Source organism: Acipenser ruthenus, chromosome 9, assembly GCF_902713425.1.
Source record: "Acipenser ruthenus chromosome 9, fAciRut3.2 maternal haplotype, whole genome shotgun sequence".
NCBI classification, from domain to species: domain Eukaryota; kingdom Metazoa; phylum Chordata; class Actinopteri; order Acipenseriformes; family Acipenseridae; genus Acipenser; species Acipenser ruthenus.
In genome coordinates, this window is record NC_081197.1 from 32298970 (window position 1) to 32544329 (window position 245360).

The 245360-nt window shown below is 38.1% G+C and overlaps 9 protein-coding genes and 3 pseudogenes across 19 annotated transcripts in view; 6 read left to right on the plus strand and 6 right to left on the minus strand.

The window, feature by feature from the left end:
- Positions 1-1391: 1391 nt before the first annotated feature.
- LOC117406370 (growth arrest-specific protein 6-like) lies at positions 1392-22367 on the plus strand. Its single transcript, XM_034010347.3, has 15 exons — positions 1392-1954; positions 2129-2289; positions 4124-4148; positions 4432-4494; positions 6144-6266; positions 8062-8181; positions 9180-9305; positions 9729-9850; positions 10817-10935; positions 12628-12817; positions 13219-13383; positions 14608-14776; positions 15607-15758; positions 17860-18088; positions 20987-22367. The coding sequence occupies exons 1-15, from the start codon at positions 1888-1890 to the stop codon at positions 21142-21144; spliced, it is 1989 nt and encodes a 662-aa protein (XP_033866238.2). The 5' UTR covers positions 1392-1887; the 3' UTR covers positions 21145-22367.
- Positions 22368-24511: 2144 nt separating this feature from the next.
- Positions 24512-77557, minus strand: LOC117406351 (transmembrane protein 255B-like). Of its 2 annotated transcripts, XM_034010307.2 has the most exons (9): positions 77134-77557; positions 67076-67218; positions 60281-60343; positions 45551-45640; positions 35307-35387; positions 31850-31935; positions 30682-30841; positions 26873-27016; positions 24513-25299 (listed from the first exon to the last, which is right to left on the minus strand). In XM_034010307.2, the coding sequence occupies exons 1-9, from the start codon at positions 77180-77182 to the stop codon at positions 25135-25137; spliced, it is 981 nt and encodes a 326-aa protein (XP_033866198.1). In that variant the 5' UTR covers positions 77183-77557; the 3' UTR covers positions 24513-25134. The 2 variants fall into 2 exon arrangements, with proteins under 2 accessions (XP_033866199.1, XP_033866198.1); XM_034010308.2 differs by lacking the exon at positions 60281-60343 and having other exon boundaries at positions 24512-25299.
- Positions 77558-81304: 3747 nt separating this feature from the next.
- On the minus strand, positions 81305-91399 carry LOC117405397 (rhodopsin kinase GRK1-like). The gene is made up of 7 exons (XM_034008421.3): positions 90395-91399; positions 88136-88263; positions 87606-87763; positions 86744-86827; positions 85859-85983; positions 84104-84305; positions 81305-83510 (listed from the first exon to the last, which is right to left on the minus strand). Exons 1-7 carry the CDS (start codon positions 91094-91096, stop codon positions 83215-83217), a joined length of 1695 nt encoding a protein of 564 aa, XP_033864312.2. The 5' UTR covers positions 91097-91399; the 3' UTR covers positions 81305-83214.
- Positions 91400-94251: 2852 nt separating this feature from the next.
- On the plus strand, positions 94252-102604 carry LOC117406220 (potassium-transporting ATPase subunit beta-like). The gene is made up of 7 exons (XM_034010154.3): positions 94252-94444; positions 97244-97372; positions 98360-98473; positions 98911-99113; positions 99449-99508; positions 100139-100234; positions 101497-102604. The coding sequence occupies exons 1-7, from the start codon at positions 94333-94335 to the stop codon at positions 101656-101658; spliced, it is 876 nt and encodes a 291-aa protein (XP_033866045.2). The 5' UTR covers positions 94252-94332; the 3' UTR covers positions 101659-102604.
- Positions 102605-105165: 2561 nt separating this feature from the next.
- LOC117405225 (transcription factor Dp-1-like) lies at positions 105166-143004 on the minus strand. Of its 6 annotated transcripts, none has more exons than XM_034008103.3 (13): positions 142774-143004; positions 141776-141879; positions 140408-140501; positions 124751-124817; positions 119202-119305; positions 117730-117872; positions 113553-113718; positions 112625-112771; positions 112375-112443; positions 109690-109841; positions 109287-109453; positions 108056-108131; positions 105166-106180 (listed from the first exon to the last, which is right to left on the minus strand). In XM_034008103.3, the coding sequence occupies exons 3-13, from the start codon at positions 140417-140419 to the stop codon at positions 106039-106041; spliced, it is 1245 nt and encodes a 414-aa protein (XP_033863994.1). In that variant the 5' UTR covers positions 140420-140501; positions 141776-141879; positions 142774-143004; the 3' UTR covers positions 105166-106038. The 6 variants fall into 6 exon arrangements, with proteins under 6 accessions (XP_033863994.1, XP_033863996.1, XP_033863995.1 ...); XM_034008105.3 differs by having other exon boundaries at positions 117730-117851; positions 142774-143002; XM_034008104.3 differs by lacking the exon at positions 141776-141879.
- A 3492-nt stretch (positions 143005-146496) lies between these two features.
- On the minus strand, positions 146497-164558 carry LOC117405497 (transmembrane and coiled-coil domain-containing protein 3-like; annotated as a pseudogene).
- A 3933-nt stretch (positions 164559-168491) lies between these two features.
- LOC117405973 (DCN1-like protein 1) lies at positions 168492-187547 on the plus strand. Of its 4 annotated transcripts, XM_059030501.1 has the most exons (8): positions 168559-168577; positions 168842-168924; positions 172030-172246; positions 176332-176500; positions 176974-177104; positions 182213-182295; positions 184427-184523; positions 185277-187547. In XM_059030501.1, exons 3-8 carry the CDS (start codon positions 172072-172074, stop codon positions 185360-185362), a joined length of 741 nt encoding a protein of 246 aa, XP_058886484.1. In that variant the 5' UTR covers positions 168559-168577; positions 168842-168924; positions 172030-172071; the 3' UTR covers positions 185363-187547. The 4 variants fall into 4 exon arrangements, with proteins under 4 accessions (XP_058886486.1, XP_058886484.1, XP_058886485.1 ...); XM_059030502.1 differs by lacking the exons at positions 168559-168577; positions 168842-168924 and adding an exon at positions 168614-168661; XM_034009575.3 differs by lacking the exon at positions 168559-168577 and having other exon boundaries at positions 168717-168924.
- A 745-nt stretch (positions 187548-188292) lies between these two features.
- Positions 188293-194427, plus strand: LOC117406219 (inactive ADP-ribosyltransferase ARH2-like; annotated as a pseudogene).
- An 11246-nt stretch (positions 194428-205673) lies between these two features.
- On the plus strand, positions 205674-207518 carry LOC131737957 (uncharacterized). The gene is made up of 4 exons (XM_059030393.1): positions 205674-206036; positions 206651-206796; positions 206949-207172; positions 207433-207518. The coding sequence occupies exons 1-4, from the start codon at positions 205809-205811 to the stop codon at positions 207516-207518; spliced, it is 684 nt and encodes a 227-aa protein (XP_058886376.1). The 5' UTR covers positions 205674-205808.
- A 1971-nt stretch (positions 207519-209489) lies between these two features.
- Positions 209490-216226, minus strand: LOC131696627 (G2/M phase-specific E3 ubiquitin-protein ligase-like). Of its 2 annotated transcripts, XM_059030504.1 has the most exons (10): positions 215760-216226; positions 214037-214252; positions 213692-213848; positions 213296-213519; positions 212958-213059; positions 212171-212469; positions 211914-212095; positions 211247-211422; positions 210369-210580; positions 209490-210150 (listed from the first exon to the last, which is right to left on the minus strand). In XM_059030504.1, the coding sequence occupies exons 1-10, from the start codon at positions 216041-216043 to the stop codon at positions 209891-209893; spliced, it is 2112 nt and encodes a 703-aa protein (XP_058886487.1). In that variant the 5' UTR covers positions 216044-216226; the 3' UTR covers positions 209490-209890. The 2 variants fall into 2 exon arrangements, with proteins under 2 accessions (XP_058886487.1, XP_058886488.1); XM_059030505.1 differs by lacking the exon at positions 214037-214252 and having other exon boundaries at positions 215760-216222.
- Positions 216227-216640: 414 nt separating this feature from the next.
- Positions 216641-233209, plus strand: LOC117406218 (growth hormone-regulated TBC protein 1-like; annotated as a pseudogene).
- A 1040-nt stretch (positions 233210-234249) lies between these two features.
- The window catches only part of LOC117405960 (lysosome-associated membrane glycoprotein 1-like), a 25164-nt gene continuing 14053 nt past the window's right edge, over positions 234250-245360 (minus strand). Inside the window, exons 4-9 of the mRNA XM_034009535.3 lie at positions 242749-242910; positions 239911-240104; positions 238891-239013; positions 238253-238298; positions 237982-238152; positions 234250-236792 (exon numbers count right to left, since the gene is read on the minus strand). Coding sequence (XP_033865426.1) covers positions 236653-236792; positions 237982-238152; positions 238253-238298; positions 238891-239013; positions 239911-240104; positions 242749-242910 — 836 coding nt within the window. The 3' untranslated portion in view covers positions 234250-236652. The remainder of the gene's footprint in view (positions 236793-237981; positions 238153-238252; positions 238299-238890; positions 239014-239910; positions 240105-242748; positions 242911-245360) is intronic.

Genomic DNA, 245360 nt, shown 5'->3' on the forward strand with positions numbered 1-245360 from the left:
GTTAGTAAAACTAAAGGAACTACTTAGTCTATTAACAACAAAAGTGAAACCTGAAAAAAAAAAAAAAACTAGTCAGAATGCTTGTCTACTATTCAGCAACTGTAAAGAGACACCTGCACTGTACACAGTGAACACCTTACACACTGAATCACGGGTTGAGAAATGGGCAGCCCACTAGCTCTGTAGGTGATTGCAAACCCCCTGAGTTACAGTAATGAATCTACCATGCCACCATATGAGTCATGACTGACCACAGACTAAATTCCTCATCCTTTAAACATGAATTTCTTCCAAAACATGCCTGTGAATTTAAACAATGCAACACTTTCCTCTGGATTACTTGACTATGCCTTCCCTTATATTATTTTATCACAGTGTTTTTTATGGTATTTTTGCAGTTTTCCCTTATTTTCTCATGGTTACACTATGTATTTACCATCACTTGCCCTGGTTTGCCATGCTTATTACCATACCTTGCTATTCTTTACAATACTTACCTATGCTTTATTGCTTTCATTATGCTTTATTACACTTTGCTTTGCTTTCACTAGGTTTAAAACATTTTATGCGTTGTACAATCACAGGTTGTACAATAACTTAATTGATGCAGCTGGCCTGTCCATAAGTTTGCAAGCATTCCATGCTCATTTAATGTGAAATAAGCAGGCCTTTAAAAACAACTCACCTCTTCTTAATATTATTTATTTCTTAGCAGATGCCCTTATTACAATTGTTACAAGATATCACATTATTTTTTACATAAAATTACATTTTTTTTTTTTACACATTATTTTTTACATAGTTACCCATTTATACAGTTGGGTTTTTACTGGAGCAATCTAGGTAAAGTACCTTGCTCAAGGGTACAGCAGCAGTGTCCCCCACCTGGGTTTAAACCCACGACCCTCTGGTCAAGTGTCCAGAGCTCTAACCACTACTCCACGCTGCTGCCTAACATATTCTTTGTTGTTTTCATGTATTACTGTTTTTCTAGACCTTCATCAGAAAAAATGGCGAGCCCATGATTTGTGTAGTGATAGGTCTATCATGTTATACTGATGACTTATTCGAAATGGCCTTAAGGTTCAAAATGACTTTGGATTTAAATAAACAGTATTTTTCTTTAAGGAAGAGTGGTTTCTGGTACAGTAACAAGGAAGGAAGCTCAAAGTACAATGAGTTATGTTTTCTTAAATTATACATGCATGATTGTGCGACACTGCAGCCTTAAGTTTTTGTTTGAGATGTTTTTGTTCTGTTCAGAACTTTCGGTGGGGGGGGGGGCAGGTTTACAAGAGCTCTTAAAGGGGGTTGCTGCTATAGTGTTGATATGCCCTCAGGATGGAGCATTTATCAATCCCCAAAGGCGACAGTCAACGGCTGAATCGGTATCTATTGTGATTTACCTTTACCTAAGCAGCTACACAATAGCAGTTGTAAAGTTTTACCATCCCTTGAAATTAGAATACCCAATTACAATAAACCAAGGCTGCACTTCTGCGTACATTATGTAGCCAATTAAAATGCGTTTTATTTCAACCTGGCTGCAATTTAATTATAATATAGCAGAAACTCAATGATTGGGCTTTCTTTTTTTTATTTACAGCTTAGTCAAATCTGATTTGCCAGCTTCGTTTCCTGTAAATTGATTTTATTCCCGTATTGTGTTTGGTTGCATCAATCAAACATGATTAAAACAGAAAGAATCGATAATGGGTTAGAGCGACGCTGCGTTTGTTGTGGTATGTTGGTTTAGGAATGGACTGTGAATATAGCTAAACTCCCTGCTGCGCAGCGAATGCTCTATTTCACTGTTTCTATATCTCAACCTCAGTCAAGCAAAGAGAAACTTTCCCGATCTCTGTGTCACACACACACACAACAAACATGCCGACCCTAATCAAGCTGCTTGTGGTTTTCCTACCGTTTCTTCTTTTCTCGGCTTCTTCACAGTGTAAGTAAACAAAATGCGCATGTGTATTTTACCTTTTTCATGATGGTTTCGTCACGCCGTTTAGCAAACTTAAATACATGATTTTCTTTTTGAACTGGGAAGCTACGACGTTTTTCAACACGCGTTAATTTGTTATACTATTATTTTTATGTTATTTATTTCTTTTTTTTGTAGTTGCATTATCTCCGAAAGAAGCTTCCCAGTTTCTGCGGAGACAGAGACGGGCATATCAGGTTTTCGAGGAAACAAAACAGGGCCATTTAGAGAGGGAATGTGTGGAAGAGCAGTGCAGCTGGGAAGAGGCCAGGGAGGTGTTCGAGAATAACCCAGAGACGGTAAGGATATCGTCTTTTATTTTTCTGTCATTGTAATTAAAGTTTTTTTTTAATTTTTTTTTCCCTCTTTCCATGTATGTTGGCTTGTTGTTGCGTCTGTCATTTGACAGGCCAACGCTATCACTTAATAAAAGAGGAATTACATTTACAAAGGTTATTAATTCAAGTATACAGAATGGTCATTAGTTTTGCACCATCATCTGCATTTAGTTTGATTCCTAACCAAAACGAAACTCCAATTTTAAGAGTTCAGTTATTTCTACCAAATAATTGGTTAGTATCTTTTCACTGACATGCAGCTACCAGGCAATTCCTGTCAGTGATTTTTATTTATTTATTTATTTTTTTGCGAGTTTTTGACTGGTGTCGAGCTTGAAATAATATTGAAATATTTGTTTTGTCCTTTCTCCTACAGCATACCAGCGTATATACTGTATTAAACTGTAATGAAATAAAAATATATATATTAAATTAATTAGTGTAGTAAAACCTGAATTAACCTCTGTGCTTGCTTATGATATCGGCGTCATTCCTATAAGAAATGAACTGTTGTGGTTTTGTTACTGGAGGTTAGGTGCAGGTGACCGCTTACTAGACGGCCGCTGTATGTATATACAATCCTCCCTTTTTGTTGTTTTAAATCTGAGCGATCCAAGATGACATCATACATTTAGGGTTGGCCACATGGATGTTAACCTTTACAGTAATGGATTTGGTTTATTTTGTGGTCAGACAGCTGATGTTTTCCATATCCGCACTGTATGCTAGCTGACTAGCTAGTGCAGGTGTGTGTGTCTGTGTCTTTTTTATTGCTGTATTTTCAAAATAAAAGAAAATTTACTTCTGAGATTTCTATTAATTTAAACATTGTTTAACCCCCAATCCGAGCTGATCCGCATTTCACCTGAACCCCCCAGAGTTGGGTGAAAAGACTCAGTTTCCATGCAATGCAAGTTTAACAGATGTTTCCCAGCAAGCCTAACGGCTCAGGTCAAATTCATTTGTTTACAAAACTGAAAGGATGGACGCTATTGCTTTGCTTTGCATACTCTAAACAATTCTAGAGCTTTTTGTTACCAAAAAACCACCCACAAAATTAAATATTTACACCCACTCACCACTTGATTGGTCAATGTTGTGATTGGCAGCCAATGTGGGTCGGCTGAATTGACATGGAAACACAATATCAGGGGTAGCAGGGTTTTCAACCTGGGTTGAGTGGTATATGGAAATTAGGTATTAGTGACCAGGGCAGGCCAGCTCTTTCAAAAGCCAGCAGATGTGGTAATTTTTCTTTTCATTGTCAACATGCTGACAACTTTGTTTCAAAGCTGTTTTCAAAATGTCTGCCCTAGTGCACTGGGGTTTGAGATCTAAAAAAAAAAAAATAGCAAGTGCGCTGGCTTTTCTGTTCCGTACCACATCATGGATCGTTATTGCTGTGTTATCTGTTTGTCAATGTGGGCAATCATCTTTACACTAACAGTGCACTAGAGCAGACATTTTGAAAAGAGCTTTGAAACAGACTTTAAAGTTATAAGTGTAAAAAGTTATCAGGATGTTAACAATGAAAAGAAAAATGACAGGTACGTTATTTAAATGGTTGTAGCAACATGTGGGGACGTGTAACTCTTATTTTTTATTGATAAATTGAAGAATTGATAAAGGCAAACTGGGAAGACAAATAAAAAATAAAAAAGGAGAAAAATGTTTGACAACAGGTTGATCACTTCATCCTCAGTTACAGAATGTCCACACAGATGACTGCTTCTAATACAATGGATAAACGATTACAGCCAACAAACTAATAGTCTTTTCTTGGTTTCTTCTGCAGGAATATTTTTACCCAAAGTATTTAGGTAAGTTTTGTATTAATTTATCAGCGCAGTAGACAAACTGCAAACTGTAAAAGCAGCTTGTTTTCATTAATTTTATTATAACGACAAGCAACAGAACTCATTTAATCTGTGTTTGCATATAGGGATATAGTGTAATAGCCTCCAGATTTGTGCAAGAGGACATTTTGGGGGAATAGTGAAATTGTGTATTATTACGATTACCTATATGCCTGACAATGTACTTGCACATGGTACTATTTTTATTTGTATTTCATTTTTTTTTTACATTTTTATCCCGGTGAAGATTGCATTCAGAAATTTGGACAACCACAAAACAGGAATCCTGATCTTGTAACTTGTGTACACAGTAAGTAGCTCTGATTTTATAATCAACCTGCTTCTGCAGGTGATCCTGATAGCTGACAGTTACTCTGTACCTTTACCCAGCAACAATCCTGCTGGTACAAATATAAGAATAATTCAAGTATTGTCTGGTGTGGCAGTAATCTATAGTACAATAAGTGTTTTTTTTTAAAATATTAAGGTTAATTCATGTTCAGTAAACATTGAAAGTACTTTTGCATATCCCCTGGAACAGGGTTACAATGGAGATCCGCTAGCATCTAACTTATAGTGACATGCTTCTTTTTCTAGCTTCCAAGTTGTTGGAATGCTTCTACATTTACATACAATTAAATCTACTGCATGCTAGCAAATGAAAAATGAATTGAAAGAAACCAATCACATGTACATTTAAAAATACAATTGGCTAGTGCAAAAACGTAGTGGCTTGAATGTTTAGCATCCAAAGTGTTTAAACCTTATATTGCCAAAGATGCTTCCCTAGTGACTAAACGAAACACAACCATGCGTATCACTTTTTATCATAAACATTCAGATTACAACTTATTACAAGGGTAACAAATCCTGTTCACACTAGCACAGTAATGTGTATGCACTATTGAACTGTGTGGCTTGTGAATCACTGTTTCCTACCATGTCCAGAAATTGAGAATTTAAAAACCCCTTTTCAGATATTCAATATCTGTCTTTATTCAGGAATCTCAACCTGTTGTGTTTGCTTTCTTGCATTCGCTTGTGAAACCCAGAATCGTCTTCCTCAGCTGTTAATAATCCAATAGTAACACAGCACCAGCAGCTGTCCAACTCTTTCTGAGTTCTGTTGCCTGTGTTTTCCATTAGAGCCAAAAACTGCCATCTGTTTCAGTACATCAAAAATATAAACTTTGCAAAAACAACTCTGCATTATTGCATAACAGTGCACAAGTAGGGTCTAGTTTGTGAAGTATGTGCGCTAGTCGGCTTTATAAGATTCAGTACAGTATTTGGCACTTGAATTGCAGTAGGAATCGATTTCGATTCAGGAATGTTATCGTGTTTATTGTACTGGGCTTGTGTTTTGTATTCCTGTCAACAGTAATTGATTATCTTGTTTCCTGACTGGTTCATGTGTTTTTTTTTTAAATGTGTTGTTTGGTGAAGATAACGATTTGTATCTTGAATGAATTCCAAGAAACAGTGGAAATGTATTATAGAATCATGAAAAGGATGTTTAGGCAGTTATGTTTTGCATGTTAGGTGGTCTCAACCATATGTTTACATTACAGACATCATAAAACCAAGAAAACACAATTTTCTGTGTAAAATACAGTGTGTTCCATTTGTATATGAAAGTATTTGGGTCAGAGTTTGCGCCAAGAATGAAGCAAAGTGATTTCCAAGAAGTTTCAAGGCTGCATGCCTCATTGACTCAATAGACTAATTGATTTAATGGCCAATTCACTTCATGAAATGTTCCAAAATGTTCTTGCATGTAACCACGTTGTTTTGTTATGGCACTCACATTACACCAAGATAGCCTTTGTTTTTCTAATATCCAGTTTTAACTAATGGATCAACATCATTTGCACTTTCTTCTATTCGATATTGCTTGCTATGAGACATATGGGGAAACCACAGCTCCAATACACTCTTCGGTTGTGTTTAACTCTACAGATATTCCTGATCAGTGTTCTCCTTCACCTTGCAATCTGGATGGGACTGTAAGATGTGAAGACAAACAGGGAGCCTTTACTTGTCATTGCTTCCCAGGTTGGACAGGGGATCGATGTCAAAAAGGTATAGTCTTGGCCAGCTTTGAAAGTATGTGTCTAATAAACCCTTTTTGATGTAAAGAAAACACTCCATGAGTAAGTAGCCTTGAAAAGCAACTAATGGCTTCTTGTTGTTTAGAATCACATTGTATATTGTTTTCTGTTTTAGTCATGATTTTTAAGTAAAGAAGCACTCATGCGGCCTCCATAGAGCTCTCAAGTATCTTGCTAATTACAGTTTGTATGCAAGAGTGTAACCATTAACCTGTCCCCCTGCAACACTGCCCCAAGTCGATGCAACAAATGCCAAATTTGTTCCACTGTATTTGGTATTTCTTACCGATACTGATGTATTTTTTACATCCACTTTGGGCAGTGTGTTGCAGGGGGACAGGTTTAACCCTTTGCAGTCCATTTATTCAGCGTGTCAGGCGCGTCAGATCCAATTTATTTTCACACGCGCAGTTTATTTTAGACACGCTGTTTAAAAGTTTTTTTTTTTTCACAGTAAAACGGGTTTAAAAGGCTCTCCGTATCAACAGGACACTCAGTACTGCATCTCCAGCCCCGCCCCACCCCTTGTTTGCTATATTTTTCACATACCTCTTCATAGTCGTGCATACCGATAAATCATCTCCTGATCACTTGTTTTATCACCAAACTCCTCAATAATCCAAGTCATTATTTTATTACTATAACATCTCAAAAAGCTATGCAAATGTCCATGATATTCTTTGAGTGCTGCTGGATGCAGAAGCAGCTATCTTGTTTGTTTATGTCCGTGTTATCTCTGTGCTGCCGGGGCTATGTGTATTGCTCAGATCCGCCCCTTTTTTTTTCGGCTCCTATCTGTCTCGCTCGGCATCTTTCTCTGCTTTTTCCGGACCTGTGTTTTACGTCTTTTTAATGACCGGAAAGGGAAAATTGTAATGCCGGACCTGGTCCGACATAGGACAGCAAAGGGTTAATGATTAAACACTTGGGTACCAGCTGTACTTGGAGAGAAGACATGTTTAAGAGCTTCCCTGAGGCTGCAGGAGTGCTTTAAACCAGAGTTTTAAAAATTTGCCAGGATGTAACGGATGAAACAGAAAACAACACACAAAGTGATTTTAAACAAGAAGAAAAAGAACACACAAATTGACTGTTTAGACTATCGGATTTAGAATTGTAATTTGTGTGTTTTTCCTTTCAGCAAAAAGAGATGTTTCTGTGGTCTTAGTACATGAAGTGCAGCCCAATTGCTTTAAAAGTTGCCAGATTTTACACAAGTTATCTATTAACATTGGGGGGGCAGTTTGTGTTCAAGCAAGAGCTTCCTGCACTACAGGTCAACCCTCTAACCACTGAGCCGATAACAAGTTACATTAAATAACTGCTTAAAACCGTTTATGAGAAAACGAAGTATAAGCTATCTAAGCTAGTCGTTGTGTCTAAAGCATTTCGGTTTGGAAAGGAAAGGGGACACGCATGCTTTAATTCCAGCAGGGGTTTCAGAGCCCAAAACTTGGACTTCTCTTCAGATGTTTTCAGCAACTTTGTCAGTGCAACATTAATCAAGTCATCAGCAAACCCAAAAGAGCACAGTTTTCCTTCTACTAAGCCAATACAAAAAAAAATGTTGAGGTCGTTCTGCAGAAAAGTAACAACTCTTAATTCTGACCGGTGTATTTTATACATAATCTCATACTGTTTAAAATGCTGCTAGAAATGTCCAGAAATCTCTTAAAACAATAATTCCTGTATGTAGATTTTGATGCAATTCAGAAAAAATTCATGAATTTATTTTGTCACTCCTTTTGACGGTCTCTATTTAATAGATATAAATGAATGCGATAAGACAAATGGAGGCTGCAATCACATTTGTTCAAACAAGTGGGGAGGTTATACATGCTCATGCCGTTCCGGATATTCCCTTGCTGATAAGCACACTTGTACTGGTGAGTACAGCATGTCCATGCTTCTGTTCATTTGTGACAAATGCAGTTTCAACATACTTGCATACAATGAAAAGATTGGACTTATTCTGACCTGTAACAAAGCTGAATTTAATTTTGAAAATTTAAGAGCTGATTAACCCCAGCTAGGTATGAACAGCAGAATTTTACTGTCTGGAAAACCATTTATACAATTGTGATGAAACTTGGTACAGACATTCTTTAATACACGTTGTTGGGGGTGGGGATCTGGGAATCTATGGAAGAATCTGTCTAGCCTGCCATCCATGCATGAACATATGGTGGGTGTTTGAGTTGTTCATTAACAATCAATGTCATTCTCATTTCGACCCTTCCAGTGTTTTGTTTTGTTCAATATTTTGCTCAAATCCCTTTTATAAAGTGATCCAAAATGCAAAACATTCAAAACTAAATGCTTTTACCATGATGATCAGTGGTGCTACTTCAAATCTGGTTGACTGTATTGAAGATGGTAAACAAAAAAAAGTGCTAACTTAAATACCAAATGTTTCTTTGTATTTTTTTTTATTATTATTATTATTATCTGAAAACATATTTTAACAAGCAAGAACACGTCTGTTGCATGTGATTCCCAGTGTCTTATTTTCAGACTTGTGCTATGTATGTTGAAATATAAATGTGAACATGCCCACTCAAGCACTGCTCTGTACTGCCCAACATGTCTCCACTGCTGATGTAATGAGTATTATGCCTTATTTGAATCATTTACAGTAATGGTTTCAGAAACCTATTGAAGATAGGTGATCTGAAGGTTTTTTATATTGGTAATATAGTATGCCAGATGAAAACAGGTCATTAGACAAGTGTTTCAGTGTCGTTTGTCTACCAGGATTATAACTTTCTTTTAGTTTTATTCAGAAATAAGGGTGTATGTTATGTGATCTGTAGATCAAGGAGACAACAAATTAATCCTGTAGACACCTATACATTGAAACGTAACGGTGAATTCCTTTTTTCAGATGTCGACGAATGCACAGTGAATCCAGATGTCTGCGGAAATGCCCGATGCCTAAATTCAGTTGGATCTTTTGAATGCCTTTGTGATGGAGGGTACTTCTATGATAACATAACAAAGTCTTGCCTTGGTAAGTATTTTCTTATTAAAAATAAAACTATGTTAAGCCAGCATACTCATACAAATACTGCTGACTGATAGGTTTTCACCATCCTTCTAACGAAGGTCCTGGAGAATGATTGTACTTGCTGTACAAGTACCCCTAAAGCTGCTTTGCATTCCTTTGAAAGAACAGAAGAAACAGTCTAAGAATGAAGCTCTAGCATGGGCTAGATGTAGCATTACTACAGCTGAGAAACGTCGTAGCATACCGTGCTGATCGTGCAGTGCAGCTTGAAGTTTAAAACCAATACTGCCTTGTTTCTTGATTTAGATTTTTTTTAAGGTATGAAAATTGTAACAAAAAAAATAAATTGGAAAATCTAGATTCTTGGGGTACTTGTTCAAGTCAGCTGTGCATTTTCTTAACGGCACAAGTGTTTTCTGGTTGTAGATGTTGACGAATGTGAATCAAAGTCATGTGCAGGGTCCTGTGTGAATACTCTAGGAAGTTATCAGTGCTACTGCAATGGGAGGAATGGATTGAAACTAGCTGCAGATCTGACCAGCTGTGAGGTAATTTAACCCTTCCTGTCATCTAAAGTGCATCTATATTTCTGCAAAAAAAACAACCTAATGCCTCACAGCTAGCTGTATATATTTAGTCCTGTTCACAAAACTAGATCTAAATTACTTTTTCATAAATAAAAAATGTTTGGTTTGCATGAAACTTATAGAAGCCAGCAACAGAGAACAGAAAAGTTAATGGGTATCAAACTTAATTTAATTAGTCAAAACTTTAAAAACTCTTTGAGTTAAAGCTGTGTGTAATTCCCAGAATGCTACGTTAAAAAAGCTTCTAAGCTTCTAGGTCGTCTTAATAAAATGCAGAGATATACATTGCTTGTGTGGGAGGACAGATTGGTTTTGCGCAAATATGTGCTGCGGTTTTGTGATAAGCTGCTTTTGGCTGTTTGGAGTCCAGGCTGCCAAACTCCCTTTTCCTTCCTAGGAAGCATGTGTTACAAAAAGCTTTTACTGCTCATAGCTCAAGTAGTATTTACCAAACCATTAATCAAAAAAAAAAAAATTATATATATATATATATATAATGTCAAAATGATGGGCTTTAGTACCACAAATACATGTCTCACAAAAGAGGACGGTTACAAAAGAAATCTCGAAGCTGTGGCTTCCAATGTTATTAAAGTACTACAGTGGTATTTAGTATTATACCATCTTGTTAACAATGAACTGAATTTGTGGCCTTTTAATCACAGTATAATGAGGACGAAGTAAGCAGTATGACAAAGTGTAATAAAGCATAGGGAAGCACTGTAAAGCACAATATGGTAAAACATATTAAATAATATGGTAAATGCATAGTATAACCATGGGAAAGCATGGGAAAAGTGAAAAATACTGTGGTAAACTTTTATAAGGGGGGTACAGTATAAATATTATGGTACAGCTGAAACCAGTGCAGTCAGTGCTTTCTTTCTTTCTTTCTTTCTTTCTTTCTTTCTTTCTTTCTTTTCATAGAGCATAGAGCCTTGCGTCTCTCTAAACACACGGAGAAGTGTTAAATCCCTCTACCTGGGAAGGATGTTTAGTGGTGCTCCTGTGATACGGCTACGTTTTAGAAGAAAGCAACACATTGGGTGAGAAGACAGTACTGTGTAATACAATTTCAGCAGTATCATATACATGTACAATACACTTCTCAGCTTTAATAAAGTTTAACACTTGAACCGCCGAGATTTCGGACTACATATAGCCGCCGCACCCGCAAAATGTGCGGCTCCATTTTAAAAAGGCTTCGATGTGAAAATGAAAAACAAACAACTGGATACAACTTAATATTTTTATTTATGAACATCATACATAACATTTTCAGAGCAGAAACGCCGGATTTACATTGAAAATTAAACTTTTTTCTTATTTTTTTCAGAAAGAGCACATATACGTAAACATGAAAAACTGTACTAAAATAAACTTTACGCAATAAACTTCTGTGTAAACAGGTGTAGAAAGCTGTATGCACATATACAATTATAAAACATAAATAACTAGTTATAAAAATAGCATAAAACAAAAATATAACATAACTTATGCAACGTGAAAGCGCTTTGAGTGAAACTGAGTTCAAAGGCTGTCTGTCTGTTCAGAGTTCTATTACAGCTAAGTACAATCTACACAGAAAACACGCTTTTCAACTGTACAAGTGCATTTGCCACACACTTGCCTTTTCACAACGGGCGCAGACATCAAAAGTTCTGTTTTTATTGCATTTAGCAACCTGGCATTGTCTCTTATTCCGTGTGCCAGCCGGCTTTCATGTCTCTTATCAAAATGTTTCTGCCGTAGCTCCAGGGCCAGCTGCAAAATGATGTCCCTCTGAGTGATTGTGTTGCCAGTGCACTCCTTGTACAAAACCAAAGCGTTGATGGCTGCCAGGTCCAAAACATTATAAAAAACAGCCACAGGCCACCTGCGAGTACCACCTTTGACAGAATACAGCTGTGCCATTTGATCCAGTATATCCACACTGTACTTCGTTTTGTTGTAAAATGCAACAGTCTCTGGCTATCGTTTAGCATCAGTTCCGATGGTCACTGATCTGTGCAGAGCTTAGAATATGCACTTTTTATTTTTATTTTTTGCACCGTCACACTCAGGGTGGCACAGTCATTCTGCCTGAGAAATGTAGTGTAAATAATAATATATGATGTGTAGAATGACTTTCATCAGTGTTTCAAGCACTCAACAGTATTATAATACGTTATTTCACAATGAAGTTGATTTTATTACAAAGCCCAGACTAAATTGTCATGCACGAAATATTCACATACACGGAGATATTTAAATTTGAATTGCAAAAGCCGTTCAAAACTGAATTCCAGCTTCTACTTGATTTGTGTACATAGATGTGTAAAGTTTGATTATTTTTTTTTTTCCCCAATGTGAATGGGGCATATGTGGAACTATAAAGAAAACAACAGTAAATAGGTAATATGATCACTTTTAGGACCAAGAATTAGGGACACAAGACCCATTAACATCACCTCTAGGAGGGACCTGAGTTTGCACACATTGTTATCTTTGATTTGGCACTCAGATGACTTTTTTTAACCATGCCTTCATGAGTAGCAGAGCAAATGGGGGGGGAAAAAAAGGCCAAATGTTGTCCCAGTACAGTTTGAATAGACAGGCTTTATGTGGTTCATAATGCAAGTGGAAGGGTTTATGGTTTTCCACTGTCTCTGTTTACATTATAAACATAGCACTATGCCTGTGGAGCCAGTTCCTTTTCCATAAATAAAAACCTGACCCAGGTATTTTATTTAATTTAGTTTCACAGCAGAATTTGACTTCAGGACGTTTGATCCGGAGGGCGTCATCTTCTTCACTGGCGGCCATCTGAACAGCTCTTGGATCGTGCTGGCAATCAACCAAGGCAAGCTGGAGCTGCAGCTGAAATACGGAGAGATCAGGAGAGTGACCAGCAGCGGGCCACTTGTGAACAACGGGCTGTGGCACAGGGTAATTATCCACTCTGTTCAGTGCTATAAGAAAGCAGTAACACGCGGCACCATGGTGTTTAAATATAGTGCTCTTCAGCACGAGTGCAGTTAAACAGCCTAGGCCTGTGGATATGGGACCATATAGGAACACCCTGGAGTGTGTTATTGGGGTTATAAAATGGATTGGATATGTGATTATCCCAAAATGAATCACAAGTAATATCTCTTTGTTCTGCTAAAATACATGTGTTACACTGCAAATGAGAGGTGGTATGCTATTTTTTTGTTTGTTGTGAATTTCAATGCAAGTTTGTACAAGCATGAGTTAAACTTTTGCATTTGGCAATCTACAGTACTATTGAGTTTTCCAGCGTGTGATTTGATGGACACTTTTTTTTTTTTTTTTATCTTTCTCATTAGATATCTGTTGAAGAACAGGGCAGGAATTTGATTATTAAAATTAACAGAGAAGCAGTTATGAAGATTGCTGTAAACGGAGACCTTTTCACTCTCAAAAAAGGGTTACATGAGCTCAATCTTACTGTGGGAGGAGTGCCTTTCAAAGGGGAGGAACTTGTTAACCCAGTAAGTGATTTTGTGCCTCTTGGTGTTTTGAATGCCCCCAGTGATACCACTCGCTTGAATTTGTCGAGTCATCATGCGTTTACAGGGAAGGAAATAAGACACTGATTGCATAGCGGTTTGATCCATTCCTGGTTGTACTATGAGTTTAATTAGACCTACCCGAACTTACCTATACACTATGGATAATCAAGGTTGTATTAAAACCTGGTGGGTGACACTGCTATGCAACTATATTTTAGTAAATAATCTGAAATACGCAGTAATCAACCAAAACAGTTATACATTTCTGAAAATCATAAATTGTTGACTAACTTGGTGCTTCATTGTTAGTTTAATATACTAAATTCCTTGAGGAACAGTACACATATTATTTTTTTTATTGTATAAAAGGTGGTACAATGGATGGCACAGCATACTGCTAAATATGCAGGTAATGTACAATTATGCAGTACAGAAAGTATAACAACAAAATGACATTTTTGTTCTGTTAACACATTTGTTTAAATATTTAGTGTAACTGGCCCTGACTAAAACAAAACAAAAAAAAATGTTACTGCTCATGGAAGAATGAACGATTCAATGCATTCCTGCTGATAGTGTGCGGAGAAGCTTATAGGCAACAGATTCCCAGAATGAGCCATTTGATTCCAGTACTGTTTTAATCCTAAAAGAATCCTTTAATCGCCTGATTGAAAAAGCAGCTTTCACTTTGTTAGCATGCAGCCGTTTTTATTTTTTATTTTGACCTTATCTGCTTTTAAAACAGCAAATGTAAAGAAAGTGAATTGTCGTCTGCTTATAATGAACTTTACAGTAATCCACAGTCAGCACTGTGAGCCAAGGAGTGTTAGTCATGCCGGTGTTTTGTAGGGGTGTGGAAGGCACTGACCAGATCAGACAAGCAGACACAATGGGCCACAATCTAAAAACATTTTTGCACCAAATCCAGCAGTGTGATTTATATAACTAATAAAGAAACAACTTAAAACTACTTGCAAGCCCCTAAATTTAAATGTTTTGTTTTTGGTTGCAAAAGGCTAATGATGATTTGGAGTAAAACGCTTTGAGAATGTAGCCCAGTGTTTCTGTGTGATTTAATTTAGTTCATGACTAGAAAGTTAAGATATAATACCTTAAATGTTATCCAGTGGAAGGTTACAGAGTACGTATTTTTCAAGTCACAACCGTTCACTAGTAAAGCTGTTTTCGTTTTGTTTTTTGTAGTTAAATCCTCGCCTTGACGGCTGCATTAGGGACTGGAGGTGGCTGAATGGGGAAGACACATCCATCCAGGAAACCATTAAGTTTAATGAGAAGATGCAGTGCTTCTCTGTCACAGGAAGCGGCTCATTCTACCCTGGGAATGGATTTGCACTGTTGAATGTTAGTTATAGTAAGTGTCTCAACTAAAGAAGTGTGTTTAAAAGGGAGAACAAGTGGTATAGTGTACCAACTAAGTTAGTTTACAGTTAAAACACTATCCAAGTGTCGTTCAAAAATAGCATGTCAAGAAATGCTGGTTAGAGGGTGTGTAAGGATGATTTACTTCATGTTTATTCAGAACATTTTTCATATACACACAAATGTTGTGCACATGCAGTATTCATATAATGTTGCAATGATTCAGAAATTCGTACTGCACTCTTGTTAATACATGTTTATTTTTCAAGTTTAAATATTGACCAGTCTAATACCCCTCATTTGAAAAGGGCAGATACCATACAGGACAGAAGAGCCATTCAAACTGAGCTGATGATGGCATTCATTTCTTTCGCAGTAGTCATTCCTGTTTGTAAATTGACTATGCAACACTTGGGTGTAAAAATGATCGCGTACACATATCACCTCCACAATGCCTGACTGGCACATGTATAGTAAGGCTGTATATTTCAAGTAATAGATTAAACCTATTATATATTTTCAATGCAAAAGTAGGCTTGTTTTGCTATTTAGTCATTTGTTTTTACTTTTGTATGTGTTTGAAGTTTTGCATTCATTTTCCCATATGGTATTCAGATACAGTTTTTCAGTGTATCAGGGAACTTGAATCTTTTTTACAGCCTTAATGTATAAGTACTGTGTCTATGTTTGGAACTGCAACTCTGGCTGTGTGATAGAAGAGTTTGGTAATAGTTTATCTTTGCAGCAACATGTACAAAGCAGTAAGCAAGTACAGCTTTATTGAATTTATTTAAATATCTCTTGTGGTTTTGTTTGGCTCAGGTGATCCTAACGGAGATTGGGCTGTGAATGTGTTCATGAATATCCGTCCATCAGCAAGTCCAGGTGTGCTGTTTGCTCTGGTCAGCGGGGAAGGCATCCCGCTGTCCCTCGCGCTCACGGACTACCATCCTGCAAAGAAAGTCAGAGCACAGGTAACCAGACCTCCTCGCCCTCGGCATCAAAATCTAAATAGTGCTTGTTCAGCATTTTATTATACCTTGCTGTGCTCGTTTTCCAAAAACAACTACAAAGAAATACATGCAGTACATCACACACGCTTTTGTGTAAATGGGCATTACTGACATATATTCTGCAATATATAAAATCTGTAAAACATTTGCAATTCAACAACCTTTTCTAACTTCATTTTTTCATTAGGAAGATTAAATCCTGTTTGGTAGTTGTGCTATATATATATATACGAGACCACGTTATCTGCGTTTTGCCTTATAACAAATATTGGCATTTTTGTTCCCAAAATGATTTACAATCACAAGCCAAAGTAACATATATAAACTGCTATTCCACCAATTCAAAGTTTACACCACTCTTATTTAAATTTCCTTTAAAAAATAAATAATAATACTAATAATCCAAAAAATAACACATACTTGTTTTGTAACATTAACGGAAAGTTTTCACTTTTCGGGGGAAAAAAAAAAGCAGATTACAGCGTTTAAATGCAGCAAAACAAAATCAGTGTTGTAGAGAGAGATTTTCTTTCTCTTTTTAAGTGTTTTTTTTTTAGTGCTGTTAATTGTTTTGTTTTTTGTTTGTTTTTTATAAGCAATTTATTCTAGCATAATTCACAATAGCATCTCCAGGATTACAGTACCAGTCGGCATTCAAGTCTTGTGTTTCTAGCCAACACAAGGTAGTCATTTTGAAATCTAAAGACGCTAAATAACTAGTTATTATTAATTTATACTTAAACGCGTGAAGAGCAGCAAAATAACTGCCAAGCACATCCTATAACTATTATGAACTGTTTTTCATTTACAAAAAAATATATATAAATAAAGTAACTTACAGTCATTTGTTCCTCAAAATTTTGTAGCTGGATTTCACTATACAAGAATGTTGTCCGATTCGTAAAGGAAAACAAATATTAGTGCAAAGATATTTTAAATGCTTAAAATGCATCCAAAAACTATTAATTATTTACTAAAAAAGCAAATAAAGTAATTAAAAGCTACTGTATTCTACAATTTTTGGTAGTTTGATCTTAATAAAGTCCGATTCAAAGAGAGAGTAAAAAAATAAAATAAATGTCACTGCAATTGGTAGTTTAAAGTTTCAAAACGATTCCCTCCAACAGTGTTTTCATTTGGAAAAAAATGCAGCTTTGTGATCGGCAGATTTTATTTCCCCACCTATGGAAACCGTCACGTGCCTCTTCTGAAACGTGACAGATGGTGTGCCTCTTCTGAAAGCGTTGCAGCCACCCAATGCTTGCTTTAAAATCGGGTGGACCTCCTGACTCCCTGTTAAATTTCTCTGCCTGTGCTCGCAATATTATGCCAGAGATCAGGACTCCCTGTTGACGTTCCTGCAGGAACCAATGAATAAAGCATCGTCTAATTCACTGTCTTTAGTGCAGCAATTTTTTTTCCATGAGTAGGCCTCTTTGGAGTCCGTTTGCTCAAGAAAACCTCTTAGTTTTTCTTCCTCTTTTAGCCATCCACCCAATGTAGATTCTGAAACATTTATATCTTTAGAAACTGCTGCTTGAGTTTCACCTTTTGTCACTCTGTCCACTGCATTGAGTTTCATTTTAACAGAGAACGACTTTCGTTTTTTGCAGTCTGCCATGTTTCTTACAGTTTAGTTGGAACGTTCACCAGACGTTTGTGAGTCAGATTGCATTATGGGGGAAATGGGAGCCACAACCTTACCGTGTTATAACCGATTCCACACTATAACAGTGCACGTTATAACGAGTGAGCACTGTATATAATATTTAATTGTCCTACCCTTACTTTCACTAAGCTTAGCTGTAACCTTAAAGGGAATGAAGTGATATATTCAGGAGAACCTAGCATTTGGCTGTGCATTTTCTGACATGATATATTGAGGGTCAGACAAGATGAGGACAGCAGTTACTGAGATCCTCTTTAGAGCTGTGGCTATATTACACTGATTAACGGGGCACTTGATCTCTGTATGCATTTCCATTGTGAGTAATTGTGGTGACGAGAGGAACATTTGGCCTTGAGGCGAGTTCTGTAACCCCTTTTATTCTCCTTTGTTCAGCATGTGGTGCTGGCGGTGGGTGATGTAATTGTGTCCAGCGTTGGGGTGGCGGTGTGCGACGCTGACACCCACTCAGTCAGCATCACAGTCAGGAAGGACCTGATATCCCTGGAGGTGGATGGGATGGCAGGACAGAGCGAATTCAACTCGCCTGAGCTGGAGCAGCACATCACAAACCTGGGCATAGATCTACAAGGACCTGTCGACACTTATTTGGGAGGTGTTCCAGGTAATCAGGAAGCAACTGTTTTATTTATTGAATTTAGCTTGGGCCTAAAGGTTACATCTTTGGGCGAATGCATAAAATACCTTGGGCCAGATTATCAAGGTCTTTGCACTGAAGTTCAACGGTTGGTTTCATAGACCCTGATTGGTACTAATTTTGGATTACCTTACCTTAAATAATATTACATAGTCCAGGATTAGAGCTAATCAGGGTCTGTGGAACCAGTCACTAATGTTACTTGTGACAAATAACAGCACTCTGCATAAAAGTAGCCTGATTTGTTTATTTCTTGCTTGTAACATTAATGAGTTTCACTTTACTTTCTCAAAGAACAATGCAAAAAGCATTCTGGTCTATGTTCTTGAAAAAAATCTGTATCCTCAAGTAGGGCCTATGAAATCCGCGTTGTGGAAAACACGGACGGAATCGCATAAAAAAACAGAATTAGGCACCCGAGGACATTACCACAAAATCAGTTTAAACAAACAAACAAAATATATATGTATATATTTTAAAAATGACATGCTTCAAGAAACACACGTCATGGGAACGCATGAAAAAACTATTTTTGCACCTCTCAGCCACCATACACGACTGTGATTTTAACTAAAAAAGCACTGCCTCTCGTGCCACTTCACTTGCTAGCTACCGTTATCACTTGGGCAGTGCTTAATTTGTAAAGAAAGAGATGCCGGGGCGCAAGCAATGACAATAATACCATTCTTAAGAACCGCACATTCAAAATCATAACACGTTTATTTGAAAGAGTATTCTATGTACTAGTGTACTAGATGTTTACATTCATGTATTCTACATCATATGCAAAATAGTAATACATGCAGAGCAATTAATTAAAGGCAACCGCAGGACAAATTAATCAAAATCAAATAAATAAAATAAAAAAAAAATGGTTTAAAAAAACAAACAAATTAAAAGGCATTCAGAGGATTCCAGAAGGACGACATTGAGTTAAAATAAATAAATAAATAAATACGCACCCCAACTCTATTAATTAAATTATATTCATTGAAAGGCAAGAGAGAACCAGATTGTTATTTTTTGTTGTTTTGGTTTAATATAATATAGCAGGCAAATGTTCTTATTGAAGTAGGCTACAATAATTTGTTTTCATTAAAAAGTTGTTGTTCTTTGTTGAAATTAATTAAACCAAGTAGTGTAAGAAGTTGCTTGTATCGTTCATGTTTTTCAAATCAAGTAAGCTTATTTGTGTCTAAAAAACGACAATAGAGTTGCAGCCAGTGTCATCTTACTTAAAGGCACTCAAGCAGAAATCATAAAGTAATTTTAAAGTAGGCTACAAACGTGGCAGCGGACTGTCTCTTTAGTGTGCACGCTGGAACTAGCAGACTTAATGCAACTGTTGAGAATTAGAAAAATAATGCATTCTATGAGATTTTTAACTAGAGGTACCGGGTGCTATGCCCCGGCACAAATTTAAGCACTGCACTTAATTTGCTGCATTTTCTTTCTCCAAAGTTGTGAGGGAGCTATTACTAAGTGCCTTTTTATTAAATTAGAATAAATCAAAATATTTAAGCTTTTATTTACATTGTTTATCATTAGTTATTAATGAAAACATTAAATCTATTTTGAAATGTTATAGTTACAGCTGGTGTTAAAGAAAAACTACTAAAAAAAAAACCCTACATTTTTTATTTGTTTTTTAATTTACAGTGTTCCTAGTTTGTTTCTATTACATTGTGCCAGTTTGTACCCTTTTTTTTCTGAAAGCACTTTGATTTAAAACCAGGGTTGTTTTTTTTGTCATGTTTTCATGCATTTCTTCTAGCTTCATCATTGCTTTCAATGTATCAAACACTTGTGGTTATAAAAAACTAACTAACTAACTAACAAATGACAGATTTTTAAAACCGAAAAATCCCAAATCAGGAAAAAATAAATCCGAAAATTCAAAATAATAAAACGGGCTTCATAGGGCCCTACTTAACTAGTATGTTTTAAATATGAATTGATTTGTGTGTTATGTTGGTTTCTGCAACACCCTTAAACTCAAGAAACACTTGTGGGGAGAAACAGATTATATTACCATGTTTTTTATGAAAGGTTTTACAAAATCACTTTGATCATTCCTGAACCACACATGAGTAATGTTGTTTAAACAACAGCAGATCATAATGACACTGCCCTTAACTCCCTGTGCTGTTTACCCTCCTGGGTGATTTAGTAACCCATCTTATTCACTAAATAAAAACACAGTGAAGTAGCAGGCCCCCTGTGTGTTAGTGAATACATACAAAACTGCAACAAGAAGTTTATGAAAGAACAAAAATACAATTATTTAGTCTAGAAACTACTGTCTTATGATTTTGCCGTCTGATGTTTCAGCCAGTGATTTCAAGGCCAGTTCCCCTCGCAAATTCTTTGTATAACCACAAGGGAATGTGTAGAGAGTGCCAAGTAAAAATAGAATAATACTGATGTGGATCGTGCCTGACAGAGAACTGAGCATACTGTAGTTTCAACATACAGCAGAGAATCATACTTACTGTCAATCGTAAATTGCACACAATTCTTTACAATATTTTAGACTTCTTTACACAAGTTTCAGTTGAAACATGATTCACTATTACACTTTCACACAATGTGGAGCATATGTTAAACAAATGTTATATTTTTGTGAACCAATGAGTGTGTACGTATTGAGGCTTCCCTTCTCATACCTATTTCCCGATATCCCTGTTGATGCTACCACAGTCCCAGCGAGGATTCAACGGTAGAGGCAGGGCCATGCACATGTCACAATTTAGGGGAAAACAAAAACAATAGTCCAATTAAAAAAAAAATATATATATTTAAAAATTGATACTGAACCAATGAGTGCATACATATTAAGGTGTCTCTTCTCATGTCTATTCGCAGATGTCCCAGTTTCTTCTACCACAATCTCTGCATTCTACAGAGGCTGCATGGACGTGCACATCAATGGAGAAGAAGTGGACCTGGATGAAGCTTTCCTGAAGCACAACGACATCCAATCACATTCCTGCCCTCCAGCTGAGAGTGGTCAAATCCTATAGAACCAGACCTTTCCTTTTCTGAGCGTGCTTTTATTTCTTTATAGTTACTAGGTAATATTTTGCTTACGTCACATCATGTACGTCTTCACTGGAGCAATGCACTGTGTCGTAGGAGCTACTGATATTTAAACCTGCCATTTGCAAAAGGGTTTTTTTTTGTTTGTTTGTTTGATTCTCTGTGCAGAGCATGTGTAATATAGGTGTAAATAAATCTGAATGCTTGACTGTAATTGTTTTAGAATCATGCATGTGAATATAGGGTACTGTGAGCACTAATATAGGTGATTTCAAGGTTAGCAGTACAAGTTCAAACCAAGGACAGTCCCTCAGCAGAGTTCTGATCAGTGGTTCTCTTCCCCAGTCCTCCAGTACCACAAATAGTCCAAGTATTAGTTTGAACCTATTCCCTTTGTATGTGCCTGTATGCATATGCCACATTTATGTATGTATCTAGAAAACAGTTTATCTAATGGTGATGAATCGGAAATATACCATAAGGTGTAAGTACTGTATGCATGTCACAGTTTAAATAGTTTTATCTAGAGAACCGCCTATCCAATTGTGATGAAACTCAGGATATTCTATCATTTTTACATACTGTGGATGTGGTTCTCAGTAATCTACTTTTTATTGATACTGGCACTGTAGCTCTGCATGTGGTGATGGCAAACCTCAGAAAGATTACAGAAAGGGGTGAGAAAAGGAGGGGTTCAAATGAAATGTGTAGCCCTGTACCGTATATGTGCTGTAAGGCACTAACCAGTTTACATCAGGTACCTGTGTGCGGGTAGACGCAACATCCTTGACTGGTGGAGGAGCTTTAGAAAACCAGTGACACACGAAGACCAGATCTGGACTTTAACTAGCAGACTGCTGCCCAAAAATGTTCAGTAAAACTGATGAACCACAAGGAGTACAGTTATGATAATATTTAGATGCGTTAGAATCAACATTTTGCCTGTGTTCAGTAATATTCTCTTGTGCTGTAAGCCAACTGTATACAGTACCTTTTTAGTTTCAAAATGTTGCATCTGGGTTTTTTTGTGTGTGTGTAATTATTATTATTTTTTTAATCATGTATATTTTTTATTAACTATTTTGCATTTTCTTACTGTAATATTCCCTAAGTGGTTTTTTGGTTATTGGGAAATGTATTGTATGTTTTAACCGATATACAAGATATTGAACATAATTGTTATCAAAAATAAAATAACATAAAATTGTGGGGTTTTTTTTGTATTTTTACCTCTTACCGGTACCGGTGCTTATTTCAATTTTTATTTGGGAATTTCTCTCATAGGAATTGCAAGATTTATAGAGCAGTTAACTGTCATATATATATATATACACACAGTGCCGTGAAAAAGTATTTGCCACCCTGTCTGATTTTCTGCATTTTTGCATATTTGTGACACTGAATGTTATCAGATCTTCAACCAAAACCTAATATTAGATAAAAGGGACCCTGAGTGAACAAATAACACAAAAATGTGATACATATTTAATTTATTTATTAAAGAAAGTTATGCAACACCCAATGCCCCCGTGTGAAAAAGTAATCACCGCCTTAGACTCAATAACTGGTTACGCCACCTTTAGGAGCAATAACTGCAACCAAACGCTTCCTGTAGTTTTTGATTAGTCTCTCACAGCGCCATGGAAGAATTTTGGCCCACTCCTCCATACAGAACTGGTTCAACTCAGTGACATTTGCGGGTTTTCGAGCATGAACTGCTTGTTTCAAGTCCTGCCACAACATCTCAATGGGGTTTAGGTGTGGACTTTGACTAGGCCATTCCAAAACTTTAAATTTCTTGTTCTTCAACCATTCTGATGTAGACTTGCTTGTGTGTTTGGGATCATTGTCTTGCTGCATGACCCAGCTGCACTTCAGCTCACGGACGGATGGCCTGACATTCTCCTGTAGAATTCTCTGACACAGAGCAGAATTCATGGTTCCTTCAATGATGGCAAGGCGTCCAGATCCTGATGCAGCAAAGCATCCCCAAACCATGACACTACCACTACCATGCTTGACTGTTGGTATGAGGTTCTTACTGTGGAATGCAGTGTTTGGTTTTCGCCAGACGTAACGGGGCCCATGTCGGCCAAAAAGTTCCACTTTTGACTCATCTGTCCATAGAACATTGTTCCAGAACTCTTGAGGATCATCCAGGTGCTTTTTGGCAAACTTGAGACGAGCGTTCATGTTCTTCTTAGTGAGCAATGGTTTCCACCTTGCTACTCTGCCATGAATCCCATTAATTAATTAGACTGTTACACTGTTGTGTACCTTTGTCACATCTTCAGTTTACCCTGCTTTTGTAGGAGCGTTTACAACAAACTTGTCTGTATCCTTCAGGTGGAGGTCATCGTATTTTCATTGAGCAGGGGCAATGCTAATAATTCTGGAGTCTAGCCAATCAATGCTGTCATCCATTTCAAAGCTGTACAGTATAATGAAACCCCAAAAAGTTTGCTAAGTCAGTTGATCCATCACCAGGTGCCTCAGATGAGAACAGGTTTGTATTTGGATAATTACGAAAGCAGTGGAATTGTAAGGCGATATTATTTGGGAGTGCAGATCTGCTGCAATGCAAGGTTGCCAGTTTGATGTTAGTCCACATGGGCTGTTTATAAAATTGAGATCATGGGACATGCTGCATGATCCTTACAATTATTTTACTTTTAACTTTACTCAACGCTCAAAGCCTGCGGTTTGAATGCCGTGTTTTGTCGCTGAAATATGTGAATATTTAAGGGGCAAAACAGAAACAACAGCAGTTATAAAGCTTACCTGCAGTATCCCTTGTGTCCAAACAGAGAGCTTCATTGACTTTTGACAATTCCTACACAGCAATCTCCAAAAAGGGTCAGCATGACTAGAAGGGCTTCCAAATATCATGATGTTTCATAACTTGAATTCTCTAGACCCCCACCCCACCCCCCGAAACAGGGAAACATACATATCAAAGACTAAGTAGCTTCAAATGACCATCTTTCTGGTGCTTACATTAGGGTTCAGGAGCTAGTCTAAAGTTGTAATTTCCTGCCATTGATATACTATAAAAAAGTGCCTTTCAAAAAACATCGCCATCTAGGGATCTGCCACTTTGGATAAAGTCCTTTTGTTTGACTGATCTAGTGAATATTACAGAGGTCTATAGCAGGCAACTAGGACAGAAGAGTAGCACCTTAACACAGATTTAAGGACCACTCAGAACAATTACACACATCATAAAGGTATGGGGACAGCAATAAAATGAATTTTGATGTTGCTTACTCTAACTCTGTAAGGCAAACAATCATTAGATTTTAAAACACAGGTTTTGCAAGAATCTGAGGATTTCATTTTTTTTTTTTTTTTTTTATTATTATTACAACAGTTTTCACAAAACTAACTTTAAAACAGATGTGACAATGAGATATGTCCATGTTGTATACAAATAAATTGTATGCATGTTAGATATGGTATAGATATAAATAAACAAACAACATAAATGAATATATTAATAGTTCCTCATTGTGTATTTTGTTTGCTTGTTGAGGACAATACATTTTGATACTGTGAGGTCTATTCAACTGAAATAAACAGTGGTGTACCCAAATGCCACCACTGTTAATAATCTGGACCTCTGTCATTTAAAACAAAAAAAAAGAAAGCATTCAATACAAACAGTCACTGAGAAAATATATTTAAAAAGGGCCGGATTCCGTAATCTAAACAGTGGCTGTTATCAGATCTCTTGAGAAAACCCCCTACATGTTTAAAAACGAGGGATTAAAATGAACACATGATTGGTGGCATGCAGACTTCACAGTAATTTAAAGTAAAGAAACGTGTTTGCCTTAAAATCCACATTAAAAACAGAAGGCTGCAATGGTCTTGTCTGCTCACAGTGCATGAGAAGTGTAATGATCACTGCACACGCAGTCGCTGTGTGTTCTTAGTAGCACGTGATCTTCTACTGGAGACACTGAAGCATGTACTCAGGAAGCATACGGCGGTGGTTTATCCCCAGGGTTATAGGGGGGCGTGTACAGAGACGGAGCGTTGGGAGAAAGCACATAGCTGGAGGAGGCCTGGGAGGAGGCCTGACTGTCATCAGGAAGAGGGGTGTCAGCTGAAGACGGTACTTGGAAACTGCTGTGATGCTACAACAGTAAAAACAGGCGATAGTTGTATAATATAGAAAGGCAAATGATACACAGTTCATTGTTACTTTAGGTAGCTGACAAGTGGGTCAAAACTATTTTTCCAAAACATTCAATTCAATGGTGTCCAATGAAGATCCAAGGGTACTTCCTGACAATAAATGAGCTACCCTTGGGTCTTCATTAGTATGGACGCCTACTATTGATATAGTAACTTGTACACACTTTGGAGCAAAGCCTACAGATGCTGGAAGAACTCCTGAGATATCCAGACTACCGATGTTCTAAATCCTCAGAGTGGTTCATTTCTTTCCTGATGGGTCACATCAAGTCAACGTGTCTGAGCACAAGCGGGACAGTGAATATTTAGTACATCTGAGAACATGAATGCAGGTCATACAATTGACACAGTCTTATTATACCTGCTGGGGATGCGTACGCATGTCATACTTTTGAGTTTTGCATAGAGAATAATACCGGTCCGATTGTGAGTAAGTAATCTAATTTATCATAATCTTGGGAAATATGTCTCTGTCCATCAGACTGTCTGCCTGTGTGTCACATTTATATTTTAACATACAGTGCCTTGCAAAAGTATTCAGACCCCTGACCAATTCTCTCATATTACTGAATTACAAATGGTACATTGAAATTTCAGATTTGAAATTGGCAGATTTGCTCCAGGTTGTTCAGGTTGGTTGGACGATGCTTGTGGACCGCAATTTTCAAATAGTGCCACAGATTCTCAATGGGATTGAGATCAGGACTTTGACTGGGCCACTGTAGGACATTCACCTTTTTGTTTATGAGCCACTCCAATGTTGCTTTGCACTATTACTCCACTCCCATTGTTTGAGCGCTGAGTTTGGGGTCTGAATACTTTTGCAAGGCACTATATATCTTGAGAACCACTTGTTCACTTGTTTATGGAAGATATCATAGTCTGGGGGTATATGGAGACACCTTGTCTGTCTGTCCCACACTTACATTGCATGTATATACTGAGCCCCATGTAAAATTGTGATGAAACTTGCTTTTACACATGCATATGGAGTATAGGTCGAGGTGATCTACTTTAACATGTTACTGCCGGCTCTGAATTTTAATTCACAGCAGTGATAGGGGATGAATGTCACCGACATGCCTGTTGGATTTAGCTGAACAAGGCATTACTTTAAGGTTAAGTTTAGTTTATTTTTTCTTAAATAATCATCATGAGTGCCACAATAAAAGCTTTTATTCATACAATTAAAAACAAATCAAGATATTCCTTAACATTGTTAAGGTCTAAGTAATAATGAGCTGTTTTTTATTATGGGGGTGCAACGTCAAAGATTTATTCTCGGACTCCACGCTGGTTTTTCATCTACATTAGATTTCAGAGATGATGTGTTCTAGGTGTCCTTTGCATGCTAGCATGAAGTTCATGAAAGTTCACTGACTTCAGACTAACAAGGCAGCATTACTCAGGAGTGTCATTCAAGCTGGCTGCGTTAAGGAAACGTTTGAATAAAACATCCCTTGACTTTTTAGCAGCTGGTACCTCTGAGCCCTGTGCAATGCGGTGCCTTACCTGGACTGGCAGTGGGTAATTGGGGTAGGCTGGAAGAGCTTGGTTAGAGGGGCAGAAACCAGCGTAGGTCAAGACTTGTTGAGCAGGGTTGTAGAGAATGTGAGGAGGAGGAGCAGAGCTGCAGTTGATCTGGGTCACTGGCTTCTGCAAACAAAAAGTCACAGACACCCGTTTAAAAACCTTCATGAACAACTTAAATACTTACCAGTCATCAATCAGCATTTTGTGTACATTAACAATGGTATACATTAGCTCCATTGGTGCTAGGTTGACAAATGGCAAAATTAGAAAACACTGTTCCATCAGATGTTAAAGATTTTTTTCAGTGTGATAAAATGGATTCTAACTAGCAATGTGGCTAGTCGTAGATACTGTGAGGTAATGTTATGCCGAGTTTTAATACTTTTACACATGTGAGAATTACTATCTGATACGGCTCACAATCCTCTTAGATAACTGACTTGTGTACAACAATGGGGGGGCGGGGGGGTCCTGAATTCAGTCCTGAATTATTCTTGTCGAGCTGAAGAAGGTAGTCCTTTATTGAGTATACAGTGCATGAGAACAGGACAACATTTTATATATTTCAACACTACCTCAGACTGGGAGCTAGGAGTCCTGTGAAGTTCCAATAGCATATGTTAAGATATAGCGCCAAGATAAGGTGGGACCTCAAGGAATGAAAGGGTTAAACAGCAACTTGTACCCTTGAGCAAGGTACTTTACCTAGATTGCTCCAGTAAAAACCCAACTGTATAAATGGGTAATTGTATGCAAAAATAATGTGATATCTTGTAACAATTGTAAGTCGCTCTGGATAAGGGCGTCTGCTAAGAAATTAATAATAAATAATAAATAAAACTTGTCATGGCTATGAAACATCTCAGCTATTGTGGAAATTCACCTAGTATCATTTTCTGTTCCAGTCAACACATCCTGGAACTCAGATGTTTAAAGCAGCCCTGTGGCCTTAATAGAATCATGTCTGCAGTACACCTGACACAGCAGAGTGTAACCATTAACCTGTCCCCCTGCAACATTCTGCCTCCAGTGGATGTGTATCACATTTACACTATTTCACATGTCTTACTCTCAGAGCAAAGCTGGTGTCTAGCTTTAAGGGATTTTACTGTAGGAAAATGTATGCTCTATTCTGAGACTTCATGACGTTTCCTATGCAGCAATCAGTTTAACTTGATCCTGTACCACTCTGTTATTTATTATTTTTGGCTTGTTGATAAATTGTGAGTCACATTATAAAATGGCTTTGGGGAACAGAGCACTCAGCAATGCCTCTAGCCTGACGGTGCACCAAGCAGGACGTCATTTCCCAGCAACACAATTGCTTTTCCATAAGCAATACCAAAAATTCAATTATTTACAAACAGTTCTCTCGTTATGAATCTATACTCGTTTGTAAAAATAAAATGGAGCCATACATGGATTGCTATAAATGAACTCGCCATTACAACTAGGCTGTAGGCATTTGAATTACTGTACACATTACAGCTAGGCTGTAGGCACTTGAGTTACTGTACACATTACAGCTAGGCTGTAGGCACTTGAGTTACTGTACACATTACAGCTAGGCTCACTTGAGTTACTGTACACATTACAGCTAGGCTCACTTGAGTTACTGTACACATTACAGCTAGGCTCACTTGAGTTACTGTACACATTACAGCTAGGCTGTAGGCATTTGAATTACTGTACACATTACAGCTAGGCTGTAGGCATTTAAATTACTGTACACATTACAGCTAGGCTGTAGGCACTTGAGTTACTGTACACATTACAGCTAGGCTCACTTGAGTTACTGTACACATTACAGCTAGGCTCACTTGAGTTACTGTACACATTACAACTAGGCAGTAGGCACTTGAGTTATTGTACTGTGCTTATAAAACCAAGTTGGTGATCTCACTTTCATCTCTTCTGCTTCTTTCTTTTTCCACTGCACAAGATTAATTTGTGTGGCTTTGGCTTAATGTGGAGCAGAAATCAGTAACAGACAAGTGTTCGCTGAATAGCTCAGAATTGCTAAAACTGCTAGCGTGTGAGGTGGATTATTAAGGTCTGGCTTGCATCAGAATGTCCACAGGGAGATAACCAGTGGCTCATTTAACAGAATAACAGGCAGACAAGGAAGTTGTTCAGTTTCTGCATTGATTTTTTGGGGCTTATAATGATCCTCTATGGAACAGCCCTGTCAGGATTGAAATAAGTTTTACTCGCATCAGGCCCTATTTAAAACTGTGCTGTAATGATAAGGGGTGCCTGATCTGGGCAATGTTTCCAGTGAACCTAAACTTTAACAGGCAGGTACCTTTTACGCATTCAAGGCAAGAGAGACCAGGTGTGCTAAAAGAAAAAATCAATTTCTTTAAATTCTCATTCATTCTCCATTGTGAGTATTAGGGTGACTGTATGTATACTTTAGTGTTTAATAAAATAACACAGCTGAACAGAGCATACTGTAGTGCTAGGTTATACATGCTTATACACTGTTAAATGGCATGGGTAATCCCTCCCTGTGTCTGAATATTAGTTTGTACTGCAATTGTAACTGGTTTCTCCGGGTATTTGTTTTAGTACAAGCAGCAGGGTAAATGGGCATAGATATAAAACAGAACTTCCCGCACCACCCCCCACCCACCCAAATGGCAATTTGGAAACTTCAAAATGGTAAGCATGAAATCCATGACCTTAAGTGCTTATCCATATGGTTATAATATACAGTATAGGAATATATTTAAATATTAATAATACAATGTATAATTCACGGTTGTATAAAGAAAGCACTCAGAGTTCTGGGGGCTGTAACATTTGAAGGGAATGTCAAATGAAGTTCCTGCTTGACAGAGAGGTTAATTGGCCTTCATGGGTTGGTTCCGTGGTACACATGTACATGGGGCGCTATGGACAGACATTCTAATGTTTAACTGCTAATGATAATGTTTCAATCACTGGTTCATTTATTACAATCTTATATATGTACATTTAATGTATTTTCTATGTAGTTTTTAATTTATTTAGAATATATTTTTCATGGTATGTCATTTAAAAATATATTTTACCATACATTATATTAAAAAAGTATATAAGACAACTTTACAAATAACTCATACATATATATATACACACAATATACACACACACACACACACACACACACACACACACACACACACACACACACATATATATATATATATATATATATATATATATATAGACCATTTACAGAGAAAACACTGTTTGTTAAGTCATATATTTAAAACACATACAGCTATGACCAAAGGCTTTGCATCACCTAGAATTTCAGGATTGAGACATATTTAAAAAAAAATGATATGAACATAATTTAAACTATATGACAATCAAAGAAACTACAAAATGATATCGCAAAAGTCTGCAGGAAGTATTTCATGCTATAGATTGCGAAATGTCAATTTTTAATTTGTGTCTGTTTTTCGTTAAGTATATGGAAAACTACAGCGTATGTAATTCAATATGTTAACGTAACATTATTCAGCAGGTTTCATTCGACTTTATGAAGCAAAATTAGTTAATTCTATAGGGTGATGCAAAACTGTTGGCCATAGCTGTAGACTCTTGAGATGGAACATTTCATTTCATAGGTGTCCCAGAAGACCACAGGCAGGTTACAATTCACATTTGTTCATTCGTACAACACATACAGGATGCTAAATTCATACACCTGGAGCTGAATAAAGTTAAATCGTAGGCTCCCTATACAACCCTAGGCGGTGTTAGACTGTGTAAAATAATAAAAACAATTGTCTTACAATGTCTTTGAACGCTCCGAGTATCGCGGCCGTGACAATTCCAAGGAACAGCCCCAGCACATTGAGCACGACGGAGGCCCACAGGAGGCAATAGAGGTGACTGGCATCCATGCAGCTGCTCACTCCCGTGTATTCATAGTACTTTGAGTAGCGCTCAGGGCTGGAAAGAGATTATACGTTATAATAGCTTTAGTAGCAGTTCAACAAAGCTCTGACCACACATAAGAGCAACTGAAATCATGTCCATTACAACCCACATCTTAACCACTGTATGAAACAGCCAGGCTTGTATGGACAAGCAGTTACAAACCTTGGGACAGTAGAAAGGTTTTTGTTTCATAAGTATGTATTTGTAGATAAGTACAGTACTTGTTTCACTTAGGCTATGGTGATCTAAAAATGCTGTTTACGGCTTCAGTGGGTCTTTCACTTTGTTCCTGCTCAGTCAGTACCACACTTATGCACTCAAGCATTTCATTTCTATTCGGCTTTTGTCAACATAATTTGCATGCTAGTTTAAATGGCTTATGTTGGATGTTAAATGTTCATGTGTTCATATCTTCTTTGCATGTGGACTAATAATTCACGTCTTGGTGACTGATCAGTCCTTTGCAAGATGGTTACGTCTCGGTTATTATTATTAATATTATTATTAGTAGTAGTAGTAGTTCTATTTAAATATATGTGTTACTGACAAAACCAGCTGTCAAGGGCAGCTGGAAAAGAATTCTATTTAGCACCCTTTAACAGAGGATGTGTAGTAATAGTAGTATTAATGGTTGCAATACAATTATTATTGTATTGTTAGTAATTCTGGAAATGCATTTTAACCCTTTAGGAAATGCACAAGGTCTGTATTGTAATGAAGTAGACTGCACAGATGGTGCACTAGAACCCTGACAATATGAAGCTGCAAGCTGAAATGATTCATGAGATATCAGCAGGTATATTTAAAGCATGTTTAAACACACTACCCTCACAGGGATGCGGAATTAATAAAAACAAAATAAGGGAAGGCGAGGGGGCAGTTTAAAGTGGGACGCATTTAAAACAGAATGAAAAAAAAAGGCTAAAATCAATTTGGGGAAAAATGGCATTTAAAATGCTTTGGTCTTTCAAGAGAATAAAGTGAATTCTTCAGTGCCCTTTTTAATAGAGATGATCTTACCTTTCACAGTTGTACAAGTCACAGCAGTAACAAGTGTTACTCTTAACCCTCAGCTTGCACTTACTGCTGAAGGTGTAACATAAAACCTGTTATGCAAAAAACAAACAAGCAGACATACATCAGAAGGGAATGAACAGGTTTTTAAATTTTTTTTATCAGAGGCATACAGTGATCGATGACGGCTTTATTACACTGCTAAGCCAACAAACATGAAAAGTGAACATTTATTATATGTTACAAGATACAAAAAAATTATTTCCGCATTTAAAAGACTCACAAAAATAAGAATAACAGAAAACAATGTTAATGCAGTATACAGTTCAATTATTATTTTTTTTTAAAACCATGTCTAATGTTTGTAATAACGTTGGAATTGTTTCCTGTTGCTTGTTTGTGAAAACATCCCCTAATGATTCCCAAATGTGTTGATTTCTGTGGATAATACAGCAAAATTGTCTGCTGTGGTATACCAAAGTAACAACCAACCCTGTTATTATTTTGAGAGGGGGAAAAACAGTTACATTAGGACAAAGAACAACAAAAAAGGACATTTTGTAAAATTAACATAGCTTTGGGAAGTTTGAATACATAGCTACAATGTTTGCTATTTAGTAAAATATTTACAGTACATGCACACCATATTTAATGCTTTTTTCACATTCGAAATGAAAAAGAAATCACCCGGCCTGCTGTCTTCGCAAAGTTATTACAGAAGCTGTGCCTTTCTGGCAGTGTTTAATCTCACAAAACATTCCCAGGTTACTGATAACTGACCCCAGTTCCCTTTATGAAAGGATGGAGTCATCTGTTGTGCTAAATTTGAACTGGGCTGCCAAGCACTGCTCATAGGCCTGAGGCCAGCTAGCTCCCATGAGAGCACCTTGTGGGGATTTCTGACACACAGTAATCTCACTAATGTAGAGGACAGTTTATATAGTCAAATGAAATCCCTGCCTTGGGCTTCATCAAAATCTCCCCCCGCAGGCTACCAAGGAAGTTTATTACAGAGGATTTATTTTATTATTTATTTATTTGGAATCAGCAATTGTTTTTTTACCCCATTTTCTCCCCAAATTGAAATGCCCAATTTTAAGCCTGGCTCACCGCTGCAACTCCCGCGATGACTCGGGAGAGATGAAGATGAACACATGCGTCCTCCGAAACGTGTGTCGTAAGTCGTCCGCTTCTTTTCACTCTGCAGGCCCGCCTTGCAGCTACCTCAGAGCTACAGCATCGGAGGACCACACAGCTCTGGGCCGCTTGCAGGCAGGCCCGCAGGTGCCTGGGCAGTCTACAGGGGTCGCTGGTGCGCGGTGAGCCAAGGACACCCTGGCTAACCTAAGCCCTCCCCACCCCTGGCGGCGCTCGACCAATTGTGCGCCACCCTCTGGGTACTCCCGTCCGCAGGCAGCAGTGGAATAGCCTGGACCCGAACTGGCAACCTCCAGGCTATAGGGCACATCCTGCACTCCATGCAGAGTGCCTTTACTGGATGCGCCACTCGGGATCCCCTTATTACGGAGGATTTTAATTCCTTCATGAAAGCAGTGAATATTTTATTTTAACAAGAGAAGCAGGTTTACAGCATTCGTGCCATGTGATTGTGAAAAATAACAGCAGATTCCCAGAGCACCGTGTGGTGTGAAGAGCACAGCATGCCCCCAATTCAGAACTGATGCAGCCACAACAGATAAGGAAAACCATAAGAAAACTGGGGTCTACACTACTTTTAACAGCCATATTCTGAAACACTACATATTATTTTATTTGAAGGATTATGCCGTAAAGATGTGCACCCCCAGTAACATGACTGATCCACCTTCCTAATTCTTCAGATGGATTTGCTCCACATTACAGTATATGTCTGCTGGAATAGTATTGTCTGGATACTGGAGGTCAGCGTCAGCACAATGAAATGTTTTTCACTTTACATTTTTCCCTGTCCTCCATTTTCTTTCAGCCTTCAATGTGCTCTTCTCTGCATTCCTGGCGAAGCCACCTGTTTAACTGTAAGCCAATGCCTCCCACAAAACAGAGACTAATGAGCTCTGATGGCAAAGATTTGTTATCTGAGCCGAGAGATTCCATCAGAGGCCTGGAATGTAATTTCACACCAAGCCAGAATGAAAAACAGAAAGCGATGTCTGATTTGATGCCCTGCTTTATCGGCTGTAATTCCTAGTGAAGTTTGCTGTTCTGCCAGGGGAAGACGTTTCCACAAACGCCTCCTGTAATGAAGCAATCAAAAAATGCATTTCTATTAAACCCCAGGGAGGCGATTCTAACAAACAGAACTGCTGCGACGGTGTTGAGATTTATAACTGCAAGGAACAAGGCCAAATAAAAAGCAGCAGTTTTACGTTACCAAGGTGTTTACACATAGACACTTTCCCACTCTCATTCCTGAAATACTTACAGTACTTTGTACATTGATGATAAATATATTTTAGATTACTTTTTTTGTTTTTTAACAGTGTATTCGTTTCACTGGGATTCCAAATCCTGTTATCCTGAAATAAACCGATATGGTACAGTTTGGATAAACAAATGTCAGAGATTCAATTGACAGCATACCAACAGCAGCCAGTGGCCAAAAAGCAGGACCATAAAACAAAGAGAGACCAATGTACTTATCAATTAAAAACTGTAACTAGAGTTTACATCGAGTGTTCTGGGAGACAACAGCCTCTTTCAACTTTATACAGAAGACTAATCTACTTGTACACTTGATATGCCCTGTAGAGATCTTAACATCACTGAGTAATTACTCTCGAAGCTTTTTTCTGACCAGCTGTGACAGGCTAGCTGCAGGGAGGACTTCAGACCAGAAAGAATTACAGAGACAGATGTACTGTGTGTAACTGAGTAGCGACAGCGATCAGTGTTTTAATAAACAAACAAAAGGTTTTAAACAAAACAGAAAAACAGGACACGGCACTTGAGGCCAAAATAAAGAGACAAACAAAACGGATTAACACTAAACAAAACAGTGGACGGACAGACAAACAAAACACGGTGAGTCAAACAACTATCAATTATTATTTTAGTTTATTTTCGTTACCTTTACCTCCTTCTCCACACCCGTTCTCCACTCACCGAACACCCAACCCCGAGTGAGTAAAACGTGCATCTATATATACTGTTGTGCCGGGATTCAATTACTAATTAATTATTCACTTGAATCCCAGCACGTGAATTAATTATGTGCAACCTCGTGCTCACATATTAAATACTTTAAATGCACGTGAAGTGCAATCCCGTGCCTAAATACAATTATACATTTTAAATAACTCGTGCTGCACACACCCATTTATATCCCGTGTAGCCATATCTATACACCAACATTAACACAGCACACGTAACATACAATACAGAAATGCACACAGGGGTGGGGCACATTGCCACACCAACTTAATATAAACCATGCCTCCCCCATTAAGACCATTGAAGTAATTACCTCTGTGTGATAGTTGTCATAGGCATAACCTGAACCACTGGAATAAAACTGGCATCTGCCTTCAGACAGAGGTCTTCTATCCTAGAAAAAAGAAGAAAAAAATTCAACTGTAAGAGATAGTAATTGAAAGATTGAGGCACAGCATTGCTAGATGTAGTGTGAAATGCGGTGTGGGGTGTTTGGCACAGGATCTCGTCTGGTCCAGCAGGACCTGTCCTCAATTGAGGTGCGACCTCCACTGTGGGTCAGAGCTCAACCAAGGCCAGGTGATGGAGGACCACTGACCTACGGGAGATACAGCTGCAAAGGAGGGGAGGTGGGGAGGCAGGGGAGACTTGCAGAACATTTAGTGATAATAAGGCTAGAGTAACAGCTGAACCTTGCCCCTAAAATTACAGAAAGACTCCAATATATTTGTATTTTTAAAACCTGTATAAAAAAAGAGACAATTCCATGGTAACGCTACAAATTGAGAAACAAACAAGAAATAAGAAGTTTTAGAAGGAAAATAATTTTGTTCTTTGCTTGTTTTGCCACTTTTAGAAAATACAGATTTTTATAGATTGAGAATGTTTAAGCTGCTGCTGCTGCTGCTTCCTGGCACCTTATAACTTCTGTGCTGTTGGTCATCCGCCTGTCAACTACTGCTGCACATACTCATTATTCGGATCAATCTCTCCACAGATGAAGGGCTAATTTACTAACTGATTGGGCTAATTTACCAATCCAAGTGAAACAAGTGAAGAAACAGCTGCTTGTGTTTGTGTGGATTGCTGTTTTTTGTCTCTGAATTTGTCCGTTATGCAAATACAGAGACAAAAGAGGTGACTTGCGTGGTGACTACCGTGATTTGGGTAGACCTACGTTCCCTCTAGCTGCTCGCCACAAGCGAAAGTTTTTTCTGTGTGGCTAAACTAATCTTCACCTTGTAAATCAGACCAGCCAGTGTGATTTCTATTAATTACACGTGCGGCCAGATCAAGCAATGAAGACTCTAGCTTGCTCACGTAACATAACCATAGCAACACTGTACGGGAGGTGTGTAAATAACTTTATCATGGCGTCGAAGCGGTGAAAATTACAGAAATGTTTTTAAAACAGAAAATAAAGCACACAACTTCACAAAACACACAGCTTATTTTTTTCTATTAGATAGAGTAGGTCCGGGGGGTGAACGGAGGATTACTAAGGTTGATCAGTGAATATTTATTTAACCATATAAACTACCGGTGCACAGTCAGTACACCCTCACAACAAACAATAAACTGCTGGAGTAAGATATAGTATGAAGTCGCCTTGGATAAAGGCATTAGCTAAATGTATTAATAATATTATGATGAGCCCTGTTTTTATTCGTCATATGACGCAATGAATAAAAAAAAACGTTTGTTTTGACAGCACATGCTGCATGCTAGTTATACATAAACAAATAATGTAATCTAAATGACTATGCAACAGTTTTGTTTTTTTCACACGCTAGTAAATTTAGCATTTATTAAAGAAATAAAAGTAATAATTGCATTCAGATAGCCTACTGCAAATGTGTTGGTAGAGTGGGGTCTGTCATTAATATATCCAGCTAAGTTACATGTTTAAAATAAAATACACATTTTGTCTTGCTGAAATAAACATATTAAAACCTATTTCTGATTTTTAAGTATGAACATTTTATACTGTAGAAACAAATGCCTTTACAATTCCTGTAGTACAATTGTTATTGTTTTAGCCGAAACGTGCTCCTGCCAATCCGTCATTTTTCGCACTGCGGATCCACAGCGAGGCCACCAGACCTATAGTGCCGGAGGACAACACAGATCTGATGGCTCCACTGCAGAACTGCAGGCGCCCTATCAGGTACAGGTGTTGCTGGTGTGTCATGAACCATGGATTCCCCTGCTGACCTAAGCCCTCCCTACCCAGGCGGCACTCAGCCAATTGTGCGCCGCCCCCTAGGAACCCCCGGTCACAATCGGCAGTGACATAGCCTGGATTCGAACCTGCGAACTCCAGGCTATAGGGCGCATCCAGCACTCCACGCGGAGTGCCTTTACTGGATGTGCCACTTGGGAGCCCTTTTCTTTTCATTGTTAACATCCTGACAACTTTTTACACTTATACCTTTAAAGTCTGTTAGTTTCAAAGCTCTTTTCAAAATGGCCTCTCTAATGCACTGATAGTGTAAGGATTATTGCTCACACTGTCAAACAAGTAACACAGCAATAAAGATTCATGATGTGGTACGGAATAGAAAAGCCAATGCACTTGTTATGCTTTTTTTTTTTTTTTTAATTGCTCTTCCTGAAATGATTTAGAGGACAGATCTCAAACCCCAGTGCACTACAGTGGCCATTTTGAAAAGAGCTTTGAAACAGACTTTATAAGTTCTAAGTGTAAAAAGTTGTCAGGAAAGCAAAATGACAGGTATATTATTTAGTTGTAGAAACATGTGGTGATGTATAACATTATATTTTTTGGAACTGCCACTTACTCTTTAATAAAAGGGCAGCAGTGTGGAGTAGTGGTTAGTGGTTAGGACTCTGGACTCATGACCGGAGGGTCGTGGGTTCAATCCCTTGTGGGGGACACTGCTGCTGTACCCTTAAGCAAGGTACTTTACCTAGATTGCTCCAGTAAAAACAATGTGTAAAAAAAATAAGGTAATTGTATGTAAAAATAATGTGATATTTTGTAACAATTGCAAGTTGCCCTGGATAAGGGCGTCTGCTAAGAAATAAATAAATAATAATAATAAAAGCAGCACAAATCCAAGCAGCTGTTTCTTCACTTGTTTAATTTTTAATGGTAAATTAGTCCAATCAACACCAATGACTCACACCTGATTGTCAGCACACCACATATTTTTTGTTGACTGAGCATACACAACGGCAAAGACAACACGAAACCATAGACCTCATTCATAAATCTCACAACCTAAATGAAACACGTAAGTACACAATCACGAAAAGAGGTACTGTATTTATAAACAAAAAATGTTTATAGATACAGCCCTATATCTTTAAGACCCTAAATCCCCCAGCCCTAAACAGAATAATCACATGCTGGTTTGTGGTGCTGGGAGGTGGGGTATTCATTCAATCACACCCTGACAACTTGTTTGATAAGTATCTTAGTGTCCCTGTACAGATAACTGTCTCCTATTCAAATATATGCAAATTATTTTAACGATCAATCGAGCATTGATATAATGTGGCACCTCACATTATATCAATGCTGAGTGGGCTGGGCAGCATATGTGTTCTTCAAACAAAGGATTTCTTCAGTGGCTACTGTAAAGACTGGTTGAATGTCATACAGGTCTTGGCATTCAAATTGCAGGGATACCAAGATATTTTAGTAATCAAGAAGTCCCAGAGGGGGAATATGGAATACAGATGATCAACCAGCACCACAAACCAGCACAGGTGTTTATTTATTTATTTATTTATTTATTTATTTATTTATGGAAGGTCAGAGTACTGTTACAACAGTATAAGCAGCAGGTCTAGTTCCAGTATCTCACAAAGTGACTTAGTGGAAGCCATTGGAAGCTCTTTTCAGAGCTAATGGAAGCTCTTTTCAGAGCCAATGGAAGCTCTTTTCAGAGAAAATGGAAGCTCTTTTCAGAGCCAGTGGAAGCTCTTTTCAGAGCCAATGGAAGCTCTTTTCAGAGCCAGTGGAAGCTCTTTCCAGAGCAGTGAAAGCTCTTTTCAGAGCTATTGGAAGCTCTTTTCAGAGCAGTGAAAGCTCTTTTCAGAGCCAGTGGAAGCTCTTTTCAGAGCCAGTGCAAGCTCTTTTCAGAGCCAGTGCAAGCTCTTTTCAGAGCCAATGGAAGCTCTTTTCAGAGCCAATGGAAGCTCTTTTCAGAGCCAATGGAAGCTCTTTTCAGAGCCAGTGCAAGCTCTTTTCAGAGCCAATGGAAGCTCTTTCCAGAGCAGTGAAAGCTCTTTTCAGAGCTAATGGAAGCTCTTTCCAGAGCAGTGAAAGCTCTTTTCAGAGCCAATGGAAGCTCTTTTCAGAGCCAGTGCAAGCTCTTTTCAGAGCCAATGGAAGCTCTTTTCAGAGCCAATGGAAGCTCTTTTCAGAGCCAATGGAAGCTCTTTTCAGAGCCAGTGCAAGCTCTTTTCAGAGCCAATGGAAGCTCTTTTCAGAGCCAGTGCAAGCTCTTTTCAGAGCTATTGGAAGCTCTTTTCAGAGCAGTGAAAGCTCTTTTCAGAGCCAGTGCAAGCTCTTTTCAGAGCTATTGGAAGCTCTTTTCAGAGCAGTGAAAGCTCTTTTCAGAGCCAGTGCAAGCTCTTTTCAGAGCCAGTGCAAGCTCTTTTCAGAGCCAGTGCAAGCTCTTTTCAGAGCCAGTGCAAGCTTAGGGATAAACAAAGCCGATTGACAGAGGGTATTCCTTAAGACCAATCTTACAACCCCACCTGCTGGTAAGAGCCCCTGAACTGCAGGGAGGTTACAGTACACTAATGCAATGAAGTTAAAGAAGGTCATTTGGTGAGGGGTGAAGGTATACCCATATTCAATCAAAATAATGAATAGCCCCCCACCCCCACCCCTCTCCACCAACTGTAGCGATCTACATAAAGCACAACTACCTTTTACCTTCTCCCTGCACTTGTCATATCATAGCTATAACTAGAGTAGGCATCTAGTGTACCTGGAGACAACAGTCTCCCTCTGGTAAAATATCCTTGACTCCACTAGGAAGACTGCTATCTCCTTGTAAACTCAATGCACCCATATACTTACTGCTTAATTACAAGTACAACCCTAAAACTTGCCTTATAAATAGCTTGACAGATTATTAAAATAATGTTACAATATTTGGCCAAATATTTTATTTAAGAATTAGCTTTACATGTAACTTTATTGATAACTGTAATATAACTGTAATAAACTCAACTCTTTCAGAGATTAAAGAGTAAGTAGTGGGGTTCCGAAAAATATAGCATCACACGTCCCCACGTGTTGCTACAACTGTTTAAATAATGTACCTGTAATTTGTCTTTTCATTGTCAACATCATGACAACTTTTTACACTTATAACTTTAAAGTCTGTTTCAAAGATCTTTTCAAAATGTCCGCTCTAGTGTACTGATAGTGTAAGGATTATTGCCCACATTGTCAAACGGGTAACACAGCAATAACGATCCATGATGTGGTTCGGAAAAGAAAAGCCAGAGCATTATTTATTTATTTATTTATTTATTTATTTAGTGATTTAGAGGACAGATCTCAAACCCCAGTGCACTAGAGCGGCCATTTTGAAAAGATCTTTGAAACAGACTTTAAAGTTACGTGTAAAAAGTTGTCAGGATGTTAACAATGAAAATAAAAATTAGAGGCACATTATTTAAACAGTTGTAGCAGCACATGGGGACATGTAACACTATATTTCTCTGAACCGCACCACTTACTCTTTAATGAAAAAAAACGTGATCATTTACATTTTTGCTGTTTTTCTTTTTTTTATTTCCCTTACTATTTCTGGTTTATCCAATAATACGCTATGACTCAGAAGTACATGCCATAAATCTGCTCAGCCCAACAAGGCAATTAGGGAAAATGCAGTGTGCAGGAGCGCAAAGACAGTTAAATGAATGCACCTCGTCCATCACTCTGCTAGCTCTGACCTTCCATTTACCCACGCGTTCACTGTGGTGGGACCCTGGCGCGGTGTGATGAAGCTTATCCAGGACTGAGATTCTGTTATACTGATGCAGCAGTTAAACAAAGGAAAACATACTGCCTTCTGTGTTCACAGCGATGTTAATTAAACTCAATAAAGCTTGATAATACTACCATAGTTTCCACGGAATATAATAAAACTATATCAATAAAAATATATAAATACAGTATACAATCTATTCCCTCACAGATTCACAGACTTTTTATTGCACACTTGAAACACATTTTAGACAGAAAAATCTTCAATAATAATTCCCCACTTCTTGCCAAGAGTTTTTCTTTATTAGATAAGGTCAGTAAGTCTGGTACTTCCTGGGAAATGCAGCATGGCAGGATGGCAATGCCCTTTATACCAATAAAATACTACACAGGCATGGGAAAGAGAATATAAAGGCTTAAACACTTTCATTTGAAACTGTCCTTCAGATAGAGGTTAAACAAAGAGCAAACCCCTTGCCAGCTACGGTGTGAAACCTGAGGAGCATAGTTTAAATGGTACTAATGCATCCGCTTGATCAAATTTATCAAGGATAACGATGGCTACTCAAGGTAGTTAACTCAACGTCTTAGGAAAAATAAGTACTCTGTCATAGAATTGATTTTATTGGAGAGGTTAAAGGAGCAGAAGCTTGGTGGGGGTCCAGCCGTTTCATTAGCAGACAACCTTACTGTCCAGCACTCTCACTTAATGTATCCCTCCACTCGTCCTTTTTACTGTGATCCCATCTCAAATAATTGCAACTTGTTTACCACATGAGTTGTTAAAAATGAAATGAACGAAAATCCATATGTGTGTGTCTGGCTAGAAACGCCAGCATTTCAAAGTTACTTTTGATTGTCTGACAGCAAGTTATAAAAGCCTAAAGATACAGTGACTACTGACACTGTTAGTTTACAATACTGCTGACAGTTTCTTCCATTAATTTGATGAAATTTAAAACAAAAAAAAACAATAAAGCGGTTCAGTTAGGTTTCTCCTAAAAACATTTTTCTAATAATGGTTGTCCTTTTTTTCAGATGCCTACAGAATAAAGTTCCCAAATACATGTCCTCCCACCTAACCTCAGACATTTTACAGCTATAAATTAAGACCTAAATGTCAAAACAGCTTTTAGACCCATCTGAGACATCCCTCAGGGATCAGCAACCTTTATGTCTGTAGCCCCATTCACCTAACAGGGAGAGTGATCCCAGGCTCTCTTCATCACTGGGGTACACATTGTGGCAATACAGAGTCTAATGTAAATGGGATATTCCATTGACATTGGGTGTTTCTAGAGAATAACATTTATATTCCGTCCTTCAGCAAAAGGTATATACTGTACCAGAGGGTCATAATTTTCTCCATCTGTACGCTATATTAATGAATTGAACCAATTTAACTGCCTTTCAGGTCTTTGTCAGTTAATTATTTTTAACATTGAGGACCAGATTTGTGCAAGAGACCTTTATTGAATGATCTTCAGTGAAGGACCTATTCGTTTTTATTTATTTAAGAAGGATGGGCCCACTGAGATGCCGCTGTTTACAGTGAGTGAGGAATGGAAACATCGTTTGCGAATTAGCTACCAGAGGAATTTATCCCTGACAGAATTATATTGACTATGATTGGGTTATATTGAGTTATATCCAGGACACCATTCCTGCTGCTCTTTAAAAGATGTCAAGGGGATCTTTAACATCCACAGAGTAGACAGGACCCCTGCAGTGAGGTGGTATGACTGCAGACAATGGTTCTGTACAGGGGGGCAATGGTAGCACAAGGGTACTGTATGATGCATTGGTAGAAGGGTGCTATAGTAGTAACGTTTTCAATTAGTCGCAACATAAACCAATAAACACTGGTGAGAACGCATTGCAGTACCATGATGCCACATCAGTACCAGTGTGTTAAAGTCCCAGGAGGCCAGTCCTGTTTCTACACAACTACAATGAGTTGTTTCAGGATGCACTACCCTAGGTTAACAAGCAGCTTTGATTATAGACCACTTTTCAGACAGTATTGACAGGCTTTATAAATAGGCAAGCATTACTTCCACAGTCTTATCAGATACCATATTTATTTGTGCATTTTTGTGGATAAAGGGTGATTGATCCACAAACTTTGGATTCAATGGGACTCCTGTTGGGATGGGTGGAGGAGAGAACTCTTGAACTTGAACTTGAATGATTCATGAGACTTCTCACATGATAAATATTTACATATTAATTATACTGGCATTGAATACAGTTCAGATATAGTTGGAGAGTATAATATATTGTATTACTATAAAGGGGGTATGATGCTGGAGGCAGTGCATTGCAGGTCCTGTGCCACAGATCTATTGCTTCATCCCAGTCAGTGCTGTGACCATGCACTATTCATCTTACAGTAGGACTGTGTCTTAATGGTGTTGTCTTGTATGGGTTGTCTTGGGGCCTCTTTCTATTACATGTATGTGTAAAAAGATACTCTGTAATGCAAGTCTGAGCTAAATCCCCACAATGGAAACAATAGGATGTCAAGTTAAGTTTTACCTTGAAAACATCAGCTAAAGAGAATGTAAAAGGTTATTTTGTTTACTGGCGCCACTGTTTGTGAAATAAGATCCTTAATGATGCTGTCAAAGCTAAACTTGATTTGATAAGAAAGATGGATTTTTGCTGTAATTGTTTGGAAAATGTACATTATATTATAGTTTGTTTAGGTCAAGTGATTGATAGAACTACACACTTCCTGTTTACTGTCTGGGGGAAGTGGCCTTGGTCTAAGTTATCTTTTTATATAGTGAGGTCACTATTATTTTACATTATAAACCTAATGGAACATTGCACGAGCCAATGAGGATGCAGCATTACTGGTCATTTACTCACTGGTTAAGAGCACTACTGAAACAAATACCCACTTCACTGTGATTAGGTTCTACTGCATTAGCACACGACGAATGTGGAAGATGAGAAACTCAAAACAAGGATGGTGGATTACAAAGGTAAAAAAACAACAAAACATTTTATTCAAAACATTGGTTGAAACCTTTTTTAATAGCACGCTTTCTTTCTGCTGATGTGTCCCAGTTACTTTTTAACGAGACAAGGATCTGTGTTGTTTTAAAAGCTTCGAACTTGCTCTCCTCGTAAACAACAGTTATAGAGCCCCAAAGATGGGCTCATAGTAAAATCTGAAAACGGTGGGTACTTTTCTTCCTTTGAAAAAACAATATAACAAGTTGGTACTGAGACTGAGCTAGTGTACAACAAGTACTCCGATTCACTATTTTCTTTCCGTTTGGGTCAATAAATAATTACTACATACTAATGTAGGTGAATGGATACTCTTTCTATCATAGCAAGGTTGTGTTTTGGGAATTTTAATTTCATCCTTGCTGCTACTGGGAACTTGTAAGGCTGAATGTCCAGTTCAACTCAAGCTGTTGGCTGGATATCACTAACACGTTCTCATTCTTAATTTCACTTATTTACATTCCCCAATGGAACAGTACTTTTAGTTGGAGCAGCAGATGCTTCCTCCCCTTTGAGACCAGCTTGCCACTAAGTCACTTTTGACTAGATTCTCAAAGCTATTTATTCTATATTGTCATTAGCACAGGAAAAATGCCCCCCATAAAAGAGAAATACACATATATAAGGGCTTGTAAGGAGTCCTAAGTTGGTTATTATACATTTTAGGATTGTTGGTGTTTTTCCTTTCAGATACAATTGTGAAAATGACAATTTGAGAATCTAAATTGTGAGCTTAATAAGTAAAAACCCCTAATAATAATTTAGGAGGTTACACATAATATGGTCACTAGTGCTTAGGAGGCAAAACAGAAACTGTAATACAGAACTGATATGAGGGCTTATTACATAAAGCCTTAAATATGAAAAAAAAAAAAAAAAAAAAAAAAAAAATTCTAAAACCGTATAGATATTAGTTAAAATAAATGACTATATACAATGAAGAAGAAGAATTGACAAGCAATGTAACCTCTTCATTAATTAAGAAAAGAGTGCAACAGGAGGCACAGGTTCCTCCCCTCAGGGATACTCACAATAAAGAATGACAGGAGGTACAGGCTCCTCCCCTCAGAGATACTCACAATAAAGAATGACAGGAGGCACAGGCTCCTCCCCTCAGGGATACTCACAATAAAGAATGACAGGAGGTACAGGCTCCTCCCCTCAGAGATACTCACAATAAAGAATGACAGGAGGCACAGGCTCCTCCCCTCAGGGAGACTCACAATAAAGAATGACAGGAGGCACAGGCTCCTCCCCTCAGGGAGACTCACAATAAAGAATGACAGGAGGTACAGGCTCCTCCCCTCAAGGATACTCACAATAAAGAATGACAGGAGGCACAGGCTCCTCCCCTCAGGGAGACTCACAATAAAGAATGACAGGAGGTACAGGCTCCTCCCCTCAAGGATACTCACAATAAAGAATGACAGGAGGCACAGGCTCCTCCCCTCAGGGATACTCACAATAAAGAATGACAGGAGGCACAGGCTCCTCCCCTCAAGGATACTCACAATAAAGAATGACAGGAGGCACAGGCTCCTCCCTTCAGGGATACTCACAATAAATTCTGCCGCAATGACCCCGTCCACAATAGCACAGAAGAACGCGGCGATCACTCCTATGCTGATGAAAATTATCGAGGCCACCAGCTGTAACGAGATAAAGACATTGTCACTCACTCTCCCTGGACACTCGATCCCATCAATAATTTATAGTATTATTAAAATGTTAAGTCATTGTGAATATGCAGTCTTGATTCTGAACACTGGATACATACATAGCAATAGAGCAATATGCTGCTTTGTGTGCAAGCTACCGGTATAAAAGAACCAGACAACACACTGAAACAATGTTTCCCTTTTAAAAGGTTACCCAGTAAATGTGCACAGTGATTTTGCAGTTTTCCCATGCTTTCCACATGTTTAAATATAGTTTGCCATACCTCTCTGGGTTTTACCGTACTTTCACTGTGCTTTATTACCTTTGTTATGCTTTTACTAGCGGAACTTTTTATAAGTGTTCAGATATTTAGACTGATTGGCTAGAGAATGCTAGTGCTGGGATGTGACCCTCTTTGGATGAGTTTAAACAGCTGCCACATAGGATGCTTTACCTGTGATGTAGGCCTATTATTAATGGCAACCAAATCTCATTGACAGATCTCTAAACATACACAACGCCAGCAGAAATCACTGCTGGATTTTTTAAAGAGCATCTTCCAGCACCAGGGAAATCACCCTAGATTGCATCAACCACCTATCCCAGGATTAACCCTAAAAATAGCTAGCAGAAGCAGTCTAGAGATGTTCCCTAGCATCACTGTAAAATGCTCTAAAAAATGGAGCTGTGGCTCATCCTGGCGAGGCAGAGGCACATCAGCTCAACCACAGAGCCACTGTCCCTTTCCATTCTAAATCTCTATCCATTTCTGACAGCAGCATTCTGAAAGGTATCATTAACTGAAGTACAACGGGTTCAATTGCATGGCAGGCTTTAACACTAGAAGACCCGGAGATATAATATATACTCATACCTAGAAGCGCCGCAGCAGTCTTTGTGACAGCTGTATTCAAAACACTGTAAATAGTATAATGCAAGGTAATTAGTTTTATTGAGTATGTTACATAAATATCTGTTATGTTACATAATTAAATTACATCCTTGCATTATATTTATTTTATTTTACAAATCAAAACAAGAAAATGTAAATAAATAACCATCTGAACAGACATCGGTTTACAACATACATATGTATAAAACTGAAACAATAGCAATACATTTTTAACTTTTCAACAGAAATCGGTTTATTATCAGATGTGCAAAAGCAACTGAACACCATAGATAAATAAACTTAGAAAAGAAACATTTTACAGAAGCACAGCAGCACAACAAGTTATAAAAAAAGTAATTTATTTCATTTTTTTTTGTTTGTTTTTTTTGACAAAAGGTATTCCTTTACCTTGAGTCTAAGGCTGTTCACAATCAACACAGATAATGTGCTTCTCCACACTTGCTGTCCGAAGTTTTATTTTTATTGCACTTGCCAACCTGACATTGGCGTCGGTTGCGGCTCTCAACGGGGTTGCCAGCTTCAGCTGTGGGTACACGCTTGGCAGTCTCCCTCTGTTCCAAATGCTTCTTGTGAAGTTAACTATAAAATATATTCTCTCCTTGGTAAATTCTTCTCCATGCATTCTTTGTAAAGTACCCAGGAGTTGATGGCTGCTAGGTCCAATACATTGTAAAACACCTGAACAGGCCACCGGCGGGAGCCAACTTTCACGGAATACTTCTGTGCCATCTCAGCCAAAACTTCAACTCCATACTTTCTTGCATTGTAAATCTCCACGGTCTGGTATTTTTTTTTTCACTAGTCCCGATGCTAATTGACTGACCAAAAAAGCGCACCTAGCAAGCAGGCACCAGCATTTGAAAAGGCTGATTGAAAAACAATAGACTGTCAGTCATTCACTCAAGCAAAGAGCAGAGACTAATCTAATTACAGCTAAACACATTGCAGACTGGTAAATAAAAATAATAAAGTAGAATACCGTTCTGTATAATAGAACTGTTTTCTGTGTGGCCGTCAATGTGACTGCTCCCAGGGCTTTTAAGTATAATTTAATATATCTCCTTTATTTCTGCACTCCCGCATTTCATGCTTTGTGAGAATATTTAATTCATACACACAGAAAGGTACATGAACGTGCAGCCCATATGTGTTACACGAGTGGATAATTACATTTTAAAACCAAAAACCGCCAAAATGACTGTCGCGGGGCTTCTAGTGTTAAGCGTATAATTTGAACTCAAATGGTTTCATCACGACTGATAAATCTATCTCTCTCTCTGCATGCATATTAAGCAATGAAGGCAGTGAACAGGTATTACAGTGAGAATCCCAGTGTAAGTAGTGAAGAAGATGCAAGTCTTCACTTTTTATTAACATTACTCCACACCCTCAATGCCTCAGTACTAGGAGGAAGCATGGAAAGAAATCGCTGAGGACAAGCGGTGTATCATGTGCCTCTGATCTGCCAAGAAAACATTTGAGCTATAGTCAGCCACTTGAATGAAACCAAAGCTTAATGGAAATTGGCATTGTGTAGCTGTTAAATAATACAATTTCCCAGCATGTTACCAAACTCAGAGGCTTACATCTTAATAAACTGACCATTTGGTATAAAATTGACATTATATAGTTGAATCCACATTATTCCCTTGATCGTTTGTATTATTATAAACAGTTCTTGTTGAGAGACCTTTGTTTAATTGAATATGTTTTTAAAACTCCTCGGTATCTTATGAGTGTTTAAAATTACGGATGACCATATTGCTTAAACAAGTTTGTCATTCTCCAGTACAACATTACTGGACTGGACAGCTGTTATTATAAAAAGTGACCTCTATCTGCTGTTTGGATTTCAAGCCTGGCTAACTTATTGATGTCCTGAACTGAAGAGCGAGTTCATTCCCTAAAGCATTACTGAAGTAATGACAAACATTCATTCCAATTACAGTATCTGAGTTCACCTTCTAACGCAGTGCTTCAGTTATTAATTCATGCGTTTTCAAAAGTCTTTTAGGTGAATTGTAATAGCATTCCATTACAAAGAATACAAACATATTTAAGACATAACTGACAGTACCGTGGTACCTAATGAGGCAATGTGTAATTCAAACACTGCTTGCAAAGGAACCAAAACACAACAAACTGTAAAAAGGAAAGAAGGAAAAGGCATTTTCATAGAATCGGAGAAATGGCAAATACAACGACAATGATTCGATTTATGGATATTATTTATTTATTTTGCCACAACTGCCTTTGAGAAAATGTTATTTTATTTTATTTCTGGATAGTCCTGGCACAAAAGCAGGTACAACGTTTCACACGCAGTACAATTTAGAATAATATAACTCTAGACGGGAAAAAACATATCTGGCACAGCCTTTTACTTTCAGGTCACCAGCTGAATTAGAGACGAGGTCATCTGAGATCCAGAATCACCTTGATCTGGTTGCTGTTTGGGCCTGTGTAAATCGCATCCTGACGGCAAACGTTTTCTTTATCTGGAGTTAAATGTGCAGATGTTTTGACACTATTTACTTAAACTAGCCCAGGTGTATTTTCAATTGAGTTCTGTACGCAAAAAAGCTGGTCTGAGGCAGAAATAAGTGATGTGTCCTGGTGGTCGTTGACCAGTTCTTTGTGGAGCCCATGACAACTAGTGTTGCATTGTTTGAAATGAAATGTAATTATATTGTACACTAGCATATCATAGAATAGACATCCATTGTACAGCCAAATATTTCTTCTTTCATCCTGTAAAGTTTTGACGATACAGAACTGGTTGAAAAAATTAAAATGAAGGAAGGAAAGAAAGAAAACAAAATCCTGTTCCTGTTTTAAATTTAGACACATTGATCCAGCAGCAAGCTTTCTCCCCAGTCAATCCAAAACAAGGTGTTAAGTTAGGCAAGGGAATAGAACCTGGAAATGTACTCGACCAGTTTTCTAGCAATGTGCTTACTGTATACTGCATGTACTGGGAGCTACTCAGAAAACATTTTGATCGGGGTCAAGCACTACATTTGCCATTAAGTGCTTGTTCAATACCTTATGCACACACAACCCCTCTCTCCTTTCATTTATGATCATGTTTCTTTAGGGTCCCAATGGTTTACATTTTTGGAGAGAATATTCCAAGAATATTCAAAATTCCACATTTTCCACAATTTGAAATTTATAATAAACACTTCAGCAATCACTTTAGGCAAAATGCATTACAGTAATTATCAGAATATATAACGTGCACCTCTTATATGTGTATATAAACGCACATGACCAAACAGCCTTAGGCTGCATAACATGCTGCTCTTGTATACAACAACATACACTAACAACTTGAGAATACAGTGCATCATGTATATAACATGGTACCCATATTAGCCATTCGGAAATGCTCTTAAAATAGTGTGCATGTTATATAGAGTTAATTACGGTATATGTACGTTTGCAGGCAATTTGGAATTATTCACAAGGATATAAAATGGTTAACAAATAGGTTTCATCTGTGGACCTTGCTCCAAGTGTAAACTGCATTTCAAATGTTTGCTGTCTTATTGGATTTGTATCTGCTTTGTTTTGTGCAGTCTGGGTCTGGTTTGGGGAGGGGAGGGAATGTGCGACCTGCTGGCTTTGCTAGTGAGAATGGCCAGACCGAACCGTACCGAGCGCGGACCAAACCCAAACGGACCCAGTGTGAACAGAGCCTAATTGTGATACATATACCAGGAATAAATTAGACCAAAAGGCAGTAACAACTGGGAGGATGAAGAAGACTTAAACAAGTGTCATTGTGAAAAAGCAGCTTTGTCTTAATGTTTTCACAGCTCTGTACACACATGATAAGAAGCTAACCATCAGTGGGTGGTGCCCATGATTTTTTTGTTTTGTTACTTGTTTTATTTAAGGTACAGCAGCAGACTTTAATGGCCTATGGAGTTTAGCTTCAGTTAATCTTTCTGCTTTTTATAAGTATGATTCCAGTAATAAGCCTTTAGGCTTGGAATACTGTACAATTTAAAGACAACTAAAGTTAATAAAGGAAGAGAATGGTTCTTAATCACTAAACAGAACCGAAGGCCCTCCACTATCAGGAGGCGCAGTAGACAGGCCCTGCATCTGTTGTCATGGGAACCATTCAAGAGTACCTAATTAATAGCCTGTGGAGCTAACAGAATTAAAACATTACATTGTTCCTGTGGTGGTACCAGTCAGTTCATCTTCTCTGAAGGTCAGTTGTGTACGTAATGGGGTGTTCAATAATTGAGACACTGCTATAGCAACCATGTTTGTCTCTACTCGGTATACAATTCTCACTAATATAATCTGAGGCATTTCCTGTGGAAAAGAGGTTGCCAACAATGCAGTAAACAACCTGCCTTTTGAGAAGGAGACCTTCCCATTCCACTGAGCACTACAAGGACCATTAGTACTTATGGTTATTGCTTAACAAACCATCAGCTAACCACTGACCTGACATAGACATACTGAAAGAAAGTCAATTGATTAAAAACATATATGCCTGTATGCTTCCTTGGTGTCTGTGTAATAACTACCAATGTTTGGTTTCAAATAAAGCAGCAGTGGTTCAGTTGAATCCCATTTAAAAAAAAAAAAAAAGAATGAGTGCAGAGTGCTTGGATGCCAAAAACAATAACTGCCATGAATCACAGTCACTTATAGTCTGGACGTCGCAAGTTCCAGGCTATTCCTTTGCCGACCGAGGACGGGTGCTTCCAGGGGGCGGCGCGCAATTGGCCGAGCACCGCCCAGGGGGAGGGAGGGTTAGGTCGGCCAGAGTGTCCTCGGCTCACCGCGCACCAGTGACCCCCTGTAGTCTGGTCAGGCGCCTGTGGGCTTGCCTGTAAGCTGCCTGAGACCTGCATTGTCCTCCAACGCTGTAGCTCTTGGGTGGCTGCATGGTGAGTCCGCAGTCTGACGGCACACACTTCGGAGGACAGCGTGTGTTCGTCTTCGCCCTCCCGAGTCAGCGCAGGGGTAGCGGTGAGCTGAGCCTAAATATAATTGGCTATTCCAAACAATAAAAAAAGAATTGGCAACGACTAAATAAATAAAAAAAAACTACATGAGCATTTTGATTCAGGTGGTGCTGTTTTCACAACACTACATAATTCGCTTCCAGTTTTACAGGATTTCATCCTTTATCGAGTTCTGTGCTACCCAAAGGAAAAGACTATGGGCCTCATTCACTAAATGGCGGTAAATGAGTAGAATTACCGCGTGGCAGGGGCAAGCCATACCGCACGTAAAAATGAACCAGCAGTAGCTCTGTTAACTAAGCTAATTATATGCACAAATAAAGAGCGCTAAATGGTTCATTTGCAAGTTGTCACAATGCATGGAATTCAACACGCAGAATTATGCATGAGGTTTACACACACTGTATTATATATATATATATATATATAAGGATGCATGAAAGAAAAGGTAAGTTCGGTTCTGAGTCACAATGAAGCGACCAAGGAGGACAGAGTGAGGAATCTAAAGTTTACAGACCAGGAGCTAAATGTATTAGCAGAAGAAGTGGTGGGGAATTATGAAAGGCTTTTTGGTGCTGAATCAGTGAGAACATTAACTTCAATTAAACATTACGGACAACATAAATGCGCTCCATAGGAGGAGGGCGGGGGCCTTGTCCCAAATCAGAGCATCCTGCGAGACAGTCAAAGCAGAGAAAGTAATTGTTAATGGAACATTTACGTTTAACTCTACAAATCAAATAAATATTTGTTTGTCCAACTTTATCTCACTCTGATTTATTTTGTAATATTAATCAAAAGTCAACAAAGCACTCGCTCAGTCATTTAAAAATTCACTATTTACATTTCAAAATGTGTTTGGTGAAATGTCACTTTTTTAACATTACATGCCATTTAGTTGCTTCTAGTATTTATGACTGCACCTCAACTCACAGTCTGTGTATAATCATTTATTGGACATTTACAGTTTCTTTTGTATATTTTAAAGCTATTTTAAGCATAGCCTACTTAAATATCACAAGTACATGGTGACTGTATAACTATATTAACATAGCTGAAAGTGTTGCATATACACCTGCCTCGTAATCTTCATATATCCTGGACGAGGATGTGCGAGAACATTGGAACGCAAGTCCCTATTGAAACAATCTTCAAAAATGAAACAAACTTCGTTTAAAATGGTCTATGTTAGCAAACAATATAGATTTTTTTAAAAAACAACCTTGAATGACATATTCAGCAACATTTTCGAGTTTTGTAAACCTTTAAATCTTATGTTGACACATTAGTTACAATGACTGTGTAATTCCCATAGACTATTTTGCTGCCTTTAATCCCAAAATATTAAACACGGGAGAAATGTTAACTGCAAGCCTGAAATGACAAAACCGAAGCTTTTGTGTTTTTCTTTATAAAAGAGTTAAGGGAAATACTCTTGTCTGAGTGTGTCACTGTTAGGCATGGCTCCACAATTAGGGATTTTTTTTCATTAAAAAAGGCTACACAAAGGCTTCCACTAATTCAAACATGTTGACATTACGTATTTCTCCACTTTCTGTGCTCTTTTTAAACAATCCTGTGATTGTGACATGCTTGTTCGGTAATTATTTAGCCTGAACTTCAAGTTTGATTTTCTTGTTTTTCTGTACTGCTCTGTCAAGATGCTTGTCAATAGTACCTTTTCTTAGATGATCCAAAGACACATTACAAAACAGAATCCCACCATCTGCAGGCAAAGTCCCCTTTTCGCAGCTCTGAATGCGATCTTCTGTTGAAATGAATTTCACCTTTTTTTTATTTGTCAGCTGTCTGCATTTTTAATGTTAATCATACACAGCAAGCTAATATATCAACACTATTTAAACAACCATTTTAAACTTCCCGCCTCTCACTCGCATGTTACATCATTGTACAGTATGAGGAATTCACCAATCATGAAGCTGGTATTTGTTTGACCCCGTTGCCATAGTAACCAAATGCACAGCACTATGTACAGCTACTGTAGCACTGCTTCTACTTGATCAAAGTATGGAATGAACATACATACATGCGTACATTTCCACAACATTATTCATTATATTTAAATGACTCGAATGCGGTTCTTTTTCTGCACGTTTTTTTCCACGCATTAGGTTGCCTGCCACTGGTTAGTGAATACAGCAGGCATGCAAAACACATTACCACTGTTTAGTGAATGAGGCCCTATGCGCCAGTCAGGTGGGACCCTATTATGTGCACCCCCACCTCTCACTTTTTTGTATATTATGCTTTTGAGGATGAGAAATTTATCTGCATGGCTTGGCATGGCTGTTTTTAACAGAAAGCAATGCATTCTCTCCAGGGCTCCATTGAAATGATGTGCACCTTTTAATTCCTTGAAATCATTTTAATAATAATAATTTATTGGAGATAACATTTAGAATTTAAATTGAGCGGTCAGCAGCTGACACGGATGCCAACAACACAGCTCAACTTAATTCTGAACTTAATATTGAGTCTTTCTTGAGTTACAATTTTCTGTTTTAGTTTGCCTTGAAGAACAACTTGGTATGGTTATAAACCCTTGTACAAGTTTACCACGAGCATGATACAACTGCAAAAAATATCATGGTGAACTTTTATAAGGGACATTTCTGTGTTATCTTCACTAATGTAGTCGTCTTTTTGTTTGAATTCAATGTTTTCATGCTGTGTTTCAGTCATCATATCTTGGTGACTTTTTAAACCTCTGTGGCCTCAAAATAGCTCCCTGAAACATGCCTGACCTCCAAGTGCATCTAAATAGTTATTGTATTTCTTGCTCTTATTGTATTGCTTGTATTGTAACACTTGAAATGTATTTGCTTACGATTGTAAGTCGCCCTGGATAAGGGCGTCTGCTAAGAAATAAATAATAATAATAATAATAATAATAATAAATACAGCTTTGTTGCAGGGGGACAGGTTTATGGTTACACCCTGGTGTACCATATGTACTCTGAGATTAGCCATGTTCTGAGAGGGCTACTGAGGCCACATTGAAGCTTTAAACTTCCTAATGTCACCAAGATGACTGAAACAGAAAATGTAAAGTGACTCTAAACAACGAGAAGAATACACCAGGAAACATAAGTCAGAGATACCTAGCATCTCTGCAATATAGTGGGAATTAGCTTGTATCATTTTCTTGTCTTTCTACCCTTAAAATCTTCAGAATGCAAGCTAAATAAAACTAAAACCACAAAGAACACAAATCCAGTAATATAGCCGAGAGAAGCAGTTAATGAACCAAGCTCATGCCAAATTCCATTTGTGCTTCAATAATTAACTACCTGCCAGTTTCAAAACCAGATAGGGTTACAAGGCTGTGGGTACTTAAGAAATGAGGGATATCGCTGTAAATTAGTAAAGAGCTGTGGTCAATTAAGAATCTGAGAAGATGCATTCACATTCCAGCTGAGCTCACAATTACATATTTTGTTTTTTTAAAAGCTTCATCAGGATTAGTTTCATCACATACTGCTTTACACACAAGTAGCCTTTCAGAGTCTTTACCCGACTAATAATAGCAAAAGCAAAGAAGAACATTATTAACACAGTTAACATATCTGTGGAGTACAGAGATGTACTTGTTATTTCTATTCTATTTATTTACTTTCTGTATCATTTCAGTTGTTAGAAATTGAGCACTGTCACTTTAAGAAGCATCACATGATCCTTTGAGCTACCCAGCCAACTGTCTGTGTGTGTTCAGCTAGGTTAGAGAAGAAGGGTGTTATAGCTGCGTTCGAAGGTGGATGTTATAAATTTAAGTTCAAGACAAGTACTGTAAATACAAAAGAATGTGTAAAAACCTGTTTTACATTCAAATAAAGAAACCAAAGATGTTGCACTGTAGCGAGCAAGTTGTCATCTGCATTTTATGGGTGTTTCATGCAGAAAGATAACCTACAAGCAGAGAAACAGGAATGCTTGATTAGCCCCAGTGTATAGGTAACAACCTCAGGTGTGTCTTATTAAACTCATAGTAAAACCAGGAGTGGATCAAACCGCTATGCAATGGAAGCCTTTCTATCTCTGAAATCAGACCCTTTTGTATAATGATTAAGTCGTTCACTGGGGGACTGGAATAAAAGCCTAATAAATGTCACTATATGGTTGTTCTATAGGAAATATCCCAAGCATATGACAGGTGGCTCCTCACTACTAAATGGTACTGTTCAGTAGTCTAGTAGCTAGTTTCTGGACCTGTGGTAATTATTTTAATGTTTTGGTTATTACAATGACACAGTACCATCTAAACATCTTCAGGGAGCGTTACACAAGTCATAATAATAGACCAGATCATCAAGCAGACACTGCATTGCTAATTACTAACATGTGTAAGCCCTTGATATTTAAAGTTACTCTTTATTTTATTGTATTATTTCATAGGCTTGTCACAGTTTTGGAAGTGCTCAAACATAGCCATTAATAATGAATCATAAAGGAGGAAAGAGCAGTGGGAGGTCCTTGAGATGACTAAATTAGAACAGTGAGGCCGACTGTCTGTTCTGAGCTTACTCAGTGCAACCAACCATGCCAAAAAGCTACTCCATAATCAAACCTATTTACAAATCAATTTCAGATCAGATCTCCATTTATTTATGTAACTTCATACACTATTCATCCTGAATATTTACTTTTAGGTTTATGCACCACAGGTTACTCTATGCCTCTCTAGTGGTAACAAAAATGTGTCCTAAAATATTGGAAACTGCTCCATCATTTGAAGAATAGACACATTTTATGTTATCATACCTCACAAAACAATAACTATTACAAGAGAATAGAGGGAATGTTAAATTTCTTTAAAAAATGTTAAAATATGTTTTTGATTATATTGCTTTTGTGTTGGCAATCACACATTCTACCTTGTAGCTTTATATTTTTGGAAGATATATTTTATGCATGTTGCATTGAAACTAGTATACACAGTATTATATATAGTATGTATTTTGTATTACATATATTGTAATACGTTTCTTATACTAAAATTGCTCACAGCTTTTATCTATTTGTAACAGGGTGACGTGTTACATGTGTGGGTAGTCACTGGAAAATACTGACAGACACAGAGCATTGGTGTTGATGCGCCGCTCAGGCGTGCAGATTTAATTTTAGCACCAAACTGACACTAGGGTACCAGCGATGGTAGACCTAGTGTCACATTTAACAAAGCAATAAAAACAAAGAAACAAAGAAACAAAAGCTAAAAATAAAAGTTTGCCACACAAAATGACGAGCGCTAGTCCCACTAAAAGGAACGTCCCGCTCCAGGAACCTACTACTCTACGGTAACCCTGTATATACTGCTTTGGGATCCACCTCCCCTAAGCTGACCTACTTCTGTTGTGTTATTTCTGAAGTCCTGGCCTCCCAGCGACTCCGGGCCATTCTGACGGTCCTGGCTGGGCAATTGCCTTCACAGGCCCCGTCTTGCAGTTAAAGGGCTCCGTAGTAGTCTCTCCCGCAGAGCGGACGCTTCCCTCCTGGATGTAAACAAACTCACAGCTCTCGTCTGTACAGCAATGGCCTTGCAGCAGCCCCGAGCTGTAGCGCAGCCGCTTTTTGAGCTCTGCGCAGCATCCCCAGGCACGCCCCCCAGCCAATCCAGACCTCCCGATCACTTTAGCTCAGGACGAGCCTGCCACTCAACTGGTTGCTTAGCAACGCGTCTCCAACTGCGCGTTGCAGCTGATTTTCTACAGGCACACACTTGCGCAGGAACCAGCGACCCGGTTCCCTGTTACATATCTTCCCCCTCAGAACGGCACCACCGGTCCGTTCGATAACTCCGACTGGTTCCTCTTCCGTTTTGGGGGGGGGGGGTCAGTGGGTGGATTGCTGTCGTCCCCGGCGCCATCTCTAAAGGGACCGAGACACGGCGACAGGAGACCCGACTTGCGTGGACAGGGCGACCGGAGCGCAGGCTGGTGACCGGGCGGCTGCAGCTGCCAGCAGAGGTGAGAGCCTTGGCGACAGTGTAGCGATGTCTGGTTCACCAGGGGGAGCGAAACAGGAGTCTGGGCGAACAACCGTGCCTGCTGATGCTGCGACCTGGGACCCAGGCCCAGCGATGGGAGGTCCAGACACCAAGGTCGGGTGTCTGGGAGCACGGGTCAAGGGCTCTTACCCACAGGCGCCGGACTGTTGCCCAGGGGTGGTGGTTGGGGCTGTGGTGGAGGCAGTCTCCTTCTCACTGGCGATTAGGGCAGTAGCTCCTCCTTTAGCCCTCCGGACGGCAGTTACTCCTTTATGGAACGGCAGCTGCTCCTCTCTCGGACGTCAGCTCCTTCACTTGACCGCAACTCCTCCATCAGCTCTCCGGACGGCAGCCACTCCTTTGGCTGAGGAAGGCAGTCCTTGCCTCTCCACACGCCTCGTCCACGTCTCCGACTCCAGTTGCTCCCTCCGCACCGCCTCCGGTGACTGCTGATCGTCAGCTGGTTCTGCCTGTGCATCCTGGTAGGCAACTGCTCTGTGCCTATCCTGCCTTGACTCAGCAGGACCAGTGACGCCCACTTCTGACACCATATGTAACAGGGTGACGTGTTACATGTGTGGGTAGTCACTGGAAAATACTGACAGACACAGAGCATTGGTGTTGATGCGCCGCTCAGGCGTGCAGATTTAATTTTAGCACCAAACTGACACTAGGGTACCAGCGATGGTAGACCTAGTGTCACATTTAACAAAGCAATAAAAACAAAGAAACAAAGAAACAAAAGCTAAAAATAAAAGTTTGCCACACAAAATGACGAGCGCTAGTCCCACTAAAAGGAACGTCCCGCTCCAGGAACCTACTACTCTACGGTAACCCTGTATATACTGCTTTGGGATCCACCTCCCCTAAGCTGACCTACTTCTGTTGTGTTATTTCTGAAGTCCTGGCCTCCCAGCGACTCCGGGCCATTCTGACGGTCCTGGCTGGGCAATTGCCTTCACAGGCCCCGTCTTGCAGTTAAAGGGCTCCGTAGTAGTCTCTCCCGCAGAGCGGACGCTTCCCTCCTGGATGTAAACAAACTCACAGCACTCGTCTGTACAGCAATGGCCTTGCAGCAGCCCCGAGCTGTAGCGCAGCCGCTTTTTGAGCTCTGCGCAGCATCCCCAGGCACGCCCCCCAGCCAATCCAGACCTCCCGATCACTTTAGCTCAGGACGAGCCTGCCACTCAACTGGTTGCTTAGCAACGCGTCTCCAACTGCGCGTTGCAGCTGATTTTCTACAGGCACACACTTGCGCAGGAACCAGCGACCCGGTTCCCTGTTACACTATTGCTTTTATCTTTCCTTCTCGTTGTTACTGCATGTTTTATTATTGTTAATTAAACAGAAAAGTTGTTCCAGTTGGTTTGATTCTAAGTGTCAGGTTCTAAGCAGCAAGAGCACATACACCCTCTTGAAAGCCTTCATGTCACCCCTGGAGGTCACAGTCTTCATGCTGCTGACAGAGCTGTGAAACACCGCTGAGTTACGGCTATCTTTCACCCCCCTCTGTTACTATTACTGAGGTGAGCACTGCCTGACAAGGGAACATGGTCACCGACTACTTGGGAAGACCCAAACTGGCAAGGGAGTAGGCATTTTTACTTAGCAAAGGTGTTTGCTGGAATCAAATATTAAGTAGTATAGTGACAGTACTTGAATACAGTACTACATTTTCTCAATTCAACAGTCTTATTGAAGGAAAACCAGTGCAGCCCACAGAGTTTTCTGGCCCGTAAATGTAAATTTAAGTAAATTTAAGTGCACATAATCCCTGCGTACCGTGGAACCTTTTTCTCAAGCACAATCACAAATGAATGAACGACCAGAAGTGGAGAAGCGTCAAATTCAAGGAATTAACTTTCTTTTTGTGTTTCTAAGCTATTGAGTGTTTAATAGTTAAGGAAGAACCACAAATGGAGGAAACCTCCCCAGAGTTTGGTCCAATTGAGCTGTAATGACCGAGGTATGACAAACCCATGAAGTATGCCACGGGTATGTATGGGCAACACCATGGCATTTAGATTCCAGTAACAACAACTGATGTAACGAGTTTGTGTTCCTTGTTGAGTATTCTCCAATGGTTTCATACACTCACTGTTCTTTTTTATGTGCAACGTCACTTCACTATACGATACACAATGTTTATCCTAATCCCAATAAAACAATGATACAATACTGTCCAGTAGGGATATATTTCACATAACTGGGTAATCGGCTGTAGTTTTCAATATTAATACAATTTGTTTTTTGTTTTATGGAGCAAACACATTTGCACAATGGTGGCCATTTGTATATTATTTCTGCATTTATTTTAGATTTTTTTGTTTTGCTTTTTGCTACTTAGTAGCCTCTTTGTCTGCAGCATTTCCCATGAATAAATGAAAAATGGTTGCTGTGATGCAGTATAATCTAATCATTGCCGTGCCTCTTTTATCATTGAGCTCTGAAATTTCATGTTCTTCGGTTATGCCAATGACTGATGGAAACATTAACTGGGGCACTCTGCTAAGAATAACTGTGGTATACCGCACGATAACCGTGGTATACCATTAAGTGCTGGACGCTTACCGTGGTACCAGGGATATTTTCCATGGAACCCACTGTAAGTGGTGCAGTGGGTTAGTGTACCAGCCTTCTTCCTATGGAGACCTGGGAGAATGTAGCATGACTAGGTCACATGTTTGAGGTCCTAAACAGGTTTGTTTTGGTGACTTACCATTGGTCTTCTGTTCTCCACCAGATTGATCCCAACGAGGGCCAGAAAAGACCCAAAGCTGAGCTGTAACAATAACGGAAATTAACAAACCGATCTGCAGAGAGGGGATTCAGTATTGCACTGCATTTCACAATTTACATTTTAATTGATAATATGTTGAATCTGTTTAATTAAGGAATCAAACACTTCCTAGGTTTCATTCATCAAATACGAGGTAGCTGGTGTCAAACTAAAAGCCAATGCCTGCAACTGCAAGTTTGTTTGCCAAAGTTCCTTTTTTTTTTTTGAACGGACCATAATTCAGATTGCATTCACACTGATGCTGCCAAGCATGCACCAACAGAACAATGATACCAGCATTAAAATTGCCTTGCTTCAGATAAAACAATAAATGAATTAAAAATGCAAACAGCATATTCATTTAACCAAAATTACCCAAGAAAAAAAATAATAAAAAAACGTTGTTTCTGTAAGCATCTTGGTTATATCAATGATGGTAATAAGACCCATTGCAGTTTGATCCATTCCTGGTTTTACTATGAGTTTAATAAGACATGTCTGAGATTGTTACCTATACACGGCTAATTAGGCTCATTTTAAAACCTGGAATGAGGGAAACTGCTATGTAATAAGAGGAATATCGCCTTCCCTTTTATACAGAGATATCTTCTGTAGTATCCAAGATCAACTTGTTTTAATGAGAATTATCTGCCAAAGCAAAGCCCCTGTGATCATCCCTGAGTTGAAATGCTTCTTGGGGTTTGTGTTGAGTAAATCTGCATGCAGTCTCTTACAAATCCTGTGCCTCAGGAGCACCAAGCAGACAGACCTGCAAATTGATTCTCTAGTCAGGGGCCCCCGGGGACCATGAACACTGGCAGCTTCGGACTTCAAAATGAAAAAGAACTGTGAACAGGTGCAGGCTTTAGAAGACGCATACGAAAAACCACAATATAACCATGTGAAGTGCACTTTTATTGCAAACTCATTAGCATATTTTTCAGAGCCCAACAGAATGTGGCCTTGGAAGAGGGGGGAGGCCTTACTACTGAAAGCATGTAGAATTTCTTATAAGGAATTAGTGTAATATCATAAATTATTTAAAAGGTTTTTAGTTTAGTTATTACCGTTTTTTGTTTTTTTTTGTGAAAATGTACCGTTTGAATCCTGTTTAAGTTTTTTTTTATTTTTTCATTTGGTAGTTTTCAGCATGTTGATGTTACTAGAGAGGTCATTTAGCAGAGGCTTGATGTGTTTGGGATTGAAGATACTGGCTTTTATACTTAATATCAAAGATGATTTTACACTGCCATCAATATGAGCAAATCAGGAATAGAAATTGTGACATGGCATTGATACTGAGGTGACAGCGAAGCAAGGTCTTATTATACATGTTTTATGAACATTCAGTGTTATCAATATTAATAATTTAGCGTACCAGCAGGTTGTTCACTATATCGTTTACAGTCACGGTCTAAGAATACATTTACTCAGCAGTCATTTAAATTTGTTATCCAAACAGTAAGATAACCTAGATAATCAAGCATAAAATATGCTCCTATAATCATCAAATACGAGGCAGCTGGTGTCAAACTAAAAGCCACTGCCTGCAACTGCAAGTTTGTTTGCCAAAGTTCCTTTTTTTTTTTTTGAACGGACCATAATTCAGATTGCATTCACACTGATGCTGCCAAGCATGCACCAACAGAACAATGATATCAGCATTAAAATTGCCTTGCTTCAGATAAAACAATAAATGAATTAAAAATGCAAACAGCATATTCATTTAACCAAAATTACCCAAGAAAAAAAATAATAAAAAAACGTTGTTTCTGTAAGCATCTTGGTTATATCAATGATGGTAATAAGACCCATTGCAGTTTGATCCATTCCTGGTTTTACTATGAGTTTAATAAGACATGCCTGAGATTGTTACCTATACACGGCTAATTAGGCTCATTTTAAAACCTGGAATGAGGGAAACTGCTATGTAATAAGAGGAATATCGCCTTCCCTTTTATACAGAGATATCTTCTGTAGTATCCAAGATCAACTTGTTTTAATGAGAATTATCTGCCAAAGCAAAGCCCCTGTGATCATCCCTGAGTTGAAATGCTTCTTGGGGTTTGTGTTGAGTAAATCTGCATGCAGTCTCTTACAAATCCTGTGCCTCAGGAGCACCAAGCAGACAGACCTGCAAATTGATTCTCTAGTCAGGGGCCCCCGGGGACCATAAACACTGGCAGCTTCGGACTTCAAAATGAAAAAGAACTGTGAACAGGTGCAGGCTTTAGAAGACGCATACGAAAAACCACAATATAACCATGTGAAGTGCACTTTTATTGCAAACTCATTAGCATATTTTTCAGAGCCCAACAGAATGTGGCCTTGGAAGAGGGGGGAGGCCTTACTACTGAAAGCATGTAGAATTTCTTATAAGGAATTAGTGTAATATCATAAATTATTTAAAAGGTTTTTAGTTTAGTTATTACCGTTTTTTGTTTTTTTTGTGAAAATGTACCGTTTGAATCCTGTTTAAGTTTTTTTTAATTTTTTTATTTGGTAGTTTTCAGCATGTTGATGTTACTAGAGAGGTCATTTAGCAGAGGCTTGATGTGTTTGGGATTGAAGATACTGGCTTTTATACTTAATATCAAAGATGATTTTACACTGCCATCAATATGAGCAAATCAGGAATAGAAATTGTAACATGGCATTGATACTGAGGTGACAGCGAAGCAAGGTCTTATTATACATGTTTTATGAACATTCAGTGTTATCAATATTAATAATTTAGCGTACCAGCAGGTTGTTCACTATATCGTTTACAGTCACGGTCTAAGAATACATTTACTCAGCAGTCATTTAAATTTGTTATCCAAACAGTAAGATAACCTAGATAATCAAGCATAAAATATGCTCCTATAATCATCAAATACGAGGCAGCTGGTGTCAAACTAAAAGCCACTGCCTGCAACTGCAAGTTTGTTTGCCAAAGTTCCTTTTTTTTTTTTTGAACGGACCATAATTCAGATTGCATTCACACTGATGCTGCCAAGCATGCACCAACAGAACAATGATATCAGCATTAAAATTGCCTTGCTTCAGATAAAACAATAAATGAATTAAAAATGCAAACAGCATATTCATTTAACCAAAATTACCCAAGAAAAAAAATAATAAAAAAACGTTGTTTCTGTAAGCATCTTGGTTATATCAATGATGGTAATAAGACCCATTGCAGTTTGATCCATTCCTGGTTTTACTATGAGTTTAATAAGACATGCCTGAGATTGTTACCTATACACGGCTAATTAGGCTCATTTTAAAACCTGGAATGAGGGAAACTGCTATGTAATAAGAGGAATATCGCCTTCCCTTTTATACAGAGATATCTTCTGTAGTATCCAAGATCAACTTGTTTTAATGAGAATTATCTGCCAAAGCAAAGCCCCTGTGATCATCCCTGAGTTGAAATGCTTCTTGGGGTTTGTGTTGAGTAAATCTGCATGCAGTCTCTTACAAATCCTGTGCCTCAGGAGCACCAAGCAGACAGACCTGCAAATTGATTCTCTAGTCAGGGGCCCCCGGGGACCATAAACACTGGCAGCTTCGGACTTCAAAATGAAAAAGAACTGTGAACAGGTGCAGGCTTTAGAAGACGCATACGAAAAACCACAATATAACCATGTGAAGTGCACTTTTATTGCAAACTCATTAGCATATTTTTCAGAGCCCAACAGAATGTGGCCTTGGAAGAGGGGGGAGGCCTTACTACTGAAAGCATGTAGAATTTCTTATAAGGAATTAGTGTAATATCATAAATTATTTAAAAGGTTTTTAGTTTAGTTATTACCGTTTTTTGTTTTTTTTGTGAAAATGTACCGTTTGAATCCTGTTTAAGTTTTTTTTAATTTTTTTATTTGGTAGTTTTCAGCATGTTGATGTTACTAGAGAGGTCATTTAGCAGAGGCTTGATGTGTTTGGGATTGAAGATACTGGCTTTTATACTTAATATCAAAGATGATTTTACACTGCCATCAATATGAGCAAATCAGGAATAGAAATTGTAACATGGCATTGATACTGAGGTGACAGCGAAGCAAGGTCTTATTATACATGTTTTATGAACATTCAGTATTATCAATATTAATAATTTAGCGTACCAGCAGGTTGTTCACTATATCGTTTACAGTCACGGTCTAAGAATACATTTACTCAGCAGTCATTTAAATTTGTTATCCAAACAGTAAGATAACCTAGATAATCAAGCATAAAATATGCTCCTATAATCAGAACAGGAAGCAATTTCAATAGGAAATCTGTATGAAAAGTTAAAGCCCCTGTTCCTTATATAGATTTGTTTTTGTTTTCCTGCTGATATCCACGTCCTTGTATTGTTTTCACTTTTCATTGTCGCATTGTTTTTTTCATCTCTTGCCGAAGCAGACAGTCAGACTCATGAAGCTCAGCTGTAATCGCGAACGCAGTCCCAAAGGGTCTAGGAATAAGAATACGAAGAATATGCTCAAAAGAAAGTGACTATGTAAAACAAAGAAATGTATTAAAAACAAATCTTAAAAAAAGAGGCTACAAAGAAAGAATCATAGAGATGGAGTTAAGAAAAGTGGATAAACTAAAAAGAGATGATCTACTAGATTATAAAAATAGACATAAAAAGGTCAAAGGGGTCCCATTAGTAATGACTTACTCTAAACTTTTGCCCAATATTTCTAAGATAGTTTGGAAACACTTGCAGATTCTACATAATTCAGAAAAACGTATTTCTTAAGGCCCCAGTTGTAGCATTCAAAGCTAATGTAGGTGATATTTTAGTTCACAGTAAACATAAAAGAATAATTGACAGAATAGGTTCTACAAATACTTGCACTAGTACATGTAAAGTGTGTAAATACATGGACAAAAGTAAAAATATAATTAAACATAAGAACAACACATATCCACTAAAAACTAATACCTACTGTAAAAATAGCAATGTTGTTTATGGAATAGCCTGTGAAAAATGTGATGAACTAAAATATGTTGGAGAGACAGAACCACCTTTCATTAATTAGAAATAAAAAAAATGAATGAACCAATAGTACAGCACTTCATCAGTCAAGGACATGACATAAATGATGTAAAGTTTGTAGTATTAGAACAGCTAAAATTAGACAATGCGACATATAGAAGAATAAAAGAAAGTAAATGGATAAATAGACTGAACACGATTATGCCAGTGGGACTCAACAGAAAAGAATGAACTATTTAAATAAGTAAATAAACAAAATTCATTCAAAAGTTGTGCATGCTGATGCTCTGGGGAGGTCAAATCAAGGCTGATCCTCAGAGCCAGCATTGCATGATAATATAAATATAAGTTTATATAAAATAATGTTAATTAGAATTAATACAGATTAAAAGATAAAAGTAAAAATGATGTCACAATGTACAGAACACCATTACATCATGTAAGAATAAATCATGGATTTGAATATAAACAATAACAAGTAGTTGTCATGCCGTCAAAAACCTATACATACCTCCAATGTTTTGATTCAAACACATGCTCCTTTGAGAAAGATATGTACAACATATCGAAATGTTGGGCAGCTGTATATATATATATATATATATATATATATATATATACTGTATATCATGGCTTGGGGATTGAAATAAGACTCTGATTGCGTAGGAGTTTCACTCATTCCAGGTTTTAATATATGCTTGATTAGCCCCAGTGTATAGGTAACACGCACAGGTGTCATATTAAACTCAAATTCATAGTAACATAGTAATCAAATTCATATGCAACAGGAGTCTTATTTCCATCCCTGCAGTATTCATTCAGTAACCCTTTTTAATACAATGGTTCCTTCCTCCCATCCCTATGTAGAGTTAATGGTAAGACAGATTATTACAAATGTATATGGGGCTCCCGAGTGGCGCATCCAGTAAAGGCGCTCCACGTGGAGTGCAGGATGCGCTCTATAGTCTGGACATCGCGAATTCGAGTCCAGGCTATTCCTTTGCCGACCGAGGACGGGAGCTTCCAGGGGGGAGGGAGGTTTAGGTCGGCCAGGGTGTCCTTGGCTCACCGCGCACCAGCGACCCCTGTAGTCTGGCAGGGCGCCTGCGGGCTTCCCTGTAAGCTGCCCGAGAGCTGCGTTGTCCTCCGACGCTGTAGCTCTTGGGTGGCTGCATGGTGAGTCCGCAGTGTGAAAAAAAGCGGTCGGCTGACGGCACACGCTTCGGAGGACAGCGTGTGTTCGTCTTCGCCCTCTTGAGTCAGCGGTGAGCTGAGCCTAAAAATAATTGGCCATTTCCAAATTGGGGTGAAAATAATAAAAATAATTGGCAACGACTAAATTTATATATATAAAAAAAATGTATAAAATAAATAAATAAAGTCCATTCAATCTAATAGAATTTCTAACATATGGTGGCGACCAATCAAAATACAAAATGCTTCTAGATGCATGTGTTTGGCAGCCTCTGTCGTGCGTGCCCATCTTTTTCACTTAATTCATTTGTTTTTGGGGTTTTTTTCTGAACATATGGCATTGAGCTGAATGGTGGCTTACACCCTGTCTAAACAAGCACAGAGACTGGAAGGTAGCACTGGCCTACATTTGGTCTCAGTGTATTTCACAGCAGTTTTTGAACACAGAAATTGAACCAAAGTGTTTTATTGCTTTCTGTACACTTTAAATATATGGTATGCATTTAATTAGTCATGAAATGGTCATTAATATTGATTTTTACATTTAAAATAGAATGTGTGGTACTCACAATGATCCCTGGGTAATAACCAGCCACATCCACGTTGCCTGTGCGCGTGCCTGCTGCTAGGCCCAACACCAGAATGATAAGAGATAGCACTAGAAGAGCGATTGTGAACCAAAGCGCTGTCCTCCTTCTTTTTGCAAACTGTTCTGAAGGGGAGAGAATAACAAACTATTACCGAGTTATTTCTCATTCCCATTCCCGCTCTCCTAACACAACTGCCAATGACATTGCTAGGGGTCAGGTGTTTCCACAATATACTCAGCATGTACAGAAAGAAGCAAACAGGAAATTCATTGAGGGGAATATGTACAAAACAGTTCAATCACCTACCTTTCATTCATGTTGTTTTGGTTTCCAATTCTTGTATTGTTTTCCGTTTTTGATCACATTATTGAGCCTTATTTTTTTAAAAAGCTTGAGCTCAGCATGTTTCAGCGCAATATTTTCTCTAATAAATACCATTACAAGACGCTTCTAGTTCGCCTTTTGTTCAGCAATTTGAGGCTAAAGGTACGAGAGTGATCAATGTGGTTAGTCTCACCTTGAACACGTGTGATGAAACACTAACATTAGAGTCAATCACAATGTAGTTGTCAGCAGGGAAACTACACAGGTATAGAAGGTAATATTCAGATTAGTCTCACGCACCTTTAATCTCCCAGTGACGAAGCAAAAAGCCCTTGTGAGGAACTGTCTTGAAGCATGTTCTAATGGTCTTTAGCAGAGAACATATTGCTATGAACCATGCTGCGCTCACACAAAAACAAGTAAAAAAGAAATATAAGAACTCAAAACCAAATTACATGAATGATACGTGGGTAAGAATTATTACACCCTCGATTTATTCTACCTTTAAGGTATATTATAAGAACAGTCCCTTATTGTTTCGCTGTTTTTCAGATTTATTTCAAATTTGACTTGAATGATGCCAATTGTTTCCTCTCAGATGGGTCATTCCATCTCAAGTGGACCAAAAATTCACAGTCTCCCAGAAAGTGTACAGGAGTTGGACAACCAATAAGAAACTCCTGCCATAACACTGTCAATGTGGGTGTAGGGCCATCGCTGAACAATACAAGCCTGCAACATGTTTCACTTATTCTGGAGGGATTGATGGTATGTGACTATCCCTCAAACCATCATCAATGGATCCAGAGAAGCCTTGCATTTTGAGTTTTTTTCATTTCTACATGGCCAATTTCAAACGATAGATTTCAACCTCACTAATACAGCATATTTCTTCATGTTGGCACTTTATGTTTTCCATTATGTTACAGGGATGGAAATACAGCTCCTATTGCATAGCATTTTTGCCAGTTCCAGGTTTTACTAGGAGCTTGATTAGCCACAGTGTATCGGTAACAAGCTCAGGAGTGTTATTAAAACCTAGTAAAACAAGGAACTGCTATGCAATGAGAACCTGTGTTACATGACTTATTCCCTGCACTCTCCACCTTGGAGAATTACACATTGCATTGCAAATGAGTTAAGAAAGCTGAAATAACAAGCTGCACACTGGGTCAGATAGTTTGCTGTTATATTCTACTGGACCTTGGAAGCTAATAAGAGATGAGCAGTAATGTGTGACACTGGCCTTTTATATATACTTTTCTATATGAAACAAAGATATTTGCTCAACAGACAATATATAGTAAAACACCCTTGGTTTCTAGGTAAACGGTACAGGTTAGGACAATTATCAGACCAATGTGTAGTTAAAAAAAAAAAAAAAGTGGCACTGATGATATCAATTACAGCACCTTAACATGTCATAGTCTCTACTGCAGTTACAGTGCTCTTTTTCTCTTCACATAAACTCAAATCCTTTGTCAGAATGCTCAGACCTGTAATGGAGCTGTCACGCTCTGGGTTCTGAACAGAGACAATTCTATTGCACAGGGAGACACATAATTACATCATGATATTCTAATCAGGGATTCCATATTCCAGCCTTGTCTCTTCAGCAACTAAATGCTGCTCAACATAACTTATCTTTTTTTCCTGAAAATCACTGTAATGAATGAGTCCTAGAAGATGTATGAGCGCATCCACAGTTTAGACAATTCACTGAGTAAAAACGAACCATAATGACTTTTCTATTAAATTCAATGAAGCATGTGGAGTGTTTTCTGTTTGCAGTGTGTTGGAGAAGCTTGAGAGATAAAGGATCACATTAATATTGAGTATCAATGAACTGTTTTGAGTGTCTGCTGCTGATTCATGCTGTGCCACACTGGTGTAATGAGGGATATTATGGGTTGGTTTCACAGTCCTGGAAGTAGTCCAAGATTAGTGCTAATTGGGGTCTGTGAAACCAGTCGTGCAAGTCTCTTGGCAATTTTGCTACTAATAAACTAAATTTGCCACATTGGTTGCAAATGAAATACATTTGAAATGCATTTACCACATTGGTTTAAATAGGAATAAGTGTAGACATATCCAGGCAATTTTGAATCTGAGAGAGGTGGCAACCTTATATGCACAGATTAATCCACAGATTGGGATATACGTTAAAGTAAACTCAGACACATCAGCCACTAAACTCATTAAGTGAGGTATGTTTTTGATTGCTTGTACAGTAACTTGAACAGACAATTTTAATGCAGTATGATATGTACTCAATGTGGAGTACTGCTGTTTTAGCAAGGAAGAATGTAATTATCATACAATTCCTTTCATTTTGTAAGATGGTCCCCATTGTGTTAACTTGCTACATTTGATTACTGTCCAGGGATGGAAATAAGACTACCATTGCATAGCAGTTTGATCCGTTCCTGGTTTTTACTATGAGTTTAATATGACACACCTATACACTGTGGCTAATCAAGCTCATAGTAAAACCTGGAATGGGTGAAACTGCTATGCAATAGGATACAATCCGTACTGTCTAAGATTAGCCTCCTAAACTTTGTGTATATGTTAACAAAAATATGATTATGTGGTAGTCTAATGCAATTGGCATAGGCATGTGACATGCTCTTTTACCAATCAGTCTTTTCCAATCAGTTTTTTCTTTGTCAGATATTTTTTGTTTGTTTTTTTGTGCTGCTCAATAATTTAACTTCAGTGCCTAAAATATTGTTAGGCAAGTTTATTCTCTACTAAGTACACAAAGCAAACAGAAAAATTCAGAAAATCCTCCTGCCAGTACATAAAATATGCATACGTTGGCAAACACACATTTGATTTCTTAGTGGTATTTATCTGAGAGCTGCTAATGAACTAGATTAACCAGGCGCACTTGCACACTGTACTTGCACACTTCACATACTACTTGAAGAGTTAACAGGAAGGGATGCAGAGAGGCCCAACACATGTGACTTGTTGGAAAAGCAGTGATAGGTTACCGAGAAGAAGTGCCAATGTGTTCTTGTAAAACTCCATGAATTAACTTTTCCAATGACTCACACGCTTGCAGTCTATGTTTCTGAGACCTTAGAATACAGAGACACAGCACAAGCAGACACAGCAGAATTGAAACACATTGCAAAAGCATGAATATATGCAATCAGTAAATGTAGTTCATCAATACTTTGAAAACAATACCACAATACCATTCAAAAATCAAATACACATTTATAATAATGCTTATATATATATATACATATATATATATACACAGTACTGTGCAAAAGTTTTAGGCAGGTGTGAAAAAATGCTGTAAAGTAAGAATGCTTTCAAAAATAGACATGTTAATAGTTTATATTTATCAATTAACAAAATGCAAAGTGAGTGAACAGAAGAAAAATCTACATCAAATCAATATTTGGTGTGACCACCCTTTGCCTTCAAAACAGCATCAATTCTTCTTGGTACACTTGCACACAGCTTTTGAAGGAACTCGGCAGGTAGGTTGGCCCAAACATCTTGGAGAACTAACCACAGTTCTTCTGTGGATTTAGGCAGCCTCAGTAGCTTCTCTCTCTTCATGTAATCCCAGACAGACTCGATGATGTTGAGATCAGGGCTCTGTGGGGGCCATACCATCACTTCCAGGACTCCTTGTTCTTCTTTACGCTGAAGATAGTTCTTAATGACTTTCGCTGTATGGGGTCGTTGTCATGCTGCAGAATAAATTTGGGGCCAATCGGATGCCTCCCTGATGGTATTGCATGATGGATAAGTATCTGCCTGTACTTCTCAGCATTGAGGAGACCATTAATTCTGACCAAATCCCCAACTCCATTTGCAGAAATGCAGCCCCAAACTTGCAAGGAACCTTCACCATGCTTCACTGTTGCCTGCAGACACTCATTCGTGTACCGCTCTCCAGCCCTTCGGCGAACAAACTGCCTTCTGCTACAGCCAAATATTTCAAATTTTGACTCATCAGTCCAGAGCACCTGCTGCCATTTTTCTGCACCCCAGTTCCTGTGTTTTCGTGCATAGTTGAGTCGCTTGGCCTTGTTTCCACGTCGGAGGTATGGCTTTTTGGCCGCAAGTCTTCCATGAAGGCCACTTCTGACCAGACTTCTCCGGACAGTTGATGGGTGTACCAGGGTCCCACTGTTTTCTGCCAATTCTGAGCCGATGACACTGCTGGACATCTTCCGATTGCGAAGGGAAGTAAGCATGATGTGTCTTTCATCTGCTGCAGTAAGTTTCCTTGGCCGACCACTGCGTCTACGGTCCTCAACGTTGCCCGTTTCTTTGTGCTTCTTCAAAAGAGCTTGGACAGCACATCTGGAAACCCCTGTCTGCCTTGAAATTTCTGCCTGGGAGAGACCTTGCTGATGCAGTATAACTACTTTGTGTCTTGTTGCTGTGCTCAGTCTTGCCATGGTGTATGACTTTTGACAGTAAACTGTCTTCAGCAACCTCATCTTGTTAGCTGAGTTTGGCTGTTCCTCACCCAGTTTTATTCCTCCTACACAGCTGTTTCTGTTTCAGTTAATGATTGTGTTTCAACCTACATATTGAATTGATGATCATTAGCACCTGTTTGGTATAATTGTTTAATCATACACCTGACTATATGCCTACAAAATCCCTGACTTTGTGCAAGTGTACCTAGAAGAATTGATGCTGTTTTGAAGGCAAGGGGTGGTCACACCAAATATGGATTTGATTTAGATTTTTCTTCTGTTCACTCACTTTGCATTTAGTTAATTGATAAATATAATCTATTAACATGTCTATTTTTGAAAGCATTCTTACTTTACAGCATTTTTTCACATCTGCCTAAAACTTTTGCACAGTACTGTATATATATATATATATATATATATATATATATATATATATATATATATTAGGTAAGATTTACTGAAATTATTTTGTTATCTTTATTATACAATAGGACAGGTTACAAGAAATATTTTGGTTTGCTGTGTTTTTGTCCCTAAATAAAATGCCTACATTTGTTTTTTAACCTTGTTGTGGCAGGTCAAAAACCCTAAGTGTAAATAGTGTGTGTCTGAATAGGGTGATTTGATTCTTATAAGCGGTTGATTCTTATAAGCGGACCGATATGATTACTGTGGTGCAGAATCAGTATGTTAGCATGAGAATGATAAGCGCTTGTTCCCTGCAGTGTAATGGGTTGACCGCTAGATGTCACGAGTTCCCGCATGTATGCACGCCCACGAAAAATCCACAGCTCCTTTTCCTTAACGAATTAAGGATAGTGGTCAATTGGTTAACTGTCTGCTTGTTAAAGTTAATGGCACCTCGATAAAAAGGGCTTAGCCGACAGCTTTGTGATGGGGGTATAGAGAAGAAAGAAAGAAAGAAAGAAAGAAAGAAAGAAAGAAAGAAAAACAAACAAACAAACAAACAAACCAAACCACGAGTAAGAGATCTAGGGTTTGTTCACCGGTTTAAAACTGTAAATCAAGACTCCAGCCTGATAATTTACACTGTCCTCGGCTACTGTTGCATTACAATTAGCAAAAGCGTGCCATCAGCAGTTTAAATACAGTCAATGGTGCTCAATCACTGAGGACAATACATCAAAACAAGTCCTTGTGGGTAAACAGCTTGTTATATGGTCACGATTATGTTTACCCAAGGCTGCAGAATCCTATTTTACCACAGTACACTTGAGAAGCGATCATCTTGTGAGGGTGCCTAGTTTAACTGCCATGCGGTGTTATGTGTAATGACATTACAGTACAGTATTTTACTGTCAGGACTACCACTGCATTTAAGCATCTGTGGCTTACTTATTTTCTGTTGTGATGCAAATCTCACAGTTTTTCACTAAGCGGAGATGCAAAGCTCAGCAACCCCCCCCCCCCCCCCTCCCCTCACCGCGCCACAATCCCACTCCCTCTACATGCATATCACACAATAACACTATTCTAACAGAGAACACAAAAAAACATACCTGCACAATGCAGTGGCGCACTCATGTTTGATTACAAACAATGCAGTGTTTCCTGAATCATTGCACTATCCATGCTGCATACGTGCCTACTCACACGAGATGTGATCAAATTCAAATTCAAAAACAGCTTTATTGGCTGTACACGTCATTGCTCTTGATCAAGTACTGTATTACCGTTTTCCCTGGAATGATTCTTATAAGCGGATTGCTTGATTGTTACAAGCGGAGTATTTTACATTGGTTGGTATAAGAATGATTTTGTCCCAGTGGTTTTGATCACTATATGCGGTTGATTCTTATATCAGTGATTCTTATAAACGGAGTGCACTGTATATATTTGTGACAGAAATATAATGAATCTTGGTTGTAAATCTCCCTCCCAACCAGTGAGGGCGCTAAGCAGCGAGGACCGAGTTCTTTGGACAGGCTGGCCTGACAGTTCTTTCCCCGGGTCGGGAAGTCAGTCAATCTGGAAGAAGGCAAGACTCTGTTGCAAGAACGCATTGACCCGGAAGGGAAACAATGTAGCAGCTGCAGATTGTAAAGGCAGCTGCGTTCGTTTACCAAGGGGTCATGTGTGACAGCATATAAGGGGCACAGAGAATTGTAATCGGTTCCTTTGCTTTGTTTACAAAATATAACCCGGAAGGACCCGTGCAGCAATTGTAAAATATCGTGTTTGTTTGTCTTGTCTATAATTGTTACTTGTGTTTTATAGACGGCTAACACGTTCTGGAGCTGTCGCTAAGGGCCAGCATAAAACCCGGAACAGCTCTGCACTATTTGTCACTCATTAAACTGTATCACCCACCACGAGCACTACAGCACGCACCTAGGACTGGTGACCGTGTATGTATATTGTGGGAGGGTTACCTGTGTTTATTGTTTGGGACTGCAACCTGTTATTATTAACCCTGTGCATTACACATTGCTGTGTATTGCCAGGGATCATTGTTTTGGTCACCAGACCTGGAAAAATAAAGATACCTTTTTCCATACCGGATTACAATCTCTGTCTGTTTTATTCCTGCACTGCATCACCTCCGCACCTGTACACAATCAACCACTTTGCCACAATATACATATATAAATTATTAACATTCTTGTGTACCTACATTACCTTTTTCTTTTTGATTTTGCACCTTTTGGTTCACAGCAATTTTCCTTTTTAAAGGAATATATATATATATATCCTTGTTGTGTTTCGTGTTTAACTTATTTTGGCCATTGTGCCCTATTTGTTTGTTTATTGTTCTTTTTGTTCCCATTTGGTAGTAATAAACGTGTGCTCTAGCACTTTCACTGCAGCTTCCATGTCTCTGAGTCTACCTTCCTGACGACAACATCTTAGGCCACAGCGCTATCCTGCTGCACTTGCACATCAATAAACTGTAGATTCTGCTTACAATGCACCACTGTAATTGAATTAAAAAACAACACACTATCATAAATAAATAGCTACATACACAAAAATGTAAACCCTGATTACACTCTCATCCAGAAAAGCAGGCAGCAGTAACGCTGCCACAAAAATGCATCCTAAGTCCCAACACCAAAAACATGTGCTGTGCATGATTTATAAGGACACAAAAGACCTGCTTCTAAAGAATGTGTTTTCCTTTAACCAGCAAAACCAAGAAACATGGCCCAAGGACCAGAATGAAGTGCTCTCCCTTCACCCCAGACCTTTACCTGGGTCCATATCTGCGTCTTCTCTATCCTTAGTTCAATGTGGAAGCCCCTCACCCCCTGTTACACTACTTGTTTGCATTCTATTATTATGCAGATGTGACACCAGCTCTCAGAGCCTGTGTTGTGCACAGTCTGCTCACTGACAGAGGACCCCAAGGGGCTTTAGGTTGCTGGCAGTACATCAAATATTCCTAAGTGCTGTACAACCGCAAATAGTGTCTTTCTTTTGATCCAGATGAGTAAACAGGTTCTATAAGATTCAGCCGTCGGTCTTTCACATTTATACAAATATTATGATTATGGAGCATGAAATTGAGAACCTCTCAATATGGTTCTATTGGTTCCTGTGGTTCTATATAGAACCCAAACAAATGTCAGTATTGTACATCCACTGCCACTGCTGTGAATGCAATGTTACAGCCATCAGCGTGAACAAGTAAATCTCCATGACCTACACACCATTCACATGTAAATAAGTACATTCAGAATCATGACAGCTGGACATATGCAATCCCACATTCTGAAATGCAACAACTTGCTGAAGAATACCCTGGCCAGGTTCACCAAGGATATAAGGGTTCATAAAGGCTTTAAAATAGAGGGAAGGAATATTAAGGTTCTTTATGCCCAGGAACCCTTTTCAAGTGTGTACAGTATGATGAAGCAGTTACACAAATGCAGTGCATTTACTGTACAGCCAATCACATCTTTACAAGCATATACTGTATATTTTAGTTTGATGAAATCTGTAATGTTTTTGTAAATCTTTCCTTTCAAAAATTAAAAAAAAGATAGTACATGTCTTTTTTCATGTCTTCATTTTCACTCAAAATCAATTTTAGAGAGCTGTATTGAATAATGATTAATTCTCAATTTTGGAGCAACAGAGCCACTCAAAATGATTGCAGACATCATGAAGGGCAACAGCTTCACTAAAATTGATTGTTTGCTGCAGGATAAGACCATCTAGTATCTAAATAAACCCTAATACCTAAATCTCATGAGGTACCACTTCTTTGTAGTGTGATTTGCAATGATGACATTTCATATAATTATAATTCTGAGATCCTTCAAATGAAGCACCCTGGAACCCTTGACAGACAAATACAGAGAAAGGCTGCACATCCAACTGCAGGTTCAACAGGGCAATGATGAGGAGAGAAATGAAAACGCTACTGAAGCCAGTAAGGGGCAGAAGAATGCCTTCTAAAATCGTATTTACTGCTTCTTTAAAATAGTGTTTTCTGCATGGAATGTATTACATCCTGTTATTAATATGAAGTTGTCATTATAAGACTACAAAGGTTACCTTGTATTAAGTGTTTAACATCTATTGCACATGCATCATAATTCAGTGGAATGTAAATATTATCCAAATTGGGCTGCTGAATGTTTGGGAGCATTGCAGCTGATGGAAAACGTGGTTTCAGCACCGCTACCCTACAGCACAGCTTTATTATTATTTTGTTTTGATTGATATACAAAGTACAAACACAGTACTGTACAGAACAAATAACACGTTAATACTGTGTTAACCTTTATATATATATATATATATATATATATATATATATATATATATATATATATATATATATATATATATATCATATATATATATATATATATATATATATATATATATATATATATATACTAATACGTTTGACCACTTTACGGTTTAAATTTTGATTTATAACATTTAGCATACGAGCAATGTATTTTAATTACATTGTAAAAGCATACATATTCATTCGATACTTTTCTTTTTTTTTTTTAATTCGGCTGCAACATTGTTTTGCGATATCCCAAAACTGATACCGTTAATTAAGCATCACTTACAATCTTGTTAGAAATGTGCATTATGCAAAGCCCATTTAACTAAATACACGCCTGTCACCGTTTTCTTTATAGTGCACTGTGTATTTTACATCTTGTCCACTTTCGAACCTTTTTGTTTTGTTTTGTTTGTTTATGATATACATGTACATTAAGTCTGGATATTTTCCCCAAAACATATTTTAAAAAGGTACACATTTACCTGCTGCATCTAATGCATCAACGGTGCTTGGAGCTGTCGGCTGTTGCATTTTGTCTTCAGCAATATTTCTTTGATGATAAACACAAGCACTGGAGAGCTAGAGATCCCTGGACTCGAGCAGGCAACTGTGACAAAGTAAGAATGGGACCTGCGCCTCCAATCGACATACCTTTGAAAAATCCTTTTTGTGTGGTTAATTCCTCACAGTAACGGACACCGTGCAGTTTCAGAACTCATCAAATAGGTTAAAATAGGATTAGGAGTACGTTTTAAAAAAACAAACAAAAAAACACAAGTGAATAGGTCTGGAGATCGGATGAGGAGATAGGATGAGGTCCGGATTCAGACCCTATAAGAAGTGCAGCGGCTCACCCCACCACCACATTGCCCTGTTGTTTTGTATGGATGTAATGTGACCCAGCAGCAGCCGAGCTGTGGAAATGAAGATGGATCCTGCTAAACCACCAAGCTCATTAAAAATGAAGAGAAATTCATCAACCACGTGGAAGAACACCACCACCATTTAGTACAAATTACACACTGGTGACGGTGCTTGTTCGTCTTTGTAAACTACCATACAACATTTATATCTATCAGCTTTTTAACACAAATACATTGAATGTAGTCCAGTGGTACTTATAGTACGGTCTATACTGTCAATACATTTACCGTAATTCATTTGCAGTTTTAGACTAGTAAAGGTTTTGTTAAAAAAAAAAGTCCTTATTATAGGTTTAAAATTCAATCATTGCTTTAAAATACAGGGGTGGGTTAAACCATGATTTCTGATAAAACTGTTTATAAGTTGCAGATATAATAGATGTTTTTATTATTAATGAATCCTTACACCCGCTTGTCCAGATTGTATCTGTTTCTCACTAAAACTCCCATAGCACACAGGTGTCTTCATTCCATAGACATATTATAAGCACAATAATACCCTCCAGACTGCATGCAGCCCCTGGCATTTCTGTGAACGGGTCATCAACACAGCAGATTTTCACAATCATATAAGACCGCATAATCATTCTCTCCTGTCATATTTCTACAGAAGCAATTTACCCCTCTTCCATCTGTCAGGAGAATCTTTGATGGCTACAACTGATTCTACATACTTTGCAAGACAATCCTCATTTTGTAAAGTGCAGTAATTAATGTAAGGCTCTTTTTCCTCTGGAGAAAGAGTTTCATGCTCTAGATGCCTGTCACATTTTGGACTGATAGCTCAGGAGAAAGCCATGGCAGGACTGTACACTTGATTAATTAGGGTTATTAACAACTGAGGAGCACAATAGACTTATGTCAGTAGGTGGTGCTGTGGTACTGCATGCTAGCAGATGCAGAGCATATTGATGGAAGATCTGCTTAGATTGCAGATTGTGTGAACATGAGCAATGGAGGAACAGGATCCCATTTGAAGATTCTTTCTGGATGTCTTTATTTACACCCCTCAATGGAGTAATGGAGTTTTTGTTATGGCAGATTAAAGGGGTATCCAGTTTTTGGAGAATGTTGCAAACTACAGTGATTCTTTCTATTCATTTAATTGACTTTATCTGAAATATTAAATGAAAGTAAATGAAATTCCCACTCAGTACAAACCAGCTGTTCACATTTATTATACCAAAGCAACATTGAAAAAGTGTGTACTCTTGAATGCATTGGCTTGTCCTTAATGTAATTCAGCACCTGTACGATTAGAGTTGACCATGCTTTCTGTTTTATATAAAATCTCCGTTGCCTATGAAACTTCAGATAGTTTTCATGAATATCTACTCTTATAGGCCTATGATATGACTATTTGCTTCGCTGGCTGTCAAATAATTACACCTGCATTGCTGTAAATTCTCAAATGTTCCTTCACTTAATGGAATATCTTACTGTATGTTGTCATGCCACAGAAAACGCCTCTCACAGGATAGGGGGAAGTTAAATTGCTTTAGAAAAACCTGTTGACAGTAATACATTCCATATCGGTAACCTTGTGTCTAGAAGAGATCCTCCTGCATGTTGATATTCATGGAGTATGTAAACATGCATTGTATATGTAGGCTTATAGAATGTTTGGGGTAAACTAATAAATAATTAAACTATATATAAAAATACATTTTTCATCAGTTATTTTCCCCCTGTTTTTCTACCCAATCTGAATCTTCAGGCCCTCATATCAGTCTTGTGGATTAGAGATCAACGACTGACCTCCGGCGTACCAACCAATCGGTTCTCTTTCACCCATCAAACCTAAAGTACTGAGCCTTGGCGGTGAGGCCAAGCTTGACCAGTAGGGGTCACTGGTCTGCAGCTGATTATCTTGGGCCATGGGAGCAAAATGTTCAATGCCACTTTACCCTGCCAGACATAACGTTGCTCGTAACATTCAAGATTTTCAAAATACAATATAGAGAAATATAATAACAACCACGTAAACTGTGACTGCAGTAACTGAATTAGATTTAGACACAAGATGCATCTTGTGGAAGTGATTAATAAACAGCACTCAAGGTAGGACAACAGCAGAATAAAGACTCCTGCTTTCAAAGTGATTTATGATTTAAAGGGGTGAATGGATAAGCTCACAGATTCATTAGAGGAGGGCTCTATGATATAATGGAACAGAAGAACTGCTGCACAGGACAGCCACGTGAAAGTAATTGAACTGGATAACTTTCAAACTGAAAAAGAAATGTGAACTGGGGTAGACTTGGCAGGCTTTTTACCAAAGTAAATGAGATGCAATGGAAAACACAACAGACATTTAAATAGAATTACAGTGCGTGTTTTCTGCTGGTGGCACGTTAATCTTAAAGAATAAGGGGTTTCCTTATTTATTTACAGTCCCCTCACCTTTTACAACTATTCTGAGTTGCTTGTTTTGCAGATTGTCACACATTGTGTTTTGTCAGGATCTAGTTCTAGTTGCCTCCCATAGACTAATGTACTGTACTATAGGCTAGATCAGCCAGTGTCTTTATAGAAGATACGCTGATCCAAGAAGAGGAGAGCCTCTGTTGATTGCCTCTGATATTCCACCTCTTAATCCTCCAGAACACCAAGCGGAGGACTCCTGAGTGGAATGAAGTGGATGTAGAAAGCAAGGGCTTCATCATCACCTGAGCCCAATGGTGTACCATACCGAGCTTATAAGAGTACACCTGGGGTTTGAAGAATCTTGCAGAGGTTGATGAAGGTAGCATGGGAAAACAGGTTGTCCCAAGGGCATGGGGCTTCAACAGGAGAGGTCTTTATCCCCAAAGAAAAATAATCTTCCATGTGGAGGGTAAGATATTCTTCAGCATTGTGGCACAAAGGTTGTCAACTATTGAAGAACCTCATGCTCGACCCCTCCATTCAGAAAGCTGGTATCCCAGGTATATGGGTCAGTGCCACATAAGCTCCTTTGGGCTGCATTTGAGTTGCATACCCAGTACTATAACAGTGTTAGTAAAAGCCTACTTCTGGGAACTGCAGTTCTGCTTTTCAAATGCAGATTTTCTCACTACTTAGTTTTTCACAGTTGGAATCATGGCAGGTTGCACCATTTCTCCACTTCGAGCACACATCACCACCATTACTACAACAGTTAAAATCATGCTTTCTTTGTTGCAAAATATTTATTTAAATACATCATTCTATTGTAGATATTTTAAATGATAGCATCATACATATTTCCTAGTTTTTCATATTGTTTTCTATTCTACAGACATTTTCATCTTGCAGGAGTTGTAGTCTTTTCTACGCACTAGTTTTTCATTTGTAGGTCAGGATTCCCATTGTCGGTGCAATGTGGTGTTCAAGTCAGATAGGATTATTTCATACACACAAGTCCCTCAATACATGTTTGCCCATATTATTCTGCATACGTTTAGCTTACAACCAATGCAAATATTCTGTACTACATCAGTTTTCTGACCACTTTGTTTTCTTGCTTTATGATGTTATTGAAGCAGACTTCAAGGCATACGAGCACACCACCAGAATGCATTACTGCATTAATATTACAAGTGTCTAAAACATGTGTTAACTTTCTATTAGCCTTTAATTTAATACACGTTCATACTGGAAGTATAATTCAATGTAGCCATTGCACAGGGAAATAACACATGCACTGTACTTATATAGTCAAGTCTAGCCCTAGGAATCTTAAAAGGAGTGATGACCAAATCCTTAAAACCCATTTCATTGCAAATCATTTATTTGTGATAGTGCAGAATTTCAAGTACAAATCTATGTATAAAAAAGAAACTGTTGCTTCCTGATGCCCAGTTACTTCCAGTGCTAGACAACACTGACCTACTGCACATATACATATACATATTATATTACCAGTAACAAAATACACAAGGATGGATGACATTTTCAAAGCCTTGGTTAATATCAGTAAATATTTCTGGTCTTGTTGCACAGTTAACAACAAACAATAACATATATATTTTACATAGCATTGTTTAATAGCAGTTGAAATTAAATGTAATAAGCATTTTACACAGTGAAATGAAAAAGCATGTGCTGTATTTGGTTATTTATCAATAATGCAATTGTAAATAAGAGTGAAGACTCAAGCTTACTTTAAAAGGGATTTAAGGATCGTATACACATTTAAAGTAATTGTTTTATACAGGGTTATCCAAAGGCCCTGCCGTTAGTACAAGACATCAATTACAATTCATATCCCACTTAATGATTTCTCTGCCAGTATAGGCCTGTAATCGCTTGATCGTTCATTGTCATGCATGACTTCTAAACAACCCCGAATGGGACTGTTTGAAATATAGACTTCACTAATCTAATTTATTAGATTCAGTTGTGGGAGTAAGCAAAAACAATGCAAGCTTGATCAGAGTTATAACTGTATGCTTTTATCTTCAAGCACATTATTAAGCTGTGAAGATTCAAAAGGGTAAGCTTTTGTTCATTAAGCAAAACAAGAATTAGACCCACAAACCTGCCGTCTATGAAACTAGTACAAAAAAAAACTTATCAAGAACAAGTTTTTTTTCTGTTAGTTTTAAATCATTACATTTGCAGCGTTCTTCTCTTGAGAAATGTTGCCATTGTATTTGCACTTGCTTCACGGGAGCCCATAATGTCTTCATGAGGAAATGTGAACCTGCTTTGTAACTCAAAATGTAGATTTTAATCCACGTACATTGGAGCTGTAATGTACAGTATGCAGGTATGCAAATGTGTGCCTGATCTGCCCTACCGTTCACAGTCTATACAATAATGAAAGAACTGCACAGTATTTGTTACACATGCGATAGACCACTGCAATCAAATTGCATTAGTAACAGCAAGTACTGTACTGAAAACCTAGTTACTGGAATGAAAACTCAAATTTGTCATGTAATCTATAGAGAATGACAATGTTAGTCAACCAGCTTGTGTTTTTGCCAAGTAAATTATGATCCTGGGTACCCAGTTCATAACGTCAACATGTTCAACTCAAACGTTAAAATTCCTCCAACATAACTCTAAATATGTTCCATATGTATAATATATTGGATTTTCTATTTTTATTTCATACAATTTTGTTTGTATTCGTATTAACTAAAACTTGGCTATATCTTGAATATTTTCTGCACACTACATGAACTTCTATTTACTGGTTTACTCTAAAAGGAGTACAGTGTTCAGTATTCGGTTTCTAGCTGGCTTGGGGCAGGATGTCATTCCATTGGCTGAGCTCCAAACATGAACATTGCAGGACACATAAGAATGAAACAGTTGCATACAGGTTTATTAAAAAAGACCCGAAACTCTTTCTTCATGTTTTGTGAACTTTCGCTTAGGGCCATCACATTTATCTTCCCGGTTTTGAGGCCAGTGTCCCGGGATTTCAGTATCTTTCCCACTACCCTGTGTTTTTCAGTCTTCTGCATTGTGGCATGGGACTGCACAAGCATCAACAGCAGTTTTCACCTCAGAGGTTGAAACCCTAGCCTCCCTAACAGCACTGAATGGGAAGACATCTTGCACCAAACCAGATGAAAAACAGGATCCTGCACTCTATAACCATAGCTCTTCAGTTTCTTCATTCAGCCAGATATCTTGTGTATTCTTCTTTAAAAGGACGCAGCCTTCCTAAGAAACAGAGCACACCCCGGATTTGTTTGCTGGCAGTTCTGTAATGGATTCCCTCCTCAGATCGTTTGGTAATTTTCCATCAGTGCCCCACACGTTGAGCTCTCCAAAAACACCAGTCTCTATCATTTCCTCCTGCCAGGGTATCGCGATGTTGCCAGTTGCAAACTCATCAAAGAATTCTTTATCAGGATCATCAAGGTTAACACCTTTTACAGTGGAAAAGGCACCTACATCCTGGATGTCTTTCGCATAAACGGTTTTAGAGTCTGGAACAAATGGAGGCGGGAGTATACCTAGAGCACAAAGGAAAGGGAATGATGAAACACTTGGTAAATACTGACTACAAATTATTTGAATCTGCAGTGTCCCATAGTCATGTTAAATTTATGCTAGAGGGTGCATGACTGTTTACTATATATACCGCAGTGCTGCAGGTTGTGCTGGGTGAGTCGGGCACATGTGGTTTCAAAACCGGCCGTGTCAAGTTGCCAGTCTTTTAGTAATTCCTCGAATGGTCTTTCTACTTTGAAATTGAGACATTTTGACAAATGCTTCAACAATGTATTAATATGAAGTGGTTATTAGTATATTAACTACTAAGGCAACACTGCTTTTTATGATCAATTCTCAAAATACTGTAAATGTTCAACATAGGTTACTGAATAAAAGATTGAAGCTTTGATATCACCACAACATATGTGATAGCATAATAAAGTCTCAGGATGCAAAAATCTTAAGTTAACTACTGTGTTCTGGCAAAGTTCTGGAAACATTTAGATAAGGCACCCTGCTGAAAAACCAGGGTACTAATCGTACTATCATGGTGTAATAATTAGATCTGAATTCACTAATGCAATAATGAGCTTTCACAAAAAGGTCCTTGTACCTGCGACCAGCTTTCTCCAGTTAATGCTGCTGAAGAATGGGTGAACCCGGAGCTCATCACAGCTATTATTCTTGAACCCAAGTCGCTTAGTCATGTCCTTTTCCAGCAGCCCTTCACAAAAGGATTTGGCCTCTTCACTGAACTTCTCTGTGTAGCTCACTGGATCATTGAGAATACGCTTTTTAACTTCCTTGTTTTCAACCTGAAAAAGGCAGAGCAGGTGTTAAGAGGCACGACTGATATACCATCGCATTCTCTTCATCCCTGGATCCAAAGAGACAGTTCAGCTAGATGTGGACTTCTGCTTGTTCCAGTATAGTGCTGTATTTGCTTACACTTTATAATGTGGCAGTAATTCAAATATACATACTGTATGTATGAGCTAGCATGTTTCCTATTGAATTCATAAATACATTTCTGTTGGTGATACTGGTTTCACTGGCTTTACAGGCACATCCACATTGAAATGAAAAAGACACACTACATAATGTTTCAAAATGACTTACAAACAATTTTGGCAGACTAATTGAGTCCTTAATTGAATGTTTAATTGCTTGTGAGTAGTTATCTAGCTTTTCTTACCCTCTGTATTTATTTTCACATAAATGGCACAAGCACAAGCATGGCATGTTTTTTAGTCTGGGTCCATGCCAACACTGCGGCTGCATGTTGGAGATTTTGTATTTTCCACATGAAGTTACAAGGCTGCAGGTCTTCCTGAATACTTTTTTATTTTTATTTATTTATTTATTTTTCCCCTGTACGGATTTTATATTTTTGTAATGGGGAGGGAATATTCAGAAATAAGATCCAGATGGGATTCCTACTTTAAATTTACAAAAAAAAAAAAAAAAAGCCTTACATTAGTATATAAAAAGCATAAGTACTGTATCTAAATGTTCAGTCTCATGTCTTACGTTTGTCTGCTTGTGCTTACATTAGTTCCAAAGGGCTGCAGCTGCACACCTTTACACTGAATTTTCATATTTCTGCCTTGAGGTGATGTAGGTCAGGTCACTATAGTTTTATCACATTTGGACAGGTACAGCATATTGTGGCATGGGATAATCAAGTGTGATTATTATATTATTACCCCAAACTGCCACCAATTAAACTACTATTGACTACTGTGTACATTTCCGGTCCCTACATAACAAGACTATATTGTTCCTATTTCCAAGGTTTTACAAAACTAACGTACTATCAAAGGTTATGATTGTTAGGCTTACAGCAAACTGTTTGGGGACCATGCAGTAACTGTTAGGTCTTTAATGTGATGGAAACAATGACTTGGTACAGACAAGATTGCAGGGCATTATACACACAGATAAAGAGAGAGGAGAATTCAGATAAAACTATCCCATGAAATGGGCTCTCAAAAGTGAACTGGGTTTATGAAAGAGGGGACAGAGGTGTTTAAGGTGAAAACTAAGAAGTGGAGATCAGGAAAAGAAACAGATAATGGGAAGATGTGTTTAGCCCAATGACCTGTTGTCGTTCCTGCCATGTTTTTCTTTTTTTTTTTCCAGTGCAGAACTATAGTCTTTGTAATGCATACTGTAATGAGTTGGCATCTCAGCCCATTGAATTGAATGGAAAGGCAAGGGCTGGACGGGAACCACAAACCATACAGTTCAAAGACGAAGGCCTTATATTCAACTGAAGAGCAAGCTCTGTAGTAGAGAGGTGAGTGTGTGTCGTATGCTGATGACATTATTATGAACTCAGACGCGAGGAGGAGATTCATTACAATACCTTTTCTCCTCTGGATCTGAAGGGGCCCTTGGCTGCAATCATTTCATACAGTGTCACTCCCAGGGTGAAGTAGTCCACTGAGTAGTCATACTCCTCGCTTCTCAGGAGCTCAGGAGCCATGAAACCTAACATTTCAAACAGCACACTTTAATTGCAAACTGAAAGGTCTACACTTACTGAACATATGCACTGGTTATCCATTTAAAAAAGTGTAAATAACAAAACTTAACACATTTTTTAAGAGGAAGAAAACAGCTGTCCATAATGTATCATTTATCCAGGTACTATAGATTCACTTCCAGCTGTGCAGTAGATTCTACTGGCTAATGCTGTTCAAACTATAGTTTCCTATAATATACTATAGTATGTACAGCAGTAATATAAGAAGCAATATTGTTTTTGGACAGTACTATGGTTTGTTTTTAAGTGGTTTATACATAGGTGGGGTCCTTATACTAAGTGAATTTATAGCTGGATAAATGGAAAACAAAGTAAAAACAAAGTCTAAAAAAATGATGTGATCTACATAAAACTAATAAAAGAGTGGTTTCTAATTTCCCCACAGTGGAAAACAAGGCCCACGTTTCTGAATGGCTGCTCCACAGATAGTAAACTTTGTAGGGAAGCAAGTGCAAAGCAAAGCCAGGTTTTCAGAGAGGAATACAATCATATTAATTGTAACAAGAAACTATAATTAACTGCTCCTTCTTACAACTTAGTTGTTTTTGGTATTCTTGTAAAAATGTGACTTTGCCTTTAGTAACCGTAGTTGACAACCTTCCATTTACCTCAGTGCCACTATGCTTGTACAATGTTTAACTACACTCTGCTTGTGCTTGGTGTCACACTGTACACTGTGTAAGGAATATGATAAGGTGCACTTACCTGGGGTTCCTGCGTAACCTTTTGTTTTTGTTTCACCGTCCTTCAGCTCAACTGCAAGACCAAGGTCTGAAATACGCACATTTCCTGCAGAACAGACGTCAATTACTGGAGAGTACGTCAAGCTAAAACAACACTGAGTCTAATATTAACCACCTGCAAGTATCTGTGGGGGAAAATACTGACCAGCACAGCCTCATAAAAGCCATGTCGCTATTTTTCACTGTCTTTAGTAAGATGGTTACTTGTCTTCCAAAGCACTGTACTTACTCATTCTGCTTATTAAAGCTTTATTGAGTTTGAATAAAGCATGTGAATTTCACAGAATTTAAAAAGGGCAATATATATATGACTATAGTGGCCATACCCTGAAGCTGTGGCTATGGTAATTTGTGTTAAATGCATTTTCAGTTCAAAACACAATATCTGGTACTGCTTTAGGTTAAAGCAAGGTCACGGTTCCTAGGCCTTATTGAGAGGTTATCTGTCTGCACTTGTGCTTCCTGGGTCATTTAACCTCAGCAGTGTCTTCTGAGTAAAAAGCTTGTTACTGGATAGAAGCAGTCAATAGGGGAAGAAGCTGATCGGGGAAGCAGCTGACTGCTTATTGACAGGAAAGAAGCCATAGAAAGGGTGGGGACGATTTTACACTCTAAGTGAAATGACCCAGGAAGTGCAAGACAGTCTTGCATGGCTTGCAAACGCGGATTTCTTTAACCTAGAGAGTACCAGATACCATGTTTCAATACGGAAATATACGTCTACTAAAATTTCAAAACTGCACATATACAATGAATGAATGTGTGCAGGCCAGAAAATGCATGGAACTGTTTTGTTAGCTACGCTTCACGCTTTAAAAGCTAACCATCATTGTCCAGGAGTACATTCTCTGGCTTGAGGTCTCTGTAAATGATTCTGTTTTGGTGAAGATGCTCCATCCCACAGATGATCTGTGCTGTGTAGAAGCAGGCTCTGGACTCTTCAAAGCCTGGGTTGTTCTCATCAACATTATAGATGTGGTACCTGTTGTTTCAATCATATTCAAAAGAGATAGATTAGAAATAATCGCAAAATGTTCTTTAAAGTATCCACTAGAGGCAGTGTTAAGGAGAGCAAGAAGTAAAAAGTCATCACCCAAGGCCTACCGCCCCACACCAAGATTTTTAAGAAAAAAAAAACACTTATTTCTTGTACAATGTGCTGTCTACACGCTTCATTTACTATAGTTGCTGTAAATACTGTCCTGGAATCCATTAAGAACTGGTGTGTTCTTATTCCCAATGCTTGTTGGTCCCCAGCTATCCAGAAGTTGACTATTACAACTATCGGACTGTTTCAAAATGATTTGTTTTGGTTTATACCACCTGAACAGCATCTGAATACTTTTCTTTTTACCTCAGGTCTCCACCATTCATTATCGTCATCACCAGGCAAAGGTCAGTTTTGGTCTGAAATGCATACGCCAAGGAGACAATGAAACGGCTATGGACCCTGGCAAGGATTCTTTTCTCGACCATCGCACCCTGCAAGATGACAAAGCACAGAGTTAGACCGAGGACACACTTGAATGCAGCGTTTCTAAACTGACCATCAGTGCTTACAGTTACCCAAATGTTTTTTTTTTTTTTTTTTTTTTCCCAACAGAAAGGAAACATCTCTTGACAAAGGCGGTCAATTAAGACTTGGTCAATGAAGTCCATCCAGTAAGTCAGTGACTGGGAGCTGGAATTTGAGCACCGGCTCTGGGCTGTACCTAGTCCAATACCATGGTGTCTCCTTATATTGGAATAAAAAACAAATTGCCTGTTTGTGTATATTGTTTGTTTGTATCAATAAATAAACCCTATGAAGTAACAAAGCCCAGTCATTATTTATTTTCATTGTTTTTCCAGGCAAATATGAGGGTAATATTGAGGGACAGATAGAAAAGCAGTTCTCTTGCTTCTGTTCAGTGTCGATACTAACTGTTTGAGTGACCGTCTAAAGGTGATAAAGTTAATCTGTAGCAGTACAGTATGTTAAACAGTCAACGGCGCATTGCACTAAAAGTATAAAAATGAAAACTAAAGTGTAAAATAAAATGTATACCTGTTTTGTACAAATATGCCAATGTACTTTCCTCAGCTCTCACTAAATGGCAGAATATCGGGAGTGGACTTAATGCTAGAGGGAGTTGAGGGAAATACATTTGACAGCAAGAAACCTTTTAAATAATCTGAATTGTTTTTACCTCCCCCCCCCCCCCCCCCCCCAAAAACACAGTCAGTAAAATCACACACAGTATTCCATCGATATAACATGTTTCTGAACCCTACATTTAGAAAATATTCAACAACGAAAACAATTTAAACAAATGAATAAAATCTAATCGTTTAGTTTTGAAATATGATATCTTTAGCAGGTTGAGAACAAGCCTAAGACACTAAAGGATGAAGTAAAATCCCTTTTTGCCTCCAACCCGCACACACCCCACACAGGTTATTTATTGTTCTCCATCAGTATCAGTAATTAAGGCGGCTCCTAAACACTTGTGTAAAATACAGCCTTGCTAATCTTGTCTGAGGTCATGTTCCAGTGAAGGTTATACAAATGTCTCCTAATCACCCACTTCAGCTGGTTCTTAGAGTCTTTGTGATCCAGTAATAGCAATGAGCAGCGCATGCATGAATCCTTGCTGGGTGGGCACTCCCCACATGAGATTTGTAGATTTGGAATTGAACAGATGGGATTATTTTGGGGATTAGAAGGATCGTACTTTCTCTGTTAAATCCTAAACAAGTGAAAGCAAAAGATTCTTCTCTGCGTTCAGCGATTACGATAGTATTTTTAGTTAAGACTTTCTTCTCATTCAAGTTAGTTAGTTTTCCTAGTGTCACTTCCAATTTTTTTTTGTTTTTTTTAAATGTAATAGTCACCAATTGTTTTTTTTTTTGTTATCATTTTCTCCCAATTTAGAATAGCCAATTATTTTTAGGCTCAATTCACCGCTACGACCCCCGCGCTGACTCGGGAGAAGCGAAGACGAACACACGCTGTCCTCCAAAGCTTGTGCCATCAGCCGACCGCTTCTTTTCACACTGCAGGCACACCATGCAGCCACCTCAGAGCTACAGTGTCGGAGGACAATGCAGCTCTGGGCATCTTGGAGGCAAGCCCACAGGCGCCTGGCCAGACTACAGGGCCCGCTGGTGCACAGTGAGCCGAGGACACCCTGGCTGACATGTGCCACTCGGGAGCCTTTCCTGTAAACAAACATTTTATTTACAGGAATGTAAATCAAGAAAAAAACAAAAGTAAGTACTTTGTTCAAGAATATATATGTTCATATCCAAGGGTTCATTGACTATGGTTCAGTTCCTAGTCCTGTTCAACTGAGAAGAATTCATGGTATGAAACCTCAAGGTCGGGGCTCGGCAGTATCGTCATACTTTAGAAGAATTCAACTACAAGGACAATTTACATAAACCTAATCTGAACAGTCTAAAAATAAACATGGCTAAGGGATAATTTAAACATATATACACAAATTCAAAACAGCCACAGGAGTTATAACAACCGCCATTTTTTTTCCAAATATACTTATGCAGTAAGTCAGTTGAAAACCAACCAAACAACCAACCAAAAAAACCCAGATAAATAAATAAAACCCCTTACCTCATAGCCTTTCCTCTTCTTCAGCCTTTTCTTGTTGAGTTTCTTGTTGGCATAAAGTTTCCCGGTGCCCTTCATTTGCGTGGCGGAAACCTCCCCAAAGCCACCTTTGCCCAGGACTCTGAAGTCCAGAAACCAGTCTTCCCCGATGGGCTGAGCCTCTAACCATTTCCACTGGAGGAACCTATTGAAGTACATGGTCTCCTTGAAGCTGGTGAAAGGGACATCCTTCAGGAAAGCCATGGTGTTCTCCAGAGTCTCTACGAACAGATCATCCTTAGCGGTCTGGTGTGCCTCTTTCACCTGGGAAACAATCTTCTCATCTAGTTGGGAGAAGAAGTTCCTGGCCTCCGGCTGCATGTACTTTGATATGATCTTGGAGGCCTTCTGCACCCGGTCTTTGTCCTCTGCCGTGTGATATTCCTCAATGTCCTTCCAGATCTTGGACGCTGGTTTGTATTCTGGCACCGTCTCCAGGTACTGCTGGAAGAGTTGCTTCCCGATGGGCTGTTTGGTGCAGATGCTGTCGAATTCCAGGTCAATCGTGTCCCTCAGGCCTTCAGACTGGGTGATGTGGGGCAGCTTGAGCTTGGCATGGTACTTCTTGTCCCAGGTGGGCGCTGTATTGGAGCTGTTGTCGAAGCTGCCTCTGGCACAGATGTAAGCAGAGTTGGCTACCACGTTCTCCAAACCTCCTATATCCATCCTCGGAGCTGGCTGCTGCTGTTCACTCCTATCTAAGATGTAGACATCAGACCCGCGGCCAAACAGCAGGTGGTCATCAGATCTTACAGGAGTTGAAGATGACTGCCCTCACGGCAGCTGCGTCAAGCAACTCCTGAGAAAGGTTAAAGGTCCTTTATCTGAGACAGTTGGCTGGTGCAGAAAGAGTAAATATGACCTGTGTAAAATAGAAATCTTCAGATTGCGAAGTTCATTTGCTGGAAACCTGCTTTACCACGCTAGATAGTTTGCCAACTCAAAAGTGCTAATCCAGATCCCCAGAGATATTATAGAGTGGTTTAGCTAGAGAGGTGGACGAATGGCAGCGAGGGAAAATATGCTTGAGTCAACACCTTTCTAAAGTCTTTATCCACTTACTGTATAATATGTGCTAATTATTTCTCTCCTAGCACATGTCTTCCCCTGCTCCTGTATTCCCCTCAGCTGCACTTGGAACATTATAAGAATGCCGAGAGCGATAGCAGACAGGAGATACATTTGTTAGGTTCTGACTGGTAATTTTCAGTTAAAGTTAAATTCAAAATGAGGCCCCCCGGTTATTAAATATTTTATCTGCAGTAATGAAAGGACTCAAGGTAATAACACACTGCAAAAAACAGCAATGGGGGTTTACAATATTAATTATGGTTTACTAACAACTATCCACACCCATAGCTTGCTTTTTAACTCTTTCAATTTCACCTTGTACTGTAAACTAAAATATGAAATGATAAGGTGCTAGTGCCTAATTTGCTAGTTCAAATGACGGGGGTAATAAACTGTTCTAAATGTTGTTTCAGTGTGGAAGCATAGGGTCCAGTATAAACCCACAGATACATTTGAACCCCACAAAAAAAAATAAAAAAGGATGTGTAAATGTTGTTACTACTACTTTTATTTGTATTGGTTTATTGTGGTTTGAAATGAATGCTTTTACAATCCTAACAATACTGCTGGTAAGGAGGTTTATAGAAGGCATTTTAGGTAAAAAATGCTTAGGGTGTTTAGTACACGATTGAAATATTTAGTACATGTTCCAGTTTGAATTGCTACACATACTAATATTAGTATGTGTGTAAATTAGTCAGGGGTTTTCTTTGTAGGGTATAGGTAAAGTGAGTGTAATTGCCACAGTCGAGTTCCTTGGCTAAAAAAACATTAAAACTGCAGTTTATAAAACTGGTTTGTGATTACTTATCCATCTCAACAACAGTAAAACTACAAGCCTTTATTGGACATTCATTTCTACTGCTATCGGTCTGCTTTCTTTTGACATTTGCAGCAAACTTTAACTGAACAAAATGTTCTTGCAAAACTATCAACATAATCATTTAACACATTATGGTTATGGAAGCAAGCCTATTGTGCACTGTGGAATGGCAAGAACCAAAATAAAATAAAACCGGCATGCATAATCCACATTATTATTACAATTTACTTTCTGACTGAGAAAGATTCTTAGCTGTTTACTATAGCACTGTGCTGGCGCATTGAATTAGTGGTATGCATCTTCTTTGTTAGTTTTGCTTTAATTTCCTGTTTGAGCAATTTAGAGCATGTTCTTAATATATTTAAATGGGTTTTTGACCCGAAAGGCCACTGCAGAGGACTGTTGGGAGTAGCCCAGGACAGAGTGACAAGAGGCACAGCTACAACGCTAGAGCAATTGTATACTGTATTGTCATGGCAAATGCAATAAAGTAAGTGGGCAAACCCTTATAAAAAAATTGTCCCCTAGTAAAAGCACAGCAAAGTGTAATAAAGCACAGTGAACACATGGTAAATCATAGATAGGCATTGTAAAGCACATGGTAAAGCAATTAAAAAAAAACCCAAAAATATGGTAAACTATGGTAAATGCACAGTATAAACATGGGATAACTTTTATTATATATTTTTTTGAAATGGCAATTGAAGCATTCAAATGAAGAAGCACATTTATGCACATACCCAACATGTCTGAGATATTAATTTCTTTCTAAATGTAAAGTTCCCATATATGACTCACATTTACCCTTCTGAATGTTAAGTAGCAGCAGGTGTGCACCAGATTGCATGCAGACAACAAGGAACCCTAGGAGAACCATATCCTCAGCTTAACACGATTCCTGCTGGAAATGCAAGTTTATGGTCTCCATGATTCAAATGTAAAGTACACATGTTTTGTCACCTGAAGTAATAATTCGAAAAAAAAATGGGAATAGCAACCATGAACTCTTTATCGTTGACAAACCTGCAGAGGATGCTGTGGCAGGTGATGGGGTAAGGAGGGACCCCAGCAAATCCAGCTGGCTGAACAATAAGCATGCTTGCATCTACTGCCAGTCTGTGGTTTGACACTTAACAGGCCCTGAAGTGTACTAGTGTCGTTATCACAATAACAACAGCATAGTGTAACCGCAAAGCACAATTTCTACATGCATCATGCAAACAAACAAACCCCCCTTGGAGCTGTTCTAGACGATTTACATTTCCACACTTTGTCACAATACAACTTTAAGCAACATTTTCATGATTTACAGTAATTTCAAGACTGAATCAAATGTTGTTTCCTACGATGAAGTCATGATGAACACCATCCAGTTCATATGAACAGTCCTTTACCAACCGTTATTTACAATCGACTGGCACTTTCTTAATGGAGTTCTAATCCCAAGCATTCATTGCTTATCACCCAGCGTAACAGGTTACTTAACCTCAAAAAGTGTTAACGAGCAAACATTGATGTGATGTATTCAACGCATGCGCTGATCTGCTTTAACTGATAAGGGATTCCTGACACAGATTTTTAATGTAATCTGCTTTTGAAATATGTATGTGTGATAAAAGTTGGCAGGTTCCAATCCTTATCACAAGCCAGTATTGTTTAGAAGTTAAGTGTTTCAACACGCCAAGGTCTTCTAAAGGGTTTAAATGACAAGTGAAGTAAACCTAAAGGACTCTCCCCTCAAAAGGAGCGATTTTTTGTTTGGGTTCATGTGTATTGTGCCTGTGTTGATGGCAAAAGGTTATTTTGAGGTGAAGGAATTCGTTTTCGTGGATATGATTGGCCAGCTGATGTTTATCTGTTTGCCCCATGCCATTTGCTCTACTTATAAAAGTGCAGTTTTCTAATTTAATCAATCCCCTCAGTTACCTCTCCTGTTTCTGTATACAATCTCCTATTCTTGCGTTGCCTTTCTTTTGCTGGGAGCGCAAACCCTTTGCCAACAGTAAAAATGGCAACTTTGAAAGAAAAACGTACCTGTGGTCAACGATGTGAAGACTTTGGGCACTTCGTGTGGAACTCAGACACCAAACAGTTCATGGGGAGAACTTTAGAAAGATGGGGTATGTCAATTTGTGCGCTTTATAAAGATGGATTTGTTGATTATTAGACATAGTTGTCACCCCAATACAAATTGGAAACTGTTTTCCTTACAGCACTGGTTTTAAGCTGGTTTGAGAGTTGGCTAAATAAATTATTTGAAGGACATTTGCATTACCATTATTATACAGTCAGCTTACTGATTTCTTATAGTTGTTAGTTTCTGTAAGAGGTTGTGCCGTTTGCCAAGGAATCTGTAAGTTTCAGCTGGTCTTTCCTGTCAATGGTGCACCAATGAATAAGTGTCAGGCAGTACTGCTAGCACTAAAACTGTGATACTAAATAGAAGATCAGGTTTAAGTAAACTACTAACAATAATATCAGTGTTAATTGTAGCATCATAAACTGAATGTACTTTAAATTGTGCATACTGGATGGAGGGCAGTTACACTGCCACTGCCCATGGGTAAAGTGAGGGATTTCAATGAGAGCAGTATGACATTGATAAGCAATTAGCTTTCAAGTTCAAGTATATTATTATTATTAGTTTATTTAGCAGGCACCTTTATCCAAGGCGACTTACAGAGACTAGTTACATGTTAATAAACAGTCAATAGCTATGGAAAAAAAAGTAACCATAAGAAAAGTGACATGATCTCAGTATTATACCAGAACTGAAGAAGCAATTGTTACCTAGCTGTCTTAATAAACATACTCAATATACACATGGAATATGAGTACAACATTGCAACATGTATTTGCGTTTTCTAGCCTGATATGCCCAGTATATTTATGCTTCATATTAATTGTATTGAATGGTTTTGTTTGTATTCCTCAGAGAACCTCATAAAATGAATATATATAGGGTGTCATCTGGTACACTTTCTATGAGGTTCTCATATTAAAAAGACATGAAACGCCATGGCATTTAATCAGAAAACAGATGATTATTTATTATAGTTACCAAAGCTCCTTTTATCAATACAATTAAAAAAAGCTGTAGTTCCCAATACAATTATTATTATTTAATATAACAGGCTTTTTTTTTTTTTTAACGGTGAACATATGAGATCTGTATGTATTTCCAGTAACCTTTTATTGTATTTATTATATGGTAGAAAGAGTTATTGTTGATTTGCTGAGCTAGTATAGAGCTGACTGACGAGAGTGCCTTGTGACGCAGTAATATTTGCAGGGTTATTATTTTTTTTCTCAGCAGACGCCCTTATCCAGGGTGACTTACAATTGTTACAAGATATCACATTGTTTTTACATACAATTACCCATTTATACAATTGGGTTTTTACTGGAGCAATCTAGGTAAAGTACCTTGCTCAAGGGTACAGCAGCAGTGTCCCCCACCTGGGATTGAACCCACAACCCTCCGGTCAAGAGTCCAGAGCCCTAACCACTACTCCACACTGCTGTCATGATAAAGTGACTTGCAAGAAACACTGTGCAGCTAAAACTACCTCGAGGATGTAAATACGATCCTGACAATGCAATAAACAGACAACAAGGAATCTTTCATCCTTAGTACACGATTGTGATAAACTGAAACTTTGAGGAAAGAATTGACATCCTTTAGAAAGTTTAAACAGGTCATTTAACTTTGAATGTGTGTGTCGGGCTAGATAAGACTCAACAGTAAATGTGACCAGGTTTAATCAAACTATTGCCTGTTAGTGTGTGACCACGAACCACTTGAAGGCAACTATTGAGAGAAGGATATCTTTTTCTTCACCTCATAATGTCCTTGCTAATCCCCCCACTCCTCCCCCGGGTTGAGTGAAGTATAAATTATATGACCTTATGAACAGATAAGGAACATGTTTGCAACCTTGTTTTCAGCTATTCTCTGTTCAGGTACGCTAATCAGCAAGTAAGGAATCTTAAAACTTTGGGCCATATATTCAGAGTATTTATTTCAGTCTTTAATGAATATTTTTTGAAAGAGGTAAAAGACCTGTTCATTTACAAATCTAGAATCAAAACAAAAAAAGATACAATTCCAAGGTCTCTGCAGCTCTCTAAAGGGGTTGTTTCTCAATGTTTAACATTTATACTATTCTTCTCTTTAAAAAAAAACAAAAAAAAAAAACAGCAGGGGTTCATTGAAGACTGGAGGTTGCTGTTTGTAGAAGGTCTAATAGGGATATTTTTTAATGTACTTCTCATCCAGGGAATGACAAACTAGTCTCTTTTTACTGCTCAAGTGCACCACACTAGAATTACTAGAAGTCTGATTATTACTAGAGGTCTGACTATTTTTAAACTACTGTGGGTTTTAACAATTTGCTCATACTTTCAGAAACTTTGTGTGAATATTTTTTCTTACTGTTTTCATGTTAATGTGCCCATCTGTTAACCATAAGCTGGTTATGCTTGACGTATACTGGGGCTACAACAGTAATTAAGATTTCAAGTTGTTTCAAATTATTATTAACAGCTATTACTCAGAAACTTACAGGTATCTTACAAATTATTCCACAACTTCTGTCAATTTTTTGCCTGGTTAATATAATGTGCGACCCACAAGTTTATTGTAGGTCAAAGATTTTTTCAAAACGTTATTGTGTGTGAAAATGTGGAAGTGTTTTGTGGTACATAATTACATTATATTATCCAGAATCCTCAAGATCAGGGTCTGATTCTAAATGAACACCACAAAACGTGTTTAAATCGACAAGGTGTGGCCCAATTAATTCCTAATTAACGTTAAGCAGTGCTTCAGTGTATGCAAATGTTCGTCTCTGACTGTGTACTGTTTTAAACGTGTCTCTATTTGTATGTGCTCAACGCCTGCTTCTCTTTCATTGCAGTGTACATCAGTCTGTATTATGTTTCCTTCTACATCGTGATGTCGGGGCTGTTCATCCTCGCCTTGTACGTTATGCTGTTAACACTAAATCCATACACTCCCACATACCAGGACCGGTTAACATCACCAGGTACGGAGACCACTGAACGCCCAAACCAGGTTCAAGTGTCCATAGGAAGTGTTACTGAGCTAATTCAGTTCAACCTGCCATGTTTTGTACTTAGCTATACAGCTTTGGCCAAAAGTTTAGCATTATCCTATAGAATTAATTCATTTTGCTTCATAAAGTCAAATGAAACCTGCTGACTAATGTTATGTTAACATATTGAATAACATACCGCTTTTCGTAGTTTTTCATATACTTAATGAAAAACTGACAATTGAAAAATGTGACCCTTCAAAATCTAACATGAAATACTGTACTACAGTGGCTTCCAGTAGACACTTGCAATGTCATTTTCTTTGATTACACAATGTTAAATAAAATATGTAAATTATGTTCATAGTTTATTTTTTAATTATGACAATCCTAAAATTGTAGGTGATGCAAAACATTTGGCCATAAATGCAGAATACACAAAATGTTTTGTTCAAATGTAATAGTAATGAGAGGTAATTAAAAAAAAAAAAAAACGTAAGCATGGGCTCCAACGAATTAACCACATCCATGGAGCCTCCAAGTACCAGAACTGTATATAGATCATTCAGATAAGGCAAAGGTTTTGAAAACCGAACACGGAACAGAGCATGTGGGTCTCTAGAGTGTGTCTGTATGCCTTTAGAGTCTACCACCATTTAGATCAAATTGAATATACCATAGTGGGCCATATTTTCAAAGCTTTTCCTCAAGTCTTTAATTAACTCCTATTTCTTGAAATCGGTAAAATGGCTGTTGTTTTACAAAACTGGAACCAAACTACTAAGTTTAAGTTCCCTTAAGCGCTTTCTCATTTTATAACATTACAATGAGTTCTTTAAAGACTGGAGTAAACGCTTTGAAAATACAGCCCAGTATCTCTACTGATCATCAAACCACATGACTGGGCCTCACTTTAAAAATGTTAGGTACATGACACCACAAACCACATTGTTTCTGTCGTCTTTTTTTTCTCTTCAGGAGTAATATTACGGCCAGATATATGGGGGGAGGAAGGACTGGAGATCATTTACAATGCCTCAGATAAGAAGAGCTGGATGAGAATGACCAACATTCTTGACAAATACCTTTTGCGTATGTAAAAGCTGCCCCTAGGGCAAACATCTTCTTTAGCAAACGAGGACATTACTTAGGCAATGTACTACAAAAAGGCAACGTACCTCCTGCATTCTTTTGAATGAAAACACCATCTTGTAGATGTTATTGTGAAATACTCTTATTTAATATTGTATTATTATTATTGTCACATTTGTTTGGGAATCCATTTTTTATGCTTCATTGTTGTACAAAACTAAAAACAAGCAGGTGGTAATTTTCTATAGCGTTACTGCCTGGTCTGCCATACTCCATACGGACCACTATGTTTTTTTCGTTTCTTATTTTGGGAACAAGACCAGTGCTGCCTGCTGTATATCTCAAAATCGATTCCTTTCTACTTCACTGATAAGGTGTCAGTGGCTATACTGTGCCAAAAAGGTTTTGCATTATAATCCTGTTACATTTATTTACAGATTACAATGAGACTCATCAAAATGAAAGCAATCGGCATTGCCCCAGCGGCTCGTACTACATTCAGAAAGATTTCAAGGGTCCAAACCACACTAAGTATGCCTGTATCTTCACTCGAGAGATGCTGGGGAACTGCTCTGGCCTGGAGGACCCCACTTACGGATACCCGGAGGGGAAGCCATGTTTCTTAATCAAAATGAACAGAGTAAGTTCAAGGGGTTTCTGTTTAGCTCTAAAATGGGACGTTAGGTTTTGCTGAAGCTGTAATGTGGTTACGTAAGGCTGTTACCTAAGTGTACTAAAAAGAAAAAAAAAAGTGTTATTTTCAGACGAGAAACATTAACGCGCTGTGAACGTACTGAGCATTGAACAAATTTCAAGTTAATTAAAAATGAATTATAATTAATTGTGGCTCTTTCCCACTGTTTAATTATATAGAGCAATAATCTTTATAGGCTTTATCCACAATCAAAAGCACCTCTGCTTTTCCCACGTAGAAGAAAAACTAAAATGTAAGGTTTCACTTTTTTGTTGCAACAGATTATTAATTTTCTCCCTGGGAAGGTTGGATCGCCACCATATGTCAAGTGTACTATGTTGGTAAGTACGGTACTAACAGACAGTTTATTCAAACAATAGTTACCCAGGACACTGCATGTTCAGAAGACGTGCTATTCATGGCATTGGGAAAGCTAGTGGGATGGCCAAAGTTTTAGTGAGACTCTCCACTTCAGTAGACATTTGTGGAAGCCTGCCAATATTTCTCAAATGATAAAAATCAGTTGTTTTTTTTCTTTTCAATTCTGTGACGGCACAGCAGCTCTAAAGCTGTTAAAATAACAGTATATATTAACAATCCATTTTAAAATTAAGCATCGGGTGTATTGCAGATCATAACTCATTGTTTTCCTTCTATTGTCCTCTACAAAACATGTTAAATGTACAAAAAGCCAGATTAGAAAAAAAAAAGATCAATTAACATTTAAACATGACACACACACACACACACATACATATAATCAGTTCTAAAAATGGTTGCGTTAATTAAGACACAAACGTGACAAACTTAAAAGGGACATCTGGCAATCCTAATACAGCATATCCACTACAGGACAGGAGTGTGCAGACAGGAAGTACCTAAATCACTCCAAACCTGTTTTTACAGCGTAGTCCAATGTTAAAAAATACAGCTCCTGTCGGATCTCTCATTCAGCTTGTATCTTAAAACAGGAAGGCAGTCCCTCAAATCTAGACCATGTGGAGTATTACCCAGTGAATGGCACCTTCGACATTTCTTACTTCCCTTACTATGGCAGCTTGGCCCAGGTAAGAGTCACGGAGAGTGATGTGTGATGCACTGCCATTAATGAGGAAGAAGAGGGGTTCTGAAAAATACAGTGTTACACGTTGCTTAATTAGACCTTTTTAATTGTCTTCAGCTCCCTAAGAAGTTGCAGATTGTAAGTTACTTCTATATAGCTAACTTGAATCCGCAACTGTTTAAGAGCTGAAAATAAGTAAAAAGGTCTAATTAAGAAAAGTATTCGTTCAATTAAGGGTTTAGTGAAGTAGCAGGGTTGGGAAGTCGGGAAGTGTGCATTTGGAAAAGAGCTTTGAAAAATTGTAAAGTTATACAAGTGTAAAAAGTTATCAGGGTGTTAATGAAAAGAAATGTCAGGTATGTTATTTAAACTGTTGTAGCAACACATGGAGATGCATAATGCTATATTTTTCAGAACCCCATTACTTACTCTTTAGTCTGTTCCCCGTTGGTGAGATGAGGTGAGGCGAGGTTAAAAACTCTAAAACCACAAATGCAGACGAGCCCGGCTCTTTTGCATAGTGGTTAAGATGCTCACTGGCAGTGTGAGGGTTTGCGCCGAGCATTCGCCATTACATAATCTTGGGTTCTCACAGTTCCCTGCTAAGCCACAGTCTCTATATTAACTATGTTCTTGTACATCAATGGGAAGACAGCACTACCACGATGACTGTATAGTGTTAGCTGCATTTGTTCTGGATTGATAACAATACCCACCAATCCATTGGCATATGTTAACATAGGGGTCTCAGAAGAGAACATATACTGTAGGTACGTTACCTGGCCTTTCTGTTTACAATCTTTTTTTTTCTTTGTATTTTACACTTCAATATGAAATACACAAATATTTGCAACACAACAGGTGTATGAAAAGTTGTTCTGTGGGTTATGTGACCTAATCACTTCATATGCTGCTCTCTGAATTCATTTTAATGGTAAAGATGGAGTAATACCATGCGAGTTACACTATATCCTGAATTAATAAATTATATTTAAAATGTGAATAACCAAAAGAATCTCAGCATAAAGCAGTGATCATGTTCATAAATCTACTAAAAAAATTAAGGTCAGCATTGATACTTTAAGTATGATGTTATACTATTTGTAATTACCTTTGCTGTTATTTGTGTATACATGTATAGCTGGGAACATTACTAAATGAGAGATAGGTCACAACCCTTGAATACCATTATATACAGTATAGTGCATTAATCTGAAGGCAATCAAAGTAATACCAGCGGCATTCTCATGTGTTTCATCTCAACAGCCCAACTACACCAACCCCCTGGTGGCAGTCAAGTTCAACAGCATCAAGAAGAACACAGAGATTAAGATTGAGTGCAAGGTGGTGGCAGACCATATCTGTACAGACAACTTCCACGACCCCTATGAAGGCAAGGTTGTGTTCCAGCTCAAGATTGAATCGTAGCAGAAGCACAGCCAGGCTTAGTCATTTCACCTCCAAGTAGCTTCTAACCATTAAGGAGAAATCTGCCCTAAAATAGGGCCTTTGCAGATGTTCACCATGCACATTTACTATGCTTTTTCTACATATACTACATGAAACTTCTGCAAGAGATGATGGCATGGTTAGCTAGATAGTACTATAGTTCCTGTAAAGGCCACAGGTCTTTACATGGTACAGTAGAACCTCAAAGTTACATGCCTCACACCTGCAAACTGACCAAATCAAATGAACACACCCCTTGAAATCAGAAGCATGGCTCCTTGTTACAGTACTGTCTTACCAACCCCCCACTCATTATGTATGTACTAACTGTTTTTTTTTTTTTTTATTAAAAATGAGGTTCTATTGTATTAATGCAATATGCTGGTAGCCTGTAAATGGACTGTTAACTTTCCCCAAAAGGTAGACTGGCACAGACCACACCTTCACAAGTTCTTAGACTGTTTGAGGTTGAGTTTTATTATTTCCAAATTAAAAGGAAACTTCAGCTTTTTAACAGTATTACGAATAAGCAGTTTTATATAAATAACTGACCACCACGATATGCAAACCAAGTGTTCTGTGTTTAAGGATACTGCCTATTTACCAGACATAAGCAGCAGTGGTAGTTGCATCCCGTTTATTTGTCTACCTGCATATTCTGATGTGTGGTTGAAAGCCCAGTTATTTTTTAATGCAACTTCAAGCAGCTGACTTGCATGTTTTGGAAGATTTTCTTTAAGTATGACATTTCTTTTTTTTGGTGAGCAATTACAAGGTTTGAAGCAGCTCAATATGTATTTATATGTTGAAAGCAGGTGTTTAGCAAGCTTTGTTAGTGTAGACTTTCAGGCATTTTATCCCATTAATAAAAGACTGTTTGGGTATTCTAAAATAAATATGAAAAGTGTCTTTATACCTGATTGTTCCATGTTAAAATAACAAATGCATTAGAATAGATTAGCTCCAACAGGTACATGAGCAACATGTAGGGGTGTGTGCGAGATGAGAGCATGTGCTTGACTAAGCAACAGAGAAAGTAAAAATCTATTAGAATATCTACATATAGTAATTTTAAAAATGCAACAATCATCTCACCATGTTCTTGAATAGTACGTCTTGCATTACCACTTATTTACAACAATTAGGATACTCGGTATGCAAAACCAAAAGCTTAAGCCCTCGCAACTAGTTGCACAACTATGCAGTAAACCAAAGCATGGCGATTTCAAAAATGAAAATGAATGGATGATGTACAGTGAGGTACTGGCAAATCAAAAGCAGCAGTCGTGTGTTGCTTGAGTAGTGAGGGAGAGAGGCATTTCTGGAGCAAGAGAAATTTAATTCAATTTTAAAAAAGTGACAAAATTGGGTGCTGGCAGAAGCTGCAAAAGGACAAGGCTAATTCCATTCTGGAAACAGAAATATATTGGCACACATTTTAAACAACTCACAAGGCAATCTGTCAACGGCTGCTAACCCCCAGCTCTGTGTTGGGCTGCAATTTTTCCTGTTTTCCATTTTTTAAAAAGGCTCCATCAGTGATATTTGAAGTGGACAGCGGTCAGGATAAAGCCTCACTTGCATATACAATCAGACTATAAGTTAAATAAAGTAAACATTCCACTTACTGGATTTTCACAATGAAAATAGTATTCCTGTAAAATACTTGAACCTGTCCATGACATGGGGTTCACATCAAACTTCAAAAATCATATAAATGGGGGTCATTTCATGGGAATTGAGGATGATCTCTGCCTATGCCTACATTTTGGTATAAAAAGGCTATTACTTCTTGAGCCATAGGGTTGAAGATTTTCAATAGGTTGACGGTTGCAATAAAAGTAACAATTGTACTACAATGCTTACGCTGTTGAAATCATGAATTCATGGACTACGTTTTGACAATCACCATTGTGCCTTTGCAGCAAGTCGTTTGCATGTCAAAACAATGTAGGCATTATTTCAGTCCAGTTACGAGATATGGGTTTTCCCCGATTAGAGGTAACCAAATCATTGTGCCAATGACATGGGTCTCAACATACGATTGACATCCAACATGCTTGCTCTAGGAATTGGTTCCTTTGCCTAATCAGTCGCTCAATGTGTTTTGATTCATCAGGTCAACATTAATTAAAAGTTACAGCACTTAAGTAGCAAAGTCTCTGACACCTGCTGCAAACATGTATAATGGTGGCAAGGGATTTGTTTCAGTATTCCAGGCACTTAAAAAATGTGCACTCAAAAGCAGCCCTAGAGACAAAAAACACACAAACAGGACATTGATTGAAATACATCCCTGACCTACACACAAATGCAGCAATCTTTTCCAATTTTTTTATCTTAAGTTCCATCAACTATTTAATTTACATTTAGTCCTACAAATTTAGGCCAAATGGAGAACAGTGTTGGTGTTTTGTTAAAAGGGAAAGTGCACAAAAAAGAAAAAACAGTAAGAAATTACATGGGTCTCGCCTGCCTCCCTGTTGCAGTTAAGTGTCGGATTTATTATTTCACATGGTGCCATGAACATCTCCCGAACAGCTCTTTACCCTAAATGCTTAATCTGAACACACCCTGTAATTTAACCCTAGTTGAGGCTCAATTGTACAGTGGTTTTGTACTGTGTCTAGATGTATATTAATCTTTTTAGTAGTTAATATTCACTGCAGGTGCAGACAGAGAGGACTAATTTGTCTTTCATGTTCATCCCTACATGCTCAATTAGATTAAGATCCGGGGATTGTGGGGGCCATGAAAAGATGCCTGATGTCTCACTCATGCCCCCTCTAACCATTCATGCACAATTCTGGCACTGTAGATGGGTAAATTATTGCACTGAAAGCAGTGAGCGCTGTCAGGGTAAATTTCTGGACAGACATGATCCACAACAATGCTTAATTGAACTATGGCATTTGTTCAGCCTTCCCTGGAACTAGTGGGTCAAGTGATTTGTGCAGTCTTCTTACATTTTATGAGCTCTCCCATTAGAGCAAAAAAAAAAAAAAGGGGGGGGGGGGGGGTGAATCTCAAACTCTGACCACATCACTTTCCTCCAGGCATAAGATGTCCAATCTGTCTGCTTCCTTGTCCAAGTGGGGACTACTATATGCAAAGCAAAAATGGGTTAATCTACAAGGGCAACTAATGTTGAAACATGAGAGATCAGTTAAAATATTATTAAGACAACAACAAAGTTTTTTTCTTGTTTTAAATGTCCATGCGCTGTTTATTAATAAAAACGAAACAGTGCCAAGTTAAAACAGATCAGACAATGAAGTCTCTATCCAATGGATTACAGAAATGTTCCCGTGTTCTCATAAAAAACAAAGACTTGCGTCTTAGACAGGTAGTGGCCAACAGTACTTGCGCATATCATTGTTACTATTTATTTTATTTATATATAAAAAAGGGTAACTACCTGTCCTGGAACTGTTATAAAAATTCATTTTAAAATATTTAAAAATGATTGACAAATCTGAATTACAAAACTGTTAACACTATTTAATTTCAAATTTATATTAGATTACAGAAAAAGGTACTTATGTTTCAGTACATTTGAGTTTTAAGGAGCTTTGTAGGCATGTAAACACAACAATAAAATACGTTTCCAATGTCTGCCTGTAAGAAATCAGGCACCTTCTATAAATCTAATAGTCATTCCAAACTTTCAGCAAATTTTCAAATATAGCTGCCTAGACAATGGCAGTAAACAAAACCGACACAAAACCCTGCAGTTTGATGCATTGTACAAAAACATATAGGAAAAAAAAAAAAAAATCAATCCACACACATCATTGGAGTTGTCCTTTTCAATAAAACAAAAAGGAGGGACACCACCTTTTACGAACTTCAATCTAACAAAATCAACGATAATGTAGCGCCTTTATTTCATTTAAGAATATACTCAAGTTAAGGTTTCACCTTTCAGATTCTTTAGACACTACCGTTCTAGGTCAGTCAAGAGAGGCTGTTAACCTGCAATCATTTCACACTTCCAAAAAGATCGCCTTTATTTTATACCGAGACTGCAACACATGTTCCTTGATAAATTTGAATTATTTTTTTTTTTTTAAATGAATCCCTTTATAGGTCTACACTGGGAGGAGGAAAAAAATAAAGGAGAAAGCCAAGGATTTTACAATTACACGCTTATAACCCCCCCCCCCCCAAAAACACACACACATACAACAAACCCTAATTACAATGTCCTTCTCTACCTTTGTATTAGTAGCATACTCTTGGCCAAACTTGCCTAGCCTGCAAACAAACAGGAAACAATCTAAAAAGAGAGAAAGGATTCAGATCAAAAGGTTACTCCTGAAGCTGGCTGAACTGAAGTTACAAAAAGATCAGGGAGGGTTAGTCTTCGTCATCATTCTCGTCATAGTCGTCCTCGTCTTCATCATCGTCCTCCATGTAGGACACAGGGGTCTCCACTCTGGAGCCACTGTAATGGGAGCCATTAGAACTGGAGGCCACTGTTCCTTCTGCACCATTGTCACTGAAACCAGAGGGGAGGAGACAGAATTAACCAACACAATTAGAATTGGAACCATCAGAAATAAAGACCACCATACCCTACATCAACTGTACGAACATGGAAACAGATGGGCGATACAGGCACTGAACAATAGGTTCATCCTTATATGTGAACAATGCCATTGTAAGAGGGATGTGGTAGTGTAGCCAGAAGTTGATGTGGGAGCAGACAGACAGACAGACAAGATGTTGCAAATTAAACAAAGTCTTTATCACCACCACTTCCAAAGTGGTGGTTTACAGGAGCAGCCAATGATTGGCAGGAACAAAACTGGACAATTATGATACTGACACTAACAAAACAATAAAAAGAGCAATGGCATTTGCAATAACTTCTCCATGAATACATAAGCTAGTACCCCCCCCCCCCCCCCCCGCCCCCTTTTCACTGCAGTCCCTTAATAACCTGCACTCTTACAGGCACCTCAGGGGAGAGATCCCACAAACCGATTCACAGGGAGCTTATATACCTGCTTCCTAGCAAGCCCCACCCCCTAGTCCAGTCTAAAAAAACATAAATCTTGTTGCAGACATGGTTATTTGGACTGAATGTCACTAGAACTATAACACAAGTTAATTCAATTAACATTCAGATTCCATTACCCATAACACCAATATTAAAATCCATACCATCTGGTTGTACTATTATGGAGTTTACTTCCCCCATAGAGACTTGTGTGCACCCCGATGCATAATAACAGCGTTCTACACGCTACCCCAAGATGACGTCACCCATACCTCGCAGGCTAGCAACACACCATGCAATTCCCGTGCTCTGTACTGGTACAATGTAAGCAATATTTTAACACTATTATATCAACGCTAGATAAATATATCGGAATACTTCACTTAAATTAAACATTACAATTTCACTGTCGTGATATAAACTTTTATATTCCCCCACCCCCCACCGTATCCCACCAGTAAGTACATCATTATTTCTTCCCCTTTTCTCGGTGCACAGTAGTTTACATCGGTACTATTTACTTATTTTTTTATTTGTACAGCGATGACATACATTTATAAAAACGCCATGCTCAACCAGCACAAAGAAAAGTACTGGTCAAAAGTGTGCACTGTGGCCTATTTTACTTCATCATAGCCATAACCAACGTAAAAATGTGCAACTGATACAAGTACACATTCACGCAAAACAGAGGGAACTCCTTCTACACTCGGATTGTGATACTCTCAATAGCTTGTGCTAAAACATGTGTTGGCACATTTCATCAGGCTTAGAAAAAGCTGTTCTATAAATACATGCCTGACACATGCACATATTGACAGGCAACTCATGCAATATATCCCATTGCCAAAGACATGCATCACCATTTGGGATAATTAAACCCTTAATTATATCTCCATATTAACCCGAAGAGACGTAATGGTTATGGACTAGAATTCACTTTCAAATGTCTCATTGTTAACGAATTCTCTAGCCTGAAGGTCAAGCACTTATCCACTTTAACTGTCAACTGCAATATGGATTCCTCACGATGCCTCCCTGAATCTGCATTCTTATTATCAAAAACGGCTTGGCTAAACCTTGGGATATCCAGGTCGTCAAATCTGGCTACAGTATTGGCCAATTTACATGATTATTCACAGTTCATTCACTACTTGCACATTAATCTACGGCATGGATGAGGGAAATAATTCAGAATAGTTTTTCACCGTTTGAAATATCATTTTAAAAAGAGGACATTACCAGGTAACTTAATCAAAAACTGCAAGGCCTTTTAAGAAGTCAGTACAGTAACTGCAATCAAACTTTAAACAATTATTGTTGCTTCTAGAAAATACATTGAAACCACTTAAAACTTCCACCATGACCCACCTCCCAGTATGACAACGACCCCCATTCGAAGTCTCTCCTGGGACATAAACATTGTTGATTGATCCGTGAGCCATTTCTGTAAAAAAAAAATATATATATATAATTTTGTTTTATTTATTTTTTTATATTATATATATATATATATATATATATATATATATATATATATATATATATATATATATATATATATATATATATATATATATATATATATATATATATATATATAAACAAACACGGGGCTGTTCATTTTTTTGGGAGGTTCATTTTAACGCACATTAAAATCGCAGTTCTTTGTCTTATCCCTCTTGGCATACCGCAATTAATTTACTGTGGCACCATTTTAATACACGAGTGCATGCCAGGATTGAATGAGTGTAGTCATTTGCATATAAAATTAGTCATGGAACCACATTAATGTAGCAAAGCACTTAAACTGAAGGACTTGTGAATGGAATTTTTTTTTTTTTTTTTTTAAACTGACAGTTCATTGGATATAAAGAGAGCGACTTGTATCTACTGTCAAAGTGAGTTCCAGTATCCCAGAAGTCCATCTAGTCTGCTCTACAACCTATATGCTAAACATGCTTTCACTGCTCAAAATACACTTTAGTAGTTCTACTACAGACAATATAACAAATGAAACCCGTCAGTTGACAGAATGCTCTTTTAAAAATTCAGGATCGCTGCAAACCCATGAATCAAGCTAAATACGACACTGTAACCAGTGCTGTTGCAAAGTGGATAGCTACTGACTGCAGGCCTGTTAACATTGTAGCTTTGTTTTATTTCTATAACCACATTTATTTTTAAACATTATTTACAATCATGGAGGATATAACCATTAGACAGTGAAGATTTTGTTTTATAAGCAATTTCAAGTTAATAAAAGAGAATTTAATTCTTTAAAACAATAGTTTGAGTAAAGGAAAGTGCGAAGGAAACTGATCATTTTAAATGCAGCAAAGCGAGTAATAAACTGACTCCATTGTGACTTAGCAGTTGGTGTAAACAATTTAACAAATAATGCTGGGTTGTAAATAAATATATAAAAGTGATCACATTACAAAAAAACAAGTACTGCAATACATTAGGTACAAATGCAGAAAAAAGAAATTGTTGCTAATATTTTTTTTAAAAGCTATTTTTATACAGTGTTACCACTCCACTAAAATCAAAGCGCAACATGTTAATATCCTCCCATTCCCAAAGTATTCAGAAACCGGACCTGTAAGGTATGGTTCCAGTGCCTTGGGTATCAAGCTCCTTGCAATCTTCAGGTCCTCCGGTGAGCACTTCCCGGACTCCAAACCGCAGGCCATTCCCATTCGCTTCAACACCTCGATGTCGTCGTGAATTTCAAAAGTGTTATCAAAGTTAAATAAATATTCAAACCTGATGAAGGAGAAAGCAGATTCATTATGAAAGCCCCACACACACAAAAGTTTGCAAAATAGTCCTGAATGCAGGCAGGATTTGTGTTCCTTGTTTTTTATGGTAGTTGGCATACTATTTTACTTCTGTTAGCACAGACTTTTTGTAGACTTAAATAGCAGTCCTGATGTGCATTTCAGTACGTATGGACAGCCCCCCTCTTGAAAGCTAGAATGCCTATGGAGTTCGGGACCTACTTGTCGTTTGAGATGCTGCAGTCAATGACCGTCTTCTTGCTGGTGTTCACTATTATAAAGGGTAAGTGGATCACTGAGTTGGAAGGCGGGGGTCGACTCGTCTGCTGCTCTTGTTGACGGTTTCTCTGAACAAGATTTTTAAAGGCAATTTGCTGCAAGAAAACAAAAAAGGTTTAAAAAAAAAAAAAAGACAGAAATATAGTATTCCCAGGGGTGTACAATTCATTACTATGTGTGGTAGACCGATGGGCTACCAAAAGGTAAACTATGGTAGCTCACCATAATTTTGGTAGCCCATATTTTTCAGTAGATAAACATTTCCATTAACGCTACGCACCATTCAAAAAATGTAGACAGATACATTTGTAAGGTTCAGAAAAGAAATCCGACATCACTTCTGAGGGCCACTAATAAGGCTTTTTTTTTTTTTTTGTACCATATATAACCAGATACTACCAAAGTTTGCCAAAAACCTAGTTTCTGTTAATATTTCTACCAAACAATAACAAACTAATAATAGTTTCCTTATATAAAATGTAGGGAATTGTTTGACTGCATCATTTTCATTATTTTCACAGACTTCTGGGGGGACTCACAGTCTGGGTTTTTGATCCAACCAATAGCTCATCATTAGTTTTAAAATATTCACTGCGTAACAAATTAAAACAAATCATGTTCTGGGTCCTAAATGGACTGCGGGAATTATGTACTTGTAGTACTGTTTTTTTTTTCCTTACCTGTGCCATTTATATAACCTAGCCCCACCTTTTACCAGTCTTCATTAGCTAAACAATTTCGTACCATTTATTTTTAGATTTTTAAATATTCATAGAAATATCTATAAAACAAATATAAAAAGGATTCATTCATTTCTCTTTACCCTGTGCACTCACACTCACAGTATCCACTATGCATTATCAGTAACTAAACTCTGCAAGTGTTAGCTAATTGTTCAGTTGGAAATAAAATAAAATAAAATAATGCACCTTTATTAACTTTGTACTGTGCTTGCGCTGCAGTGTCCCTGCACCTCGGTAACACTGATGTTATAATTTTTTTAAATATATAACACACACACACACACACACAAACACACATATATATACATCATTTCATTTGCATTATTTTCCCAGACTTCATCAGTTCTGGGGATATTTTATCTCAGCCATAACTCTGTTAAAATATAGTAGTCTCCTGTATACTTGCAAATCGGCACCATTCTAGTAATGCAAATTCCCCGCTCTGATTGGTTCATCTGTCACGTCACTGATCTTGCAAGCAACTAATGCGCAATTTAAAAAAATGTAATGTCATGAATCTTAATGCATGAACCAATCACGCTTGGATTCATTGGTTACTATAGCTACCGCTTCAACTGAGTAGGCGTATACTAAACGGTAAGTAAACTGAGCTGGTTTATCAGTCTGTCTGTACAAAGTAACCAAAGAATAACTGCTTAAGAAAAAAAAGAAAAAAAAAAATCTTGACGCCGCCGAGTCCCGTGGGCTTTGGAACATTACAGTTCGGTAGTCGGGACCCAATTTTTGGTAGTCCCGGGCACCCGGACTACCGATTTGTCCGCCCCTGATTCCACTTGAGTATGGCACACCGTCCAAAAGACCATTTGCAAGCAACAACCTTGCAATAATGCCACCTCTCCCAGGCCATACTGGAATAAGCAAGTGAATAGGGAATCCCATGAAACCGCTGAATTGTAGCATCAGAAATAAATGACATGAGGTCTATAGCTTTATGCGCACTGTCGTGTTTACATTACGCAATGTGTCACTCCAGTTCATTAGAGGCTCACCTCCACGGGTTATGGACTGCAACTGTTGGCAGGGTGCTTGTCAAGTGGTCTGTGCCCATTACGAGAGCTGCCAACAACACAGTAAACAATCCATCAAGCTGCATGTTCATCTCTTCAATCATGAATGTAAAGCTTCTTAATTTTGATTACTTCAAAAATTATTTTTATTTTTAATAAACCAAGTAAGGATTTTCTACAAGACTATCTGAAAGCTTGGAAAAAAAGTGCATTTTCATGGCCATGGAGGGTGGAAATTATTGCAAAGCCACTACTGTTTTAGTGCACTTTGCCAGGCAAAAGTTTACAAATTTCAGCCAGTGGTTTTAGGTTGGGGTGTTTTTATCCACGAGGATAACATAAATGGGAAGGTTGGAAAAGCATATCATGAGGCTAGTTTGCCTCATCACATTTCAGTGACCATGATTGGTCAGATGCCAGACTTATCCAGGGGCTACTTCCCTGGCCAGGCACTTGTCTCCAGGTTTCATTAGCTTCATAACACCCGTTATTTAGGTTCAGGCGAAAGAGAGGATTGGCTTGACAGCAGGAACAGAGGTGGCCCGTTTGTCTTCAGACTCCTAGTTTGCTAAGGCCACATTCTAATAGGGCATATCAAACTAGGTAGAATTTATTTATTTATTTTTTTTAAATGGGGGGAAAAAAAAAAAAACACCCGATCAAAAAGAAAAAAAACTTGAAGATAGGGTTGAAAATCAAGGGTGCTTTGTACAAACCAGGGAACAACCAGTGCTTGAGTATGCAAATAATTGAACAGATTAGTGCTTAGATTACGTGTTCTTATACACACACACCAATGCAGCTGTTACAAGAGAGTCCTAGTACAAGACAAGAAACATGTTGATTGTGATTTTTACCTGTAGAATGAGTTCCTGTAGCTGGGATTGCTTTTGCTTTATTCTCTCAAGTTTTCTTTGCCTCTCCACCTTAAAAGACAATGAAACCTTTACTAACAGCACAAACCTTTCCTTATGACAGCCAACTAACTACTCTTGTGAGAATGTTACCACCACTATCTAGAACGCTACATAGCCAGCAAATGTACGTACTTACATTGAATATCTGAATGTCAGGTTTGGTCACCTACATCGTCTGTTTTATTCATACCTCTAAATTCTGACATTCCTGAGCTGAGTTGGTAGGGAGTCCTATCCATTTGATTTCCTTCTTCTCCTTAGAGATAATGTTCATTGCCATAAGCACATTTAAGGCATCGTAGACTCGGCGTCTGATATTTTTCTGATCGTAAACATGCTGCAAGAGAAACAAACTGGTTAGAATCCTATACAGCACCAGTCAACTTAATTTATGAAGACATTACATATCTATATTTCTTACAGTAGCAACTTGGTATGAAAACTATTGTGAATAATGTTTAAACATATTGCTGCCTTTATTGTATTTTTTTTTTCTTTTCACGCATGGGTCAAGTCAACTAGGCAATATATTTCTCCACATTCACCCAGGAGAAAAAATAAATAAACTTCTAAAGATCAGTTTTATCCAGACCACGCTCCCCGTTGCTACACTGCAAAATTCAGAATAAAATCTCCCCTTGTGAACATTCCCAAGTGAAAGCTTATATATTATATATATATATATATATATATATATATATATATATATATATATATATATATATATATATATATATAAAATAAAGTACAATTTGCTAGTTTATTTACCTATTCTATGATGGGTAAATAAATAAACCACCAAATACACCAGGAATACATTGAAAACAAAAGTGCTGGGATAAGGGCAACAGCAAGTACAGCATGGCAATGCGTTTCTTGTAAACACTGAAGGGGGTTCTGTGACACTTCAGATAAACTGATGTTACACCCATCTCAGGTTGCTTTGTAAGCTCTATAACAATACCCATAGGATCAAACTTAAAACAGAAGTTCCACACTTCAACCTTTAAGTAATGTGCACTACTTCCACAAGCTATAGACAAGCAGTGTCTGCAGCGAAGGGCAAAACTTACATGTTTCTTCACAAGATTAAGCCTCCATTGCTCAACAGTACTTACTGAATCATTGGGTGAAATGTGGTTATCTGGGGTACTGAACTCTGCCACCAGTTCATCGGCGACCTCGTTATAAGAGGTCGTTCCTTTCCTTTGAACCTTCTCGCACACCTTCATGGAGAAATGCCTCAGCCCTTTGCCATTCTTCTCTCCTTTCTTATTCCGCTTACTAAAACAGGACAACATTCAGGATTATGAGCCTTCATTTTCAACTTCAAATCAAACACAACCCACTCAAATACATAGGTAGGATTCTTACTACATTATTCAAATGTCAGACCTGCCAACCTTGACTTTTTTTTGAGTAGGTGGTGAGTTTTGAGTATGATTTTTTCAGTAAAAATAATAAAAAAAGATTAGCTATGATTGTTTCAGTTTAAATTTAATTGTTTACCTTAGTATAGATTAAACCTTTTAAATTTATACCAACTGAAAATTATTTAAAGTACAGAAAATAGCCATTTTTGTAGTATGTTTGTATTTTATTTACTGTCAAAACATAACAAATTGAAATATATGAGCTTCTAAAACAGAGAAACAAAGCACTTTCAAAAAAGGAAATAAACCGACTCAGCACCAAATGTAATAGCTATCCACAAAGTGAGTTGTTTGGAACAGAAATGAATCCAACAGGTCAAACTGCACTTTCAGATCTTGAATGTTTAGCTTCATAGGTGGCTGACTTGGCTTTCCTGAGCAAGGTGTCACTAAAGGTTTGTGTGCGACACACTTGCTGCTTTGCTGACATCATGACTTTGTGCGTTACCAGTGAACTTAGCATGTTTGAGCTCAGGCTGGCTCTGTGTTGGGTTTTGTTTTTGGTCACCAAGCTGAACACTCTTTCACAGTCAGCATTACTGTGGAAGATGACCAAAATGCCTAGCGCGGTAACATTACAGTAATGCCCGATTCTTTTGTTCTGGACAGAACTAATGCATTAATTAAAAAAACCAAAAGGTACCGTAGCCAGTTTGAAATAAATAATTTCCTCACAGTACTTCGCACTCCCTCCAGTGTGTCTGAACCTGGCAGTTGAAACACAAGCGAGTCAGCTCAACAAAGCCTGATAGGCTACAGTAGAATGTCAGTGATTATACAAAGAAACTGGGTGGTGGGAATTTGTCAGTCAACCCACGATAACCTTTTTTTTTTTTTAAAAAACGGAGGTTAGATCGGCAACTAAACTCAAAAGCTGATTGGTTATTCTATCACGTAACTAAACTCAAAACCTGATTGGTTAATCTATCTTGCTTTGCCCTAAAGCCGACCCTGACGTTAGATGCAACACTTTCTCAAGCGAAATATGGATTACGTATTATTGCGTATCATCTCTGATAAAAGCGTACCCGCGTATTACCAACTCAGAATGCGTAGCGGATACGAAAAATGCGTAGAGGTTAGTCACAGTACCTAGATTTATTTACTTACATACAGCTGTGGTCAAAAGTTTTGCATTACCCTATATAATTAACTCATTTTGCTTCATAAAGTCACATAATCCCTTGAAGATCAAGTGAAAAACAGCATGCCTTGGATGTTAAAGCAAGTACAAGTTTTCCACAAAGCGGGAGGATATTCAATACGTGAACGTAAGATTATTATAAAGCAAAATTAGTTATTCTTACATTAACATATTAAATATCATACCGCTTTGCAGTTTTCCACATAACTGACGAAAAACTGAATTGAAAATTGTGACATTTCGAAATCTAACATTAAATACTGTACTATTATGGCTTACGGTAGACATTTGCAATATCATTTTGGATTTTTTGATTAAATTGTTAGAATCTAAAATGATGTTCATGCTTTTTTTTTTTTAAAATTCTAGGTGATGCAAACATTTTGGCCATAGCTGTATGTATGTATGTATGTTATGCACCTTCTACCACGATGCATCATTGCGTTTATAACCACTTCAGTTGGGCTGTTCAACCTTGTGACTTTTGGAAAGAACACACATAGGTTTCAGAAGTCTTATCTGAAGATAATGATTGATTTACAAAGTGGAAAACTTGGGCTTGCTTTAAACATTCATGACAAACTGTCCTTCACTTGATCTTCAAGGGTTTAATGTACACTTGATTCACACAAGCTGCAACTAGGGGCCTGCTGAATGCAAGCAGCATTTAATAAATAGGATAATGTGGGCTTTAGTCAGTGCTCCAAGTAGGCCATTTATTTTTGGAGCCTGCAGGCTCCTATTTATTTTACTACATGGTCACCTAAAAAATAAAATGGTTGCCTTATTGCACTGCACTTAAATAACACATACTTATTGTTAAAAGGTGTGTTATTCTCTCATGTTAAATCATCTACCTTAGATTTGTCTTAATGCGTTTATAAAACGAAGCAAAAATTGAAATACTATGTAAATGCACAGCAATGCCCTTGAGAAAGTAGTTATTTAAAAAGGAAAAAAAAAACTTCAAGTTTACTTTTCATTGTTGGCGCTACAGTAGAAAACCTCTGCTAGTGAATTTTACTTTCAATCCTTCTTATGCATCATCCACATTATACAGGACCAATACAAAAATATCAGAGTTAAAATTGTTGACATTGTTGTATTAAAACTGGAAGCAGAGCCATTGCAGAGTCGAACGAAACTTGCTGTAGCTTGTGTATGGTATGATCTGTCAAGTAAATATACAAGCAACTTTGTCCCACTACAGCAGGTGTAGAAAGATCGATTTGTAGTACTACTGCAAAGCAGTTCAGTCTGCTAATCTATCAAGGAAGGATTAATCATTTTGAACCAAGTACCATTCCCATTCCCCTCATTTTCTGCTGAATACAAGCTTATGTAGAAATGTTTGTATTTTGTGCAATACACGAATTTCCAGTCAAGAATAGGCACACCTAGCCCCTGCACTGCTGTGACCGACAGCAGATGTTAATTTCCATAATTATTTTACAGTAGTCTCCAGCTAAGAGAACACCCCTCGGGAAGCAAGCAAAGCTTTCTTAGCCAAAGAGTTCCTTAAGACTTAGGTCGACCAGACAATATGAATCAATAAATAAATATTTACTACTTGTCATGACGCATGTGCATCAATGTATGAAATTAATAGAATAAGAGAAAAGCAACTAAAATAATACAAGTAACAAACTAATGTTAATAAAATAACTGTCAAACTGAATTGACAGCACTCCTACACATTAATTCAACAGCAGCTCTAGATTAATTATGAACACATGTACAGGAGCAATATTCAAGACATGCACAATTATTTAACAGAATGGTGAAGCAACTCAGAATGGAAAACACAAAATTGCTAAATGACTTGTGTCTGATTCAGTTTCTCAGGAGCTCAATTTCCAACTTTTTGAGGTGCACTCTTAGAAATCAAATACAAAATGAGTCAGTGATATGACGGTGGTTCTGGAAAGATTTAATAAACCAATCTGTGTGCCTCAAAACACCCCCGCAATGACAAGTCACATTTAAAAAGACTGAATAAGCCATTTGAATTTAAGTTTGATAATGAGTTATCGGGTTACAAAACTAATAAAAAAAAAAAAAAAAAGTCAACCGGGCATGTGCTACAGCCCCCTTGCATGACCGCAGGTCCACATTCACCACGTGTTACACGGATGCTCCAAATTATATTGTGAATAACAAAATTGTAGATGTTAAATATCTATAACAAACTTTCCAGCACAAAGGTGGTCGCCTGTAGTCATCTAAATTAATATTCAGTTGCCCAACGAGAACACAGGTTGCCATGGCGACCAAAACGGTCACTGCTTGGAGCACTGGCCATACCAAGGAGCTGGATTTTTAGTAGGGAAATTAGCATGCTCCTTTTTCTTTTTAAAAGATGTTCCTTAATGAACCAACGTGATTTTTAAGAAGACTTTTAATGAGTTATTTGGGAGTACTGCCCTACGAAATTAAATGGCATTTTTAGGATTATAACTTTAGGAAGCAAATACACCTGCACAACCTTCAGACTCTCAGCCAATGGTTGTTAAAGCATTTCAAGCCACAGTTACAGCAACTTTGGAGCTGAATATGTGTTTGTACCATATAATTAGATCTTTTTAAATGTGACTTTGCATTTTTTTTATTTTAATTTTGCCGATTTATTTCTTTATATCCCTAGGCCGTTTCAAATGGGAAGTGACAATAATCCTCACACGACTGCTCACAAGCCGAACCCAGGACCACTTCACTTACCCTGTGGACCAGGGGGAAGAGTCTGCCACCTGGCTCTGTGTGATGAATTGTGTACTTGGTGTGTGAGGACTACCAAGCAAGACTGCATTCGTCCCTGCGGATCTCTGCGGGGTGCTGATGACCTGTAAAACACCAATGGTTAACTGTGAAACAGTTAATATTTGTGGCATAATAATTTAAGCCTCAAACCTTATTCAAAATCCCTTTAAAATGGGTAGAGATAGGACAGTTCATTTTGAAAAATCAGCAGGGCCTCAGGCAGCAATGACTAAATGCTTGCAGGCTAGGTACGCTTTTTTTTTTCTGGCCTATTGATTTGTGTAAATATTAAGAGGTCATGTGAGAAGCAGTCTTTCCTCAAAGTTCTTAAGCCTCTAGCTGTAGACTCACATGCCAGCAAAACCATTTTTCTTCTCACATGTTCAAGTGGTTATATTTTATTAAATATGTAATACAAGTTGTCTACATTTTCCCCTCCACTGCAAGTCACCCCCATTTCACTGGAAGAGTTGCAACCTTTACTTAATCTGGTTCAACATTTAACAGTAAACTGATTTCAAACCTGTTAAATACCATTTGCAATACTCAAAACTTTAAAAATGAGCTCCTTAAAACGACTTTACATTTCAGAACCACAGCACTAAGCTCAGGTGTGTGTGTAGTGTGCCGTTCTTTCACTCGTGCACAATAAAACTACATTAATTGGATGATGGTACTGCTTACCCTGACCCTATTTGCTGACAGGAGGATTTCTTTCATCAGCATTAAGCACCAGGTGACCTCCTTGGATTAATCCAGAGGCAGTCAGAGTGCAACTCTAAAAGGCTAGTATACCTCCTCCAGCTTGCTAAATTACTAGTCAAAGACCATGAGGAACCTCAAGGCTCTGTAAAATGACTACAGGCTGTGACTGAGTGTCCATCTTATCCACAAAGCCTTTCAGTTCTCAACAGTAATACCGGTTACATTTTAACTTAGTTTCTTTTGAGTACATATATACCAGATGTGCGACTGGTTTACCACATTTGGTATTTGTTCTCGTCTACTCCTTAATATTCCATATTCTAGAATGCCACACCTCGTTGCATTTCATAAAACAGAACATTCTGGGTATAAATCTACAGGCACCTTACAACTGCAATGCAGGTCACATTGGTTGTTTATCCACCTGATACTACAGCAAGCATACAAGCACAAAACACTCATCCCTGTCATTTTAACACAGGCTGTTGAGGCTAGACAGATCTTTATAGACTTATAGGCAATTCCACTGAATGATTTGTTTTACAACCACTGCACAGCTGTATTTGGTTAAAATTTAAGTAAAACGACTAGCTCATCCAAATTCCCTTTAATCTTTTTATTTCAGATTAGCCATTTTTACCTTAACTTGGGGCATCCTCTTCCCATTGTTGGATACCTAAACTTCATGGGTCACAAAACACCCGCTTTTTAAGAATAGGTATCCTTACCATGTGTGGCGTAATGTTAACGTTGGAGGGTCCAAGTGTTTTTGGCAGGAGCTGTTTTCCCATTGTTAGAGTAGTCGGATGAACAGCCACTAATGATAACACACCTGGAGGAATAAATAAAGAAATATATTACAGTATACAGCAGCTTTGCCTTGTGTCTACACAAGACAACTGAAACAATGTGTTTGTGGGGGAACCATGCAAATGACATCTGGAAGGAAGGTCCTTTTAGACAAAACGCTTCCAACACACCACATCCTTTCAAAAAAACCACAACTCAAATGTGAGCTTGAATTATCCACTTATCTAAATGTTGGGTTAAGCCCAATAACCAGTTCTGAATGGTTTGTCTTTTTGCATTTGCAGCATCAAGACCAAATCCTTTAGCTCTAGTTAAAAACAGGCTGACCTTACTAGCTTCTTCGGCAGGTTTCAAAAGTGCAACAGTGTGTATCCAGCTATACGGCTTATGCATTTTGTGCCATCCATCCAAGCAGTTTCCATTTTATACAGAGCTACGAACCAAGCATTTTAAAAAGACAGAGACGGATACATGCGGCTATTACTAAGACCAGAGGAACAACAGGAAAAATCAAATTAGCCAACCAACCAGGGAAAAGTAATCATAATTAAGTTAAATTGAACACGACATATTAGAAATAAACTCTGTTTTGTAAAAATAATGGTCAGGGCAAAGTAAAGCCCTTATTGAGGTTAATTGTCTCTAATCCAATTTGAACAAACACAGCTAAACAGAGAGGCAATTAGTTTTATGTTGCTTTAGCCAGAGGTTGCCCCCCCTGGAAACAAACAAAAATGTAATTGTAAATTAAAATGAATAGCTAAATATGCTTTTGCAAAATTTTTTTTTAAAAAAGAGCAAAAATGACAAACAGCTAAAAATAGATTCAATCCCAACTATATATAAAATATATATATATAAAATAGGGATGGCTGCTGTACTGATGTTTAGTTACATTTGGATGAACCTCAAGTAAATTTTTTATTAGATGCTAGTGGCCACTGTTCATAAAAAAATTTAAAAAATGCCATGCTCTTTCACATACTCTAATCTAAATTTGATTAAGTCACAGGTCAGAGGGTTTGGTTAATATGTCCATCACTAATATGACCAGGCAGTACTTTATTAGCTACAAAGAAAGAAAATGTTAGATCTGCTATAGTACCTTTAAATCAACTCGTTTTTACGTGGTACCCAGCACACACCTACTGCACATGCTTCTACTCAAAGAAACACTGCCACCTAGTGTTGAGTCATCAAAATCAGGTAACAATTTGTTAATTACTTGCTACCAATGCAAAATTGAAACAGCTTCACAAGGTAGAACAAACCATATTAATAAATAGCAATGTTTGCTCCTCAACGCTTATTTTTCAGGGGCTCAAAAAAACACTAATAAAATCAAACATTTCATTTGAGCCGACGAGTCTTTATTAAAACATCGTTAAACCTGTTAATTGTCTAAGTGGTTGCAGGGGCTTTGCTATTTCAGTTTAAATTTATTCTTTGTTTCTGTGATTGGGCCAGGGATTTCTAAGACAACAGAAAATCAAACCGTTGTCAATTATACCTGGCCCTTTCCTATAATTGACTTCAGATACTAGTACCTCCACCCCACACGATCACGATCTGTAGACAGCTCAGGTGGTCAGAAAACAACTCAAAACTGTGCAAACATCCTGACTGCGAGAAACAGTATTTGGGTAAGACCACCAACGACCAGTGGACTTGTTTCAGAAATCCCACATCTGCCATAATTACCAAAAAGCTGGACCAGCCTGTTGCAAAGCACTTAAAACTCTCAAAACTATTGCCTTGCTGATAGAAGGCGGGTACAATCCTAACATGTTAGATAAAAGGGAAACTTCTGGATTCACAGACTTAAGACTATTTCCCCATGGACTGAACCTGGAAGACAACGCATCCTTTCAGGATAGGAACTCCACCTCGGAATTCTCAGTGTTCTTAGAACATTCATCTGTAAGGCAGCACAACATCAGTCTACCTAGCTATTTCTTCCATGCTATCTGAAGGCGGAAGCTGAAACATTGTAGCCAATTATTAAAATATTCAGTTTATCAATTACTTTTCTTCTTAAGTATTTCTAGTTATTGATGAGTATCCTGTTGGACCCTGATTCTCCTTGAATATAGAGCCGTTTGCTGTTTTTGAATTCTTTCACGTTCTCTCATTTTCAGAGTATATATCCTCAGAAGGTAAGAATACAAATCACTGGCCACACACTCATTAACTTGCCCTTTGTCGTAATGATAGGCTTCAAGGTGTCTTGCAGGACCGTGACCCCAGTCCTCAAGTAGTCGCAAAAAATGATATTGCGATCGAGGTCATCCCATGCATGCTCACATGGACTAACAAACGGAGGTTGTGGTGGCCAAGATCGCCAAAGATACTATAAATACCACTTCTAACGATGGGTCAAAAGGTAAAATAAAAATTGGCACAGATGTAACATGCACGTGTTAAATCAAAAAAAGTGAGAAATGTTTTAAATGCTCACTAACCATGCAAGTACTCCCCGATACAAGTTAACTGCTACCGGATCGTCCAATGACAGCAGAGAGACCCCCAGATATACATGTCACCAGGTTCCTCATGCGTGCTAAATAACTTAAGTTTGGGTCTTGAACTAATAGCTAAACCTCAAGATAAAGGCTGATCTGGGTTAAGCGGAATTCTCCTATGAAGCAAGTTATTCTCTACCCTGGGCTGAGTCAACAATGAAAATATCATGGTTTCCATGGAAACACTGGCAATCCATTTGGAAAATCTTCCATAAAAACAAGCATGCCTGTACACAATGCATTATTTTTCTGATGGCTCTAATTTTAAATTAATATGACCTATATCCATTATGTAGACGCCTTCCTTTACCCCCAGACTCCAATACTCTTGTTATTTTGTGATGAAGTCTGTCCAGACAGGAGCGTCATCACAATTGAAAATGCATCCCTAGCAGGGAATCATAATGGTTTCCTACAAGCATGGATGTCTATGCAATAGTCAAGGTTCTTGCATATTAAAGTTACTTATTTAAACCACAGGACTGCATTAAATAACGCTTTTTTTAACGCTTTGAAGAAGATCAGTAACTGAGGAAAACAACTTCCTGCCAAAGTTTCAGGCACAACGAAATACTAGTCGTGACCGAAATGTAGCCGTGTTGTAGAAGGGCAAATTGCCTGTACCACAAAATAATAAACCCTATATATATATATATATATATATATATATAATAAAAATAAATAAATAAATATATATATATATATATATATATATATATACACACACAATATATATACACACACACACACACACAGTGCCTTGCAAAAGTATTCAGATCCCTGACCAATTCTCTCATATTACTGAATTACAAATGGTACATTGAAATTTCGTTCTGTTTGATGTTTTATTTTAAAACACTGACACTCAAAATCAATTTTTGTAAGGTGACATTGGTTATGTTGGGAAGTATTTTTAAGAAAAAATAAAAAACTGAAATATCTTGCTTGCATAAGTATTCAACCCCCACACATTAATATTTGGTAGAGCCACCTTTCGCTGCAATAACAGCTTTAAGTCTTTTGGGGCAAGTGTGTGCAAAGCTGGTACATAGTGTCGGAGTGATTTTGTTCCATTCTTCTTGGCAGATTTGCTCCAGGTTGTTCAGGTTGGTTGGACGACGCTTGTGGACCGCAATTTTCAAATAGTGCCACAGATTCTCAATGGGATTGAGATCAGGACTTTGACTGGGCCACTGTAGGACATTCACCTTTTTGTTCTTGAGCCACTCCAGTGTTGCTTTGGCCTTGTGCTTGGGATCATTGTCCTGCTGAAAGGTGAATTTCCTCCCAAGCTTCAGTTTTTTAGCGGACTGAAGCAGGTTCTCTTGCAGTATTTCCCTGTATTTTGCTCCATCCATTCTTCCTTCAATTTTAACAAGATGCCAAGTCCCTGCTGATGAGAAGCATCCCCACAGCATGATGCTGCCACCACCATACTTCACTGTAGGGATGGTGTGTCTTGAGGCATGGGCAGTGTTAGGTTTGCGCCACACATAGCGCTTTGAGTTTTGGCCAAAAAGCTCTATCTTGGTCTCATCTGACCACAAAACCTTTTCCCACATTGCAGCTGGGTCACTCTCATGCTTTCTGGCAAACTCCAGACGTGCTTTCAGATGGTACTTTTTGAGTAACGGCTTCTTTCTTGCCACCCTCCCATACAGGCCAGTATTATGAAGAGCTCTTGATATGATTGACTGGTGCACCATTACTCCACTCCCAGCCACTGAACTCTGTAGCTCCTTCAAAGTGATTGTTGGCCTCCCTGTGGCTTCTCAAACAAGTCTCCTTGTTTGAGCGCTGAGTTTTGAGGGACGGCCTTTTCTTGGCAGTGCCTGGGTGGTGTGATGCAGCTTCCACTTCCTGATTATTGATCCAACTGTGCTCACTGGGATATCCAAACACTTGGACATTATTTTGTACCCTTTCCCTAATCTATGCATTTGTATTACTTTATCTCTAACTTCTGTAGAATGCTCTTTGGTCTTCATTTTCCTTCAGATTCACAGCCTGACCAATGATCCTTCAACAGTGGGGTGTTTATCCAGAAAATGTGACAGCAACTTCAGTGGTTCACAGGTGGAGGCCAATGGTAAGGTAACTGTGTCCTCGTTAGGGCAATTTCTTTCATCGGTGTAAACTGGGAGCTTCCACAGCACAGGGGTTGAATACTTATGCAAGCAAGCTATTTCAGTTTTTTATTTTTTCTTAAATATTTCCCAACATAAAACCAATGTCACCTTACAATAATTGATTTTGATTTTCAGTGTTTTAAAATAAAATATCAAACAGAACGAAATTTCAATGTACCATTTGTAATTCAGTAATATGAGAGAATTGGTCAGGGGTCTGAATACTTTTGCAAGGCACTGTATATATATATATATATATATATATATATATATATAAAATGATTCATGTATGTACAAATGTGAAATGAATCAGACGGCACAGTGCATTGATCTGAGTTTTCACCTAATTTTTGTTTCTGAAGTGTACATTGCTATATACAAAATAAACAGCACAGGTGGCAATTTAACCTTTTTGCTAGATTGATCATCTGCTGTACGCCTGAATACTGGGAGAGTGCTGCATTGCATTTTTGGGGGTATTTATAATTTTCAGCAATTTTTATACAGCTTGTACTATTGCTATTACAACCATAACAAACGGTATGTATTTTGAGCGATGTTCTTCTCATGTGGTGTGAAGAATATGACATGCAATCTTCGCTGTTTGAGTTGAATAGATATATTGGAGTGGTTAATAAAACACACATCCACACATTATAGGAACTCACAATGCACTTACATTTTCAGTGTTCCAGCACGGGTCTCCCCTGAATTAGCACAAATACAGCCTCACTAAAGTATTGAATGGCAATCGTAGTCTATAGGCAGATAAGCCAATCTGTTAAACAAATAAAATACATAAAGCCAACAACTTACCTTTACCAGGACTAAGATTTTGGTCTATAAAAAGCTTGAGCTCTCCATTTGCTTCAATTAAGCCTGCCTATAACAAAAAAAGAAAAAAAGCAATTTGATAAACAGCAACAACTTTTCTAGATTGCTCCTCCTCTTGGATTCAGAAAGTTTGTCATGTATTAGTACTGATCGGACTACAACAGGTCACACTTTTCCTATTCAGCAACATGTTTAAATAATGAAATACCAAAATAGTAAAATCATTCAAAATCATGGATTCACACATGTTGGGCTACCATAGGTGGAGCAAATAACTGAAAATGTTATTCAGACATAATGCACGTCTTGCTCGGGCAGTCACAGCCATGTGGCAGTCTAAATGAACTGCTTTCTCACTCTTCCAAGACAAAAAGAAGGGTTCGCCTCACTATGATTTACTGAGTTTGAAATGTCGGAATCGGGGCTTTATTACCGTTAGTAGTTCCAGGTGAAAACACACAGTGGAAAAAATAAATAAATAAAATAAGGTTTTTAACCAAACACAGCAGGGGCTGGACAATCCAACTAATATTATAATCCCATTAGCACAAGCTTGTGTAACTAGACCTGCAGTTGGTCAGGGAGGCATTTATATTAACATACACTAATAGCACGGTCTACTGGCACAATTTTGCTTGAATATCTCTGCAAACCTATTCAGAATTTTGGAAATCTGCAATTATGTTTCATGTGGGAATAAGTTTGGCATTGATTAAATGGGAATCGGTTATAGTGCACTTTATGTGTAAGTAAAGGGTAGGATCTGGCATTTAAAGTCCATATCTTACATAGAAAATCATTTTTTGGCTTTGGGGTCATACTTGGTTTACTTTCACAATGAGCAAGAAATTAATCTCCATGATCAATTTTAGAGCACTGACATAAAACTATCAATAATTCCGGAAAATACCGACAACGCACCTATGATGCACGAAGTTGACGTGACATCACTAGGGGAACACACACCAGGAACAGGAGAGCTATACAAGGCTTCAGACTGTTAAAGTGATCATTTAATTACTGTAAAGACAGCAGGAGTGTGGTGTGTAATGAAATAAATTGTGGGGAGGAAGATTAAGTGGTTTGAGGCCCGATTCTGAACTGTTTTGAACCTCCAACAAGAGAAAATAACCACGCTGGCATAGGAATGCGAGCGACACGCCCCCTTGTCTGCAGGCCGGCAATTCTGTATGTTGTTCTTGTATACAGTTAACCCCGGCTAGCAGTTCATTTAAAAAAAAAAAAAAAAAATTATATATATATTTTTTTTCTATATTTGGTTTGTTGAACCATTTATATCTTGCAAATAGTGTTTTACCGCTTCCCATCCACTTCAATAATAAAGCACTGTTTATATTACAGGTCCGAGATGACTTGCATGGTCACGTACAGCTCTTCAACTTCATTCATGAAATACACACTTATGCTTTCCCCGATTTAGTGAAATTAAATAGGCCTAACCTCCTTGTGAACTGCACATAATTATTATTATTATTTCTTGGCAGACACCCTTACCCAGTAATGTGCATATTAACATTACCTTAAAGATAAAATTGAAAAATCGAAAGCTTACCTAAAAAAGCTGGACGAGTGGATTCTCTCCTTGATTTCTGCATCAGAAATCTTGAGTACGCAATGTACTGGTTTATAGTACTCTGACGTTATTGTTTTTATTAAGTCAGCAATATGAAGGCCGTGCTCAAGTTTATTTTCTTTTGGGCCACACAGTTTATTTGATAATTATTACGACAACTAGAGTTGCAAGCAACTTTACGACTTCCTAATTTTGTCGTGAAATGTACGTGTATCGATTGGTCACCATCCATGTGACCAATCATCTTCATGCAACTCTGGGCATTACTTTCCATAGGGTATTACTATACAGCAAAGTTTCACAGGTTTATGTGCAATGGTCAGAGGTCGTACTAGCTTTTCTGTTCTTGCGTTCCTGAAACACACATGCCCAAAATTGTGTCAAATCCATTAATTAGATACTAATTGATCAGTTGTTGACACAAAGGCTAAAACTCCAGGGATGTGCATTTTGGTACATTTTTATGAACATTTAAATGCTATATCATAGTTTAAACAATCTCTGTCCGTGTATAGATATGCTGAATACTGACACTTCTTTATGCTTAGGGTGCATTCGTAAACTCAATCTCAAGAGTTTATATCGGTTATAGCGGTCTAAGAAAAAGCCATTAAAACGGCACAACTGCATAATGATCATAGTTAATAATAGTACTATCAGTATTAAACTGTTTTAGGTCGTTCGAAAACTATAGATAATTCATGCTCTGAAGCACTCCGAAGAGATTTCTCGGACACTCTTTCAGAGCGTCAGATTGAGTTTACAAACGCACCCTAAATATATACTAACAGTAGACCGTTCCCGTGACAAATAAGCAGTGTTTGTTGCCTTCATTTTATTTATTTATTTATTTAAACCTTTATTTAACCAGGTAGGTCAACTGAGAACAAATTCTCATTTGCAGTGACGACCTGGCTAAGAGGGAAACAATGTTACAGCATGACAAAGTGCACAAAACATGAAAGAAAACAGACAAATAATTAAACAAATGCATGTACATCACAGATAAAAATCTAATCTGGCAGGTACAGGAGTCAGTCAACAGTGACTCAAGCTGGCCATTAAAAACACCCTCAGAAACAAAGCCAGGCAGTTTTAGTTTCATCTTCATCTTTTTCTGAATTCCAATAACAGCAGCGCCATGTCTGTCTTAAGCAAAGATTCTTAATCTGTACATCTGCATGCATGCATTTTTTTGCCCAGTAGCTTTTTCACACACACACACTATATCTTGCCGTCTCAAACAAGCTATGAGTACTTCATCTCCCATTCTAATTAGAAGAATGTATTTTTCGTTTGCCTTTTTCTTCATTACTACTGCTTGCAACTGCTTCCTGTCTTTGGTCACTGTAGTACAGTCCCTAGCTAAGAGAACCCCCCTTCGGGAAGAAAGCAAAGTGTTCTCCAAGACAGAGTTGACCACCAGACACAATATGAATCAGTAAATAAATATGTATTACTTGTCGTGATGCACGTGCGTCAACATATGACATGAACTGAATAAGTATGTGTATGGTAAGAAACTATAATAATAAAGTAACAGACAAACTAACGTTAACCACTTTAACACCATGACGTATGCACGCACGTCAAATGAAAACCCACTTACAGTACCATGCCGTACCTGCATATGTCAAGTTTCCCATTCTATTCTATGATCGGTTTCTCAGTCTAGCGTTTCAGGTTTCATTCTCTAAAGCAGTGCTAGTACTGTGGAATGTACATACACACACAGTGTTTAAATTTTAGTTGTTTAGTTATAGTTTATATAGTTTTTAGCGAAAGCTAAACATGGCAACGTACAAGGTCTTTCTATAATGAGCAACGGGAGTGAAGTTGGTTCGGAGGATTTCGATACCAGGGACAGTGATGCTAACTTATCACTCAGCGAGGATAATGAAGAGGATGTGGAGCCAAGAACAGTACAAACAGAAGAGCATGCAGCTACGTTACAGGTAAGTCAGCTGCAAACAGGAAGCTGTTTGGTTTGAAATGGCAGTACGAAATACTATCAAAACACAGCACTGGGTACAGGCAAGGTGGCAGGCAGTGTTCTCTTAAGAGGTGCCACAGTGACCACTGTACATGTACAATCAGAATCTGCTAACTGCTTAGCAAAAAAACGTGAGTAGTTATAAGGTAGCTTTTCATTTGACCTTAAGGAGAGGTCAGAGGTCACATGCAATGACATTTTTTATAGAGCAATACAGTGGCTCTCAAAAGTATTCACCCCCCTTGGACATTTGCACATTTTATTGTGTTACAACATGGAATCAAAATGGATTTAAATTAGGAGTTTTTGCCACTGATCAATAAAAAAAGTCCATAATGTCAAAGTGAAAAATAAAATCTACAAATTGTTCTAAATTAATTACAAATATAAAACAGAAAATAATTGATTGCATAAGTATTCACCCCCTTTGCTATGACACACCTAAATTAGCTCTGGTGCAACCAATTGTCTTTATAAGTCACATAATTAGTCGAATGGAGTGTGCAATGAAGGTGTTTCACATGATTTCAGGTTAAATACACCTGTCTCTGGGAGGTCCCACAGTTGGTTAGTACATTTCCTAACAAAAACTACATCATGAAGACGAAGGAACATTCAAAGCAAATCCGGAAGAAGGTTCTTCAAAAGCACCAATCAGGGGTAGGATATAAGAACATTTCCAAGGTATTGAATATCCCCCGGAGCACAGTAAAGTCCATTATTAAGAAATTGAGAGAATATAGCACAACTGTGAATCTGTCTAGAACAGGCCGTCCTCAAAAACTGAGTATCGGGGCAAGAAGGGCACTAGTCAGTCAGGGAGGCCACCAAGAGGCCTATGGCAACTCTAAAGGAGTTACAGTCTTCCACAGCTGAGCTGGGAGACACTGTGCATATGGCAACAATAGCCTGGGTGCTTCACAAAACTGGCCTTTATGGGAGAGTGGCAAAAAGAAAGCCATTGTTGAAATAATCTCGGCTAGAGTTTGCCAGAAGGCACGTGGGAGACTCAGAGACCAAGTGGAAGAAGATTCTATGGTCTGATGAGACCAAAATAGAGCTTTTTGGCCTCAACGCTAAGCACTATGTTTGGCACAAGCCTAACACCGCACATCATCCTGGCAGCATCAAGCTATGGGGATGCTTCTCTGCATCAGGGCCTGGAAAGCTCGTGAAGATAGAGGGCAAAATGCATGCAGCAAAGTACAGAGAAATCCTGGAGGAAAACCTGCTGAAGTCTGCAAGAGACCTGGGACTTGGGAGAAGATTCATTTTCCAGCAGGACAATGACCCCAAACATACAGCCAAAGCCACAATGGAGTGGCTTAAACACAAAAAGGTCAATGTCCTGGAGTGACCCAGTCAAAGCCCGGACCTCAATCCAATTGAGAATAGGTCCCCATCCAACTTGACGGAGCTTGAGCAATTTTGCAATGTCCAGAAAATTGCAGTGTCCAGATGTGCAAAGCTGGTAGAGACTTATCCAGATAGACTCATGGCTGTAATTGCTGCCTCTACCAAATATTGACTCAAGGGGGTGAATACTTATGCAATCAATTATTTTCTGTTTTGTATTTGTAATTAATTTAGAACAATTTGTAGATTTTATTTTTCAATTTGACATTATGGACTTTTTTTGTGTTGATCAGTGGCAAAAACTCCTAATTAAATCCATTTTGATTCCATGTTGTAACACAATAAAATGTGGAAAAGTCCAAGGGGTGTTCTTCAGTAACCATGACCCTATCTGCATTCTCTAAGGAGTTATTATTCAGTTTTACATTTGACCTTTTGGGGAGGTCAGAGGTCACGGGTAATATTTTTTGATACAGCATAGATGGGTTCCTATATGTGTTACATAGTAACAATGACCCTATCTGCACTCTAAGGAGTTATCCAGTTTTACATTTGACCTTAAGGAGAGGTCAGAGGCAATGGCTTTTACAGCATACATGTCTTCCATAGTAACCATGACCCTATCTGCATTCTAAGGAGTTATTATCCAGTTTTACATTTGACCTTTAGGAAAAGTCAAAGGTCACAGGCAAACTTTTTTTATAAAGCACACAAGGGTTACTATGTGTTCCATAGTAACCATGGCCCTATCTGCACTCTACAAGGAGTTATTACTATTTGTAAGTTGATGTCATCCAACGTGGCCGCTATGTTTTTTATTGTAGCAACCACACTAGGATCATGTGTGCCAATTTTTGGTTCAATCGGACTAGTCATTTCAGAGACAAAGGTTTTTGTAAGCCAGTTTTGTATGTTGATGATGTCATCCAACGTGGCCGCCATGTTTTTTTACCATAGCAACTTCCACTGAACAAGCGTAAAAGCCAACCATACTCAGATCATGTACAGCAATTTGTTTCAATCGAATAAGCACTTTCCGAGAAGAGGTTTGTTTTTTGATGATTTTACATTTTTACTGTATCAGCTTCTTATGAACAACAGTTAATGCTGGACTATCCCTTAACATGTATAACTGCAGTAACTTTTTTTTTCATATTCAGACATTAACAACCTCCGCAAAATCCAATATGGCTGCCAAACCACGTGACCTACGACATTTCAGTTTCTAAATGGTTCCGTTGTTGTCAGGGGAAAAATGAATCAGTGGTCACTTCATTGTCTTCGTGAACAGCTGTCTTTGTAAAAGGTCTGCGTGTGTTTGTGAACCACTGTCTTACAAAACAGAAAACATATTCTACCGGCCAGAAATCAAAAGCTTTAGTCTCTGTGTTCCGAAGTGATCACTGCATTGTGCACAGACACACTCATTGATTTTACTTTCACGGATACAGTATTTTGTTTCATGCAATGCATTCCCTTGCGCCTATCTGAGGTGAAATGTATTTTTGACACTGTTTAACCATCGCGAAATAGGCCTGTATGTATGATCGTTTTGTTTATGCCATAGACATATGTATGCATTATGGTTCCCTTGTAAATTTCTTAGTTACAGCACAAAAGTATAAATGATATATATTTTTAGAACACTATTATAGTGTAGTTTAAAATATAAATCAGATTGTAATGTGAAATAGGTGACATACAGACTTTAAATGTTAATGCGTTTTCAAATAACACACACTTTTGACTTGCTGAAACAGCCACAGTTTCTTCAAGCTGTTTTCTTTAGTGACAGGAAACCCGAAATATGTCCACACTAGAATGCACGGAGGGCCTTGCAGTTTCAGGTTCCTGAGTTTCACTTTCACCGAGCTTTGAGGCGCTCTCAAACTCCGGAAGCCGCTGTGCTACACATTGCATAATGGGATGCACTCACTTACAATGTACGTACAACCATTGGATAATGGAACTAATCCTTTTTTTTTGATTTGCTGATCAGTACATGTGGCGGATTACAAATGAAAACATCCTTTGGCATGTTTTTGCTGTAGCCATGGATTGTGTATCTGATTGTTTTGTAAAAGATCGCGCTGCATCGATATTCGATTAATCATTACACCCCTAATTTTGAGACTGCTTTTGAACACTGGACTACCGAAAAAGACTTGACCACTGTCAAGAACAAGTCATTAACAGAAGATGAGGATATTCCAGATGAACTTACTGAATAATTAAAGTAAAACGCAATCAAGAACACGATCAGACTCTACTTTGACTAACTCACCTATATTTGTATTTCGGGAAACCTGTGGTGAGTGTAGTGTATTGGGGAGAGGGTTGTTGGGCACAGTTATAGTCAATAAGTTTACTGTAGGGGTGCACAGATAAGATTTTCTTGGCTGATACCGATAAAAGATTGTTATCTACCCGTATCGGCCAATACCGCTAATAAATAGAATTGATAATTTGTAACTAAAGACAGCACAGTAATAAATTCCAGCTTCAAAATGCCGCCTAATACACCCGCTACCAATGCAGATTAAGATAAACAAACAGAGCAAGATACACAAATTACAAAACTTAATTCCCACTTAACATTTAGAAAGCCGAGAACTCCTTAGAAGTTATGGAAATTGTTGTTGTTGCTACTTGTAGTCTTGGTTTTAAAGTGCTTTTCAGCTAAACTGTTTACGTTCAAGGATTTGATCAAGTGAGCTACGGAGGAGGACTTGAGGTGATGCTAAGCTGCCAAAGAGTGAGAGAGATGGAGCAGAGACATTGCAGAGGCAGTTTTGTAACTAACAGCGCATCGATCCTGCATTTGAACAATAATTTGCCTGGTTAATACTACTTTCTTACGAACAATAAACACCCCTATATCTATTACAGTTTTGCCAGCCTGAAACCAACTACAAAGCATTACTTAGGGTGAATGTTAGTCTTAACTATATAGGCTACATGTACTCTAAAGTACGAATAACAACAACCACCTTAAACTATCAATGTTATTTAGGAGTCAACCGATTTTTTTTTTTTTTAAGCATCAGAATAATATTCTACTCGTAGTTCATTGTTGGATTTAATGTAGCATCAAGTCTATTCTGTACACAACTCGCTATCCTATTGTTGTCTTCAGATATTTAAAAAAAAATCTAAACATTGCTATTTTGAGACATATTTACTGAGTATCGATTATCGGTGCACCCCTAGTTTATTGTATTGTGCACGGTTTTCTTTAATATGGCTTAAGTTTTTCCTGTGTGACCACAAGATTATTTTTTATCGGACAAAAGCAATAATCAGAGATGACAGAGAATCAACGGGTGCAGCTTCGAACCAAATGAGAACTTGTCAACCAGACCATTAACTGGACCCAATAAAATATTTATATTTAAAAACACAGGGTAGACGATCAATTGTGTTTGTGGGCTAGAAAGGTTCTTAACTTGCAGAGATGTGCATTTAAAGCAGACAAAGCCAGCCACTTGCAGTATTTTGTGGTCTTGAAATGTCACTTTCAGGTTGGTCAATTATCCAGCTATAAGCTTAACTGTGAAAAATCTTGTATCGTTGCAACCATATCCCATTCATCTGGTTCCTTGACATTATACCTCAAAAGTAGGGGTGTTAATCGTGTTTAAATGTAGTAAAGTGTCAAACATTTTTTAATTTTGCTTAACGGTTTAAACTTTGTCAAAAATGTGCAGGTCAAATATTAAGAACAAGAGGCTGTCTGCAAATAACGGCTACTCCGAGGTAGTCAGTGGATAGTCACGTCCCAATGCCCAGCATGTTTTTGCTCATGTGACTAGCAATGTCATCTTAGTAGCACTCTCAATGTTATTTTACTGTGAAAAAAAGACGAAAATGGAGTGGATGAAACACTTAATCTAGCTTCATGGTGACAGTGAAACAAATGTCAGTTACCCAGAGTTACAGATAAAACAGCAGCTTTGTTGGGAATTCAACATTTAGTTGACCTCATATCCATCCAGTCTCACAGTAATAGTTTGCAAGATGCAGGTGTTTGTCTGTTGTTGTGACTGCAGCGAAAAAAGATGCACCAATGGATACCCAGATACACCACATGGAAGCTGGACAACGGGATCGAATTGTCTAATGTTTTGATTTGGGATACAATGTGTTCAGGTCAGAAATGCCGTTCACAATCTCTACAGGGCTCCTTCGTATCAGCAGTAAGATTGGTGCTGACTTGGGAGAGGCTACAAGCAACAACGATCTGAGAACGACTATTTTTATTATGATTATTGTTTGAATAGTGTTTATTATTAGGATTAGTATAAATCTGTTAACCTTTTAGCGTTGGAGTTACCATGGTAACAGCTCAATTGCAGGTTTGCTTGTAAAAAAACAAGTATCATTTGTACACATACATTTTCAAATCTTCAATACAGTATTTTCATTTTCTGACAAGCATGCCAAAGTGTGTATGTTAAATGTCTGAAATACAATAGCAAATATTGAAAGGCTTTTTATTTGAGACGGGGGCTCTCTTTGGTTACCATACACATTACTACTAAACATATGGAAAAGAAAAACGATCATGAAAGAATATGCATGTTTACAATATCCTGCAAGGCATATTTAAAGATGGCAGCTTTGATGTATTGCTCCAGTTTTTAATGTAACTGGTTTTAGATTTTTACATATTGCTGTGGAAGAAAGCACTGGGGAGCACTTCGCTAATTTAATGAAAACATTTCTTGAATGCCTACAGTAGGAGAATCCAGTTTACGCAATTCTGCACGTTTCTCCTAATGTCGGCATTAAACAAAGTAATTTGAGAAAAGACTATTTGTGAATATATTTCCCTATTTTGTAAGTTTTGTTCGAAAAGATTTTGGTGTCTGGCCAAAATTTCTACCAGAGCGTGCTTCAGGTTCTCGCACTGTCCACGTAGTTTAGGATTATAGATTCCCACAGTGAAAAACGGGGAGTTTTTTTCTATTTAATTTACTGACACCATAGCAACTCAAAAGCCAAAAATAACAGTATATAAAATAACACCACAACAGTTTAAAAATTAAACAGTGAACTTATTGCAGATGATAACTCATTACTTTATTTTTATATTGTCATCTAGTCAAAACATGTTAAATGTACAAATACTAGATTAAAAAAAAATAGATCAGCTATTATCATTTAAACACAATCAGAATGGCTAAACAAATAATACATAAGATTGTTTATTTTATTTTTGAATGGCACTAACACACAACCTAATACATTACTTGCTATTAACTTGCCGAGCAGGGTGATAAGAGTTTTGTACTTATTACTGGGCCAGTTAAAATTGTACCCGGACCAGTAAAAACACTACCTCGGTGACCCAAGGGGCCAGTAGTAAAAAATCTAAATGTAGAGCCCTGGTGAGTGATATTGTAAGGTATTATTTTTTAAAAAACAACAGCCGCATTATTATAAATGTATAAACGCGTTGTCAATATCACTCTCTGAAAACAATAGCAGATCTACACATTACAACAAACTGAATTAAATCTATTTAAAGTTCATAAAAATCGAGGTTGTTACACGGGCAAATGATTTACCAGGAATCTATTTTGAAATGAAGGAATTTATTAAAACATGCATTCAATCTAATACTACGTTCATAGAAATAACAAAAACAATAATGCATAACGTAATCAATTGCACAGTGAATATTCACTAAAACAAAGCATTAGACAACAATGTACCAACGAAATACTGACTATTATCAGCATGAGTGTACCACAGCGGACCTACAAATGAGTATGGCGGGCCTGATCCGATACCTTGGTGCAGGCCGAGTGACAGTTATAAAAACACAAAGACGAACTCAAAACCTAAAAATTATCGTATTTAAAAAAGTGATTTAATACACAGCATATTTACATTCCCCTGTAGCACATATTTCGATTATTTCACGCACTGTCACCTCTTAAAGCACGTGTGTAAACATGCCAAATTGTCATGTTGCTGCACTTGCTGTCAATCAGCGACTACGTGGGTGAGACGGCAGCACGTCAGCAGGTACGAGTTAAGACACCAGTGGTACCAGAAAAAGGGTTTCAGTTCTAATTTGTAAGTAGCGGGAGTACCCTCATGTCTTTATCCGTGAAGAAAAAGGTGGACCAAGAGTGCCGTGCGTTTCAAGACAAATGAATGGAAAGCTTAGCCAACATGCCTAATTTGTAAGCAGCATGTGGATGTCAACATTAAAATACACTATGAAGCAAACCATGGCAAGAAATATGATATATGCAGGAAAGTTACATGAAGATAAATACTCAAGCTATGTGATTGCCCACAAAATACCAGTTTCTTCAAAACCATTTTCTGATGGGTTTTTAAAGAAATGCTGCTAAGTGTGTCCTGAGAAGCAGCAAGCTTTCTCTGTCGTAAATATCAAAATAAATTCAGTTCTCAACTAACTGACACACACCTTAACTCGATACGAGATATCCTCAGCCCAATACATTTCCTCCAGATGTTGATGCGCTGGTTCAAGCAAAGGTCCCAGGAAGCAGCAGTAGCAGTCACTAATATTCTTTGTCAAACTTTTGGTGAGTTTTAAAAAATGGATACGTATCTATTTATATTCTGCAATTTTCTTTTTACCTGTATCCTATTGAATAATAAAAAAAAAATTCTACAATATTCCGTGGGCCGGATCACATCTCTCCAGGGGCCGGATCCAGCCCACAGGCTGTATGTTTGACACTCCTGGTCTAGCTATTCCCAAATGGGATTAAGAAATGATTATACTTAATTGGATTTCAAGGAGCAGGGCAGAGTATCCTGTTGCAACTTACATAATATTAAAGGACATTTTGTGGCCTTTCATTAGATATGTTACAGGCATGCAGTACAAACTATCCAGTAGTTAAACATACATAAATGAAAACAGTGAAAAACAGGCGGAAATAGGTCTGTGTAAAGAGTTAAATAAATGGAGCACTGGTTTAATAGAAAAGCACCTTTTATTCTGCTGCATGCAAAAACTTCATGTGAGGCAATGGCAAAAGCAATGGAGAGTGCTGTCTCACAGTGATGAACAGCTGTAGGTCTCCTGAAAGCAGCTTATTTAAAGCAACGCCAGTGTGAATGATGATGCAGTAAAATATATATAGTTTATATGCAAAAGTGCCTTTTCTTTTGCCATTCCCCCCTAAAATTCTGGAATCCCCCCCTCCATTGGCTGCAGCATAGGGGGAAATCCCCCCAGCACACAAAAATGAAATTCAAGCCCTGGTATAATACGAGCACTGTTAAATTCTAGTAGAAAGCTAAGCTAGCTCAGATTTTGTATATTCAAGTCATCTACAAAACCTGCCGTCATGCTTCAATGTAGATTAATTTATCTGACCAACAGGTACCCTTTTGCTTAAATAGCATTTTTTAATTAACTTTAAGTGATAGCATCTCTAGACTCAATGGCTCTGTCCTGCACATGGTTATTGGCGAAAATAATGCATATAGACTTTTGCTAAATAAGACTTACACAACCCTAAAATGTTGCATTTTACCACCTAGCCAGAATTTGCACGAAAATGGCAGGTGAAAAACCAGCTCAGTCTGTTGTGTGGGATTAATATATACAGTATAAAAAACAGGGGCTCAACACAGCTGCTTTTGACCCCCCCTATTAAAGTTTTTGAAACAAGAATTAAGCAGTCGAGATTAGGATGCACACCCAACCCAAGCTGTCAATTAGTGATAAAGGCAGTATTTCAGATTTAGAATACGAGTCAGATTGTGGGATAGAGATGTAGGTACGTCACACTCCACATGCTTTCCAACAGTGGACCAACTTGCAAGGGAAATGTTGTGTAGTGATCAACGTTTTCTGTTGTGATTATGTATTCTGTATGTGCAACGTAATAAAACGAAAACCAGTTTTTTCAATTTCATTACATTTCAGAGTGCTTTACATGCACCAGCACAACAGTGTACAAAAAGTAGAAGTATAATTTGTGGAGAAGCAAGTACAAGTACACATTTTTAGACAACCACTATCTTGTCACATGTGAATAAACTACAGCAGTATTGAACAGTTTTCTGTACGAAACACTACTGCACCAGCAGAAAGACACCTAGCACTTTCCTGTAAGATGCCTGTATCATTTGAACTACCATAAAGATGTTTTTGAAAAACTGTTCAGAACCGGATTACAATCCCAAAGATCCCGAATATAGTACTGTGCGTCTCTAATTATTATATTTGTCAACGGGCGGAAAATTTGCAAGCCGATTGCTAAAGTCTGTAATCCTTTATAACCTGCCTCTAACTGCATCACCAGTTGAAGACTTAAAAACTAATGCATAAAACAGTAATTTACGCAAATACCTTCTCCTCATTTTAACTCTAAACAATCACAATATAACCTATTCATCGGGAATTAACAGAAATTAGGCTGGTTCAGCTAAATTGTTGCACCTTGAAATTAAACTTATTTTTAAACCCTGTATCTAGATAATTTATTATGAAATCCATGACTTTAAAGTCTGCATATGTATTAATTTCTCTCAATTATATTCTACAATAGAATGTTAGCATACAATAGCAGCCTTCAGGGCAGCAACACAACAATAGTGGATAACGATTGTGTGCAGCAACAAAGAATTAGTTCAGTCCAATAAATCTAGCCATTGAGCTACATTAAGCAGAGATTACCGAAACAGGGCACAAGATCAATAGGTTAGTCAATAAATGTGCTGCTAAACACACTACCTTAAATGGAACTTTTAAGTTAAGAAACATCCTGTCACCTCGTCATCTACCATTAGAACCAGGACAACACTGGTTGAAGATAAAATAATAAGTATATCACACAACACAGCCTTTTTTTATAGCAGGACTATTACACATATTTTGACTAAATGTAAAGGTTTAAGCAATGACCTTGATTCTTAACTCTTAATTACACCAACTGTAATGTAACTTTACGGAGACTTACATTATTATTAGCTGTGTGCCAATTAGGACAATAACTCAATAAAGGGTGTATGGAATTGGCTTTCATAACACTATCAAGAGCTTTTTTTTAACCAGCTGTATTCAGGAGGCTGTGTGGTCCAGTGGTTAAAGAAAAGGGCTTGTAACCAGGAGGTCCCCGGTTCAAGTCCCACCTCAGCCACTGACTCATTGTGTGACCCTGAGCAAGTCACTTAACCTCCTTGTGCTCCATCTTTCAGGTGAGATGTAATTGTAAGTGACTATGCAGCTGATGCATAGTTCACACATCCTAGTCTCTGTAAGTCGCCTTTGATAAAGGCGTCTGCTAAATAATAATAAAATAAATTGTGTCTACAAAGAAACCAAAACCATATGAAAATATGCAGCCATATCGATCAAACACAATTAGTATGAAAAAAACAGACCTGTCAGTAGATCCAAGATCAGTTTCTGACGCATCATGGAGGGGAAGAATAGATGCTATGCCTATTAGCATCCCACATTATGTGATATTACAATACCAACATTACAGCAGAGGCTAGAACAATGCAATATGGCTGGATGAAGAGCAGCACTGCTGCCAGCAGTAGATATGGAGCCACACCATGAGAGAGCTTACAGACATTTTGAGAAACTTACAGTACTACTCTATTGCAGTCGATGAAACGAGTGCACCAAACACACGCACCAAAATGCAATTCAGAATGAGTAGATAAATATCAATTGGACGCGTGTGAGAATTGAGCAGGTTTCGTTGAACATTTACCAAACGCTGAATTACATTTCATCATTGTTTGCACTCGTTTTTAAACAGGCTGTCAGCTTGGGATCAGAAACAGACAGTTTGGCAACATTATACCTTTTGTTTTAGTGGAAGGAACTTGCTAATCCAGGGGAAGCTTGATTTAAGAAACTGCTTTCTTTCACAGCACATGCTTGAGAGTTTATTGCATTCTTAGGAGGTTTAAGTTCACAGTTGTGTGGAATGTACTAGTAATATTTAAGTAAGCAGTGTGGAGTAGTGGTTTTACCTAGATTGCTCCAGTAAAAAACCCAACTGTATAAATGGGTAATTGTATGTAAAAATAATGTGATATCTTGTAACAATTATAAGTCACCCTGGATAAGGGTGTCTGCTAAGAAATAAATAATAATAATAATAATTCTAGTTTTTAGTAATATTAGGAACTTCAGATATCTGAACACACATCTGACAAACTGAAGTCTTAATTGGGTGGCCAGTCACTCCAACAAATCTCTCTCAAAATGACTTATTTGTTCTGGATTACATCTTTTAAAGACATACACACTTTAAAGGGATGCACAATATTAGCACCTTGCTAACTATGCTGTTACATGAATGGGGCAAAAGTGTATCAGGAATAGAATCAACACGAATGGTTTGTAAACATGAAGCAAAATGTATGCAAGTGGTAGTATTAAGTGGGAATCATTCAGTTTCTAAATTATGGCTGGATGAGATACACAAATTGATACAAAATGGTTACTTTGTATTGGACGGCATCAATAACCAATGAAGGGGTTAGCGAGAATAAAACAAGACAGCTGTGTACCAAATGTCAAGACACCATCTCAAAGTATGCAGTCTATATCATTGACTTCTTTGGTATGTCTAGAAAAGAAAGAAATCTAAAAGATGTCAAATTACAATTCTACCAAGGATTTGTGACAACAACCTATTTAACACATACCACTCATCTGACTGCTGTTACTCACATCTTTTGCCATGTTACCAAATCCTGATTGAAAAAATGTAAATGGTGTCTTATGGAGGAGGAAGAATGGTGCAGGGTGTTCTGGAAAGTCTGCCCTGGAATAAGAGAAAGAAACAACCATGAAATGTCAGATCCCAAGTTATGGCATACATAGTTACACTGTATATCACCTGGAAGAACTATCTATTAAACGACTTTCACAAGCCCCAAAGCTCTGCAGTGACCCCCCACAGCAGATGTAGCCTCTTCCACAACGCAATTGTGTACACATCTATCAAAACTGCAAGGTGACCATGGTATAAAACTTGCAAGCAAAGCAGAAAGGTGATCTTCCAAAACAAATTGCACGAGAACCCACCCCCACCCCCCCAACTAAGGCCTATGTTTGCTGTCTAAACAAAACCAGCTAACCAACTTAACATTTTCTTCAGCTAAAATAAATGAATAATACAATCAAAACACTTCCTTTTTGCACAGCAATACAGTTTGTTCTTTAGCAAGTTTGTTTTTGGGCTGGTTTTTTAAACAGTAGAAGAAAACTGCTTTTTTGTTGTTTTTTTTTTTTTTTTTTAACTTGGTAGAAATGCAATTTTGGACCTCATTCATTGACATGGCAGCTGTGCGAGTGTGTGTGTGTGAGTGTGTGTGTGTGTGAGAGAGAGAGAGAGAGACTGAGTGTGGCAATGTGACAGTTTGAATTGTATTTGCAGAGGCTAGTACTAGGCCTCAGGATTTACCGTAAACAAGTTTAAAATAATATTTAAACACAAAGCTAAAGCAATCAAGCGTCATACTGTAGCTTACTTATCGATAGATTGTACATCGTTTAACGTGAAAGACGTTATATATTTGCATAAAAATGCACAAGTTGTAATTTGTTCACGATGCAAGGCCCATCAGACTGTAGCCAGTTTTCTCCGTACATCACCACAATCACCGTCACTCCTTTGCTTTTGAAAATAAAAAATAAAAATACTTCTTGGCATTGTTTTTAGAATCGTAAGACCGATTGACAAATCAGACAACTTTCTTATGTTTTCCTGTTTGCAACAACTTAAAGAACCGGGCCTACGTTTATAACTTAAAACAGACACACACAAGCTCTCTGCAAGCTGCTTGGCAACGATATTAATATATAAAACTCGCTATTATATTGAAACAATTATAACATGCTTCAATGCATAAATAAATCGTAATATATTAATACAATACCGGAGAGAGCAATGGAACGAGGGCACGTATACAACTTAAACTAAACGAGGAATAAACCAAACTTGTTTACAAGTGGACTTTTTACGTCAAAAAGTTAATCAAAAGCTTTTTTTAAAAGACCAACACATTTCATTCTCATATATTACAATAAACTTACAACTGCAGCCCGTCATTCAGCTGCTCTTCGCTCCTGTTTTCTGTTTGTTGGCAGCGAGGAGGAAGAGGAGGTCTAAATCCGTACACCAAACAGGAAACCAAAAACTAAACACAAAACAAAATATAATATTTCTAAAGAGACCACTGTATAAAATCCTCCAATTAGTTTAAACGGTGACGAAAAGGGGCATTGTGCTCGCAAAAACGTTTTACTTAAAAGCCAAAAGACTACTGGGAAATCAACTGAACAAAATGGATGCTTTCCCTTGCCATTTTGCTGTATTTTTTTTTTTTTTTTTGACATTTATCACCAGTATTAGTTCGAATACGTAGCACAGACAATTTGCTCTACATTTATAAATAATAAAAAAGTCACGTTTCGTGTAGTAATCGTGTCCTTTTTCTGTGCCACCCATCCTTACGCTAAGCCATCCCTGCACCATGACCTTTGTGTTCAGGTGTTTACAGTGTACTATATGTACGGTCATTTTGACGCATTATTTTCTTCATGTGAAGTTTAACACAGTAAGGCTTGGCCTCTCTCAACACTGGTTTGTGAGAATTGTTTTCATAAACTTATCAAACCTGGGTGTACATCATTATTGACAATATTAACTCAGCTTCCAACTCTGTACTAGTAGTTAGCCATTTTACAGTAAAAACAAAACACAAATAAAAACAAGACTATTTGACCTCCTACATAGTCGTTATCTGTAACTAAAAATCTAGACTAAACAAACTCCTTTTAAAAACCCACAGCCTTTCAAAAGTCACCATGCAATGAATTACGTTTTAAACCAAAATATCTTATGTTCGTGGTGCTTAAAAACTACTAAACCATGCATGTAAGCTTGAGAAGTAATGCGTCTGCTCTCCAGCCCAGTGACCTAAAGCTTAGTTTGATCAAATCGCATTTATCTGTGTCAAATTCAAAGCAGTCGTCTTGCGCAGTAGTAAAACTGAAACCTTCTTAGTTTTTGTGCACAGCTGAAAACTTACTTGATCAAATCACACGCTGCATGTCCTTATAATTTGTTAAAATGTACGGAGATTGGATTATCACAAAAGTTTACGTGTATTCAACCGGTCAGTGTTACAACAGATGCCGGTTGAAACGTCCTCCCAGTGTAGCTTCTTTTTGCCGCCAGCCTTCCTCTCCAGCTCTGTGTGATTCTCTCTATCCGACAAACTGAGCTTGGCGGTGTCCAACCAGCGAGACCTCTCATTGGACACGCTGATTCTGACGTCAACGCGCCAAACCTCACAGACCACTCCCTCGGCTCTCTGTGATTGAATGGCGCGCAGGAGCGTCTCCGGCCGAAGGTTCCCATTGGTCGCTTGTGATGTCGGTGAAGCAAAACCTAAACCTTTCCAAGGTCTTCCGGTTTTGCAGGTTGTGTGGTTTTTTTTTACACAGTGGATGAGCTGCACTTGTCTTTATGTCTATATAATGTATTGTTCTGGATTGTTGTATTTTGATACACATTTTTTTTAATAGTTTGTACTTTTTTGCGCATCTAACATGTTTTGATAGACAAGTGATGTTCAATAGTAATACAGTACCTATACAATACAACATTTCCAGCTATACCTATATATATATATATATATATATATATATATATATATATATATATATATATATATATTAATTACAGTATTGATTTTTATGTCTTAAGCACTAGCTCTCAGATGCACAACCAGTAAAGTCATGCCTTACAAACATTGTAATGTGTCATGAGAAGGCTGTGTGTGTGTGTAGCACCAATGTCCACCTTTTAAGTATGGTTCCTGTGGTGGGATTATTCAATGTGATCTTATTTTTTATCGGTAATTCAGGGCCAACATCTAGCCCTTATTGACACCCATTCTTTACACAAACTTTGGGGTTGTCAATATTAATATTTACAGATTATAAGCAACAGCATACAATAAAGACACCTAACAGAATAACAACTTTAAAATTATTTGAAAAGAAACTGCAATTCTCTTTGCATAATTAGAATAAAAAAATGCCTCAACATGAACTAGACAGAGTTTAGTGTAAATTATTGTTATTAAATAAATAATAATAATAATAATAGACGCAATAATACAGGGTGGTGAGTAAGTCAGCCGATTAAGGAGGATTAAAAAGGATTAGCAGCACTGCTACCAAGATGAGTTGGGTTCTCTCTCTGCCTTTACTCCACTTTTGTGGGAGAGAAGCAGTAGAGGGAATGCCAAAAATTGGACAGACAAAAAGCAAATGCGTGCAAAAGGTAGAAAGAAATCACCTCTTCTGGGTCAAATCTGTATACTTGTAGTCATGAGGGGGGCAGGGCCCCCAATTACTGGATGGAAAACATGCTGATCATTAGAAAAAGCAGCTGGCAGGACAGTGACATGCTTTCAACCCCCTTCAACACCTTTTTGTCCTCTCATTACACCGTGTAACACATTTTTTTTTTTTTTTTTTGGTTCCTGGGTAGTAAGTGTTATTTCCTAATTGCTTATGCCTCAAAAGTATAGAAAATGGCTATTATTCCCCACAAACTTTGCTTTTGTGACCAGGACAGTGATATTTTGAAATGTACCTATTTTCCAGAACATTCCAGATAGATTCAGTGCTGAGTAAACTTGGAGTAACTTCTAGAACTTTCTAGAACTTTTCAGTAATATAAATAGTAGTATAAATACAGGGGCCTTAAGCCCACCAGTTCAGTTTAGTTCCAGCTGCCTAAGTGGATACATATCTGCATTTTTCTGAGATGGCATCAAGAGGCTGCAAGCATCCGGCAGACGCATTTTGCTATGTCTGCGGCCAATTTATCAAGACAAGAGCGAAAAAGTACTCCGTGGAAGCATCTGCTAAGGTGTGTGAGGCCTACAAGGCATATTTCGGCATGCCTGTCGGGGATCAAGACAAACCCTGGGCACCTCATTTCACCTGCGAGCACTGCAAAAAAACTCTGGAAGGTAAGATGGACAATTGTTGCTCGGAATTTTATGTTATAAAATTTGTTAATTTTTAAAATTGTAAAAGTTTTTAATTTTAAAATGTTTTACAATTTTCAATGTTATTGAAAAAATATATCATATATGAAAAATGTTGCGAGAATCTCTTACACATTAGTCATGGGTGAAATAAATGTATTTTTGTAGGATGGTACAGAGGGGAAAAGAGAGCCATGAAGTTCGCTATCCCAAGAATTTGGCGGGAACCCACTGACCACTCAAGCAACTGCTACTTCTGCATGGTGGACCCTTCCAAGCGGACCGAGTTCTCTGTGGGGAGGAACAACGTCAAGTGGAAGCCACTGGTGGACCCCCGGAAGGTGCTGATGCCACCACTGCACATCAAATTGGGCCTTATGAAACAATTTGTCAGAGCTCTAGATAAGGAGTTGGCAGCCTTCAAGTACCTTCAAGACTTCTTCCCTAAGCTATCTGAGGCAAAGGTCAACGCCGGTGTCTTCGTCGGACCACAGATAAAGAAGATCCTGGAGTGCAATGAATTCCCCAAGAAGCTCACTAGTAAGGAGAAAGCAGCTTGGAACAGCTTTGTCGCAGTGGTTCAGGGCTTCCTGGGCAATCACAAGGCCGAAAACTATGTGGAGCTGGTTGAGACTCTGGTGAAGAACTACGACACAATGGGCTGTAGGATGTCCCTCAAAGTCCATATCCTTGATGCTCATCTTGATAAATTCAAGGAGAACATGGGAGCGTACTCGGAGGAGCAAGGCGAGCGCTTCCACCAGGATATACTGGACTTTGAACGCTGCTACCAAGGACAGTATAACGAGAACATGATGGGAGACTACATTTGGGGGCTGATTCGTGAAAGTGATTTAATGTATAATCGTAAATCTCGAAAAACTACTCACTTCTAAATCTTTTGTAGTCATTTTTGTATTACTTTAGTATAAATACATGTTAATTTGGATTCATATGTTGTTTTTTTTCTGACTTTATGTGAACGAAAAGACACAAATTCGCCCGTTTTCTCATTGGAAATAGGTACATTTCAAAATATCACTGTCCTGGTCACAAAAGCAAAGTTTGTGGGGAATAATAGCCATAAGCAATTAGGAAATAACGCTTACTACCCAGGAACAAAAATTGTGTTACATAGTGTTATCAAACTAGTTGCTTCACTTACTGTGACTGACTTGCTTTGGTCGTCAGCAACGTGTTTTTCAGCAAGAAACTGAGACCTTTTCCTGTCCCAACACCAAGTATTACTTTCCCTGCCACTGCTGTAAATACAAAACTAGAGCCATCAAGATTACCATGGCCAGCATGCACATGTAAAAATATTGACAGAGGCAGATATACTCAATATGCTAAAGAATGTCTTAAGCGAGTTTCATCACAATTGGTTAAGTATTCCTGTGAACTACAGTACAGACAGACACTCATATACTGTACTAAATATGTACAAAAGAATGTCTCTAGTAAAACTCTACAGTTTGATATCCATGCATGCAATGCGGTTCTGTTCTCTTCCTGTCACTTTAAAAATAATTCAATATTTTAAAAATAGATATTTAAAAAAAAAAAACTTCACATGTGAGATCTCCATAGCAAATCTAACCGCAAATCTCAATAACCAAGTTTGATTGCAATTTAATGAGCTCTTCTCAGGATTCATGTGACACACCATACAGAAATCAGTTTGTTAGTTTTGTTTAAATACAGCACATTTTATTTTATAATCATAGTTATTTATCATTTCTCCTAGCATAATTTCTGTGCATACAGTCTTCATTTCATATTATAAAACAACTGATATTTATATGTAAAAAAACGCATAGTTTTTTTTTTTTTTTTACAATATACATTTTCTGCAGTTGTCAAATACATTGACACAAAGAAAAGAAATAACAAAAACAAATTCTAATAACAAAAGACCATTGTAGTTTCTGCTTTCTTACAGAATTATAATGTACTACAAAGGTATTCACACTATTATACTGCAAAAAATGCATTAAGTTAAAATGCATTTCAATTATTTAAAATAAATACCTACATTTAATATTCACTTTCCCAAATAAGTAAACCACACTTTATTAAAGACTTTTTTTAAAGTTATTTGTGTCAGTAAACTTTTTCGAAGGTTAAAGAGTTTAAGCTATTTTAAAGAAGATGTTTCATGAATAGACAACCTAGAGTACATAACTCATAACATCAGGCTTTGAAACATAACTCATAAAATCAACGTACTGGTATTTTTTCTTTTGATTGTTGACATCCTGACAACTTTTTACATTTAAAACTTTAAAGTCTGTTTCAAAGCTTTTTTCAAAAAACTGCTGTAATTCCATGTAGCCTCTACTAAGCAGTTTCGCCATGTTTTCTCACTAAATATGCAGTGTAACCTGTTAAATACAGTACTGTGTGCAATAAAGCTAAAATAAATGCACAAGTTAAATCCGGATAATGCACCACTGGATTTCATTAGAGCATTTTACAGCACTGGCAAATCCCTCTGGATTTCATCAACCACCTGCTTTTTAGGTTAATCCCAGGATAACCAAGGACAGGTGGTTGCACTTCAGGGTGATTCCCCAGTGACGGGAAAATGCTTCAATACAATCTAGCCGTGGCTTATCCAGGTGGGGTATAGGGTGATCAAATCAAGCTGCATCCAGTATTAGATCACTATCCTATAGTGCTACAGTATTTCATTAATTGAAAAGGATGCATTCAATGAACATGCACTCAATGAACATTTGTGTATGTGATCAATCTAACGATGAAACAGTATGCATTAATTTGTCCCACAGAAGCCGTTTCTTATCTTCTTTCCATGATGGATAAGCAGCACACATTTTGAAAGCCATAATTTCTAAAAGAAAACAGTATTTGAAAAATCAAAGCAATAATCCATAAAGTTATGATCGCCTCATGCAGCAGCACTACAATACAGCACATATTTAAACCTTCATTATAGTATTGTTCTAGCAGCATTGTTTGTTTCTATTATAAAACATAAGCAATGTAAACCCAACAGCATTACCGTTATTTATGTTTAAACTTAAGCATAAGTTTTCCACTTACAGCGTTCCCCTGCTACAAGTAGGACGTGCTTGACTGCCTTATACTGGTGCAGATTTTTACATTCGGTGTGATGAGCAATTTCCTTCAAACATGGTTAAATGTTTTTCATGAAGTGACAAAACAGGGTTTATACAAATGCTGTTTTGGCTTTGTCTTCAGTCAAATTCAAACCTATATTATTAGAGAAGAAAACACCAAGAAAATCCTCTACTGTATTAACAAGCCATTTTATTTTTAAAACTCTTAAAGCTGCTCCATCACAGACCTCTTTCATCTGTGTTTTTTTATCCTATTTCGTGATTTTTCTAATGGAGGTCAATAAATGACACCCAAGGGAAAACACTAGCCGAATAAATGTAGTGTTAACAGGCAGTGGTATTCTGCTCCACCACCATCTGGATCATGAAAATAGACCTCACTGTCCAGGTAATGCAGAGGACATGAGGGGTGAAGGTAAAGGCACTTAAAAACTTTAAAGAGCTATTCTGTAACTAAGGAGCGGAAGTGTTTATTCCTTATAAATTCATTGTAAAGCTTATTATCAGCTGCAACCTCCATTTTGTGTAATGTGCATGTACTACTAGAATGATTTTTGTCACACTTTCAGAAAATATGTCACGCTTTTAACGTGAGGCCCCGTTTTTGTCACAAGCCGATAACCTACAGTACTTTATTTAAAAGCCTTCTCTCCTTCCCAATTCATATCAAGGAGAACAGATCTGAACGTGTTTGTGGGAATGAACAAACAAGACAGAAATTTTGAAAAAGGCAGGAATGACAGAATAAATATTATTATTATTATTATTATTATTATTATTATTATTTATTTCTTAGCAGATGCCCTTATCCAGGGTGACTTACAATTGTTACAAGATATCACATTATTTTTTACATACAAATACATTATTTTTTTTTACATACAATTACCCATTTATACAGTTGGGTTTTTACTGGAGCAATCTAGGTAAAGTACACTCATTTCTGATTAATACAAATACACATTAAAAAACGACACCTAAAAACACCAAAAACAATAAATGAAAAAAGGTTGAATAACACATTACCCTGAGTTTCTTACCCAAGTCATTACAAAGGAAGCACCTGCACTGGGTTCAGTAAGAGCTTACTAACAATAACATGTTTAGATTTGGTTTTGCTAACATTTGAATATAAACGAACACAAATAGTCCATTGTTAGTTTTGACAGTACAGGCAATCGTACCCTTTATCTCCCAATGCACCCAGCAATTTCAAACCTGGCGAGACGGTATAACCAGACAAACTCTGTGAATGACAGGCCACGAACTGGGAGACCAAGAGTCACAACACCTGCCCAAGATCGACAGATCATTTTGCAGCATTTGTTAATCAGCACAATAAAAAGTCACTGCACCTGCTCTAAAACTGAGTTTGAATTTTATCCAAATATAAGCGATACGTTTCTTTTGATGCTCAAATATAAGTGATACGTTTCTTTTGATGCTCAGTATAATTATATATATATATATATATATATATATATATTTACAGTGCCGTGAAAAGGTATTTGCCCCCTGTCTGATTTTCTGCATTTTTGCATATTCCGGACACTGAATGTTATCAGATCTTCAACCAAAACCTAGTATTAGATAAAAGGGACCCTGAGTGAACAAATAACACAAAACTTTGATACATATTTCATTTATTTATTAAAGAAAGTTATGCAACACCCAATGCCCCCGTGTGAAAAAGTAATCGCCCCCTTAGACTCAGTAACTGGTTATGCCACCTTTAGCAGCAATAACTGCAAACAAACGCTTCCTGTAGTTATTGATTAGTCTCTCACAGAGCTGTGAAGGACTTTTGGCCCACTCCTCCATGCAGAACTGCTTCAACTTAGTGACATTTGTGGGTTTTCTAGCATGAACGGCTTGTTTCAGGTCCTGCCACAACATCTCAATGGGGTTTAGGTCTGGACTTTGACTAGGCCATTCCAAAACTTTAAATTTCTTGTTCTTCAACCATTCTGATGTAGACTTGCTTGTGTGTTTCGGATCATTGTCTTGCTGCATGACCCAGCTGCGCTTCCGCTTCAGCTCACGGACGGATGGCCTGACATTCTCCTGTAGAATTCTCTGATACAAAGCAGAATTCATGGTTCCTTCAATGATGGCAAGGCGTCCAGGTCCTGATGCAGCAAAGCATCCCCAAACCATGACACTACCACCACCATGCTTGACCGTTGGTATGAGGTTCTTACTGTGGAATGCAGTGTTTGGTTTTCGCCAGACATAACGGGGCCCATGTCGGCCAAAAAGTTCCACTTTTGACTCACCTGTCCATAGAACATTGTTCCAGAACTCTTGAGGATCATCTAGGTGCTTTTTTGCAAACTTGAGACGAGCATTCATGTTCTTCTTAGTGAGCAATGGTTTCTGCCTTGCTACTCTGCCATGAATCCCATTTTTGCCCAGTGTCTTTCTGATGGTGGAGTCATGAACACAGACCTTAGCCGAGGCGAGAGAGGCCTGCAGATCCCTGGATGTTGTTCTAGGGTTCTTTGTGACTTCCTGGATGATTTTACGCCTTGTTCTTGGAGAGATTTTAGCAGGACGGCCACTCCTGGGAAGATTCACTACTGTCCCAAACTGGTCCCATTTGGACAATATGGCTCAGACTGTGGTTCGGTGGAGCCCCAGAGCCTTAGAAATTGCTTTGTAACCCTTTCCAGACTGATAGGCATCAACAACTTTTTTCCAGAGGTCTTCAGGAATTTCTTTTGTTCGTGGCATGATGTGCCTCTAGAACCTGTGTGCTGACAACTTCACTCTGATGGTAAGGGCCAAAGTTAGTCAGATTTATATTGGGCAGGGCTGGCCCAAATCAGGCCTGGTTGTTAACCAAAGTACTCAGACAGCTGACCCTAATTATCCCTTTAATTGGGTTGAGTTAAGTAGGGGGGGCAATAACTTTTTCACACCTGAAGATTGCATGTTTGATTACCTTGCACACCAAACTAATGAAAGAAGCATCAAACTTTGGTGTCATTTTTTCTCTCAGACTCCCTCTATATACTATTACAACCCACAAAAAATCTCACCAAATACAATGTGAAAAATGTGCAAAAATGCAGAAAATCAGACAGGGGGCAAATACTTTTTCACGACACTGTATATAAACCAGGTGACAGATCAAATCACCAATAATTAATTGTCACAAAGCAGTGATTCGAAATTACTTGTCAAGTAATTGACCGTCTATCGGGGCGAGGTGCACATTTCATGGTAGCAGCCTTCCATAGAGCCGGGGCCAACAAAAGACGTGGTTACACTCAGAATCAGGAAGTAGACCTAAAAAGACAAGTGAAAAAAAGCCATTAACAGCGAGATGAAAAGCAAAAGGGACCAACTCTTCTTTGCCTAATATCCACACAAGATAATAGCAAAGACTTTGAACAGTTGGAGAAAATGTAGCATGTTAGACTCATTGATATTATTGCTGAAGATGCTGCTTTCTGTTGCTCAGATAGACACCTGTAATAACAGTAACTTGCCTGAGCAGGAGGCCATTTTTTTGCCCAGTATTCAAAACTGAACACCTGGCTGATTAATTCTGGGAACATATACCATCTAAGTAAGACTATTGTGGCTCAATTGCTTTGTAACAAGTACCATAATCACATACAAATCTATACAATAGTTGCACACCAAACACATTTTAAAAAAGGCAAAGTGAATAATGAATTGAAGGCTAAATCGTTGAGTTAACATTCCTTGCAAAGGTTGCTGGGATACAGAGTTGCAAATAATTCATCTCCCTGTAGCTTCTGATCTGTCTTCTTGTCACTGTCTCATAGGAATCAATGTGGTTTATGTGACTTCTCCCCAGGTTACAGCAACCAGTAAATCATATAGGCAAATATAGGACTAATTAAAGCTAGATTTTTTTTTTTTTTTTTACTATTTCCTGTTTCTAAATAAATTGACCACCACATAAAAATCAAACAATAAATATAAACTAATATATGTTCTTAATTGTTAACTGAACCAATAAAACCTCCACTCATGTTAATTATTTCATTGTACCTTTTCATATGGTATAGGATGCCCCTCCTGGTTTAGATCCTGGTAAATATATATTTCATGTCAATTAGCTCCCTGGTAATTTAAGAAATGTTAATGATTCACAGCACTAAAAAACATTACAAAATATGTATATAAAGTTTCATTTATTTTATAGTACTCTTAAATTCCATTTCCAAGAAGACCATTAGAAAATGTTTATGTCATGGGCTTATAAAATTTAGAAAATACTGAAATGTAACCAAATTCGCTTGCTCTATTTTGGGGGGTAAATCTTTTGGCAGGAGCAGACCTTCCAGGATCCAAAGCGTAAAAGGTTTATTTGCCTTTTAAAACAATGTGTGGCTAAACACAATATAAGAACATAAGAAAGTTTACAAATGAGAGGAGGCCATTCAGCCCATCTTGCTCGTTTGGTTGTTAGTAGCTTATTGATCCCAGAATCTCATCAAGCAGCTTCTTGAAGGATCCCGGGGTGTCAGCTTCAACAACATTACTGGGGAGTTGGTTCCATACCATCACAATTCTCTGTGTAAAAAAGTGCCTCCTATTTTCTGTTCTGAATGCCCCTTTATCTAATCTCCATTTGTGACCCCTGGTCATTGTTTCTTTTTTCAGGTCAAAGAAGTCCCCTGGGTCGACATTGTCTATACCTTTTAGGATTTTGAATGCTTGAATCAGATCACCGCATAATCTTCTTTGTTCAAGACTGAATAGATTTAATTATTTTAGCCTGTCTGCATACATGCCTTTTAAACCCAGGATAATTCTGGTTGCTCTTCTTTGCACTCTTTCTAGAGCAGCAATATCCTTTTTGTAACGAGGTGACCAGAACTGAACACAATATTCTAGGTGAGGTCTTGCTAATGCATTGTAAAGTTTTAACATTACTTCCCTTGATTTAATTTCAACACTTCTCACAATATATCCGAGCATCTTGTTGGCCTTTTTTATAGCTTCCCCACATTGTCCAGATGAAGACATTTCTGAGTCAACAAAAACTCCTAGGTCTTTTTCATAGATTCCTTCTTCAATTTCAGTATCTCCCATATGATATTAATAATGCACATTTTTATTGCCTGCATGCAGTACTTTACACTTTTCTCTATTAAATGTCATTTGCCATGTGTCTGCCCAGTTCTGAATGCTGTCTAGATTATTTTGAATGACCTTTGCTACTGCAACAGTGTTTGCCACTCCTCCTATTTTTGTGTCGTCTGCAAATAAAGCAAACATAGTCTTGCTGTTTGCTGAAACCCGGGATTGAACCAGGGACCTTTAGATCTTCAGTCTAACTTTCTCCCAACTGAACTATTTTGGCTTGACGAAATATAAATCCACACAAAACACAACATTCTCCACGACAGGGGGTGAAGTAGCAAAACCAAATATACCACTCTGATCGATGGCCCACAGACATGATCCACTTGATGCACTGGCTGCTCTTCTGATTCTACAGTTAATACTAGAGGTCAGTTTAACTGTTATATAAAAACAAAAAAAACCAAGACAATGGCTTATTGGTTAAGACAGATGGTTCAGACAGTGTAGTGCTGTACAAAAGCTGACAACAGCAGCCAATCTGAAAGGGACATGAGAGATTTGAACCACATATTGTTGCATCTAACACACTGGATATTTAATTTAATCATGTGGTCCAGAAAGCATTTGATACACTACCGGTTTTAAAGTGTCCTAGATATGCTTCAGTTATACATTTTTTTGGATCATATAGTAGGGTTCTTAAATACTTTTCCATAAAAAGCCATTAAATTAAAGCTGGGTATAACATTTATTTTAAAACAAGCACTTATTATATACAATACTGTACCTACCAATAGATGCAAAGAATATAATGTCAAAGAAATCTCTTATTGGTTCAATGCAGGACATGACCTCTTCAGAGATCAGGTGACCTTGTGATGACATGAGAGCTCCAGCCAAAAAACAGCCCAATTCCATTGAGACATCCAGCATCTCTTATCTGAAGTAGGGAAATCAGACTCATTGAAAACAGCCCAATTCCATTGAGACATCCAGCATCTCTTATCTGAAGTAGGGAAATCAGTCTCATTGAAAACAGCCCAATTCCATTGAGACATCCAGCATCTCTTATCTGAAGCAGGGAAATCAGACTCATTGGAAACAGCCCAATTCCATTGAGACATCCAGCATCTCTTATCTGAAGTAGGGAAATCAGACTCATTGAAAACAGCCCAATTCCATTGAGACATCCAGCATCTCTTATCTGAAGTAGGGAAATCAGTCTCATTGAAAACAGCCCAATTCCATTGAGACATCCAGCATCTCTTATCTGAAGTAGGGAAATCAGACTCATTGAAAACAGCCCAATTCCATTGAGACATCCAGCATCTCTGTTATCTGCAGCAGGGAAATCAGACTCATTGAAACCTTTTTTAAAACTTAGAATTCCAGAAGAGATTTAAGATTTTCACATTTTATTTCCTTCTATAAAATGAATAATAAGGGCCTCCCTTATTAAATGATATCCAATGGCAATAAATATAATTTGGGCTATCCTCTTCGTCATCTTTGCTAGCATGATTGGACTGTGTTGTTTCATTCACCGATTGCTTCCACTGTGCCAGTTTGTATTGCAATTAGTGTTATCTGGGTAAACAACCTGTGAATAAAAAAAAAAAAAACACCGCTCTCTGGGGTATACACAACTGTCTTGTTCCTAATTTCTTTAAAAATGAAATATTGCGCCAGTGGCTGATAATTATTATTTTTCATTATTCAAACATATAAACTCCACTCACAGGGAGGCTTAAATAATGTTAAATAATGGTATCATCCATCTGCATGGCAAAGATTTGACTTCAATGGCGATCAGCAGTTAGGCATGGAAAACGTTTAAATCAGAGTCTTCTTTACCGGAGACGTTTGACGGCAACAAACCAGACAAATCATGCACAGGACAGTTTGGTTTGGCACCTTTTAACTGAAGCTCAGCACTTTGATACTTCTATACAGCATATTAATAGAAAATCTACTTGCAGCTTTCCTTTGCAACTCTCTGGTTCTCACTATACACAATCATTTTGATTTATTTAAAACAATCATATGGACAAAGTCACGCTCCAATACAAATATTCGTCTGCTGTGTAAAATAAGCAATATAATTATTAAATAACATACTGTCAACATAGCAAAGATGAAGGCTGACACTCCCAAGACAAGTATCTCCTTATTCCCCTTGCACTCTGCATGCAGTTTTATATATTGTAATGGAAGCAACATAGATGTCTGGTTACAATCACAAATAAACAATGTGAAATCTCTACTTATTTACCTGTGCTTGTTCCAACTATTTTGCTTGTTCTGACTGCTGGTACAGTACCTGGCATCCTAAGCCCTTGAGCTCTCGCGGGCAGATGCTTGAGCTGTATCCAAACCAACTTAATCTAGTTCCGCTCTCAAGAACTCAGTCTCTGTCAATCCCTGAAGCAATTTCATAATTGTTTTAGCATCTATTACAAATTATTAATACAGCTACCTCTGTCCCTTTTTTTAAACTTAAAGCCAATACAATACACATATTTATTTCCTCAGCCTGGATGTCAATCAGTGGATCTCTAGTTACCTGTTATAATTGCTTCCTCCTGCTTGGATGAGGGTTGGCATCACAGCAATGAACAAGCTAAGCAGGACATCCTGCATGACCAGCATTCCAAGCAGCACACTCCTGTAGTCAATCTCACCTGCCCGGTGAAATAAAAACACAATTAACTGTAATTGAACATTTTTTGGACTTTAAACTGACAAGCAGTCTAAAGGGTTTGAGTAAAATGAATGGAAGTTCAAGTTACACAAAACAATAACCCACCATGATTTTGTCACTGAAAGATGCTAAACATGTACAGAAGTATTTATACAGTCCCTTCCACTACTGAATGTTGTAACAGCTTTGGTAATCACCATTGCAGATACACATTTTTGGAGGGTAAAATGATGAACAAATACATTGTTTTTCATTGGTAGTAAATGATTAACATTTGGGAAACCACTACATTTGCAGGATTCCTTAATAAAATCTTTCTCCAGTATTTGAAGGCGGGACAGTTATCTATGCAGGGATACCAAGATATTTATTGAGCACAGTGTTGAGCTGTGGTAAGATGGGCAATAAATACCCCTCCCCTTGTCCTTCTGCATTCCTAGAAAACAGTTAGAGGTACCACTGCACTTCCGAGATAGCTTTCTCATTTAATTATTTTTAATTAAAGATGGAACTGTTATCTATATACTATGCTGGGACACCGAAATATTTAATTAGCAAATGAGCGGAGTAGCATTATTCATTACCTTCCTTTCTCCCCTGGCACTCCCAGAAAGAAACCTGGACACAAGTGGTGTGCTGGACAGCGACAGACAGGTTGGAACAAAGACAGTCTGCGCTGGTCTGATTCTTAAAACCTGTCCCCATAACAAGCCAAAAGCCACCATCAGGAATGTCATGCAGCAAGGTCCTTGCACTGAGATTTTCCAGACCTAGAACAGAAAATAAAAATAGCAAAACAGTTACTAAAACATAGTTTACAAATCAGTTGCAAATAATATTCTGTAAAACCTTTTTTTTTTTTTTAAATACAAGGCATGTTAAGGTGTCTTGTTATGGGCCTTTGATCATGACATGTTGAGATAATAGCATGAATATTTATAATTATAAATAATGAAGCAGAAACAATAGGATTCAAAACTCTCAAAGCAGAAGCCAAGTAAATTAATTGACTTGTTTGTAGGCCCTTCGTCAGCAGCATTACCACATTCGTGTGAAAGTGGGTGAAATGTGACTCATATCAAAATTGTGTTACTGTGATACAGGAAGTTAGTCCTAGGGCTGTGCCAAGGGTGGAGTGTTGATATGCAGCAGGCAGTATTCAAATCTTTTGGTATCAGAGTTGTGTCTCTCATGGTAAGTGTTATCATGCTGTTAAGGTTCTCCACTCTTCAGTTTATAAGGGTCAGTTTCATATTGTAATGGATGACATGCCCATAATTCATCGGTTCCAACCACTCAACACTTTGAAGTGTTGATATGATTAAAAAAAAAAAAAAAAAAAAAACATCTCCACTTGACCCTGACTTTTAAATTCAAGCAGAAATTAGCCACAAATTATTACAAAATTAGAGAACCCTAACACATGCATATCCAGCAAACACAGCTTTATTAAAAAATAAAGTGCAAAAGATAATAGACACACAAGTGAATAGAAGTGACTATGAGTATCAAGAACAAACTGCACAATATAAATCACCTTAATATAAGCAATGAACACAGGATATAGATACTGCACCTTTCTCAGCTTTTCAGGGGAAAACTCCAGACCCACAAAAAACAATGTAAAGAAGACACCAAATTCTCCCAGAGTTTAAACCTGCACAATTGACTGGGAGATAAAAGCTATATTTAATAATATATCAAATATAGTCAAACTTCACATAAAATACATTTATTAAGTACATTTTTTAAGATGGATATTGAGGAATAAGCCCAGGTGAAAAATTGAATGGTTGCATACTTTATATGCACCCTATCATCAGGGAGATCGCTATAGAGAGATATATGGTAGTAAATTAAACCTATCTTGTGTATGAATGCATTGTGATGGCTGGGTGTAGGCTGTAATATTAGATAATCTCTAAAAGGTCTCTGACAGCCAGTCAAGTTTTTTTTTTTTTTTGTACATGTAAAATCAGATATCACTATTCTGTGTTAAAATGTTGAATTATTAACTCATAACTAATTTAACAATCTCTGCTTGAAGTGGGATCCAAACCAACTCCTCCAAGGGAGACAGCAACAAGACCACTAGGCTAGTGTTGGAGTCAGTCGCTAATTACAGGCTGAAGCCATTCAATGCTTTGGTTAAAAAGTTATTCTTTGTGCCACATGCAAGGAACAGCTGTGGCAATACCCTAGACTTGCCATAAGGTTTGGGTGTGTATTTAGTCACAGTCATTTTCCTGCACCCTTCTTATCCCCACTGCGGATGAAATCCCCTGGAAAGGATATGAGTGGAGGTGGTCATACCCGTGCACGTCATACTTGTATTCTTCCATACATCTGGAGAACTGCTTAATCAATTGTCATGAAACTTGGTATTTGCATTTTTTCATTTAAATTAATGAGAATATCAGATTCTGGAGATATTATGACAAACTTGCATAAATCTGAAGAAGCGCTTATCAAATTGTGATACAATACAATACAAATGTATTTTTATATAGCGCCCTTCACACCAAGGCATCCCAGAGCGCTGTACAAAGTTAAAAACAAAACAAAATAGCTAATGTACACAATACACTCCAGCTATATAACCAATTATTTAAAAGCACATTAAAAAAGTAGGTTTTCAATTTAGATTTAAAAGAATCCAGTGATTCAGTCTGCCTAATGGTAATCGGAATAGAGTCCCACAACCGAGGAGCAAAAAGATCTGGCTCCAGCTGTTTTAAGATGACTTTTTGGAACAATTAATTAAAAGTTCTGCATTTTCTGATCTCAAAGAACAACTAGGAATATACAGAGTTAGTAGTTCTTGGAGATAGGATGGTCCTAATCCATAAAAGGGTCTTATAAGTTATAACAGCAACTTCAAAACAACAATTTGGTAGATCACTGGTAACCAATGTAAAGGAACTAAGCACTGGAGTAATGTGTTGTGAACGACAAGTATGAGAAAGCAGCCTGGCAGCTGCATTCTGAACAAGCTGAAGCCTTCTGAGTTTGATTAAACACTGAACTGCCAATTCGTATTCTGTACCATTCTGTACATACTGTTGATGTGTGTCATGGTCATCATGACGGGGATGCATGTTACTGAGATACCTGTTCAAACCGACTGGAGTGACTACCATGACTTTACAGTCAATTGTTTTGAAGAGCGAATAGAGCTTTACCTTAATACTATTGAGTCCAGATGGTCCCAAGAGAACTCCACATATAATATAGCCAAACATTGTGGGAAGAACAATCACTGTACACAGCCAACCACAGGGCAGGGATAACATTACGACAGTCACAATATCCTGTAAACAAAAACAAGTATTTAACAGCATTAAAGATATAGAGCTGTTAAAATAACATCTATTACTACCACTTGGTAAGTCCCACATTTCCCTACATACAGTACTGGTAAAAGACGCATATGTTGGGGGCTCCCTAGTGGCGCATCGAGTAAAGGCACTCTGCGTGGAGTGCAGGATGCGCCCTGTAGCCTGGAGGTCACCGGTTTGAGTCCAGGCTATTCCACTGCAGGCCATGGACGGGAGTTGCCAGGGGAGCGGCGCACAATTGGCCAAGTGCTGCCCTGGGTGGGGAGGGCTTAGGTTGGTCAGGGTGTCCTCGACTCACCACACACCAGCGACCCCTCTAGACTGGCCGGGCACCTGCAGGCCTGCCCAGAGCTGAATGGTCCTCCGACGCTATAGCTCTGAGGTAGCAGCAATAGTGAAAAGAAGCGGGCGGCTTACGACACACGTTTCGGAGGACGCGTGTGTTCGTCTTCGTCTCTCCTGAGTCACAGGGGGGGTTGCAGTGGTAAGCCCGGCTTAAAATTGGGCATTTCAAATTGGGGAGAAAATGGGGTAAAAAAACAAAAAACAATTGGCGATTCCAAATTTTCAAAATAAATAATAAATAAATAAATAAAAGACGCATACGTTACAGCGTGTTAAACATGTATTTGATATTCCTGTTTAACTGGTTTCCCTGTGAATCTTGTCTATGTGTCTTCATGTAACCTCTTTCAGAAATGCAGGACTGAAATAGGTACAGAACTACTCACTCGGCCACTTGTTCTTCACCAATTGCTAAAAATATCATTAAATATACAAATTTACCATAATGTGTGAATCCTTCATATAAGAAAATGTAAGACATATGAAGTAATGCATAATTGTGACGAGGTAAAGCGATCCCGTGCTGTAATCCACCCTCCCAGCCGCCAGGGGGCTGTGTGCCAGCCTAGAAGGCCCCAACAGAGATGGTGTGACGTGGCAGTTCCACCTTTGGGGCGGAAGTCCCGAAAGGACGGTCGCCATCTTTGTTGAGGGCAACAACACGGAATGTGCTGGAAAGTCCCAGAACTGGGAGGCGATTATAATGCAGATCGCTGATTGGTGTTCCGCTGATTAGGGGGTGTTCCACGGCACATAAAGGGGGCCGTGTTGTAGCAATCGGGGCTGGTATCTGGAAGCACGAAGAAGTGTGGGAGAGGTACTGAGGGTTATTAAAAAAAAAAAAAAAAAAAAAATGCTAACTGTGATTTTTCGGCAGACCTAAACAAACTACTTTAGAAGGGAGACAACCAACCAGGAAGGCGGACACCAGAACGGCCAGAAAGGCGAGAACAGCCACCCAGAGCTTGTAAAAATTTACTTGGTTGATGATTTGTTTTTGTCTCTCCACATTTCAGTTAGCGTTTCTCCTTTGTTTGGACATTTTCTTTTGTTTATTGCCGTCATGATTATCATTATTAGTGGGCAAGAATAAAGGAAAAAGAAAAGAACCTGTGGAACATCACACCACTGTCTGGATTTTATTATTTTTACACCTCCACCCAACTCAGCTATCTGTGACAATAATATGATAAAATTTAAGTGAATTAACATAATAGGAAAACTAAATTGAATTACAGCATAATCCTTTAATTGCGTTTAATCAAGTGTTCTGAAGCATGTGTTTTCAGTCTTACATTTTATAGTATCTGCAAATATGTCGGTCAGTATAAGTGGTGCTGGCTTATACTATATATACTGCACTAGTAAATAGATGACAGTCAAAGATACACTGTAAATAAAATTATATATTTATTTATTTATTTAATTTATTTTGATAAATTTAGTAGTCGCCAATTGATTTTTATCCCATTTTCCCCCAATTTGAAATGGCCAATTGCATTATTTTAGGCTCAGCTCACTGCTACCACCTCCGCGCTGACTCGGGAGCGGCAAAGACAAACACAAGCTGTCCTCCGAAATGTGTGCCGTCAGCCGACTGCTTTTTTCACTCTGCAGGCCCGCCATGCAGCTACCTAAGAGCTACAGCATCGGAGGACAACGCAGCTCTGGGCAGTTTACAGGCAAGCCCACAGACGCCCGGCCAGTCTACAGGGGTCGCTGGTGCATTGTGAGCCGAGGACAGCCTGGCCAACCTAAGCCCTCCCCACGCGGCTGTGGAATAGCCTGGACTCAAACCGGCGACTTCCAGGCTATAGGGCACATCCTGCGCTTCACACGGAGCGCCTTTACCACAGTTAAAAAAATATTTTTAACTGTGTTTTTTATAGCTAGGTATGCAAGTACCATATACCTTGCTAAAGTAGTTCACCATAACCCACATCTGAAGTTGAATGTTATCCAGAGATGGAATTAAGACTCCCATTGCATAGCAGTTTGAAACATTCCTGGTTTATCTATCAGTTTAATAAGAAACACCTGAGCTTGTTACCTGGCATATTTCCATCCCTCTCATCACAAAATCAGTGTACCTTGATGAAGTGGTGATCGGCTCGCGGCATGGTGGAGTCTCGGGGCTTGGTGAGGATGTACTGGTTGTTCTGGGAGTCAATCAACATGCTCAGCCCTAGGTCATATTCTACCTCCCGCTTGGAATAGTTCCTCCGGGAGTCCTGCTCGTCATCCTCCACCCGGAGAACCGCTTCCACCTTTGACCTGCCGAGAGGCAGAGAGAGAAAGAGAGAGAGAAGTAGTGCCTTTAGGTTGCATCCGCACACTTCATGCTGGGTTCATTTCATTTTCCTGGAAAAAGTGTTGGCCCAATACTCAATTGTCTTAGTATTTTATGGGGCCACCTTTAACGCGAATGTTTTAGTGTAAAAGTTAGTTCCTCAACAAGACAGAGGAATGTCTAGAGCAGAGTTGGTCTACACTTTCTTACACATTGTGCCTGTTTGACTTGACAGTTTGCTTTAGTACACTCCTTCTTCTACCTGTGATTTTCATAGGATGGCTATGACAGTCTGGCAGCAACTGACCCCCGCCCCACTACCCTTGTCCTTCCACTGCAATGCCACACAGTTGTTTATGGATGTCTGGTTATCTCACAGGCCTCCCTATTGATCTTCTCACTAAAAGCACCCAAATATCACATATCCTTCACGGTCAGGCACACTCTTGAAAAAAATAAAGATATATAGATATATGTGCATTACATTCAAACTACTTAGACATCAGTAAACAAGGTATAGAGCAATATACAGACAATGATTATGCTGTTTTTTTAACAGTTTTTTTCACAAGGGATAAGCTCATTAGTTGAAATAGGTGTCTACATAGGGACAACTTTATCAGCACAGCAACATGCACTCCATCAGTGTATTAGGTAGCTGTCAAAAAAATGTGTTTTTTGTCCTGAACCCAATTTATGTATTGTAGCTGAAGCCTTCCCCAATGCTCTAGACTAGATGCAGTCATGTGTCCCACCCGTGTGTATTTTTGTATTTTATGTTGTCGGTTATATGTATTATTGTAGTGGTGCACGGAGTGTGGGTTATGTAGCACAGGTGATGAAAATCTATATTTGTATTTAGGCACAGGGACTGTACAATCACTTCACATGCAGATTAAAGTGGGTATTTGTATGGGTGAAAGGGGAGTGCACAATTAGTTCACGTGCAGACTGTGCCGAGATTCAACTGAATGATTGATTAGCAATCGAGTGTCGGCACAGCTGCATAAAAGACTGAGTGTTTCACGCACACAGGGTTGGGTGTACAGTGAGGAGGTACGCGAGAGGGAGAGGAGAGAAAATTAAAATAATAAAAATTGCTATTCGTGCTGGCTTAGTACCAGCGTGATACTTGTTGTGTTTAGTGTTTGTCCACTGTTTGTTTGTTTGTCTGTTTGTTTTGGCCAACGTGAAGTTTTGTTTATTCAGTGTTTTGTTTTCTGTTTAAACCTTTTATTTTCAATAAACCGGCGCAACAGCGCAATTCACTCACCATTCTGTGTGTTTCTACCTGGCCTGACATCACCACACAAGCCAACCTGTCACAGACCTACAGCACAGGTACCAAGAGGCACTGCTTTGACTTCTTACCCAGAGAAGTGCTAACTACTTCCTAGGGTAGCTGCTGTTATCCAACTACAGACCAGGCACAACCCATTTTAGATATGGAGATATAAGGAGATGAAACACGAAAGAGAAAAAAAGTCTTCACATACTAGCTTGTTATCGTCGAAAGCATGTTCCTCAATCTCCTCCTCCAATCGATCGGCTACTTTCCGGACATCTTCTAAGATTTCATCCAGGATAGACAGACTCTTGCTCTGTTGCTGCATGCTTTTGAGGGTCACTTCTTGATGTTTCTCAGCTGCCATGAGCTTTACAAACTCTTGTTCCTCCTATCATTATTTGTCAGGAAGAGAAAGAACTGAAATGAATTACCATAGTCCCACTGCAAACTTTTTTTGCCATCTCTTCCGGGCAAGTTACTGGTTTTTTAATTAATCATTTAAAAAATGATTAATTAAAAATTTTAACTATAACAAAACTCCCAGAAAGGATAAAAGAGAAGCCAGGTTTAATTCAAGACCACATGTCACAAAACATACGTTGCAAGCCACTATAAATTTAGAGTGGTACACTGCTACAGATAAGGATGGAAAACCTAGCTTCAAATCTTAAGTTTACTGGAAAAAAAACTACTAGCAAAACAGAATAGTATGATGACCTAAATCGGTCGATGTAACCCGGTTTCTAAAGTTTGTTTAGATTTTCTTTTTTTTCTGCTAAACATAGTACAAGTTAAACATTTACTGGTATGAAGATAATGATTTCTGTTTTGTGTTTATGTATTGTAAACTGTACAGATTGTATCTAAGATCGAGAAGTTATTCAGCTCCGACAGTATTGGGTCATTCCAACTGTGTTTCCTCCATTTGTGTTTGATGGAGACGAGGGATCCAAGGTAGCTGTGTGTTTACAAAACAAGAGATGTGCAACCGCAATGCACCACATGGTGAGAACGTGTGTGATGGCACTCATATGATGAACTATGATCTCATTTTTCTCCATGTGGGAGATTACTTTTATATTTAACCTGCCATTGGACCCTGAACGACTTCCCTAGTACAGTCACCTGTAACGTCTCCCTTTCTTAGCTACTTACCTTAATGGCAGCCTCCCTCAGGGCCTCTAGCCGCTGCCTGCTGCTCTCCTTCATGTTCACCACATCCTTGTAGTCCACCCTGCAGCACCCTCTGTAGGCCGTGGATGGCCTGGAAGACCGAATTCTCGCTCTCGTTCAGCTCCTTCTGGAAGATCTCAAAGGTGTGCACCTGGAACAGCTTCTCGGCGTCCGACAGCCTGGGGTTCTTCTCCACTGCCCTGATGGCTCCCTTCAGCTTGTTCAGGACCACGGCCTTCTGGAGGAGCAGACCGGACATCTTGCGGCAGTTCTCAATCACCCACTGCCTCCCCTGCGTCACAGTCGCAACCTTGCCACGATGAAGCTTGATCGCATGCTTCGCCATGCCCATGTGTTCCATGGCAACCAGCAGCTGGCACTTCAAAAGGGCCACGAAGATCCACAGCAAGACGAGGCAGGGACCCTTCATTCTTAGTTACAGTGCCTTGCGAAAGTATTCGGCCCCCTTGAACTTTGTGACCTTTTGCCACATTTCAGGCTTCAAACATAAAGATATGAAACTGTAATTTTTTGTGAAGAATCAACAACAAGTGGGACACAATCATGAAGTGGAACGAAATTTATTGGATATTTCAAACTTTTTTAACAAATAAAAAACTGAAAAATTGGGCGTGCAAAATTATTCAGCCCCCTTAAGTTAATACTTTGTAGCGCCACCTTTTGCTGCGATTACAGCTGTAAGTCGCTTGGGGTATGTCTCTATCAGTTTTGCACATCGAGAGACTGAAATTTTTGCCCATTCCTCCTTGCAAAACAGCTCGAGCTCAGTGAGGTTGGATGGAGAGCATTTGTGAACAGCAGTTTTCAGTTCTTTCCACAGATTCTCGATTGGATTCAGGTCTGGACTTTGACTTGGCCATTCTAACACCTGGATATGTTTATTTGTGAACCATTCCATTGTAGATTTTGCTTTATGTTTTGATCATTGTCTTGTTGGAAGACAAATCTCCGTCCCAGTCTCAGGTCTTTTGCAGACTCCATCAGGTTTTCTTCCAGAATGGTCCTGTATTTGGCTCCATCCATCTTCCCATCAATTTTAACCATCTTCCCTGTCCCTGCTGAAGAAAAGCAGGCCCAAACCATGATGCTGCCACCACCATGTTTGACAGTGGGGATGGTGTGTTCAGGGTGATGAGCTGTGTTGCTTTTACGCCAAACATAATGTTTTGCATTGTTGCCAAAAAGTTCGATTTTGGTTTCATCTGACCAGAGCACCTTCTTCCACATGTTTGGTGTGTCTCCCAGGTGGCTTGTGGCAAACTGTAAACGACACTTTTTATGGATATCTTTAAGAAATGGCTTTCTTCTTGCCACTCTTCCATAAAGGCCAGATTTGTGCTGTATACGACTGATTGTTGTCCTATGGACAGAGTCTCCCACCTCAGCTGTAGATCTCTGCAGTTCATCCAGAGTGATCATGGGCCTCTTGGCTGCATCTCTGATCAGTCTTCTCCTTGTATGAGCTGAAAGTTTAGAGGGACGGCCAGGTCTTGGTAGATTTGCAGTGGTCTGATACTCCTTCCATTTCAATATTATCGCTTGCACAGTGCTCCTTGGGATGTTTAAAGCTTGGGAAATCTTTTTGTATCCAAATCCGGCTTTAAACTTCTCCACAACAGTATCTCGGACCTGCCTGGTGTGTTCCTTGTTCTTCATGATGCTCTCTGCGCTTTAAACGGACCTCTGAGACTATCACAGTGCAGGTGCATTTATACGGAGACTTGATTACACACAGGTGGATTCTATTTATCATCATTAGTCATTTAGGTCAACATTGGATCATTCAGAGATCCTCACTGAACTTCTGGAGAGAGTTTGCTGCACTGAAAGTAAAGGGGCTGAATAATTTTGCACGCCCAATTTTTCAGTTTTTTATTTGTTAAAAAAGTTTGAAATATCCAATAAATTTCGTTCCACTTCATGATTGTGTCCCACTTGTTGTTGATTCTTCACAAAAAATTACAGTTTCATATCTTTATGTTTGAAGCCTGAAATGTGGCAAAAGGTCGCAAAGTTCAAGGGGGCCGAATACTTTCGCAAGGCACTGTATGTCTCATCTTTCTTATTAGTGGGAGACCTGATGAATAGAAGCATTTTTACTATACAAGTGTAGCCTATATTATATACACCATAATCCCTTTCACACACAATACAATGCACATTGTTTACCAATGGAAGACATGTCTATAGCATTAAACTTCAGTTTTTTTAACTTTCAGATACTTGCATGACACTGACCTTTGGGCTACAGTGCTCTATGTCGAGTTACTGTAAAAACAGTGAATTCATTACTCAATAAATGACTTTAGTCATTGTTTTTTGTGTCTCCCAAGATTGTTCCCAGCAATGCAGATCTTGTGTCTAAAAGGCACAAGATCTGCATTAGGCAGCAGTGTGGAGTAGTGGTTAGGGCTCTGGACTCTTGACCGGAGGGTCATGGGTTCAATCCCAGGTGGGGGACACTGCTGTTGTACCCTTGAGCAAGGTACTTTACCTAGACTGCTCCAATAAAAACCTAACTGTATAAATGGGTAATTATATGTAAAAAATAATCTAATTGTAAGTAAAAATAATGTGATATCTTGTAACAATTGTAAGTCACCCTTGATAAGGGCGTCTGCTAAGAAATAAATAATAATAATAATAAAAGTTTGTGTTCATATAAAAAATGGTTACTGCTCAGCATATACGGTAAAGGGCTTACAAACAAAACATACTTTAAGCTTCACTAGCCTGACCAATGAAAAGTCTGAACTCATGTCAAAACAGATGACCTTGACCAAGATTCTCATGTCTTCAAAAAATAACTGTGCTAAGGAGTTTTACAGTTATCAAGATCTGACCAAAAAACATAAGTGTGACATACTGTAGTTAAGCATGGAAATAAGACCCCCACTGCACAGCAGTTTGATCCATTCCTGGTTTTACTATGGGTTTAATACAACCCACTTGAATATGTTACATATACACTGTGGCTAATCAAGCTCGTGGTAAAACCTGGAATGGGTGAAACTGCTATGCAATTGAAGTCATTTTTTTATCCCTGTTAAGGTACATACAGGCAGCACAACATCCCTGCATCACCATTACTCAACACGGTAGTTTCACAACCCACTTAAATGTTCCTGTCCTCAACGCTGCTACCCTGTAAAACAGTTGTCAGCGGAGTCATGATCTTCACGTGATGCTGTTTTGTAATAAAAGGTGCCTCTTATAAGGGCTTGTGAGCACTCCCAAGCTGTCTGACTTAATCAATGCAAACACTGTTTTGTTGAATGGCAAACTGTTGGAATAACCACTGCCATACAGTGAAAGAACATTCAGTGCAGTTATTACAATATTCCAAAAAATAATAATAATAATAATAATAATAATAATTCTAGTCATTGCGTCATTACTTAGCGATATCATATACTTGCTGTTTGTTTAGTTTCCGAGAAATTTGCTTTCTCTGTTCACAATCAGTGCGACACGGTTAATTCTGAAATGGGGCAGATTCAGAAATGGTGCAACACGTATAAAAAATTACGTGAAACTCGGACTTAACAGCTTATCAATAAAACTAAGAAGCAACAGCCTTACCACAAAAGAACAGGGTCTGCTGGTCCTAGTTAAGGTGCGCCTCCACTACCCATAATCACAGAGAAGATACTATTTTATTATAAATATATGCAACATACTGTGGAAATGATATGTCCCTTGATTTGGTTAAACACACGTTATGTAAGACACCCCCACCTCAAGAAGTCATTATACTCACCCCCGTACTATAAGTAACTACCGTTGCAAGAGATCTCTTTTCAAAACACAACTTTCATTGAAAACGCTGGAGGACCCATACTTCGCTGACCAGCTCAAATCCTGATCAATAATACTGTAAATCGTTCCAAAAATAGTGCTCACAAAAAAACAAACAAAACAAACGTAAAACTCTAAAAACAAAAAAATGATCAAGCTGTTAATCTCATTAAAAATAAAACTAGTATTAATTTGTTGTAGTATAATATTTAATACGTGTATATTTTGTTGGATTACAAATAAGTGTTATATTTGAAAAACGGTATGTTGAAGACAAAACAACTAAATATTGTAGATACTGTCACATCAATTTTATTAACGCTAATTTTATTTTGCTTCTGAAACAATTCCTAGGTCCAGACAGTTGGGAGATGTAGTTCTTGTGACACTGTATTTTGGTTTTACCAATATTAATGAACTGCCATTAACGCTTTTTGAAAGAGGATGGCTGAAAATTGTTGTACATTATTTGCATGCCAGCACAGACCGTGGTTACACAGTACAGTACTGTGCTGTACTACATTTGCAGCTGTGTGTTTTCACGCTTCGAAGATTTAGCATGGGAACAAACTACAATTCCCGAGAACAATTTTCTCAACCGCGCACGCTCGCCAACTCTCAAGCGCAGTCCCTGGAGGAAGATGCGCAAGCGTAGAACGAGCGATTGACATTCAAGTTGGTCAAACAGCTGGTGATAAAATGGTAGGTAAGATCAAAATAATAAACACAAACAAAAAATAAAGCAAGGGGGTTGGGGTGAAGCGGTGGACAGCGGGGCGGGCGTACGTAAGTAAGCCAGCCAAGGGGTGTTGCGACAGCGTGTCTTATGTACTGATGGTTTGACAGTGTATTACAGCACCCTAGTTTATCAGTGGTTTAAGAAGGAAGGTCAGTCAGAGTGTTGCTGGTATTTTGAGACCTGACAACAGCAATTGACCACGGATCTTTCCCTTTTTGGTCTCTCAGCAAGTTAGGATACTAGAGCCGACCAGCAGCACACGGTCTCAGGAGCTCGGTCGACGAGAAACTGCACTGGTGGAATTCGGGGAGTAAGTGGAAAAAGGGGTGAAGTGACCGGGCTACTAGGACAAATACCAGATATATTGTTGTGATACAGCACATTTGTTTGGTGTTTGATAAAATCCAAGTCTTTTTTTTTTTTTTTGCTAAAACAATATATTTTTGTTATTAACATTTATGCTGGTTGAAATACGTTTATCGAATGGTAAGCGAACCATTCTAAATAACCAATTGACCGTAATGTTTTAACGAATACGTTATGTTATTTATGCATTTGTTTCAATGGCACCGTGCCTGGTACAGATGTACTGCGCTTTTTAGTGGCGTTTACTCAGTGTACAGCCTGCAAATGAGTGTTAACGAAGTTACATACAGTCACGCAGTTACAGACCAGTTAGTGAAAGTACGGAGCTTATGGTTTGTGTTCAATGAGAAAAACAATGTTGTTCTATTATTGCACATTACATGTCTTGTCTGTGTTTTATGGAGTCAAGTGTAGAAATACTGTGGAACTTTATTTTGGTCTGCTACAGATATTGATATGTCTAATAATAATAATACGGTCGCTGCATTAAGCTGTCCTCTTTAAGGGAACCATTCTTGGGCCTAGGACCTTTTTTTGTTTACTTGTCACAAGTCAAAGTGAGAAGTCTGCGGTGATACTGATAGGACCCAGAGCTGCAATGTAAAGATCATGTGTGAAGTTTGCTGAAAGGAATGCTGACTATACTAGTCAGGAATAACAAGATATTGCACCACTGTAGGGGAGATTCAGGGCTACTTTAATGACACTTCAAGCTTGGCTGTCTTAATGTAGACTAGCAAATTTTTTTTTATTAGAATCCACTTTGGTTTATAAAGCAAGCTTTAGTATGGCTAGGAACAGTAACAATCAACTGTTAAAGGTTAGAAGTTCAAGCCCAGATTTTCTGCTGGGACAGTAAGATATGCCATAAAGTTACTGGGATGAGTGAACACAGTATGTATGTATTTAAAATAATTCCGCCTACTATAAAGAAACCGAATTAACCTATGACACGAGACAAACTGATACAAATAGAAGCCCTTATCTTCATCAATTTAAAACACATTTCAAGGGCTTAACCAACAAAAAATAATTACATTTACGTAAATCGGTGATTTACCAGAAAAAAAGTCATCCCATCCACCTACTTCTATAAGCTGTACAAAGCACTACTACGCAATGGCATTGTCTGATTTGTTCTGGGTTGATATTGTAAACATTTCTTATAGTAGTAGCGCACACCTTAAGATGACAGCTGCTCATTTATAATGAGGATAGGCATAAACCCAGAATATTTTACTCCCCAGGCAATTTTCTATTGTACAGGTTTATACTGTGAAATAAAGCATGTTTGCTACTCTCTACAATCAGTACTTTTAGTGTTTGGGTTGAGCTGAGCTACTCAGCTGCTATGTACATTGGTGAGTCATGAAGTTACTTATACACATTGCAGAGGTGGGATAGTATTACTTTGTATTAAAAACTAACCCCAGCCGTAGGGTCCTCTGAAAGCAGCTGCTGTATTCTGTGTGCTTCATGTCAGAGATCTCTGTACAAATGCACAAGCCAGGGTGTTTGGAACAGTTTATTGGTTTTTGGAATACCAAGTTTTTCTTAAAGGCTGGAGGAAGGTTAGTTTACTGTAAATCCAAACTTGTTTTGCAAAGGGCTTTTAAAGAAACCCAGCATGATATTGCCATGTCATAAGTGGATGAAATACATAAAGTACCCTTGCAACACATGTTCTTTCATCACCTCAGATTACTACATTTATTTTCCCCTCCAACCAGTTTCTGCCTCATGAACAATCTGTTATTAAATGAAAGAGCTTCTTTTTTTGCCATAACTTCCTTCCTGGTAAATTAAGTTATATAAATGTCCTGATGTTAAAACTGTGGTGTAAATAAGATGCAGCTGCTTGTTTCTGTGAACAGTCCCAGTTAGGACTGTGGGCTGGTAGAAATCAGACTCCAAATCACATTTGTAGAGGACAGAACTCCTTGAGTGACTGTATCCCAAGGATACATATTAAGGAGGGCGTCAAACCATGAACTGGATACTGAAAAAACAATCAAACGAGATGTTGAAAAAGCAAGCTAACCATTACCAGAATTAAGCCGCAAACCCCGGAAATAAGCAACCTGGCCACACGTTGATACTGTATCTGGCATAATTATTTCTACATCTTTGGTTGCAAATCGGAGTGGTGGAACAGGCGGCAACTCTGATTTGATAATGGAGCGGAATGCTATACTTTTATAGCCTGTGTCATAGTGTTGATCTGTAAAACCGTGGTGAAGTCATTTTAGTGACTCTAAGCCACTAACCCCGCTTCCTACAGGTACTTGGATGGGAGACCCAAGGTGCAAGGGCTAGATAATTCTTTGCACTTTAGATCTCCCATCCAAGCACCAAACACAACCACACTGATGAGATCGGAACATGAGATAGTAAGGCTGCAAATAAAAACTAAGAAGTAGGACTGAATGTCTTTTCTCTGTGTTGATGGAAGTAACATGTAAAAGTGTGTGAACCCCTGCACTGTGTGTTTTTTGGCTTTCAAAGTTGTTCCACATTCTGACAATTTGTGCTTGTTTGTCTGCCCACTAAGTAAACTACCCAGCAGGATGGCTTCCAACCCATGTAGGCTAGCAGGTGAAAATGAATCCAATCTGTTCAGGCCAACATACCTTCTTAACTGCTGTATAACTGACTGTGTTAGCCACAAGGCAGGCCACAGAATTAGATGGGTATGTTGAACACGTTAGCAGCACATTCTAAAAAAAAAAAACCCAAAAAAACTTTACTCATAATTGCACATGGCACCCCTACTCTGCACAAAAAAAAGTTTATGTTCAGCATAAGTTGTTATGCCTTCAGTTTACGTGGTTAAAAATAAGGTTGGCAGTCCCACAAGGGAGAAACAAAAAGCTACAGCTAAAAGGGCGAGGGAGAACACATTTATAAAAACAATTCCGTTTTTAATCGGAATTTAGAATTTACTGGACTCAACGGGGGGTGGGGGGGCTTTTTAAAATGATCATGAAAATGTGGAAAACAGTTGTACCTTTGTTTTACAGATCTTGTTTGTGTTCCTTTTTTTCCGTAGCATAAGCTTAAGTCATCTCAGAAGGATAAGGTTCGGCAGTTCATGGCATTTACTCAGGCTGGGGAGAAAACTGCTGTATACTGCCTGACCCAGAATGACTGGAAACTAGAGACGGCGACGGACAACTACTTCCAGAACCCAGAGCTCTACTACAAAGAATCCATGAAAAACGCAGTCGATCGCAAGAAACTGGAACAACTCTATAACCGATACAAAGGCAAGTCTGTTTCTGTTTAGTTGTTGTTTTTGTTTTTTTTATTGTATTGGTCAATATGGTACCTGTTTCATATACTGCGAGACATGTTTTATTTCAAACACTTAATGTGGAAATTTGAAACATTTAACTGGGAGTGTTTTTTTTCCCCCCCTAGTTAAAATGTACCCAGTTTACGTAATGGAGGTTTACTATTGTTTAACTGGTTTTGTTGTGCAGTACCCAGTCCGCTGTAAGAAACATTCAGTCTTGATAAATGTAATAATCACAGAGTGGCAAAAATCCAATTGTGTTGAAATTTTGTACATGCACTTTGGTGTGTGTGCAGTGCACTATATTTGAAAACTTCTTGGAATTTTTTAAAACTATGTATTCATCTTCTAGAACAGTGGTACTCAGCTGGCCCTCGAGATCCAATGGAGTCCAGGTTTTTACTCCAAGCAGGTTCTAATGTAGTTCATTTAAGCTGCTGAGAGGCAATTAACTAATTTAATACCTGGTTGGAATAAAGACCAGGACTGGAATGGATCTCGAGGGTCAGAGTCGAGTACCATTGTTCTAGAATGTCATTTATATGTATTGCAACTGCATTCCATCCATCTGAAACTGCACGCATCACAATTCCTTTTTTCTTTTTTTTAATACTAACTTTGCTTGTTCGCTACTAATATATACTTTAAACACATAAAAAACATTACTATGCAAGTATGGACATAGACTCTTATTGCATAGCAGTTTCACCCATTCCAGGTTTTACAACAAGCTTGATTAGCCACATTGCAGAGGTAACAAGCTCAGGTGAGTCTCATTAAACTCGTAGTAAATCTAGTAATGGATCAAACTGCTATGGAATGGGAGGCTTATTTCCGTACCTGCTATGCTGCTGCAGCTTTAAAATTGAAGTGTGTAATTAGTCAACTACCAGTTTCAGAGGTTGACTTGTTAGTGCTACCCATATTGCCTATCACTGTAATACTTGTATCTTGCACAATGAGGGAATGGCAAGGCGTAGCGTAGCGTCCCGGGCAAGGCAGGTCTATGCCCTTTGAAATATGAGCCCCAGACTCAGAAACTGCAGTTTAAAGGACTTTTAATAATTCACAAATAAACTTTTGAACAAAATAAATGTTTAAACAAAACACTACTGAACAAAAACAAATATTTATCTTCCTTTTATACCATGTGGCCAGGGGCTTGATTGATTCAGTCATCCCATCACCACCTAGCCACATTCCACACTTGTCCATACACTCTCAATCAAACAGTTAATCATTCAATATAACAATCAAACCATGTGGCTGTTCAAACAGTGGCCATCTTGTCCCTTCACTAAGATGGCCGCCATACACCAAACACTCGTGTGTTCATGTGACGTGCCTATGCGCTGTCACACAAGGCAAGAAGGGCTGGAAAAGAAAAACTCTTAAAATTAGGAAAGCCTTGCAAGTTCTCAATTGTCTGAAGAATGTTCATTTTTACTCAATTAGCTTTTTTTCCAGCTTTAATCATTTAAATTTTGTTTGTCTTTTCTGAACAAGAAAAACTAATCAGGCAGCAATTAAGTAGAACTGTTTACCCATCGTTTTAATCTGTTTACTGCAAGTGTGTTCTGTAGTTTATGATCAATTATTACCATACTGCTGCCATAGGGCAGCAGTGTGGAGTAGTGGTTAGGGCTCTGGACTCTTGATCGGAGGGTCGTGGGTTCAATCCCAGGTGGGGGACACTGCTGCTGTACCCTTGAGCTAGGTACTTTACCTAGATTGCTCCAGTAAAAACCCAACTGTATAAATGGGTAATTGTATGTAAAAAATAATGTGATACCTTGTAACAATTGTAAGTCGCCCTGGATAAGGACATCTGCTAAGAAATAATTAATTAATAATAATAACTAGAGTTGCTAGCAACTATAAAGGCTTCCAAGCAGTTATCGAAAAATTTAAGCGCATTGGTTATTCAAGATGAAACGTTATCATCACAACTGTGCTAATTGTGTCCTCTACATCCCTGTCAAATTTTGTGCGTATTGGTGCAGCTGATAAGAAGTTATAGGCAGTTTTATAGCCAGTTGCGTATGTTGATGATGTCATGCATCACGTTTGACCTTTAGGAGAGGTCAGAGGTCACGGGCGATGACATTTTTTCATAGAGCACAGATGACTTCCTATATATGTTCCATTATAACTATGACCCTATCGGCATTCTGTAAGGAGTTAAAATTTCAACGTAAATTCCAATATGGCCGCCGTGCCGTGTGAGCAATCTGTTTCAGTCTTCAGCAGTTATTACTTTCCAATGGTCTGTGCAATTGTGTTGACATTGAAGAGCATAAGTGCAATGGTGTTCTTGTTATGGGTTGCAAAAGTTTTTTTACAATTATCAATATGGCCGTCAAACCATGTGACCAAAATGTGTCATTTTCATATCATCAGTACTTCATGTGACTCTCTATGATGATATAAACTTTCATGACCGTACTGTATTGCACCTTGGATTTATGCATGAATGTATGAAAATAGAGCCTTCGTGATGGCTGCCACACCATGTGACCAAAGGCCGCCATATTGACCACGGCACAACATCCCATAGTCCTCTACATCCGTGTCAAATTTTGTGCGTTTTGGTGTAGCCGACAAGAAGTTATAGGCAGTTTTATAGCCAGTTGCGTATGTTGATTATGTCATGCATTATGTTTGACCTTTAGGAGAGGTCAGAGGTCACGGGCGATGACATTTTTTCATAGAGCACATATGACTTCCTATACGTGTTCCATTATAACTATGACCCTGTCGGCACGCCCTAGAAGTTAAAATTTCAACGTAAATTCCAATATGGCCGCCGCGCTGTGTGAGCAATCAGTTTCAAACTTCAGCAGTTATTACTTTCCAATGGTCTGTACAATTGTGTTGACATTGAATAGCATATGTGCAATGGTGTTCTTGTTATGGGTTGTAAAAGTTTTTTTTACAATTATCAATATGGCTGCCAAACCATGTGACCAAAATTTGTCATTTTCATATCACCAGTACTTCACGTGAGTCTCTATGGCCATATAAAGTTTCATGACTGTAGTGTATTGCACCTTGGATTTATGCATGAATGTATGAAAATAGAGCCGTCGTGAAACGGTTATTTGCGCGCCGCGGCCATGTTTTCTAACGAAAATGGATTTTACAAACGGTAGAAAGGACATGGTCATGAACATGCGTGCCAATTTAGGTGTCGATTGATGTTGTGGTTTAAGACAAGAAGATTGTTGAATATTTGGCGCCAATCCAGCGTAGCGGGCAAAGTAATTGTTCAATCGACTTCGATTGAACATATGTTTTTTATAGGCCATTGCTGCACTTTGTCATAGTTCTACCTTAAGTTGTTTTTAATGGCAAGAGTTTTGAAAAATTCCCCAAATTTCCACGAGATCCAAGATGGCAGTCGAACCATGTGACTTTTTCATTTGGGACACCAGTTTGGTTGTCCAGCCATAGGCATCTACTTACGTATGCGTTTTCATAACTCTGCGATGTTGTTTGGGAATAATAATAATAATAATAATAATAATAATAGTTATATAAATTATAATGTTTTGAAAATGAATCTCGTTTTGTTAAGTCCATTTTGTTTTGTTGTCATTTTTCTGTACTTTAGGTTTCCAGACTTATTTTCATTTGGACCACACTATAAATTCACTTTTTGTGCTACATGTGAATAGTTAGGAACGAGAGGAAGTCCATGAACACTTGTCCTCTCTTAAGGTCCTCGCAGCGAATACCTTTTAGCCATAAGATTAGTCCACTCCTCCCTAAAGCAGAAAAAAAAACAAAAAAAAGAAGTTTGGAATTGAGAATGTTATGCTACATATAAATTCTTCATATCTTGTCATCGACTATCATGTTAATGTTCACCTTATAAAATCTAATGCAGCATGTAACTTCAATAAGCCCCATACTGCTTGAACTCTAGGTAACTTCAAATTACTGATACAGCTCTTTACAAATGTGTGAAAGAGAAAAACAGCTGCTGTATTTGTGGTTTGTGTTCTGCAGTGTTTCTCCATGGTGACATGTCGTTTTGGTGTCTGTTTGATTCAGATCCTCAGGATGAGAATAAGATTGGTATAGATGGGATCCAGCAGTTTTGTGATGATCTCAACCTGGATCCGGCCAGCGTCAGTGTTTTGGTGGTTGCGTGGAAGTTCAGAGCTGCTACTCAGTGCGAATTCAGTAAGAGGGAGTTTGTAGATGGAATGTCAGAACTTGGGTAAGTACGTTCCTGCACCAAGGCTGTAGAATTCAAAATAAATGGATGGGAATGGGGGGTGGCCCAACATTACAGAATTTCAGGGCACATTACTGTAATATGCTGCTTTCAAACTTCCAGACATAGGAAGACACCCCTATACCAGAAACTTATTTTATACCCCTATATCCAGACATAGGAAGACACCCCTATACCAGAAACTTATTTATACAGTATTTCAGAAAAATGTAGTTGTGTGACCCCCAAAGAACATTTATTTACCTGCTCTGACCCTGCTCTGCTCTGCTCTCTCTCTCTCTGCTTTCCTGCGGTGCGCAGTTTCTTAGGCCAGATGTAATGCTCTCTGGTTATGTTTTTGGCGGGATAAAATAAAAGGTGCTGTCGCCATTTATACTAGTCTGTTATTCATGTATGTACATCCTACTCCTATAGAATGTTTTTTAGGTAATATGCTTTCATCTTATTTTCCACAGCTGCGACAGCCCAGATAAACTTAAATCCCAACTACCAAGATTAGAGCAAGAATTAAAGGACCCAGGAAAGTTCAAAGACTTCTATCAGTTTACATTTAACTTTGCTAAAAACCCTGGACAAAAGGGCCTAGGTAAGTAAAAAGAGCAATTTCTATAGTTGTTTGATATGAAAACTAAACACAAAGTCATTTTTTGTAAGCCTTCTTTCTCAAGAACTGAAGCAAACAGCAGTCTCTGTAAAAAAGTCTATTTAAATGCAGATTGAGAGATACAGTGAGGCGCTTTGGAAATCAAAACATACCTCTCAGAGCTCCAATGCTTGGCGTTTAATATTGTGTGTGTGTGTGTGTATGTGTGTTCATTTAGTGCTTGTGAAATGTTACAGCGGGTACTGATGGTCACCATGTGAGTGACTGCCAATTCTGTCGAATTGAAAGTCCATCAGTGATGAAGGTTTTGGTTGCCTAACACACAAGTCTTTAGAATCCGTCCCTTTTAACTGCAATATTAAATCTGCTGTTTGAAGACCAAGGACCTTATTTTTCGAAGGGTTTCCTCCGTAGTTTTTTTTTTTAAAAGAGAGTGCTTAAGAGAACTTAAAATCTGTTACTTAGTTGTTTGGTTTTAGTTTTGTAAAACAAACAGGTGTTTTACCTCTTTTTTAAAAAAAAGAAGAAACAGTAGGAGTTAATAAAGACTAGACTAGCAGGGCTTCCCACCCCTGGTCCTGGGGACCCCATGTGCCAATTGCAACAAACTTGCAAAGTTAGCACAGAGCTGTGTACTAGGTTGCGGACTAGCTAATACGGTACTATCTCAGGATCATCCCCAGCTGTGTACTAACTTGGTACCAATTGCAACAAACAAAGCCGAGGACTAGCTGATCACCAGATTTAGTATGGAGCTCAGAATTAAGCTATTCATTGTAGTGTGCTAACAAACAGGAACTGAGGGGGGGGGGGGACTCAAAATGTGAGTGAATGCTTCCAGCTAATTATATTTTAAGAGTGTTATTTTTTGTTACGAGGTCAAAATCTTTTTTGTTTGTTTGTTTTTTGTTTAAGAAACCTAACATCATTTATTTATTGATTTATTTATATTAATTTTTTAACTTAAGAAAATGATGTACGGAAATGTATTTAAGCACGAAATATAAATACTGAGGCTGAATTGCATAAGAATAATTTCCCATTTTCTTAAACCAAATTCACATGTATGATCACATTTTCCTAACACCACCAAAATTAATGAAGCTACGTTAGAGAATAAACAAAACTTTTATTAGTACTCATTATTTAATTCACACACAAAACAAATGCATTTGTTTATAGGACCAAAGGTGTACTGTAGCCTATAAAAGATGTAAATCGAATCAGAAATGCTAATTACATATCTCAGGTATAGTCTATAAAAGCTTACTTTCTCACGAAAGAAATCATGGCCAGTAGTCGTGTGCAAAATTATACAATGGAGCAAAAACTTTATTTCATAGAGTGTATAAAAGATTTTATTGAAACTGTGGAGGATGGCCGAAAGGATTCCACAGGAATTCTGCAGCGCACAACTGCATGGAATACACTGTAAGCAGATTTAATGCTGCCTTCCGTGAGAGGCGGCCAGATACAGCAGCAAATTAAAAAAAAAAAAAAAAAAAACATGGAAGAGGCAGAAAGTAGAGACACTGGAAAGTCATACTGGAATTTATTTATTTAATTATTTATTTATGTATGTATTTCTTTTTTTATAAAATAGGCCTATGTTAAGTTGAATAAGGATGAACCTGGTTTTGTTGCATACCATTAGTCTTTAGTCTACAGAAATTGCTGGACTAACTTACTAACATGTTTTAGTATCTGCTGGTCAACAGCAGTTACTTTGGGTTTGTTGCAATTGCGAACATTTTTAATACGCAGCTGGAGACTATCTTGAGCTGCTTAGTTCATTGCAATTGGTATTATCTTGCATGCTAGTTTAGTGCCGTCCTTCGTACTAACCACAGGATCATCTAATTATTTGTTTATTTAGCAGATGCCTTTATCCAAGGTGACTTGCAGAGACTAGGGTGTGTGAACTATGCATCAGCTGCAGAGTCACTTACAACTACGTCTCACCCGAAAGATGGAGCACAAGGAGGTTAAGTGACTTGCTCAGGGTCACACAATGAGTCAGTGGCTGAGGTGGTTCTTTAACCACTGGACCACAATAGCCTCCTAACCACAGGATCATCCCCAGTTAGTACTAACCACAGGATCATCCCCAGTTAGTACTAACCACAGGATCATCCCCAGTTAGTACTAACCACAGGATCATCCCCAGTTAGTACGCTCCTTTTAGTTCGTTGCAGTTGACCCAACGTGTCTTCTGGTTTTCATTCCAAGATCTCAATTACTTAACTAAACCCTTAACTGATCTAATAATTTGCTTATTTAGATCTTTTTACTTTACTGTTTTCAGCTCTTAAACAGTTGTAGATTTCAAGTTAGCTGTAACATTTTATAAGTAAATTGAACACTGCAACTTTTTTGGAATGAAAACCAGAAGACACATGTGGTCCCCAGGACAAGGGTTGGGAAGCCCTGGACTAGAGTAAACCCTTTGAAAAAATGTCTCCAAGACTACCAACAGGGCAGAGAGTACAGAGAGAAGGGACTGTATATAAGTGTAGATTATCTGCCAAATGAGTTATAGCTTTCTTCATCATAGGAATATTTATATTTACGGCAAGACCATTACGGACTTGTAATTTAAAACTGCTTAATCTGAGCTATTACCCAGCAGACACCAGGGGGTGAGGCATGGATTTTTGTCTTGAAGTGGCCATTTAAACTGCAAGGAGTCCACTATAGTACATGCTGGCTGGGATAATGCTTTTAAAACACACACACATACACACACACATCCACAGACACATTCACAGACACATTGAGAACTAGAAGAGACAGCCAGACACTTCAGTCTTAATAGGAATGAAAACTAGATTTAAACTCTAAACTGAACGTAACTGAAAAATACACTAAGTCCGAAGACTGGAATTGAGTACCAGGACACTTTGCAGAGAAAGTACTTTCTGCTTTCTCCCCTTTAATCTAACCAGAAGAAACATGCTGCACATATCTAGTGAGAGTCTGGCAAGAACAGTGCTGCATAGGGACAAGAGAACCAAGGTTTATGAAGAAGAGTGGGTTAATATAACATAATTCCCCATGTTGTGGTTTGTATACTTATATATTTTAGTATTACTTGATGGGGGGGACTATATTTATAGAGGTATTCACACCCCACTGTGGAAAAGGCAGCATTATTAATACAAGTGACTGTAGGCTGCATAGTTTTTATTATATAGTATGTTCACACTGACTGGAATGGGATATTGTACTCTTGGGTATGAGAGAATGGGTGTCTGACATCAAGCAGAGATGATATGGGTTAAAAGGTTTGGGCATCAATTGAAAAACAGGTCTAGAATAAATCTGGAGCCAGCACTGGTAGATTAGGTATTCTAATGAATGCTGACATCTAAATCATCTACACATCTGCTGTGCAAGCCTGTGTTCTAGATTTTCTTTTTAGAATTAAGAAGTAATTATTCAGGTTATTGCAGCATAGCAAGAGTAGGTGTTTGTGTAAATAAGTGCTGTGGTCCACTGGGGAGTGTATCAAGCAGAGATTAGCCATGAAATCCTCTTGCTTGCCAATGAAGGCTTATTACATTAACAGTTTTTCTTATTAACTTGAAAATGTTGGCAGATGCAGTCATGGTTTCCCAATGCGGATTGTGAACTGTGGGTGAAACGTATAAAGGAGATTAGCAAAATAAATACAAGTGACTGGATTCAATGTTGAGCTTTTGATGCCTACGTAGAAGGCAAAGGTTTGCTGATGATTCACAGATCTGAAGCTGTAACTAGGTGCACAACAACAAAGTCAACAAACAGATGCTTGATTTTTGAATCTCTTAAAGTTTGGGATATGGTACACTGTGCAGGGTAACACTGAAGAAACATTGCCACATTGATCTGCATCTCATGATTTCTGTACCCTGCCAGTGGGGATTTAAACAATAACCAGCACGTGGTAGGTCCTCCCTTTTTACAGGAGATGACACCAGATGTTTAAATGTTTAAAGGATAAGTCCTTGGTTCTGCAGCAGTTGGAGTTTCATTCGTAACGCACCTTGGAACAGTATGTTTGCATGAAAGACTTTCTAGAGGAATTTATTCTATTGGGATGAAATTTGGTAAGGAAGTTCTAGAGTGTCAGAACCTGGGGGTCTGTACATAGATACAGAGTACAGTATATATCACGCTTACATTGTTCCATACATATCACAAGAACGGTGTATCCAGTAGTAATGAAACTTGGTGAGAACATTATTTAACACATACTATTCCGATGGGAGGCATATCCTCTTGGTTAGGTTCAGTATTAAGGAGGATTGCCCCCTGCTTTATAGCTGATGCCATATATCGGGGTTTTCAAAGAGGCTATTCCTCCATTCCTGAAAGCATCTGTCCTGTAGACTGTCATGGCCAGGTGATCACATACAGCTCATGAAAATGTACAGCACCTATAAATAAAACTGGGTGGAGTGTCTGCTCATATTGAATCCTCCAAGGAAGAGCTTTATTTCTTTTTAAAGAGCTTGAAGGAAGACTTTTTATACCGACAGCAGTTCTGCAATATTTAATTCCTTACTTGTTTAATGTCCTATTATGTGTGTTTTGTATAATTCCATATTGCAGTCTATACGATCTCTACTTACAAGGCTTACCAATACCCCTTTTCCACAACAGGGCTGAATTTCTAAAGACATAAATTGCCACTAGAGAGGCTCAATTGTGAATCCTGGCCCCTCTGCAACTGTGTGTTAGTAAATAGGAAAATCCTAGTGATCATTGTTCAAACCGCCTCCATTCAGAAATTCAGTTTTTACAAGCAGACCCAGCATTTTGCCAGAATAGTAATGATATAAGTGGAAACAACACACATGACAGGGCATTAAACATGTAAGAGAATACTTATTATAAAATGTAGTATCCCTTAAGAGGGAGGCAGCAAGTGTAAAAGTTCCACTGACTGTGACAATGAACATCTGAATTTGGTGTACACTTGTGTTTCAGTGGCCAAATAGTACACTTCCTGTCATGTGCCAAACCCATAACATACCTGTATTGTGTGAGTAAAACTTTGTTCTTAATGAGGTTTTTTTTATTTATTTATTTTTTTTCTTCATTTACAGACTTAGAAATGGCCATTGCCTACTGGAATTTAGTTTTGACGGGAAAGTTTAAATTTCTAGATCTCTGGAACAAGTTTTTATTGGTAAGTCCTGGTGTGTGTGTGTGTGTGTGTGTGTGCGTGTGTGTGTGTGTGTGCGTGTGTGTGTGAGCAAGATCTCCCTTGCTGTTCAAAGGTAAATCGCTTCAGTAAACATTGAACGATGTACAAAGACATTATTGACCCACAGTTCTCAAGAGCTCTACACTGTTGTTGCTGCATAGGCATTTTAAAGTTGTTCTTCACAGTTACTATGTTAGTGCAGGTGTTCAGGGTTCTACCACATGGCACAACAATATTGCACATTATGTATCCACATTTTAAACAGTTTTCATTCTTTACTGTTTAAAAATGAATTTTTACAAAGATACCAGGGAAGAAGATAAATTCCCAGGTATGGCATCATGAGTTTAACATACCCACCTTTTATTGCCACTGTACCAAACAGTACCAGACCCCTGCGAAGCTGCACAGTACATTTTCCTACTCCTATAGGTCTGAGGTGTCCGTTGAGGTTTAGTAACTGAACCAAGGTTAGAACTTGAGTTACATGCAGTCCTCTGATTGGGTACATTGAGTCACACCCAATCACAATTCAAGAAGCTTCCGGGTGCAGACATGGTGCACCTATTGGATGTACAAACTGCTGCTTACATCACCGTAAACAACACAAGCAGACAAGATACAATGATATCAGTGGTGGCTATTGAAATTCATCTGTAATTAATTTGACCTGCTTTTCAAATACAAATTTTAAAAAACTCAAGCCATACACTTTGCAGTAAACTTTTATAAGGGCAAACCAATGCACATTTATAAAACTATTTTTATGTCCATTGAAAAAGCAATCTGGAACATGTGTGGACAATTTGTGTTCAGTGGGATTTATCTTTGTGTTGAAATATAAAGCCAGTGCATTGTGTTGAGTTTAACATTACTCTTTATAAACCGATCGAAGACATGAGGACAACATTGGAGCTCCATCTGAGAACTTTTTTGTGTGCTAATAAATACGAAAAAAAGGATTTGTTCAGCTGCCTCGAGCATATCTGATAACACAAACTCTCATGCTTCTGCCCTTATTTTTTCTTATTTCCCATTTACAGTACCTATAAATAAAACTAATTGGAATAGTTACACCCTATTTTTATGGTAAGGACTGGAATGAACAAAAGCTGATGAAATATTGTGTACATTAACATCGCAGTAGAACCCTTTTATCCAAATTGCCTTTTTATACAAACTTGTAGCCAATCTAATGGGAATAACTCCCCTTTATCGTAACACCTGCCTTTTGAATATAGAGAGAGTACATTTTTAGAATATAAGAATTAGCCAAGTTTATTGTGTTTTTACCACTCTTTAGTACGTCTTCACCATGTGATTTTAATACGCTCCTCTGGTGTTCCCTATTCAATACCATCTTTTAAAGCTACAGTAGCACTGTTCTTGGATGATTACTGCCCCCTGGTGGAATAATCCATTGCTCTGGGAAGAAGGCCAAAAAAAGCTTGTTAAGATTTCAGGGGCCATATCTTCAAACCATTTGTACTCCAGTCTTTAATTAACTCCTATTTTCTGAAAGAAGGAAATGTCATGTAACTCTAACGAACTTCAGAAGTAAAAGAGTGCTTCAAAGGCCATGAATAGTAGTATTTCAGTTATTTGGTTTTAGTTTTGTAAAATCAACAGCTTTTTTTCTTTCAAAAAATAAGTTAAAGACTGGAAAAAGCTTTGAAAATATAGTCTGAAAGTTGTTGTCTGTCCTACTCCAGAGGTGATAATTTGAGCAGATGAGTAGCACCTTTCATTAAGACATGTGGATGGTTTCTTTCTTTGTGGAATAAGTCCTATTTGTGTCTGAGGTCAATTTTATTGTTTTATTGGGACACTTAACAGGATTCACAAATGTTGGAATATTGAAGACGGATAACTTGCAAGCTGATTTGGCTAAAAACAAAACAAAAAAGTACATAATCCCTAACAACCAGCCGGACACCGGGCAAAAAAAACAAACAAACACATTTAATATCTTTATTGACATACAATCCCTACAATATCAGGAATAACCAGAGATTATGGTGTTATACTGTAGATTACAAGAAGATGATTTTAGTTTGGGATAACTATTTGGGTTGTTAACACAGTACAATCAAAACACATTTCTTTCTTGTAGGAACATCACAAAAGATCAATTCCCAAAGACACGTGGAATCTACTTTTAGACTTTGGAAATATTATTGCAGACGACATGTCAAACTACGATGAAGAAGGCAAGTGATTTAAAGATAAAAAATAAAACAAACTGTAATAATCATAAAAAAAACAATCAGGATAAATTATGAGTTATGATTTAGTTTTTTTACACCCCCCACCACTTTTATTTATTGATTTGAACAATATACTAATACAAACCATTGGGACACAATACTTCAGGCTGAGTACTAGTAGACCGTAGATCTTGGTTTTGGACTACAGTGCACCCACTTGCAATCTGTGGGACCATTTTTTCCCCCTCTATCCCCCACAGGGAATACTGAAGGTGTTCTTACCCATGTACAAATTCGAGCCTAAGAACATTATTTTGCACAGTTCATTGAGACTATCTATCAAAACCTGGGTAATAAGACACACCAGAGCTTGCTATCTATACACTATGGCTAATCAACTTGTATTAAAATTTGGAATGGGTAGAACCTCTATGCAATATGATTCTTATTTCCATCCCTGCACTATCTTCAGGACATTCCTTAATGAAATGTACAGATATATGGACAACTTGTCCATCTTTACATGTGCACTTACATATTTAAGTCACACTTACTTACATGTTTACATACAGAGAACCACTAACACAGTCAGACCTTGTTGACTCACCTATTGAAGACTGTGTCTTGGGAATCATTCTGTACATCTGTGTGGCATAGGGTTCTACATAAAACTGCTCTGATTTTTGTGTTTACAACAGTGGCATTTATTGGCATGCTTTTTCTTAAGTTCTTATTTGTCTACTTCTTCTCTTTCAGGAGCCTGGCCCGTTCTTATAGATGACTTTGTGGAATTTGCGCGGCCAATAGTCATGGGAGGCAAGCGCAAAACTGTATCATTGTAGGCTCTTTTTATTTTAAAGACTAGAGACTTGAATCCTGCAGAAGTGCACTGCAAGGAGTGAAGAAAATCAAAACGTCAAAGGAATGAAGCTGTTTTGGGGCAAACGCCCACGCGCACACCGTTGTTGGGCTGTGCAATTGTGGCAGGACCTTAAACCACTTCCTGCGGCTTCCACGGGACAACAAAACGATGGCTAGCTCACAGACTCTGCAAGAAAAACGACAAATTCAGAAGATAGCTCTGGCTGTATAGTAGGGGGGGAAAACTGGCTTCAAGTATTGTAATGGTTGTATGATATAGGATATAGATTCTGCATGTTTTTATATTTTGGAACAATGTAAACTACAGACATTTTATTAATAAGAGTGAGAGGGCGGGGGAAAAAAAGGCTTGAGGTTCAGAAAGCACACAGCATGCCATTCAGTTCATGACCAGATGAACACCAGCAGTCACACATTTACATTTGTAATATATTGTACTTATATATAAAGAAGAAAAGTATTTGTGGTGTAAATTAAATAATCAATGAAATCTGTATGTAGTATGCGCCATTTATTTTCCTTTAAATGCCAGCCTACAGAATTTGGTGTGGTTAAATTTACAAAAAAGAGTAGTAAAAAGATACTCGTAAAAACCAAAGGATGTCCTTGTTTCAACAAGGGTTCAGGCGAATCATCCCTTGTTCCGTTCCAAACTAAGTCATCGGTATGTTTTAAGTCAGCAGCTATATGCACACTACTTGGCTTCTTCGAGCCAGAGCATTTGAAATGTCTTTGTTTTGCTGTTTCTTCATTGTCATGTGTAGTTACACTCAGTGTAGAGTGGCCCCACTGAGCAATGCATGTGGAAGGGTGGCGTTATTTGTTCAGCTTCCTTGAAAAGCAAAGGACACTAACATTACTTACTGTAACCATACAATCTACACTGATATAACCATGTCAATTAACCTGTTAGATATACAACATAATGGCAAAGAATAGACAGTTAATGAATTCGTATGTCAGTCACTCTCAATGTACAATCACTTGCAACAGTCAGTGATGGATATCGGAGTATAGACTTGCCACTGTTTGTCCAAAAGGAATAATATATAGAGGGTGATTAGAAAGTAAGCAATACACCCTATCATTGATGTGGTAAACTTACTTTCTAATCAACCTGTATGTATGTATGTATGTATGTGTGTGTGTCTATATATATATATATATATATATATATATATATATATATATATATATATATATATATAATCATTATTTGTATTTTTTAAAGGGTGATTAATTGACTCATATACATTAGTATAGATAGGTAACAAAACTGAACTACTCTATGTAAGCTGCTCTGTTAGAGTTCGTATTGCAGATCATGTTAACTTAATATACAACTCTATAACCACTAGGTGTCATTGTAGCAACATGAATTTAGACTGCGCAAAAAGGGTGGTTCCGTTTTTAAAATGCACTGTGCAGCATTCTTTTGGATGATTGATTTGTAGCATTTAAAGCACAAATCGGGTAGAACAATAATAAAAATGAGAGGCATGTTATCATTCGAATGTGTTGGGTATGGACTTTGCTTTATGGAACTTCATGCATATTTCTGAATTGAAAAATCAGTAGCTGACTTGGATTAGTAAATATTGGTACTAATATATTTATTGCTGTATGATGGATGTTTCAGTGAATGCATTTTGTTGTTGAATTAGGTATTGGTTTTATGACATAAGTTAAGAGTGTGTAATGTTTCCATTTTTTTTATACATGTATTTTGTTTGAGGTCCTTTTCAAAACAGCGTACCATTTTGATGTCTGGATTTTAAGTTTCACATGATGTGTTGTTCCCAAGTTGCCAAGCTAGGTTGTTTGTGGTGTGTAAAGACCTGGACTACTGCATAATACATTATTGGTTGGTTTCACACCCTGATTAACACTAATCTTGGACTACCTAATGTTAAACTGGGTAAGGTAGTCCATGAAACCAGCCCCTGAAGTGCCCTGTACTAAAGTACTGCCTCTGCATGCACCAAGTGAATGATGTGCATCTTGAAAACCAGTATTATCTATTTTATAAATATAACTAAAGATTATGTTGCTGGTGTTAAAAAAAAAAAAAAAAAAGTTTTATTTATCATTTTATCTGTTATTTTTTTAAACCCTGTTTAATAAAGCATGTTTTTAACAAACAAACTTTTTGTTGTTGTTTCTCATTTTTGAAGAATAATTAGTAATGATTTAAGGAATTGTATTTTAAAGCCACAGGTTGCCAAAACTTTGTCTTTTAAAATGTGCAATGCCCCTCCCAGCCTCCTGTGACGGTGCTAATACTAATGTTTAAAGTTATGGATATCTGTTTAAAAGGCAAAGCCATAACCGTATTGAGATTGTTCCATGTAGACTTGGAAAAACACATTTAAAAACAACTGCTAAGTATCGTGCTGGTGCTAAAACCAGCACGCTTATTTGTTTGATTATTTGTTTGGCCAACGTGCCCTTTGGTTTTGTTGTTCGTTTAAATCTTTTGTTTTGTTTTATTATTTAATAAATACGCTGAGCGCAGTAGCGTTCAGCTTCACCCGCCCATCCATTGTTTTGTTTCTGGTACTTCCTGGTCCGTGACGTCACCACACACTCCACTCAACAGCTGCTTGACTACAATTGTATATAAGACATTGAGAAAAACCGTCAAAATATTGGTTCTATCTTTGAGTGCTTTTTATAGTTATGAATGACGGAACAGTAACTGAAATTCAGCCATTTGCGTGAGTTCATCATACTTGGGAAAGTGAATCTTCAATTTGATATCTGGTAACAGTTCTTAGTTTCCATGCCTGACTCTCAGGAAGTCTCTTAATGTTTCACTTCCAAGGTTATTTGCGGTCAAGGCATGTAAGTCAATTGGGGAAGCAGTTGGTTGGACAGGAAACAAGATGAAATGACCAAGGAAGTGTACCTGAAAGTAAAGCATGTAAACAGAGATTTCTTTAATCCATCCTAGTACAAGATCCATCTTGTTAGCTACAACCACTTTAACTAATTGGCTGCACATTTAGCACTGATACTTGGAATATGAAGAGTTGCTATGAGAGAGAAGTCAATTACAACATGTCCTGTTGGTGTCATCATTCCGTTTATACTCAGTCCGGATCAGACCCTCTGACTCAAAACCTCCAAATGACACAGCCTGTTCTATTAACATGTATGGTAACTGGGTAGCAACCACTTTGTAGTCTTGCTTCTGTTCACTGCAACACTGTTGATTTGATTATGGTTGCCGAATGGCCATGAAACATGAGGCAGATTTTCACACAGCTAGAAATAAGAGACATTTATCATTAATTCCCCCCATTTAAAAACTCACTCCCTACATAACAGGGTGTCATTCAAGGCAAACCTATTTCACATTTTGTTGTGCTCTAACCATGTACTCTATAACAGTTGCACACCCACCATATTAAATGATATTATAATGCAGTTAAACCTTGTACTGGCGATCTGAACTTCAGTTTATGAAGGAAGTACCAAAGCAATCTTCATGACAAGGAGTGCAAGGATGTTTTTATTAATGTGGCCTTTTATAAATTGTCATTTTGTTCATACGAAATTGTCTTTTGTGATGTCGTCGCAAATCTGTTTTCAGGACCAGAAGCATTGACTTTTAATCAATTTTCAATGTGTATTGCTTTTTGTACACAAAACAAATGCACCACATTTAAAATGGTTGGCTTTGTTTGATGTTTATTTAAATTTAGCCCAGTATGTTCATAGATAGACTACTGATTCATTCCTAATTATACAGTATAGATGGCTATTTTTCACACTATCTCAATAGCAAGTATGGTATTTGAGGGTGTTGTGTTATTTTAATACATTTTCCAAACATGATTGCCTAATGCAGGTGCACACTGTGCAAAATCTTGTTGTCATTTGTTGCTGTGTTATTTCCCGCGCAGAGCAGAGTTAATAAACTGTACCTGCAGCGGGGGGATTTTGCAGATGCTGCTCTACTGAGTAAAACTTTCAGTCTTGTTGACTCCTTTCTTATTCACACTGTGTTAAATACACAACAGTAGGTGTTGATAAAGTTCACCAGTAACCCTCATTAGAATCTGTCTTGTAAAGTGTGGAGTATTGCAGGTTTCCAGGGTTCCGCTAGTGCCAGGGAGGCTCTGCTCCTATTTATCTCCTGCCAACCATTTCTATATTTAGCCAAGCATGTCGGTATTTATTTGATCAGAATGTTAAGTATCCTGTTAACTGCTTATTAGCTGCTGGCCACTCAGAATATCCTCCAGCATTCCACAGATAAGACCAGCCAAGTCTGTCCTGACAAGGAAAAACGGTGGGTGATTTCCAGTGATATATCAGTTCAATGGTTTAAAAAAACAAACAAACAAAAAAAAATCACTTGTTTATAAAATCAGCAAAGGTCATCTGTCAGTAAACTTCAGCATTATTATTATACTTATTACTACAAAAAGAAAGTTCCCTGTGTTCTGCCACAGGTCATCTTTGCTAACATAATTACATCTTTGACCCCTTTTATATCTCTGTGCTTCTCCAATGAACTCCAATAAAATAGCCCCCTATAGCACTGAATCATGTTAGTCATGTTGTTGTGCAACCACAGCTACAGCAGCAGAGTGCCACAACTTGCCACTGCTTCAGATTCAAGTCACTATCCTTTCTATTTGCATAGACACACACATCTAATATATTTATTTCAAGTATTTTAAAATATAAATGACGCAACTATATAAAAAGAACAAAAGGAGAAAAGATTTTCGATAATAAAAAACAGAATGTAAGTAATTGCAAGAAGCAGCGATCAGAATTATTGCCAGGGACAGTAAAAAAAAATAAAATGATGAAGAAAGCATCATTTGAATTGCAGGAACAGTAAAAAAAGAAAGTGATGAAGAAAGCATCATTTGAGGCTTTTTTATACATATTTAACAGATGTGAAAAATAGGGCGCACGGTCATGTTATTTTATGGAATTTTCTGGGCCTGTTTTAAGGCAAAGATGTTGACAATGACATCTGACCTGTAATTTTCTTAAATAATGTTTCTCTAACTAACGTGTGTGACTACGACCTTTAGCCAGGATAATATGCAGTATGTTTATTTTTAACACATTCTCAGCTTCTGTTCACCCAGTTCCTTTGAGATTTGGTAGGGAGCCAAGAAGATACACTTTATCCTTCTTATTACCACCCTGTCAGCATTTTCCCATTCCTATGAAAAGGCACCCAGGGTTGGCAGCATGGCATTTCTAATTGTAAAACTGCAGGCATCGATGAACCAGGAATGAAAACAACACTGTGACATAATGTTTACAGTATGATGCTCCAGGAAATATACACTATAAAGCACTTGTGCTAAATTCAACAAATAAATTGTGTCTGACTTTGTTTTAGAGGGCACTTTCTAGTTCATTAACTGTTACAACAAGTTTACTAACACATTCATAAATGCTGCTGATTTTGTGTCAGTTGTGTCAACTTAATGTAAAGTAACCAATTCATTAACTAATAAAAAGCCGTAATAATATAAAACCTGATCTTATTAATAGTGTAGTAAGATATTTTACAAATTCCTTCAAACAAATTTAAACCTGTTTCAATTTGATGTTTGCTGAACAGTTTTAGACCTTTTTTTAATTCTTTTTTTTAAATAGGTTACTATATATTAACTAATCATTAACACAAAATGAACAGCATTTGCTAACATGTTAGCAAGCTAGTTGTTAATTCAAAAACGAAAGAAGTGTCACTGAAAATAAAACTCAACCACAAATCGTGTGCTAAATCTGATTGAACCTTTACCCACAGAAGCGTATCTGTGACCATAAACTCCATTTCCACTTGGTATGGTTAGTTTGTAAGATACATTCTTCCCCAATAATGGCACAAGACATAACATTACATAATGATGTTTCTGCTTGTTATTATTATTGCCTGTTCATATTGTAAAGGTTCAGTATGTCTTTGGATTGCAAACACTGGGGACAAAAGGTCCAGCGAGCTGGGATTGCAGAAGCAGTGGTAATGTAGGGCTGAGTTTTGAGGCACACTCACGTGGCTCCTGTCACATGTCGACCCGCACGGCCATCCAATCCTTTAAAGATGCCCAGTGTCCCATTTACTTTAGTTTCTTTAGTTTGTTATTTTAAATGTCATGTGTATAAGGGTTTCGAAGTCGTATAATACAATGCAGAATATGTGATGTAATGAACTCTTAACACTAGCTTTCAAACCATTCCCTTTGACACACTCAGAAAGCATTTAATAAGCTGCAGGGCTGATTTAATTATAACCAAATTCCAAGTCTGCAAACGAAGGTAGCGTGAAATACCCATGGTGATAACAGAAGTATTGCTTTTCATTATGTAAACTGCACTACCTTTCAAAACAGTATAACCTTTTACTTCTGTATGTCGCTTGTGAATGACAAGGAATTGATGCATGGAAACTGTTGACAACACTATATACTGTAGTAAACCTTTAAAAGGAAAGGCCAATCCCTGCTAATATATTACTTGTTGTCAAGTCTAGGATATGAGTATCTATTTACTGTAGAAAATTGTCTGTATTCAGAGGGCATACTCTATCACAGATACTTACAGTAGAGAAAGAGCTGTGAATTAGTTAAACATAGAGGTGCAAAGACATGTGATAATGATTGTCAGCTAATCAGCAAGCCACTAGAATATTATTATTATTATTTGTTTATTTAGCAGACGCCTTTATCCAAGGCGACTTACGTTGTGTGTTTGGGTGTGTGAACTATGCATCAGCTGCAGAGTCACTTACAACTACGTCTCACCCGAAAGACGGAGCACAAGGAGGTTAAGTGACTTGCTCAGGGTCACACAATGAGGGATTTGTACCGGGGACCTCCTGGTTACAAGCCCCTTTTCTTTAACCACTGGGCCACACAGCCTCCTGAATACAGCTGGTTAAAAAAAAGCTCTTGATAGTGTTATGAAAGCCAATTCCATACATCCTTTATTACTGTAAGTACGTCTTTCACTCCTCCTTTTTAATTTTATTTCTGTGCTCATGCGGGGCAGTGGCACTGAATTCTGTTTGTTCTCTTTCTAGGGTCTCTTTCTAGTTTGGCGCTGCCACAAAAGCCATGTGTCGGGATACTATATTGGCAGACGGAGAGATTGGATACCCTCGTGAAAGTAAGCATCGAGGCTGGGCGAATGACTCACAACCACCCTATAGGTACCAGACTGCAACACTGTATACTGCACCTGGAATGTTTAAAGCAGCTGTGATAATCTTTGGGTGTCCCTGGGCACTGATTCCACGTGACGTATCTGCAAGGTGACTAAGTTGTTCTGGAGGGATACATAATGTACACCATTTTTCAATGATTAATTCAGGGAAGTTGGGGTTGGAAATCTGCAGAGATGTCTGTTCTTCAAAAGGACCCAAAATGTCAACATTTCTGAGACAGTTCCTTCAGGAATGATGTATCCTTCCAGACTGGTTAAAACACCCTACAGAGTTGTCACTTTGAATCAGTACTGCTGTGGCTGCCCATTGTGGCCATACCCCCTTTTAGTAGAATGTGTTTCTAATCATGGGATATATTTTTAGTGTTTATGTGACAGGGCGTGAACCGGCGACCCCCGCACACCACAAGCGAGCGTCTTAACCACTATGCAGAAAGAGCCATGCTCATCTGCGTTCGTGGTTTTAGAGAGTTTAACCTCAGTGCATCACACAACACTGCCCGTTACATTCACAAAACTAGAACCAAACAACTAAGTAACATAATTTAAGGATTCTTAAGAATTCTTGTTGTCTTTTTTTCTCCTTCCAAACCCTGTTCACTTGACAACTCATATACCTGATTTAATCAGGGAAGTTTTTTTCAGTATTCGCCTATGTCAGAATACGTTCTGCATCTCTCTATGCTATTTTCTCCTATTCTGTTTGCCAGCAGGTTTCCTAGGCCCCCTATGCACAGCTCTGTTTGCCTCCTATGCAGTGCAGGGTAGGCCTCTCATCCAGTGGGGAAGGGATATGTTAAAGGTCAACCCAATGGCTGAAGAGTACTGCAGAAAGACGATTCGGCATATGGTAGGTAGGACTGTCCTTAGCAAAGCAATGATAAGTCATTGTGTTCTAAAAATACTGCTTAAACGTATCTCTTTTTCTTTTAAATGCATAATAATAACCCAATAGGTTTGTTTAATTTGTTTCTTTATTTATTTATTTTTTTGAATATCAGGAATATTGGTTTTATTTTGAAGCGAAGTGGCAGTTTTACTTGGAGGAAAGAGAAATCGACTAGGATGGACAAAATAAGGCCGTCCTTTCAGATAAATATGATGCTGAAGAAATGGACAGGGTAAGCAGGTCATGTTGAGTGGTTGAGCTTGCAAGGGTTTCGTGAATGATACGTGAAGATTTTTTTTAAAGTAATGTCCTGTTGGACCAAAAGGAAAAAAGCTAAAAAAAATGTTTTAAAAAGAAGCTAATTAAATAATTATTTACAACCCACCTAGTGGGTTGTAAATAATTGTGTTTTGATTAAATAACATATTACATTATAATACAATACAAGGACTTTTTCACAACTTGCTCTCTTAAAGTCAATGGCACCATCCATCAATGTGCATCAAAATAAGTAGTCCATCCCCCAAGCTTTCTGTCTTAAAGAGCGATTACTATGGAGTTCTTACAGAGAATACAGGGAAAAGGTCTAGTTTACTAACAGCTGCTCATTTTGACTGCACTTCGAAGACTACAGATTTCTTTCAGTTCCACTCGAAACCTTAGATGTACAGTGAAGTTGTGTGTAGGCAAATTGAATTCAATCCTTTTTGAGTTTTATCATTTTTCATTAGTTATCAAGGAATAGATTTCACTCTTACAGTAACAGTTTGTTCCCGCCTGGCAGATTTACAAGAGATGGAGTTCGAGGGTCGAGGCGGGAGGAGGGGTCATGATGCCCCGATGACTGCCTGCAACGCCCTTCTCAGCGCCGGCTCTGACTGGAAACAACTGTGCAATCAGGCCATGCTCCACGGAGGTACAGCAGCAGCTTAATGAAACCTGTATAAAATGTATATTTGGGAATTATTTATTAGAAATTCTTAGGCTAGTAAATTGTTTGCAGTCCTGTAAAACCCCATTGTATGTTTTTTATGTTAGTTGTATTTTGTGGGGTCTATAATTCTGGAATTATAAATTCTTAGATTCATGTTCAGTTTTCTAAACACTCATTAACCTACGATCATATGCTATTTAAAATAAATTGAAGTTTTCTAACTTTTTTCTGAACCAGAACAAATGTGAAAAACACCACCACCTGTCATAACACTGCCACAAGGGTAGGACAGCTGCACTCAAGCAACGGGACAGTTGCTCTGCGCTGGTTTTTAAATTGTGGTACCGGCTTCAGTGATCACTGAGTGTTTACTAACACCATAAGATAGTATGTTACCGGCACATAAATATTTATTGGCCTACTGTGTTACAGGGAAGAAAATGAGACTCCCATTGCTTTGCACATGGGTCCATTCCAGGTATTACTATTAACCTGTCTAACCACATGTGGTTGTCTATGTAGCTGATCGAAACATTAGGCTGGAGTTACACAGTGTGGAAGAAATATGCAATCAGCCTGTGTGTCAACATATACTTAGTACTGTGGATGTAATGCCTGTCTTGAGGTTGACCTTCACTGTTGTTCGCCCGGCTGTCTGCAGCAGGGTTAATGTAACTCATTTGCATGCTGCTTATCTCGAAGTGATGGAAGCAGCGAGATCCAGTGCTACAGGTGTCACTAAGCCTGGTGTTATCACAGAGCTAAAAAATGCATCTTCTGAGAGAAAAGACAGGAATAGCCCAGAAGTCACAGAGAACAGAATGCCCAAGGTCATGACTATCCCGTCTAACAATATCTGGCCCAAAGTAGATCATACAAAACAAGAGGCTGAATTTCTCCCCATCTTAACAGCAGCTCTTCAGATGGAGTTGAATGTAAAGTCATCTTGGATGCCGTTCCTGCTTTATCTCCTCAATGTGTGCTCCCTGAAGCTGGTTCCAGGCCAAAGGTGCTGTAGAAAGGACCTCTGAGTGATAATGTAAACATCAATAATAGCCACAGAGTTGAACTGCAGGGACCCCATTCAGAGACACAACAAGCTCCCAAAGCACGTGATTATATACTTTCTGTTGGTTTACAAAATGGAGGATTGCCGCCAATCCTTAACCAGAAGCCAAGCGTGGGGTCTGTAATGACCACAACACAACTCTCCTGGGCGGCTCAAAAGTACTTTCCAAAACCTTCTTTAATTAAGAACATGCAGACTCTTTGTCCAAAGGTAACGCAAGCAGCTGCCATTTTGGAACCCGCAATGAAGGAGGAAAGGCCCACTCATTTTACAAAACCAATAACCAAAACACTGAAGCCTATTGTACCAGCATCCAATTAAAAAACGTTTTCCAGTGAAGTCAGACACAGAAATTTGCCCCGGACCAAAAAAGCCCAAACATTTATAAATGAACACGTGTCGTCTGTTACCTCGCGCACAGTGAGTAACAATAAAGCTACCATTCATGGTTTCTTAAATAAGGCAACCAAAGATGAAGACAAAAAGCTGCAAGATAAAGAATTAATGCAGGAGTCAGTTAGGCATGAAGTTGACGGCCCTTATCTCAGCCGACCAGTGCTGGCTATAAATATTCATGATAAACAGGCTGGTGAGGGTGATGTCTCAGTATTAAATGAAAGGAGTGATGGATTAGGTAGGTATAACATTATTATTATTATTTATTTCTTAGCAGACGCCCTTATCCAGGGCGACTTACAATTGTTACAAGATATCACATTATTTTTTACATACAATTACCCATTTATACAGTTGGGTTTTTACTGGAGCAATCTAGGTAAAGTACCTTGCTCAAGGGTACAGCAGCAGTGTCCCCTACCAGGGATTGAACCCACGACCCTCCAGTCAAGAGTCCAGTGCCCTAACCACTACTCCACACTGCTGCCTCAACATTATCAAACATCACCTTATCAGTGAGACAGAGTTAAATGAAGAGTCAAAAACAGAAAGGACTCAGGACACGCATGCCTACAGAGACACATCCAAATACAAGGCAGAAAGTTATGCCGATGCCACGGCATCTTTCAACAGTTCCTTCAAGTCCAAAACCATACGTTTGGTCGCAGTCTTGGATTCAAGGCCGGGACTCACAAGGCCAAGGTCGAGGCCGGGAGCCACAAGGCCAAGCTGAGGACAAGGCCGGGAGCCTTTTAGGGCAAGGCCAGTCAAGGTCAGGAGCCTTTAAGGTCAAGCTCAGTCAAGGTCAATGACAAGCATTTTAAAAGACAAGGCCACAGTCAAACATGCAGTTTTATTAATGGGATGGGTTGGGTTAGATGTAAACAGTTTTCATCAAATTTGTACAATTGTAAACTGTAACAGAGCTATTTTCCAAAACGTACAGTATAGTAAATGTAAACACTTTACTCCATCAGAGTAGAAAACACAGCAAATTAAATGGGAACGTTTTCAGAAATAACTAACTCAGTTACAACTTTTCACTTTTTTATGCTGTACAGGTAATTTTGTAAAGCATATTTTCATTGAAGACAAAGACATTGACAAAAACAAAGAGAAGCAATTTCAGTATGATTTTCAAAAGGGGCAAAATAAGAATGAGGTTGCAGAGTGATTTCTCAAACCTTATTTGGGTTACTGAATACATGGCTTTCAAGTGGTTTATATAAAATGAGTTGTGTACCCACTCCTCGAACTTTTGAAAACCATCAATAATGTAATTTAGTTGCATAAATCAGACTTTAAAAAACTAATTTTGCGACCTAGTTCTTATTTTGCCCCTTTTGAAAATCATGCTGTTTGTGTCAAATTATGATATCGTGCTCATATTTCACTATTAAATGTCTGTTGACCAGATAGACATTCATTCAGAACCACACTGCTCACAAGAAAAACTTGCATTTTACTTATTTGACGAGTTGCACTTTAAAAACACCAACTGTGAGAGAAGCTTGTCTCCCATTCTTGCTCTGTGTGGTCGCATTAGCAGTCCACTCTGACTGAATACCCTCTCAACAGGTGCTGATGTGGCTGGAATGCAGAATATCTTTTCCAACAAAGGCAGCATTATTTTGTAAACATTTGTTTCATGTACTGAACCCCAGTGGTCAGTCCCTGAAGATGTGCCTTGAGTTTGGGAACTGATGTCATCCAAGTAACGTTGCACAATATTTCTTGTTAATAAAGGTGAAGCAGTCGCCACAGCCTGGCGTCTTTGCTCGTACGTGGAAAACAGTGTTCCCTTGGGTACTTTACTTGATGGTGCCTGTTGTTCTGATGGGCCTGCAGTTTCTCTGGGGCACATCAGGTCTACTTGGTTCACAATTTCATCTGAAAATAAAAAATATATAGCACTAAATTCCAGTACATGTACACAATCACACTTCATGAATATGTTTTTTTATATATATTTAGAGGTGTGGTAATAATTTTATAATACATTTAATAAACTTATCAATACTGAAACACTTACCAATGATTTCTTCTCGTATCTTGCTTTTCGTTTGGTCATTGCCGGGATGGTTTGCTTCCAACCACAGAAACCCAAATGTGGGATCAAGAACACTGGCCATTGGGTAGAGCATCTCACTAAAAGGCTTTGGATCCTGTCTATCACTGTGGTCTTGGGTAATTTGTAGCAAATTAAAAAGTCCAGTGAACCTTATGTGAAGGGATTGTAGAAGTGCATCTACAAGAGATCCCTGATAGCGAATTTGACCATGCAAGTCCTTTAAGTGTCTATGTAGTGCTATGACAGAAGGCACCACAGATCCAATTGTAGTGTACTGGTCACCCTGTACCATGTCTGTTGCTTCAGCAAAAGCCTGCAGAATATTAACAAATTCTCTCAAGGCTGCATGATCGCTGGGTGTCGGTAGAAGATGCTCCAGCTGCTTTTCTCTCAGTAACTCACCTAATTTGTACTGATCCAAGGACACAATGATTTTGATTTGTCTATGCAAACTATTCCAGCGGGTTGCATTTGTACTTGGAATTGATCTTCCTGCTCCAAGTGTATTTTCAAATGCTTCACGGAATATGGTGCTTTCATGAGAAAGATTTGCTAATTTGCAGCATTTTCCCATTGCTGCTCTGGTGTACACTGAAGGCTTCTTTATTCCATCTCTTACAACAAGTTAAGAACATAAGAACATAAGAAAGTTTACAAACGAGAGGAGGCCATTCAGCCCATCTTGCTCGTTTGGTTGTTAGTAGCTTATTGATCCCAGAATCTCATTAAGCAGCTTCTTGAAGGATCACAGGGTGTCAGCTTCAACAACATTACTGGGGAGTTGGTTCCAGACCCTCACAATTCTCTGTGTAAAAAAGTGCCTCCTATTTTCTGTTCTGAATGCCCCTTTATCTAATCTCCATTTGTGACCCCTGGTCCTTGTTTCTTTTTTCAGGTCAAAGAAGTCCCCTGGGTCGACATTGTCTATACCTTTTAGGATTTTGAATGTTTGAATCAAATCACCACGTAGTCTTCTTTGTTCAAGACGGAATAGATTCAATTCTTTTAGCCTGTCTGCATACGACATGCCTTTTAAACCCAGGATAATTCTGGTTGCTCTTCTTTGCACTCTTTCTAGAGCAGCAATATCCTTTTTGTAACGAGGTGGCCAGAACTGAACACAATATTCTAAGTGAGGTCTTACTAATGCATTGTAAAGTTTTAACATTACTTCCCTTGATTTAAATTTAACACTTCTCACAATATATCCGAGCATCTTGTTGGCCTTTTTTATAGCTTCCCCACATTGTCTAGAGGAAGACATTTCTGAGTCAACATAAACTCCTAGGTATTTTTCATAGTTCCCTTCTTCAATTTCAGTATCTCCCATATGATATTTATAATGCACATTTTTATTGCCTGCATGCAATACTTTACACTTTTCTCTATTAAATTTCATTTGCCATGTGTCTGCCCAGTTCTGAATGCTGTCTAGATAATTTTGAATGACCTTTGCTGCTGCAACAGCATTTGCCACTCCTCCTATTTTTGTGTCGTCTACAAATTTAATGAGTTTGCTTACTATACCAGAATCGAAATCATTAATGTAGATTAGGAATAGCAAAGAACCTAATACTGATACTAATACTTGCAGCATGTATGCAAAGCATGATAAGCGAGTGCATGGTGTCCTATCTAACATACACTGAACATGCTCTGCATCTGCTGTATCCAGGTCTTGCCATATTGTGTCATCGTCAAAACTTAATAGTTCAAGGTACTCCGTATTTTCAGTGGAAGACAGTTCATGAATGACTTGGAATGCCTTCATGTTACTGGCATTGTCAGTAACAATGTGAGCCAATTTTTCTTTTATGTCAAATTCCTCCAAAATGTGCTCAATTTCTTCTGCAATTCTTACACCTGTATGGCTTCCCTTAAATGCTGCAAATGTAAGAAGGTGTGTTTGAAGTGTATTTTTGACAAATGCATGCCCGGTGACTGCGATAAATGAATGGCAACACCTGTCTGACCACAGGTCCAGAGTCAGTGCAACAAAATTTGCTACACTTAGTTCTGTTTTAATTTCTTCTTTCTTAGCTTCACACATTTTTGGGATCATGGACTGGGAAATATGGTGCCTGGAAGGCATCATAAACCGTGGGTCCATAGTTGTCATGAACTTTCTAAAATTAGGATTCTCCACAATTGATACTGGTAGCCCACAGGAAACAATAAGACCCTCTACCAAAGCAGTAACCTTTTTTTGTTGTTGAGGATGATTGCTAACATATTGTGAGTCTGAAGACCTGAAGAAATCTGTCACAGAGGGCTGCAAGGGTCCGTTTGATTTTCCCTCTTTGCAGGAATCAAGAATATCTGGGTGCTTTCTCTTTAGATGGCAGCAGTGTGGAGTAGTGGTTAGGGCTCTGGACTCTTGACCAGAGGGTCATGGGTTCAATCCCCGGTGGGGACACTGCTGCTGTACCCTTGAGCAAGGTACTTTACCTAGATTGCTCCAGTAAAAACCCAACTGTATAAATGGGTAATTGTATGTAAAAATAATGTGATATCTTGTAAGTCTGCTAAGAAATAAATAAATTATGTCTGAAACAAATAGTAATACAAAAAAATCAACATTTAAGTAATAGTTAGAATGTTTGCATATGTTGTAGCAAAATAAAAAATGAAAATAGCTAATCATTGCAAAATATTGCCTAATTTCCTAACAATACTTTACATTACTGTACAACATAATTCCAGTTATAATAACCAATAAGCATAATATTTGACATTTGACTGGTCTCGAGGACCCAAGACTGTTTGGTCGACACCTTTTCATTTTAAAACTGAAGTGCTCCACAGTGACATTGAGGCTTATGTCACCTAGCTAGTGTACCGATGTAGCTGACGACTACACCACATTGTTTTTGGTAAGGCAAGGACCTTAGTAACCGAATAGTTATTTCGTTTCCCCCTTATAGGTTCTTTGTTCCCTGGGTTCCCACACACACACAATGGAACAGCGTCTGGTAAAACAAATTTTATTGTTCTCAACAGGGTAAAAATTGTTCAAACCAAACAGTAATACTAAAAATAAGCTAAAACTTCAATAAGGGAGTGCCAAAAAAAATAAATAAATAAAACTGCCGCCTCCTAAGGGCCTGAGACAGGAGAGCGGGGCAAAGAAAAGGGGCCGTCAGGAACTGACACACAGGTAAGTAAACTACACCTTCCACCCCAAAAGTTCTGGTCACTTCCCTTCAACCGGTCTCTAGCAATGCGTTTCTCTCCTCTCTCTCGCCACGCTCCCTGGACCTCGTCCCGATTCCGTCTGCCACCACCGGACCCGACCTGGAAGCTGGACTCCAGACCTAAAAAGGCAAGGTAGGTAAACCACTGGAGGCCTCAAGCACACTCTGATGGGGGTGCAGGGGGCCAACCAGCACAGGTAGGCTATATAGAACGATTAATTGTCCTTTCCCCTCTTCCAGAAATCTAGGAAAATGATTTGCCCCCCCATCAAGGATCCATGGGGGGCCCCCAAACGTCCTGGACTCCACACTGGGACCCCGAGCAATTGCACCCATCCCTTGCTCTACCAAGGAAAACAAAAAAAGAAACGCGTGTCCAAAAATAAATTGCTATTTGTTGTAAATCCAAAAAAAACATTATAGTGAAATCCTTAAATGATAAAATGATTGTTATCCACCAATTATAGTATACAATAGCCAGAAAGAAAAAAAACACAACAAGTAAAAAAATACAGCCAACCTCCCTATATTGTCCCTACACAACAAAAAGAAACAAGAGAAAAAAACCTCCAAACCTGTTCCTGAATATGGTTCCAGTGCTAGTCCGTCCCCACAATGTTCTTGTTGCCAAATAATCGTTCTCCCGAAGTATTCCAAACAGTAAATCTTCCTCAGTATATTTTCCCCAAGGCTGCACGCTCTTCCTGCACACACTCCTGCTGGTTCTTCCTATCTTCCGTTTTCCTCCTCTGCTCTCAAATCCAGCCCCTTATATAGTCCTGCCTGGTCCGCCATTCGCTGTGGCACTAACCAGGCAGGACTTCCAGTTGCTGGGGAGAAAATGCTCTACCCACAGTCAGCCACAACCACATAAAACCAACTGGGGGTTGAGATAAGCTGATTCCAGTAAAAAAAAATTAAAAAAACAGTACACAAAAACCCATTTAAAATTCGTCACTTGTGACACTTATACTAAAATAACATTCAGGTATAGTGCTAATTCCATTATTCCATCATTTCCCCATCTGTGCACACTACTGCACCAAGAACTAGGCATTGTGAACTGTGAACTGTCATTTTTGTTTGCTGCCTTCCTCCTTGAAGCTTGTCACTTTATAACACTATAAAATAAACAGGAATCGTGCTACGAAATACAGTCACTATCCAAAAGTCACCAATTATTTTTTATTATTTTCTCCCAATTTGGCATATCCAATTATTTTTAGGCTCAGCTCACCGCTACCACTCTGGCGATGACTTGGGAGCGGCGAAGATGAACACACGCTGTCCTGGCCCCGCTGCTACCTGCACCAGCCCTAGCCACTGATCCTCCCACGGGAGGCCAAGTCGAGCCTGAATCGCAGCCATTGATGGCGGAGGGGGATACGCTATCGTTAGCGGCCTCCTGGGATAACTCCTTCCCAACTGAGATGGAGGAAGAAGGGGAACCAGCGCCATCGACTGTGACAGGACCTAGCTCAGAGGTTGCCTCCGAGTCTAATTTGCCACTATTGCCCAGCTCCATGCCGGCACTGATGGGGCGCGCTGCAAGCTTCTTGCAGATCCCCTGAACAACACCAACAGAGCCCCACCGGTCCGTATTCCGGACACAGGCAGCGGCTCCTGTGGTGCAACCCTTCCCACAATTTCCTGACCATGCAGGAAGTACGCTCCTCTTGGGACTGTCCGGCATCAGCGCCGAGTGTGTTGAAGCAAGCTGCAAGGTTCGCTGCATTAGAGGACGTGGAGAAACTGGGGCTGGCAAGTTTCCCCCCAGTCGACTCCACCATCGCGGCCTTGGTTAAGGCTCCGCCGGTGGGTGGATCACCCAGAAGCCCCATGTGCCTAACCCTCAATGTAGGCTACCGGAGACACACCTAAAGAGGGCTTATGCAACAGAAGCGCAGGCGACTCACCTAGCTAACACGATTTCTCACCTCGTACCTGGATGGCGTGCTCATGGAGAACCCGCTCCCAGAGCTGGTGGCCACAGAGCTCCGCCTCATATCTAAGCTGCTCCAGATGTCCAGCCTTCAAGGGCAAGCCCTAGGCCGAAGCCAGGCAACACACCTAAAGAGGGCTTGCGACAGCTATGGCTGTCACAAGCTAGGGTACCTGATGCGGATAAGGTGGTGTTATTAGATGCGCCGATATCTCCTGGGCATACATTGGTCCAGCTGTGGAGGAAATCCTACAGCGCTCACTCCGGCAGCGTGAGACATCTCGGCAGGTGGCCGCTCTGCTCCCTCCCCGCACCCCGGAGCGATGTAGGTCGAGCCATTGACAAGCCCCCCAGGTGAAGACCATCACAAGAACGATCCCAGTGCCCATGGTAATGGGAAACCGAGCCCCTCTACAGACCGCCAGGAACGTGGGCCGCGGTTCGTCCGCGCAACAGCATTCCAGGAGGCAATTCAAGGGCCGTCGCTCTAGGCAGCCGCCTCAGAGAGCTCAGCCCCAGCCTCAACAGCCCCAGCTGAAGCCCTGAGGGCCTGCAGCCTCAGACCCCCTTTTACCGTACAACAGCTGCAATATTGGCATGCTTGCACCTCAGACAACTGGGTGCTCGTTACCTCTCTTAGACTATCACCCTCTTAGACTAAAACATAAGTCATATACCTTATAGCAATGCATCAATATAAAAGAGATATAGATTCAAAATAGTTCTTACCTTCCAAAATATATATGGAAGTGGAATATAATGTAAGGATAGAAACTTCAAAGGCAAAGACTTCTAAATATGACACCAACAGCAATCAGCTCGATCAAAGATCTTCAGAGCATGGATCACATCAGCTTGTAGTTAGCAAGATGAGTGATACTTGACTAGGATTTTACCTTGGTTTTTAGAGTTTTTACATCAGAAGTCATAATTAAATCTTAAACATTAATATGCTTTGACAGCTCATGTCCTTCAATTGAATAACATTTTCAAAACACCCGGTAACTCCTTCTATAAGATTAATTAGCCATCATCAATAGAAGATTCTTCTGTAAGCATTTTCTCAGACGTATGGCATAACATGGTCCTATGTATGCTATGGCTCCCCCTCACTTGTTTTTACCAGGTCTTCATTAATTTCTATGATTTAATGAAGCCATATATAGTTCACCACTGACTCCTCTTTCCTGTACCAGGAGGTATTTCTTATATGTAAAAGATCACTCATTATAGAAACCTTTGGATTTCAAACCCCCTGAAACATTAAAACTTGCATTAGTTGCCAAAAAGTTATTTCCTTCAATTACCCACAGACCTGGTACTGTTTTGTTTCAAGCATAGACAAGGTTAACAAATGAATTACATTCTCTTTGGCAGATCCTACTATATGCCTTACACAGATTGATACTGTTATGCTTTGACTTTAAGTTAATTTCTGCACTATATTCTCTTATTTTCAAACTGAACAGTTCTTCTGTTAAAGTAAAACATTTACACTTATACTTTGAATTATTCTAGAATATCTTTGTTTAGCCTAAAGACTACTTTCAGATCAAGCTTACTTCTTTAAATAAGAGACTTGACTGTTAACATCTGAGTTAATTAAATTAGATTCTCATTTCTGCTTTTCTTCTCAAGGTTATAAACCTTGGCACCACTAGCTCAGACAAGTACAAGCTTAGCTCATTTCACATGTGTTTTTTGGTCAGCGTTACCCCACCCTAGCTCCCTTTTTACTCAGACTTACAAAGATACTATAATATATTTACTGTTATAAAATAAAAAAAAACAGGAATATAGAATGCTCTAACATAACTATAGGTTAATACAGAGAATATTATTAATTTTTGTATGAACAGTGTGTTTTAACAAATTGTTTAGTATTCTGCTGGCTTGTTCTTTAAAACACACATGCAGTTTCACAAATGTTCAGTTTGTATCCCAAAGATCAGCCTGCTTCCAGTAGCTGTCAGTCTTGGGTCAGTTTCTGCTCTCAGTGAGTCTGTCAAAGCCACCACAGGTGTGTCTTTAAAAGCCTGATACCTACAAAAACTTAAATCTTGTTAGCAGGGCTTCCATCTCTACATTCCCATTCCCATCATTAGTTGGAAGACTTCAAATAAATTAAACTGTTTCTATCAAAGAGACATCTATCTCTGCTGCATACACCTTTCACTCAAAAAAGGTGATCGCACCTTGTACAAAGGAAGACATGTTTTAGATTCATTTGTGACACTGCCTTGCTGTGCAAGTGAGCCATCTGTCTCGTAGAACACATCTCCTGCGGAGAGGGGTTCTACTTGAAATATTTCATAGTCACAGCCCCTCTCAAAGCAGCGACTGTCGCATTGGATTGCTGACACGGTCGCTGAGGGTTATGACACTGCGGGTTTGTCGATTTCTATGAGGGGCCGTTTCGGACAAAAGTCTGTCAAAAACGGCGAGTGAAGGGTCACGTTTCCGCGCGCAGGGAATCATGTTTCCGCGCGCAGGGAATCATGTTTCCGCGCGCAGGGAATCATGTTTTCCGCGCGCAGGGAATCATGTTTCCGCGCGCAGGGAATCATGTTTTCCGCGCGCAGGGAATCATGTTTCCGCGCGCAGGGAATCATGTTTTCTGCGCGCAGGGAATCAGGTTTCTTTGAGGGAGGAGTCGGCTTTATGAATTGAGACAAGGAAATCAGTAAATCGTCATAAACAGAAGAAAAATGGCTACTTGTATACATTTTTTCATTATAGTATTGTGCGCTATCTGTTCCGTTACTGACAATATCGAGGATCTGAATTTATATTTTTTGGAGCTGGATGACTGTTTAGAACAAGTTCAACAGGCATTAGATACTAATGATTTTAATACATTTGACCATCTACATCGTTTACTCGAAGAACATGTAAGGATTTTGTCAACTTTAGCATCCGTCCTGGACAGTTGTGAAGTAAGAACAATACCTTAGACTGGTTGTCTCAAAAATCTACTCTTTATTTGATGAATAGTGAAATGTAATGCATTTCTTAAAAAAAAAAATACATTAAGTAATAATACCAAAAAATAACATGTACACAGACCAATTCATACATTGACAGACATTAAAAGGAATACACTAGTAAATACTATTGCAGGATTTCATTATAGGACAAGTTACAGAAAAAACAAAACTGTTTTACATGGTATTTAACTGAATTGGACTGTTTTACATGGTATTTTATCTGAACACCTGACCGATATTTGTCCTTAATTAATAATCAGTTTGGACTGAGCACTTTCTGCACGTCATCACTTTATTTGCCTGCTCTTTAATCAATAAAATAATATTTTTTCACATGGTTTTGATCAGTGGTTTTTCATCGCCATTCTTCAAAATGCATTTGGACATCTACACACCTGGTTGTGTTTGTTTAGACATCATTTTTAAGGCGCAGTAAGGACTTCATTTCAGACTTAAAAATAAATACAAACATTGGACACAAGGAAACATGTTTTTCTTTCTGGCTTTCTTTCCTTGCATTTATTTCAAACAAATAACTAATTTTAATCTTGATTTTTCAACAGGGAGTGGATCAAGTATGTTTGCTGATAAATAGATTATTTGACGCTGTGAGGACAGTGTATGGTGAAGTTGACCAAAGATTGGCTCCTCGATCCCAATTTGAATTTCTTTTCAACAGCCCCCTTGAAAGCACAAGAGGTCGCCCAAGGTATGGTTAAAAGCATTAAAGTATATTGATTTAAATGCTTATTGTATTGCTATTGCTACATTTTATGCTGAGAAAACGCACTACCATATTTAATCAGAGTAATAATAATATGTGTTATTTTATTATTAAACAAATTACATTTAATGTTGCAGATACTGCATAACCAAAGATCAACTACAGCAACTACGTGCAGCAGGAATGCCATGGTGTTCAATTGCAGCTTGCCTCTGCATAAGTGAGCGGACACTGTTTCGCAGAAGGCAGCAATATGGAATGACAGGAGAAAATTATGCCAACATCTCAAATAGTGAACTGGATAATATTATAAGGGAAATCCTGAGAGAAACGCTGAATGCAGGAGGCAACTATGTTCAAGGTAAAATACATTTTTCGCTGTAGAATTTTTGGTATTTGTTCATCAAAGGTGTGTAATAAAACATAGGTCTCAATCAGTGCATATCCTCTTACCCAGTGCAACTTAGAGGTTTCACAAAAAATACACATTTCAATAGTTATTTGTTATATATATTGCATGTTATTTTAGGCAATACAGGTGAAAGTGTACTTGCATGTAGTTATGATTAGGTTTATTTAATTCGAACTAAACAACATTATGAACTATTGCTCTATTCTAAGGTGGTGTCCTAGCCAGAGGATTAAGAGTTCAGAGAAGGAGAATTAGAGATCGATTAAATGCCCTGGACCCAGTTCATTTATGGTAGGAACTTAAACATTTATATAAGGAAAGTTTAAGGTAAAAATAAAGTTTAAGGTAAATTATAAATCCAGCAGTCCTGTACTGCTAGGGATTAAGGATTTTAAATTATATATATATATATATATATATATATATATATATATATATATATATATATAAATAACACTATTTGGTTGTGGATTCACAAGGTCCATTGTGTACATTATGTGTAAATTGTTTTATTGGAAACCATGGAAACCTAATACTTAAAACTTCTATTTTTTCTTTTCTTCAGGCACATTGATTCAAATCACAAGCTTATTTCATGGAGATTTGTGTACCATGGATGCATTGATGGTTACAGTAGAATGATTATATACCTGACATGCTGTACAAACAATTGTGCAGCTACTGTTTTGCATTTCTTTGAAGAGGGTGTATCAAGGTATGGGTTACCACTGAGAGTTAGAGGGGATCGAGGTGGTGAAAACATTGATGTTGCTAGATACATGATTATGAGCCGTGGCAGAAACAGAGGAAGTTTTATTGCAGGCAGAAGTGTTCACAACCAGAGAATAGAGCGTCTTTGGGGTGAAGTGAACAGAGTGGTTTCTGAGTTTTATAGGCAATTGTTTATGTACATGGAAAACATTGGAATCTTAGATTCTACAAATGAAGTTGATTTATGTGCATTACACTTTGTTTACATTCCAAGAATAGGAAATTCTGTGCAAGAATTCACTCGCCAGTGGAATTACCATCGACTTAGCACTGTTCAGTCAATGTCTCCCTTAGCATTATGGCATTCTGGAATACTTTCAAATCTTACTACAGTAAATTCACAAGATCTTCTGAGTGGCATAGATAATTATGGAATTGACCATGCAGGCCCAATTACAGCAAATGAGGCAGACACATACATTCATGTTCCACATAATACAGTACAAATGAGCGCTGAAAACCACAGGGAGCTTCTGTCGCTTTGTGATCCATTATCAGATGATGACAATAGTGGTATTAATCATTATTTATTTGTTTTGGATTATGTGATAAACAACGTTAGATAGTGTTGTATACAAATACTTACGTTCCAACTCAATTAATTGCAAAAACTATGTTGTTGTATCACTCCCGATGCTACATATGTGGGTGGATACTCATCCCCCTGTCCCTTTTAAGTTGGGTTAGTAGCCTGTCCAGGTCAAAAGCTTCAATCCCCATAGTTCCTAGCAAACCTCCTTTGTTTGTCCTCTTTCTTTCTTCTTCCTTTTTCCAATAACAATTCCTTTCTGTTATCTTCAACTCCATCTCTGCCACATCTCTCTCCTCTACCTCTGATCACTTACAACCATCTGCTAATGCTGTGCATGCAAACCTTTCCTCTAGTCTTATTCTTGATTTTTCGCCAGCCTTCAACACCGTGGATCATTCTGTTCTCTCTACCACTCTGTCTAATCCTGGTATTTCTGGTACACCTTTGTCTTGGATTCAATCTTACCTCTGTTAACGCACTACTGTGGTTTCTCTTTTCTCTTCTTGCCCCTTCCCCCCCTCCTTCACTGGAACAGGCTCCCCCTTAATATTAATCAGTCTCCCAACCCAATGACATTCCGTTCCTCCCTCAAACCCACCTATTTTCTGTGGCCTACCCTAATTCACCTCCGAATCCTTCCATACCATCTTTCCAATTAGATTTGTTGTTGTCTTTTTGTTTGTCTATTGTCCTCTCCTGCCCTTCCCAGCATTCATTTATTTACATATTTGTCAGTTTCCTTTGTTTAATACAATTTTCATTTATCCTATACTGTACTGTTACACTTTGTAAAGCACTTTGATAAAAGCGCTATATAAATATCAATAAATAAATAAATACATAATTGGCCCACTTAAGTAATTTAGAGCACACCCCTGCTTGTCAGGTTTTTTTTTCAAAACCATTATTAAACATTCAATTTTGTGTTATGACTAATAATAAAAAGTAGTGCTGAGCCAAATATATTTAATACAAATAATATTTAATATAAATAAATTTGCATTTGCCATGGAAATAATAAATGATCAAATCAGTTGCCCATTTAGTGTTTGTTGTTTGAAACTGATGAATTGGTTAAAGCAGTGTTTCACAATTCTTTTCTATACCTGTAACTTCAAATTAACTTTAAGAGCTCCAAAGAAAAGAAAAAGCTCAGATTAGGTAAAGTATTAGTTAAATGAAGGGTGCAATTAAATCATTGAGTTGGGGGGAAAAAAACAGAACACACAGATCTCCCCAGGACCAGGAAAAACAAGAAATCCCAAGTATACTGTATTTTTTTTCTCATTTTTTTTTTTTTTTCCTTTCTTTGGTTTTATCTGGAGCATCCCTACCATCCAGCACACCAGAAGATCAATAGTTGACTATGCAAAGCCAAAGCCCTGACAATTTAGAACAGCATATCTCATGGCTTCAGTGAATTCTTCATAAACTACATGTACAGTTGGCAAAAACAGCGTACAGTTGCATGTATTTGCCTTTGGAAATCTTGATTTCTCTCCATTGTCCTCAGCATCATGTAAAAAATCTACAGTGGGTTCTGGTCTGAATCCCAGTGGTGGTACGGTCTTGCAGCCAGTAATAAAGAATAGTAGTGACTTCAATGTGACATCTGATGGCTCATCTGAAATTAATAAAATAAATAAATAAATAAATAAATAAATAAATAAATAAAGCTTGTTACTTACTGTGTTTGTGTGGCCAACATCAACATAATTAAAATACTTCCAAAGACAGTGTGCCCAGCTGAGTGAAAGATGAATCCCCTAAACAAGTTAGAAAAGTAACCTAACTACAAAGAAGTATGTATTTTTTTCTAGTGAACAACAGTAGTACAGTCACCTTGTAGTTCTTGTATAAAGTCTTTCCAGTGAGACAATACAAGATTTTCTGTTCCCCTTTTATTGGAGCCCAATGGGTGTAGAACAGGGCGGAAGATATCAAATGTCTTGGCTGTGAGGGTGTCTTCTGTGTAGCACATGACATGCTTGAATGCATTGGGATACTTGGTCATAGCATCCAGTACACCTAGAGTTTTCAGCCCTTCCTTTAATCTGAAAAAGAATGGACATTTTAAGAATTAAAAACATAGGGCCTGATTCAGCTTACCATGTGCTATCTGCTTTCCATGCTCTATCTGCTTTTTAACACATGGACTATATACCGGGGACAAATGCCATTGAAATGTATGCAAATGACACCACAAGGGAGGTATTTAATATTCAGAAGGGTGCTTCCTTCCACAGTTGCCTTACTGTGTGTTAAAAATAACAATTACTAAAACAATCATTTCGTACAAAATCACAAGATAAAAAGAGCAGACCACTGGAGTGAAGTCTGTGTGAAATATGGATATCGTACAGTGCCAGAGAACAAAGAGCCCAACCATAAACCGAGCTTGAACAAGCACATTGTTTTTAATGACCCCACTACAGCCCTCTTAAAAATGAAAAATAAACATCAAAATGAATTAAACATTAATTAAAAACCAATTACCTTTCATTTATAATGCAAAGCAAAGTTAACCAACAAACATAAAATCTACATTGCAGCTTTGCATTGTTTAATAAGAATTAAAAGCAGGGCCAAACGCAGGGCATGGCCGAGCAGAGCGGGGCAGAGCAGGGCAGAACGGCAGAACAGAGCCACGTAGGGGGCCAAGTGCACATGGCCGGGGATGGCCGAGCAGGACAGGGCAGGGCCGTGCAGAATGAGTGTACCTCTCAAATGCTGCCCGTGTTCTTCCAAAAATGTACCAATGTGCAGTTTCTTCAGCAATCTTGCGATAATCATCAGCATTACGGATAACTTTGTGTGTTCCAGCCAGCTGCATCAGAGTTTGGATTGGTTCAAATAAGTTTGCTGTGTTTGAATGTTCTTCCTGGTAAGTTAGAAGCTGTAAAAAATAAAAATGCAGTTTGTCTTTATAAATCTTTCATATTACATTTTGCAAAGAAAAGACTACTTATATTCATTTCCAGGCAATCTGTTATGGAGTGAGATTACTGTCAAATATTTTGTACTATTTACAAGAATAAAAAAAAAATATGACTATGAATCAAAAAAGCTACGAGTTGGATGGAGTGTGATATCACTGTCAAAAATACATCACAGAAGCCACAGATTGTTAATGGTGGGAACAATTGATTAGGACTTCTGAGCGTCCTGTTTTTTTTTTTTGTGGTCGTATTTACGATTCATAGTCGTATTTTTTTATTCATAATGGTAAATACAAGTACATACTATTTTACAGTAATCTCACTCCATACCTGTGCAATATAACGTGAATAATTGTTCTAATCAATAGATACATTGATGAATAAGATTAGAAAAAGCTGTAAATATGATGGTAGATTACTTTTGCAAACACAATTGGCAAATATTTACCTTCTCCAGATAGTTCCTTATGTCCATATCAGGGATATCTTGCACTGCCACAAATGTGGACTCGGGTGTACTTGAAAGCGCCTCAAAAAGTACTGGTGATAAGAACTGTGGGCCAGGTCCTCCATGAACCAGTGATGTTGCAATAGTCATACCCGCATAAAAATAGTCATCCGAGACCATCACTGAAATAAAGAATGTTAGATTTAGACAGACTGAAAACGTAATGATAAAGAATTAAAAAAGCATAAATTCATTACATCCACTAATGTAGTTTAGGAACTTGGCATGGTCTGGTCCCACAAAGAGGCTTCCTTGGTGCAAGGACTCCATTAGCATGGTTAAAAATTCTCTCCTTGGTCCTCCGAGGTCGACGGCTCCTTCGCTCACTCCTATATCGTCCATAAATTTCACCGAAAGCCTTTTGCAAGGTAAGAAAGTTTTTTTTTTAAAGCCTCGTTTCGCTCCTTCCCATAGGTGATTCCGGCTGATATTAAACAGGGAAACATTTTCTGTATCAATCTGGGAGGCCAGCTCACAGAGAATATCCCCAATGTCTCTGGTGAAATAATAAGAAATATTAAAAGAAAATAATTATTTATTTTTAGCAGATATTATTGTATCAAATATCTTGTCAGAAACACTTGACTGTGATACTATAAATGTAAAAATCAAAGAAATATCTGACAAATAAAACTACATTAACTCATAAGAATATATACCTATACATCAAACTAAATGCCTATAAAAGGAAAGATAATAAAAAGTTGTCTTTAATTTTAAATGGTTTACAGATAAAAGCTACAATGGCCCCCCTTTTAACAGTTAAAATTGTAATGTATTACAAGTAGGGCCTTGCGTTTTTTTGCAACCTGCACCTCAAGATGCCGATACAGTGTCCTCATGAAACTACCAATTAAGCAATTATTAACACTCACCCCATTGCGTTACTTTAATCAACTGAAACACGGTTTAAAAAAACAAGTAGCGAAAAACATAGGGCCCTAATTATAAGGAAGGAAGTATGAAACACAAATGCAACTTTACCGTTCATGGTGGGATGTTTCAATACCAGTGGAAAGGGGTATTGGATCTTCAAAGCTTTCGCTGAGCTCTTCATCAACAAATAAAGCAGCATACTGCCATTCACTAGAAAATAGATTTGATAGGAGTCCAGGTATTGTGGCACCGATTTCACAGCATGACCTGCAAATCTGTTGCTATTCAAGAAAGACTATGACCTGTTGTGATATACTAATAGCTAAAGTCTTAATATTTGTAAAAATAAAAAAACTAGCACTTTTTTTTTATTGTACAACTGGGACATAATACACAATCTGGATCAAATAAAGTGTAAGCACATTACTGTAGGTGTGATTTCTTACCTTGGACAATCAAGAACCCTGGAAACTGTGGCATTTTCTTCTTCTGTTATGATAAGAGGCCCATCTGAACCTGCTGTCGAATACGGAGCATCTATGAGTTCTGAAGGAGCATCCTCAATGACCTGAAGAACTGTTACATTCAGGCTGTTCATTGGTGGACTGGAATCAGTCAAATCTATTTCAATATCATCATCATCATTATTTGACAGAGTACCTCTGTTCTTCTGCAAAAAAAAAACTCCTGTAGTGAATTAAGTTTAGAAAACTAAAGTGCCTGAATTAGTTGCTTTTAAAAATAAATACAGTAAGACTGTGAATGAATGACTATAATCTTTAACAATCGCTATTTCTATATACGGTACATTCGAACAAATAGAAACAGTCATTGACTGTTACCTTTGCATTTGCAGGAACGACCAGCAGTTGTAAAGATGGACGAAGGTACACAGTTTTGTCCTTGAAAATTTTATTTAGTAACAGTCCATTCATCTTTTGGTCTTGCTCCAGACTTGGCTTTATTAATTTGTTGTGGAGTGTCACCATTATTTCAAATCTACAAGAATAGAGAATGCAAGCTAAAATATATCATGGTCTTAGGAAACCGAATACATCATACCCTAAAGCACACTTCTTCAAAATGCAACATTATAATATATATTTAAATCTTAACTACCAATTATCATTATATTAACAGAAATGATAAAGTGCTTATGTTTACAAAGACTGCCTTCCTTTACTCACTGAATGTTTTCTGTCAGGTTTCTTTCAAAGACTGTGTGCAAGTGGTTTTGCACCTCATATGGCTCCCACTCCTTCATAAATCTCACACCTAAAACCAGATGCCCTTGCTCTGCCAGGTATAAGCGTATTTTGCCTTTCGGGACGTCTGTGTCATTGGGACCCGTTAGTAGACAAACATCTTTGTGGAAAGGGCCACAAACATTTCTGGGTCTCTTTCTGTGCAAAATATATATATTTAAAAATGTTATGACCACTGCATTCATTATATTACTCAGGACTAACTAGCCTTAAAATAGGATTATCTACTCAAAATAGTATATTGTTTAGTATAAGTCATGATATACCTATAAAGAAAGAGCAGCAGTGTGGAGTAGTGGTTAGGGCTCTGGGCTCTGGGCTCTGGACTCTTGACCGGAGGGTCGTGTGTTCAATCCCCGGTGGGGACACTGCTGCTGTACCCTTGAGCAAGGTACTTTACCTACATTGCTCCAGTAAAAACCCAACTGTATAAATGGGTAATTGTATATAAAAATGATGTGATATCTTGTAACAATTGTAAGTCGCCCTGGATAAGGACGTCAGCTAAGAAATTAATAATTAATTAAAATATATACAGTAAAAGCAAAACATCAACCCAGTAGATTTAACATATATCACTTAATGGCAACTCGTTTATTTCTCATCTGTTCCTAAAGCAAACGGACATGCAGTTGTACAAACTACAATGATATGACAATGCCCATAAATTACTTCCATGAGCAGATTTGTAATTTTTTTGCATTGCAGGAAATGAAGATCTGGTTACATTTGCCTCATATTCACTTAATATTAATATAGCCTATATTACCACCACCCCCCCACCCACCCCAATAGGCCCATAAACCATACATTTTGTTCCACATTTCAATATGTATACATATACATTATAATAGTCATATTTACTATATTATACAACCAAAAGATAAATATTGTATAATTCACTGCAGTAGTACTGGGTAATTGTATGTAAAAATAATATAATTATAAGTCGCCCTGGACAAGGGTGTCTGCAAAGAAATAGAAGAAGAAGAAGAAGAAGAAGAAGAAGAAGAATGCAATATTTTGAACATAATGTAACTAATACCCAAAATATTTGCTTTCATGGAGGGCTTTTTTTTTTGGGGGGGGGGGGGGGGGGGGGGGGAGGGGGTTGCAGTTAGCAGTTGAATTAAATTGAACAGTAGGCCTCATTATTAGAAATTAACTTACTAAAAGCTTTACAATTGTTGGTGCCATTGTAATCCTACCTTCCGTTTGTAATATGTAAATACAGTTACTAAAATACAAATACAGCTCGTAAATAATAAATACAAATAAAAGAAAGAATAATAGGCCTACATTTGTTATTATTATTTAGTATAGAAGATGCCCTTACCCAGGGCGACTACAAAGCAAAGATAATGGGTATTAATTACTTTATTACTACTGTGTCCAAAACATTGCATTTGTACATTATTCTGTGTAATACGGGATGTTAAATCGGTTCTTTTACATCGTTTATTTATTTATTTATTTATTTTATTTTATTTATCTTTTTGCATATACTAATGAGTAGACTTTCACTAGAGTAGAAGTATTAATCATGAGTTGGAGGTACGTATTTCTGAATCAAATTAAAATAGTCCTTAGCAGCATAACTTAAGAAATGAATTGCATATATGTTTTCAGAAATAATAATAATTACCTGGCCCTTCTATTTAAAATCCCTGGAACTGCTCCGGCTCTGATAAAGTTTCTTTGCATATTGAATGCAGGGGAATTATTTTGAGCGGGACGATCAGCGACCACATTCCGCCCTTGAAACAATTGACGAACTTCTTCATCAATAGTTGATGTCTCCTGTCTTGTAGTAGGCATACGATTGTTTTTACCATTCAGGGCACTTTCCAGACGTTGAAGGATTTCCGGGTTGTTAATTATTTCTTCGGCGATTCCCCGGGCTACATTACTATTCGAATGTGAAGACATGTCTAGCTCCTTAGTTTTTTATCGCCTCCTCTGGCAAAATACATTTGTGTGACGACAAAAGTAACCCCTCCCCTCTAGCAGCATAGCCTGCTGATTCCCTGCGCGCAGAAACGTGATTCCCTGCGCGCAGAAACGTGATTCCCTGCGCGCAGAAACGTGATTCCCTGCGCGCAGAAACCTGATTCCCTGCGCGCAGAAACCTGATTCCCTGCGCGCAGAAACCTGATTCCCTGCGCGCAGAAACCTGATTCCCTGCGCGCAGAAACCTGATTCCCTGCGCGCGGAAAAGTGACCCTTCACTCGCCGTATTTGACAGACTTTTGTCCGGAACGGCACCCTATCGTGCAACCTGATTCCCTGCGCGCGGAAACGTGACCCTTCACTCGCCGTTTTTGACAGACTTTTGTCCGAAACGGCCCCTCATAGATTTCATCGTTGACATCGCGCTGATGTACTCCCGCGTTTTAACAGTAGAACAGTCAGCACTAAAACTACACTGCGCCAATCCTGAGTTAATTGAAATTGTGCAAAGGTAAACTTTAACTTCAAATTAAAACCCGCCCACGGCTGATACCAGTAGTAGTTGTAGGTAAATCGATGTGCTGTGAGTGGCAGCTGGGATTTACCGGCAACTGTGGTTGGGCCACTAAACTCCATCCCGTTTTCCTGATCGACAGCTGGCGGTGTCCACAATCCTCCGACTGGATTGGCTCAGTGCGAGTAGCTGCCTATGTATGTGTGAAACAAGTGAAGGCGAGGAAGAGGATAGGTAGAGAAAGGGGCAATTCCCAAACAACTGTCTACAACTCTGTTCAACGATTGCCTGTTGCACATTTGCAAAGGTGAAAAATATAGGCAGGTTAAAAAAATAAACAGCGTCATATTACACGGGAAGACTGGAAAATAACATTACAAGGTTGGGAGAGAAGAGGCATCGGAGTGCACTGTTTTAATGCTACAAAGTTGTCATGAGCATTTGATTTTGAAAACAGTCGGAACGAACCGTGGATAACAATAATAATTATAATAATACCAAAAGCGGGCTCTGCTGTCCAGTAAGTGCTTGAACTTTGGAGTTTCCACCGTGCCATGGCCTCGTTGGGATGTGCTTGTGTTACATTGTCTCGGTGTCTGATTTAACTTCAACCTTAAAGGTGGCGACACCTGCCACGGTTAACCAACCTGCGAAATATAAAGTTAAAACATGTTTTTGTTTCTTTGGTCGAAATCTGAGGGTTTTTGTTCCTTTCTTTGAAGTCAGGCAGTTTATTTTTAATGGATATACAGAACAGGACACAGCAAACCGAGAACAAGCAAAGCGAGTTTGACAGAAGCACTGCAAAGGAGCGGATAGACAGGTAAACCTGCTTCTATTACATTATTGTATTATTGGTCTTCCTGATTTGAAACTGTAAAATATAGGTATATAATATGGTTATGACATGTTATTGTGCGGTAACCAGTTTAAAATATGTATTTATTTTTATATACTCTTTTTCTTACCTGCTGCACCTCTGGTCAGGTGACGTAGCAGTGTGATGCAGTCACTCCGACTTTCAGATCTGTTTTTTTTTTTTTTAAATGTAAGTTGTACTAATTTGACTGCTTGTGGTATTATTACTACTCTACTTCTACGTGGTCAGTTAACACACACACACCTTACACATTTACAAGGTTGTACAGGTGATTTATGATATAAGGTGTGTTGAAAACAGCGTTCCGAAGAAACCCATTTTTTGTAGTTCTGCTATTAAACAAGGTTACACTTGTTATAGCTAATGATCCATGTTATATCTGAGATGAAATATTGTTTCTTCGGTCACAGTAACCCTGTGCTTTTTGTTTAAATAAGTACTGTACTAGACACAATAAAACGCGGGACCTCTCGCAGTAAAGCATACCGCTGGTACCGCTGTACAAAAGAGCCGGCTCCTTTGCAAGGAGAGTATATCTATATTGTATATTGTCTATCTATCATAAAATACATATATACCCAACCTTACCACAGCTTCCTGCGTAATAATTTTGATTCACACCTTTTTAATGCCAAAAATGAGATGCCATATTTCTCTATACATATTTGACTATATATTTGTTTACCAATTTGGGTATATTGCTTCATTATAATTATAACATGTTAAATATATCCGAAACTAGCATAGATATTTTGCCTCATCATTGAGGAACCGCAGCACTTGCATAGCTGATGCATGCTCAAGGAATTTCCCAGTGCATTATACCCTGTGTGTAAACAGAACTGTTCATGTGATAATGACAGATATGATGTTGCCGATACTAAGTAATAAAAAACATTTATGATTCCGAGCCAATGGGACAGATCACTAGAATGCAATTTGCTTCATTTTTAAGTCAAATAAAACTATTAAACTTATGAGACAATGAACACATGTTTAAGGACTTTGTTTGTTACTGTATATGTGACATGAACCGTTTCAAGAAAATGCTGCAAATTGAATTTTTGTTTTAAAGACCTTCAAAAATCTGGCCTAACACTCTGCATGACTGTAACTATTTTACTAAATCCACAAAATTAATTACTGCTTTAAGAAAAAGTAATCGTAAAACCTTTTAAATGGAAGTGAGACCTCAGAAAGCTGCTTAGTAAATAATCTTGCATCAGTCATGGGTGTGCTTTTTTGATGGAGTTTTAATAGAATTTCAGTTTTTCAAGAATTTCATTTTTTTTTTTTGGCTCAGGATGGTTCCTTTTATTTGGGACTAGAGCTGAGGTGTCCTTACTTTTCAGACCCTGTTTACAGAATTGCACTTTGTTTTAACAGGATTGATCCTTATGGGTTTGAAAGATCAGAAGACTTTGACTCTCATGAAGAATTTATGTCAGTCTATCTTGCCATCCTCACTAGAAGGTCGATCAAGTGGTCCAAACTTTTAAAGGGAAACAATAAAGTGATAAAAAAATATAAAAGGCTTTGTAGTGCAATAAAGCTTATTCGGGGTTGCAAAAAAATATCTGGAATTCAATAGAATTCTATAGAGATTTGCAAAATAGCTATAGAATTCTATAGAGAATTGTTAAATATCTAGAGTTATATGGAGGTTAGCAAAATCTCAATAGAATTCTATATAAAATTGTGAGAGCTCTAAAAAAGACAAAATCTTTATATAATGCTATAGAGTTCTATGGAGGTTGAGGAAATCTCTATAGAATTCTATGGAGCATAACTTATTAGGGGCGCCCACTATTTCTGAACAGGGCCTCGACCGACCTCCTACAAATTAAGAGTAACCATAAAATCTAAAGTGAGCGACTGTCAGAAATTGAAGGTCAGTAATATTTTTAAATGCTGTCAAAGATGTTGCTAAATTGTGTCTGTTTTAAATGCAAGTGTGTGCTAATGCGAGGGGTACATATAGTACATTCCTGTATTACAATACAATGGTGTTCTGATGAGAGGGATAAATATACATATAGTACGTTCTAGAGCAAATCAAAACAAATGTAACTTTCAGTTAACTGTTTATTTTTATGTTAAAAAACAAGCACATATTTTAAATTATAAAACCCCACATTAAACCACAAACATACCATTAATATCTGTAGACAGATCTCTACAATTAGAACGATTGGTATTTTGTTGATGTGTTCTTTTATTGAAACAGAAGTGGTCTTCAATGGCTGAGCCAAGGAAGTGTAGCCACTACAGCAATCTATGGAAACCCCCAATATACAAACATAGTAGTATATTAATGTAGAGCTTTCAATACAATAACAGATTATGTAATAATAACAATAACAGCTTCTAGGTGTCATATGTAAAAAATGGCAGTGCTTATTAACACACACCCTTATACAATTTATAACAAAACATATGGCAGTAGAATTATTTTGATCTCACAATGGCTTTGATTTCATTGCCATCTCATAACCTTTTCATAAGCACAATCATATAGGCACCTGGTTGTTTGAGTGATGTAAACCAGCCACTTTTTATATCCTGTATGAAATTATTATTTTTGATTACTTTCCAAAATGCTTGGGCGTTTTGTTCTGTCACAATATGTATAGTAACTCGACAGTACTTGCACACTTAAGTTGTACCTTCTTTCCTTTGCTGTCTTCCTGAACAAAATCCTTATGGTCACGGGCACATTCTTTTGGGGTTTTTGTGTCTAGGCATTTTTTTAAAAATTTGCCACAATTTGCAATTTTGTTTAAAATCCTCCCTATATAACTGTAATGTAGCTTTAAATCCTGCGAACAGGAGTCCGGAGTCTCCAATAGAAATGTAGGAATGTAGGACGGAGTCTCCAATAGAAATGTAGGACTTCCTGGGAATTGTCCACAGAACCCTGAGCAGTTGTATTGCTTCCACATTATTACTCACACTATTGTTAGGGTTAGGGTTAGGGGTGTTGAATGTGTTTGTACAGATATTGTATTCAATTTCCACAAGCCAAGTTGAAATACTGCAAGGCTCTTGCTTCTAGAAAGCGTAGTGCTTGTGAGTGTCCTGTATAAGTGACGGCTCAATGACTTCAAGTCCACCGGGGGTCTAGATTCACAGGTGTCATTCGTCAAGATGCTGGAACTGTAGCAGAGCATGTTTATTATAAAGAGAAAAGCTTGCAGAGAGTAATTTTATACTAAGAAAGGTAGGTCAAGGCAGCCTATTTCCAGCTGACACTGAAATATTAGCGATTGCAATTTCATTCAAATCTAGGGTAGTAGGAAGCACTTTGTATAACAGGCTTTTCTACAAGTCTGCTGAGTGTGCATTTATTTGCATATATTATTTACGATATACATTGGTGTCAATTAAGCAATACAGCATAATTCTGATATTACATGTGATACATTCAAGCTATGTATTCTAGTAAAGTTGGTTATAGTAATAAAATTGTTTCTCCTTTTAAACAGGATTTCAAAAGCTGATATGCATGAAAATAGAGACAGAATAAATACAATGATAGTGCTAAAATACACAAGATATGGTTGTTCTTATTTACCAATTTATTTGTAAACTGGAAGGTGTATTTGGGCAAGCCGGGTTAAACCTTTAAAACAAATATGAAAATTAGAAAAATAAAATAAACAAATTGTAAAATATAAATACCGGTATGTTGAACCTAGCTTTACAACTGTTTCAAGTTCCAGCTTGAATGAGTTTATTAAATGGAACTAACAACATGTGTTTTTATAAATAAATGGAACACTTAAAATACATCTTTTCCAGTATATTCAATATAGTGAACAACTTTGTTATAAGAGACTTTGTGTGATAAAATGGTAACTTACACAATGTATTGAAAACTGCCTAATACGCAATGTATGTGTTCGAGGTATTGCAGTAAGTGTTAATTAGTGAGATGACTTGGTAGAAACGGTTTCTGTTCAGATGTGTAACGCCTATGAGGAACTGTAAAGCATCACGTCCAGAGCTCGTCGTCTCCAAAACACTGACTTTCAGTTTTTCAATTCCAGTTGCTAAATGAACCAGAGTGTCTTATGAACATTATGAGAAAACACTACCAGTTGTGTGTCCAGTCAGGTTTTTGTATTTTAATGAGCAAGTGCGGTTGTAAGATTTGGAAATGCACGATTGTGGAACCTTTCTTAAAACATCCCAGCAGCCCTTTCAGGTTCAGATTTGTTACAGCCCTGGGTGAAGTCTGTTTTACTTGAACATTGAATAAAACTGACTTGCAATAGGGAGATTTATTTGTCCAACCCCAGTGTAAACCCCATGTTAAATAACCTGTCTATAAAGACTACGTGTAGTTCTTTTGACCCATCGTTGAGCTGATTTGGCTGTATTGAAAGCACGTTGCAGTTGGGTTAGTGACTGTGTGCTCTCTTGTGCAGTGAAGAGGTATGTAAGGAAAGGCATTCCAAACGTGCACCGCTCTCTCATCTGGATGGCAGCGAGCGGGGCACAGGCTCAGCTGGAGCAGAACCCGGGGTACTATCGCAAGCTGCTGGAGGGAGAACGGGACCCAAGACTCGAGGACACAATCAAGACAGGTAAAGCCTTCCGACTAATCACAAAGGGAATGGATTGATGTTGCTTTCTATTTACCTTTTTTTCCTACCACACCTGTTTTTATTATTTTCATTTGGACACCACTATTTAGCAGTGAAAAAAAAAAACACAACGCAGAATCAATATGGGTCAGAATAATGGACAAAAATTCAATGGGCATTATAATAGGGGCATGCTGTAGATGCCGAGCAAAATAATCTGTTATACAATTAAATTAGAAATGTGTGTAGCAAAGGAGAAGCCACACTAATGGGGGATTTCAACTTCCATTCAGCATGGTTTTAGGAAAGGGAGATCGTGACCAACTAACCTGCTTGATTTTTTTGAGGATGTAACATTGACAATGGATAATTGCAAAGCATATGACATGGTTTATTTAAATTTACAGAAAGCTTTTGACAAAGTTCTGCATAAAAGATTAATTTTAAAACTGAACGCAATAGGGATTCAAGGAAATGCATACACATGGATTAGAGAGTGGTTAACATGTAGAAAACAGAAAGTACTAATTAGAGGAGAAACCTCAAAATGGAGCGAGGTAACCAGTGGTGTACCACAGGGATCAGTATTAGGCCCTCTGCTATTCCTAATCTACATTAATGACTTAGATTCTGGTATAGTCAGCAAACTTGTTAAATTTGCAGATGACGTAAAGGTCATTCAAAATTATCTAGACAGCATTCAGAACTGGGCAGACACATGGAAAATGACATTTAATAGAGAAAAGTGTAAGGTACTGCACGCAAGCAATACAAATGTGCATTATAAATACCATATGGGAGGTACTGAAATTGAAAAAGGAATCTATGAAAAAGACCTAGGAGTTTATATTGACTATCAATGTCTTCATCTAGACAATGTGGAGAAGCTATAAAAAAGGCCAACAAAATGCTCGGATATATAGTGAAAAGTGTTGAATTTAAATCAAGGGAAGTAATGTTAAAACTTTACAATGCATTAGTAAGACCTCATCTAGAATATTGTGTTCCGTTCTGGTCACCTTGCTACAAAAAGGATATTGCTGCTCTAGAAAGAGTGCAAAGAAGAGCGATCAGAATTATTCTGAGTTTAAAAGGCATATCATATGCAGACAGGCTAAAATAATTGAATCTATTCAGTCTTGAACAAAGAAGACTATGCAGCGATCTGATTCAAGCATTCAAAATTCTAAAAGATATTGACAATGTAGACCCAAGGGACTTTTTCGACCTGAAAAAAAGAAACAAGGACCAAGGATCACAAATGGAGATTAGATAAAGGGGCATTCAGAACAGAAAATAGAAGGCACTTTTTTACACAGAGAATTGTGGGAGTCCGGAACCATCTCCTCAGTAATGTTGTTGAAGCTGACACCCTGGGATCCTTCAAGAAGCTACTTGATGAGATTCTGGGATCAATACACTACTAAAAACCAAACGAGCAAGATGGGCCGAATGGCCTCCTCTTGTTTATAAACTTCCTTATGTTTTTATATTCTTAAAAGCTATAACCAAGGCTTTACTGCTGTTTCCTGGTACCAAATCACTTCCTGTGATGTCCTGTCACATGGTCTGATTAGAGCTAGATCATTGGATACAATCCGATGCTACAGCAGAGGAAGCGATTTGATGCCAAGAGGCTTCATTGCAGCAACGTTTAATAAATTGCATGTTGCATTGGAAGCATCAGCATGGCCTGAATGAAAACATAATAAACCAGCAACCAGGTGCTTTTTCATTTAGATAGAAACCAAGAACGGGACTTGCAGCTGCAAAGCTCTGCTCAGACCTCCTGGAAATAATCTGATCAGAATGTGTTTGACTGCATGCCCCAGTTTACCCAATCTTACTGATCTTTTGTTCCACTGCAAAGTTCAGTACATAGTTATTAATATTTCAAAACTATAAATGAACAAGGCCAGGGCTATTTTTAGAGAGATTCTATCTACATATAGTGGATTTCTTAATAATTTTGGAACTGTCTCATTCCACATAGTCGGGGAAAAAAAGTGTACAAATGTCTGTCAGATTTTGTGTCTGCTGACAATATCAATTATTTAGATATGCATAGCATGCCTTGTGAACAACTAGATGTGCATTGGCTTGGTTTTGTAATGTTCAGAGATTTTTGGCAGAGGAACATTACACATTTAGCTTAAGAAAATCAAGAAAAAACTACATTGTTTGTTTCTGAAGAATTAGGGGGGTTAAAAAAATCTTAAAAAAAAAAAAAACTTTTTGAGAGCGTTGTTTGTTCGAGGGCGGCGTCTGTTGGCTGTCCTCGGTGGCTCGCATATAATGTTGTCGGATCCCACTTTTTATTTTGATAATGGTCTTTATTACTGTTTTGTTTGTATCATTTTCTTAACTAACTGAATCAAACAATCCAAACCTTTTTAATTGTGCGCATATACCGTGGCAGTCCTTTATTTTGAACAAGCTTGGCTAATCTTGTAATGCTTTGTCATTTGTTTATGTTGCTTTATTTTTTTTCAGACATGCACAGAACATTTCCTGACAATGTACACTTTCGGAAAAATGCTGAACCCTGTTTGCAGCACACCCTGTTCAATGTGCTGCTAGCGTATGGGCATCATAATACAAATGTGGGATATTGCCAGGTAAGTGTGAAGCAGCATTACCAAGTACTACATAATTATCATTTAATAAAAAGTAGTTTATTTTATTTGAACTGTTCAGTCTTGTAGAGGCAGGTGCTTTGGAAGGAACTCTAGTGGGTTGCCTGTATATTGTTATTATTTGTTCAATCTTTTGTTTGATTTTTGTTCAATAAAAGTCCTCAATAGCATCGCTATTTCAACGGTTTCCTGATGTCCTTCCTTTTTGCTTGATTGCTTTCACCTAACCATTACATTAACAAGTCACAGTATTTGTGCCTGTGCGCAGTAAGTTTAATGAGGATTTTATTTAATACTAGGGTGTTGGTGTAATTGTAGCAGAATCTTATCTATGGAATTTGAAACTAGGTCATGGAGATGCTGGGGAAACTGGGCCCTTCAGAGACAAATCATTCTTTGTTTGCTGATCATACAGCCATTCATGGTATCTGTTTAGTCCTAATATTGTTGTGTTCAAAACTGATGCCATTAAACACCAGCTGTTTGTACACACTACTGAAATTTACACAGGTATTTTATTATTTTACTGAAGTAACCTATTTATTGAAGATGGGGTCTAGTCGTTTTTAATATAGCACATTTTAAAAAAAAACGTTGTTTCTTGTACTTATGTATGGTATATCAAGGGTACATGTAGGAACATTGGTTTTAAGACCCTAGCTTTTACACTTATTTAATAATAATAATAATAATAATAATAATAATAATAATAATTATTATTATTAAGTACCAGGAACTGTGCTTCACATGAACTCTTTTGCAATGCAAATGAATGGGATTTCCATTCCAAAAAGATAATGTTGTTGTGTTTTTCCAAGGAAATGTTGTTTTGTGTTCTTTAACAAACCAAACTATTACTTTTTAAATTGTAAAATGTATTCTACTGTTTCCATTAACAATCAGTTGATATGACCAGCTGTGCTGAAGTAGTATTACAAACTGCTGAAGGAAGTCAGGTTGGAAATACAAGACCATCTCTGCTTGTTAATAATTCATGTGAAATGCACTGGACAGATCCATCACTGTGCTGTGCCCGTGGAGATAACCATAGCCATGAACAGAGAGCACCCCAAGAGTCCCAAGGAGTTCAGCTCTCCTGTAAATCCACAGGGCAGCCTCGTGCTTCCGCTGCACCAGGCTGCGAACTTACTCTGAACTTGGCCTCATGTGGTTGTAAACTCTGCTTTTGAAGTATTTTTTAAAGATCCCTTAAAAGGCCATATTGAAAACCCAGGCTGTGTAGTAAGTGTTTCCTATAAAATGTTATCCGCAAACAACAAAAAGGCCATTTGTACTTCCATTTTACAACCACTACATTTTGCTTCTTGTTTACGTATCAGAGGTGTCTTTCTCTGTACACTGTACCCCCGGGGAGGTACTTTGAGTAAATGCCCTGGAGAATTTCCCCAGTTAGTGTAAGCAGCACTCTTATAAAAGCTTCTTGCATTAGACCATGGAAGACGTGTAGTAAAGCATGGAAGACGTGTAGTAAAGCATGGAAGACGTGTAGTAAAGCATGCAAATACCAACAAGATTACCAGGGGTTTCTTCTCGGGTGCAGTTATCTTCAAAGTCATTACATTGTGTTTACACAGTTACATGGTCCACTAAACTTGCAAGGTGAGAAACCCATCGGTTTGGATAGGAATCGTTTTGTTAGGTTACTTAATGATTTGCTGTTTAACTGAGAAATTTACCCTCAAATAGTGCTGATTATTGAAATCCCTTGACGGCGCTGGACTGCTCAGAAGTATTTGTTCAGACTAAATTGTTTCCTGTTTGTGGAACAAACTGTCTTGAGAATAGCAAAGGTCCTTAAAGTGTTTTTTTTTCTATATTGGTCGTTCACTTCGTACAGCTTGCATGTCAGTGTAATATAGCACACCTTATTGAGACTATTTTGTAAAAGTCTAAATTGCCTGCAGTAAACTGAATAGTAACATTTACACTTTTTATCTAGCAAAAAACAAAACATTACCTAATAATCGGGGATTGAACAGTAAGTCATATTCATTTGTAAGCAGTACAAAATACACACTGCTAGTTATAAACAAGTAAGGTGGTACAAAAATGAGGACACTTAAGGGAAAGTATATGCACAAGTGCTTCTGTGGTAGTACAGAGCATTAGGAAAAGCACATGGCTGATTTGAATACAGCTCTGTGTTAAGCAGCTACAATAGCAGCTGCTGCCTTTATTGTCATCAACACTTCCCCGCTGCAGCTTGATGCTGAGCATCTGTCATTCTGGGAATGAACTTTATACACCCCAGGAGGGCTGCATGTATGAGTTTGCAAGTCTGTTGCCTATGCCACACCTACTGCTACTATCTCATAAACTATTTAAACTCACAACTTCAAGTTTCCACTGTTGCTACAACACCCAAGATGGAGTCCATATTGTGACTTCCTGTTGATGATAAAGACGTAGCGCTTTGAGATATTTCCTTCATAATGTCTTTATGGCTGATATTCTGATGTATGCTCATTAATCTTCCATTACAGGTGGTGTCCAGTAGATATTAATAATTAATCTGCCACATTATTTCAACCTGTGGTCAGACAGATCTTTTTCACTTTTCCATTTAACTTTTAATCTGATATGACCGTCCCCCCTGATTATTCCCATTTTCTAGTTTTGCAATAAAACTGCTTTAGAGTTACAGAAAATAAGGTTGCTTTTTTAAAATCTGTGTGTGTGTTTCTGTTTGTGCAGTCGTATTTAACATGGGCTATGAATTGTCATTTGAAACACCAACTCTTAATTCAATTTTGCTTGAGAAATGATACAGACCTGGATTTTTTAAACAGTTATTAATTGTAAAAAAAACAAAAAAAATCCATGTTTTTTTGCATGAGACTTTCTCTTCTCTGAGAAACCAGGATGGCGCTGCCTTTTATTTTGATTTATAACCAACACTGCAGGACTGTCTTTGAATACAATTCTGGCCTATAACCATTGGGTCTTAATACCACCACTCTCTACAGGAATGGAAAAATACTCCAATTGCATAGCAGATGGATTCATTCTTGGTTTTATTGTGGGCTTAATAAGACACTGTGTCTAATCAACCGTGTAGTAAAACCTGGAATGGGTGAAACTACAGTGCAATAGGAGTCTTATTTTCACACCTGCTCTAGTTAATATAAGGGCCTTGCTGTATGTGAAAATCAGGCAGTGTGTGTGAGTCTCACGTGTATTTCTGTCTGTAAGAATATGAAAAATGCACCAAAAAGTTAAAAGAAGATTTTAATATGACGGTATTCAGATCCACTGCCTGTAGGTTGATAGACTCTCCCTTGTGTTTCAGCAATAAAGTACTGTAGATCAACACAACTATATGTAGGCTGTAGCCTGCAAGTTAGTATTCCTGGGTCTTCAGAATGGTGTGCCTCCACCATTCTGCCCTTGGCACAGTGATGCTGTCTTGTGTTCTTATGTTAAGGAGATTAGTAGGGCATTTGAAATTGGGTAGAATATGGGGATAAAACTGACCAAAAAATGGATATAGAAAATAAATGCTGTCTTCTGTAATAAACTTCAAGAAAATATGCAATCCACCTGTAAACATTGTAAGGGCTTTGTGAAAAAAAGATGTAGTACAGTATTGTACAGTATTTCTGTAGCACTTGCTTATGATCAGCTGAGAACTGAAATATCTTCATGTGAACCCCACGGCCCAATTTTATTTTTAATCTTGATCTCTCTGGAGATTGCGTTTTGGAAGCCAATAGGTTGTATATGTAGCATTTAATGGGATGGGTCTCAGAATGCAGTTCCAGGAGCCCTTTGTTCTTCGTCAGAGCTCTGAGAGGGCCATCTTCCTTCAGGCTCGTACTAATTTAAGGCTTTTCTTTCACATTTCAGGGCATGAATTTTATCGTGTGATATCTGATCCACATCAAAAAAGATGAAGAGAAGTCTTTCTGGTTGTTAGATGCTCTGCTGGGGAGAATATTACCTGGTAGGTTTACTGTAATTAGTCAGTCTCCCACTGTGTAACTTCAGAACAGTTCACTAAACTGCACACATATCATGTCTTGTCTTTTAAAAATATCTCGTCTCACAGTTACTTAAATTCTTTTTAATTTTTTTTTTTGTGTGTGTGTATATATATACAGTGCCTTGCAAAAGTATTCAGACACATGACCAATTCTCTCATATTACTGAATTACAAATGGTACTTTGAAATTTCGTTCTGTTTGATATTTTATTTTAAAACACTGAAACTCAAAATCAATTATTGTAAGGTGACATTGGTTTTATGTTGGGAAATATTTTTAAGAAAAATAAAAAACTGAAATATCTTGCTTGCATTCAACCCCTGTGCTGTGGAAGCTCCCAGTTTACACCGATGAAAGAAATTGCCCTAACGAGGACACAATTATCTTACCATTGGCCTCCACCTGTGAACCATTAAAGTTGCTGTCACATTTTCTGGATAAAAACCCCACTGTTGAAGGATCATTGGTCAGGCTGTGAATCTGAAGGAAAATGAAGACCAAAGAGCATTCTACAGAAGTTAGAGATAAAGTAATACAAATGCATAGATTAGGGAAAGGGTACAAAATAATATCCAAGTGTTTGGATATCCCAGTGAGCACAGTTAGATCAATAACCAGGAAGTGGAAGCTGCATCACACCACCCAGGCACTGCCAAGAAAAGGCCGTCCCTCAAAACACAGCGCTCAAACAAGGAGGAGACTTGTGAGAAAAGCCACAGAGGCCAACAATCACTTTGAAGGAGCCACAGAGTTCAGTGGCTGGGAGTGGAGTAATGGTGCACCAGTCAACCATATCAAGAGCTCTGCATAACACTGGCCTGTATGGGAGGATGGCAAGAAAGAAGCCGTTACTCAAAAAGTACCATCTGAAAGCACATCTGGAGTTTGCCAGAAAGCATGAGAGTGACCCAGCTGTGATGTGGGAAAAGGTTTTGTGGCCAAAACTCAAAGCACTATGTGTGGCGCAAACCTAACACTGCCCATGCCTCAAGACACACCATCCCTACAGTGAAGTATGGTGGTGGCAGCATCATGTGCTGTGGGGATGCTTCTCATCAGCAGGGACTGGGCATCTTGTTAAAATTGAAGGAAGAATGGATGGAGCAAAATACAGGGAAATACTGCAAGAGAACCTGCTTCAGTCCGCTAAAAAACTGAAGCTTGGTAGGAAATTCACCTTTCAGCAGGACAATGATCCCAAGCACAAGGCCAAAGCAACATTGGAGTGGCTCAAGAACAAAAAGGTGAATGTCCTACAGTGGCCCAGTCAAAGTCCTGATCTCAATGCCATTGAGAATCTGTGGCACTATTTGAAAATTGCGGTCCACAAGCGTCATCCAACCAACCTGAACAACCTGGAGCAAATCTGCCAAGAAGAATGGGCCAAAATCACTCCGACACTGTGACTAGATTAACGTGAGTTAAATAATCTCCCAAAAAAAAAAGTATGTGGTAATTGCAGAAGTTAACTGCAATTAATTGACAGCCCTGATATATATATATATATATATATATATATATATATATATATATATATATATATATATATATATATATATATATATATATATATATAAATGGCAAATGAAATACACAGTAATATTAAGGTGGACCTTCGATGGACAAGGAAAGAAATAGAATTTTTAGATACCATAGTAAAACTTGAAGAAGGTTCAATTGAGACTGACCTCTTCTGTAAACCTACTGACATGCACCAGTATTTACACAGGTCCTCTGCACATCCGATACACACTAAAAGGGCAATCCCAAAGGGTCTAGGAATAAGAATACGAAGAATATGATCAAAAGAAAGTGACTATGTAAAACAAAGAAATGTATTAAAAACAAATCTTAAAAAAAGAGGATACAAAGAAAGAATTATAGAGATGGAGTTAAGAAAAGTGGATAAACTAAAAAGAGATGATCTACTAGATTATAGAAATAGAGATAAAAAGTAGTTCCAGTCTCTCCAACTTATTTGATTTCAACACATTTTTCACAGGCTATTCCATAAACAACATTGCTATTTTTACAGTAGGTATTAGTTTTTAGTGGATATGTGGTGTTCTTATGTTTAATTATATTTTTACTTTTGTCTATGTATTTACACACTTTACACCTACTAGTGCACATGTTCGTAGAACCTATTTTGTCAATTATTCTTTTATGTTTACTGTGAACTAAAATATCACCTAAATTAGCTTCTCTTTTGAATGCTACAACTGGGGCCTTAAGAAATACTTGTTTTAATTTTTCTGAATTATGTAGAATCCGCAAGTGTTTCCAAACTATCTTAGAAATATTGGTCAAAAGTTTAGAGTAAGTCATTACTAATGGGACTCTTTTGACCTTTTTATGTCTATTTCTATAATCTAGTAGATCATCTCTTTTTAGTTTATCCACTTTTCTTAACTCCATCTCTATAATTCTTTCTTTGTATCCTCTTTTTTTAAGATTTGTTTTTAATACATTTCTTTGTTTTACATAGTCACTTTCTTTAGAGCATATTCTTCGTATTCTTATTCCTAGACCCTTTGGGATTGCTCTTTTAGTGTGTATCGGATGTGCAGAGGACATGTGTAAATACTGGTGCATGTCAGTAGGTTTACAGAAGAGGTCAGTCTCAATTGAACCTTCAAGTTTTACTATGGTATCTAAAAATTCTATTTCTTTCCTTGTCCATCGAAGGTCCACCTTAATATTACTGTGTATTTCATTTGCCATTTATATATATATCAGGGCTGTCAATTAATTGCAGTTAACTTCTGCAATTACCACATACTTTTTTTTGGGGAGATTATTTAACTCGCATTAATCTAGTCCCTCTTAGCGTTCTGTAATTCATTTCCTGCACCACCATTTTAGTGCATGCCAGGATTGAATGAGTGCAGTCATTGTTTTGAATATAACAAAATGAACCCTTTTAAAAGTTATGCCTTTTAGGTCCCCGAGTGGCTCATCCAGTTAAAGCGCTGTCGCTGGGAGTGCAGGATGAGTCACACAGCTTGGATGGCACCAGTTCGCATCCGGGAAGTGCAAAGAGGCTGAACTTTGCTGGGGACTCCGAAGGGGGCGTCACATTGGCTCTGATGCTCCCGGAGTGTGGGATGGGTAACCGGCAGGAATTCCTTTTCATCATGCAACAGCGAACCCTACTGGCCAGACACTGAGCACATTCGGAGTGGATAAAAAGCAGGGCTGATCTCTCTTCTCTGGGATTGGTAGGCAGCCCACCAGTGCTCTGGATTGCTCGCTGTAAAAGCATTTCTGGCTTTAGGCTTGTGAGATCGAAGGACGTTCACACACCCTCAGAATGTCCTGTGCTGTGTGAGGACTCGCTGCGGTGAGGAGAAAAAAAACATAATTGGACATTCCAAATTGGTGGGGAAAAATAAATAAAAATAATAATTGGTCACTCTCAATTTAAATTGGTCAACCAATGCTTTAAGAACATTCAAACGTGTTACTTTATTGTTTTCCTAGAAAGAAAAAGGTTACACTTCATTTTTTATTTTCCATATCTTCATGGAATGGAAATAAGACTTCTATTGCAAAGCAGTTTCACCCATTCTAGGTTTTAATACAAGCTTGATTAGCCACAGGGTATAGGTAGCAAGCTCAGATGTGTCTTATTAAATTCACAGCCGAACCAGGAATGGATCATTCTGCTCTGCAATGAGTCATATTTCCAGCCCCCTGTATCTGTGAAACTGGCAACAAAGTGTTCCAGCTTTGGCTTCAGACGTGTAATTTGAATTTGAACAATTTCTACAGTCCAGTCCAATTTTTCAGTCCAGACGGGCTAGTGGCGTATGTTAACATATGCCGTTAGAACCTCACAGGACTCTTCGGTCCCAGTCGGAAGTATTGTATAAATACATGTAAAAAATATTGTTTTTGTCCTGTGAGTTTTATATAGTTCCTTTTTGAATTATATAACTTAATTTTGACAATTCAGGACTGCCTGTCTGAATTATTAGTTTTCTGCCTTTTAATAAAGGCAGTTAAGTAAAGCAATAGCTCACTAGTGACACCTTCTGGTATACTTCAAGATGACATCTGCATGACTAGTCACATCAGAGGAAACTAGAAAGTCACCCCGATATAAAATAAAGAAATAGCAATACAGCTGTAAAATAGAACAAAAAATAAGTATACATTTTACGGTGTTTTTCTTCATCAATATCCGTGCTTAATAAATAAACCCTTTTTATTTTCAGAAAATCTTCACAGTACCTGGTAGACTGTCCATGGCGACCATTACCAGACTTCAGGAGGCATGCCAGGCAAATGTAATTGCTCATGGACTCTGAGTGTTTCTAGTTTAGGAAACTAGACTTCTGCAGCAATATTCTTACATTCCTAGGTAATGATTTGCACGATGTGAAGATTCACCAGCTTCCATGACTGTTGAACCAACCTGTTTACGGCCTTTTGTTGTACACGAGTAATAAAGCAAGTTTTACCACGCGACTAAATTTAATGTGTGACTGTGAACAAATTTATACTGATCTGAATTAGTCTTGAGCCACAGATGAATATTTCTATGAAGAGTAAACAATCTTTAATACAATTAGCTTTTTCTTGCGATAATAGAATGTATCTATGGTTTTTTGAAGGCGTTGCAATGTGGTATAAAATTAAATTGCCAGTTGCACCAAAACCTCTCTAACTGGATTTCATTTTTCCTAAATCTGACCTAAGAGTATTTTCTTACTTTCAGCCGTGTGTTGTTTTTTTTTTTAAAGTGTACAGGACACCAATGGTTAAATCAGCAAATGCAGAAGCTTTAGCAAATGCTTTACCATGGCTTGCTACCAACCAGTCTTCCTACCAAGGTTCATAGAAAACCTCTTGGTTCTTTTAGGTTTCCTAGTCTGACAATCTTTTTAATTATTAGTTTTTGCAAGCATAGGAAACATTTATTTGACCATTGATTTTGGAACATTATTTAAGGCGCCCACGCATACATGTCAGAGTTATAACCTATATTTAGAGTAATGCTACAACTATTCAACTAATGTATGTTATTTTTTATAATCATATTTGCCATATTTAAAAGAACCATACATCTTCATATTTTAATGGACTAATAGTTATTAGAAAATGAATCTGAGGCGAGGTTCCTAATCTCTGGTAAATCACCTCTGATATTTCAATCGGTTTAATCACTGTTCCAAATCAATCTGCTGGAAAATAAGTAAATACAGTATTCATTTGTGACACTTACCTCTTTTTTTTGCTCTAAAAGAAAATCCCTGGTGTAGTACATGACCTCTGAATGTTGTCTTTCAATGTAGACTAAAGTCTGTTTCCTTGCTGTCCTACAGTATACGTTCAATCTGTCTATTTAAATTTAGTATAGCAGTGGCAATACAGTAACCATGGGGTGCTACAAATAAACAAAGATCCAGTTTAGAGACGTCCTGATCGTGATGCAAATATTTAGTTAAGCATACTATTTAAAAGGCAGCCAAATAATACAAAAAGGAGATTACTGTAATCTAGTTGTTTTCTCCACTTGATGGATTAACAATTGAAAATAAACACACATACACAACATGTGGTTACCACCTGTAAAAGGATGTATTTATTTACTTGTGCCAAGTTTCACACAGTTTCTCTTTTTAAAACAACAAAAGTTACAGTGTATAAACACAAGCAAGGAGAACAGCTCTGGGATCATTGCATCACTGCATCCTAGACATACAGCAAATCAAGGGTTAATTAAGAAAAATGCAACTCATTTTAAGCTTAGCCTTATAATAGAAAAACAAAAAACACTAGTCACATGAAATATTTACTGCAAGAATTAAAACAGGCTAGATCCACCATGCTTCAACATGAACTCAGGCTCTATACCTGTTCTCCACATTGCTTCACTACAGTTTGTTTGTGAAAAAACACAACACAGATTGTGCTGTAGGCGGGGACCGAATTCCAGGACAAGGTGTGCTGCTGTAACCAATAGCAACTTATTTTTTGTTGTTACACCAAGCCTGTTAAGTGCACAATTATTCTAGGATACAACAGGCTCTCTGCACAAAACTTTATAGCAGAGTACCGGTGTTATTTATGGTGCCAACTGCTGTTCAGTAATGACAGAACTATTCACTTTATAAAGCAACACTTTATAAACAAGATCAGGTACTTAGCACTGTGCAACCCTCAGACAGTAGTCAATACCTTATTTATTAAAAGCAAAATAAGAAAAGCCCAACTATAGAAAGCAAAGGTAGACAGATATATGAACCCCTTTGAAAACAGAACCCTAGAAAGCACAAATAGGAAACATTTTAATTTACAAAATCCCAGACATTTCTTAGATAAGATGATTTTTTCCATACTGTAGTTGTGTATTCACCATGTGAGGCAGCTGTTTAAATGTTTCCCTAATTGCTAATAAAAAAAAAAAAAAATTAAAAATCAGCACTACAGGAACACATCCAAGCATGGGTTAGTGCAGTAAAAGGGCAGAACTGTAAAGCAGCCCTGTACAGCTTCAAGAAGGGGGGTGGGGATTGAGAAACTGCATCACCAAACCAAACTACTGCACATACGAGACAATACATCATCACACTGTATATCAAATACTTCATTAGGATGCAAATCATTTATTGATTTTCTTTGTGTGCCAATATTGTATCTAAAGTACTGAACTTAGTCAGATAACAAGAGTTGTATAACTTGTATGTGTTAAAAACAAGGGTAGAGATATGTCATCATTCTCTTACAGACCCCAGAGTTCTGGTTTTTATTTACATGCATTATACTGTAGTAGTAGAACAGCACTTAGATGGCCTAGTTTATATCAAATCGTTGTGTGGCTTAATCCATATGTAAAAACTCAAAGCATGGATAGAAATGGAGTTTGTCAGCATTTACAATTTATTCCTTATGTACTTAGCTACCACAAATACAGGTAGACAGGAATAAAATCAATGAAATGTCTTTTTTAAATAATTTTATCAGATTGAGAAAAGGTTCCCTTTTTTCTCCCAGAGCATCCTGGCTCCTTGTAAACAAATGTATTTATTTTTTTGAATGCAATCTCCTTTATTAGCATTGTTATAGGCAATGCATAGACCAGAAGAGCCAAATCCCCCAAAACATGTTGAACAACCCCAACAAGCTTTACCACAGCAAGATGATCAGCGGATATCAGAGAAATGACACTGTACACCACATCTACCGAAACAAAGAATTCCCCAAAACTTAACCAGGAAAAAAGAACATTCTGCTTTTAGAACAAAGAAAAGGAAGACACAAGTTGTAACTGTTAAATAGAAACTACTCCCTAATTAAGCTTCTAACAAGGGTAAACCCCCCCCAAAATAAGCATTATATTTTATGCAACGAGCAGTTCCAAGGCATGAATAGAAATATTGCATTGTTACCCTACTATTAATGTTTTGCCAATTTTATATCCTCTGTTCAATATACAAATTAAAAGTAAGTGCGCTTGTCTAATTTTTTTTTTTTTTTTTTTTTTTTAGCAGGAACGCAATTGATTACCTTTTTGTAATTAATATTAAACATTGTCAGTTAGTTTAACAGAATTAATTTTGAATGGTTACTGACTCATAAGCACATGCAGTATTGTCATTTACAAAACCACAGATAGGAAGCAAGACTTACGTGGGGGAAAAAAATCTCTACATAAAGAAAAAAAAAAAAAAAAGGTTACCTTAATGCAGAGTTAGAATTATCTTAAAAAAAAGAGAAAAGTGTCCAAAAGCTATATTTAAAAAGAATTTCAGTACAATCCTCTAACTTAGTAAAGGACAATACTACAGACTTCAAATACATAACAGCAGAAAGCACTTGTCAAGAAGCAGATTATTACCGGTAAACCAATTATAAGCTCACTTATGATTTTGGATCTTGTACCCACTTCTTGCGAAAGCTTTGTTAGTAATAGTGGTAGATAAACATGAGGCAACATCACTTTATCTTTGCGCTGAATTAGATGGTTTGATATCCAGCATGACTTCTCTTTCTGCCAATGAGATAAGCAATCAGAACTATCAGGACCAGTCCAGCCAGGGCTGCACCCACTATTATAGGAATCAGCATGTTGTCCTCATCCAGTTGACACTCCTCCGCTGAAAAGACACACAAGGAATTATTACACTGAAAAAAAAACTATTTAGTAACACATTTCTATTTTAAAATTGTAGGTCGTAACTGGGTGAGCCAACATTCAGTGAAGAAACAGCAAAGCAAGGACAGATGAAAGGCTTCTTTCAGGTTTAGGGGATCAGACAATGCTGCAATGTAGTGTGTTCAGCCAGTTTTCACACCTTTCCAGAAGCAACAGGAGGTTTGGGTTTTACTTTACAGGTGGAGCTGCTGCATCAATACTGCTTGTGCATCTACCTTAAGTTTACATTAAGTTTTTCTACCTTGCCTCAGCCCACAACTTGCACTACCTAGTTAAGTTTGTGGTTTGGAAAATTCTTTTTAATGCCGTCTAGGAATGACTGTCCTACCAAAGCTCAGGAAACACATTGAGATTTTCATTTTTTTTTTTTTTTTTTTTTTTTTTTTTTAATTATACAGATCATTTTCAAGAATCGTATATGGCAGCTATTATTGTATGCTGGGCCCATTCATTCATAGTAGCCAGTTGATTATTTAATGTTAATGTCAAGGAAATGCATATTGTATGAACTAGGATTCAACAAAATACACAGAACTACAACTTACAATAGACACTGTAGGGTTGGGGCAATGATTGGTGGTCATGATATTCTAAATAACTGATTAAGTATCCGATGTATGAAGAACTTGAGGTTCACAACATCATTCTTTGAATATACCCTTTCACATTTAAAAGATTTGTGTGCGTTACACACAGGTTGTGCATTATAGTATTCTGTACTATGGTGGTTTTTGATAAGGCACTATACAAGGGTGTTCAGTCATGTGCATTAAAACACAAGGTTTGTGTTTTATTGCAAAAGTGTTGGTACTCGCACCATCTTCAAGGGCCATATCAACACATTCTGTATCGCTGCTCTCACACCCACACACACCATAATACTCGGTACACTATTACATCAAATGGATCATTTATGTAGGTATCAGAAAAACATTCCAATGCTCAAAACACCCGCAAAGCAGTTTAGGTAAGAAGTCCAGCAACACTTAGGAGATAGTTTAAAAAGAGGAAAAAACAAGCCAGGCAGGCCGGCTCACGTACAGATCACTGCACTCAAACCAACCTCGGGTATACAAGAAAGAACTGCAGTTACACCTGTTTCCAACCTGGAAGTTATCAGTGTATCTTACCTGTTCCAAACTTGCCACTGCTGACACCAAAAGGCTGAACTTGCAGGTGAAATGCATTGATAGAAAACACAGAGGTGACAGTCAGGGTTTGTTCAGCGCTGCACATGTAGGATCTGCCAAGAGTGCCTCTTAGGTAGGTCAGATTTTTATTGTCGGCTATGAATCCATCAGCTGAACATCAGGAAAAATAAATAAATAAATAAAATCTCTCATTAATAGAAGAACATTATGCTTGGCAACTTTAATAGACTATTAAGAAAACAAGACTTACACGTGGCAACAGCAATTTCACTCAAGTAGAATTTCTTAGTGTCATTCTAGAAAGAAAAGAGTTTGAAAAAAAGTCAGGATGTACAGCATCTGAACTTTTATCAAGTCCTGCCACCTAAAGGATACTCTTACGATTCAGAAAGAATCTTTAAAATACATTACATTTTAATGACAGCTAAGCAGTAAACGAAGCAAGTTGAGTGATTAAAACCACTTGGGTTAGATATAAATTTGATGCAGATCCACACTCGTGTGAAAAGTAGCACGACGATGCCTTCTATTGCTCTACATGTACAAGAACAGACACGTTTTTAATTCTGAAAAGTTTGAAGATGCGAATAAGATTCTAAGCAATTGTATGCTATATTTAACATACCCTAACCAAGATACTTTATTATAATATATAAAAGGCCTTTATATTGATGTAAAACATGTGATAGCAGAAGGAAATTGTCACAAAGATTAGCTATGCAGTTTTATTATTCTTGTTTTACCAAATATAATAAATTAAAACAGAATAGGATGCAGTAATAAACAAGCTCCATCACTCCCCTCAAGTCAAGTGGATTTCGTATCATACAGCACTATATAATTAAGCACATAAGCATAATCAACAGTATGATTCACTGGAATACTTACAAGCATGAACACGAAAGTCAAATTGGTGCTGCCATCCCTCAGAAACAGTGTTGAAATATTAGTATCACAGACCCCGCTGGCTACAGTCGTTACAGGATTGATGTTGAAAACAGTAGTTTTGTTCTGCAAACAGAAGCCAATGATATGATTAACAAAAAATGTCAAACAATTTGACTACTAATGCTTGCATTAACATTTCACAATACTGACAGAAGTAGAATTAAAAGTACATGACATAGCTCCCAAGTGGCGCATCCAGTAAAAGACTCACTAGAGTGCAGGGTGCGCTCTATAGCCTGGACGTCGCGAGTTCGAGTCCAGGCTATTCCACAGCCGACCGTGGACGGGAGCTCCCAGGGGGCGGCGCTCAATTGGCCGAGTGTCGCCCGGGAGGGAGGGGTTAGGTCGGCCAGGGTGTCCTCGGCTCACCGCGCACCAGCGACCCCTGCAGTCTGGCCGGGCGCCTGCGGGCTTGCCTGTAAGCTGCCCAGAGCTGCGTTGTCCTCCGACGCTGTAGCTCTGAGGCAGCTGCACAATGAGTCTGCAGAGTGTAAAGAAGCGGGCGGCTGATGGCACACGCTTCGGAGGACAGCGCGTGTTCATCTTCGCCCCTCCCAAGTCAGCGCAGGGGTGGTAGCGGTGAGCTGAGCCTAAAAATAATTGGGCATTTCAAATTGGGGAGAAAATAATAAAAATAAATAAATTGGCAACGACTAAATTTAAAAAAAAAAAAAAAAAAAAGTACATGACATAATCCCCACTGACTCCGAGAGGGTGGGTCCTGGGAAATTTTCTAGTGTGGTTGTGGGTTGGGAATTTGAGAACCACTGATCCAAACTACTGTCTTACTTTAACTATTAGGAGGGTTTTACTGAACCCCCCCTCCCCCTAATAAACAGACGATAAAATCCAGTGCAAAATAAATGGAGATTTATCATTCAGGGTAGCAGTATTTTTGCACCCTCCAAAAGTGTTACTTTATTTAATAGCAGATTATATTAAAGCTCCTTTTTTCTCTACCTGGTAGGTGATGTTAAGCTGCAGAGCCATTTTAGCAAGCAGGCACGTCTCGTTGGATATGGTTACATTGTATGTTCCTGCTGTGGGATTTGTCGGGGCCGTGGTTGGTGCTGGGGGGGCGGTGGTTGCCGTGGTTACCGGAGTGGTTTTTGGAGCTGGGGTGCTAGTGCTAATATCCGCATTGCAAACAGTGGCTAACAGAAAGAGAGGGAAAAACAAATTTTAGTTTTAAGCCATTAATGCTGAAGATCAAATAAGCAAGGGATAGAAGAGTAAAGGTTACTTCCAATGGTTTTCATTGTAGAGAAGCTACCTTTTTGTAAAACTCATTTACAGCAAATTAATCAAACAATTTTAGGGTAAGCAATGAAAGCACATAATGTGATAATGAATGGATATAAAATGCATTATTATGAACATTCTTTTAAACTTTAAAAGGTTCACTAGAATTGCAAATTTAAGCAATTATTTCAGTAACTTAATTGTCCCCTGGATGCAAATACAGAAATAGATCTACCAATATCATGAAAAAGAATCTTCATGACAGCACATACATAATAAATCAGATAATTAAGAACCTATAACTGACTTTGGCTACTGCTATGAGGTTGGAAAGTGTCCTTCCAAGTATTATACATGCTGATCAGGTTGGCTTTGTTAAAAATAGTGTCTGCTGACAATTTGAGAAGACTGCTACATTTCTGTGGAATCATCAGTCCAGATCTGCCCCTGTTGTCGCAATCTCCTTAAATACAGAAAAGGCCTTTGACAGGGTTGAGTGGAAATTTCTCGTCTGCCCTGTAGGTTTGGTTTTGGCCCCATTCACTGAATGTACTTTATTCAGGTAAAGAGACCTAGAATTACTATAGCAACATGTTTTGCACCAAGGTGTAGGGGGAGGTCTGGCTCTGCCTAACACAGAACTATATAATACAGCATTTGAAATGGCCATGTTAGCTAGACACTGGTGTGGCACTTGCGTGCACTTGGATTGGGTTCAAATAGAAAGTCATTGACTTGCCCTTTTTGCCCCATGTCTTATCGCAACAGGCCCCCAAAAAGTTACACTCAAAACAGATAGACAAAAGTACATCAAATTTCTCCCAATTTAAACAAACTAGCTCACCCATATGGTACAACCCTGTAATTCACATAGGAAAACATTTGTTTGGGAACGACGGCTTAATAAAGGAATACGGGTGTTAGGTGACTTGTACAATGATGGGGTGTTTAGGTCATACCAGGAATTGATAACCAAGTATAACTTTATTGGTAGGGAAACGTTTTGGAGGTATTTGCAACTCAGGGAATGTGTCACTGCTGTCTTGGGCCTGCATCTCCGGTACAAAAAGAAATCAGTGATTGAGCAGTATTTTACAGAACTTGCAGGAGAATCTTGTGCAGTATCTGCATGCTAGAATAAATTGAATACCCTGTGTAGTGGGGATTGTGGAAACTTCAAAACTATCTGGCAGAGAGATTTAAACTGCCTAATTGATGACGAGACGTAGTTAAACATTCCATCAAATTCTGGAGCTAATATTAGGGAGGCGAGAGGAAAATATATACAATACAAAATACTACATATATATTACTGGACCCCTACAAAGGCTCAGCAGAGCAGGTATAGAGTAGTAATTTGTGCTGGAGATGCAGGGTGAGGGTGGCACCTTGCATGCTACATGGGAATGCCCAGTGGTCTTGCCATTCTGGTATAAAGTTCTAAATAGCTGGCAGAGACTCCCCCAGCTTCACCTAGACTGTGCCTCCTAGGAGACAGAGCCAAGATTCCAGGAGTGACAAATAGCCAATTCAGTTTGATCATGGTGGGCATTCTCTGCAGCCAGGCTGGTCCTCTGTAATTGGAATAGCCCCACTGCTTCAAAATATAGACTGCATAGATTCCAGGATTGAAACAGCCTCTTATGAACAGATGCTAGCTAGACTAGCCAATAAAAGTAATGGTTTCACCAAAACCTGGAGTCCTTTTATGTCAGCGTAGAGTTGCACTTGTATTCCTGATTGTCAACTGTTTGGATGCAATCTATAATACTGTATTCACAAGGGCTTGCTGTATGTGATGTACACAGGTATTATGCAATCTATAATACTGTACTCACAAGGGCTTGCTGTATGTGATGTACACAGGTATTATGCAATCTATAATACTGTATTCACAAGGGCTTGCTGTATGTGATGTACACAGGTATTATGCAATCTATAATACTGTATTCACAAGGGCTTGCTGTATGTGATGTACACAGGTATTATGCAATCTATAATACTGTATTCACAAGGGCTTGCTGTATGTGATGTACACAGGTATTATGCAATCTATAATACTGTATTCACAAGGGCTTGCTGTATGTGATGTACACAGGTATTATGCAATCTATAATACTGTATTCACAAGGGCTTGCTGTATGTGATGTACACATGTATTATAAGCCCCAATACAAACTGAAATTGTGATATCTTTGCTGTTTGAATACATATCATATTGTTTTGTAGCATTTGTTGAAAAATCAATACATTGCTGAATCAATAACTTCTGCTAAAGAATACTCTTTTCAAGTTTCATTACACTTGGATAAGCCATTCTCTATTAACTCAAAACCTTAACACAAAATTCCCTTCACAACAAAGCTGTATAAATATTTAGATTTGCTTATGTGTTTTACTCAGTGATTATACAAGTGCTTCCACTATTAGAGCAAGGGAGAACTTCATACATACATTTTAGAATAAATACACCCCATAAGAGGCGGCTGACTCTTTTACCCCTCGTTAAACTATCTATGCACATAAAAAAAAATAAAAAAAAATATCCCTGTATACCTTCTTTGCTGAAGTTAGAAGCTGGCAGGTAAGCCTCCACCCTCATATTACTGAATGTGACATTAACATTGGTCAGGGTCACCTGGGTCGCGCTCATACATCTGTAGGTGGTGTTCAATGAAGCGTGGATTCCAGTAGAATTTGAGGACACGGTAATTGGTGCTGTTGGGAATAAAAGCACTTAATATACACCAAGAAACACATCTGTAAAAACTTACCACCAAAAACGGGAAGCTTTGTTTCCTGTACAAATTGAACATGATGTTTCTAATCAAGCAGTATTAACCACTTCAACTCCAGATGTAAAAATGAAACCCCTTCCCAGGTACCAGATTTTGAAAATAATAATAATAATAATAATAATAATAATAATAATATTTTCAAACCTTCAATTGCTATAAAATGTTAACATATGAATAAAACACAAATAAATGACCTAAACTGTTTTTCATTAACCCTTTATGCTCCTGTGTACTACATACCCATGTTCAATATAGAGAGAAAAACAAGTTGTTTTTTTATTTTATTTGTTTGAACAATGAAAACTAAAACGCTGCTAATAATAATAATAATAATAATAATAATAATAATAATAATAATAATGACAGTAAACAGTATCAAATAAAAATCAAACATTAAAACATGTGCCATTTATTGAAATGTTCAATACAACAGAACCCGGGGTTGCCTTCGCAACCATTGCACATTTTCCGTGTGTCCTTTCTTTTGTTTTCATTTTGTAGCAGACCCTGCACCTTTTTTGCGGTCTCTGCTTCCCTTGTGTTGGAGGGATAGTCACAAATGCGTGTAAAGGGCTACTTTGCGCAGGCATTGTGATGGATCTGGCTGCCGCAGACGTCTGCTTCATTGCCTTGTACCCAGTACTGTGTTTTGATAGTATTTACGTCACAGCACTGCCATTTCAAACTGAACACCTTCCCATTTGCAGCTGGCTTACCTGTAAAGTAGCTGCATGCTCTTTTGTTTGTACACAAAAGTAAATGATTAGCTTTTCAGGAACAAAAGCCAAAAAGCACTCCAATGGAGAACACAAACTCTCAAGTTCCACGGCGGGGTGCACATCTATGTAAACAGGTGCAAAATCAAATGATGGAGGACTGGCATTATGGTAGGGATCAGTAATAAACACCCAGTCCCCTGCTGTTCTTGGCTCCACATCCTCGCCGAGTGATAAGTCAGCATCACTGTCGCTGGTATCAATTCTCCAAACCAACTTTGAAATCTTCATCACTCCCATTGTCGCTCTCCACGTACGTTGCCATGTTTAGCTTGCTAAAAAACTATATAAAATTACAACTAAACAAGTAAAACCAATAATAAAACGAATTAAAAACACTAATATATATATAATATTATATATATATATATATATATATATATATATATATATATATATATATATATATATATATATATATATATATATTATACACACACACACACACACACACACACGCATATATACAGTGCCTTGCGAAAGTATTCGGCCCCCTTGAACTTTGCGACCTTTTGCCACATTTCAGGCTTCAAACATAAAGATATGAAACTGTAATTTTTTGTGAAGAATCAACAACAAGTGGGACACAATCATGAAGTGGAACGAAATTTATTGGATATTTCAAACTTTTTTAACAAATAAAAAACTGAAAAATTGGGCGTGCAAAATTATTCAGCCCCTTTACTTTCAGTGCAGCAAACTCTCTCCAGAAGTTCAGTGAGGATCTCTGAATGATCCAATGTTGACCTAAATGACTAATGATGATAAATAGAATCCACCTGTGTGTAATCAAGTCTCCGTATAAATGCACCTGCACTGTGATAGTCTCAGAGGTCCGTTTAAAGCGCAGAGAGCATCATGAAGAACAAGGAACACACCAGGCAGGTCCGAGATACTGTTGTGGAGAAGTTTAAAGCCGGATTTGGATACAAAAAGATTTCCCAAGCTTTAAACATCCCAAGGAGCACTGTGCAAGCGATAATATTGAAATGGAAGGAGTATCAGACCACTGCAAATCTACCAAGACCTGGCCGTCCCTCTAAACTTTCAGCTCATACAAGGAGAAGACTGATCAGAGATGCAGCCAAGAGGCCCATGATCACTCTGGATGAACTGCAGAGATCTACAGCTGAGGTGGGAGACTCTGTCCATAGGACAACAATCAGTCGTATACTGCACAAATCTGGCCTTTATGGAAGAGTGGCAAGAAGAAAGCCATTTCTTAAAGATATCCATAAAAAGTGTCGTTTACAGTTTGCCACAAGCCACCTGGGAGACACACCAAACATGTGGAAGAAGGTGCTCTGGTCAGATGAAACCAAAATCGAACTTTTTGGCAACAATGCAAAACGTTATGTTTGGCGTAAAAGCAACACAGCTCATCACCCTGAACACACCATCCCCACTGTCAAACATGGTGGTGGCAGCATCATGGTTTGGGCCTGCTTTTCTTCAGCAGGGACAGGGAAGATGGTTAAAATTGATGGGAAGATGGATGGAGCCAAATACAGGACCATTCTGGAAGAAAACCTGATGGAGTCTGCAAAAGACCTGAGACTGGGACGGAGATTTGTCTTCCAACAAGACAATGATC

What these genes read in the sequence shown, in the direction of transcription:
- LOC131737957 (XM_059030393.1), top strand. Translation starts at nt 205,809, where the DNA reads ATGGCTACTTGTATACATTTTTTCATTATAGTATTGTGCGCTATCTGT. An exon ending in AGCACAAGAGGTCGCCCAAG is followed by an intron (nt 206,797 to 206,948) that starts GTATGGTTAAAA and finishes TTAATGTTGCAG; the next exon opens with ATACTGCATAACCAAAGATC. An exon ending in AGGAGGCAACTATGTTCAAG is followed by an intron (nt 207,173 to 207,432) that starts GTAAAATACATT and finishes CTCTATTCTAAG; the next exon opens with GTGGTGTCCTAGCCAGAGGA.
- LOC117405973 (XM_059030501.1), top strand. Translation starts at nt 172,072, where the DNA reads ATGGCATTTACTCAGGCTGGGGAGAAAACTGCTGTATACTGCCTGACC. An exon ending in CCCTGGACAAAAGGGCCTAG is followed by an intron (nt 177,105 to 182,212) that starts GTAAGTAAAAAG and finishes CTTCATTTACAG; the next exon opens with ACTTAGAAATGGCCATTGCC. An exon ending in GTCAAACTACGATGAAGAAG is followed by an intron (nt 184,524 to 185,276) that starts GCAAGTGATTTA and finishes CTTCTCTTTCAG; the next exon opens with GAGCCTGGCCCGTTCTTATA.
- LOC117405225 (XM_034008104.3), bottom strand. An exon ending in TACAGGAACTCATTCTACAG is followed by an intron (nt 109,842 to 112,374) that starts GTAAAAATCACA and finishes GTTTTCTTGCAG; the next exon opens with CAAATTGCCTTTAAAAATCT. An exon ending in TGCAGCATCTCAAACGACAA is followed by an intron (nt 109,454 to 109,689) that starts GTAGGTCCCGAA and finishes CTCCTTCATCAG; the next exon opens with GTTTGAATATTTATTTAACT.
- LOC117406351 (XM_034010307.2), bottom strand. Translation starts at nt 77,182, where the DNA reads ATGCAACAGCCGACAGCTCCAAGCACCGTTGATGCATTAGATGCAGCA. An exon ending in ATGACAACTATCACACAGAG is followed by an intron (nt 31,936 to 35,306) that starts GTAATTACTTCA and finishes TTTGCATAACAG; the next exon opens with GTTTTATGTTACACCTTCAG. An exon ending in ATTACCCACTGCCAGTCCAG is followed by an intron (nt 25,300 to 26,872) that starts GTAAGGCACCGC and finishes TTACTGTTGTAG; the next exon opens with CATCACAGCAGTTTCCAAGT.
- LOC117405397 (XM_034008421.3), bottom strand. Translation starts at nt 91,096, where the DNA reads ATGGATATAGGAGGTTTGGAGAACGTGGTAGCCAACTCTGCTTACATC. An exon ending in AGGTTACGCAGGAACCCCAG is followed by an intron (nt 85,984 to 86,743) that starts GTAAGTGCACCT and finishes TTGAAATGTTAG; the next exon opens with GTTTCATGGCTCCTGAGCTC. An exon ending in CTGGAGAAAGCTGGTCGCAG is followed by an intron (nt 83,511 to 84,103) that starts GTACAAGGACCT and finishes TTTGTGCTCTAG; the next exon opens with GTATACTCCCGCCTCCATTT.
- LOC131696627 (XM_059030504.1), bottom strand. Translation starts at nt 216,043, where the DNA reads ATGTCTTCACATTCGAATAGTAATGTAGCCCGGGGAATCGCCGAAGAA. An exon ending in AGGGTTCTTGATTGTCCAAG is followed by an intron (nt 213,060 to 213,295) that starts GTAAGAAATCAC and finishes TCTATTTTCTAG; the next exon opens with TGAATGGCAGTATGCTGCTT. An exon ending in ACACGGGCAGCATTTGAGAG is followed by an intron (nt 210,581 to 211,246) that starts GTACACTCATTC and finishes ATTCTTTTTCAG; the next exon opens with ATTAAAGGAAGGGCTGAAAA.
- LOC117406370 (XM_034010347.3), top strand. Translation starts at nt 1,888, where the DNA reads ATGCCGACCCTAATCAAGCTGCTTGTGGTTTTCCTACCGTTTCTTCTT. An exon ending in TTTCTCGGCTTCTTCACAGT is followed by an intron (nt 1,955 to 2,128) that starts GTAAGTAAACAA and finishes TTTTTTTTGTAG; the next exon opens with TTGCATTATCTCCGAAAGAA. An exon ending in GGGAGGAACTTGTTAACCCA is followed by an intron (nt 13,384 to 14,607) that starts GTAAGTGATTTT and finishes TGTTTTTTGTAG; the next exon opens with TTAAATCCTCGCCTTGACGG.
- LOC117406220 (XM_034010154.3), top strand. Translation starts at nt 94,333, where the DNA reads ATGGCAACTTTGAAAGAAAAACGTACCTGTGGTCAACGATGTGAAGAC. An exon ending in GAGAACTTTAGAAAGATGGG is followed by an intron (nt 94,445 to 97,243) that starts GTATGTCAATTT and finishes CTTTCATTGCAG; the next exon opens with TGTACATCAGTCTGTATTAT. An exon ending in TCTTAATCAAAATGAACAGA is followed by an intron (nt 99,114 to 99,448) that starts GTAAGTTCAAGG and finishes TTGTTGCAACAG; the next exon opens with ATTATTAATTTTCTCCCTGG.